Here is a 266,178-nt window from a genome sequence, read left to right as displayed (position 1 = left end):
CCTTGGGGCGCCCATGCAGCGGGGGCTGCTCCGGCCAAGCTAGACCCATTTCCCGCTGCCCTGGGCACGTACAGGCTGGTAATAAGCTTATTAATGAATTTTGAATGAACTCAGCGGTCGGTCTGGTTTAGTTTTACCCTCAGAGATGCCGGCTTTGGGGGCGGGGGGTGTTAGTGGGCGTGTGTTTTAGGGACGATCCTGATGAATCAGGGTCTCTGTTTTGGGGTGTACTGAAAAGCTCCAGAAGAGAGAGAGAGAGAGAGTGAGTGTAATTTTTACAATTCATTTTTTCCTAATTCAAGCAATTAGCTGCAATCATTTGATCTGGGCTTTTTTTTTCCCCACTGCAGAGAGAGGCCAGTTGCCTATTAAGTGCCCCATCCGGCTCCTACTAAAGTTACTAGCAAATCCCCCTTTGGCATGGATGGAATCCGGAGTGGGACCTGCTGAGAGGCAGTGGGTGAAACCCGGACTCCATTAAAACCGGTGCAGTTCTCCCGTTGATTTCATTGGAGCCAGGATTTCACGTCTTTCCCAGCCAGAATCCCCTCCACCGGTTGCTTCTTTATGAAGTATTCTAATGTCTCCAAATGCACTTAAATAAAAAAGGCATTTCTGGTTCAAATTATCCAATAAAAATCACGAGTCCTGGGAAATGAGTGAGCTGTGTGTGGTTTCTCTCTCTCTGTAAAATTTGCTTAATTTTGCAAAGAAAAGTAGCCCAGCCAATTCCACGCTCTGTTCCCTTTGCTTTACGCACCTCAGTGGGCGAGCTATTGTTTAGACGGGAGTGAGGGTTGGGAATTCGGAAAGGGAAGTGATCACAGAACAAACCTCCCAAAGCAACATGTGCTGATTGCTCTGCCCTCTCGCTCCTGCCCCGGAAAGGAAAGGCGGGGTGGGGAATCTAGCGGGTCTCAGGCTGCAGCCTCTCGCCAGGCGACACTCCCCTTTGAGATCATCGGGTTTAAAGAGATTTCCCCGAGTAAGAGCAGCAGGATCAGGTCCCATTAGAGTGCGGTGAACAGTCTGGAACCCAGTGGGACTGTTCCATTGATGATCCCAATAGGACCAGGATCTCCAGTCCAGACCAGTCATTAAGGCAGCGCATATGCGTAAAGTTAAGCGCGTGCTCAAACTCTTTCTTGTCTAGGGAGGGATGAAGCACCTCCTGGACAGGAATGACCATAAGGACTTGCTAGATTCTTCCCTGAATGGGTGACCTGAGCGAGGAAGCTAAACTTGGCCGAGTTAGCCCAGCCCCACTCCCCTTTACTCTTCCCCAGACGAGTCTGGGTTGCCCCCGTGAGGTGAAGTTTGCCTCCAGCCCCAGGGAAAGGCGCAGCGCAGGAGTTAGCGGATCAGGTCTCACTCCGGAGTGCTCAGGCAGAAGCGATCGCTGAAGTAGGACGTTCACTGCCCTGTCAAAGTTTCAAGTTCACTCTCGGTCTGAATGTCAGTTTTAATGGAAAGAGCCCCCTCCCCCCGCCCCCGGCTGACCTGGGCTATTTTTATTTCGGTAATAAAGAGCTTTTACTTAACTCTGCACTTGCTTTTAACCTGAAAAAAAAAACACCTTATAAATGGGGGAGGGGGAAACGAATCCCCCTCTCTTGATGGCATCCGCCTCTTTAGCAGCGTCAATACATTAGTGGCGATTAAACGGTTGCTTAGCGCTGCACCCCGACTGGCTGGGACGGGGCGCGCCCCGACCTACCGCAGCAGCGAGAGAGCGGGCCCGATCCTGCCCCAGTTTGAAATCAATGGCAACCCTGCCATTGGCTACAGCGGCAGTGGGACCACGCCGGATCCTGTCCCTCTTCAAATCCCTGTTGATTTCAATCGGAATAGCCACGGGCCCGATCCTGATCCCGTGTGCCAATCAAATGCCAAACTCCCCCTGACCTCGATGCGGGCAGGAACGGGGCGGGTCCTGATCCCGATTAAAACCAATGGGCAGGTGGTGGGGGGGGGGGAATTGACCTGATCTGCCTAGCAACGGACCCCAAGAGAGGGCCCAGAAATAACGGAGGGGAAAGATTTGTCCCATCAGAATAGTGGTTGCTCCTTCCCCCAGGAGCCATCCTGTTATTGCGGCAAACTCCGTGTCCAGACCTGCTCCCATTGGAAGGCTGGGATTTTGTTTGTCTTTGTTTTGCTTTTGCCATTCGCTTCAGTGAAAGCCGGGTATCGTCTTGTGCTACTGATATTTGCAATCCTGAACCTATCCGCAATCCTGAATCAGGTCCATTGTCCTCCCCCCTCTTCCCAAAGAGACAAGTAAGTAGCGAGGTAGAACTATAATTGAGGGTCCTGGGTAGAGGATCTTCCAATGTGCTCCCCCCACCAGCGAGTAATACAGCCAGTTAATAATAGGGGATCTGCGGGTCTAATACCTAATTACCTTCCCCACTTTGTCTCTCAAGGAGCTTTGGCAATTCGATCTCACTGTGCCGTTATAGGACATTAGCAGCTGAGGCTGGGGGGTTTCAAATTCATCTACAGGAGTTAGATGCTCCGCTCAATTTCAATGGGATTTGGGCACCTAACTCCCTTAGGTTCCTTTGAAAATCCTGTTCTGTACCCCATGTGAAAGCAGTTGCATGGTCTCTGTGCAATCCCTAGTGCATGGCTGTCTTTACTACACCGCCTGTCTTCAGAACTGGGGGCACAATTCGCAGGCATGTTGGGAGGTTCAGCACAGAGGCCAAAGGCTGAATGGACATTAGAGACTAATTTGCCTCCTGGGCTCTAAAAATCCCTCCAGATAATGGGTGAGGTAGGGCCTAAGGAGAGGGTGGATTTTGTAGTTAAGGCAATGGACTAAAACACAGGTGATTTAAATTCAGTGCCTGGTTCTATCATAGAGTCCCTTTGTGACCCTGGAAAGTCACTGCGTTTCGCTGTGTCTCAGTTCCCTATCTGTGAAACAGGGATAATACTACTTCCTTTGTCTATCTTGTGTATTTAAATTGTAAACTCTTTGGGAAAGGAGCTCTCTTACTATATGTTGGTACAGGCCTACAACTTGCAGGTCACTAGTTGTATATGTTCTTTGTATAAATGGAGGATTTCAGCATCTATCTATCTATCTAATTACAAACTCTATTAAAATTGATCACAGTCTAACTTCACTTGATCATTCATTCATGCACTCTCTGGCCACATGCACACATTCTTGATGCTGCCCCCAGAATACAGCTGACAACACGAATAGTCATATTATGATCTAGCTATGACATCAAGCACCCATCTTACTTTGCACATTCTTATAGGTGGAGACCGTACTGTCCTGTTCTGGCTACCCATATGCTTACATTGCAGTTCAGCTAAATGCCATTGTAATTGCACACACTGCCATGAGTGTGTGCAATTACTCATGTGTGCAAGTCCTTCATTTTCCTTAAGTGGGATGGCTATATTGCTTAGGATTTGCATAACCCCTCTGCATAGGAGCTGATTTCACCTGAAATAGACAAGTTAAGAAGCCTGAATGGCCAATGTAAATTTAGTATGCAGCATCAGCTGCATTGTATATACAAACAGTGGGGTAAGCTGCTTAGACCGGCACTTTTGGCAAAACCTTCAAAAGAGCCAGGTCCCATGATCAGCTATGACTCAGGCACTTAGAGCCAGATCATGAAAGGTATTTAGAGACCTAACTCCCATTGGAATCACTGGGAGTTCAATGTCTAAATAACTCTGGGCCTGAGAGCCATATTGAGACATGTAAAAGTGCAGGTAGTTGCCAGGTGAATTTTCCAAAGTGTAAATCTGGAGCAACACAAGTTAAGTTAATGGAGGTTCTCTGGATTTACACTGGTGGAAGTGGGATCAGAACTTGGCCTACAAAATTGTAATAGGGAATAATTTATTTTCTATATTTTTTTGTTTGTTTTTCTGTTTAAACACCCTATAGAATTCTACAGAAGGGTTATAAATTACTGTTGAATTCTCTATATTTTCCCCCATAAGGACAGACCTCCTTATTTTGTATCTCAGGGTAACCAGGAGGTGCTTCATGTGGGTTTGGAGGCACAGACTGTGGAGGAGTCCACACAAGGTATTCCTCTGAGAGCCAGAGTGAACTTTGCATGTTCAAATACCCTATGGGAGTGGACCTAGAAATCTTTAGCCCTGTGTCCCTGATCTCAGCCACACTGGGCAGTCAGGGTTCAAGGTAACTTTTAATTTAGCCTTGATTTCATGTCTCAATTGTCTCTGAAGCTGCGGGACAAGGATCATGTGTGTATATCGGGAATGCTGGGTCTAATACTCTGTTTTACAGTGTTTAGCAGGCATCTCAGGAAGCTGCAAATCTACTCACCCCCACCCCCTCTCCCCTGTTTCTACTATAGCATGGGTGGTGGGGTGGCTTAGTTTTTAAGTGTTTTTTTAGGAATGTTGGGTGGTTGGTTGGTGTAATATTAGCCTTATTACATCTTGTTACATCAGCCTGGAGCAGTATGAGTATGTCCATTAGACATTGCACCATTGCTGAATTTCTACATGCCTCCCTCCCTCCCTCTCTCTCTCTCTATCTAAAACAAGACCATGGCATCTCTACAATCAGTAAAATAAAACCAATAGTTTTATATAATGTTGATTTCATAGGCTAATATTTTACAGTGTAGGGTCACAAACTGACACCTTACAGTACAGTCCTTGGATTTGGCTTTAAGGATTACCCTGTTAATAATGTAATGATACCTTGCATCACTAGTAATCGCATTGTTAATGCTTTAGAAGCTATGGTAATGGTCACTTGACTGATAGATATGCATTGTGATTAGCTATTTAACTAGCAAAAGAGTATCATAGCAGTGTAATTGCCACTTCCCTGCCATGCTTATGGATTGTTTTCACTTGCTGCCACTGCTGCTCCAGAAAAATCTGATTTGTTTCACTTGTTCACTTTGAAAAAGTCTCCTTGGTGCTACGTCTTTTGTATTCACCTACCTGCCGTCCTATCAGATGGAAAGAGGTCAGTGATGTCACTGGAAAGGGGAAAATAGAGAGAATGCCCCAGACCAGTCAGTGGGGATACAGGGATGGATGCAGGGCCAAATTATAACACAATTTTGGTTCTCCTTCAAAACTCTTCCCTCTCTGCTCCCCTCATGGACTCTTATATACCTCCCATTTTTGAATCCTGGATCTTCTTCCCAAGTGAGGGAGCCAAAACCATCAAAAGTTAGCTGTATGCTACACTGCCACTTGGTATTCTGTCTCAAATTAACTGTACCTGCCTCTGACTCCTGGCCTTGGGAATCTTGCCCTAATTCACCCTGAAGAAATCCAGTACCACATAATAAAGTCCCTCTGTCTATATTGTCTTTATATAAAACAGAGATCAAATCATGAATAACTGGAAGAGGAACCAGAACCCAGGTAGGAAGAAAAAGGAGATGGATCTCTATGTGGAAAATGAATTGTTAAGATGGGCAAAGCAGTTGTTGGCCAGAAGTGACATGCAGAAGTATGTACATGCACACCCACACACCCCTGCCCTACCCCCAGTTGTCCAGCTGAGGCATAAACTACCAGAAATTGTCTTTCTCATGAAGAAAACCGATTACACTGCCTTAGATGCCTGTCTGAACCAGGAAAGAAGCTTTTTCTTTTTTCGAAAGTAACCAATGCAGAGACAACTGTTTCCATTACATGGAGACAAGAAATTGTTGTAACAACAGATCTGTTGTTAAGAGACTTTGAACCTATAAACATTTACAGTCATGACAAAAGTGACCTTGGTTGGCAGATGATCAGAATGCAACATAGTTCTTCGAAGATATGCCAACATCTGTGTGTGGAAGAAAGACAATGGAAGAATGTGTGACCTTGTTATTTCCCTTGGCATAAGAGTGAACAAGAAGTCAGCAAATCCTAGATGCCTTTGTGGCATAAGAAGCCTTCTTGTGGGATATAAAAAGAGCTATAAAGCCTGGGTGACTGTCATGGAGCTATCCCTTTGTCTTTGCACGTGGAACCTGAGCTCAATAGTGAAGCAAAATCTCCCTTGTATTGTGCAGTTGCCCTTGGAATAATGCAGGTGTCAGCCCCAGTAGACATAACCAAACTTTTACAACTTCTGCTGGAGAGCATTGCCATATTACTGAGAAATGTTATCTGCACTCACTGTGAGTAAACCAGAGTCACACGGGGACACCTGAACTGGACATTGTTCCTCTAATAGCCTTGCTATAGTTCATTCATACGATGGTGGACATAGAGTCATAAAGTGTAAAGCCCTGAAAGGACCTCCAGACCTTCGAGTCTGACCTGGTCTATCACAGGCTACTAAATACCATCCAGCCACCAATGTGTGAGGCCCCTGCAATGACAGGGAATTGATTACATGAGATATGCCCAGATGATCCTGTCAAGTGACCCACATCCCATGCTGCAGAGGAAAGTTGAAAACAGCCTCTGGGATGCTGCTTTCAAAACTGAGATGGCTGACTATTTCTAAAAATGTGGGTTCACATATAGATTCCAAAGTACCTCAAATCCCTACTCTTCTAGGAATGAGCATTGCTTCCCTACTAGAAGGAGTAGTTGTAGTACTTAGAAGCCCCAGTCAAGGAATTTAGGATGATGGTGCTCGGTGCTGTACATATGCTACACAACTTGCCATCTTTACTATAGCTGGGAGAAATTCACAACTTTTGTTCTTCAGAATTTCCTATGTTAATGGTGGTCAATTTCACATGATATCTCAGGGACATCCGCTTCCAAAACTTTTGGTTTATTTAAACTTTCTGTGTAATGAACTTCTTTGCACTGAATATGCAATTGTTCAGTGCATGAGCAGTCTTCATACAACAACAGGCCTATTTTCATTCAGCAAGCAGCCCCTTTCTGCTCCTACCTCCATTTAGAAGAAGATAGAGATTTTAATTTAAGAACCGGTACTCATCTTCCAGTATCCACAAACCCACCATTCCATATGCCTTTCCGATAGCAAACTATTAATTAAAATCAAAGCACTCATTAAGATTTTCATTCTTTAAAACCAGGGGTTCTCAAGCTTTTCAATAATACAATGCTCTACTTCACGCTGATTAGGCCTCAGCTGGAGTATTGTGTCCAGTTCTGCGGGTCACATTTCAGGAAAGATGTGGACAAATTGGAGAGATTATTAAAGGTCTTGAAAATTATTAAAGGTCTAGAAAACATGACCTATGAGGGAAGATTGAAAAAATTGGGTTTGTTTAGTCTGGAAAAGAGAAGACTGAGAGGGGACATAACAGTTTTCAAGTATGTAAAAGGTTGTTACAAGGAGGAGAAAGAAATATTGTTTTTCTTAACCTCTGAGGATAGGACAAGAAGTAATGGTCTTAAATTGCAGCAATGGAGGTTGGACATTAGGAAAAACTTCCTAAGTGTGAGGGTGGTTAAGCACTGGAATAAATTGCCTAGGGAGGTTGTGGAATCTCCATCATTGGAGATTTTTAAGAGCAGGTTAGACAAACACCTGTCAGGAATGGTCTAGATAATTAGTCCTGCCATGAGTGCAGGGGACTGGACTAGATGATCTCTTGAGGTCCCTTCCAGTTCTATGATTCTATGAATCTATGAACACAGAGATTGTATCATGGACCATCTCCCTTGCCCAGCCATCTTTGTCCATGCCCCACCTTCCCTTCCATTCCCCATCAACCAGCTTTACCTCCCTTCCTATTTCCCATTGCCCCATTACCTCCTCTCCTATTCATAGTTGTATGGACACCATGGCCCCCTTCCATTCATAGTTGTGTGGATGACCTCTTTCCCATTTGTGAGCACATATCACCCCTGTGGCAACTATGAGAATTACTCACATGGAAAACTAATATTAGAAAGGAGTTTGATTTTTTAATGAGTGTTTAATGTAGCAGCTGGAAACAAGGAGGAGGAGGAGGAGACAACACTATGTGCCTGGCCACCTCTCTGAAAAACAACAGTGAGCGTTCCTGAACCACCGTTTGAGAATCGGTGCTGTAGAGAAAGCAGAGAATGCAAGGGTTGTTCACAGAATTTCTAACTGTTTCACTGAAAGGAGCTGATGGCTAAATTTTGATGCAAAAATTACAAAGTGGGCATGACATCTAGGTATCAGACTTTTAAAGAATGAATGTGAGTGCCTGAAAATATTTTCAATCATGCTCATTTTTACAGAATATTATCTATTTTGAATGGTCAATGGGTGCTAGTTGGATGTTTTAAATACATTCTTTTTGACCCCTTTTGTGTCTGCGTTGTTCTGCAAATGTCCCAGGATCTGACCCAACGTCCAATGAAGCCACACTTGGACTCGGAGAGATGTCAAAGTGGGCCACGTGTGAACAAGTGTACTGGAAAGAATGTTTGCTTCAAATTTTTGACAAATATTGGGGAATATCTACAGAAATCAAATAACAGCTATTTGTTAGTGTAACAATTTACATGTCCAACCACTTGGGAACCAATAGGGATCTGTTGTAGCTCTCAATATGCAGTTCTGCAGAGTCAATGACATCATCTTGCTCCCTGAGATAAGGTGTGAGCTAATAAAGCTCCCAGAAGGACTAGAAGCTCATGACCATAAAATGACAGTTCTCAGATTATGTTCTTTGGACCACGATGATTCACGAAGAACTTGCTGATGGTCTGAAGAGCTAGTCACCTAGCTGGCTTTCTTTCTTGATTGGACTTGCTAAATTACATGATATAGGGAGCTAAGAATGCATTAAATATTTTCCTAATATGTTTCCACATAAGTCCGAGCTGTAGTTGCTAGAGGAAAGTAGGCTCTTCATCATAAACTGTAGGGTCCTGGTTCCTGCGATCATCATGAATGGATGATGTTGTCCTTCAACAAGGACAAGTGCAGAGTCCTGCACTTAGGATGGAAGAATCCCATGCACTGTTACAGACTAGGGACCGAATGGCTGGGCAGCAGTTCTGCAGAAAAGGACCTAGGGGTTACGGTGGACGAAAAGCTGAATATGAGTCAACAGTGTGCCCTTGTTGCCGAGAAGGCTAATGGCATTTTGGGTTGTATAAGTAGGGGCATTTCCAGCAGATCGAGGGATGTGATCATTCCCCTCTACTCAGCACTGGTGAGGCCTCATTTGGAGTACTGTGTCCAGTTTTGGGCCCCACACTACAAGAAGGATGTGGATAAATTGGAGAGAGTCCAGGGGAGGGCAACAAAAATGATTAGGGGGCTGGAGCACATGACTTATGAGGAGAGGCTGAGGGAACTGGGATTGTTTAGTCTGCAGAAGAGAAGAATGAGGGGGGATTTGATAGCTGCTTTCAACTACCTGAAAGGGGGTTCCAAAGAGGATGGATCTAGACTGTTCTCAGTGGTAGAAGATGACAGAACAAGGAGTAATGGTCTCAAGTTGCAGAGGGGGAGGTTTAGGTTTGGACATTAGGAAAAACTTTTTCACTAGTAGGGTGGTGAAGAACTGGAATGGGTTACCTAGGGAGGTGGTGGAATCTCCTTCCTTAGAGGTTTTTAAGGTCAGGCTTGACAAAGCCCTGGCTGGGATGATTTAGTTGGGTTTGGTCCTGCTTTGAGCAGGGGGTTGGACTAGACCTCCTGAGGTCCCTTCCAACCCTGAGATTCTATGATTCTATGATGGGAACGTGCCCTTCCAATAACCTCTCTGTGGAATCAATGGCCCAGAGTTTGAAAACCTTGCACAGTACCCAAGTCTTCCACACTTTTCTAACTTTTCATTAGGAGATCTCCAAGTACATTAAAAAGGAGGTAAATATCATGGTCTCCATTTTACAAATAGAGGCACAGAGACGTGAAGTGACTTGCCCACCCTCACTGATTGGCACAGGCAGGAATAGACTCCAGCTCTCAGGCCAGAATTCTAGCTAGTAGGCCACAAATTTGCATTACCTAAGACCCCCCTCCCCCCGTCATGGATCAGTAAGTAAGAACTGTGGAGCTTTTAATGTAATATCCCTGGACCAGATTCTGCCCGCCCTTACTCATGTTGGCTAGTATCTTATTCTGTGAGTAGCCCCATTGATTTCAGTGGGAGCTAGTCACGGAATAAGGTACCTACCACTCATTCGGAGTCACAGTCAGAATCTGGCCTTTCATTCCTAATAATAATAATGGGAGTTGCATAGATATTTACTTTGGGCCGTGGGGGGGGGTTAGAATAAATGAATCAGAGAGTGTCTGGATGTGCCTTGTTTCCGCTCGATTTTCAGAGGGTCGTATGCACAGTTAGGACGATGGTGGTTGCAGTTGCCAGGAGTTCAAATGTTAGATAAGGGCACCAGTATGTGTTGAAATCTGACCACGTTTGCTTGACTGAGGGTCAGAGGTTCGATGGTTGAAATCTTGGCTACAGTCAAACCCGGGGCTCTGGAAATGCGCCATGAGGCTGCTCTAAAGGCAACTGGAGTCTTTTCCTGGACTTTGCGGGGCTCTGACTCAGGCTCCACGGGTGGGTTTTCCCTCTTTAGGAGCCCAAATCTGACTGGTTTTCAACGAGACTGAGTCACGTTAGAAAATCCCACCCCAAATGCCCATCCTGCCATTGGTTCTTATGCGTTGGGCGTCCCACCCGTGATGACCACGGAATAAGTGACATTGCTTTTGTGCTATGCTTGGCAGTAGCAAAGCCCATAACACTTGTGGTCGCAGTGTCTAATCAAAGGGCCGATTTGGGATGGCGAGGGGAGTGTGTATGTGTGGGGGGGTAGGAGTAGTTCTGTATGAACAGCAGATTGCACGGATTGCTAGACGATCAAAAAGTGACACGTCCAAACGTGTGTAACCCGACAATTGGGAAGAAAATAGGCGATCGCAAAACATGCTTGTTAACAAGGAGAGATTTGGCATGGCCGCTCCTATTTAGCAGTAAAGTCAATCAACATGGGGCCGTTTGGAACATTGAAACCTTATACCCCAGCTCCCTGGCGTGAGTGGGGCGGCGCAGAAAAACAGCCCGGACAGAGGTTCAGTCTGGGATCTTGTGATCTCTGTTTTCCTTTGTGCTAAGACCGGCAGCCAGCGGGCTTGTCTGGAGCAGGAGAGCAAGATGAACGATAGAGGAGGGGAAGGTGTTTTCTGAAACGCACCGTGCTCAGTTTCCATGCACATTTCCTTCGCAGAGGGTTTTTTTTTGGTCCGATTAATTTCCCATTCCCTGAAACTATACTGAGGACTCCCCTTCCCATCTTTATGCCCCTTAACGTTGCTGGGAAAGTTTGCCCCATATCCACCCCCAACGACCCTCTCTCTCTCTCTCTCGTGGCTTAAAAATCGCGGTGCGCTCCACAACTTGCGGTTGCGGTAGAACATTCCTTCGCCATCAGTAACTCTTATTTTTCACCAGAGGACTGTAACAGTGATTGATATTGGAGAAAGCCAAACTGTAAAATGAGAATTAGCCAAAAGGAATCAGTGCCCCAGAATCCATTACAGTGCCAGCATCGGGGGAGCGGGGACAGCAACGTCCTTTCATTGGCTCCCAGTCAAACCCACCCGGAGGGGCGGCTCTGAGGAAGTTGAGTGTCGATACTCCGCATTCTGACAAGGGATTTTTAATTCACGGATGGTATCTTTAATGCTGGGTAGAAGCGCAAACCAGCCCCCCTCTCCACTCATTTCTTTGGAGCCCTAACGCCCCATGATAAAGGGCTTGGCTGTTTTATGATCATTATCTATAAAAGGAAAGAACTCCGTTTGAAGCTGCCTTTTCCAGTTCCTCATTAGCCTCAAGCGCCTTAACTTTCTCCCCTAGGCAGGTAGCGCAACCAGCTATGGCATCGGGTCTCCTTATTAAAGGGCAATATGTGTTCTCTTGACAGACTCCCACCTGAAGATTTAGCCCCCCCGCTCCCTGCGGGGACACCCCTCTGATGATTCCACTGCCCTGGTGCTCTGCTGTTTGTCAGGAGGGCTGGCTTGAAAACACTCTGCGTTTGCTTAGGCTAGAGAGCTGGGTTGCCTACGATTTAATAAACCTAGAATTTGCACATTTCTATTATGCCCTGTAATCTCAGTGCTCTGGGACCCGGGCGAAAGACAAATCACAGAGCCCGAGAGCTCGCATAAGGCACCGCCAGAAGATCAGGATAAATAATGGCCTGAAAGCTGCAGCAGTAAAATAACCGAATGGAGAGAAGCCAACGTGATTGAAAAATAAACATCTCTCCGCATTCCCTGCAGTTTGCAGCCCGGCTTTATTTACAATCCCGGTTTGAGAAGCTATTGGGGGAACTTGGGAAATTCAAATAGCAGATCCAGTGGGACTCTCGGAAGAAACTGACCTGGCTACGGATGACTTTTTATCATGTAAAAACTGTTAGTTATAACCAAGTTTTAAGGGTCGATGTTTAATTAAGTCTCCACGTTTTAAAGTGCCAAAGCTGCTCAAGGAAATTGACCCAGGCTTCCCACCTTACTGGAACCATGTGTGCCGTTATTTTCAGCGTACAAAAACCAACACCCCCTCCCACCCAAAAACCCGACAACCAACCACCCCAAAACCGCACAAAAACTAACTAATTAACTAACTAACCGCACCACAACCATCCATTAGGGGCTTTATTTCTGCACTAAGATCAAAGGCACACACACACACACACACACACACACAAACGCGTTAACTTTTGTGATCAAATGACCTACCGCTAGTGAAAGTTTAGCAGTGGCACGTGTGATATCCATATGTATGACCCGTTTGAAGAGTACAGGCAGTGCTTCAATAAAGCCAGATCACCTGATTACAGACAATAATGTGTGTATGTGTGTGTGTATGAATGCATATGTGTGTCAGGGTGCATGGGTGTCTGCACATCAAAATGCTTGGGATACAACCGCACCCAAGAGAGGAAATTCAGATTAACTCCGAAACGTGTCGCTCGCCAACACCTTTTTGTCACTGGGAAGACCCGTAGGCAAAGTCGAAAGTCTTAACACTGAATTTCTTGGCTTTGGTCAATTGGTGCCGCAAGTTTAAGGTTGTTTCAAGCCGTGTGCTCACTTAAAGGAAAAGAAAACAACCTCCAGGGAATGGTGACAACGGTTTATAATGCGGATTGCAAACCAGTTCGGGTCCCGATCCTTGGATCCTGCGGGAGAGTGTCCCAATGAAATCAATGGGTGATGAACTGAAGTCAGCCCTGCTATCGAGCCATTCAACTGGCATAGTTTATAAATCAATTTATTCTATTAACCCACAGCCTGGCTCATGGGAACATTAATGCTCACGGCGATATACACGTCCCCCATACATACGGGCTCACCCTCAATAGCCCTTACAGAGGCACATTTCCCCCGTAAAGACGTTATCTTAACGCGATTAATCTCAGCCGTGCTCTTCGGAGTCGAAAATCTGCTATGGGTCGGACTCGGTAAACGGAAAATGAATATGATCACCTCGAAGCCCCGGCCTACTAAATACCTACTCTGTCGAGCAGATATTTCACTTACCTCTCCGGTTGTGTGGCCGGAAGGGTAAAACGTGTGTAGCCAAACTGAAAGGTACAAGAGAAATGGAGGGGGTGTTATTCGTTTGTCTGACACGGGCATTTTACCGGGGAGGGGAGAGAAGTTTTTATTTGGGAGAGACGGGAGCTCGAACTCAGGACCCTGCGAGGCCCCTGCACTAGTCAGTCTGACTTGAGCGCAGTACAGGCGTTGACAAGCCCTGGCACCGAATGCCCTGCTTAGCGCACCATAGGCCCAATTCGGTTTTCCGGAAAAGCGGTGTAAATCCGGAGTAGGTCCTATTTGCACCGATATAATAGAGCAAGATCTGGCCCAGCGCTCAGTTTTACGCAATACAATCATGGCTGGGGGAGGGGCTATTTGAACAGGTGGTTGTGACTTTTACAACCTTTTGCGTAGGTAAAAGCTCATCCGACATACGCCGGCGGACGTCGTAAATGAAGCATGGGATATAGTTCGTTATTATTTGTGTTGCCCATTGTGCCAGGCGCTGTACAATGGCGTGGGAAGATACGCTTGAAGAGGCGATGTGAGTGTGAAAAGAGCGTGGGAACGTGCACGTGGCCATTCGAGCGGAAGTGGTTGTGTGCGAGGCACGTGCTGTGAATGCTCGTGAGTCCTCACAGATGTTTGTCTACGTGTGACTCTCTGTGTGTGTATGTGTGTGTGGCACGAAAGCATAGGTGTGCGAGCGTGGAAGGGGGTCGGATCTGCGTGTGTACGTGCTTTCTATCCTAATCCAGCGTGCGAAACTCTCGCTGCACGTTTTGACAAACGGTGTGTGTGTGTGGGGGGGGGTGTTAATACACTCAAAGATACAGTGTGCGTCTACATGGGGCACCGGAGTCTAGCCAGAGCGGCACAGACCCCTGCAGGCCCCCCATGCATTTCCCCTGAACTTCCTCACGCCGACGTTTGGGATTCTGTGCACAGATTTCTGCTTCTTTGCAAGGTTTCGCGCTCCTGCCCTCGTTCGCCGCAGCGCGAAGCTTTTAAAGACGCGTCCCCACGGAGTTTGGAATAAGGCCGCTATGAGACGCAGCTCTTTCGGCAATGCGAGATCGCTGAGAGCTGCGCTGGTCCACAGGTCAGTAAGTCGAAAAGCCTTTTGCTGGGGAAAACATTTGCCGGATCGGGTGCAGTGGAGGTGCCCTTTGGAGCTGCACCTTTGGTTTGCAATAAATGAAATAGCTGCGCTGGGAGATTTTATACGCCAGGGGGGAGTGGTGGTGGTGGTGGTGAAATAATCTTCGGACGCAAGAAATAGAAGAAAGAACCCCCCCAAATGTTGGCAACTAGAAGCCAGCTCTGGCAGCGTGTTTACGATGTAAGATCCTGATAAAACTTACAGTAAAGTTATCTCTCCCTCCCTCCACCAAAATATACCTTCCAGACGGGCTTGGAGGTAGCTGGGCTCTGTTAGAATTGGATGCTTAGAAGACAAACCAGAGGGGGTGTGTATATATATATACATTCGCCTGGGGAACTGTAAAGACGGTTTCTCTTCATTTTGCCAGCGCATAGCAGAGGAGAGAGAAGCGCGCAAACTGGGTGGAACTGGCCAAAATGGAGCGCAAAACTAAGCGCACCCAGGTAGATCCTTGCGCTAGGAAGGCAGGATAGGGCCTCTGGTTGAGCTCACTCCAGGAAGAGGCTAAGGTTGTTGGTTATTTGAGGGCCTCCGCTTTGCCAGCCTTATCGTTAGTAGGGACTAATCCCTACCGGAAGCTGGAATCCATGGGGCCGATTGGGGTGAGGAAGGGCTGGATATAAGCTATGGAGATCTTATCCTCCTTGTTGGGGAGGGGAGGGGCTTTGTACACGGGTTTCCTTCTGCTCTGAAAGCTGGTTGGAGTTGTTGCAGCGATCTCTCAAAGGAAAATCACCTGGCATAGATCTTGGCCTGATCCTTCAAACACAACCCAGATCCTCTTAACACAGCCCCTTTTAATCACGCTCATCTCTCGGGGCCATTGACACGCCTTGCTTCCTAGGGGTTTCTTTACTTTTTCAACTCAATATGCGGTTGTGTTTTGGGGTTTTTCCCCCCTCCCTAGAAAAAACAAACATTTTCTCCCATCACAAGCTCTCGGGCAAGGTCAGATAACAAGGCAGCTGGTGTGCAACGAAGTTGTAAGGAAATCATTGATATGTCGTAGGCTGAGTGAATCTATCCCAAAGAAAATATTACGTAAGTGCGGCTGATCAACGTGCCCGGGCGAAGGGCGCTCTCAGAAAGCGCTAATGGAGCAAATGAAACAAATGATCACTGGAAATGTTAAACACAGAGGGGCATTTCATCACACCAACATCAATTCAGCTTGAAAGAGGGTTTTTAAAAAAAACCCTCTTGTTCAGTGCCAAGCAGTTTGAAGACCAACCGGGGGGGAGATTTTTTTATATTCATGCTGGCAACTGAAAAGGGTTAAAGGGAGGTGTAGGGTGGGGATAAAGCTGACAAAGCCAGAGCCCGATCCTGGCACGCCTGATCCAAAGCCCATTGAAGACCGTGGAAAGATTCCCCTGGACTTCAACGGGTTTTTGGATCCGGCTGTTTTTACGCACAGGAGTAGCCTCGTGGAACTCAGGGGGTCACTCGGGCGACTGGCGCCTCTGAAGTCAATGCGGGCTTTGTCGCTGACTTCAATAGGCTCAGGATCGGCCCCTAAGTGAGGCAATCTAGAGTGGCCCATCTAGCAACGCCTTACTCACTTCTTCCCCTCGTCCCTAGTACAGGACCAGTTTATATAAGCCACACAGTTTGGTAACACTGTCTGCCCATGCCTTCGCCTACATCTGTCACCGTGGATGCACTATTATGATTTAATAAAGTGATACAAATGTCCTTATCCGCTGCATTAAGGGGCCCTTCACACATTGTTTTATTCTGGGGACAAAAAAGGGGCTTTCCGTTCATTTTCGCGCAAAGTAAATTTCTAGGAGACTCTAGGGAACGTTTGGATACATTAAAAGAGGCAGAAGCTCGGCAGGTTCCGCCTTAAACTGTTCTCTACTGGAAATTCCAATTAAAAAGTCTTTACGAGTATTAATGGGGAAAAAAGTATCTGAAAATTCAGCTCTTTTAGTCGAAGTACTGTTAAACTTCTAGCGCAGTTAGTTGTTTACAAGGGCAGTTTTTAAACGAGCAGGTATTTTTGTTTGGCAGCTGTTGGCTTGGGCAAAGTTGTCTCGGATAGAATATTTGTTTGCAGAGAAAAAGTACATTTGCGCGAAGGTGAATTTTGGACACACGTGTGTAACATATAACCACATGGCATGCTTACGATGGTAGATAATATGTATACACACACTCACGCACAACTTTCGCATGCACCAGTGTGTGTGTGTAACTCTGTCTTGGAAACACTTCTTGCACATGTAAGTACAGTTACTCAGATGAATACTTTTTTCTCCCGGGTCCACGTGCTTGCAGGATCGGGTCTATCTGTGTCATTTGATTACTCTGGTATGTTCTTCTTGAAATAATCTGAATTCTTGCACTTGTGTGAAGGATTTTCTTTTGTTTGAAACGACAATGTTTATAAAACTAGAAGCAGAGAGAGAGAGAGAGAGATCCTTGGGAAACGGCTTGAACTAATTTACCCCAGAAGAAGGAAATCTTTCAGGCAGTTACCTCTGCCAGCATGTTTAAAATGTATAAGTAATTTTAGATTGTGTCTTCAGTTAATATATTTTACCCTTTCTCCTCTAGATGACAAGGAAGACCAGTCATTGCAAGATGTCTGCAGATACAGCTCTTTAAGAGTTTCCATATTGTATGGTTACGAAAAAATGTGTTTGTGGTCCCTAAATCCCTCCCGACAACTTTCTAAAGTCATCTCGTGTTATGGTTTCCATTGTTTGGGCTGTATAAATCGTCTTTTGAAATTACACTCACTTCTCCCTCACGCCAAGCCTGGAATCCTTTAGAAGGATAGAAACACTGAGATTTATCTGACAAGTGTGTGTGTGTGTTGGGGGAGGAGGGAGACTTTATTTCCGCGGCTATCAGAGAGAAAGGAAGAAGAGTTCTAAGGAATACTTTACAAATTCGTGTTCGAAGTAACTTTGACGAATGATTTCTTCGCTTAGCAAATCGGGATTACAGATTTCCTTGGTACATCCAGGTCTGGATTTGATCTGAGTGTTTGGGTGTATGCCCGTTAGGTTACTGCAGAAATAAACTTGCGTCCCTTATTTCTGAAGAGGTCTAAAGGAGATACTTACCTGCCTGTTTTGATTATCGAATGAGCAAGCCAGGCCGCTGGTCACACACAGTATTTAAAAAAATCATCATTTTATTCCCTCTATGATTTCAGTGTCTTTCTAATGATAAATTATGTTACTTAATCACAAGAGCAAAAACATCTATCTATCGATCTATCTATCTATCTAATCTTAAGGAAATGAATCCCCTCTGTTTTACAGAAGGAAAACACTTCACTTTTTCTCTTTTCTTTTCTCTCTTCCATAATCTAAAACACATACATCATCTGTGTCTGCGAGCTCCTTCAATGCACTTGCTCGCCTCGCAGAGAAGTCCTGAATGTGCCTCTCCCCGTTCAGCTCCCTTGTGGGGCTGAGTGTCTGAAGAGTTTTCGCAGGGCTTTCTCTCCAAATGAGGTTGAAGACGATCACTCCCGGTTTCCTTTCTGCCGCTTCAAAATCTGTAGGGTGCCGATTTGTTACAACGGCTTCGTACACACACAAAATAAAAGCTTTGATCCAAACTTCCAAGCAAAGAAAAAAAATTGTAGGTTTCATTCATTAAACGTAGCATCGAATGTTAACAATATTTTTTGCCAAATTCCCCAGGTGTTCTATGTGGTGCTCAGCCTGTGACGGTGACGAAGATGAAGAGGAGGGGATCGGAGACCGACAGGCGGTTCAGAGATATACTAGTCTCTTCTGCAGTTGTACAGAGATTGTTTAAAAAAAGTTTGGCGTGTTTGGGTTTTGAAAACCTAAAGCAAGAACAAGCAAACAAAAGGAGGGCCCGATCCTGAAAATACTGAGGCACACGAGTGTATATAACCAGCGACCCCGTGGGCTTGCTCACAGGGACACCCAAAGTGACTCCCATGTGTTTTCAGGATTGGGCCCTCGAGTTCTCAGCTATTGGGTATCAAATCGCCGAGGTTTCAGTGAAAGGGACGGAACTTGCCACTTCGGCGCTTTCGAAAATATCGCCAATGCCCTTAGCGAATTTCAGTGCGTTGATCTATCGTTACATTGATTCGTACACAAAATAAATACATTTGAACATCAACGCAATGTACAACGATGTTCATTTTCTCCCAGTGTAATTACTGTACTTCTGCGGGTACACACACATATCCTGTGTATATTATCTCTGAGTATACACACACACACACACACCCCGTTTCTCCATCCATAGTCACAAGCCTATTCAATACAACAAGGCCTTTTCTAAAGTGAAGGTTTGTATTATTTTTGTCTTAGATTGAACACCATCTGGGAGCATTGTTTCTATTATTTAAAGTTAATCTCGAAGCATACATACATCTGGTGCATACATTTCAGCTTAGATGGAACCCATCTGTTTATATGTATATATACCTGTGCAAAGCAGGGCCCGGTTCGACAAGCTTCACTCAGGCATAGTTTCTCCCAGCTGATTTGATTGATTGATAGACATAGTGGGAATCGCAGGCCTGGGCCCAGGGTTATATGAATAATGGCTTTCATTAGTTTCAGAAAATAGACTTTTGCATGTTGTCATATGTATTAGATATTCACAGAAGCAAACATAGACCCTCATGGATATAGTCCAAACCTCCCGGAAAATACTTGATCCCTGTCTGGCTAGTGGACTCCAAATGTTATTCCTGCGAGACACTCCTGCTTTAAGTGCAAGTCTCGGCCCTGACATTGTCTGTCTCTCTAATTTCTAGCTAGATGACCCTAGCCATGGCCCGCTTCCCCAGAACTGCAGAATGCAGCATTGCTTCCACCTGCATTTCCCCCACGTCCACCAACCTGCCCCCTCAATGTTAGGGCGCTGGACCAACCTGGGGCTACGCACTTCAGCACCCCAACCCCACAGTCCTGCTGCCCTCGAGTTCAGAACAACGGAGGAAGAAGAATGTGCGTGTCAGGAACGTGGAGGTTTGGCGAGCAAAGCGAACTTCTGCCACGCAAACTGCCTGCTCACTCTTACCCCAAAGCCTCTGGAATTCCCACTGAGGACTTGCATTTGCCCCCGCTTTCGTGGGGCCCCCCCCCGGCCCCACTCATACGGTGGCTTTCAATCCTCAGAAGGCAGTCCCTCCCCCAATCACCCCGACAGGCAGGTAGGTCTGTAACTTCACTTCATGGAACAGCGTCTTTTTTAAATTTTTGTACCTGTTTTATTATTATTATAATTATTACAACACCGGATGACCGATCCCACTTATTGTGTATGAAGTGGGGAATGGATTTTCCTTGGTGAATTCCTTCAGACGCTAAACAATTCACAATATTAGGGTGTGGGGGTTGTCGGGTGGGTGTTTTTTTTTTGGCATCCAGGGGTGAAACAAAAAAAAACGCGCAACTTGTGAGATTCGTCTTTCAAGGAGTAGCCCTAAATCAAAACACCTGTTGCAGATTATCCCGCGCTCCCCCCCTTGTAAATGGAATCATTTAAATAAAAACAAGCGAGGATGAATGTATCGGTTTTCTCCCCCCTGACCTGAGATCACAGCTTTGGAGCTCGGTAGCGCTTAGTTGAAGACATTAATAACACATTCGGGAAGCAAATATGGGCGCTTTTCTCGGGTCACCTCTTGCCCTGCTCACAGCTACATATACACACGTGAGCACACAGACAGCTACACACAGAGAACATAGATAAAGCCACTCCCGACACGCGAATACACACACACACAAAACGTATCCAGAGGCACACATTCAGGCCTATAGAAATAGCTACACACACACAAACCATTGGCACACACCTATACACACAAACAACGCACTGATCGCGGCGCGCAGAGTGTCCTCGCTAGGGGAGCTACACAAAACACAAGTCGCTTTCATCTCTCCCTGCCGCTGGGGTTATTTCGCTCTGCCCATCCCCTGCCGAAACCCCCTCACTCCTCGCCAACAGCCCAGGGAACCACCCCCGGCCTCTGCTTTGGAAAGGACCAAGGCCCCAAGCGGGCGGACGTTACCTTGCAGACAGCGGTGCCGGGCCGGGAGTCGGCCCCAGGGCCGAGGGCTCGTGGATGCTCAGTCCTGCACTTCCCCTGACAGCCGTTTCGTTTGGCCACTGGCCCCGTTTCCGGTTGTAACTACTCGGGGACCCAAGGAGTTTTGCTGATAAGGTATCGCCGCGTGTCTCTCGGCCGCGGTCAGCACCTTAGCTCTGAGCTCCACGGGACACACTGGCCGCAGTTCCAGGACAGCCGGGAGATGTCGAGGTATTTCTGGTAACAATCACATCACACACATGCCTACATTCCGGCTTCCTTTCTCCCTATCCCTACCACCCCATTTGAAGTCACACCTTCTACTGGATTTCTTAGGTCCGGGCTTGGGGGGGTTGCTGCTGCTGCTGGTTGTTAATCTATAGGGTTCCACCAGGCCAATAAAACCAACATAGCCAGAAACTTCTTTTTCAATGGGAACTTTCTTCTCTCCCCCCCACTCACGCCCCCCCGATAATGCCTGTTTGTTTTCGCCTGGGTTTAATAGGAGAGTCTGTAAGCAGCGCTCCTGGGTTTGTGTGGTGGGGGAAATTCGAAAAATGCCCTGCTCTGAAAGTTACTCCAACTGAGATGCCTTTGTTTTCCTTTTGCAGAGACCTGTCCTAGACATTTCTATACACACACACAAACACAAGATAGTGTGTGTGTGCGCGCGCGCGCGCATTATGTGCACTCATTCATATCTATCTATGAATAACTAGGACAGGTCTCCTCCTAGAACAAGAACAGAGGCCTTCAGTCTTTAACATCAAGAAGTTTGATACACATGTACATCTTCCTAGTGCTTAACACACGCACAGACACCCCACACGTCTGGTACCTGTATACACACATCTGTATCTATATACACCCATCCATACACACACAGCTATTTAAGATATTTTAAGGGTTAAGACTTCTAATAATAATTAATGATTAATTAATTAATAATGTTTGTGTGCCATCAGAAAAGGCCCTGGTCTTGGCTGGGACATCTTGTTGTCACCTAATACCCACACTGTCCTGTGGATTGAAAACCGGCTAAAGGACAGTAAGCCAAGTATTATGTTTGTGGGAGGCATCTCAGTGGAGTTTTGCAAGGATCTTTGGTCAGGTCTCATCTTATATTTTCATTAATGATCTAGTGAAAGGCGCATGCAGCTCATTAATAAAACTGGCCGATGCTTCCTAGCTGGGAGGAGTTGTGCATAACTGTAAGGACTGAGAAATAAAAGAAAGGGACCTAGAAAGAGTAGAAATATTGGTAAAAAATAATGCATTCACTTCAATTTAGAAAAAAAGGAGGAGGTTAATACAGCTGGCAGAAAATCACCCAACTGGAGCCTGAGCCAAAGCCCAGTGAAGTTGAGGATCAGGCCCAGAGAATGAAGAGGCAGTGGACAGCAACTTAGACTTGTGTTGGTGATGCCAAATGCCTGCAGAAACACAAAGGAGAAACACACCTATGAGCTGTACCCCCAGAGGTACAAACGCATGGAGCAGGAAGCTAAGGCCTCCCACCCTTGCATTCTGTGTCCACATTAGAGACCTTACGGTAGCACAGCTGTACCAATGCTCTCCTGACATAATTATGCCGCCCCCAACCAGCGGCGATAGCTACGCCGGTGGGAGAAACTCATGTAGTGTAGACATAGCCTAGGAGTAGACAGACCTGACTTTAGTCCCAGCTCCCCACACGCTTCTTGGCCAAGCATCATAGCTTCTGTGTGTCTCATCTGTACAATGGCACTTCCTTACTTCAGAAGGGAGTTGCTATGGGAGTCTGTCGAAGGCAGATAAACAGGCGTTATTGAGGATGATAATGAAAGGCATGGAATAAAATGAAGCAAGAGAATATTTAAGATGAATAGCAGGAAACGTTTCCTGACAGTGAGTTCTATTCAAGTGAGGAATAGCCTCCATAGGAAAGTGTTTGCAAAAAAAGTAGAATAGAGACAAAGATCCTGTATTGGCAGGGAAATGAAGGATCTGATAGGGGTTACCACTTCTCATTTTGGGGATAGCCATTTTGGTATTTAAAACAGAAAATGGGTACAAAGAAGCCGCACATCATTTCTCAGCAGTTAGAAGAATAACAGTGGGGTTTAGCTACAAAACAAACTCATACACGTTTAGAGAGATAAGGTGGATGAGGTAATATCTTGTCTCTAATATCCTGGGACCAACAGAACTACAACACAGCTGCACATTTGGCATTCTATGTCCCTTCATGAACTACAGGTCATAGAATTTAAACAAACCCAGCCACAACACTTACATTTATCGGATCAGCTTCTCAGCTAATGTGAATCAAGAGAGGTCGATTGACATCAACAGACCTACATCAGTGTACTCCAGCTGAGGATCTGGTCCACTGTATTTTAGCACATACATCTGCTACCTGTCTGTCTAGCTGTCCTAAAGATTGTAGCATTGTAGGTTAATCAAATATAATACATTTCTTTCCCCCTTTTATAAGTGATAATGACTCCCACCTCTTCCAGAAGGCAAAGAGAAAACATGGACCCAATTAACTACTGCATCACACCCATTTTAAAGACTCTAATTCCATTGAAATTAATTACACCAGCATGAAATTGAACTAACACACTTGTGAATCAGGTCCATTATCTAAATTCTGATCATGTCCATTTATTTTGCAATTATGTTTTTAACAGCTCTTCCCTAAGTGACTGATCATTTTAACATTTATTTCTTTCCTTTTTAACACCTAAGACTTAATTATTAAATGAAAAACCTATATCTATTTGTGTCATCACCATCAATATTTAGCAAACCCTGTGAAGCCGTAAATATGATCATGGACTGCTAATATGAACAATGAGGGAGGATAAAGGAGGTGTATGTGTGTGCATGAGAGAGAGAGATTGATCCAATTAATAGACATCCATCTCTAATAATGAGCCCTTTAGGAAGAAATGAAAAATGGTCAAAGCCTGGTAAAGTCAATTAAGTCACTTTCAAATAAGAGGTTACCCAGCAAGGCCACAAGTTAACATGTAAAGGCAGGGCAGTAAAAATAAAATGGTGCTTGAATATCTGAAGACATTTGGTTGCTATTATAGACAAGTGGAGCTAATAGTGTGGGTACATTCACTGACTAATCGTGGGAGCTGGGCATCCTAGAAGGATGCATAATAAGGAAAGACCACAAGTCCAAAAGGGCCATTATAAAACCACTAACACAAGAAGTGTGGTTGGGACTAAGAGCATTTATAATGAGAGCTTTTCAAACAGACCCATAACTGGAAGCTAGCAGCGTGAACATGGCTAAAGGATGTTTGTTTTTTATAGAGAACACATGGTGACGCTTTATGACGCAAAGTCTTCTAATGATGTTTAGCGTATACATCCTTCCCACCACATCAAGCTGTTTGGAAAATTAACTGTGCTTTCCCCTTCTTTAAATCCAGAACCGGGAAAAAGTAACTGCACCTTACAGGGTTTTTTGAAGGCGTAAAGGCAATAGTTTCAAACATAAGAAAGAAAGAAAAAGTGAACAGGGGCAGGTGTGATGGGCGTGTGCATCCCACATCAGCCTTGAGGCCAATTAGATCACCTGGCCTCACCTGAGAGGGAGAGGACCAGGGTTAACTGAGACTAGAGCCCAGCTGGGGAGGATCTGGGACAGCCCTGTAAAACCAGGAAGCTGGCAGTAGAAGGGGGTAGTAGGAAGGAGGTCTGAAGTTATTCCCTAGATGGAAAGTGAGTTGGCTGGGGACAAGGAGGAGATCTAGGGGAAGAGTAAGCCCTGGGGGCCTGCCCTGGACTGCGGAGTCCCACAAGAGACTGAGAAGGGTGAAGTAGCTATGGGGCATGGGGGAATTTCTAGTGGTAAATCAGAGATAGGCAAGGAGATAGAGATATGGGGTAGGAAGGTGTCAAGGGAGCAGCAATAGGGTATGGATGGAAAGTTATAGAGTCTCTGGGCTGGGACCTGGAGTAGCGGAAAGGCCTAGGTTCCCCTACCAGCCACTGGGAAGGTGGGAGATGTGGACCATCTGAGGCGGTATCCAGACATCTTGTCTGGTGGGACTTTGTTACCCCAGAAGGGCAGGGGACTGCATAGTGACCTGGCCAGAGGGTGGAGTCATGAAGAGGGAGCAGCCTGTTTCACAGAGAGAGACGGGTCATAGCATGAGTAACTGATGGAAGGGGGCATCCAGCATGAAGAGCTGCTTCCCAGAGCTAGCCACAAGAAGGCGCAGCTGCAGTGAGTGGGACCCCTTTACAGGCAGGTTTGTTCTAATTCCTGCTAGGCTGTAAGGATCTGATCTTGCTCTCGTAGTGAAGGAAGATGATGTTCTAGCTTCACTGGGAGTAGAACTGAGCCTCAACTGTGTGCAGGGCTGATGCCTTTACTTCTTACGCAGACAGTGCTCCTGGTGAAGTCAGTGGGAAGCCTACCTACATAAGGAGCTTGGCAGTATGGCCAACATTTAGGGCCCAATTCTGCCGCATATACTCACATTGAGAAGCACCTTACTCCTTCAGTGGCCCTACTGACAACAATGAGTCTGCTCGCATAGTTAGATGCTACTCAGCCGAAGAAAGGGCAGCAGAATCATGCCCTTTGCACATCAGTGCCTCATGTTGGGCACCTAACTCTGTATTTAAGAGCCTAAATAGCAAATGGGATTTTCAGGGGGGCTGAGCTCCAGCGGCTTCCTCTGAAAGCAATGATGGCCTTCCTACTGATTTCAACAAGTGTCCTGCCAGAGTAAAGAGTGTGTGCAGACTCTATGGTTTGGTCCATGCAGTATTAGGGATGTGACACATCCACCTGCTCTTATTCAGGGTGGAGCCAAATTCTGACTTCCTTCCGCAAGCAAAGCTACCGTTGGGTCAGATCCTGAGAGATGCTGTGCAAGTGAAAGTCCCAAAGAAATTCCTCTTGCAGGAATGTGTATTCCCATCCACCCACAGCTGTGTATAGTTCCTCAAACAGGCAGTGGGGATTGTGTTGATTGTCTTCAGTAATGTAGGGAACTCATTGTGTGACAACATACATCTCTTGTGTTCTTCCTATCACAAGGATGATCTTCCCAATGGAAGACTCAATATGGGGGCAAAGGGGGGGGGGAGTGGAGGGATGCACAAGGTAGCTACAGGTGTATCCCTGGAGCAGATAACTTGCCCATCACTTACAGTACATGTGTTGGCTACCTTTGGAGTACGGTTAACTCCACATGTGGTGCTGGCTTGCTCACAACTTCTCTCTCTTACGTATTTATATGGCCCCCATCATGTTGCAAGCTGTAATGTAATTATCCTCCCAACACCATGCTGAAGTAGGCCTGGGCTATTATACCCATTTTACAGATGGGGAACTGTGGCATAGAGAGATAAAAGGACAGATTTTTTCAAAGGTATTTAGGCACTTAATGATGCAGAAAGGTGCCTTTTGAATATTCCACTATATTACAATCTGTGTCTAAATCCTTTTGAAAATCTGGTCCTCGGGTCACATTGTAAGCCTGTAGGAAAGCATGGGCTTCCACTGGATCCATCTGCCAAGTTCTATACTAAAGCCCTAACCACCTGCCTGTCTTTTTCTGGTCTTAGTCAAACGGATGCACCTCCTGAGTAGAAAGCTGAGGAAAGGGGTGTGTCTGGAGAGGATAAGGAGGCTCAGGCCTCATTGCCATTGCGTAGTGGACATGCAATTTGGAGCAGGAGTAGGAATAGATGCTGTTTATAGGTTATATTACGTAGTGTGTCCTGGACCTAAGCCAGGTCAGAATTCCATTGTATTAGATCCTGTACAAACATTTACTAAGAGACAGTTCACACAAAATAAGCAAGACCAATAAAGGGAAACAGACTGACCAGGGTCACACAACAGGTCATGGTCGGAGCCAGGAAGAAACCTAATTGATGCTAAGCCCAGTTCCCTATCCACTACCATGTGCAGCTACCTTCTGAAGAGGAGGCCAATGCAATTGAGGGGAGGTCAATGAGAGAGTGGAATCTACTTCTATTTGTTTATCCACAAGCACGTTACAGCTGCAAAGCTGTCAGCCTAGCCCTGTGGCTTGGGGGTTGTGTACGGCGGTTTTGGCTTTCTGCTCTTGGCTATTATATATTGCAGGTTTCCTTTCTAAACATTTCTTACCAGATGCTAAGAAAAATAATCCCAAATATCAGATTGCAAACCCGCAGTCCACATAAATGTATATGTCACACACGTCACTAGACTTACAGGAATGCAAACATGTCTAATGAGTGGAACATGGAGCACTTAGATTCTTCTCCTAGTTCTGACAAAGGGCCACTTTCTCCTACAACAGGGGTTCTCAAACTGGGGGTCAAGACCCCTCAGGGGGTTGCAAGGTTATTATATGGGGGGTTATGAGCTGTCAGCTGCCACCCCAAACCCCTCTTTGCATCCAGCATTTATAATGGGGTTAAATATATTAAAAGTGTTTTTAATTTATAAGGTGGGTCTCACTCAGAGGCTTGCTATGTGAAAGGGGTCACCTGTACAAAAGTTTGAGAACTACTATCCTACAACCTTTGCTTACATCCCATTGTGTTGTATCTACCTTATTTTGTTGGCAGTTCTATGAGTTTCAGTCTGAGCAAGGTTGGTGAGAGATAAAGGAGATTGCACCCTTGTTTTTTCTCATCCAAGCAGGCTCCCATTCCCTCACTCCATCTACTCAGATCTTGGGCCCTGGTCTTGCCTCTGCACTTTGAATATTTCCCCTCCTCTTTGAGCACGTGGGCAGAGAGGGAGTGGAGAGTGGTGGGAGCGGACAGGCACTGCCAGACTAGTAACCAGACATTTTGGGGGTGTAATAAGTTGTGCCTTTTCAAGGGCTGCAGTAACTTACTTCCCCCCATGGGGCAAGAAGGGTGCTATGGTGCTGAGGAGCTACATCTCTTGGCGGTTACTCCTAGACCGATGCAAATTTAGGCATCACCCCTTGTTTAGGGATGTGCTTAGAACCAAATTCTAGCCCTACTGGTCTACCATTGCCAGCCTTGGGAGCAGAGGGCACTCAGGACTTGTGGAATCGAGTCCTTCATGTCTATGATGATGTCAGAGCCTTCTGACCTGTGTGGGAGGACAGGGAGTCATTGGGCTACCATTCCAGCAAGGGGATTTGGTGACAGCATAAAGCGCACAAGTGAAGCAGGAGCAGGCGACAGGGTCTCCAGTACAACTCTGAAATGGGATTTGACCCACAAGCCCTGAGGGCAATTGGGAAGGAAAGGGGAGAGTGGGCAAACTTGTTCTGCGGGTGCAATGAGCAGAGCTGCTCAGGGATGAGTGAGGTTGTGCATGTAAACTCCCCAACCTTCCATCCACCTGCTAAGCAGCTCTCTGATGGTCCTCGGTCCCCTCTGTGCAAAAACCTGGGGCGGGGGGAAGGAACCATGATTCTTTCTTTATTACAACCAGTGTGTGTGTGTGCGTGGGGGGCTCTGTATCCCTCGGTAGCATCTCCTCTTTCTTTCCTTGCTGACAGCTCTGGTTCGGAACAGTCAGCAAGGATGGGGTGTGCAGTTTCACCAGCTGTCAGTCAATCAGCCTTGAGCCAGCTTGTCACGCCCATCTCAGGGAGGTGCTGCCCATGGTCAATGCCTCCTGGACAGCATTCCCCAACTCGCAGGTGGGGTGTGGACTCAGAACCTCTGCCCCTGTAAGCACTATGGTGCTGATTCACCAGAGGTGAGAGTTCCCACTTGACTTCTTGGGGAGCTGTGGGAGCTCAGCACCTTTAAAATCTGGCTGTAACACCTGGGACACAAAGCCTCCTGGCTCCAGAGGTCTCGGCCCCACAGTGCTAGGGAAGGCTAAGCTTTGGCCCATGCTAGCATAATGAAGGGGCACAAGCAGCCACCTGTATTTTCAGACTAGCGCTAATAAGTAGTGGCAGAGGCAGTGTGGCATAGTGGACAGATCACTAAACAAGGATTCAAGAGACTTGGGTTCTATTCCTGGCTCTGCCTCTAGCCTACTGTGAACACATCACTTCCCTGCTCCATGCCTCAGTTTCCCTATCTGCAAAATGGGAATAATGGGACTGACCTCCTTTGTAAAGCACATGGAGGAAAATCCCATTACTGTATCAGACATAGATTAATTTATGAGTCAGAGAAACCATGCCATGGTCCCTGGCAGCTCCCTCCAAGCAGCTTTCTGTGATAGACACTCACAGGTTAATTTACAGAAGAAAATGCCTCTAGCTGAAACTGGCTGTAAGTAACTTTGACCTGATTCTCCTCCACTGAACAAACAACTTTTCCCCTTGCAATGACCCCAGGGAGTTCTAGACCCTGCCTGCCGGACAGAAACTGGTGTCTCTGCCTGAAGGCTGCTGTTAGAAATGATTGACCCTGTGGTAGAGATGGGTTCTGCCAACTTCAACTGCTGCTGCAGCAAAGCGAGATAGATACCTGGTAGGACCCAATGTCAAACACTTTCTGGGTGTAGACACAGCTCTGGCTGATAGGAATAGAGTAGCTCACCTGAACTCTTAACCCACGTGCATACCTTAAGAATCACTTAAACAGTTAGCTGAGTCTTTAAAATAGACCACTGCAAAGCACATATATAATGCACAGTTATGATTCATTTTAAATCTGCCAGTATACTTGTAAATCTTACCCCACTCTTTTTAAGATGCGCATATGGCCCCATCGCTGCAGTATCTGAATGCCTCACAGTCTTTAATGGATTCCTCCTCACCACGCCCTTGTGAGGTCAGGAAATGCTACCGCCTTCAATGTTCCAGAAGGGAAACTGAGGCAAAGAGCCGCTAAGAGGAAGTCTACACAGCCCATGGAAGTGAGCCTCCTACTCCAAGTGCTTGTGCTGTAAAAACTGCTGTGTAGACAGTGATTTGAAGTTGCAGCTTGAGCTGGACGTCTCTGGTAGAGAAGGGAGCTGTATGCGGGTCTTTGAAGTCCTAGACTAGGGCCTTAACTACTGGACCATCCTTTATCTCCCACTACAGAGTGTTGTCATGTCAGAGGATACTTCAGAGCAACTGGTTAAAAACATAAGAACGGCCACACTGGGTCAGACCAATGGTCCACAGAGGCCAGAATCCTGTCTCCGACAGCAGCCGTCCCAGAGTTTCAGAGAGAGTGTACAGAACAGGGCAATTTTAGAGTGATCCATCCCCAGCTTCTATTCCTGGCTTGTGGTGAGCAGAAGTTATGGGTCTATCTATTGACAGTATTTCTAGAGGACCCATCGCTGTAGCACATACATGGTTTTTAGGGAGAGGAATTTAAAAGCGTATTTCCTGGCAATGGTGGCTCTTCTGGACTGAAATGTTGCACCCATTTAATTAAATTGGTTTTAGTTAAACTAGTGCAAGTCCTGTGCGTTACAAGCATTCCAGGGTTGTGTTGGGGACCATACAGGTAAAGGCGCTAATGCTGGGCAAAGAAAGAGAATTCTGGCAGTGGAGGTGCCCTGGTCTCCGTCAGAAAGGATCTGGAAGAAGAAGTTATAACTGTTGGCAAAGCTGCTCACTGTAAATAAACAGACCTGCAATATTCTCCAACATTACAAGCTAAAGCAACTGAGCATTTCATCTGCTACTGTTGACAAAGCTGAGACTTGCTGTCAGTGAATTATCTTTCCAGGCCTCTGGATTAGTATCATTAGTAGCAATAGAGTGGCAGACTGTCAGGCCCCAACCAGAATCAGGACTGCATGGTGGTAGGCATTGTACAAGCAGAGAGACAGTCCCTGCACCAGGCTGCGGACAGACAAAGTGGGGCAGGGGAAACAAAGGCAGAGAAGTGTAGTACCTTGTCCAAGGTCAGGCAGGCTTATCAGTGGCAGAGATGAGAACACAACCTAGTTTTCCCAGGCCAGTGATCTATCCACTAGGGTTTAAACTGGGATCTAGTTATATTCCCCACATCCACTCATTTTTTCCTCTGTTTCCCCTCCATGATCCATAAGGGGCATGGTCCAGGGCTTGAAATGCCATGAGAATGATTAGAGGATTAGAAAACAGTGATATATTTGAGGAGCTCAATCTGTTTAGTTTGGCAAAGAGAAGGTTAAGGGGTGACTGGATTACAGCCTGTAAGTATCTACATGGGGAACAAATATTTGACAATGAGCTCTTCAGTCTAGCAAAGACGGATGTAAAGTGATCCAGTGACCAGAAGTTGAAGCTAGACACATTCAGACTAAAATTATGTCATAAAATGTTAATACTGAGAATAATTAACCATTAGAACAATTTACCAAGGATCGTGGGGGATTTTCCATCACTGACAATATTTAAATCAAAATGGGATGTTTTTTCTAAAAGCACTGCCCTGGAAATTATTTTGGGGACGTTCTCTGGGCTGTGTTACACAGGAGGTCCCTACTGGCCTTGGAATCTATGAATTGTTTATGCATGGCTTTTGCACCAATTTAATTAAATGAGTAAAAAAACCAATGTAGTTAAATTGGTGCAATCCTCAAGTGTGGAAGCAGAACCACTGCCATGAAATGTTCTTTTCAATTTCAATTTCTCTCCCAAAAAACACTTCAATACTATGGTGATGGGTCCATTAAAAATATGATCGAGAAATAGATACTTGACCAAGAAGAGGAGAAACAACATAGGTCCAGATGCTCATTGCTTCTGCAAGATCAAGCCTATGGATCTCTAGGAAATGGAACACATGGAAGTGGGTAGAACCATCTCCCTGGCATGGCTCCATCATCTCTCTGGCTTCCTCTGAGAGAGCTCCTTGGGCTTGTGGGTCCTCACTGGGTGAGCTGGGGATGGTAGTGGCAAGGGCTGGGGCAGAATGTGCACCCTCTTGGGCATCATTTCCAGCTTTCCTTTTGCAGCTCTTCAACGCTTTTCAAAAGAAAGCAATACAGCAAGGCACCCCTGTGGGTTTTTCCTGCTTCCCCAGTCCCACGGATGCTGTGGGAAGCTCAATGGAAGCTCTTCCCAGGGAGTTCTCCTAGTATGGGCCTGAAGGTCATATTGTAAAACACAGCCTGTGGCCTCCCTTCCCCATTACTGCAGGTTGAAGGCTAACCCCATTGGACAGAGTTTTAGCTGGCTTATCTAGGGAGATACGAGGACAAGCAACCACTGTGGTGGTGAGGATTCATGTTCGATGTAAGTGTTATGTAAATAGATAATCAAATTCAGCCCAGCCCGTGGCATTTTGGGTGATGGTTGGTGCTGCAGAGTTGGGGCGCTCCTGCTACACCCATTCCTTTGGCTAAAATTCCACACACCCCTCCCCCCACGGACTAGAAAAAGGTGATGCCCAAGTGCTTTGGTTCTCGCTCGTTGCACTTGGCTCCCACACTGACGCTTGTAAAGGTCTGGATTCCCTGCTGCCCGTTTCCTCCGGAGGCGTGTGGGCACATTCACCTTTCTAATAAAAACGTCTTGCCTCTGGGCAAAGGGCCTGATCCAACGCCCACTGAGGGGAATGAGAGGACTGGCTTGGAGCCTACACTGCAGTACCTTTGCCAGCTTGTGAGATCTCTTTAGAGGTTATCCCTGGGGTACAAGCAGTAACTGGGTTTGTCCCCATTTCCATTCGTGTTTTCTCAACTCTTTCTTATGCTTCCTTAGCAACCCATAAATTCAGATGCCTGCATTTTTCTACCCTTCTCTTTTGACCACCACATAACGACCTTACTCTTTAAACCATGACAGGCATTTTCCTTCTAAAATACCTGAGGTTTAGGACAGGTAGTAAATGGAGACCTGCCTTGTTCTTTTAAAACATGATACTGCAGAACCACTGGCCAAGAACCCAGTCTTAGTGGCTCTTAGGGGGAAAAAGGATGTATTTTTCCTTCCTACTTTGCAAGTAGCACTAATGTTTTCCTTTTTAAAATAAAATATAAACCTTTCTGGAGGTACAAAGCCAGATTATGCTTCTAAACCCATTTTATTTCCCTCCCCTTGCTACAAATTTAGCATAGCAAATATATTATGCTGCCAAATTTAGGGCCAGAGCCTCCGTTCGTCTGAAACGAATGGAGCTATCCTCATTTTATACCTGCTGAGACCTGGCCCTAATTTATTCTATCCTGATGCTTGACATTTTAACAAGGAGACTACACTGTATGTGGGGGGAGAGGGGACCGATCCTGCTCCCAGTGGCACAGCTCTCACTGCTGGATTTATCTTCACAACAGCCCTGTGATGGAGGATCCCCATCTTGCATTTGGGGAGCAGAGGTACAGAGCAGATGGCGTGACTTGACCAATCTCACATAGGCAATCTGTGGCTGAGCAAGTCTTTGATCTTAGATGACCCAAGCCCCCATCCAATGCACGGACACTGAAAATTAATGCTTTTACATATATCTTTAATAGAAATGGTCAAACGGGAGCATCCAACAGGGGTGTTTTGGAGAGCATAGCTGTGGATTTTGATCTTGGAGATTGAGGGACTTGATGAGTGGTGGGTTTGGTCCCTCTGTTGTTTGTGTTCTCTGTGTTGGCCCCTGAACAGGCCAAGTGAGACAAGTCAGTTAGCTTGTGTAAGGGCCGTGTGACTGGTGGGTCTTTGATTAGTGCCAGTGTTTGTCACAAAGAGATCCCCAACTGTCCAAGGAAGTCAGATTATCCTTATTGGATATTCTATATTAAGAAGAACAGGCAGGATGTTCTGCAAGGGACAGGCAGACAGCAGGACGGTGAACTGTTTTCTAAAGCCACAAATGACACTTCACTCTAAGATGAGAGAGGCTTCTGAAGTTGTCAGGCAATGATCCAGTGGTGATGGGGCATATTGGCACTAATAACGCTGCTTCGCTGGGTAGTTCACCAATTATAGATGACTTCAGGGAACTCTGAAGGAGAAGACTGTCCAAGTGATCTTTTCAAAGATCCTTCCTGTCCCATAAATGAAGGAACACAGAAGGCCGAAGATTTTTGGAAGTAAACCGCTGGCTTTGTAGATGGTGTAGGGTGGATGGTTGTGGAATAATGAGCCATCTTCTATGAGGAGAGGGACCTGCATAATTTGTATGATGTCCATCTCAAAGAAGGGGAACCAATCTCCTCAGGAACAGACTAGTCAGCAGGGCATCAGACTAACAATCAAAAGGGAGGGTGAAAAGAGGGAACAAATGTGCACTCATTTAAAACTAAATCATGATGTTGAGAGCAAAAGTCCTCACCAACGGATGTGAAGAGAAGAAATTCTTGAATTGCCTACGCACCAGTAGTTGGAGCCTGGGAAACAAACAAGAGGAATTGGAATTACTCATTTATGAGCATAAATTCAAGCTAGTGGGTATAACTGAAACCTGGTGGGAAGATTTGCCTGCTTGGAATGCTAAAATTACTGATTATGTGCTATTTAGATAACCTATTTAGGAAGGATCAGGTAGGCAAAACGGGAGAGGGAGTGGCACTCTGTTCCAAATGGCATTACCTGTTTCCTAATCACTGACAGTTCAGAAGCAAAGGACCTTGATTGTCTAATGGATCAATGTCCTAACCAATAAAGCACAAAGTGGGATACAAGATGCTGTCTGCTGCAGACCACCAGATCACACGAGGGAACAGGATGACTGGCTCCTTACGCACCTAAGAATATAAGAATGGCCATACTGGATCAGACAGGTGAGCTAAACTGGTTTCCAGCTATGGATTCGTCATTGTTCAGTTGGGGCCTAGGGATCTTGACCTGAGCTGGCACCCCATCTGCCAGTGTCAGTCATCTCTTTTCTCAGTTGAACAGTCCCAGTCTTTTTAATTTCTCCTCAGATGGAAGCTTTTCCATACCCCTAATCATTTTTGTTGCCTTTCGTTGTATTTTTTTCCAATTCTGCTCTTTCTTTTTTGAGAAGGGGTGACCAGAACTGCACACAGTATTCAAGGTGTGGGTATACCATGGATTTATATACCGGCATTATAATATTTTCTATCATTATCTATACCTTTCCTAACGGCTCCTAATCTGTTAGTTTTTTTGATTGCTGCTGCACATAGAGGAGATTATTTCAGAGAACTATCCACTATGACTCCAAGATCTTTGAGTGGAAACAACTAGTTTAGATCCCATCATTTTTGTATGTATTGTTGGGATTATGTTTTCCAATGTGCATTACTTTGCATTTATCAACATTGAATTTCATCTGCCATTTTGTTGCCCAGTCACCCAGTTTTGTGAGATCCCTTTGTAACTCTTCACAGACAGCTTTGAACTTAACTGTCTTAAGTAAGTTTGTATCGTCTGCAAGCTTTGCCACCTCATTGTTTACCCCTTTTTAAAGATTGTTTATGAATATGTTGAACAGCACTGGTCCTAGTACAGATGATTGGGGGACCCTGCTATTTACCTCTCTCTTTACTGTGAAAACTGACCACATATTCCTAACTTTTGTTTCCTATCTTTTATCCAGTTACTGATCTATGAGAGGACCTTCCCTTTTATCTCATGCCTGCTTACGAGCCTTTGGTAAGGGACCTTTTCAAAGGCTTTCTGAAAGTCCAAGTACACTATATCCACTGGATCACCCTTGTCCACATTTGTTGACCCTCTCAAAGAATTCTAATAGATTGGTGAGGCATGATTTCTCTTACAAAAGCAATTTGGACTCTCCTCAAATGTTTTGTGTTCAGCTATGCATATGATAATTCTGTTCTTTACTATAGTTTCAACCAACTTGCCTAGTATTGAAGTTAGGCTTACCACTCTGTAATTGTCAAGATTGTCTCTAGACCCTTCTTAAAAAATCAGCGTTAGGTTCCCTATCCTCCAGTCATCTGGTACAGAGGCTGATTTAGTGATAGGTTACATACGACAGTAAATTCTGCAATTTCATATCAGAGTTCCTTCAGAACTCTTGAATGAATACTATTTCGTTCTGGTGACTTATTGCTGTTTAATTTATCAGTGTGTTCCAAAACTGCAACTGACGCCTCAATCTGAGACAATTCCTCAGATTTGTCACTTAAAAAGAACGGCTCAGATGTGGGAATCGCCCTCACAGCCTTGCAGTGAAGACCGATGTGAACAATTCATTTAGCTTCTCCTCAATGGTCTTGTCTGACATGAATGCTTCCTTAGCACCTCAATCATCCAGTGGCCCCACTGATTTTTTGACAGGCTTCCTGCTTCTGATATATGTAGGGGGAAAGGCTGTGTTATCATGGTGTAACTGTGCCTCTGTGGGTCACAGCTGGAAATACCAAATTCAGGACAAACTGCTGAGAAATAGGGTGGACACATCCCAAAACTGGAGGTTATTCTCCCATGAGATATACCAAACCAGCAAAAAAAATAAACTTCTGTTTTACCACACTGGCTAACAAGAAGTCATAAAAAGCAGTTTCCTTAGACATTCCAGTCCTTATGGCCACCACCAAAAACACTAGACTGAAAGAAGCACTCATCTCTAAAACAAATCTCCTCAAATAAAAGGTTCTTCAGATCTCCAAGGACCAGTCACACACCAAGGTCAATATATAACTCAGATCTTACCCAAAAATCATGCGATTGCCAATCCTTTAGTATCTAAAATTTAAAGGTTTATTCATAGAAAGAAAGAAAGGTGAGAGTTAAAATTGGTTAAAGGAGTCAAATACATACAATAAATGCAAAGCTCTTGGTTCAGGCTTGTAGCAGTGATGGGATAAACTGCTGGCTTGATATGTCTCCGGTTGCTTTCATATCATTGGAAGGACCTCAGTCCCCTGGTTAGAACGCTCCCATAGTCCAGAGGTTTGAGCAGGACAGAGGCAAAATGGAAGCGTTTCCAGGGCCTTTTATACCTTCTGCCATGTGAATGGAATCCCATTTTTCTTACTGTGGAATATTACAGTAACAAGTCACATGTCCATGCATGATTTTACCTAGTCACATCAGGAAATCATTACCTATACCTCAAACAGCACGTTCACAGGGAAGTTCCTTCAGGGTGTCTTCCATTGTGAGTCAAATGTTCTTTTGATGGGCCACTCAATTTGAATAGTCCCTCACAACATTTTGATTAAGAAACTAAAATGAGACACATTCAACCCAGCATCAGAGGGGTAGCCGTGTTAGTCTGGATCTGTAAAAGCAGCAGAGTCCTGTGGCACCTTATAGACTAACAGACGTTTTGCAGCATGAGCTTTTCGTGGGTGAATACCCACCTCGTCGGATGCAAGTAGTGGAAATTTCCAGGGGCAGGTATATATATGCAAGCAAGAAGCAAGCTAGAGATAACGAGGTTAGTTCAATCAGGGAGGATGAGGCCCTGTTCTAGCAGTTGAGGTGTGAAAACCAAGGGAGGAGAAACTGGTTCTGTAGTTGGCAAGCCATTCACAGTCTTTGTTTAATCCTGAGCTGATGGTGTCAAATTTGCAGATGAACTGAAGCTCAGCAGTTTCTCTTAGAAGTCTGGTCCTGAAGTTTTTTTGCTGCAGGATGGCCACCTTAAGATCTGCTATTGTGTGGCCAGGGAGGTTGAAGTGTTCTCCTACAGGTTTTTGTATATTGCCATTCCTAATATCAATATTCCTAATATTCCTAATTCAACCCAGCACACATCAAGTGGGTTAAAAACTGGCTAACAAGTAGATCTCAAAATGTAATTGTAAATTGGGTACTATCATTGAGTAGATGTGTTTCTAATGCAGTTCCACAGGAATGGGCTACTTCACATTCTCAATGATATAGAAGAAAACAGAACATTATTACTAACAAAGTTTGTAGATGACACAAAGATTGGATGAATGGTAAATAATGAAGAGGACAAGTCACTGATACAGGGCAAATTGGATTTCTTGGCAAACTGGACACAGGCAAACTACATGTGTATCAATATCACCAAATGAAGTCGTACATCCAGAAACAAAGAATGCAGACATATTACCAGCTGGGAGGCAGTGCCTCTGAAAAGACTTGGGGGTCATGGTGGATAATCAGTTGAATATGAGCTCCCAGTGAAACGCTGTGGCTAAAAGGGCTGATGTGGTCCTTGGATGTATAAAGGGTTGTGCAGTGGGGTGGTCACCTGCTCCTGCCCTGAGGGACTTAGAACAGCCCAGCAGAGGGCTGGGGCAAGCAGCTCCCAGGCTGATTGGGGAAGTAGGCACAGCTGGGAGCCATGCCCCAAATATACCACAGCTGGCCCCTATAAAAAGGCTTTGAGCCAAGAACACAGATTCCTTCTAGCTTCTGAGCGGGAAGGACCTGGCTGCAGGGAGCAGAGCAGAGCAGGGCAGGGCTGGGAAAAGGCAGAGAAGCTGGGGAGGCTCCAGCCTGGAAAGCCCCAGGCTGTGGCCTAGCAGAAGGCCAATGGGTACTGGAGATTGCAGAGGGCAGCCTAGAGGTAGGCAAAGGCAGCAGGTCCAAACCCAACCTTGCCTGTGATGAGTGGCTGACATGGCAGTCTGCCCCAGGGCGCGGGGGCTAGTTGGTGACTGGCAGTAGCCTATGACTGAGGAGAGGTGGGGATAGAGGGTTGGGGGAGACCCTGAGACTCTGGGGGTATTGCTGGGGGAAGCACCCCAAAGACAAGGGGCACCATGTCCTGGGAGGGACACGGGGGCCAGCGTCAGCAGGACACCAGCCTGCAGAGGGCGCTCCAAGGCTGGAACAGGAGGTAATTCCCAGGACACCAGCAGGAGGTGCTGCAGGGGTGAGTTGCCGCATCTCTACAGGGAGAATATCAAGTAGGAGTAGAGAGGTTATATTACCCCTGGATTCGCACTGGTTGACCACTACTGGAAAACTGTGTCCTGTTCTGGTGTCCACCTTTCCAGGATGATGAAAAATTGGAGAGATGAGCCACAAGAATGATTTAAAGGACTGGAGAACATGCCTCGTAGTGCAAGAGAAAGGTTGAGGCATGAGATGATCACAGTCTATAAGCACCTGCATGGGGAAACATAATTTGATAATAGATAATAATTTGCCAGACAAAGCTATACAAAAACCCAGTGGCTAGAAGCTGAAACTAAATAAATGCAGACTGGAAATAAGGAGCAAAATGTTAGTAGTGAGGTCAATTAACCATTGGAACAAAGTACCAAGTATTGTGGTGGCTTCTCCATCACAGACAATTTGAAGAAAAGGAGAAGGTGTGGTTGGGTTTCTAAAAGATGGGAGACGTCCTGTAGTCTGTGTTGTTCAGGAGGTCAGACTCAGTGGTTCCTTCTGGCCTTATAATCCATAGATCTATGAATAATGCTGCTACATGTATCATGAGTAGGGATAGACAGTCAACTAATGGTGGGGAAGTGCATAATTGATCATGTATTTGATGAATATTATCCAGCCTTCTGTGGAGTCAGCTGAGCAGCTAAAAGATGGTTTTAAAAATGTCACTGGATGATCAAAAATGGTCAAATATTATGACCAGAGTAGCCCTACTATTAATTTCTGCTCTGTGCCATCACGTCTCCAGTCCCTCATCTTCCTTGGTTAGGACACAAGGCACAAGCAAGTTAAGGAAAATCAGCCGAAGCAACTTAGTTAAGGGGAGAGGGATCAGTGAGCACCACAGAGGGTTCAATCTCCACTCAGCAGTTCCAAGGGGAAAGCAAAGGCAATCCCTAATGAAAGAGAAAATGTAATTTAAATGATTCAGAGGGAGATTATTTTAAGGTCCTATTTAGGGATTTTCCCCCAGATACCAACATCCATTGCAGAAGCAGCAAAGTGGAATTTTTAGCACCGTCAGCTTCCAAGTGTGGAAAATAGATTTCAAATCCCTGCGTTCTATATTTAACCATCTTGTTCCTATTCAAGTTTTTTAGATATAATTCATCCTCACATATGACAAATGACAGACTAGAAGAGCGTGCCCGGAAAATATTAATAACTGAACTCAATGAGTTTTCCTAAGAGTTGCTAGAATCCAGAAATGTCATTCTCAGTATATTTGGGGAGGTGGAGGAAATAGAGACTTGTTTTTTTTCCAGGCGAGCTGGAAACAGGACCGTGTGCTGTAGGAAGTCTCCCAGAGTATGACAGAAATAGGATTAAAGCAGGTGACACTTTGAACTTAGCTTAGATAACTGACCCTCAAAATCAACAGTCCAAAAGTTTAGTACACAGATTACATGGACACGTCTAGTTAGGTCTTCATCAAAGTGCCCCTGACTCCAGTAAGTCAAATTAAAACAAAGAAGACAGGTTGCTTGGGTTATCTCCTAATATTGTTTTAGCCACGTCTTAGCACTAATGGACAATTAGTGGACCGCGCGGTTCTTTATATAAAGCAAAGGAGGAGAATTCTTTGTCTCTTTGAGTGTCTGGGGGGGGGGACGACTCTTTAGAGCTCTGAAATATACAAAAATAGCAGACGGGGTGTGTGTGTGCGAAGGTTTATTTTGGCCAGGCGGATTCCAAAGCAGAATATAGTTGAAAACAGATTCTTCCCCGCTTCAGCACCAAACCCTCTGCTCTTGATGGACTTGTAGACAAGAGCGAGGAAGCCTGCACTTTATAAACAGCCAGGTGTGTGCCCGGGATGAAAGGCAGGCTTCGGAACGCGCGCTGGCAAGAACTTTAATGACGTTAGCAGGTCTTCAAACCAAAACGGCCCCATTATTTCTTATGCTAGCGGGTCCCCGCCTGTAGCTTTACATTACATGGCTGCAGACGGGGGGCTTTCTCTTAGGCTAATACATAACGTGCCCGATGAGAGAATATTGACCGCTGCGTTTCAAAGTTCTTCACGCCTGCGGTAAAACTCCTCCCGAGAAAGTAAGGGCAGAAAGGAGCACGAGCCGCTTCCTACCATACTAGCGACAGTGTGCCGCGCGCAACCGGTCCGCGGGGCTGCCAGAAATAAACCATAAATGCACAAACTCTGCTTCTCTGACACACTCGCTCTCTGTCACACACACAGACTCTCGTTCTCTTTCCTCTTTCTTACACTCGTTTTAATTCTAGCTCATCCTTCCTTCCTCTCTCTCCGTCTCTCTCCCGCGCAGGCACATTCTGCCTTCCCTCCGTCTTTCTCTCCGTCTTCCACGTTCTCTCGCTCTTTCTCTCTTGCACTGCCCGCTAACTCTCCCGGCCGCGCTCTATAGGCCAGGTTTACGGTTCTATAGAACATTTCCTGCGGCTGATATTCAGCCACGGTGCCTAGTTACAATATGCCCATGGAGCCAGTTCTCTGGGATTGTTCACTGGTGCTTTCAACCCCGGCCCTGCTAATGCCGCCCAAGGAGCCCGGGATCCAGCGCAGCCTTTGCTTTCCACCTAGTTTCGGGTCTGAGTCCTAATCTTGTCTCTGGCTTGTCCCCTTTGCCCCCTGGCCGGGGGGTGGGAAGAAACCGAAGCTTTTGGCTGTTACACTTAACGCCCTGCTGGCTGATCCGCTGGCCGAGCCCCGAGTGCGGACTTGGGGAGCCGGGGCCAGGAGAAAGTCACAAACGGGTCCAATGATGTCTCCGAATAAAGGCGGGCAGCCCCCAGCCTGGCCACGAAGCCCGCTTGCCAAGGGACGAGCCGCCACAAGCGCTCCGAGCCCCCGCTATTAATGGAGTTACCCCTGAGGGCTAACAGGCCTGGCAAGCCTCCTTCGGTGGCCACTCGGGACGGGCTGGGCGCTGCTAGGAGACGAGCCTGGAGCGGTTCCCTAAGACAAACGCTTGAAAGTTTCATTACATCAGTACCTTGCCCGAGAACGACAAATGGGCTCTTCTCCGCTCCCCCCGCTTCCATCCTAGTGCTAAGGGGTTAAAAATACAATTTCTATCCCCTGCCTCAAAGGACCGAAAAGAAGCAAACTCCTTTTTCTTTGGCCAGGCTAACTGTGGCTACCCATGGAACGAAAGATACTAAAATGGAAAGTTCTGAGTCAGTTTGCTATTAAATATCTATCGATCTAACTATCTACATACACCTCATCTATCTATCTATCTATCTATCCCCACACCCCCACTCTATCTATCTATCTATCTATCTATCTATCTATCTATCTATCTATCTATCTATCTATCTATCTATCTATCTCATGTTACATACGAGTATATAATAGGCATGTAACATATCACTATACAACTATAAAACTATATATACACATGTATGTTTCTCTGTCTCCTTATAACCATATATAAATACATAGACACCTAGCTCTTTATTGTGTGTTTATATAGATATATTGAAAAATAATTTATTTTCTTTCTCTCTTTTTCTAGTATGACTGTGTAGTTGTGAGTAGACGTGTTTAGAGCTAAATGCTTTCTTTCTTTCTTTCTTTCTTTCTTTCTTTCTTTCTTTCTTTCTTTCTTAAAAGCAAACCAATCTACTGTGTATAGGTATTTTTCTCCCCCCGAGCTTTCTTTGTTTAACTTTTAGGTGACGATCCCTGAAAGAAAAGAAAAACAGACCTTTTCTTTCATACACTTCTAATCCCTTCTGTCTCCACTTTTTTTCTTTATAGCTCAAAGAATTGACACCCCATCCGTTTGTTTTGCTCCCTCCACGGTGAGCCAAATAAATTCAGTCTCTGCAGTCCCAGGTTGCCTTTGTGAGGATTTTAGAGCGACCAATTTATTTGTTTTTCTTCTGTCTTTATCTGGGCACCCCCGGACCAGCTTCCCAGTGTCCTGCTGCAAGCAATGTGCTAGGGGTACCTATAGCCCGGAGGTGCTCTCCTAACAGCTTTCGGGCTTGCTCCCGCTACCTGGCACATTTCTTGCTTTGTATTGTTTTCTAACCCCACTCTTTTCCGATAAGAAAGTGTGTTTTAAAAGGATGCACTTTATTATCTACCCGAAAACCTTGAGCCTCCTTGATTCACAAAAATCAACACACAGCGGCCCCAGTGTCCACGTTTTAAAGACCCTTCCCTCCGTTCAGTAAAACGGGGAGTGCTCCATCGCTTTCCCCCCTCGGAAGGCCACACAATGTGTTGTTATTGTGTGTGGAACAGAGTCAACGGTGTCTGTGGGACGGGAAACAAGAAATAATAAACACCAAGGGCGCTGAGAAAACGTTACGCGCTCAACATCATTGCATCCAAACTGTGTTACTGCTGTTGTTTGTTTGGGGTTGTTTTCATCCTGTAATTGACAAGCTCTTTTTGGTGTGGGGAAGGGTTTGTACTGGACAGAAGAAGGGGGGGGGGGATCAGAGATCAAAACAAAATAAAAACAAACATCTGGATCCTTTCACCCACGGAAGAATATTTGTATAGCGCAGGAGATGAGGATTTAGTTTGCAGAAAGTGAAATCAACTTGGGTTCCGTTTTGAAACAATCTCGCTTTCTTCGGGGAGGAACGAGCGCCAGTTCTGTGGCTTTTCGGGGCACACGAAGGAGGGAAGAGCTGGGAACAATCTGAGCCGAGGACTGTTGCGTGCCAAAGAAAAAGTTTCGCCCGGGCTGAGAAGACGCGGGAACTGATATTTAGTGGCATTTATGAATGAAATGATCGCGGCATAACGCACCTGGCACGTGTCTAACACAATGAACGGGCTTTGCGCTCAGCTTTGGAACGTACAGACGCTTTGTGGATTCGTTTGACTAAACTTTAGTTTCTTCGCAAAGATAAACCCCGTTCGCGTTTGTGTTCGGAAGCTGATCGCAGGGCTAAAGACACGCGTGTGTTGGCCACATCAGCCAATGTTTTCTTTGTACCCCCAACCTAGAGTCTAGTGCCGCCCAGCCCCGAATGCAACTGAAACTCCAGGGTTTATTATGCGCCAACAACCAACAAACAAATCGTGTGTGTGTGTGTGTGTGTGTATTATGCGCCATCTACCAACAAACAAGGAACAAATCGTGTGTGTGTGTCCAACATTTATACACAGTACAGTGGCAGACCCTCCTCGGACATTACAACTCCCCCATAGACACAAATCTTGGTTCTTGGCATTCAGCTCCCATCGTTTAGTTAAATTTTACTGCGGTCTGAATTATACAGAGAACAAAAATCTCGCGTTGTTATTCCTGGTGCTGTTTTTATATCAATAAACAAGTACTAATCAGAGCAGACCTCGGTCCCTGTCGGCAAGAGCTGGTCTCCATTATCCCGCCAGACTCTCTGATCTCCCGGTCGGGGGCACTGAACTTTGCACGGGACTAAAGTAAAAACAACCAATCAATATTGCCTAATTGTGATTCTTCCGCCGTTTTTTTGAGGCTCTTTCCCCGACGTTTCTTCTCTCCTCTGTCCGGTCCAGTGAAAAGTCCAAACGGCTCCGAAATTTGTACGTGATGCCGAGGAGCAGAAGGCGGAAGAGACCCACGGTTGGTTTGGGAGATTCCCCCCTAGTAAGGGACAAACAACGTAAGAATCCGGTTCAAATGAACTAAATTCTACCCAGCAAATTTAACGTGACTTTCCAGGAACTGGGGGTCGGGGGAGGGGGAAAGGAACCTATTTTCCAAATGATCTGCACCGTCGTTGCAAGGAAAGCGAGTTGCAAAATAAAACTTTACACCCTGCACGACATAGAATTGTGAACATTTGGTGGTAAGCAGCTGCTTTCAGGATCAGATTTATTTTTAATTCCAGGGATGATTTTTAATTGATTGGGGGGGGAGGACAATAATTGATGTGCATTTAAACTCTCAAATATGCACTAAATGATCTTAAAAACAAATTTACTTTTCAATTCAATCGCCCCGCGTGGGCCAAGCCTGGACACTGGTGCAGAGCGAGCAGTAAGAAGGTATTTCGTTTTCTTCGGCTCGTTGGGTTGTTTATAGGCAACTTTAAAGCGTTTCTTTGTGTCCCGAGTCGCGCCGGAAAATACAAGACCCGCGCGCACTTCGGGGTGGCTGGAGGAGAAAAACCCGGGACAAAAGAGAGGACATTTCAGCCACACACTGCCCGGGGCGGGAGACATGTCTGCGGAGGGCCCTGCCTTATCAGGGCACAACGTGTTAATAGGAGATAATTTGGCTCATGCCAGGGGCCTGCTTTTGGGTGTGTCCCCCCCACACGCACACACTTTGGTGTTACACTAATGTAAGTTTCAGCCGCCTGGGGATCTGCCAAATGATCGATTTCAGCTCCCGAAGCAGGGGAGTTTGTCCTGCCCCCCCCAAAGGACATGTGATCTACACCGGTTTATTTTATGTTTTGGCAGCGAGCCGGGGACCTGGGTCACCTCTGTGTGCCCATGGCTTCCCCATCGAGGACTCGTAGGTATTGGGGGACTACACGAGCCGCAACCCGGCCAGAAACTGGCTTCGCGGATCAATGCACGGCGATCCGCGGCCTTCTGAATCAGTAGGAAATGAACCTTCCCGCAGAGATGCTTTCCAAGGCGGCCCAATTTTTTTCATCTGCTCCCCAAAACGCCAATCGAGCTGACTCCCTGGTCCAGGCCCAGCTGAGGACTTCCGATCCAATTCCTTCTTCATTCCAGTTCCGTGGAACTGATCCCGGGACAACACAACACAGGCGCCAGAGTTCCCCACGCACACAAAAGCCTAGAATCAGCGCAAATCACCCGTACAGCCTGGCCTGTTAGGCCAGTGCGCTACCATTTTACCCTAGTCCGGCGCTAAATTTTGCACCGAGTTCACTTGCCAGTTTAAAGCACTCACGCCAAGAAACCAACGAGCAGGAACAAAGCCACCCCGACCAGGGATTCCGAGACATCGGGGGTTGCGCGGATTTTGAAAAGAAAGTTCTATTTTCAAAAAGAAAAAGAAGAAAAGCCGCTCATGTCCATTAGTAGGACCCTATCCTGCAGCCACTGGTAAAATTGTCCCGTTTGTTTTTCCTGGCGGCAGGCTCAGGCCCCTAGACTGGGGGATCTGAGAATGTCTTGTTTGGAAATGTTTTATTGAGGCCAAAATCCACGGAGCTTTACTCGTGCAAAAGTTATAATAGGTGGCTGAGGACTTTACCAGAAGGGCTGCAGGATCGGGCCCTGCCTCAATAGCCTCAATAACCACAACTTTAGGAGCTGAGCCTTTGCACTGAGTAGTCATGTCTGTAGGGATCTGTGTAAAACGGAGGGGGCGGAATCTCTTGCCCCAGCCACTTCTTTATAGGCACTGATGCTTCCCAGGACTTCCTAGTAGCGCAGGGGCTAGAGGTTGCTTTGTGAATGCCTGGCTATTCTAAATGGAGATGTTTGGAAAGTCCGTTTGCTTGCAGTCAAATAGGAGGTGTCTTTGTGGAACACACATTTGGGCCGGGAGCCCTTTTAAATTGTATTCAAGTGGCTCGTGCCAAGCAGATGCCAGCTGGGAAACATGCAGAGGCCGTGTTAGCCCATTGGGGGGGGGAGGTTGTGAGCAGGAACAATTCGCCGCCCCTCACCCACCCCCTAAGTTTACTAATTGCATGAGCTTCACAAATCAAACAAAGAGACCGATACAGCATGTGCCAATGGACTTGTTTCAACCCCCCCCCCCCATTCAATAAGATGAATGGTAGTTTGGGGGTAAATCTAAAGCAGGGTCCCCTTGAGCTGCACAGGGCCCTAAGCAATCGCTTAGTCAGTTTATGCCTAGCAGTGCCACCGCTGGCTTCATGCAGCCTGTTCATGCTAACCCCCCCCCACCGAGCCCTTTTACAAATGAGTGCCCCACCCCCATGCCAACATCGGCGCATCCTCAACAGCTCCCTGATAGGGGACCAGGGTTTGGCTACTTGGTCATGAATGTGGCTTCATCCGCTCACAGCCACAGGTATCACCAGCAAGATCATCAGTGCTTGGGGGAGTCTACTCTAGAGAAAGCAAGTTGTTATTGTGTGTAGGGGAATTGGCTAAGATTTTTTCCCCCAAGTCAGAGACCATCCATCCCTCTCCTGAAACATCGCCAATTGAGACTCCATTTCAGATCACATTCATAAACCCTCCTGTGTTAACATCAGTGCGGTTCTTTTTCTTATTCGATCACTGAGATGAATGGGGCAGTGTGTGTTTGAGTGTATGTGAGAGACAGATCAGTGTTATCTGCGTGCCACATGTTTTGCTTTGTTTTCATACACAGAGAGATATGAATGAGCAGAGTTCCCTTTAAATCACTCTTTTTATTGCCTGCTTTAACAGAAAATACAGAGTAGGCCGTGTTTGATATTACAATGTAAAACACATTGGTGTTATGCTGTAGGGCTGGCTTGCTCCTCCCTCCTTTCCTGCTTCTGGCCCTCTCCCAAGTTTGGTCCAGACACACACCCCACCCCCTTTCCTCATTTTAAGGCCACATTCCCTCCACCTCCAAGTCAAATCGCCTGCCTCTCTGCACACGTTCACACACACACGGCGTTTAGCCTGTCCAAAGTAGACTTTCAGTTAATCTTGATATCAACCTCCAGTTCTCTTTAACAGTATAAACAGTAGAGTAATAATTGCTTTCATTTCTGTAGTGGCCCATATTCAAAGGCCTGTTGTAGCTTGGTATAATATACATCTTAAATCAAAGCCACAAATGCCCCTGTAGCAAAGAAGAACATGCAAAATCTGGTAAAGAAACAGCAAACTTGAACCTCTCTCCCATACGCACATCAACCCACAATTGTACAATAAATTACCACTCCACCCACCCCCCAAAACACCCCTCAAGCAACCAACAACTGAAGCACAATCAAATTCCCAGCTGAAATTCAAGGAACCTATTCCAAGAGAAGAGCCCTAATGGTGAGTTTGAGTATGTCTCACATGTTGTCCTGCACAGAAGCAATCTAGATTGGAAAAATGTGAAGGTTCCACCAATAAAAGGTTGCAAACAAGTAAAGGAGGAGAATTGAGGCCTGAATGCTTTTTTACACCCAAGCCTCATCTAGCTAGGAAAGTTGCACCAGTTGAACTAAAGATATGTTTTTAAATCAAGTTGGTGCAAACTCCTATGTGGACACTGTTATTTCAGTTTAAGCCAGGTTTGTCTTAATTTAGTTTAAATCAGAATTGGATTAAGCTAAACCAAACTAAAACACAGCAGACGAGAGGGAAGATGGCCCACTGGTTTGGATGCTACCCTATGGAGACCTGGGTTCAGCTTTCTACTGATGCTGTCTATGACTTGGGCAAGTCACTTGGGCTATATCTACCCTATGGAGCCTAGAGTAGCGTAGTTATACCAGTCAGGGGTGTGAAAAAGCCCCCCAGGGCTTGTCTACACTTGCAATACTACAGCTGCACAGCAGTAGGGCAGCAGCACCATTGTAGTGCTTCAGTGTAGACAATACCTATGCCAGTGGGAGGGTTAGTGCCATAGTGAAGCTCTACCCTCAGACACAAAAGCTCTGTAACAGGCTATATTTATGACACCTGATATATCGATGCCACTGGTAGGCTCTGTAGTTTAGACATAACCTCAGGGCTGGTCTACACTACAACGTTAGGTCAGCTTAACTACAAGTTTCAGGGCTGTGCGAAATTTCATGCCCTGTACGATGTAGTTAAGCTGACCTAAGCCCCAGTGTAGACACCACTAGGTCGATGGAAAAATTTATCCATCAATTTAGCTACCACTTTTCGGAGCTGTGGATCTCCTACCGTGACAGAAGAACCATTTTCATCATTGTAGTAAGTGTCTACCCTGCAGCGTTACAGTGACACAGATGTGGCTTCCCATTGTAGCACTTTGAGTGTAGACATACCGTCAAACTCTAAAGGTCTGTAATGGGCAATACAGCTATGGCCTTGTCTATACTATGGGGGTAAGTCGACCTAAGTTACGCAACTCCAGCTTCATGAATAACATAGCTGGAGTCAACGTAGGTTAGGTTGACTTACTGTGGTGTCTACACCACGCTGCTTTGACCGGAGACACTCTCCCATCAATTTTCCTTACTTTTCTCGTTCCAGTGGAGTACCGGAGTTGACGGGAGAGTGATCTGCAGTCAATTGAGCGGGTCTTCACTACACCTGCTAAATCAACCCTGGTGCATCGATCACCGCAGCCTCGATCCCCAGTAAGTGTAGACATGCATGTCTACACTATGGAGCCAATACTGCCATAGCTATGCTGGCATAGCCCCCTAGGTAGAGGCAGCCTACACTGACAAAAGGAGTTTTTCTGTTGCTGTAGGAATACCACCTCCCTGAATACAGTTATCTGTGTCAACAGAAACAGTCATCTGTCAGCTAGCTGCATCTACACTGAGTGTTTTGTTGGCATAGCTATCTTGGTCAGGGGCGTAGTTTCTCTCATGTAGACACAGCCTATGGCCTTGTCTACACACAAAAGTGGTACTGCTTTAACAGTACTAGTACAGTTAAAGTGCTGCAATGCCTCTAGCGTGGACACAGTTATACTGGTAGAAAGGTGCTTTTTACCAGTTTAGCTTATTCCTGCAGGAGTCGGGGAATAGTTATATCAATATGAGGCAGCTTTAGACTGGTGTAACTGTATCCACACTAGTGGTTGTATTGATATAACTATTTCAGCAAAAAATCACACCCCTGACTGAAATAGTTTTACCAGTAAAAAATCTGTATGTGGACCAGGTCTTAGGAAGGTGCAGGAGAGAAGCATCATTGTCTGGTTGCCACTATTCATGGCCTTTTTCCTAGAAAGGCGAATCAGAACTTGATTCCTTTGAAAAAAGCTAATAAAATTCCAGCTCAAAATGCAACTATGCAAACGGGAGGAGAGTTATTAACACGTAAGATAACGTTTAGTTTCCCTATGCTTTTCTTTTCCAAAGATTTGGTATAATCCTGTTTTTAGGGGTGAATTCTGCTTCTTACTCACTTGATTAGTCACAGCAGGCTGGGAGGGTTGCAAGCACTTTGGAGGACAAGATTAGAATTCAAGATGGACTTGATAAATTGGGGACTTGTTCTGTGATCAAGAGGATCCAATTCAATGAAACCAAATGCAAAGAACTACACTTAGAAAGAAAAAAAATGAATGCACAGCTATAAAATGGGGAATAACTGGTAGTACTGCAGATGAGGATTTGAGGGTCATAGTGGGTTACAAATTGAATATGAGCCAACAATGTGATGGAGTTGCAAAAAAAAAAGGCTAATATTGTTTGGGGTGTATTCACAGAAGTGTTGTATGTAAGACCTGGTGTACATTTAAAATTTAGGTTGACATAGCTATGGCACTCAGAGGTGTGAAAAATCCACACCTCTGCACACCATAGCTATTCTGACTTAACTGCTAGTGCAGATGCAGCTACGTCAATGGAAGAATGCTACTGTCCACCTAGATACTGTTGCTCAGGGAGATGGTAGTCCTACAGCAATGGAAAAACCCCTTCCATCGCTGTAGGCTGCCTTCACACTGCAGTTATGGTGGCATAGCTACAAAATAGCTATGTTGCTATAGTGCCGTAGTGTAGACATGGCCTAAGACGTGGGTGGTAAATATCCTGCTCTACTCAGCACTGGTGGATTGTGTCCAGTTTTGGGTGACACACTTTAAGAAAAATGTGGGCAAATTGGAGAAAGTCCAGAGAACAGCAACAAAAAATGATCAGAGGTTTAGAAAAATTGGACCTATGAGAAAAGGTTAAAAAAACTGAGTATGTTTAGTCTTGAGAAACGAAGATGAAGCAGAGATTTGATAACAGTCTTCAAATACATCAAAGGCATTACACAAAGGATGGCGATCGGTTGCCCTCCATGGCCAGTGAAGGTAGGACAAGAAATGATTGGTTTGGTCTGCAACAAGGGACATTTATGTTAGATATTAGGGAAAAACTTTCTAGCACTAAGGATAGTTAAGTACTGGAATAGGTTACCAAGGGAGATTGTAGAATCACCATCACTGGAGGTTTTTAAGAATAGGTTACACAAACACCTGCAAGGGATGGTCTAGGTACACTTGATGCTGGATCAGTGCAGGGAGCCGGATTTGATGACCTCTCAAGGTTTCTACATTGCTATGATTCTGTGACTGAGTTCCTTGTGTGGTTAAGGTGACCAGAATTTGGCTCAGCATCTCTGTTCAGGAAACCACTGCTGAACTTTAAGCACATATTTAAGACCCATTGACTTCAATTTGACTCATGCACTTGCTTAAAGTTAAGCATGTGTTCAAGTGATTTGCTGAATGGGAATGGACATAACTATGTGTTGAAACATTTTGCTGAATTGGGGCCGACGTCTGAACCAAAAAAAAAAAAGTTAATAATTATTCACCGTTGCTCAGGCACAGCTGTAAAAGAGGAATCAAAGCATCATTTAATAAAGAATTTTAAGGTAGGTCATTCCCTTCCCTTCCCTTCCTCCCCACCCCCCCTTCCCTCCCAAGCATATTTCAAGCACATTAGATGTTTGTCTCTGTCTCCCTGTCAATGGATCTTGAACACATGAATGGGGAGAGCAGGAGAATGAATGGGGCACTTCAAAGAAAAGGCAAACCATTACTAGGAAATCTGTTTATAGAGAGAATGAATGATTATGAGGGAAGATGCTGACAGAGAGAGGAAGAGAGACAGAGGGAGTTTGCATGCTGCACAGTTACTTAGCTCAGTGGCTCTCAAACTTTTTGCTAGCAAGACCCTCTTATTCCCTTGAACCCCCCACCCCAGTCTAGCCAGGACCCCCTTTCCATTTAGCAATATGAGAAGGGCAGGGTGGTTATGATCTGACAACAGTTTGTAACCCCCCCTTGTGGTCATGACCCCTAGGTTGAGAAGCCCCGATTTAGCCAAATATCTTCACTATTCCCTCCAGGTCTCATAATTCACAGGTTTCTGGTATCTGACCCCAATTTAGTAGATAGTTCTTCTTCTGCTGCAGCTTCTTTGTCGTCGTTGTTGTTGTGCGTGTAGGCTCTGATTCGGGCTCAAGGTCCACATACGCATACAATAACAAGACAGTCCTTGCCCCAAAGAGCTTACAGTCTGCATGATAGAAAGACAGATAGATGGGGTGACAAATGGTATAGAGCAAATAATGCCTACCGCTCATACAGCACTTTCCCTCTACAGCTCTCAAGGTGCTTTACAAAGGCAGGCAGCAGCATTACATGGATGGGCAAACTGAGGCACAGAGCAGGGCTGTGACTTGCTCAAGGTCACCTAGCAGGCTAGCAACCAAGCCAAGAACTGAATCCAGGTTTCCTACATCCCAATGCCGGGCTCTAGCCACTAGGCCACTGTAACACTGAGATAACGCAATGCTCAGAGGCCCCATTGAGGGAATCAGGAGCCCCTTGTGCTAGAATTGTCGTTTTGCAGTTAAAAAAAATAAATCTCCTGTGCCCTTTGGCAGAAAAGGGCAAATGCCAGGAGCGGACTTGTGCCATGCCAATTGCGCGTTACGCATTGATTTGGCAAGATGCTGACAATCTTCCAAACATCTAGTGCCACACACAAACCCCTCGTGCCGGGCTCATGGCATGGGATGTATTAATCACACAGTAATGAAGAGGGAAGGTGAGGCATATTGCCCAGCACGGGCCGTATTCCTAGTGGTAGCTGACTGGCTTACCAGCTTGTGCATTGTATGGATCACGTCACAAGCGACAGCGCTTTCTAGGGAACTCCCCATCCCCAGCCTGACTCTTGGAGTATTAGCACCATAGGCAAGAAGGACATTTCGAAGATACACGCCAGGCTTCCATCATTTAGGCCTGGCAACGGGAAGTGCGCCAGCCAGGCTCTGCTAGCGCAGTGCTGGTGTATGGTTCAGAGGAATGTGTGGACCCAGTAGAGAAGATGGTTTCAAAAGGCCAGCGGCCTCCAATGGGCCTCCATAAGTTTGGCAGCTTAGCTCGGAGTCTGCATCCTGCCACTTCCGCCCTAAGCCACAGCTTCCGTGCAGTGCCACTCACTGTCTGTTCTGGGGGGTCACATTGGCGCACCCCCGCTGAACTCCCTGGTAAGAGTTCACTGCAAGCTCCTCCGTCTCCCCCAGACTACTACAGCGGTGTAGCTTTAAATAGCCTTTCATGTAGGTGTGCACCTTTCCGTGCTCGCTGATGCAGTCATCTCCTGTTCCACTTTGGGATTGTATAATCAAAAGTGAAAGATGTAAGTAGCTCAGCCGCCAGCTGAGTGTTAGCCAAGGCAGCAGCCAGGCCAGCTAGCTTTCAAAGGCTGGTTTTCAACTACCCAGGTTGTTAAAAGGGAGAGACAGGGAATGGAAACCAGGTTAGAGAGGCAGGATGGCCTTGTTGATAGGCCCTTGGCCTGGATACCTAGGTTATATCCCCAGATCTGTCACACACTCCCACGGTCCCATTGGCAAGTCATTTAGAACCAGACCTTCAAAGGTACTAAGGTGCCCAACTCCCACTGATTTGAATGGGAGTTACATACCTAAATGTTTTTGAGGATCTGGGCCTTAGTTCTCCAGCTTTAAAATGGGGACAATACTCTTCCCTTGTGCCTATCCTTTGTTTGTCTTGTCTAGTTAGACTTTAACTTCGTCGAGGCAGGGACTTTCTCTCATTATCGGTATCTATGGTGGCCAGCCCAATGAGGCCTCAAGCTCCATTGGACTGATGTGCCCTGGTAATACCAATGATCATTTAAAGACTAGGACCTGATCGCCACTAAAAAGCTAGGTCAACCCAGCTATGTTGCTCAGGGGGATGGATTTAAAAAAAAATCCACACCCATAAGTGGTGCGGTTAAGCCAACCTATCTCCCTGGTGTAGACAGCACTAGGTGGGCAAAGGAAGGTGGATTACCTACGCCCACGGGAGGACCCTTCCCATCGGTGTAGGTAGTGTCTACAGCAAAGTGCTACAGCTCATAAGAAGGAAGAGGGCAAAGAGAGATACAAACGTGGCCATTGCCTCTTCCTCCTTCTCTCGAGTTCTAAGGCCAATTCCTCCTGGCATGACTTAATGTGGGCAGTCACGTTGCAGGTAATACATAACCGGAGGAATGCTGCCAGCAAGGCTCACGTTCAAGCTCAATACGCTGGTGAAATCGTAAACCACTCACGCTTCACTCTCATGGGAAACCTGTGAATTGCAAAGTTATAAATACATCTGTTGGGTGACATCATAACAAACGGGTTCAGAATGGCGCTCAAGTGGCTAATGATGTAATCGTCGCCCCAAGAGGTATTTATATCACTAGACATATGTAGGCACAAATGTTTTTGCAATGAGCAAGACGTTTTGCTCTCTCCTTCATCATGTTGTCTCCCCCTCATGGCCCAGCTTTCATATTACTCTTGTATCAATTCTCCCTGTTCCAGGGGCGCAAATCATGAAGGTCTTCGGTTTACTCAGAGTATGTCTACACCAGAAACACTGCAGCGACACAACTGCAGCTACACCACTGAGCCCATCGACCCTACAGCAATGGAAGGGGTTCTTTTGTCCCTGTAGTAAATCCACCTCTCTGAGAGGTAGTAGCTAAGTCAATGGAAGAAGTCTTCTGCCAACCTAGCGGCGGCTATACTGGGGCTTAGATTGGCTTAATTACATGACATAGGATGTGAAATTTTTCAGAGCTAACTGCAGTGTACATCAGCCCTCAGTCATCACTCAGGGCTGGGCTACACTGAAAACTTACATTCGCATAGCTACATCTCTTAGGGGTGTGAAAAACCCATATCTGGGGCTTTTGTTAGCAGTTTACCTGTGACCACAGCACTTTGAACCTTATATATACTAATATTCTTATATATTGTTACCCCTTTTCATCCTGTGTGGCTAGTCAAGGTTCGGGCCCCTGGAAAGTAGAAATGGATGGAGTCTGGTATTTTCTTTGATGCAGCCTTGTTTGTTTACAAGGAAAGTACAACGTCCTGGGGCTCTGAACACAAAAGGGATTAGTAACCAATGGAGCAGTTTCTTTGCTTGCCACCGCCAGCTTCATTAGCCAACATCAGGCCCAAAAGCTTTTTCTAGGGTTACACTGCAAAGATTCCTGGTTGGTCTTCTTGCCTCTCCCTGGCTGTCTGTTCTACACCTATCTGTTCTCAGGCCTGGTCTACACCTACAACTTTGGTCTACCTAGCTACATTGCTCAGGGCTGTGGAAAATATCTTGCCTTGTGTGATGTAGTTAGGTCAACCTAACCCCCCCACATATAGACACAGCTATGTGGATGGAAGAATTCTTCTGCCAACCTGGCTGGCACCTCACAGAGAGAAAAATCCCTTCGAGCACTGTAGCAAGGGTCTGCTCCACGATGCTACCATGCCATAGCTGCAGCACTGCAGGCTTGTAGAGTAGCTATATCCTCAGTTTCTGTGTGTTCTTTCACACGTCCACCTGGTCACAATGTCCAGTGGAACCTTCCAACCACATGGTGCTAGTTTCTGGGCAGGATCTACTAGGCATTGTTGTAGGTGTGTCTCCTTAACTGTCTCTTCCACCTATCTTAAAGGAGGACTCACTCACCCACCAGTTGGCAGGAGGGTTTTACTCAACCCATAACAAGGTTTCAGCCAGCTCATCGCCACATTTAACAGAGATAGGCTCCCGAGCTAAAATCACCCTTAAGACTGTGAGGAAGGCTTTGTCTACAGCCATGTCTACATACAAACGTTGGTTGATGGAAGTTACATTGGCATAGCACCACCACAGTTAGGCAAAGTCTATGCTTAAACCGCTACAGCTGGCCCACTGTAGTGCTTCAGTGTAGTCATTCACTACTGCGATGGGCTTCTTCCCTTGACCTAGTGGTGTCTACCGGGGGGCTGTGGTTGGCTTAACCATGTTGCTCAAGGATGTGAATTTTTCATAACCTTGAGCAAGGTAGCTAGAGCAACCTAAATTTTAGGTGTAAACCAGCCACAGAGTGGCTTGAGAGGAAGAATGGCCCAGTGGTCAGGGCATTAGCGTAGGATTTAGGCAACTGGAATTCAAGTCCCTGCTCCACCACAGACTTCCTGTATGACCTTGGGCAAGTCACTTAATCTGCCTGTGCCGCTATTCCCACTCTGTACAATGGCTATATTATCTCCCTACCTCACAGGGATGTAGTGAGGCTAAATACATCAAAGATTATGGGGCTCTCAGATACTACAGTAAGTAACCAATATAGCTAGATTTGAGTCTAAGGTTGCCCTTGACCCATACGTCAATAAGGGGACAGAACCAACCTTCCAGCCAAACTCCTGCAAAACTTGGAGGAAGCTTGCCTCCAGACCCAGACTTTGCAGCTGGCCCACATCAGAACCAAAGCCCTGGGTTCAAAACACTCTAAACTTCCGGAAAGTTTTACTCCAAGATCAGAACCCAATAGCTTGGGCTCGTGTGTAATTTTTAGCGGTCTATTTACTGTCAAGGTGGAATATAAATACGAATCTGGTTTTGAATTAAAAAAAAAAAAAGGCAATTGTATTTTTGTGTGTGTGTGCTGTGACCTGACCTGCTAATCTCTTTTTCTTCCTTTAAAGTTGTCTTCTAAATCTGCACATTAAAGGTGATTAGATACCTAAGGGACTTCCCATGTCATTAGTTAATACTTTAGAGCTTGTTTTGGTTCCAGCTAGCAGTAATGCAGGGCCCTTTTGCTAATACATCACCCTGCTCAAATACGCCTGCACAGTCTCCAGATGATATACCCCACCAGTGTCTGCCTCTGTACAACTCGCAGATTGGAGAGTCGGAGACGAGTTTAATTTAAAGATGAGCCGCCCTTGGGCTGCCAAAGGAAATGGCGTGTCAGCTACGTCAAAAATAGATACTGTTGTGCAGATATATGGAGGGCGAGATGGATGCTGCCAGTGCTATTAATTACCTGGATTGCCTTTAAATGTCAAAGCAAATCCTTACCCATTCCTTCTCCAAAACCTAAATCACAAAGAGAGACAAGGTCAACCCTAGAAGGCTGGAATGCTGGAAAAGGAAAAAACATATACATAATGTTGTATGTGTGTGTGTGTGTGTGTGTATAAAAAACACAGGATCTATGTGTATACTAAAAGGCATGTTGAGCTATTGAGTTGAGATTTTGGAATGTTACTAGATTGATAAATAAATAGGTAGATACCAAACATTAAAAAATCCCGAATTCCACATGCCTTATAACGCCTGATATTTCTCCCAATGAAATCAGCCCTAACAGCAGCAGGAAATTCTATGCTAACATTATTTGCTCACGGTCTTTTCAGTATTGTTCAGCTGAAGGTCTAGCCGTGTGGGAAGGCAAAGGAGACTGGAAAGATCTTGAGCTCCCTTGGAGTGACTGCAGAGCAATTTTGGGCCTTTTAGACTGTTGCGTTTGTCACCACAAACAAATTCAGGCAAACATGGCACCAACATGCCTGGCCCCCCTCAGCAAAGCACGCCCCAGCTGGTAATAGACACGACTTTAGCCAACGGCCAAAGCCACTTTGGGGCTTGAAGATGGAGAAACCTTCCATGATTGAGACTCAAATCCCACAGCTGGATAAATCAAAGCGGCTAAAGTCTATTGAAAATGCCGGAGTCTTTTTTTCTTTTTTATCCACATGAACGTTTTTAGGGCTCTTCTAGGTTTCAAAAAATCTGCCCCGCTTTGTTGCAATCATGTTCTCAGCCAATCATGTCAAAAGCCTGAATGTAATACAGTGCAGTGTTGCTTTAACTCCGCTCCCACAAGGGATTAGCTAGCGAGGCTTGGAGACATAGAAAAGGAATGTAATCATGGTAGACATTTATCACTAGCATGGTTGCTACGGGCACACGGCTGATTCTTGTACTCTTCTTCCTTCAACAGGATCGTCTCCTCTAGATAACTGGGGACATGCTAGCAACCAGATGCACATTAGACACTGATTTCAGGGCAACACATCTGAGAGCCCAGTTGGTTTCCAGGCATGGTACGTGGGGTAAAAATGTAAAGAATTTCTGATAAACACATTTGGAAAGCCACTTAGGGCTACTAGAGAGACATGGAACTGGGACGGAAGGGAGGGTGTGTGTGTGTGTGTGGTTTAGTTATGAGCCGCCTGGAGTCTGAAAGGGAACTGTGCATCTGTCCTGAAATGTATTAGTGAGCTGTCTGCCCGCTGGCTCCTAAGACATCAGTCAATCAACACCATTCTCTTATCCCCCTGTCTCGAAACCAAAGAATTTGAAAGGAGCACTGCCGAGGGGGGAGACCATGAAATAGTGAATCCACCTTAAGGACTGAGCTATACCGTTGTTGTACCACTTTAGCTATTTTGGTTAGGGGGGTGGGTTTTTTTTAACCCAAAACAGTTAAAGCGGCACAGTTCCCAGTATAAAGGTACTTACGCCAGTACAACTTATTCTCCTTTTCATATGGGAATAAAGTACTCTGGTAGAAGCATCTTCCTACCAGTATAGCTGCATCCACATGGAGGGGGAGTGGATTGCACCAACTGAAGTATACCTGTTACATTTGTCTGCCCTGCAGTTAGCGTGCAGTTTGGCTGGTTTTTAATTTTAGTTTTGTCTTTCAGTAAAGGCTGTAGGGATGATTCCTTGGATAAACAAACAGTGCAGGGACTATGACCCTACACTAACAACGCAGGCCATGCTTTTCCCCATCATCACGGGGGAGAGTGCTCCCATCCCTGGGTCCGACTGCACCGGAATCCTTCCATTCGGAGAGGATGTGCCACTTGCAAATGCAAACACGCTTGCGCTTGGGGCAGGATGTGGGATGGCTTTAATGACCTCTGGGCTCCCCTTATTCTGGGACTCTGCCTGCTCTATCTTACATTCTGCCTCCCATGGTCCCCATGGGGAGCAGAGACTAGCTGGAGTGCAGTGCTTTCTGGCCAGGCCCCAATATTGCCCAGCTCTGGAAATACCAGGAGCTTAGAGCCTTTATACCAGCTCAGCGCTGGCTCGAGAGGCTCCCTGGCCAGAGGGTATTCTCAGGGGACTGTTTCTGCCCACTTTAAGGCACTTTTATGTTGCACTATTATAACCCAGCAGCTCTCAACCTTCCCAGACGACTGTCCCGCTTTCAGGAGTCTGATTTGTCTTGTGTCCCCTCAAGTTTCACCTCACTTAAAAACTCTGTGCTTACAAAAATCAGCCCTAAAACCACAAACGTGTCCCAGCACGCGATTCCTGACCAATCGCTCCCTTTCCCATTTTGACCACACAATTACAAACTGCATCGATCGGAAGGTAAATCTTTCAGTGTGATACTTGAGCCTGTGTTTCACGTGGGCGCCTTTTCTGAAGCCCAAGTCCTGCTGCTCAGGGCTGACACCCCCTAATGCGAGCCAGGCCCTTGTAAACCCCAAACCCATCCTGTGACCCCTCCCGGTAGCTTCAATCCCCAGGCTGAGCACCACTGATCTGGATGAGTTGAGTTCTGCATGGAAGACCTTTGAGTCCCCCAAGGGTACACATACTCCTGGCTGAGAACAACTGCTATAACAGTCAGGCTCAACAGGTAGATGCTCTGTATTCTTGACCTGTCAGCACTGGCCATGGCTTGAGAACTGGAGTGGTCAGAGCAGGGGACTACAAACTCCTCCCGGGCGCTTCTCCTGGCTCAGCCACTGACAAGCTGCGGGACATGAAAGCCGCTCTCTGTCTCAGTTTCCTCCTCCGTAAACGGCGTGTAATAACGGGTGCTAGGCTACTGCGCCAGGCTATTCTGAGGCCACATTAATGCATGTAAAGCGCTTCGAAAGCCTCGGGGGAATGGCAATGTGGAAGTGCAAAGTATTATGATAAATACAGCGTGTGCAGCTTCGCAAAGCCCAGCTAATCAATAACTAATATGCAGAATTACTTTGCACTTCTCCAGCATGCGCCTGCCACTGCAGGAACACAAGGCACCGTGCAAAAGTGGCTAAGTATCAGCTCCACTTTATGGTTAGGGAAACTAAGGCCAAGGGTAAGTAGCGCACTCAAATTGCCCCAGATTCGCCGGCTGAGACAGGAACAGAACGCCTGGCTCCCAGCGCCATTGAACAAAGCTGATTCCTGAGTCCTCCATGGCTTGCCCCTAAAAGGCACTCGTGGGAATGTCCATTTCTGAGACGTGTGCTCTCACTGTGCAATTTCACCCTCAGACCTGGAGGACTACACCATGGTCCTAATGCAGACAATGGGCATTTTGCCACTGAGTTCAATGGGACCAGGATCTGGCCCCTGAAATTGTTTTGAAAAGCCTGGAGTCCATCCCTTTTCCAATCAGCACCATTAAGACCAGCCTAAATCCAAGTCCCATAAATGCATTGGGCCCAATTCTGGCCACAGGGTACATCAGGCTTTCACTGAAGTCAATGGGATTTTTGCCATCGACTCCAATGAGAACAGAATTAAACCATCATGACAATGCACCTGCCACTGAAATCAATGGGCAAAATTCTACCCCTGCATATATTCATGGAATCCCACAGACGTTCATTCCCGCTGAAGCACCTGGCATTGGCCGTTGTCAGAAGCCAGGATACTGGGCTAGATGGACCTTTGGTCTGACCCGGTCTGGCCGTTCTTATGTCAGTGGAGCTGGATGGGCGTAATTGGGGGGATGAACAAAGCCCAAAGACCCACACGCCTGTGAGCTAGTGCAGAGTTCCTGGTGGTGTGGCTAGAAACACTGCCCCATAAAACCACCCAGGAGCCTATGGGATGTTGGTAAATGCCCCTCTGCATAGGAGCAAAGGATTGTAACAACCATTTCATTATGGGCTCAGTTCCAGCCAACGCTTTACCTGATTAAGAGCTGCAGAATTGGACCCCAAAGAATGTCCGGAATCTTCCCTTTATGCAACACACACTTGGCAGGTTACCTCTCTGTTGAGTGACTCCCCTCCTTTCCCAAGCAAGGCATTGCACACTGCAGCTGGCAACTCTGCTTTGAGCAACTCCAGCGACCGGCTTAAAACTGGTGCCGCTAGAGTCCAAGAGGCAGGGAGACAGAGCGCCAAGGTCTTGGGGCTTTTTATGGGGTGCTTTTCAATTCATAGATACCAAGGGACTGTTGTGGTCATCTGTGTCTACACTGGCAGAGTTACAGTGCTGGCAGTTCCAGCGCCGCTCAGAGAGCGCTGAAGGGAAACCACTGTTGTACGTTCACACTGTCAGATGCCTGTGCAATAGGGTGTTCACGCTTGCCGCACTTGCAGTGGTATTTGGAGCGGTGCATTCTGGGCAGTGATCCTACAGAGCATCGCTTCCTCTTCTGCCGCTAAGAGCTGTGGGAAGGCCAGAGGGGCTCATGGGGCATCCTGGGTCCTGTCCCAATGCCCCGTGATGCATCCCAGCAATCCCTCATAGAATCATAGAATCTCAGGGTTGGAAGGGACCTCAGGAGGTCATCTAGTCCAACCCCCTGCTCAAAGCAGGACCAATCCCTGTGCGTCCATCCGCATTTGGCGCCATCTTTCAGCCATTTGTGTACTGCGCGCGCTGCCTCTTTGGGCTGCAGGAATGGCTCCTACACTGTTGACCAGTATGCTGCTCGCTCTCACTAACACGTCATGAGTGGCAGTGGCATTATTCCTTAAACTACAAAGGCAAGAGGCGTTTGACATTGAGCTCGCCACGCGTAGTAGCTTCGACATGAGCTTGCTTGTGGCATTCACAGAGGTGCTGGCCACAGTGGCACGCCACTTTTGGGCTCGGGAAACAAGCACTGAGTGGTGGGATCACATCATGATGCGTGTTTGGAATGATGAGCAGTAGCTGCAGAACTTTTGGATGAGAAAATCCACATTCATGGGATTGTGTCATGTGCTCATCCCAGCCCTGGAGTGCAAGGACACGCGAGTGAAAGCTGCCCCATTGGTGAGAAGTGCGTGACCGCAATTGCACTGTGGAAACTGGCTACTCCAGACGGCTACCGATCGGTCACTAACCAGTTCAGAGTGGGAAAGTCAACCGGTGGACTCGTGTTGACAGAAGTGTGCAGGGCCATTAATTGCAGCCTGCTCCACAAGACCGTGACCCTGGGCAACCTGCATGACATTGTGGATGGCTTTGCACAAATGGGCTTCCCTATCTGCGGAGGGGCGATAGAGGGCCTGCATATTCCAATTCTGAGCCCAGACCACCTACCCACCAAGTACATCAATTGAAAGGGGTATTTCTCTATGGTTCGCCAAGCACATGTGACTCACCGTGGGCATTTCATGGACATTAACGCAGGCTCATAGGCGCTATCTTTTCCCGGCACTGGTGGGTGTGCGACCCCCAACCCCATCTTGCCCTGAGGCTACCCCTGCCCTGCCCCCACCCCCACCCCCATTCCAATTCCGCCCCCTGCCTGGGGCCCTGCCTCTTCCCCAAGCATGCCGTGGTCCCCCTCCTCTGCCCTCCCTCCCAGCGCTTGCCACTGCGAAACAGCTGTTTCACAGTGGGAAGTGCTGTGAGCTTGGGGGAGAAGCGAGGATGTGGTGTGCTCAGGGGAGGCGGCGGAGCGGAGGCGGAGGTGAGCTAGGGCGGGGGGGGCGAGGAGCTGTCAGTGGGTGCAGAACACCACCAAATTTTCCCTGTGGGTGCTCCAGCCCTGCAGCACCCACAGAGTCGGTGCCTATGTGCAGGCTGGTCCGGAAAGGTGCATGACGCATGCATCTTTCGGAACACTGGCCTGGTCAGGAAGCGGCAAACAGGGACTTTCTTCCCAGACCAGAAGATCACCAGAGGGGAAGTTGAAATGCCCATTGTGATCCTGAAAGACCCCGCCTACCTCTTAGTGCTGTGGCTTATGAAGCCATACACAGGGCGCCTTGACAGCAGCAAGGAGCAGTTCAACAACAGGCTGATCAAGTGCAGAATAACTGTTGAGTGAGCTTTTGGCGGTTTAAAAGCTCGCTGGTGCTGCCTATATGGGAGTCTGGACCTGGCCAACGACAATATTCCTATGCTTATAGCTGCGTGCTGTACACTCCATAATATTTGTGAAGGGAAGGGTGAAACCTTCACTCAGGGCTGGACCACTGAGGCTCAGTGCCTGGAGGCTGAATTTGAACAACCAGAGAGCAGGGCTATTAGAGGGGCACAGCATAGAGACATAAGGATCAGGGATGCCTCAAGGCAGCACTTTGAAGCTGAAATCCACTAATATTTGTTGCTATGCTCAGGAGTGCAGTGCTTGTAATGGTAGGAGGTGATTGTGATTGGTGCAGATGATGCGCTATGAAGGTTTAAGAAAATTGGGTGTTGCTTTGCAGGGCTCTGTTTGCTTTCAGTTAATGGACTAAAGATTGCTTTCAAACCAAAATAATTATTTTATTAAAAACAACAACTAGAGGAGAGAGACAAACAAAAAAGCACATCAGCACTGTGGGGGATGGGGGAAGGGAGGGTCCCAGGACAGTTAAAGATATGCAACCTTGCACAGTGCAGCAAGTACTGGACATCAGCAGGGCTAAACTGCAGAGGGATGGGTGTTGAGTGCAGTGGGTACTGGGAGTCCACAGGGCTGGACTGTGACGGGATAGGAGTGGAGTGCAGCGGGTACAGACTGGAGCCAGGAGGTTGACAAGAGTGTGTTGGCAGTGTCTGGGGGGCGCATGGGAAAGAGTTTTGCGATAGCGGCTGCAGGGGTGGGCGGGTGCGGAGCTGCTTGGTTTGCAGCGCTAGTAGCGCCTGAAGCGTGTCCGCTTGGCGCTCCATAACGTTTAAGAGTCGCTCCGTGGCTTTGTTCTGGCGCGCCACGTTCTCCTTTCGGTCCCTCTTCTCGCTGTTCCGCCACTCCTTCACTTCCTGTGTTTCGGCCACGGAGTGCATCAGGACATCACGCAGAAAGTCCTCTTTAGTTTTTTCTAATTCTGCGCAGCCGCTCAGCCGGCAATAACAAAGAGGGAGGCTGGGCTCCCAAGGTCTCATCTGTGAAGCCAAAATGCACCATTTTACAGAAGCAGTGTTGTTTGCACCACACAGGCCACTGATTAAAACACAGCCACTGTTCACACACCTGTCACTAACTGGCTGACCCCAGGCAAGCACACATGAGCCACAAGACCCCCGGAATGGTGAGTAGCCGCAGGGGCAGGGGCAATCAGTGTTCCAGGTCTGTACTGTACACTGGGCACAGTGTACCCAGCACTGGGGGGCGGCGGGGGGGCTTATAATCATGACAGTCCCCACATTTTCCACAGACTGTTCATTATGGACGATATCTCACTGCTGAGGGTGAGCAGGGAATCAAGGGAGGGTCTTCTCCAAGCCCGCGGCTTCCGCCCTGGCCCTTATGTGGCTCGGCTGTGTGCAGCAATGGTCCCCTCCCCCCCCCGTGATGGCAGAGTGGCACGGGAAAGTAACCGTTAATGGGGCAAGAAACAAAGCAGCTCTGCCAAAGACCCCGCGGCAGCGGATTGCCCAGTATCTCCAGGAGCGTTTCCAGGAGATCTGAGGCAGATACCCGTGAAGTGAGGGAGTCAATCAACACCCTGTTCTGCCGCTCAGACTAGGCATGTGGTGGTACGCGCATCACACAGACACAAGCCTGCTTTCTGCAACCCTCCTGCCCCCAACAACTCGCTTCAGCAATTCCCCAAATCAAAGCTACTTACCAGGGGCCTCCTCTCCTGTTTGCACTTCACCAGGCTCCAACACCTGTGACAGACTAGCCTCCTCTGGGGTAGAGAAGAGCTCCTGTCTGTCTGCCTCCAAGTCATCCTCTGCCTCTGGGTCCCCCTCCCCCTCCACATCCTCGTCCAAGATTTCCTCTGCCTGGCTCGGTCCACTCTCAAGCAGCACATGAGCCACCGAAGTATCCACAGTGGCCTTCGCAGTGGAGGTGGGGTCACCACCGAGTATCGTGTCCAGCTCTATGTAGAACCAGCAGCTCGTGGACGCAGCACCGAAGCAGTGGTTTTCCTCCTGCGCCTTGCAGTAGGCGTTCTGCAGCTCCCTCGCTTTGCCCCTGCACTGCAGTGTGTCCTGGTCATGGCCCCTTTCTGTCATGCATCGTGAAATCTGTCCATAGGTATCATAATTCCTAGGGCTGGAGCGCAGCTGGGACTGGACAGCCTCCTCTCCCCAAATGCTGATGAGGTCCAGCCGCTCGGCATTGCTCCAAGCGGGGGGATCGCCTGGTGCATGGAGCGGGCATGGCCACCTGGAAAGATGCGCTGAGACTACTGCACACATCACCGAGCAAACAGGAAGGGGACTTTCAAAATTCCCAAGGAATTTAAGGGGTGGGGCTCACAGTTGGTCACCTGAGGGCAGGGCAGTAGAGTTCAAACCGATGACCAGAGAGGTGAGAAGAGGCATTGTAGGACACTTCCCGGAGGCCAATCGCAGCACTGTAATCGACCAAGGTGCCTACACTGGCACCGCGGCACTGTAGCCCCAGCGCAGAAAACTCTACGCTTCTCACCGGGGTGGTTTTTTAACAGCACTGCAACTGCGCAGTTTCTGCGCACTAAGTGGCATGGCAGTGTGTGCGCCTCGGGAGTTACAGCGCAGAAAGCTGCTTTACTGTGCAGAAAGTTACCAGTGTAGAGAAGGCCTGAGCTCCTGTATAACACAGGCCAGAGAACTTCCCCTCTAGCATACCTTTCAAAAAAAAACGCAGATCTTAATTTTAAAATTGCCAGTGATGGAGAATCCACCATGACCCTTGGTAAATTGTTCCAGTAGTGAATTAACCTCACTGTTACAAACTGATGTAATCAAGTCATTCCTTAACCTTTCCTTTGTTAGGCTAAGGAATGAGAATGAGCTTCTCATTTTAAATCCTGAACACTTTTCTTTGGCGTGTGTGGGGGGGCGGGTTTCTTTTCTTGCATCAAGTACTGGATTTTGCCTGCTGGTAAAATCATTTCGTAGCAGTAAATCCGCAATATGTAGCCCACATATGCTGCTTTCAGGCCCCTGTGGGGTGGTTTGTTTTTGGAAGCGGGATTTCTTTTATGGGGGCAACACAAATAATTTATTATAGGGTTTCAATATAAATAAGGGGCAATAAAAAAAAGGTTGGGGAGGGGGAGAAACTTCTACTGCTGATTGGAGCTCTGAATACAGGGCAAGCAAAGATTCAAGCTCTGAAAGTAGAGAGAGAAACTGCCCCTTATCTTTTAGGCAGACTTATCATCTCTGAGGAATTTTCCTCTAGCCTCAGTGCCACTTTTTTACTCTCCATAAACTGGTTTTAGTTATTTTAAGAGGAACAGCCTCAAAAGCCAAGTCGTTTATCTTTCCCAAAGCATTTTCCAGCCTGTCACGTTATGAAGATGGGAACGTCACGTGTGCTGTCAGGACTTTTTCTCCCTGCAGAACGGATCGGTCTCCTGCAGCTTGCTGATCCGGAGGCGATGCGATGCGCTGCGGTGCTGAAACCTGTGAGGGCTCAAGCAGGAGACCGTTAAGACCACTAAGATCTTCTGACAGGGAAGATCCTCAGCTGATGCAAATTAGCTCAATAGTGCAATGCCGATTTACAACAGCTGAGAATCAGGCCTTTCTGTGTCTGTGGTGGGAATGAGACGGAAAAGAGCTTTTCTGAAGGCAGGTTTACATCACCAAAAATGAACGGGTGCCAGTTGCATTATATAAGGCTCGGGGCTAAATTGTACCCTCAGTTACACCACTGATTTTAAAAGAATTGCATGGTTGGTTCCTGCCTGGACCTTTAATTTTATATTGACCATATCCTGAGTCCCATCTCTATCCAGCTCATTTATCAGCCGTTCTCTTGATGCGCGGTTCCTGGTAGTTGCTGTAATCAGTTGGTGCATGGTATCTTGCTTAAGAAAGAAGAGGAGGGCTACTCAGCCAAATGAAAAATGGGCTTCTTTCAGCGTTTGGACTGAAACGATAAGTTAATCTTTCAAGTCTGGTAAACAGCAGGTTTGAAATCAGAACACTGCCACCAACAGGGGCTTATGCTGAACTGCTACATGGTCAAGCCCAGGGCTTTAAGACCCAGGAAATGGGGCGATTCTGTCATTAATCTTTTGACAAGTTCTGCATTCTGGCTTCTGAATTTAGAAGCACATCAGCTTGGAGAATTGTGTTAATGGTGCTCTGTCCTGAGAGTCTTTCTGCAAAGTTACAGTGAAAAGGGACGTTACCTACTGGTTAGACTTTTTGGGTTACGTTCCTGGCTCTGCCACTAACTCATTGCCTAATGGTGCAGGCAGCTGAAACATGGGGGCTGTAATATTAACCCACTTCTCCAGGGCCTTGTGAGACTTAGTCAAGAAATATTTGTAAACAGCTTGGAAAGCTCAAGTTAAATGTACACTCAGTAGTGTACAGGGCTCCCAACATGGAGGGTCACAGCTCCCAGTGGGGCTACAGAAAGGTGTCAGTGGTAGCCTTCCCGTACCCCTGAATAGTGAGAGGTCCTAGCTAGGTCCTAATTAGATGGGAGAAGGTGCTGGAAGGAAGGGCCCAATACAGAAAAAGTTGAGACCGAATGCACTACAGAAATGCAACAAGTAACTAAGCCAAGATGTAGAGCTACTCAGAAAATGGAATTCCATCTCATGGGAAAGTCTGACATTTCAAAATTTGTTTTCAACCTGACTAAAGGCCAAAGGTTGAAATCTCAAAATATTTTGTGGAGGAGAAATTCTGAGATATTTCAATTCAGAAACATCATCACGTCCTCATCAAAACTTTCACTTCAACGTGCTCATTTTGGTTCATTTCTATGTTGAAACATTCTAATATAACAACACAACACACTGTATATAACAAACAAAACAAGAACGTCAAAAGGAAATACACCATTTTGTTTTCAAATCTTTTCAAAAAAGTTTTCCCATCGAAACCTGTTGAAATCGACTTGTTCCCATGAAATATTTCAATGTCAACAAAACAACCTTTGCTGGCGGAAAACTTCCATCGGGGAAAAGAAATTATCCAATTCTCCCAAACTGCAGACTTCCCACAGTGTAGCTCTGGGGAAGCTGAATGGAAATTAGGGACAACATCAGACCTATGTAATAATTCAGCCAATTGTACAGAAACAAATGGCCTCAGATGTGAATTTTGAAGAGGCCCCTCTTTTCCATTTCTTGTTGTTCCCTTTGGAGTTGGGTTTTAGCCTCTCTTTTGAATGCACAAACCGTTTTGCCTTTATTCCAGCTATTGTCCAGTAACATAGTATTTGGGCTACACACCTTCACTACAACTTCATTAAAGAGACCTTGATGCTGCCCTTCAATATTACTGCTCACCTTCGGATGCTTCATTGAGGGAAAGGAAAGCAAGCACAACAGGCCTATGAGACACATGCAGATCTTTCACCTAGGTCCAAGTAGCTGTAAACATCATTAGACATTTCGGGTGGTATTTTAGCATCCGGATCCCTTAGCCAGCTAAAGTGTGGTGATTCTTGGACTCAGAAGAACTTCAATTCCTTGCTCTATTCATACCTTCATAGTGTATTTGGGAAGATTATGTTCAGGTACCAAAAGCCTAGTGACTGGTAAAAAAATCTGTATCATTGTACTGCCCTCTAGTGGCTGAAGCAAATTTATGCAGCAAAAGAAGTATTGTTTGTATTAATTATAACTTCTGACACATTTTGAATGAAAACTGCTGAATAAGAGTCCAGGGCTTACTGATGTATGCAACCCCAGTGATGTCAATGGGATTGTCCAATGAGGAAGAACTCCAGGATCAGGGGTCACATGTCTTATACAAATCCTGTGGTTAAGATTGCCTTGCTCCTTCTAAGGCCAATTTATATTTTTATTATTAATTATTAGTAGTAGTAGTAGTAATACAGTAGCATCTAGAGGTTCCAACTAAGATTGGGGCTCCATTGTGCTAGGGGCTGTACAAAAACTGAGTGAGAGCCAGTGCCTCTCCCAATCTAACGAGACAAGGCAGACAAAGGGTGGCAGGGTAAGGAAAGAAGTTACTTGCCCAAGGTCTCCAGCAGAACTGGGCATAGACCTACATTTCCTACCCACTGGATCACGCGGCCTCTCAAACAAGAAACCACCTCCTTATTTGCCAAAAAAAGTATCTTTTTGTCATTGCTCAGGTGAGTCAAAGAGCTGGGCTACACTGCCCCGCAGTTTGGACTATGGGGTGTGTGAACAGAAGTGCACAGCAAAGTGCTGTGCTGCTTCCTGGGGACACTGCGGACACAAATTAAAAGCTCCTAGTTCGCGTTAAAAGAATCCTCTTCCAACAGGACTACATTCATGTGAGCCTGGAGCCCTGCAAGCATCCACACACGGGTAGCAGGTATCATAGGCCGGGGACCCCGCGCATGCTCCATCACCAGGTTCCCTCCTGAAGTTCCCAGCACTCTGGCCTGACCCAGGCTGGCTGGGGCTGGCCGGCCTGCCTGCCTCAGGGACTTGGGGTGCTGGTGCTGGGTGCTGTGCTGCCCACCCGGTGCTGCGGCCGTGCTGTCCAGCCACCCAGGGCTGGCTTTCCAGCACACCAGGGCTAGGGGTGCTGCTGCCCGGCACTGGGGCCGGGAGCCATGGTGGGGGTGCTCTGGGCTTCTGCAGGGGAGGGGAGCGAAGGGGAGGGGTGGGGTCTCGGGCACAAGGGAAGGGGCTGGGGGCTAGCCTCCCGCAACGGCCAGGTCACTGGCCACCCACGCATCCACACAGAGGAGTTACGGCGTGTGCAGCTATTCACACCCCTAGACTCTGAATTGGTGGGGCAGGTGTGGACATAGACTGAGAACCAAAGTTCCTAATTTTTAACCCCCAGTGTTAATAGTTGCCCTTCCTTATCACTGCCTCTTATTAGGCCTCGCTACAGCGCCTCCACACTGACCAGATCCTCAAAAGTATTGAGGTGCCTGACTCCCATTGACGTCCATAGGAGCTCAGAGCCTAAACACCTTTGAGGATCTGGGCTAATGAGACTCTGAGCCAGATGGGGCCTCCAGGTGCAGTCATAATACAAAGTGGTGTGTGTGCTTTCCTAGTTGCCAGAGCCGGCTCCAGACCCCAGCACGGCAAGTGCGCGCTTGGGGCGGCATTTTGCCGGCAGGGCGGCAGCCGGCTCCGGCGGACCTTCCGCAGTCATGCCAGCGGATGCTCCACCGGAGCCGCGGGACCAGCGGAACCTCCGCAAGCATGTCTGCCAAAGGTCCCCCGGAGCCTGCTTGGGGCGGCGGGATTCCTAGAGCCGCCCCTGCTATTTGCACTGCACAAGTGTGCATGTCGATTAGCCCCTTTGTGAAGCGATGCTTTGGGGGGCTAAAAAAACAACCATCACCGCACAGCTTTGCCGGTTTAAATACAAATCAGGTTTTAAACAAATACATATCCATTAGCATTTAATAATACCTTGCCCATGTCTAGTGCCTTCCACCGGGGTTCTGCTCATTCTTGAGGAGTCTGAACGAACGAAGCCTCACGGATCCCAGGCTTGCTAGATGAGCGTTATCCCCATTTTACAGATGGGACCCAGACGTGCAGAGAGGGTTAGGCCAGCCCCTTTCAAAAGTGGCCACTGATTTCGGGTGCTCAGATGTAAATCCTTGGACCTGCTTTTCGTAACGGCTGAGGCCCCACTGTTTTCAAAGACTTCAGCTGGCAACCGTCTTCACTCGGCCAGATGATAGCAACTTTGCCTATGGCAGAAAGCAGAGAATGCTGATGGACACCCCTGCCTTGTACTAATTTCCTACCCAGTTCAAATTACGTCACCATCATTTGGTTAGTTCTGATATGCCACAGGTTTAGCGTGCACAGAATTAATCCAATGTACTGGATCAGGGGCAGAATTCAGGGCGGTGTATTCTGCATTATTAATAATTATAATATCATTTATATTCCGGTAGAGCCAAAAAATCCTAAGCAGGGTCAGGACCCCACTGGGCTCTGCCCTATTCACACACAGGCCAAAAGATGCCGCTCTGCGAAAGGAGAGTGTGCAATTTGGGCGTAGCCCCAGGACTTATTGTGACTCAGAGACAGCCCTCTGTAAGTATTAAAAACCTGCAGCTGGCCCATGCCGGTTGACTCAGAGTCCCAGGGCTTGGGCTCAGGGGCTGTTTAATTGTGGTGTAGACATTCAGACTAGAGCCCAGGATTCTGGGGGCGGGGGGGTTTCAGGCTAAGGGTTTGTTCTGCCATTGAACAAACCCTTAGCCTGAAACCTGCAAGCCCAAGTCTGCTGGCATAGGACAGCCGGTGCTGTCTAACTGCAGTGTAGACACATCCTGAGTCACATCTCCTCCCCTGCATTCCCCTTTCTTTCAGGTCAAGATAGCAAATTACTCCTGGCCTATATCAGCAGCAATGTATTCCCTTCCTCTGCCCCCATCTACTCTGGTCCAGGAGTGTAAGAGTGGGGAAGGGAGGAAACCCAAAGTTCTGCCCATTCCCTACCCATTCCCCTCACCTACCTGCCCACCTGCTGTGGGAAGGAAGGAAGCAGGCAGGTTGTCCACTTACTTCTAGGTATGTAGACCCAAGGTCCAGGTAGCCCCCATACCAAGGTAATTATGGCTTCTTTACTCCCTTGCATTGGTATGTCGTCCAAGTCATCATCTATCTCTATGAGAGTGTGTTTCACCTTGCACAGTGAACAACAAATATTACCGCAATGAACCCCTATGGAAATGCAGCCCAATGACCAACTTGGAACCATTTGACCAAGGGTCATGGTGGGTTTTCCATCATTCACAATTTTAAAATCAAGTTTGGATGTTTTCCTACAAGCTCTGCTCTAGGGATTATTTTGGGGCAGGTCCCTGGCCCGTGTTATACAGGAGGTCAGACTAGGTGACCACAGATGTCTCTTCTGGCCTTGGAATCTATGAGGTCAGGGCTTCATGGTTCCCCACAGCTGCAGATGGGCTGCTCCAAGAGCAGAGTGCTTTGGCAGCTCCCTTCCTGTCTCCACTTAGTCTGGCCCCAACTCCTGCATGACCCTAGGAAGGGGAGCATGCTGGAGGTGGGGCATAGGCAGGAGTGCAAGTGGTTCTGTGCTGAAGCAACATAAAGGGACCGTACCAGTAACTAGAATCTGGCCCCCTGCGTTTCAACCTAGTGTTCCTTTTACCAAATCACGTTGCCTCCATCTACGCTAAGAGGCACAAAAGCCAGCTGTTTTCTTTCCGCGCTTCAAACAGGGCGTTAGGAACAAAAGAGAACATTGAAACAACACACGTATAAACACAATGCAGCTGGCACTTCCCCGGTAGCATTGAGTCCTGAGAAGAAAAACAAAAGGCTCTAGTAAAGCCAGGTAATAAAAGGTGTAGTTATCAAATTGGCACATCTATGTGCCAATGTCTGTTCTCATGTGCGCCTTGTGCAATCCTGTAAGTCAGCATTCAGCCCACTCACTTTTACTTAGAAATCCTTGGTTAATACCTCAGGAGAGAGACAGATTCTTTATGCTAGTGCCAGGCGCATGGTTTGACACTCCCTCGGTTGCGTCTGATGCTGTACAGCACAGCGCAGTTTGCATTCATTTCACAGGAACAGCCTTTTGTTCCTGGGGTCATGGGCTTTGTTAAAATGGAGGACGTGGGCATCCGTCCTGTTCTCTGGCAGCTCGGAAAGACAGCAAACTACTATGACTTAATGGAAGGGGACCTTTGGGTCAAATGGCAGATCCTCCTGCTATTGGAGCCGGTGGTCTTCCTTTCAGGTGTTAGCAGAGAGTGAACCACTTAATGGACTTGCTCTCCAGACAGGTAAAATATACGTGATTCTAAACTCACCAGGAGATATCTTTGAGACCAGAGACTCAAGGCAACCAGCATATACTCAGAGTCTTTCCTTAAGTGCACCTGCTACCTTCATCCAAGCCACGTCTTTCTCCTAACTTCTTTATCATAACCTCTGGCCTCAGCCTGCAGATTTCAAGCATCTTAGATGTTCTGTGGTCCGTAGCAATGGCATCTTCAAAGCCATCAGGGACAATTTGGGCCTTCAATTGATCTTGACAAAAGTTTGACTCAGGGCAACATTCTACCTACTCTCAAGGGTGGCTGGTCTGTTTGAATGAATAGACTGAAATGCCGCTGATCTATTTTGAATCCCTTTTAAACAGAGAAGTGTTCCCCACCTTATCCCAGCTTTTTCATAGACCGCTGAACGATTCTTCTCAAGCTCCCTTCTTCTCTTCTTGACAAAACCTGTGTGAGTAGAAGCAAAGAGTCAGAGGCTGCATAAAGTTATGCGTTTGGGAAACTTATCGGTGAAGTTGTACAACTGCACAAACCCTTTCATCTTTGTAGATGTGGCTAAAAAGGTCTTAAAGTTAAATGGCTCCCATTGTGGTCAGCCCAACAATCTAGAAAAATCAAGTTAACAATAATGGTAATTAGCAGACTAATGATCATAATTACTAATAGATTCATTCCTATCATTACATCATTCCCAGCATAATAACCACCAAGCAATCTTGCCACCCTGCTCTTGAAAATGAACTCCCTATGGTCAGCCTCTGACCAGTAACTTTCTCTCTTGTGCTGTCTGCTCCAGCTCCTGAACCTGACCTCAAATAGAACTAGCATGAAAAAAAATTGAATCTAACAATTTTGTTCTAAACTCAGGGCCTGATATTGTCCATCCTTCCTCCCAGCAAATAGATTCTTACCTTGTAGGGAGACCCCAGGGCACAGATCCTCAAAGGGGGTGCTCCATCCCCGGAGTCAGTGCCTATGCGTCTGAGCACAGCCGTACCTTTGAAGACCTGGGCCCTTGATTTCAATGGACCGTTTCATTAAGTCAAGCACTACTCACTGTGGCTAAGCCTGGAAGAATCTGGCCTACCTCAGGGATGGGGAGCATCTCTTCTTACATCTCTATAAAGTACTGTGCACAGCTGTGACACTAGAGTAATAAATAATCATAATGATGAACACTTTGTATCTCTGGGGGGCCTTCTCATCACTAGAATCAAGTGCTTGGCAGACACTGGTAATTAAGCCCCCTCCCCCCAATACTGCTGTGAAGTATGAGATGAGTAAGAGATATATAAAAATCACTTCATCCATCAGAGAATTTTCTTTCCAGCTGCATCTGTTTAACGGCAGACAGCTATAGCAGACAACATTTTAGGACAGGAAGTGAAGAACGCCACTGCCTGTTGAAACCGAAGGGGCCATTTGAGCCAGCAGAACGACTCAATAACACATAACCAGGTGAATGCCCTAATTCTTGGGAAAACGCCATTGCACCTTTAAATGACCCCACGTTGCCAGACCTTTGGTGTGATGTCCCAAATAGGTGCTGAGTTGCCCTCAACTTCCAACAGAAGAGTGTTCTCTGCCATCACTGAGTAAAGAGGAAGGATGGTCCAATGCTTAGTGTGCTTAGTGGGCCATGAGAGACCCAGCTTCAATTTCTTTGCTTTGCTGCACACTTCCTCTATAACCTTGGCCAAGTCACTTTCAGTGGGAGTTAGGCACTTAAGTACCTCTGAAACGGCCACTTTCACCAATCTTAGTCTTTCTGGGCCTCAGTTTCCCATCTGTAAAATGGGAATAATAGCATTGCCCCATCTGACAGGGGTGTTCTGAGGATAAATACATTAAGGATTGTAGGTGCTGGAAGTCATACAAGTACTTAAGATGGATTTCTGCTTCATAGAAAAAGTCATCAGCAAAGGAACCTGTGACACTGAAAAAGATTTGGGGGTCATGGCAGATAATCAGTTGACCATGAGCTCCCAATGTGACGTTGAGGGCAAAAGAGCTAATGCGATCCTGGGGATGCATAAATAGAAGAATAGACGCAGAGAGGTTATTTTACCTCTGTGTATGACACTGGTGCGGCTACTGCTGGAATATCATGTCCAGTTCTGGTGCCCACAACTCAAGACGGATGTTGATAAACTGGAGAGTGTTCAGAAAAGAGCGAGGAGAATGATTAAGGGATTAGACAACATGTGATAGACTCAAGGAGCTCCATTTATTTAGCTTAACAAAGAAGAGGTTTAGGGGTGACTTGACTACAGTTATCTACGTGAGGTACAAATATTGAATAATGGGCTCTTCAATCTAGCAGGAAAAGGTCTAATATAGTCCAATGGCTGGAAGTTGAAGCTAGACAAATTCAGACTAGAAAGAAGGTGTATATTTTTAAGTGAGGATCATTAATTGGAACAATATACCAAGGGGCGTGCTGGATTCTCCATCACAGACAATTTTAAAATTAATATTGGATATTTTTTCTAAAAGCTCTGCTCTAGGAATTATTTTGGGGAAGTTCTATGGCTGGTGTTATATGGGAGGTCAGACTAGATGATCATAATGGTCCCTTCTGGCCATGGAATATATGAATCAGCACGTCCTGTAACACCCTACGTGTATTTAATGATCTCCCATTCAAATGCCTACCCAGTTTAATCCTAATTAGTTTGTGGCTTCTGAACAGCTTGCTACACAAGGTGGTATAAGTTCCGGTCAAAAGCATCAATTAATCAGCTTCTGAGCCCAGCAGTGGAGGTGGGGTCCAGGTTTTCATGGACAGGATTTGGTTTTTGACAGAAAATTTTAAAATGCAAAAATGTCCTTTTTTAAAAAAACCAATTGTTTCAGTGTGTGTGGGTGTGGGTGGGGGGGCGGAACACACTTTCTCCGATTTTTTTCATTCCCCTTCCTATTCCCTTTTTTCCAATGGGAAAAAAAGTTTGGAGAAAGTGAGGTTTTCCCCCCAACACACCAAAATTAAAGGAAAAGTTTCATCAGAACCTTTGAGCAAAACAATTTTATTTCCTTCACAAAATACACTAACGTTTTTTCCACCAGACGTAGAGATGTCATTGTGTGGGATCGCTATAGAATATACTATTAAACAAGTGAGTTGTTTGTGTAGTCACTTACCAACCCTGCAGGAGAACACTGATATTTTTATAGAATGGTGAATGATAGAAAATTAGCCGCTGAAATCTTTCCTCTGACTGTTAAACCAATTCTAGTACAGACTGGAACCTGGCTTACAGCATCTTCTGCTGGGCTCTGGCACAATTGAAGTCACAAATGGCATAGCTCGTAAGCAACATGGCTGTCTGTTGAGCACAGATTAGGAACGCCAGATCTAATCAAATCCATTTAAAAAGAGAATGTCATAATGTATTAATGGTTACAAGTGCTTCTTACCATGTTCGCTTCCAGGCTATTAGGCTGAGCAAATCTAGCACAATGTAGCACAAGGGGTATCCGATTGAATTAGGTGAGCTTGCACTATACAGTACAACAAAGCCACCAAACTTTAATGTTTAAAGAATGCTTTGTTTCACTTTCTATTTCCGCAGTCTGTCTCAAACCACACCCACCAGCAACCCAGCTAGTGGGAGAGTTAAGCCCATTACAAGTTAAATAATAATTCAGATGGTGCTGGTCTCTTTAGAGGCTGTTGGCTTAGATCCTAAATTTTGCGTAAGTGGAAAACTGTGCTTGAGAGACCCAGGGCTGTGAAAGTGGGTGGGTGGGAAGCGGGGCTTGCAGAAGCCAGGAACATTAGCAGAGCTAAGCTTGCGCAGGCCTGACAATAAGATGCCCTGGTAGTATTAGTCTCAGAGATCCACTATTATTCATGCATTTCTCCAAGAAAATGAATGTCTGCAGTGGCTCACGACCGTGAGTGCCTGCCGCAGGGCAGACGGGCAAAACCAGGGCAGACGCCCCAAACTGGTGGAGTGTCTATGCATTTCACCAAGCCCGTAACAAATGTGAACTCCTGGATCACTATAACAGTCTTACCGTGGAATCAGACAGTCCCCTTAGAGTATCAGAGGGGGAGCCGTGTTAGTCTGGATCTGCTAAAAGCGACAAAGTGTCCCATGGCACCTTATAGACTAACAGACATATTGGAGCATGAGCTTTCGTGGGATTGTTAGTCTATAAGGTGCCACGGGACTCTTTGTCGCTTTTTACAGTCCCTTAGAGTGACTCTCCAGTCTGTCTTGCCATCCGGACAAACTGGACTTAGTGATAAACGGCCACTTTCACCAAAAATCACACCATGTTCAGGTTGCTTCCAATCCCAAGACACCAGTCACTTACTCCCAGATCAATTGGTATCCTAGATCTTACACCAAAGATGCTTGTAACCAATCCTGTAATAAACTATCTAAAGGTTTGTTTCTTACCTAAGAAAGAGAATTAAGAGTTATTTACAGGTTAAAGTAAGGAAACACACACACACACCAGTGAGTTACCATCTAAATCCTAAGAGTGACAGAGTTGTAGTGATCTGTCTAGTCAAAGTGTCTTTCCCAGGTACAATAGGGCCCTAACCAATCCTTTGTATTGCAAAGATTCTTCATGGCCCAGCTGATTTTGATCATCCTTCTGAGTGGATGGGGGATGATTCCCATGCCTGGGTCCACGAGTTTAGGGCAAACATTTTCAAAACGTACATATTATCTTAAAGCCTGAAATACAGATATTACAAGGGAGATTAATGCCTGCAGCAACTTACACGCATTGCATAGCGTCTAAATCAGTAGTTTTCAAACTTTTGTACTGGTGACCCCTTTCACACAGCAAGCCCCCTTATACATTAAAAGCAGTTTTTTAATATATTTAACACCATTATAAATGCTGGATGCAAAGTAGGGTTTGGGGTGGAGGCTGACAGCTCGTGACCCCCCCATGTAATAACCTTGCGACCCTCTGAGGGGTCCCAACCTCCAGTTTGAGAACCCCTGGTTTAAATACTAAATACATTCTCTAAGACATAGGCTTTGACTACACTGGCAAGTGAAAGACAAAACTTTTGTCGTTCAGAGGTGTTAAAAAACACACTCTCACCCCCAAAAGACAAAAGAACAGCGCTTTGTTGGCAGGAGAGCACTCTGCTGACAATGCTAATGCTGCTCGTCGGGGATGGAACTATTTTTGTCCGCAGGAGCTCTCTCTCCTGCCGACAAACAGTGGCTACACTTCACGCCTTTTAGCAGCACTGCTGTAGCACACAGAAAAATGACAAAAGACAAAAATCGCCATGTCACCTGTGGTCAAACACTTTTCACAAAACAGTCACTCTGTATCTAACCGCTTAGTCCTTGGATTCAAAGGCAACCTGCACACCACCTTCAAAATGAGCCTGGGAGCTTAAATTCATCACTTTGCTAGATACTAAGAAGCATGGACTCATTAAAGACACTGGATTTATGGCTCATTACCCCAGACTCTAACCCAGTCATCAGCAATCCCTCAAGGTCAAGGATGATCTTTCACAGGTTTTATTTTTCATGGGTCCTTTGGTGGCTGAGCCGTCCGATCCTTGAGCCACAGGCTCACAGGCAGACGTTGGAGGTGGTGTTGGAAGACAGGGCTGGCCCACGATTGCCGCATGACTGTTGTCTTGCCTTTCTTTTCTGGCGTTTTTCTGCAACCAGGGCAAGGCGATTGTCCTCAGAAGTGGATATTCCTTCTCTGACAGGTCTTTGCCAGTTATCCCTGGGCTGCTGTCTCCCAGTGTGTGGTGTCGATGCCACATCTCTTGATGTTTATCCTGAGGATGTCTTTAAAGTGTTTCTTTTGGCCTCTCCGTTTCCTTTCTCCTTTGGTGAGCTGGGTGTACAGCAGTTGTTCTGGTAAGCATACATCAGGCATATGCACACAGCGCCCGTTCCACCTCAGCTAGTGCTGGATAATCAGGGCCTCAACACTGAAGATGTTGGTCTCTGTGAGGATACTATGCATTAGTGCGACGATCCTCCCACTTTAAGAAACTTCCAAAGAAAGTGGTGGTGCTGGCATTCCAGGTTTTTCAGGTGTTTTCTATGACTGCTGAGGTGTCAACTGCCCACTTCACTTGAATGGTTTCTTCTAACATGTGTTAACTCCCTGTGCTTAACAATCTGTTCCATTTTGCATTTAGCTGTGCCACTGGGAGTACCTTTCCCAGACCTGAAGAAGAGCTCAGTGTAAACATAGGCTGTGTCTACACTGCCACTTTCAGCGCTAAAACTTTAGTCATTCAGGGGTGTGAAAAAACATCCCCCTGAGAGACAAAAGTTTTAGCACTGAAAAGTGCCGGTTCAGACAGCACTACAGCTCCTGGCGATTAAGCTACCACCGCTCAGTCGGGGTGTCTATGCGGCCCATGTCACAACGCTGCTGTGGCCGTGCTGTAACGTGGGCAGTGTAGACATAAAAGCTTGTCTCTTTCACCCACAGAAGTTGATCCAATGAAAGATATTAATTACCTCAGCCACCTTGTCTCTTTAAGTATTCTAAGCATTGGCCTGCTGCCAGATGAGAAAAACATAGGATACTGTTCAATTAAAAGACAATAAAACACACTGGGCTGGGCGTTTCATGGCTGTTTGAATCTCAAATCTCTCCTCCTGCCTGCTTCCCCCACCCATCTAACAGCAGCTATAAATCCTCTTCTATCTCATGAGATTATTCCACGCCCGTCAATTAATCTGGAGCGAATGTAATTTTGTGGATTGAGCTCAGGGACTGGATTTGGAAACTTCAGAGCTCAAATCTTGTCTCTGCTACTGATTTGTTGTGTGGTTTTGTGCAAATCACCTATGGCCTAATTTTCAGAGGTGGTGAGCACCCACACCTCCCAGTGAAGCAAGTGGGAGCTGCAATTGCCTCACCTATAACATGGGGACAGTTTAGCTCACAAGGTGTGAAGGTGAACTAGTTTAGGCACGAAAGTTGATTGTGTGGTTAAGGTGCTGGCCTGAGAATAAGGAGATTTTGGCTCTATCACCAACTGTGTGTGTGATTTTAGGCAGGTCATTTCATCTCATTCTGTTTTTTTCGCTATTTAGATTTTATACACTTTGCAGGGAGGACTGTCTCATACCACGGGTTTCTACAGCACAAGCACACCGGGGGTTCTGATTCAGTTGAGGAACCTAGGTGTTACCATAACACAAAAAATAACAACATCGATACAGGGGGTTGAAACTGCAAAGTTCTAAGGTTTATGATCATAATGTGACAGCCTTTGCTTGCATTTGTTTTTTCCCATCTCTCTTTATATTCCTGCTTGAACTGACTCTTTAAGAAATTGAATATATGTGCAGAGGGCACAACTGCAGCAATAATAATAATAAAAAATCATAAATGGTTCAAAGTATTGGCTTATATTCTAGAGATAAATTTAAATATAAATCATCTCTAAATCTCCAAAGAACCAAGAAATGGTGAAAAATGGTATAGAAAGAAAGAAAGAAATTAAACAAAAAGGGAGCAGAGAAGGGGAGAGAAAAAAATTCAAAGATTCCAAAAATTCATAAGTTTCTTTGGATTTTTTTCTCTCCCCTTCTCTGCTCCCTTTTGGTTCAATTTCTTTCTTTTTATGAATACAGCATTTATACCATATGGAAGCCACTCATCTCCCAGTTTTAGAAGAACCCTTTGACATATAGTATACAACGTGAGCTTTCCTTCAACTAGAAAAACGCATTTGTTCTTAACTTGAAACACGCTTGGTAACTTTCCCCCAAAAATCACAGGTTGAAATTCCAAGCAGAAAAAGACTCACAAACTTGAATAAGTTTTGCAACACCTAAAACTATTTTGACCTCCATGAGAACAATAAACAAGTGTTCAGCTGTCACTCACCACCTTAACCAGAGCTCACTGAAGCCAGTGGAAGGTTGCCATTGACTTCAACGGGTTTTGGATCAAATCCACAGTGAACATATTAATTTTAATATACAGGATCAAGAGTTCTCAGAGAACTCAGTTCAATGATGAGCCAGAAGGATGTGTTTGGACAATGGCTTAAATTCTGGCATTGAGTCATATTTCCCTGTGATCGAGTCCTAAGCAAGCAACTGTTGGAGAATCTCTCATTACAGGACTTTGTACTTATACAACACCTTTCATCCCGCAGTTTCAAATGCTTTACAAGGGCTCATTAAGCTCATAACATCCTGATGTGGCAGACAAATATTATCATCCCTGTTTTATAGATGACTTACCAAATCCGAGTGGCAGAGGTAGAACCTCAACACATTTTGAATATTAGTGTCTCTCTCTAAAATGCTGCTCTCATTTTTACCTCCAGGAAGAGATATGCAGGGGGCATTTAACATAACAACCCCAGTCCCACTTGTCAATTCCATCCGTCTCAAGGGGCTTGATACATACCTAGATTGTCGGCTTGCTGTCATCTTTATGCTGTGTGTTTGCACAGTCCCTAGCGCAATGCCCCTAGATGCTACTGTAGAAGAAGTAACTCATACTAATACAGCTAGTTTAATATAGCACAGATATGTAGTGCTCTGTTACCCTGGAAGCTGTCCCAGGGCATAACTAAATAGACTGTTTTATGGATGTTTTATGGATTTTTTTTTACAGGCTTGTCTCACAGATTTTACTGCAATTAAAAACCAAACAAAAAGCACCACATCATAACTATAGGGTGGAGTTTTACTGAGTTTGTAGGTGAACATAACCTGTTGCATGGAAAAACAAGTTTACTTGAGGCTGTTTTTTGACAGACAACTTATTTATTACTGGGATATGGATTGCAAAGCAAACACATTCTGTCCTAAAAGTCACATGGGTAGAGATGGTGAGTCCTGCATTTTCTATTATTCATACATATTGATTATTAAAATAGAATGGGAGTTATGGAAATATGTTGAGAAGAGATGATAACTCTGAGGCATTTTACAGAAGACAAAAGCGCTGTGTGTACCTGTGAAAGAGAGAGAGAGAGAGACGAGGGGAAGCCTCAGACATAAGTTGAGCCGGGTACATTTTTTTTAGCCAAAAGGTTTTTGTTTTTTTTCTGATGAAAAATGTAGAATTCAGACTGATCGAAACATGTAGAGAATTTAGGTGGAATGCACGGAATTGTGTTGGTTAGAAATAAAAAGACAACAGGAAAACATCCGAAAAAAATCAAAACATTTTGGTTCGACATTTTCAAAATGAAACATTGATTCTTTGATTCGAAAACATCATTTCATTTTGAATTTGAGAGCAATTTTATTTTTTGAAAAAGTTTTTAAAAAAAAGTTTTTTTTCAGTTTGTCAAAATTTTTTGAAAAACTTTTTTTTTTTTGTTTCAGCTTGACCAAAAATGGTTTGTTTGTTTTTCTGATTTTTCAGTCCGGCCACTGAATTGAAAAAAAAAAATCAGTTATTTGCACAGACCTAAGAATAAATATTGCACATACATTTTCAACTTTGTACCAAGGGGCTGGCCTAGAATGTGGGAATGGTGGAGCACAGTGATGTGACAACACACCTCTTGGTCCTCAGACACACTCTCTGTGCTGGGAAGGCTGCAAGGGGAGGTACAGAGTCACAACATCTGGCCTACGCCCCTTGAGGATGCCCCAAATGCAGGGTGGCCAGATTGATGGTGCAAATGGGGTTGTAGGGATATAAAGAACTAGGACCTTTGTTTTAAAACTGAAAAATACAGCTTTAAATTACGGCAGGGGAACGGGTTCATGAACTCTCGCTAGTTTTGCAAACTCCGAAAACTAGTTTGCGAGTTTCGCCACTACTTTGGAAATTCCATGATGGTTACCCAGCCCTATTTCAGAGAATAACCAGGTATTGAGCTGTTACCAATGGAACAGATTCTTCTGTACAGGATCAAGAATACGCCCAGAACTCACACACTTCTCACAGATAAGCCCAAGGGATCAGCAGAGTGCTGTCCATATCTTAACAATGAGAATCCTGCAAAAATATTCCTCTTAGCCTGTGATACACACTATGTACAAGGGATGTATGTGCTGCAGAGAGGAGGGAGGGGCCAGGGTAATAAACGGGAAAATTGTCCCAAATTTCACTTTGCTTTGGTGGAAGGCCCTCGAACATCTTCTTCAGCACATCACTGAGAAGGCTGGGGTTTGGCATCCCAGCCAGTTGCTCAAATTCTGGCATCTGGTCAGAATTTCCCTGTGAACAAGTCCACAGCAAGCACCTACTTGAGAATATGTCATTTGGACTCATGCATCACTACCATGTGCTGAGACAGGTGTACTTAATTCCTGCTTCAGGAGTCGACGTAGCTTAGGTCAATTTACTGCGGGGTCCACACTACGCTGGGTTGACAGGACGCACTCTCCCGTCAATTTACCTTACTCTTCTCGTTCGGGGTAGCGGGGTTGACTGAAGAGCGATCTGCAGTTGATTTGGCAGGTCTTCACTAGACCCACTAAATGGACCCCAGTGCATCAATCCCTGGAGCATTGATCCGGAGGGTAGTGTAGCCATAGCCTAGGAATAAGCTATAGCTGCATCCACTCTAGCAGGGTTGTGCCACTTTAACTATACTGGTATTGTTTAAAGCAGTACAACTTTAGTGTGTAGATGAGGCCTTAGGTAATGCCTAGCATCGTGGGACACTAATGCTTACTGAGGGTTCCAGGGAGCTACCATAATAGAAATAATAAATAATAATAATAAAACTCACACTCTCAAATAGCAAATGTAGCTGTCTAATTACCTAGGATCAGAGCCAGGCTGTCATGACTCAGACTGAGGATATAATTGGCCTCCAGAGTTTCTTAATGGTTGGTTATGGAGCATATATGGGAATCGACAGAGTCTGGGCAGATTCCAACCAGTGAGGTACATAACAGCAGCACATGCCATGCCAGTGCAGTAGGCTCAGTTTGGTCGAGTCAGTGGGTGAACGTAAGTTGTTTGCATGGAGACAAACAGTTACGCTAGTCTGTTTTGTGACTGCTATCTATTGCTGGCAGTTGTACTGCACCGTATCATGGCAGGATTAGTCTCGCTCAGGTAGAGAGAGCAAACCCTGGAATGGCTGGTGCTATCAAGGATTGCACATGCACAAGAGGATTACACATTTTGCTCAGGGCTCCAGCATTAACAGGCGTTAGGAAAGTGCACCGAGAGGAAACGTGTTTGAACAGCACCTAGCCGAATGGGATCCTGGTCTCTGACTGGGATTCCAAGACACTCTGGAAATACAAACTAATAATGTTCCATGCACCTACCCGGAGAGGGATAGCTCTGTGGTTTGAGCATTGACCTGCTAAACCTAGCGTTGTGAGTTCAATCCTTCAAGGGGCCATTTAGAGATCAGGGGCAAAAATCTGTCTGGGGATTAGTCCCCCTTTGAGCAGGGGGTTGGACTAGATGACCTCCTGATGTCCCTTCCAACCCTGATATTCTATGATTCTAAAACAAGGTGGCCCTTTGTCTTCCTCTGGTGGCTCAATCACACAAGGCTGCCGTGGTTCTAAATGCACATGTTTCATTCATGTATGACTGACAGTGGAAGTTCATGCTTTTAGAGCCACAGGTCACATCTCTGATCCCCAGAGGTGACCCAGCCAAGGGCACTGTTACATATGGAAGATAAACGAGCTTAGCAAACAATCATTTGGCCTCATTGCTACGTGTTCGAGACATAAAAAGCTTGCAGGAACAGCCTCCCCATTTTCATCTTTGAACTAAATGACGGGCGGATCTGAAATTAAACCCTGGTCATTGTTAAGCAAATAGTCATAAGCAGCAAAGAGGAAGAGGAGGAAGAAAAAGGATTGGGGTTTTGTTACATTTAAACAAGCATTTGAAAGTTCAGCTGCATGGCAAAAGCTTAATTGTGTTCAGCCAGCTGCCTTGAGAAACAACTTTCTTGAGAGATTCCTGTTATTTCCTCATTTGGATCCTGACCTGTCTCGTATTTTGGAACTTCAATTCACCGTCCCCTGCTGAACCGTGGATGAGCAGATGGAAGAAAAAAATGGGGACAGAAAAATTAAGCTCATGTTCTTACCATCATCTTCATTCATTTGTATTACAGTAGCATCTAGGGATCCCCACTGAAATCAGGGCCCCACTGTGCTAAGCACTGTACAACCGTGAGACAATCCCTGTCGTGAAGAGTGTACAGCCTACATAGGGAAGACACGCAAAGGGGGAAGGAAGGCAGGCACTCAGAGATGCAAGGATTTACCCACCATCAGTCACAGAGGAGGGATTAGAATTTAGGTTTGCTGACTACCAAGGGCAGTGCCTTAGCCGCAAGGCCACATTGTCTCTCTGTACTGAACTGACAGTGTTTTTCACATGTTTTGCACTCATTTTTCATAGGTGACCACACAAGGTCTCTCACTTGAAAATTAACTTTGACCTGGTCTACAATTAAAACTTACGCCAACAGAGCTATCTCAGCCAGGGTGTGAAAAAACCCCAACAAACTCACTAACATAGCAACACAGCTACGCTAGCCAAACAAGCCCCAAACCACCCCACCTGTTGATTCAGCAGTGCTGATGGAAGAGTGTCTGTCAGTTTAGCAAATGTCATCGGGGGAGGTGGAATTCCTACATCAGCAGAAAAACACCTTCTGCAGGTGTAGGCTGCGAGCTGCAGCGGCACTGGGGGGGTATGACGGCATAAACTCTGGAGCGTAGGAATAGACTTGGACGCACTCTCTTCATGTCCGTTTGTCCTCCTGAATACCAGGAGAAACAAAAATAAAAATAATACTTCATGCATAAGTGCTTTTCAGCTTGAAAACCATTTTTTGAAGCAAAAATTAGTTTATTAATTAATAGCGAAAGAGGGAGAATGTACATGCAAGCAAAGCATGAAAGCAAAGAAATTGACAGGGCTCTGAGCAGAAATGCAGCCTTGGGGGAAAATTACTTTGCCTTCTCTTTCTTCATTACACTCAAATTCAAGTCCAAACAGGCACCAGTTTGAATGCGGCCTGAGAAACACGGAGGAATGGGGTGTACACATTGCAAATTGGCTCTGAATTACAGGGCAGCCCGAATTCACTATTCCCTTTTCACCCTGTGTGTGTGTTTGTGTCTTTGCACAGCGAGGTACTTACATCTCAACACATCCGTGCCTTTCGGAGTCTATTGACTTAATGAGCATTACAGTTGGGAAGACGCCAGTACCCAGAACATCCGACAGCTGTTTATTGTTCCAACAGTCTTGTCGAGTGATATTTGTCTTTGGAAAGAGTTTTGATGAGCCCCACCTTGCTGTCATAGAAGTCATGGAGATGTTTTGGCAAGGACATCGGTGGGAACGAACTCTGGCCTTTTAGTTCTTGCTCCAAGGTAAATAGTGGTATTTCCACTGTGGTAGGAAAGAAAAGAAAGAAAGACTAAATTTTGGAGTTACAGGAAATAGACATGGGAAAGTGGAGACAGGGGAGTTATTTATCAGACCAGCTATATGCTGCGAGTCTCTCTGATCTGCCACTAAACCATATATGTGAAGCGAAGCACACGGAGGGTGTGAATGGCTGCTGAGGGGGTCAATGGCAGCTTGTGTGGACATACCTGCGCTAGCTGTACTCAAACTCACTCACTAAAAATAGGAGTGAGGACGCCGTGGTGTGGGCTTCAGTGCTGGGTGCAGAAGCAAGTAGGTACCTGGGGGTCCTGTGGGTTTGTGCAGCCCACCCTGAAGCCCAGCCCACGGCATCCCCACTTCCATCTTTGGCAAGCTAGCTGGAGCACAACTAGAACAGGTCTGCCCTGGCTGGAATGTAGACACACACTGAACCAGATTACTCCTTGCATAAGTGCAGGTGCCAGCAGAGGGACAGAGGTGAAGCAGTTTGAGCCTCTCCTATTCAGCAGCTCTGGAAGCTGGTGCACCCTTAAGCACAGGCTAGGGTAGTCCTGAGGCCTGCCTGAAATCGCATCCCTGATTCAATGGCTCCTTTTACAGGATGCAGAATAGCTGGGACATTACAGGTCTCCCGACAACCTGCCTTCTGCTCCAACACACCTCCTCCTTCCTTCAACCTGCTCTCAGCCCACCCCCATTCCACCCCTGGCCTACCCCAGAATGCCCCCTCCAGCCAGCGCTGTGGCAGAGAGAGTGAAGAGCTGCCATGGCCAATTCCGCACTCAGCATAGGAGACCAATATTCCCCAGAGCGGGCCTCTTGTGTCTGTCCTATGGCCCCTTTGGTCCGGCTTAGCGAGACCAAAGGAAAATGATAGATGGAGCCTCCAGATCTCTGACAGATGGAGCTGAGAGCAAAACCTGTCCTGATGGAGCTGTACACGGGGAACTAACTGAAACCAGCCTTTGGCTCTTGCTTTTCTGTTTTCGAGCATTAGCTGTCAAATATACCCCACTAGATTCTTCAATGCAGCTAAAGTTCTAACATTTTGCAAGCCACTACCCCCCCCCCCAATCTCTCTACCTGACAAACAGCAAAGGATAAAGCTCCCCCAGTCAAATTATGGATGCACTGAGTAACCACAAAGGGAAAGATACCCGGCAAACTGTGCAATTCACAGCTTCAATAAATTATCCCTATGATTTAGTACAGTTGAGTGGGTCCTGGATGTCTTCTTTGAACAGTAGGTAGCACGCAGCATCCACAGTAGCTCTTCAGTGTTCATTTTGGGGATGTGCCAGGTTCATATTTCTGTCATTTTCTGTTGTATCTAGGTGTCCATATATCTATTTACTGCTAGTTGAGTCATTGCATTAGCAAATCATTCCAGCTATTTATTTAGCAATCCATCAGAGCTGCTGTCACTTTAATTGCCTCTGTCTCCATGGATTGCTATTATTTATCTGTCTTATTAGCAATACATATAGTGCCATCCACCCAATACATTTATTCCATAATTATGTGTGTCGATGTTATCTATGGACTTCCTCCCACTTAGAGTGGCCGCTTTCTTAGGAAGTGGAAAAATGTGCTTCAAAGCACAAAAAAAGGTTAATTTCATTGTCCGTTATCATTACTGATTAATATTTTCTTTAATTTTTAAGCACTAACACTGCACTCAAGACAAGACCAGCCTTGCTCCGAAGAGCTTGACATTAAAACAAAAGGCGACACTGTAATTCTGAATAGCACCTTACAGTGGGCGGAGAGACCCATTGGAGGCAAAGGGGATAGTTACGGTGCACGGCATTGTTTTCACAGTGAGGATAGGAATCACATTCTGGCCCAAAAGGAACAGCAAAGATGGGACTTCCTGGGAAAGCCATCAGGCAGGAGAACTTGGAGAGACAGGTTGTTTGTTTTGGTTTTTTGAACGCTTGATTGCTTTGCTTCTTGGGGGCAGTGGAGAAGGAGGGATCTGAATGTCAGGAGGTGACTTGGTGAATAACAAGGATTCGGCTTTTCTAGGACATGCCTTACCATAATAGCTATAGCTATAGATAGCTGAGCGCTATATCGCCACGACCTCTCTTCTTTTTGTCACTGTAGGAAGAGAGATACGTCTCCCTAACTTCTTTCATCTGAACCCTGGTCCCAATACAATATTATTTGGGTTTGACTATAAGAGGCCAAGTACATCGTTGCCCTGGCCCTGGTATAATCATTTACAGGAGTGCTAGTGGGTAAAAAATGCTATTAAAGCAGAAGGTTGTATTTTGCATCCACTTTGAACTGGTGTAAATGACAACCCAATGTGCAAGGAAGGCGTGAATCAGGCCCAAGGTCTTTAAGACAAGGACTTTTCGCTAGAGTCATGAAGTCTGTTTGGCCCTGCTCCAGCATAAACATATTTGCTTCAGTAGTATGGGGTTTTTCTATTCCTCTTTTTTCTCTGCATTTATTTTTCACTCTATCCCCTCTCTTCTCCCTGACTTTCCACCCTATTTCTTCATAAAATATTTTCATATCTACTCCTTTTTCCCCTCTCACCAAACTAAAATTCAAACTAAATGGTGTTGGAGTTAATCCAGCACTAGAACCCAAAACATTTGAGTAAATTTGAAATTAGACAATGCAAAAGTTACCTGTTGCTATGAATAAGTGTCATCGCTCTCTTTTCTTTAAATGCTTCCCCACTGTAAGTCAATTATGAAGTGTAAACGGTTCCAAGGAATTATTGGCTATTTCCTAGCCAAGTGGCTTATGCATGGCAGCCTCTCAGTCTTTGTGCTCAAGAGTTGGCTAGCGTCAGGTGATGGAAGAATTCAGCAAACCTCTCAGATCTCAGGGGAGCATATCCCTTTTCATGGATGTGTTTCCAAGTAGCAGCCATGAATGGGCTGATTTGCGCACGTGTGCTTGTGTGGCGGGTGCCAGGAGGGGAGGAAATGACAGGTCAGGTAAGTGGTCCGTTGCCATCCACACGGTTTGCTCAGTTAAGTTTTCCTTGGAGAAGGCCATTGTGTGGTGTACTCTCCCCCTCTTGGGGATCGGCTCAAAACTGCCGGCCAAGAGTTCTGCTTGAGCGCCACTGTGGCTACTAATTTGTGGTCAGGCACTAGAGAAAGCTGCACCATTTCAGGGAGCTGTCCCAGCCTGTGGTCAGACTCACTGCAAGTTACGTCAGGTGAGAATTAAATCAAGATGCTTTGGGGGTGTTTGGGTTCTCCTGGTACATCCAAAAAAGGGATCTGTCCCATTAGCCCAACTGAGAGGCATCACACCTGCCAGCTTTCAGCTATAATCCATTCTTGAGATTGATTCTTATACAGAGGAGCCAGCACCTCTTAAATCATCAGAGCAGGGCTGATGAAACAACGTCACACACAAGTCATTTGCAGGTTCAACCCGGAACCCTCAGCACCACAGCACAGACCTCTCTCCACTTGAGCTAAAGAGCTAACTCTTAACTGGCAGCAAGAGCAAGCTGTTATCTTCTCTATAAACCACACACTAGAGGAGGACATACCAGGCATTTCGCTAACGTGCTACGCATAGGATTTGTGCTTGTCCTCCACATGGGGTGAACTGCCCTCCCCCTCCCCTTTGCACTTGTTTAAATCTCTTTTAGAGGGTAAGTCATTTCACACACAAGCTTTCCTCCGGCTTTCAAGGGGTGGGAGATGTTGCGGTGGTGGGCTGGAGGTGGGGAAAGGAAATCCAAAGCCTAACCTGGTGGATGGCAGCCAATTCCACTGGGGATTTTAATAAACTAACAAATCTTTGAAGTATAGAACTTGGATGCCTGTAAACGCAGAGACAGGACAAGGCACACTGCGTAGGGAGTCAGATTGTTTATCAGCCTCGGGTATCCAGTTCTTAGTCAGTGCTGAGATGCTGTTATTAGAATGCTCATTTAGACACCTACAGAGCTCACAGCTCATGGGGATTGGGAGTTTTCCAGCTAAATGTTTTTTTGATGGAATACATGTGTGACGGGTTGGATCACAGAAACCCCCTTGGGAACTGCCAACTGATGTGCCAAGACTATTTCTGCCCCTGCATTCCTTCCCTGCCAGCTTGGGGCTCCAGCACCCTGTCTTGTTGAGCCAGACACACGGATCTGCTCCAACACAGACCTAAGGTCTGAACCACGTGCCCCAGCGCTGCAGACTTAACTGAAAGCAGCTTACAGAAGTGTTCCTGTCTTTAACACTCAGATGCCCAACTCCCAATGGGGTCTAAACCCCAAATAAATCCATTTTACCCTATATAAAGCTTATACAAGGTAAACTCATAAATTGTTCACCCTCTAACACTGATAGAGAGGTATGCACAGCTGTTTGCACACACCCCCTCCGGTATTAATACATGCCCCGGGTTAATTAATAAGTAAAAAATGGTTTTATTACATACAGAAAGTAGGATTTAAGTGGTTCCAAGTAGTGACAGACAGAACAAGTGAATTACCAAGTAAAATAAAACACGCAAATCTAAGATTAATACAGTAATAAAACTGAATACAGATAAAAACCTCACCCTTAGAGGAATTCCAGTAAGCTTCCTTTTACAGACTAGTCTCCTTCTAGTCTGGGTCCAGCAATCACTCACACCCCATGTAATTACTGTCCTTTGTTCCAGTTTCTTTCAGGTATCCTTGGGGGTGGAGAGGCTATCCCTTTAGCCAGCTGAAGACAAAATGGAGGGGTGTCCCAGGGGTTTAAATAGACTCTCTCTTGTGGGTGGAGACTCCCTCCCCTCTCCTATGCAAAGTCCAGCTCCAAGATGGAGTTTTGGAGTCACATGGGCAAGTCACATGTCCATGCATGACTCAGTTTTTACAGGCAGCAGCCATGGCTTACCTGCTACCTCGAATGTCCTCATGTAGACTTCTTATGTGGATTGGAGCCTCCCAAGATCCATTGTCCCTTCAGTGCTTCTTGATTGGGCACTTAATTTGTACATTCCTTTCTCAAGAAGTGACCAAATGCTTTACAAAGCCTACTTAAAAATCAAGCCAGTGCCCAGCCAATATTCATAACTTCAAATACAAAAAGGATACTTGCATACCAATAGGATTAATAGATTCAGTAGATCATAACCTTTACAGAGATGTTACATGGCATATGTAGCTTAAAACATATTCTAGTTATGTCATATATATATTCATAAGCATATTTCCATAAAGCCTTATGGGAGGCACCGTCACAACATGGTTTCCAAAAAAATGGACATTTTTTTTTGTAAGGAACTGTCTGCTTTGCTGAAATTATTTGATTTTCCCCTCAGAAAACATCTATATCTAGGGCTTCCAATGTTAGGTTTCAACACGGATAAAACACCCCGATTTAAAAAATAAAATGAAATTGTGGTTTATTCAGTAATGACTGGAAAAACTGCAACAAATGGTTCCTCGACTCCTGTTGACGTTACCCCTTCCCCAGTGGAGTTTGTGACACCCCTGCTCCCTGGCTTGTATCTAAGCGTTTGTCTACATGGAGCAGTAATTGTGGGCTACGAAGGTGCAGTTTCTAAAACACACTAATGTGTTGCACATTAATTGGTCCACGTAGACCCTGCTAGTGCACACTGAAGGTTCCTCCGTGCACTTTAATGCAGTGTTGTTTGAGACATTACTAGCTGGATATGCAAATAGCCACATTCTCCAGTGGGTTACATCCTTCTTACACTGCCTGAGTGGAAACAGGCAAGAAACAACCAGCCGAGGATTTCCCTTGTATTGAGGAAAGCTCTGCTGATACAAAGCCACCCCCAACCCCTGCTATAAAGAGGGGGCATGTCAGAAGTAGGGTGGGGACTGACAGAGGGCACGGCCGAGCAGAGCTCCATTATACCGATAACAAATGACAAGGTGTGGCTACAGCCACAAGGAGGTAGCAGTGCTGAACTGCTCCAGCTCAGCAGGAGCCTGGAGGATGGAGGGGCACTGTCTCCCCCTACCCACTGTGCAACCCCTAAAGAGGGTGCTGTGAGCCTGCTCTAACTGGCTGTGTGCAAGGAGGAAGGGGTGGTGCCATGACCCCTCTTTTTCTCCTTCCGACCATCTTTGCAGAGGCCAACGCCGCTGCCTTTGTGGAGTGCAAGGAGTCACAGCGTGCCTGGCCCTTTTACAGTGGGAGGTTGTCTCCTTACCATATACTTTCTCCTTCCTGTGTGCATACAGGCACAACCAGGTCTTTGAGTGGTGAAAACAGCATCAGTGCACGCTCCTGGAAACAGGGCAATGTATGCATCAACCTTGATGGTACCATTTCCAACGATGGGGCCTGATTCTCCCCTACTTTCACTCTTGTAAATCAGGAGCAAGTTCACTGACGTCAGTGGAGCTACGCCAGTCTCCTAAGTCAAGAACAAGGGATATGTTCCATGAAATGAAATGAAATGGTGGCAAATGCAAAACTGATCAAAGAAAATGCTATTTTACACATTTAGCATGTGGAACTCATTGCCACAAGACATCACTGTGGCAAAGATCTTAATGGGATTCAAAAAGGAATTTGACATTTATTTGGATAACACAATGATCCAGGGTTATAGCTGTAAACGTTACAGAATTATCAAGAGATGTGGAAGGGATGTAGGCCCAGATCCTCAAAGGTATGATTTCAATATGAGTTAAGGACGTAAGTACCTTTGAGGATCTTGACCCCCATGAACTCTCATGCTTCAGTGCTTAAACCAACCTCTAATTAACAGGGGTCAGGAGGAAATTTTTCCTGGGGGTAGGTTATCCCATAACTTCCAACTGCAGGATTTCTTGCACCTGACTCTTTATCTTGTCCTGACCAATGTCAGAGACAGGTTACAGAATTAGGTGGACCATGGGTCTCATCCACTGTGACAATTCATATGTCCCTAAAATCAGTCCCCACACAACTTTAGAGCCATGGGGAGGACAGCACAAACAAAAACAATGCTTAGTAAAAAGAAAAATAACTGCATATAAAAAGTGAAGGAACTGTGATCATTTTTAACATGACAGGAGGCGTTTTTCAACAGCTGAGAAAATTAAAATCTATTTTTAAAAGCTCATTGACAGCATTCCTTTAAATGAGGGCTGTGGTTTCAGCTCTGCAGTTTCCCTTATTTCTAGGGGGTGGGGGGTTAATTTCATTTGCATGCTAAAGACATTTCTGTTGCAGCAACATTTTCCCTCTGAATCTAACCACACCCTTGCTCCTCTGCAGCAACATGAAAAGGAAGAGCTCTCTGCTCTCAGTTAAACAGATACATATCTGGAGTAACTTTACTGATGGTAATGGGACTTACTCTGGATTTACACTGGTGAAAATGAGAACACGGACTGCCCCTAAGACGTTCTCTAATAATTGTCATCTAACCTCATAGGAATCAGCAACAAGATTGGAAAGGCCAGGCCAGTTGCATCCCTGGTATAACTCTGATCTCAACAGCATTACAGCAGGGATGAATCCGGTTCACCTGGACCAAACGAAGAGGGTCTGTCTAGATTGCAATTAGACACCTGTGGCTGGCCGGTGCCATTTGACTGAGGCTCATGGGGCTTGGGTTAAGGGGCTGTAGTGTAGAGGTTTGAACTGGGGTTGCTGCCTGAGCTCTGGGATCCTACAACCTCACAGCCTTCCCACCCCCATTACCATAGTATTGAGCCCTCACAATCTTTAATGTACTTATCCTCAACACCCCTGTGAAATAGGGCAGGGATCTTATCTCCATTTTACTGATGGGGACCTGAGCCCAGAGAGCTGGACCCCTAAATACCTTCGAGGATCTGGGCCTAAGTGACTTGCCCAAGGTCACGCAATAAATCTGTGGTGGAGCAGGGAAATGAACTCCCAAATTCCAAGCTACCACTCTAACCATTGGACCATGCTTCCTCTCTATGGTCCTGCCTAACTGTGTGGGAAATCTCTCAATAACAGGGTCCCTCAGGTGGTTTCTCACATTGTCTTCTCCCAGTTAGGTCAAGAATACAAAGAGAACCACCTTTCCTCACAGGATTTGGTCTCTTCTGCTTCCATTCCCAGCCAAGCTCAGAAGCACAAAAGCCCAACAGAAAGGACAAACATATAATTGAGAATCAGCTGATTTTCCTTTTAAAAAGCCTGAACAGTTTCTGTTTGGTTTCAGTCTGAATTTTTGGCAAAGATTCAGATCATTCTGTTTCCCCCGAAGCGCTTCACCCATCCCTACTGCTAACGCTCCCAATCATTTTAATTATTCCTGTGCTCACCTCAGGCCTTAGAACAAACCTGCCAGCCGTCTGGCAGGAACTAGTGACATCTAGCAAATGCATTCACTATGACAAATAGGCAACAGTCTGCAGAGAAAATAAATCCATGTACCTGTGTATCAGCTTGCACATGCTAGAACCCCCCTGGTTCACTCTTCCAGGAAAGGCTATTCTGTTCCTTGTACTCCAAATCTAATGCAGATAGTCTCAAACTGTGCTCTCTGGAGCACTTTCGGGGGTGTGGGTGGGGTCTATAGAAAACTGTGAGGTCACATGATGCTGGCTTAGGGTGACCAGGTGTCCCAATTTTATAGAGAGAGTCCTGATTTTTGGGTCTTTTTCTTATATAGGCTCCTATTATCCCCCACCCCTGTCCCGATTTTTCACACTTTCTGTCTGGTCACCTTATGCTGGCTCCTCCTCCATTTTTACAGATGCTACTACAGGCATCCAGGTTCTTTGCTGGAAAGAACAACCTTGGATGGTCATAAAACCATCTGGAAACCAGGAACTGAGCCCAGTTGCTTCCACCAGGCACCGCTGCTACATAGGAGGAGATGAAGAGAAAACAGATGCCCCATTGGAACAGTAGGGGAGTAACCTCCAAGCAAGCAGAGAACCAGGTAGCACGGCCAGGATGTAAGGAAGGTGTGACATACAGGAGTGCTGCTAAAGGTCGAAACTTTATTTCCTGGCCGCAGCCATGCAATATGGATCAGAGTCACACAATTGGGGTATAGTTTTAGTGGCTACTATTAACGTGTTCCTTACATAATCAGGTGCAAATAAAGCATGATATGAAACCCAAAGGACAAGAACAGACAAAATCCATGTAGTTTACAGACATCCGGGATGCAGATCAGAGGAGACAAGCTGAACTCATGATGACAGAATTATTTTGCCTCTTACTGGACATCTGTCAGTAGAGCGACTACCATTGAAACCCAGTGGCTTTTGGATCGCATGGTCACTTCTTGTTCTCTGCAAATCCCTGTTTGGCCACCAACCAAAGCTTGTGTTTCACCCTGCTCTAGCTCCTCACTTTTAGCATAGTTTACAACCACGTTATCAGGACTCACCTATGTTTTTGACCCAGAAGAGAGCAGGGGAAGATGTGTCTGATCAAAGGGACAAATTCACATAATCAAGAGAGTGTTGTGTATCCAATTGTTCCAGAATGCTGTCAATCCACTGAGGCTTTTCTAATTCCCCTCAGGCAAAGCTAGAGACTTGCCTTCCCCACAGCCACAAGAATTTCCCAGAAGGAAAATAGCTGTAAATTTTGTCAAGAAGGGGCAGTCCAGTGGTGTTCCTGGTGCCAGGAGTTTATTTTAGGAAGCAGTAATCGATGATCAGCCAATTGCAGCACTTTCCATGCCTTGTAAAATGCATATGAGCTGCCTTGTATTACTTTGTAATTGACTCATTGTAACTATGAGCAACTTTAAAAAAAAAGGAAACTTTTTATTTTTGCAGCTACAAGTATGTTCTGAGGTCTACAAAACACACCCAGCAGTGAGAGACATAAAGGGCCAGATTGTTAAAGGTATTTAAGTGCCTGAAGATGCAGCCAGGTGCACAGTAGGATTTTCAAAAGCCCATAGATGCAAATCAACGGGAAGCTTTTGAAAATCCTATTAGACCTAGCAGCTTTAGGTGCCTACATATCTTTAAAAATCGGTCCTAACGAGCTCGGTCTATTTAGCTCATTGAAGAGAAGGTTAAGAGGATGGTAGTCTATAACTACCTGCACAGGGAGAAGTTGTTTGATAGTGGAGGGCTCTTTAATCCGTTTGACAAAGGAACGATCCAGGCTAGATATGGAAGCTAGACAAATTCAAACTGCAAATAAAGCACAAGTTTGTGACAGTGGGAGTAATTAACCACTGGAACAGCTTATGATGGAACATGGTGGATTCTCTGCCACTTTGAGCCTTTACATCAAAGCTATACTGTAGTTCAACCACAAGTTGCCGGGCTCAATGGAAAAGCAACCGGGTGAAATGTGTTATGGCCTACGTTATGCAGGGTTAGAGCAGATGCTCATAACGGTTTCAATTCCAGCTTTAAAATCTTTTAGGCTACAATGATGAGATTGTAAAAAAACGACAAAGAGTCCTGTGGCACCTTATAGACTAACAGACGTATTGGAGAATGAGCTTTCGTGGGTGAATCTCCACTTCGTCAGACACATGTAGTGGAAATTTCCAGAGGCAGGTATATATATGCAGGCAAGAATCAGTCTAGAGGTAACGAGGTTAGTTCAATCAGAGGGGATGAGGCCCTCTTTTAGCAGTTGAGGTTTGAACACCAAGGGAGGAGAAACTGCTTTTGTAGTTGGCTAGCCAATCACAGGCGATTTTTACAGATCCAGACTAACACGGCTACCCCTCTGATAAATGACACGATTGTGTTTTTCACTGACTGATAGGCTGTCCACACTAAAGTAATTGACACTGGATGAGGTTATTCCTGGAATGACAGTCACTCCACACTTTAAAAGGTGCGCTTACTCAGAAGTGGGTTCTCGGTCCTCTCTTCACAGGCCACAGGTGTCTCTGAAGTTAGGACACATTGCGCAACAGAACTCTTGCTGTTCAATAGGTCTCTCAGCTAGTTAGACCCTGATTCTGCAAAGTACTCAAGTATGTACCTAACTTTAAAGTTAATGGGACTACTCACATATTTAAGTCTAGACATATTCTCAAGTGCCTTGTTGAACCAGAGCCTTAGTGAACCAGCACTGATCCAAGGAAGAGATCTTGATTTTGGGCATACTGTATAGATGTCTGAGCCTGCTCCATTGAAGTCAATGGGAGTTATGCTACTGAGTTCAGAGGGAATCAGATCAGAGCCAAAGAATATAAATAAATGTGGAGCTACCCATTTTAGGAAGGTCCATATTCAACATAAATAAGTGACATTTTAGAAAGAAGTGAGTTCTCCAAATGGGACCAAATTCATCCTGGTGTAATTCAGTTGAATTAAAACAAATTACACTCGAGATGCATTTGGCCCATCAAGCTCATTTTTGAAAAAGTTCTGCAAAGACACAAAACCATGCGCGCAATTATACGTTTGTCTGAGGCTAATATTACGTGTATGGAAACAATCTGTGCTTAGATCCAAGGTGTTAATTGCCTTAATAAAAATAGATGATAGATGGAAAATCAAATGCGATACCTTCTTTCAAATCTAGGGGAAATTAATTTTGCAGTGATGCATTGCACTGGCACAATAACCTAAGGTTCAAAACGGATTCCTCAAACTCCCATTGACTTCAATGGGAACAAAGTTAGGCCAATGTTGGCTGCTTTAAAAATCCCTTCCTAAATTATTTGTTCAAGAATAAGAATTTAAGAAGAATTGGAAGAACATTAAATGATTTTTGACCCAAGGGAAAATTACCCCTTGGAAGCAAAACATTAGCAAAAATCACATCGCACAAAAACACTTAATTACATCTAATCTACAATGGGCTCAACCCTTCGCTCACACTGGCAAACATTTGTGCATATTAATGACACTCACTCACACAAGAGGTCCTCTTCATGTCTGTGGGGCTACCCACAGGAATAAGTGCCAGCCAACATGAGTAAGGCCAGGTCTACATTACAAAGTTATGCTGGTATAGCTACATACTCAGGGGTATGAAAATAACACACCCCAGCTGACATAGCTACATCAACAAAAATCCCAGTGTAGATCCAGCTATGCTGGCATGAGAATGCGTCTCTTGGCCCAGCTAATGTTGTTCAGAGAGATGGCGTTACCAGGAGGACAGAAAAATTCCTTCTGTTGGCATAAGTACGCTACACTTGCGGGCTTTGCCAGTATAGCTATACCAGCAAAGTGTCTGTAGTGTGGACGAGGCCTAAGGCTTTCAAAGGCCATATGCCACTGTAGTGTAGATGCTTCGTACATCAACAGAAGGGGTTTTCCTGTCTATGTCGTTAATCCACCTCTCCGAGAGGCAGTAGCTAGGTTGACAGAAGAATTCTTCTGTTGACCTAGCTGCAGCTACACTGGGGGTTAGATTGACGTAACCCTGGTACTCAGGGCAGGATGTTTTTCACAGCCCTGAGCAAGGAAGTTAGATCGATCTACTTTTTAAGTGTAGGCCAAGCCAAGGTTGCATGCTCAGTGTTTAGCTAGCTATGACGTCTTTCTCCTACAAGTTAAGGCAAGCCAAAAATTGGAGATGGATCTTAACACCTCTTTCAAGGATAAACAATGGGCGTATTGTAGCAAAGAAATCAAGCCGGTATTAGAAAGCATAGAATGGCAATATAAATGGTTTACTAGGCTCAATCTCTCCTCGCATCTCCTCAAAAACAGATCTAATGTCCAGGACAACAGACCCAGATTGTAAATACCTCAAGTGCACCCTTATTCACACAAACTTATGTTGTCTCCTGTTCTCTCATTTTAGGCTCAATGCTCTATACTGCACTGAAAAGGTCCTGACCTTTTACTGCCCCCTAGACTGTGTAATTGGCAACTTCTCTTGGCTTATACATCAAGCAAGCATAGCTAGACATGAGCTCATTTTTGCCTTAGTAAATTACTCTCCACACGCTTAGGATCTGATCCAAAGTCCATTGAAGTCAAGAGTTTCAGTGGGCTTTGGATAAGGCCCTTAATGCTGAAACTTGATATTTGCTCCTTCCTCCCAACTGAGCTAGAACAGAACCAGTTTTACAAGCAGGGTCTTAGTTCAGAGTAAATAATAACCCAAAGCAATGAACCACAGTCCAGTGGAGTCCAAGGAAACCACCAATGGACCTTTATGTCAAGCTAATACTTACAACCTTTTCACTCGGGATACGGCTTTCTGTTGCTAAGCAGAAAGAGGCATTCTTTTCCACTTGATCTATGATGGGATTTTCAGAAGTGCCTACATGACTTAGCAGTACAAGTCTCACTAAGAGCTATGCCCAGAAGTTACCGTTTAGGAGATCCCTGCCATAGATGTAATCAGAAATCTGGTAGAAGACTTTGCTTTCCCCACCAAAGGTCCTTCTTCAGTGCCTGTGAGGTAAGAAATGAACCTGGGTCTGAGGTGATGGCTGGAAAACCAGTTACTGCCAATCTTATTGCACCAGCATTGCTCTCCTCCCATCCCTTTGACCCTTGGATGTGGAAAATCTTCATGGATAAGCTTCCCCCCATGGGCTGAAACATTAAACATCCTGCATTGTCTTTCCTCTCATTCCCTTTATGCATTGTTTCCACTGACTATTCATTATTAAATTTAATGGATGGACATGCCCACACTGGCAAGTGAAAGATTAGGGATGTTTCTGTTGTCCTCGTCATACTAGTCTACACACACCACCATACACCAAACCCAAAATTCGTCCATTAGCTAGGAAAGGGCTAAAACACCCACATACCTCATCCAGAAATAGGGGAGGTGTCCTGTTATGGGTTCATCTGCACAACTCACCAAGACAGGCCAAAGGAACAAAGGAGGAACAGAAGCCCTTTGAGAGAACATCCATAGTCCACATTAGAAGCCCCCTGATGAGAGGAACTGGATAGCTCAAGGTAGAGAAATGGGCTCTCGTATCCTTCACCTCTGAGTTGTCAGATCAAATTCACCTGGCCGGTGCTTAACTGAAAGCTGTGACCCATCTGATGGGCTATGAAAACAGTTGGTCCATGCCTAGTAAACCTTCTCACCACAAGCGACCCTCTTATTAGCAGACTCAGTAGAGACACCAAAGCATGAATGCATCAAGGAGACTGAATTCTCTCACCCTTGAGATGATCCCTCTGGGTCCAAGTGGAGACACTTTACTGTGCAAGTTGCTCTGTTTTGCCTCATCTTCTGCATAGTGTAAAGAGAGTGCATCAGTCTTCAGACTCACAGCTCTGTGATGTACAGGTATGAATTGGAAACTTTTCACATCTCTTATGGCTTTCCTATTACCTCTCTCATGAGGATTTTTTTTTAAATGGGCTGAATCCTGAAGATTAACTAGTCCAAGAGTTTTCAAAGCAATTAGTGATTTTGGTTGCTTCAGTTTTTGAAAGCCCAACTAGAGATACCTTCTAGGAACTTGGTATTCAGAAGCCGGGGGCTCATCAGTTTGATAGGATTCCCAGCACTGATTTTTCACCTGATGTCTTTGGTCATCAGACACCTGATCCACTTTTGCTGGATAGGAGGCAGGTTGCTTCAAACAGTTACCTAGAGGTATTTTCAATCATTTCCTCCCCTACATACACACACCAACCCCTCCGTAGTGTGGAGAGATTTAGAACTTACACAAGATATTAGAGGCCACCTGAAAAACCTGCCTTAACACAAGTCTGTTATTGTACACCTTGTTTACTTAAATTCATTCTGCGGTCTGGGACCAGGAGACTTTGCTCAAGGAAGTTTACTGTTCAAATTAATGGGGGAAAAAGGTAAAACTGCTGGCTTTTGGCTCAGGGGTAAGTGCAGGCAAAAGTTGTTACTGGGAACATTTTCCAGGGGCCAGGGACACAGCATGCGTTTTTGAAGGTATTTGTTTTAAATAAAGAAAGTTTATACAGCTTGAGAAAATTATTTGGACGGAAATTAAATCTCAGAACATTGCTCTTCCAGCTCACCTTGACACTTGCAGCTCTCCTCCTTCCCCTTCCCGAGCTTGGTTATAAAAGCACGTTTTCATGCAGAGAACATTGCAGTCATCATTGCATACTGAGGGTACGTCTACACTATGGGATTATACTGATTTTACAGAAACCGGTTTTTTAAAACAGATTGTATAAAGTCGAGTGCACGCGGCCACACTAAGCACATTAATTCGGTGGCGTGCGTCCATGGACTGAGGCTGGTGTCGATTTCCGGAGCGTTGCACTGTGGGTAGCTATCCCATAGTTCCTGCAGTCTCCCCTGCCCTTGGAATTCTGGGTTGAGATTCCAGTGCCTGATGGGGCAAAAAACATTGTCGCGGGTGGTTCTGGGTACAGCCTCACCCCTCCCTCTGTGAAAGCAGCAGACAACCGTTTCGCGCCTTTTTTCCTGGGTGAACTGTGCAGACACCATAGCACGGCAAGCTTGGACCCTGTTGAGCTCAAGACAGCAATCATGGACGTTGTAAATACCTCGTGCATTATCATGCAGTCTATGCTGAACCAGGACCTGCAAAACCAGGCGAGAAGGAGGTGGCTATGGCAGCGCGGCGACGAGAGTGATGAGGACATGGACACAGAATTCTCTCAAACCGCGGGCCCCTGCGCATTGGAGATCCTGCTGGTAATGGGGCAGGTTCTAGCCATTGAACGCCAATTTTGGGCCCGGGAAACAAGCACAGACTGGTGGGCCCACATAGTTTTGCATGTTTGGGACGATTCCCAGTGGCTGCAAAACTTTCACATGCGTAAGGGCACTTTCATGGAACTTTGTGACTTGCTTTCCCCTGCCCTTAAACGCCAGAATACCAAGATGAGAGCAGCCCTCACAGTTGAGAAGCGAGTGGCAATAGCCCTCTGGAAGCTTGTAACACCAGACAGCTACCAATTTGGAATCAATTTGGAGTGGGCAAATCTACTGTGGGGGCTGCTGTGATGCAAGTAGCCAAAGCAATCATTAAGCTGCTGCTACGAAAGGTTGTGACTCTGGGAAATGTGCAGGTCATAGTGGATGGCTTTGCTGCACTGGGATTCCCTAACTGTGGTGGGGCGATAGATGGAACCCATATCCCTATCTTGGCACCAGAGCACCAGGGCACCCAGTACGTAAACCGCAAGGGGTACTTTTCAATGGTGCTGCAAGCACTGGTGGATCACAAGGGACGTTTCACCAACATCCATGTGGGAGGGCCAGGAAGGGTTCATGACGCTCACGTCTTCAGGAACACTACTCTGTTTAAACGGCTGCAGTAAGGGAATTACTTCCCAGACCAGAAAATAACAGTTGGGGATGTTGAAATGCCTGTCGTTATCCTGGGGGACCCAGCCTACCCCTTGATGCCATGGCTCATGAAGCCATACACAGGCAGCCTGGACAGTGGTCAGGAGCTGTTCAACTACAGGCTGAGCAAGTGCAGAATGGTGGTAGAATGTGCATTTGGCCGTTTAAAGATGCGCTGGCGCACATTACTGACTCGCTCAGACCTCAGCCAAACCAATATACCCATTGTTATTGCTGCTTGCTGTATGCTCCACAATCTCTGTGAGAGTAAGGGGGAGACCTTTATGGCGGGGTGGGAGGCTGAGGCAAATCACCTGGCCGCTGATTACGCGCAGCCAGACATCAGGGCGATTAGAAGAGCACACCAGGAAGTGGTGCACATCAGAGAAGCTTTGAAAACCAGTTTCATCACGGGCCAGGGTATGGTGTGACTGCTGTGTTTGTTTCCCCTTGATGAACCCCACCCCTCCTTGCTAGACTCATTCCCTGTAAACAACCCACCCTCCCCCTTCGATTACAGCGTGCTTAAGGAAATAAAGTCACTATCATTTAAAAATCATGTATTCTTTATTAATTCATTATAAAAAGAGGGAGAGAACTGACAAGGTAGCCCGGGTGTGGTTTGGGAGGAGGATAGGAGGGAAGGAAAAGGCCACTAAAAAAATTTCAAAGTAATGACAGCCTTTTGGTTGGGCTGTCCACGGGGGTGGAGTGGGCGGGTGCACGGAGCCTCCCCCCACGCGTTCTTACACGTCTGGGTGAGGAGGATGTGGAACATGGTGAGGGTTGAGGGTGGTTACACAGGGGCTGCAGCGGCACTCTGTGATCCTGCTGCTGTTCCTGAAGCTCCACCAGACGCCAGAGCATGTCAGTTTGATCACGCAGCAGCCCCAAAGTTACATCCCGCCACCGCTGATCTTCCTGCCTACACCTCTGATCTTCCTGCCGCCACCTCTCATCTCGAGCGTCCCTCCTGACCTCACATTCACTGGCATCTTTCCTGTAATTTGATACCACATCCTTCCACTCATTCAGATGAGCTCTTTCATTGCGGGTCACTTCCATGATTTCCGAGAACATTTCATCTCGTGTCTTTTTTTTCCACCGCCTTATCTGAGATAGCCTTCAGGATGGAGTAGGAAGGCTTGAAAAATTTGCAGCTGCATGAGGGAGGGAAAAAAGGGAGAGAAGTATTAAAAAAGATACATTTTACAGAACAATGCTTACACTCTTTCATGGTGAACAACACTGTTCACCTTACATAGCACATGTGATTTGACTACAAGGTCGCATTTTACATCTTAATATTGAGTGCCTGTGGCTCTGGTGTTAGAAATCTCACAGACGCAGGTCCGGGCAGCAGAATTCAGCTTGCATGTGGCCATGGTAAGCCATTGTCTTCTGCAGCCTTCATATATCCAGCGCCCTCCTTTACCAAATAGCAAGCAAAGCCCGTTCAGTGCTGCTTCTTTCCTGTTAACATGCAGCAGCAGAAACCACCCCCCCCCCATCCAATTCTCTGGGATAATCACTTTACCCCTCCTCCCACCACGTGGCTGGTATCATGGAAGATCACTGCTAAACACCGCCCCCCCCTCCGCGTGGCTGGTAACAGGGAAGATCCCTGCTACCCAAACACGAAAAAGCTCAGCGCCAATCACCCGCCCCTCTTCCCCCTGCTTGGCTACCTGCAAGGAAGGATTTCTTTTAAGCAACAGGCAAACAGCCCAGTAGGAATGCCCATCTCTGTCCCCTTAATTAAATTCTGGAATTTCAACCAGGTTACCATGAACGATATCACTCTCCTGAGGATAACACAGCGAGATAAAGAACGGATGTTGCTTAAATGCCAGCAAACACCGGGACCATACGCAGCTAGGCTTTGTCATGCAATGATACCAGATTACTTGCTACATGCATGGAGTGGTCAAGTGTCCTACCATGGAGGACGGAATAAACCAGCGCTGCCCAGAAACCTTCTGCAAAGGCTTTTGGAGTACCTCCAGGAGAGCTTCATGGAGATGTCCCTGGAGGATTTCTGCTCCATCCCCAGACATGTTAACAGACTTTTCCAGTAACTATACTGGCCGTGAATGCATCCCAAGTCCTCAGGGCAAATTAATAATTAAAAAACTCTTGCTTTTAAACCATGTCTTATATTTACAAGGTACACTCACCAGAGGTCCCTTCCATGGCTTCATTGTCTGGGATAGTTGCTTGGGAGGGCTGGGAGGGTAATTCCGTCAGGGTGAGAAAAAGCTCCTGGCTGTTGGGGAGAATGGAGTGCTGTGTGCTCTCTGCAAGCTCATCCTCCTCATCTTGCCCATCCGCAGACTCCTCAGCCATGGCTGCGATTACCACCCCCACCTCGGAATCCACGGACGGGGTGGGGCAGTGGTGGCGGAGCCCCCTAGAATTGCATGCAGCTCAGCATAGAAGCGGCATGTTTTTGGCCCTGCCCCAGACTTTCCGTTTGCCTCTTTGGTTTTCTGGTAGGCTTGTCTGAGCTCCTTAACTTTCACATGGCACTGTACTGAGTCCCTAGTGTGGCCTCTCTGCATCATGGCCTTGGAAATTTTTTCAAATGTTTTTTCATTTCGTCTTTTGGAACGGAGTTCCGTTAGCACGGAATCCTCTCCCCATACAGCAATCAGATCCAGTACCTGTGCAGTCCATGCTGGGGCTCTTTTTCAATTCTCAGGAGACTGCATTGTTACCTGTGCTGATGAGCTCTGCGTGGTCACCTGTGCTGGTGAGCTCTCCACGCTGGCCAAACAGGAAATGAAATTCAAAAGTTCGCGGGGCTTTTCCTGTCTACCTGGCCAATGCATCCGAGTTCAGATGGCTTTCCAGAGCGGTCACAATGGTGCACTGTGGGATAGCTCCCAGAGGCCAATACCGTCGAATTGCGGCCACACTAACCCTAATCTGACATGGCAATACCAATTTGAGCGCTACTCCCCTCGTCGGGAAGGAGTACAGATATCGGTTTTAAGAGCCCTTTATATCGATATAAAGAGCTTCGTTGTGTGGACGGGTGCAGCATAAAATCGGTTTAACGCTGCTAAATTCGGTATAAACGCGTAATGTAGACCAGGCCTGAGTAACAGCTAGATCCTGGCCCAGCCTTACACACCTGCTCACAGCCAGAAAGGGGAGTCAGACCCACTCATACTCACCTCTGCATGGCAGCCCCAGCCTTTAGGTCAGGGCACAGGGATAAACAGGCTTCCTCATACACACAACCCCTCATGAGCAAAAGGGCTAGAGCTGAGTTCTTGGGGGTAAGGAATGTGCACGTAGCCACATACTGCAGCAGGCTACTTCCCTCCTGGACCACGAAGGGAGCAGGGTCACAGTTAATTCCCTGATGCTACTCCTGGGGCAGTGCAGCTATGTGCCACCTTTGCCCAAAGAAACAACCCAGCCCTTAGTTTGAAGGATGAGGGGAGAAACTTTCTTATTCAGGAAATGCTACAATATGTGACAGTAATAGTCCAAGCCGCTGCAGCAACACGAATGTAATCTGTAACTGTGCTGTAGATATCTTATCAACCAGATGCTTTGGTGATGGGCACAATACACACACAGTCAGACAGAGATAATGACTAGATTTTAGATTAGATTTGACTGCCTAGTACTTTAATAAGGACTGGTGTCATGGGATCTCACCCCCACTTTGAGCTTGTGGGTTCAAAGATTCAAATCCCCTTGAATCTCACACACACACAAGCCCCCCCCCCCTCTCCCCTCTCCTCTTCTCTGCTCTCTTCTTTTCTCTTCTCTCCACAGAGTGGGCTCCCTTCCTTCCTTCTCTCCACAGGTAAGGAACTTAACCAAGTCCTGAAAAAAAAAAAGTTTTAAAAGAAAAAAAAAAAAAAGAGAAAAAAATACACAATCTCTATGAATCAAGATAGACATTCATAGGGTCAAATCTTATTAATCCCCTCAGTACAAACAATACAGGCAAAATTACGAATAATCAATGCAAACACACAGAATTGCAGACACAGGATTCTTATATGCTTGAATAGAAGAAATTAGTTCAGAAAGATGAGCAGACTTGGTTCCTGATTGGTCCTTTGGTCAGGTGTTTCACCAGGTCTGTGTTAACCCTTTACAGGTAGACCTTAACCTTTAACTAACTACTTATGACAACTGGTTTGGTGCACATATAATATATATGCAAAGTGGGCACCATGTTTCCTGTTAGGGGGTGGAGGATAACAGCCTACTACTGTCACCACCTAATAAAGTCACTGCTTCAGCTCAAGTGGCAGGACTCTGTGTGATGATGCTGTGAAGGTCCCAAGTGCAAATCCTGGAGACTGCGGTAGGGGCAACGACAGACACCCACTGGAACTAGGGGCCTTAATAAGAGAGCAGTGAGGCAAACTTCGCTCTTAAAGAGACATGAATGAGAAATTGGGGATTCTTCAATGTTGCAGCTGAGTTCCAGACTTAAGCACAAAGGGTTAAAGGTATTGAAGGCAATAGTCTCTGAGATGTCTCCATAAAACATCTTACCCCTTTAGTCTGCATTTCACCTTTCGCAGCTTCTGCGATCCCTTTTAAATCATATTCTTCATCATTATTGTCATCATCATCATCAATCATCCCACTGAGGCGCCAGAAAAGGAAAAGGCCAGGATTGACTCAGCGGCAGCTCTGGATGTGTGCTGGGAGTCCTGTGAGAGCCAGTTCACCCCAAGCATTACACTGGATTCAGTCCCTGTCCTCACCTACTTCCCAGCTACTTCTAAGCACTGTGCCAGGACTGGGTTCCTGATCCTCAGGAGCCTGTGTGGGACCCAGCCCCTTTGGGCTCCCATGCCTCTGGGCTCTGGGAGTCCTCTGCTGGGATTTGGTTCTTGTGAGCTCTTACTGACTGAGTTCCTGCAGTTCTTGGCTCCGCCCCACATCCTGCCCAGGTTACCTCAAACGACAAGAGCTCCAATCTATGGTGTATTTAAGGGGATGGAGAGAGAGAGAGAGAGAAAGGAATTATTGCACCAGTGCCAGAGGGTGAATTGTTCCTTGGGATTGTACCAGATGGGGATGGGATCAAGTTGGGAAAGAACAAGAGTTGGAGGGCAGAGTCTAGATCAAGAAAAATGGAGGGGAATAAATCCCACCCTATGAATTCATATTGTCCTAAATTAGGAGGATGAAGGGGGCATTCAGCTATTCATCTGCACACCTGCTTCCTTCAATATTTTTTTCAATTGTCTGATGGAAAACCAAAAAAAAAAAAAATTCTGCTGAAAAGTTTCAGTTTGTGAATGAAAAGTCAAACTTTATCATGGAGAAAACCTCATTTTCCAAACTCTCTAATGCAGATCTCTTTTCAAATTTGCCCCACATTATGCCTTCTGAGTTCTTTTGAAAATCTGGTCCTCCTTTCAGGATGATGCATGCAGGTGACTAAATGAACAAAGATAGCTGGAATTTGTCAAAAATTGTTGATTCAGATTGACTAAAACATTTTGTAAATTCTCATTGAATCTGCCTGCTTTAGTTTGAAAAAAAAAAAACAGAAAAAATCCTCCCAAAACCAAAATGTTTTGACATTTTTGTTTTGATTCAAAACCTTGTTTTGTTTGAAAAATTTCCTTCAATTTAATTTTTAAAATCTTAATGTTAAAAAAAATCTCAAAATCAAAATTAGACATTTCATTTTGGGTCAAACTATGCATTTTTGGGCATTTTGCTCTGCAATCACTTCCCCAGCTAAATTAGGCAGCAGGCTGGAGAGCGAGACGTTGTTGTTGAAAGCAGACTCAGCAAAATGCAGTGGGCGGGACATGTGGCCTGACTCAGCGGCACCAGATGGACCACAGCCATATCCGAGTGGTATCCGTGAGAACAGAAATGGCCATGCAGTCAGCCTCCAAAGAGGTGGGATGATTTCCTAACAAAGAGATATGGACAAACATGGCAAAGGATGGCCGGAGCGATAGAAGATTGGAAGATGTGTTGTGATCGACTCAGTCTCAACTGATGAAAGACCGACAGTCTATGCATTTAAAAAAAAAAATTTGAATTCACCAACATTTAAAATGTTTTCAGGTTGACCTGAAATGAATTTCTCCTCCTCACCTCCAGAATTGTCAGAGAACCAAAAAATTATTCACGCTGCTCCAGGTACATATAATCTGTCAGGAGCAATGGAGTTAATAGCTATAAGTCATTGAAATCAAAGGTGTAATCAAGAGCAGAAATGTAATCTTGGCACACTAGCCTTCCTTAGTTATATAAGAAACAATGCATGAGACATTTGAGGCAGATCTCGATAATAAGTCCCCTCCCTGGGATGGTCCAAGATAGGTTATATCTGATAACTTGCTTTCAATGTAATTTTAATCATTCTGGTCGTAATTATATCCACAGCTGGAAAATCAGGTGCATCAACGAGTTTTGACATCGTGGAACGCCAAAGAAGTTTGAAAGGTTTCCTCTCTTCCAGCAGAATGTTCTTAGGAGTATGGGCATGGCTGGGGGACCCCTCTTCTAACACAGAGGAAACCACAACACCCTTCCCAAACAAAAAGCATTTCAGAAAGGCTGTAAGCCTATCCAACAGATTAGCAGTGTGGTTTGGGTTGCCCGATCCTCCAGGATTGGCCTGCTGTCTCCAGGAATTAAAGATTAATCTTTAGTTAAAGATAATGTCATCTAATGAAATCTCCATGGCAACCTTAAATTTAGCCTACTGGAGAGTGCACTGGGCTGGGAGACAGGGTACCTCCATGTTATTGCTGCTGTTTGACCTTGGGCAACTCATGTCTCCGCTCTGAGCTTCCATTTCCCTTCCCACTCCTTCTCTGTCTGATGCAGGGACACTATGTTTGCACAGCATCCTGCACAACACGGCCCCAACCTTGGTTGGGGTCGGATGCTCTACGTGCAATACCATGAGCATTTGGGGTGTGGGCGTGATCTTCTCTTGCCTTCCTTCTCTCACCCACTCCAAGCTCCCTGCGAGGGTGGAGTGAGTTTAGGGACCACCCTCCCCTGCCATTGGCTCTTTGCCAGTCTCCAAAATAGTCAATGAACGCACTTGTCTTTATAGGTGCTTTGGGTTTTCAGGTTAAAAAAGCCTAGGCCAGATGCTCCGCTGGTGTCAGCCAGCGTAGTGCTCTTCAGCTCACTGGAACTGGGCCAGTTGGCACCGTCTGAGGATCTGTGCTGCACTCACTAAAGCAAACTGCCCTGAGGAAGTCAGTGAAACCCATCAAAAATACAGAGTCAGCAGTCACCAACCCAGGATAAGTTGAAACACGATAGGGAGTTATTTGTAGCTGAGTGTTGTGCAGTGGACAATTATTTTTAGGAGGAGGCGTGAGTTCACTCCCATGTTCCCCGGTGTATGTCTCCCTGCCTCTCAGGGGCCTGGTGCTGTAGCAATCACCCCCCTAATCAAATAGGGCTGGGCTCACACTTCCTCGGGAACCTCTCCAGCCACTCGCCGAAGGAAGGGGGGTTCTCATGAGTGACACGAGCCTGACGCCTTCCTGAATGAGCCGCGTTGTCATGCTCTTCACCAAGGGCATCTTAGCCCTTTTCTAGACTGGGGTTAGCCCTGGTTTAGCCAATGAGGGACAGCAACTGGGGTAGCTGCACCAGTGCAAAGCTCAAGCGTAGATGAGACAGCCACAAATTGCACTGATTGAGTTTAATCCAGTTTCAAGCTGGGGATAAGTGCAACTTGTAGCTTGCCTTGGTCGACACCAGGGGTCTACGACAGTCACTGACCACCAATGACTGAATCCGAGGTACAGGAAAGGTCAGCTAGATTCTGCCCTCAGAAGTGCATACCCACCAAGTTACATGTGTGCAGAGGAAGTAAATTATCTTCTCTGGAGCAGGGGTAGGGTGACCAGATAGCAAGGGTGAAAAAGAAATCAGGACAGGGAGTTGGGGGGGGGGGGGTAATAGGCACCTATATAAGACAAAGCCCCAAATATCGGGACTGTCCCTGTAAAATTGGGACATCTGGTCACCCTAAGCAGGGGATGGACAGTAATCCACCAGCCCCCTGTCTTTGCCTTGTGATCATTTTAAGAGTCAGCCCACGCCCCCTGCAAAGTGGATCTGTTCTTCCCTACTTTGCCCCATTAACTTCTACTGGCACTGGGGCATATGCACCAAGCAGCACCCTGTACTTTAAAGGTCCTGTTTGAGGCCTCAGCTTCCCTCCCTCAGGTAAAGAAGCATTCAAGGGAGATATTTCAGGTGCCTCCTATTGAGTTCTCACTCCCTCCTCTGCCCCTCTCTGTGCCGCAAGACAGCACAGCCCCAGGCCTACAGTAATGATGACATTTAGCATTTACGCAGCACTGTTGATCTTCAAAGCGCTTTACACCCAATGACTAATTAAGCCTCCCAACAGCCCAGAGAGGTGTTATTAACCCCACAAGGCAGGGGAGGAAATGGAGACAGCGAGCCAGACTGGCCCCTGGAGTAATGGCGCTGACCTGAGGCATACAGGTGGCCCAGCGTGGTGTAGCGATTAGAATCAGTGTCATTGCTGGAATTAGCATCCAGCTTCATAGGCTGCAGAACTAGGATAACAGAGAGAACTCGCTCTCACCGACAGAAGTTAGCCCAATAAAAGATGTTGCCTCACCCACCTCGTCTCTCTATTATCCTGGGACCGACAGGGCTCCCATTGCACTGCACACGAACGCAGATAACCGCAGTTCTCCCACCCATGCTCTGATACCCCCCGATGAAAGGTGCTTTAGTCCCCCAAGAAGAACGCAGCCTTGAAAAGTTCAGGTGTGGAATGGCATCAGCTCTGTGCGTATTACCGGAAGCCTGGATACAATGGGGGCGTGAGTCTCTGCCTGCTTCCCCAGGTGTAACTCATTTTGCCTCTGTTACAGTCAGTTTGGTCCTGTGACTAACGGACTAGATGGGGACACAGAAGACCTGGGTTCATTCCCAGTAGATCGGCTTTGAGGCCTTGGGAAAGTCACTTCTCCCGGTGCCGCAGTTTCCTCTCGCACCTCTTATCTATTTAGACTGTAAGCTCTTCAGAGGCGGGACTGTGCCTTACTCTGTGTTTACACAGTGCCTAGTCTGATCTTGGTTGGTGCCCCTGGAACACATCACCTCCTCAGTCCATCTGTAGCTGTAAAGTGAAATAAGTTTCAACTCAAAGCTCAGGTACAACACAGAAAGCATGCAGCCCCTTCTCCATTCCATGCGCTGTATCCAACAGACTCTCAGAGCACGGGGCACTGGGGAACCGAACCAGAAGAAACTCTCACCGTTGGGAAACAAATGATCATACACAAGTGGCAATTTCTGATTGCCTGTCAATGCCTCTTCATTAGTGTATTGATCATATAGGCCACACAAATGACCTTGTCATTCACTTTTAAATTCCATTTCAGAATAACCACACTGGGCAGAATGCATCTGACCTATACCCAGGACACACTATCAAGAGTAGTGAGTGGCTGTGTCACCCCCGGCCCCTAACCTGGGGTGCCCTTTACCTTGCTTGGCTGATTTTGCCTCCACAAACAGCCTCTAGCATGTCACACCTAGCTATGCGTGTGTGCACTTGCAACCTGCTAGTCAGGCTCAGGCTTTCACTAGCCTGAGTTACACTCCAAGGTTCCTCCACCACAATCCCAGTCCCAGACATTTCCCCAGAAATGTCTGTTTTGTAGGGCTCAGCCCTCGCCTGGACAATCCAAGCTCATAGAAAGTCCATCATTTTAGTAATAGAAGCAATATGCACAAATCCCGTTCCCCCAAACAGAGCTTCCCAATCAAACACACTGGTTTAACTAAAACAATAAGACAAAAGTTTATTAACTACAAAGAGAGCGATTTTAAATGAGTACAAGTAATGAGGGGCAAAAGTCAGAATTGGGTACAAGCTAAAACACCACTACTGCCGCTCTTAAGCTGATAAATTCAAAGCAAAAGGTTCTCTCACCACATGCTCTTAATACTCTTCCTGGCCATACCTCTAGACCAAACCCCTTCTTCTGTGTCATGGCTGCTTCCTACGTTCCTTCTGGTGCAGTCAATCGATGAACAGAGTGAGAGGGGGAGGAGGGCTGCCTTGGGGTGTTTGTCCCTTTTTTTATGGTGTCAGTCCCCCCCCCTTAGAAAAGATTTCCTGCTGAAATTCAGGGGACAGCCTCCCTTTTGACTGTTTATCCACCCCTTGGAACTCCCTTTGGGCTTGATTGCCAACTTCTGTCTAGGCAGGGCTGGGGTTTGGAACATTACCACCACCATACAGTGGAATCTTATAACTTTACCTATAATGTTGCCATATATATTTTATCAAGACTATATTGACCAGCAAATTATAAGTTGTCAAATGATGCCTTGCAATGCATACATTGTGCAAATGTTATTACAGTAGCATGCAGGAGGTGAATCCAGGGCTGAAGACGGTCACACTGACTTCTAAAGATTTATTATATTTCTGGCCCAAGAAGTCCTCAGCTGCTGTAAATTGGAGCAGCTCTGTTGACTTTAAAGGAGGATCTGACCCTTTATGTGTTTCAAAAGGAAAAGAAATCACGTCGCTTCTGAGGTTCATGTTTCATGTCAGATCTGGGGAATTTCAGACCCGGATCCCGGTTTGGATTCTAACTCATCCTCCCCTCCAAAACAAGTGTAGGGGTGTTTGGCTCAGAGCTCATCTCTGGTATCATGCACTGATTGTTTGGAAATGCACAACTGGTGCTCTACCGGTGACAGATTTAAATGCCTGCCCAGCAGTGGCCTCAATTCTCTGCATCTAATGGTGAAAGCATTTTCCCATTACCCTCCCTTTGTTAAGGTTGTTTTAGCTTGAAAAGCCTTCTCTAATCATTAGCCCCTCAAGGCACAAGAAACTGCTATCAAACAGGTTATATAGCCCCAAACCGAGACAGATGCTGAGCTGCATAAGCCAAAGATCACTGAGAGACAGAGTTTGGGAAGAATCCCTGGTGCCAGAAAGAAGTAGCTAGCTCTTTTTGGCATAAGATCAACAGGTCTCTCACTGGAGCCATCTAGTGGCCACGTTTGTTATACCTTTTTTCCAAATACTGATCTATCCATATATAGTTTAAAATTAAACTACCAGCTGTCACATCTTATAATGGCCTTGTGAGCACTGAAATATAATGGTCAAATCAGAAGACAGGCAGGTTTTGGCAAATCATACATAGGGTTATTTTCATACAAGGGCCCAGATCTTCAGAGATTAATTGATTGATTCAAATACTGATCCCATTGATTTCAAGAGCTTTGAGGATCTGGGCCAAGGCTTCCGTTGGAAGGGAAATATTGTTTTTCTTTCCCTACCATAACTTTCAAATGATCGTATCCATTCCAAGATGCTTTCCAAATTAGGATGAATTGGAAGGCCTAGCAATAATCATTTGAACAGAGTATCTTGTGTTGTGGATCTTTTTAGGTCAGTCCCTGAACTCTGGTGGGGGTGTCAGAGAGAGACAGGTCCCCCTCTATTGTAGGCCCAACTAAAGAGCTTTATCCCAAGCTGTAACAACCTGTGCTTTTAGATCTGGAGGTCTCTGCTTCAGTTCCCCGTGCCTCAGCCAAAGTGATGACCATCAATCACATTGGCTCTGTCGAAGCACGAATGGACACCCTACAGGAGAAGTAGTGGGAGGCAGACCCCAAAGCAATGTATTTCTCATGGCTTTGCCTCCAAATACAAAATATAAAACATATGTGGCCCTATTTCTTAACTGTATAAAAACCAAAATAGTATGGTAAGGTGGGGCTCATCATTAAGGCACCAGACAGAGTTTAGCCCCATCCATGCCACTGACTTGCTATGTGGCCTCTGAACCAATTTCTTCTTCTGTTAAATGGAGAGAGCATCAAAGTTCCACAGGAGTTAAAGGCCAGAAGGAACCATTAGGTCAACTAGTTTGACCTCCTGCATATCACAGGCCAAATACCCCTTCGCAGAGCCCAATAACTTCAGTTAAACCAAAGCATTTTGGACCTCAGGAGACTAGAGTTCTGTGTGCCACAGGGAGAGAACACTAGAAACCAAAGCACATCAGTTCCTGAGGCCCCTGCAGTGGCAGGGAAATGATTAGGTGAGATATGCCCAGATGCTTACAGATTTACCCTAGTTGTAAAAAGTACATGAAAGTTCATAAAATGTCACAATCTCGAACAACAGATGTTGATGGGAATAGGTGCAAGAAAACCTGTCAAAGAAACTATCAGGCCAAACCAAAAGGACCATGCTGATATAATCCATGGACGGTTGAAATTATGCTCCTTAAAACAGGTGATGTGGTGGCTGAAGTCATTGAACCAAAACTGGTGTCAGCTATTAGACCTAACTGGTTGGACAAAATTCCCTTTGTGGGTCCTTAAAGACAGACTTTGGGGTCAGAGTGGGAGGGGAGACAAAAAGAACAGACAAAAAAGGAAGAGGGGATGGAGGCTACTGAAGCAAGCTTCACCATCATGGCTGCTACCCGCACCATCTCCTGCAACCCCAGACCCTTTTGTCCTAATCCTGGGAGATGTCCTGACCAGCTCTGGCCAGAAAGTGGGATCCAGCTGACATTTCCACCCCTATCAGCTCCTGCTGAACCTCAACCACCACCTGCAATAAAATAGGATGGTCCTTTATAACAGGAACAGTGTCAATTCATCTCAGCCAACTTCTCTTTCCCCAAAGGACAGTTATTACCATCTCTGATACCCTCTAAGACCCTGTCAAACATGGGGGGACAAGAAATGTTGTGAAAATGAAAGCCTTACTTAATACTTTCCATTTCAAATGCTTTCATAGTCTTTCCTTCTTTTCTGTATCTTTAATAAAAGGAATTTTAATGGTGTGTTTGCCATGGTACTAAGCTGGCTGAGGTCTTTGTATACTAAACTCCCCATCTCATTTAACACTGTTTAATGTTAACACTTTTATTCCACCTAAATTAACACAACAGATCCTAGCCAGTAAGAATACTTGCCCAGATCAAAAGGCTGCAATGAGGCTTAATTAACTAATGGGAGAAACTCACCACTGGACAGAAATTCAGCAAAAGCCCCGTGCACCTCTTAATTCCACCTTTGTTTTCAGTAGGGCACAGACCTAATGTTTGCAAAGTGTTTCCTAGTTCCTCCATGGAAGACATTCTATAAGAGGACAAAAATAGAGATTATTGAACAGACATGTGTATGACCTAAACTATTGGCAAGTTCATTTTAGAAAATCTAAATCAACATGAGAAATATTTTTGAGCTCAGGAGTATATATTCTGTGGCTATTGTTTGCACCATGCTTTAATATCAGGTCTGATCAGAGGAGGAGGTGCACATAGAGGAACTAGAGGGATTATTTTGAAACACAACCACCTTTGGTGGATATTTTTTAAACCATTTGATTAACTAACATGACGAGAAGATTCTTTCCTTCTCTAAGGGAATGAGGACTGGTCTATCCTAGAAAGCTAGCTCCACCCAGCTACATCACTCTGGTGTGTGAGAGACCCGAGAGACATTGTGAACCTGGCTTATGCCCCTGTGTAGACAGCACTAAGTGGATGGCAGAATTCTTTAATCAACCTAGCAATTACTGCTCAGAGAAGTGGATTTACTACAGCACCGGAAGAATCCCTTCCATTGCTGTAGGAAGTGTCTACTCTATGGACTACAGCTGCGGTGCCGTAGCTTTCCTCGGCTGAGTCGCCCTTACCCTGAGTAAGAGCAATGGGTCTGAGTCATCCTTGCTCCGCAACTTTTTCCTGTCACTTTCAAGGCAAGTGATAAGTGCAGGTAAGACACCAGAAAATCAGGGTAGTAGCATTTACACCTACACAAGGGAAACGGCAACAGAGAATCAAGCCTGGAAGTTGTATAATAATGGCACTAAACCTACAGGACAGGGGGGAAAAAAGAAAAAAAAGAAACCACACACAAAATGAAGCCTTGATCCTGCCAAGACTTATCCATGTGGTTAACTTCACATACAGTATGTAACTCCACTGAAGTCAATTCCGTAAGGAGGCAGATGTGGAAGCTGGATGCAGACTACTGTTATAGAGGGTGGGAAGCAATGGGGGCCAGCACAGTCCAAAATGCGGGTGGCGTTGCCCAGGAAGGAGGCATGGCAAAGTTTGCTGGAGAAGCACTCACTGAGCATATCCTCTCTGCTGGCAGGCCTCCGATGGGGCCACAGGTAAGATTGAAGTGGGAATCGTACCATGGTCCAAGCCATGGTCGCATCTCTTGGGAGGTCTCCCCCTGGGGTACAGAGGGCCTTACTCCCTTAGGACGGCACTGATTCACTAAAGCTGGTACAACCTTCACCTTTGTACATTAAAGAGCATGAAAAATGGTGTTTCTACTGGTAGCGCTGGAGGGTGGGGTGTCATCAGCTCCACTCACTGTTGGGAAGCCTCCTCCTGGCCACTGTGGGGATTAGGTCTTTCCAATGCCCCCTTCTGCTGTTCATTCACATGCCCATCTACCCCTCTTTCTGCGATGCCGGGGGCTCTCCCTCTGTGGCTTGGCCCTCCAGCCAGCTGACTACATATTTTCCCTTTGAGGGGCCAAAGTCCCACTGGATGACTGTCCTATGCCATCTCCTGCTCCACTGCCTGGTCTGTGCCACCTCCCCAGTGGACGGTAGGAGACCTGGGTCCACCCACTACTCCAGGTTCCAGCCCAGGGACCCTACAACAACCAGCAGCCAAACTCTGCACAGACCCAAACCTTGCTACCATTTCCCTGGGCTGCTCCTACTTCATCTCTGTCAGGCTCTTTGCCTCTATCCGACTCATTCGCCACCTTCTCCTAGGTACTCTCCCCCCACAGGGCTTCTATTCTCCCCCTGTGCCAGCTTCCTGGCTCTCTCAGAGCCCGGCCTTTTCCTTCTCAGCTGGGCTCTGTTGCCAGTCAGGGGTTACTGAGCCAGCCTAATTCCCCTCAGGTGGGGCCTATCAAGTTAACAGGCCCCCGTCTCAGCCCCATTAACCCTGTCAAGGCTGGTGTGGGGTGATCATCCCATCCCAGGGGGGCGCTTTTAATACTCAGCGAGCATATTCCTAAAACATCACCTATGTCTCCGTCATTTGTTTTCCTTTTTATTTAGCTCTTGCTGTCTCTCAGGACTGTTTCAGAGAGTGTTGGCATGTGCCATCAATAAACAATCCTCTTAGTCCTGTTTTTAGAGGCGCACGTCTGATTACACTGTGCCCAGAACCCAGGATACAGCTGTAGCGAGATGATTGCCCCTGTGGTAGTCAAGGAAGAGACTCTGGAGTAATGGGGATAGGTTTGTTGTCTGAGAAAATACTGGTGCCGGACCATAGCATAGGCTGCACCACTAGATGGCTCCATTGGGAGGCACTTTCTTTTGGCTGCTCTGGTTAAAAGTTAAGGAACTGAATCATTTGCACACTACAAAAAAAAAAAAGAAAGAAAGAAAGAAAAACCACTCGGCAGTCAGCACATAAATACACTCTTGCATTTTGTGCTACCGTCTTGTCAGGCAGTAGAATCTTGGGGGAGGAGGAGCCTTTAAAAATATTTTCCTACGGTTTGTACTCACTTTTATGTTCTGCTGTTAAAATCTATGAGAATTGGGCGTCTGAATCCCCTAAGTGTTTTAGAAAATAAATGAATAACTCTTGCCAGTGAAAGATGCAAGGCTGTTAATACCATCGCTATGATGATGCATCTCACAAACTCCCCTCTGAAGCTCTGAACGCTCAGAGTAAGACCAGGAGGCTTGTGACCTGTTGCCCTGGGAGCATGTGCAGTCATTTGCACCGATGCAAGGCAAGTGCAAAACACTAGATCAGAACTATAGCAATTTATACCCACTTTGCACTGGTGCCAATGACTGCACACAGCAATCAGGCCCCGAGTTGTTACACTTGGGGGGGGGGGGAGGGAAAAAGAGATTCAGTAGGAGCTGTGCAACAGCAGCAGTTTCAAGAGGCCGAATCCCTAGAGAAGCAGTCCTTGCTGCACTTCCTGGTGGCACTGTAGGACTACCAGCTGTCCCAGGCTCTGCAGACCTGGGTTCCAAGCCCTGGATCCTTACATCTTGGGATCTCACCCATACAGTCCCTCCTAACCCTATGATTCTACCTGTTCACAGGATGCAGCATACGCTACCTTCTCCCACCACACTAGTCTACAGGTGCAGAGGGTGGATTACACTGTGGCCTTGACCTAACCCTCCTCCTACACCTCTACTTCTCTTGGCAGTAGATTCACCCAAATGCTAGGACAGAAGGTCTGGAGTTCTACTTGACCCCATCCCACAGCATCCAATGATCAGGAGGAAGTTTCTTGGGTGCCTGCCCCATGCACATCTGGCTTTATCCTGTAATAAATATATCCTCAGAGCGAGTGAGCATCTTGCTACCTAGCACCACTCACTACTTCCTTCTTTACAATTTCCCTACCTTGGCTACAAGTTTGCAGGGAGGGAAGTATAGTTCCCTTCTTCTATTTCTGCCTTGGTAGAGATCTTGCCTTTCAAAAAGTATTGTAAATATAGATCACCAATCTTTTCTATCAGACTAGCAGGACTCAATTTTTGCCAGCAAAAGAGGGCCCCCTAAACCTTCATAGACCCTATATACTCAAACCTAAACCGAAAGAGGCCAGAAATGGATGCATACCCGAGGGTACGTTTAATTCCATCTCTCAAGTTTCATTTCAAGTGCTGTTAGCTGCATCACCCCAAAGAATTTGCTGGTCAAAAATGTCAACTAGGTTTTCCCCCAAAAAAATTTCTTCTGACTAAATATTTTTTGGGGGGGCTGGCAAACCAAAGAAAGAAAAATAATTTTAAAATGGCTTTTGAAATCTTTTGTTTAAATAACCCCCCCACCCACACACCAAAAAATTCAGTTTATCATTGGGGGGGAAAAATGGCCAGAATGAAAATTTTCCATTTTAGTTTAAGTAATTTTTCATTGAAAAAAGTGTTTTGATGACAAATAGTTGACCAACCTTGATCTTCAGTGGATCATGGGTAGAGAGGGGTTCTCCTGTATGAAGTGTGTTTGGGTCTTACTGGACAAGCAGCTCAATGTGAGGTCCTACTATACTTCTGTAGCAACACAGGCTAACATGATCCTTTGATGGATCAACATGGGAGTAGTGAGTAGGCCTGGGGAGGTGATTTTACCTCTGTATGTGTCACTGGTGACTACACCGCCCAGTTCTGGAGTCCACATTTTAAAAAGAAGGTTGAAAAATTGGAGAGAGTGCAGAAAAGTGCCACAAAAATTATTTGAGACTGGAGAATATGCCTTACTGTAAGAGATGTAAAGAACTCTGTTCAACTTACCAAAAAGACGACTGAGGGGGGAAGAAGGGGGAAGACGGGGACTTGTGTACAGGGTCTAAATGCCTTCTCCGAGAGAAAATGCTGGGTGTTAAAAGGACTCTAACATAGTTGAGAAAGGAGAACAGAAGCTAGTTGTTGGAATCTAAAGCCAGACACTCAAATTAGAAATGAGATGCACATTTTCACTGGGAAGATGATTAAGTGTTGGAATAAACTACCAAGGGAAGAGGTGGATTCTCTGCCTTGCTGTCTTCTGCTCAAGACTGGATGCCTTTCTGGGAGACATCCTTTAGCCAAAACACAAGTTATTGGGCTCAATGCAACTGGGTAAAATTTAATGGCCTGTGATATGCAGGAGGTTGGACTAGATGATCTATAGATTCAAAGAGTTTAAGGCCAGCTGGGATCATTAGACTAACCCCCTCACCCAATGAATGACTTAATGAGCAAGACCAAAGTCTTGAATAAACACCAGATATGAACCTGAGGCCAATGGGATGATGTAATAGAACCGGAACCATAAGCTCACTGAACCTTACATCTCACCAAATGAGGGTCAATCCATCCTCATCATTGTATCCACTCGTTATATGCCACACCTGAACATAGCCATCATATGAACATACCCTCATATCTCAGTGTCTGTACGTTGACCTGTTAACCTTTTACCCCCTAATCGGGGCTATTGCTGATTATGTATTCCTTACACCACCCGATCTTAAACCAAACTTCGCACCCCCTCAATATCTCTACGTTATTCCCTGATCACCAGAAACTTTTTTTAAATATCTTAATAAAAATGTTGGATTAAAGAAATACTGTATGTTCCTTTAAGCAAAAATGAGGAATGTTGAGATAAAGTTGTCAGGAAGAGAAACATTAAGGTATGGAACAATGGGTCCACTTAAGCTAATGGTGGGATATTAGCAGGAGATCGGTAAGAGTTAATAAGGAAATAAGATGTGTGTGTCTAGCCCCAGGTAAACTTATCAGTTCTGTTCGCTTTGTTATCTTGTTAAGTTTGCACCCTTTTTATCTGTATAAATAAAGTAGCTTAAGCCTTGCATGGGACTCAAGCTATCTGGGTGTATTGGCAGAGCGCTTTGCTAATAAAACAGAGTGGTCTGACAAACTGAGTCCTGAGTCTGACTTTGACAGTGCTGTACCAACACATACTCAGACAGATCCGGCCCTGAAGCGTTTACCAGTACACAGAAGGGAAGTAACTTACATGAAGTCACACCGCAGATCAATGGCAGAACCAGGAACCACATCCTGAGACCAGTGTCTTAGCTATGGAACCAGGCTGCCACCAACAAACAACGCATCTCTGTTATTGCCTTGATGACTGAGGGAGGCAGAGATCAGTGTGTTGGCAAACAACCACCACCATGTCAGAAACCAAATAAATGCTTGGGTTCATCAACATCAGACAATAGGAGCTCCTTGAAACTCCCTTTCACTTCAGTCTCGCTTCAGTTCAGTCAGAGCCAGGTGTTGATTTCTTGGGAGACTCATCTGAAGCACTGGGTGGGGCCAGGATAGTGGTGCTCAGTCTTTGCACCCAGGACTCACATAAGAACAGGGTTTTCCTACAAGATTTCTGACTGGACTGGAACTATTTCCCCCCAGTCCCAAGAACAGGCTGTATCAGGACACTTCTTCTGGTCCCAGGGCAAGGAAGGGAGAAAAGAAAGACGACCAAGTTGGCCACATGTTTTCGAACCTCCCAAAAGTTTAGTGGGTTCAGGTTCAGGGTAAATGTTTAGGGTGGAATTTTCAAAAGCACTGAAGTCCCACCAAAAGTCTCCTAAGTCACTTAAATACCTTTCTAGATCTGGGCCTCCGTGCTTAACTGCCACAGGAGTTAGGCACCAAAATACCTTTCAGGATCTGGGCCTTAGGTTCAGATGAAAACCACAGCCTTCATTTTGTTGATTTTCACATCTCTAGCACCAGCCAGACCTGAAGGTTTGAGTGGAAACTCCCCCACCCCTCCTCTCCAACCCAGCAGCTTTCCTCTTCCTAATTAATTTCTCAAGATGCTGAGGTCTGGCTGAAGTAGCAGTCTAGGGTGACCTGCCCTAAATTGAAAGTGGCCCTCTCAAACCCAGAAGCAGAATAATAAGCCAGGCATTCTTTGGTGATTTCCGCCTTGCCAGCAACTTCTCCCGCACTAGGAAGAGAGAATGAAAACACAGCACAGGCAGCACTTAGAGTCGTAGGGGCTCTATTTTGCTTTTCTTTGTGGCAAGATGATCTGCCACACACTCAGCCGCTTCCGCCCCTCATCTCATTAACTGATGTCTGTTCAAGGGAGCCTTGGTTCTTTATTCTGCCCCCCCCCCCCCCCGCCCTGCTGCTGCCGCTGTCTGCAACTGCAGAGACAACTCTGGTCATACATACAGGGGTCATGGCAGCCAGCCAGGCAGCAGCCAGAGCGCGGGAGGCAGGACAGAGAGGCAAGGAGATGACTGTTGATCTTGAAGATGGGTAACTCACTAAGGCTTTTCTTGGCCTTAATAAAAGCTTCTAAATAGGCTCAGAGAAGGTTTGCAAAACTCCCTGGCTAGTGGTATGGAAAAGGACAGAATTGTCTTCAGATACGCTCAGCCTATTAAGGCTGATACATTTTTGTTGGCATAGCTGTAAGTGAGTGACATATTAACATGGAGCGTTGACAGTGTGTGAGTGAGAGAGAGATTCTGACTGAAGCATGCAATCCATTCAATATTTGCTCTGTTGCGTATTCTCAGTTCCTGCCTTTTGACTATAAGCCGCTGCAGCCATGGACTGTTGGCCCACACATTTCACCTGTCGCACAGCCCTGTGGACATCTGCAGTGCCGTGCTAGAGAAATGATAAAAATAAGAATTTCAGCCACCCTCCCTCCCCGCATACACCCTCGTCCTGGCGCAGGATGAAAGAAGCGTGTTACACGGACGTGCAGCAGACTTAATGGAGTCTTCAGGGCTTTAAAGGGTTTGTGACCTTGGCGAGAATGACGCCTAAGCAGGGGTGCCTCAGAATGCAGCATAGCCGGCAAACAAAGGTCCCTGACCTTGCACAGAGCATCACTTGTGCAGACCCCTGTGCCCACACGGAGCCCCCAGTTCAGTGATCTGCCTGGCAGACTGTTGACTTCAATAGGACTTAAGTGGGTGCTGAAGTGCTTTGCTGAGTTGGGGCCTTAGTGCACGGGAACTGGATCATGCCAGGGAGACAGCCCTGAAGAATGATTGACACCCTCGATTTTGCAAGGTGCTGAGCACCCTTGATTCCCATTTGAGTCAGTGGAAGATGAGAGAGCTCAGCATTCCAGGAGTCAGCCTTGGCCCATTGCAAGATCAAGCCTTTTGTGCTGGCTCCTGCGCCCAATGACAGGAAGGGCCCAATGAGTAGTTAGGGGGCTTGTCTAGGATTTGGGAGACCTGGGGTCATTTCCCTGCTCTGCTGCAGGATCTCTTTGTGACCTGAACTCCTCTATGCCTCAGTTTCACATCTGTACAATGGGGATAACTGCTGCCCTGCAGATGTGACACACATGGAGTCAGGTGCTTTCCCCCCCCCCCAGTTTGGCTTCTAATGAGCATGCTCATATGGACTAAGCATGCTCAGTAACACTGCTGAAGCCAGCTGCCCTCACTCTGCACATCCCCCCACTATTGGCAGGCACAGATCATCTCTGCTGCCCTGCTTCACAGGGGTGGTGTGAGGGGAATGGGGGCCATATGGGTGCTCAGATATGGATGTAGAAGGTTTCCATGGCAGCAGGATTGAGTGTCTTAGCCCCAGTGCAGGCCCAGCAGCAGGACCTCATTGCCAACCTGTGGAGTAGAGGGGAGAGGATAATTCACTTTCCTCAGCCTCTCTGCCAAGTCTTCCAACAACACTGGAAATTAGAGGGAGATTTCTGGGAGCTGGACACTTGTCTGCCAGGAATTGGATTAAAACCACCTGATGTCAGCAGTTTTCATTCTCTACATCCCTGGGATGGCCTAAACTGGTGACCCAGGGATGAAAAGTACCTGTCCTGCTGCCCATCTCCCCTGGAGAACACAGCCACTCAAAACACACTTTCTGCAAATGGTTCCATGGGAGCAGCATTTCTTAAGCATTTGAACACAGTGCCCTCCCCCCCCCCCCCGCAGGGAAAAGCCCAACCCCCTCTGGGCCCCAGCCATGGGGTTTTAAAGGCCAACCCATCTCAGCCACTGCATCTTCTGCACCCCCAGCTAGCACTACGCAACCCATAGAAGGTTCAGTCACCAGCTGGGGTGCCCCCCCCTCATGGGGGAGCATGGCACAGAAACCCCTAGTCTGTTCCTTCTTGTGCCTCACCCCTCCAGCTGGGGCAGTCGCAGCCTCACCCACGTCTGGAGCCCAAACAAAAACCTAAAGCCTGAGTGACCACAGACCAGGCCCCATGTAGGGTCCTTGCACCTTTACTCCCAAGACCCCTCCTGCTAGGGGATGCAAGGAGAACTCAGGCACACCCTCTCCTCTGGGCCCCAGCCCAAGACCCTTGTGATAAGCAGCTAAGGTCTGTTTCTTATAATTTCCCACTGGCCCCCGAGACTGCCACCTACCTTTGCATGTCTGCCAGTATCTGTCATGGAGCTGCACACTCCTCTCTCCCCACAGTACCAGCTTTTCCCAATTGATGGCTGAGGCAATTTCTCAGGGTGGCTCCCAGCCTTTCTGATAACACCCTAGACAACCCCCCCCCCCTTCATCTGTGCAGTCTTCTCCCTACTGCTGTCAGGGAGCAAGAAGCAGGGGGGGTCGGATAGGGGGCAGGGGCCGGGCCACGCCTGTCTGTTTGGGGAGGCACAGCCTCCCCTAACCGGCCCTCCATACAATTTCCAAAACCTGACGCAGCCTTCAGGCCAAAAGGCCAAAAAGTTTGCCCTCCCCTGCCTTAGAGTCTAGGAGCCTCTGAGAGTCCCAGCTCACCCCCAGCCTAGTCATAATGAGCAAGCTGGGTTTTGTAAGGGTCATGGCAGGACTGCATCTGCATCTGCAGGAGGGATCTGGAGGAAGAGGAGGCAATGGCTGTACGGATCTTATCAGGGCGTTTTCCCATGAATAAAGGGTAACGTGGGAGAAAGTCTAGAGACATTCAGGGAGGTGGTTGCAAAGGCAGAGCGATGATGGGGGTTGATATCATGATAAGTTACTAGATCAGCTGGGGTGACAGTCCAGAGAGAGTCTATGGGATTTTCATCCCTTCCCTCGCTTTGGAAAACCTCTCTAGCTTTGATCCCTTCCTCTGGGGAGATGCCCTTCCTGCCTTCATTCTCCTGCAGTGGGGCTGGAGAAGCAGTTTCCTACTAGGTCAATATAATATCCCATGAACTGGGCCTTGCGTATCAGCTTGGTTTCCCATGCAGCTCAGATCCAGTTTCGGGTATGACAGCGTGACACCAGGTGTCTGTGTCCTGAGCCAGCCTATCTCAACAACCTCTCCTGTAGGGAGCTGGCAACACCTGCACAATGCTTGGTGTCACCAACCAGAGGAGCAACACCAGGCCGGCTGCTTATTAAGTTACAGTTTTAGCCTCCTGCAGAACAGAAAGCAAGTGTGTGGAGACGGGTTACGGAAGAGAAGAGAGAGGATGGAAGCAAGCTCGATGTTAGAGCATTAAACCACCACAGCTGCAGATCTGGGTTCGAACCCTGTTGCCAATTGCTTGTCAGAAATGCATCTTATGGTCCCTAATGGCCCTTTGGCCATATGACAAAAGCTATCAAACAAACTGGCCTGACCAGCAGTCTTTAGTCAGGGCCAGGCTGGTGCAGGTCAAAAATGATGTGCACTGGTTGGTGGGGCAGCCTGTAATAAAAGGATATGTTGCAAATCAGGGTATAGTGATAGACAGGGGCGGCTCTAGGCACCAGCGGGCCAAGCGCCCGCTTGGGGCGGCGTCCTGGGGAGGGCGGCATTTGGCCCCGGTGGAGCTCCCGCCGGCATGCCTGCGGCAGGTCCACCGGAGCCCGGGACGAGCGGACCTGCCGCAGGCATGACTGCGGCGGGTCCCGTCTTCCCGCGGCTCCGGTTGAGCTCCCGCAGGCATGACTGCGGCAGGTCCGCTCGTCCCGGGCTCCGGTGGACCTGCCACAGGCATGCCGGCGGGAGCTCCACCGGAGCCAAATGCCGCCCTCCCCAGGATGCCGGAGCCGCGGGAAGAGGGGACCCGCCGCGGGACTGGGGAAGGGCGGAGCAGCGCTCCGCGCTGCTTGGGGCAGCCTACTTTGTAGAGCCGCCCCTGGTGATAGAGCCATGGCTGGGCCCAGGCCTAGGCCTGGAAAAATGGGTCTTGCATGTCAGGAATAAAGTGCCTAGAAGGAGCCCAGGACTGCAATATCAGGAATAATATGACGGTATATCAGGAATAAGGGGCACCGTTTTCAAAAGTGCCTAAGTGCCACTGCCAGGACTTAGGCTCCTAAGTCCCTTTGGAAAACGTTACCCAATGTTCATTGGCAACGCTGTGTGGGGCCCAGGACTGGGCTAGCAGAGGGGTCTTGCATGCCAGGATTAAGGTGCCAAAGCGGAGTAGATCTGAAGCCTTTTCCATACTATGTCTGGCTATCACTAGTTCTGTCACTCTCTCCCTTTAATGTGTACCAAACTGATGTGAACATATTTTTAAAAGACTATTTCTAGATTCCTCTCTCTCCCTCTCTCTCTCTCTCTCCTGGATTTTGCTGGAAAAGCTGTCATTTAAAAGGACGGAGAAGAAAAGGCATCAAGTAATCAATTACTCCCCAAATCAGGCTATCATTCAATAAATAAATCAGCATGTCCCCTTTTAGTGGAAACCCAGAGTCCCAAAGATTCCCCCGAAGGATCTGAACAGGATGTCCATTATCCAAACTGATAGCAGCTATCCAAGTGGAAAGAGCAGATGCGCTTTCACATTTTCTGACACTTTGCCTTGCCTATTGCGCCATCCTCGCTGAGCATAAAGTGATCTGGACTTTAGATAACACATTAAGAAATGTAAGGAATTGCTTTGCTTTCCAGACTGCATATCCCCTGTCAATTTGGATCAAAACCCAACACCCGAGGAATTAAGAGTGGTTACTTTGATACATCTCAAGTTAATCCTTCTACTTCCAGCAAAATTGCTGGCCATCTAGTTGTGAATTCCCCCAAAGCTCTGTTTGCACAGCTACACTAAACGTTTGTGGCAAGATCTGCTATTCTGCAGCATGACAATCATTCTTTCCCCCCCCACGCCCCACCCCAAAAGAATTAACATGAAACTCTCAGGATTTAACTCCTTCATAAATCTTTCAGCCTGCTGTATAGCAGGAATTACCTGCCACGGAAACCCTGCATGTTGATCCTTGCAGAGGTTGCAAAAGCAGCCCTGGCACTCACGCGCATCGACATGATTCCAAGCTCTTAATGAGAGTGCACAGCAGGTTGAGAAAGGACAATGGGAATTTCTGATGAATAATCAGGGACAGTTGGAAACTAGGACAGCAGTTTATTTTCCATCTCTGCTGAGCCTGAAGAGCCTCTGCCTGTCTGCGTCACTAGGACCTCTCAACTGTTCCAGAAATGTTGAGGTTGGGGCCTGGGATCCATAGGTCAGTTAAACATACATGGCTGCTCCATAGGAGAAGCTGACCTCCTTCTCACGGAGAAGGCTTTCTTTCCCAATGGGTGACCACTGCATGGCAAAATGCAACCAGTATCGTTCCCATTGTTTACCCTGAAGTCTTCCGCCTTTTACATCCGTGTTCTCACATTTGAGTGGCCTCCCTCAGCAAATTGATCAGGAGCTTTGGTTGCAACATTTCTGCTTCTCAGGCAGAATAGCTGGGTGGGGGGGCGCAGAGAGAAATAGTGATTCCTGGGGGGGGGGGAGGATAATATAGCAATAAAACTATAATAAGATAAAATACTTGAAAATCAGAACGACTTGTTCTTTACTGACCTGTGGGTTAACCCAATGTTAACTTTAGAGGGGGGATTTCCATTTTTATAAAATTCCCTCCTACTAGAGCACAGCTAAGCACACACAGTATTTCTGTAGTTTGTCTATAAAAATATAGGGCCAAACTCTTCCTCCATCCAAAGAGCCAAAGTCCACTGAAATCACTGAGAGCTTCACCATTGCTTTCAATGGGGTATTGAACAAGGCCTATACGGCTAAGCTCACTTGTACACATTTACTCAAGCCAAAGAAAGAAATTGGGTGTAATTATGAACGTCAGACAGGCCCATCCTTTCCCCTCATTTATGGACAACGCGCAGTTTCATTTCATTTTTATAACTAAAGCACTTTGAAATTGGCTCTAATAACCAAAGAAATCTCACAACGTTGTTTTCATCGGTTTACCATCATCGGGTAACACTTGGGGAGATCTTTCACGCCAGTTATCTTTGCAGGGGGGGGGACTGAAGAAGTGAATTACAGAGCGACAAGAACAGACAAGTGAGTCGGGTGAATTTTCTTTGTTATATTTTCTGCGTGTAACTCACTTCTTTGCAAAGACAAAGGAGTTGAATTTACAAGCCTCTGCCAGCAGATGGCACTCCAAGAACAGTTTAGACCGCCCAGGCCGGGGCACTGAATCATCGCACCGCACTGTACTCCACATGAACTGCGATTCCCCCCTTCCCTTTCGGGCAGGTATGTTGATTTACTCCCTGTTCTAGCATGAGTCCAATGGACAGAACTGATTTATGAAGATTATCAAGAAATGCAAAAACAAGGCGCTGGGGGGTTGGGACCCCAAAACATGCAGACTTGGGGTGCAAGTTGGTCAGAGATTGGCCCGAAAATTATTTCCCCTAATTAACAGGCGACATTGCTACTCAGAATCCTTGACCCTGTGGATTACTATCTGCAAGGCAGGACAGCTGCTCGCTCGGAATCGGTCACGGTTGCACAAGTAAATCGCTCCGAAGCATTCGAGCAACCCCGGAGAAGTTCCCGACAGTAGAAGTTGCATCCACGGGTCGGGGAGGGTTTAAATATGTATTTGGTGGTTCCGTCCATCCGCCACCCAGCCTCATTTAAACAATTATCAAGGGAAAAAATCAGCGACCGAATGAATGAGTGCCAACAACGGCGCTTCTCCCCAGGGGCTAAACAGAGAGGAGACTAATCATAAACTGGGGCTAAAAATGACGCCTGCTTCTCGGAAAGAAGCAGAGAATCGCAATGCGAGGGACACTGAGAGTTTAGCCTGGGATGTATTAAACTGGCAAACATACGTAAAGGTGCTTTGCAGCTAAATAATCTGCGGGGGGAGGGAGGGAGATGGAGAGAGAATTTTAGGGCATTTACGGCTGAACTTTGTGATTGAATTTGATCATGATGGAAAAGAGAAATGACAGGAGACGAAGTGTTTAAAGATGTATGTAAAATAGTTGGTAGATTTTTGACCCCACTCTAAGAGTATTATTTTATATATACACATAATTATAGATGTGTGTGTTTGTGTACATCTTATATTTAATATGAGCTGTATTTATATGTATATATTACATGTACTGTATACATCTACAAAGTGTCTATATTATAGCTCGGTGTATGTATAATATATATGTGTATATACACAGGGGAAGTGTGAGGTATTTCTCATATCATACATACGATAGTATATTACATGTTATATTACTTAGATAACATGGAGTTGTATATGTATTACTTATATAAACAACACACAACACAAAGTTTTTAATGTCGTGCCAGTTAACGTAGTTTAATGTGTGTGCGCGCACACACCCCCACACCCTCGTTTTTCATCATGGTCAATTTCAGCCACAATCTTCAGCTGTGAGTGCTCCTTTCTCTCTTTCTTTCTGTTTATTCGGCCCTCCGAAAAACTGCACTGCCTCTGTTAAAACCCGGGTAGCGTTAGCCTCATCCCAGCCCCACTCTGTACTTTCCCCGGAGCAAATTATTCCTGATGCAAACCAATATCTAGTCCTAATTTTACAGAATCGGGGATCGTTTCACACGTGTTCCTACGGGTGTCTAAACCTCGGGGTATTTTTCTCTTTTCCAGCTGGAGTCATGTGGAGAAATCAGCGGTCATAGTTAAAAACACACACACACAACAATGCGGTTGTGAAGTTAAAATCCCCTCAATGACTGATGACTTGTGACAGCGAGACGAATAAATAGTAAGGGGTGGAATGGGTCAGAAGCCCTTTCAGCCCTAAAGTGAGACTTAGCTGTAGCCGTCCGTTAAACCACGCTTTTCACTCTTCCGAGAGGAGAACTTTGGGGAAACACTAATGATCAGTTCTTGCATTTTAAATGTTTTTAAAAATCTTTAGTTTAACCCGAGACTCGGGGCGGAAGTGAAGTGACCCTCCAAATAAAGTCACTGACTTTTTTCTTTAAACAAATCACATTTAAAACTAATTCTAAAGAAACGCAAAGCAAACAAGCAATACCAGAGCTGAGTCCGAAAGAAGCCTGTCCGGGCGGGGATTCATGACAGACCTGATTGCAATGCTAAATGCCCAAGGAGGTAAACGAGAGAACTGATTGCAAACCTCAATGTCCACGTTATGACTTTGGCAGATGAAAACGCTGTTTTGCAGGCGATAGCGCCAACACCGATTCAGCTCAGAAATAGCCTCTTCCTTGAAAGAAAAATGTTATAAAACTTTACACTGCTGCCTTAAACAAATCCTCCCCTTCCCCGTTACAAGTGGCTGCGATCTAATGTCGCAGCTGATCTTTATAAGAACAAATGTCCTGCATTTTATTAACGCTTCAGCAAAAATGGGGAGCCGTATTTTTCCCTGAGTTCCCCCCGCCCATACTGCTGGGGTGTATCTCCATTTATGTATTTAGTTTTTTTTTTAATGGACGTGTCCAAAGTGAGTTTGTTTGGGGTTTTCTCACCCCAAAAATATCCCTTTTCTTTCAGGTTAAATTTGCAATGAGAGGATTTGTAAACTTAAAACAAAAACTGAACTTAAACTTGCAACAAACAAAGAAGCTAGCAAAAAACAACCAACCAAACGCAACATACACCTCAAATGTCCTCAGACTCAATCAATATTGCTCTGTCTTTAAATGGCATTTAAATGATAGATAGATAGATATACACACAGAGGGAGAAACACCGCCTAACTGTAGATTTCATCAGGAAGTCAAATGAGCGCTGCTTCTTGTATTCCAAAATGGTCTTGGAACCCAATTGAAACACTCAGCAGAGTGGAGCCTACTGTCTCGGAGCAGCTTGTTTTCAATCACAGACTTTTCAATCCCATGCCAGTCAAGATGTCAAAAAGGTCTGCCCGCCGCCTGCAAAAAGGGGGGTAAGGAGGCAGGAGAAACCACTCCAAGGAAAGATCCCAAGTTCAGCAGGAATTCTGTCCCCAGTCAAATTGCATTAGACAAGGGTTGTTTCCCTTTCTGCTGTAAGAATTTCAGTTCATTTTTGTAAATTGCTTGAACAGTATTTTCTCTTAAACTAACAAGAAGGGAACTGGGGAGAAGGGATATCACGAGAAGGAGGAGGGAATCTCACTGGCATGAAAAAACAGCAAGAAATTAGATCTTCTATGTTATGAAGTGTGTGCTGGGGATTAACACAGTTGCTCTAAATCAAGGAGTAAACAGCACGGACGTGTGATAAAAATACAGGAGTATTATCGAGCTTTTGCGAATTCGGAGAGCCTGTTAAAATCTTAACGCCCTCCCAATGTGAGCACCTGCCTCTACCCCCTTGTTAATCTGTGTTTCTAGCAACATCTAAAATGTCCCCATTGAATAGAATCTGAAGCCACACAGCTGGAAGCGCCCCTTCGAGACACTTGTCCGCAGCTGAATTGACTTCTTGTCAAGAGCAGGCGTGCAAATCCGGATTAGAATCCTCGTGTCAGGAGGGCTCGGAGCAAGGGTCGCAGGGCTGCCCTGCGTTGCTAGCTCACTAGCGAGTTTATCCTCGCCATGTTTTTACACGCCTTTCCGGTCTTGGTTGTTCCCTTGTAAGGGGGGGGGGGGTTAGGCGGCGCAGGTGTGGAGTTTGGGACTCGGTCGAAAAAAAAGAAGCCGAATTCGCTTCAGTCCTGCTCTCTGATGAGCCAGTGGCTTTCTCTCCCCCGCCCCACCCCCACCCCCGAAGTCAAAGGCTTCAGGGGGGACCGGGAGCTCTTTAAACTCTCAAGCCATGTAAGAAGGTCTGGGCTGCAGCGAGGGGTTGCTAGGTCAGAGGGAGAACATCGATCCGATCGTCCCACTGCAGGATTCGGACTGTCCCTTTTCATGCCTGTTTTCCTGGTCCGGCGTGAAGAGGGTGGAAGGGCGAGTTGTATGGGGCGTTGTGTGTAACGGGGTGTGAGGAGATATTTGGGTGTGCTCCCGTGGGGGGGGGTTAAAGAGTGGTAGTCTTGGCGTCTGTGCATGGGAAAGAGAACGTCTGTGTGTCTCCATGGTCATTGTAAAAGAACCGTCACAAAGCTTGCGTCGGATCATGTCCGTAACGCCCTTAAATTAATTCTACGAACAAACTTACAGCTGCCCCCAGCTGCAACGTCCACATCTCTCCCCTGAGACTGACACGGAGCAGAAACTTCCACAGTAGGCGCTGCACGTGGCTGGAGCCAAGCTTCGGCCAACCCCGCCACTTCCAGAGAAAGCGGAGTACGGCTCCCCGAGCGCCCACCTGGGCCTCTCCAGACGCTGTTATCTCCGCCCCTGGCAGCATGTGTCTGCAAGGCAGGGGCAGAGCAAGGGGTGTCCTGTGCACCCAGGCTAAAGAACAAAACCCTGCAGGGCTGCTCAGAGGATTCAGGGGGCCCCTTCCATAAAAAAAAGTTGCAATACTATAGAATATTCTCCTGGGGGCCCTGGTGGGGCCTGGGGCAAACTGCCCCACTTGCCCTCCCCCGCTTGGCAATGCTGAGAGTCTCTGTCTTTCGCTGCTAGAGAGGGGAGTGGAGGGTTTCCCATGGGGCACAGTGATGGGCACGTAAGGTCGGAGGGTTCCAGCGTGTTGCATGTGGCCATCCCCAGCGCTCCCTTTCTGAGCAGTGTCACGGGGCATCGCTGCATGACAATGTCAGTTATGAAGCCCATTCACCTTCCTTGTGCAAAAAAACCCCATTCACTTCAGGCGGCTTTTGGCCCCAGTTATTGCACAGGGCGCTTTTGTTTTCCCACCAGCAGAGATCTAAACACATCACTGTGTTCACACACTGTGTACACACCGCCTGGGTGTGTAGTGATTTGTTTATAACCACACTTGTACATATGCATTAGGGGCTTCCAGTCTCAGATTGACCTTGAATGCTAAGCTCAACACATAGGAGCATGTGTATATCTCTGTGTGTGCATACACACAAACACATATACATGGAGACACACCCATGCATTCTTGATATATAGGTATAGATATATGCCCACACTGGTACAAGTACCTTTAGAAAGTAAATAACTCTGTTGACCACAATCTCACATTTGTGGTATGTATCAGTGATTGTCGCTATGGATCTTTAAGATAGACAGAAAAGATCATTTGAGATACACCTATCCCACAGAACTGGAAGGGACCCCGAAAAGTCATGGAGTCCAGCCCCCTGCCTTTACTAGCAGGACCAAGTACTGAATTTTGCCCCAGATCCCTAAGTAGCCCTTTCAAGCATTGAACTCACGAGCTTGGGTTTAGCCGGCCAATGTTCAGTGCTATTTTGTGCCTGTGTGATATATATGGGCTGTCTCTGTGTTTCTTACAACACAACGGCTCCGGTGTAGAAAGCGCACTAATCCTCCTGTTTTCTGAGATGGAAAATAATTACTTTTCAAGGCTGCGCGAAACTTGTGTCTGTGTTATTAGTCACTTCCCCGTAGCACAGCTCGTGAAATGCTACAGCCCAGGGTGCAGTAAGTTGAGGGAGGAGGTGGAAGAGGGACAGACTGCATTTGGTCGTTGCTTTTTAAGACATTTAAGAACAATCGGTAATGAAGGAAACATTTTCCTTCCTTGCACAGAATCTGGAGCTCCCTTTGATCCCCTCAGGCGACATGTATCCTGTTTTATTCTGATCGTTCAAGGCGGCAAATGAACAAATGAAATTACGGCTGAAGATTCCATTTCTGGCAGGAAAAAGCCAGTATTAGCATGGGGCGGGGAGGGAGGGGAGTATCTATGCGTTTTTAAAAAGCGACCAAGGGGCGCCAGGACATGGAATATCAGCTGGTGGGTTTGAAGCTGTTGCCTGTTACTGGAAGCTGCAAAGGCCAACAACACAACTAGTTGCACAAGCCGGTACAGAGCGCGGACTCCAAGCAGGAGGGAACCGCTCCACTGAAGGGGCGTGGGGGGAGGAGGGTTTTAATAGGATCTGTAGGAGAAAAACCGCTTGGGTGTAATAAATTGTCACTTGTAATCGATAAATAATTAACTAATGTTATCTTGTGGGCTGAACCCACCGGGCAGGGACCGCAAGAACAGCGCGTGCAACTTCAAGACAAAAAGGGAGAGAGAGAGAGAGAGGACTGGCTGACTTGTGTGCTGCTTGGTGGAAAAATCAGAACAGCTGGTGTCGCCTGCGGCAGGACAACGAAAGGGGTGTGAATTCAAGGGGGACATGACGGCTCACTTTCCTTTCTTGGGGGTCGGGAGAAAAAGAAAGACAGAAAGCAAAGAAAGAAAGAATCACGTGGTGGAGGAGTGTAGGGCAGGTGATCTTCTGGCGCTCTCCGGGTCACCAAGACCTTTAATTCTGACCCTCTCTAGAACGAGCAGGACAAATTGTTCACCGGGAGAAAACCCCCAGTGACGCTGTCAGAGCCGGCTGCTGATTTTCAAAGCAGCTCTGGCTGGAAATCGCAAACAGTTGCGTCTCTGCTGCGCACTGGGTGGTTTACTCCTTATTGCGCGCGCGCGCAACTCCTTGAGGTTCTTCTTCGCGTCACGCGTGGGCTGGGAGGCAGACCCGTGGCCGCCTTTCCCATCGGCTTTGCACTCCATCAAGCAAAGCTCGCCGGGGAGAGCAGTCCCCGGTAGGCGTTCAAATCACTTCACCGTCCCGTGCCTCGGGTTCAGACACCCAGTTCCACACGACTCAGTACAAAGGCTGCTGCGTCTAGCTACCCGCAATTTCACTGCGGGCTTCCTGGCCCGAGAAGGAAGCGAACCCCGGTTAGCAAAAGCCTGATGGCTTCCTCGAAGTCAGAGGAGCTCCTGCTATCTCCTATCGCCTTGCGCTCGCATAGGGGGCGCTCCTCTCCCGCTAAACGCTCCCCTAGCGCCAGGCAGGGCGCCTGCACAAGCCGGCAATCCCATAAAACCATTGGGGATATCAGCCCAGGCGCCAGGTGAGTAATAGACAGGATAATCCAGCGAGATTGCGCGCCGTTTACCTCTACCCACAAGCGCCACAATGGTTACTCATTAACGTTACTATATACAAATAAGATACACAGGAGATAAAGCCATTTGCAAGTCAGACTTACACCTGGGTGCATAACTCTTCCCTGGTGGGGCCTGGCTCGTAGTTTGCCCGAATTGGAAGAGGGCGAGCTCCAGGTGTGAGGTTTGAAGATCCCCCCCGCCCCCGCGTTCATGGGGCCACCAGCGGGACCCTGCCATTTTGCTAAGGGCTAGTTAGATAGCTCAGGTCCATTGAGGCGTTTGGGGCGATCCGCTAATCAATGAGCCCAGAGGCAGCGGGGAAGGGGTCGGACAGGAACAACTGTTTTCCAGCAGCCATCCAACAGCGAGGCTCCCTCTTCGCCCCAAACCCTCTCCCTGAAAACACGTCTCAAGCAGGCAGCACAACACGAAGCAACAAAAATCCACCAGCCCCAAAGTAAAATGACTCTTACACCGCTTCTGTGGTGAGGGAGCACTCAAGTTCCTTTACACGCATCTCCTCTAACCCCCCGCCTCGGCGGACGCGAGACGTTCACACGTGGCGAAAAGGATGTTTTTTTCCAATACACTTTGTATGCATCAATTATTGCACACGTCAGGAGCAGCTCGTTAATAGCCCGGAACATCTAGCGGGAATGGGGAGAGACGCTGCTTTAGGTTTCTTCAGCAGTAGCTGTGCGGGTAACATACAGCTTCTGGGTCTCTAACCCGTCCCAGCCAACGGCCTTTCTCCCCAGCAATATTTGGGCCGAAACTGAGCGGGGGTTTATGATTTAGAGTCCAGCTAAGTGATGTATCATTGAACTGACATTTCTTACTAGTCCTCACAACGGGCTTGCAAGACACCCAAAGGAAAAAAGCGCTCGCTCCTGTCCCTTAATAACGTCCGTGGGTGCCGACTGAGCCATCAAAATTTAACACGCAGTGGTTTAAAACAAGCCCATCCTTCCCGCTGTCAAATACCAGAAAACACCATCCAGTAAATGATCGACTGGAGACAGCTCTGCGAGGAATTTGTGTGTGTAAGTGCAATATGTATGTGTAAGCAGTGTGTGTGCGCGTGTGCATATGTTTGCAGCGTGTGGATGTGTGTGCAATATGGAGGGTGTCTATACAGCGCTTGTGTAGTGTGTGCTTGTTAATGGCTTTGTGTCTGCATAGAGCTATGTGTGTTACTGTTCCTAAAACTCCCGTCAACTTTCTTTCCTCTACTAAGTACAGGAGAAAGTACAGAAAAGTCAACAGTTGGACTCGTTAACATTGTGCTGTCTTTCCTGTGCTATAAAGAAGCAAAAATGTTTTATTGGGGTTCAAATAAGATGAAATGTCCCTTTTCTCGCCAAAACTCTCCATGAACCGAAGATCGGATCAAATGAACCCCAAAGTGGGACTAACCCCCTTCTTTTGCATGACGTTTTCAGCAGCAGTTCTCCTTAAGGGAAGCGTCCAAGTGCCCATTACAAAGGGATTTTAATAGGGCTGTAGAAGATTGCTCTGTATATATCCACTTTCACCAACTGGACCTCTGTTTATCTACAAACCACTCAATTCAGAGGCCTTGCAGGGCGGAGGAGGGAGAATAAAACAGGATACAGCCTGGAAATGGATCCTTATAATATTTATTACTGGCTGGAGATGAATCACTTTCCAATATATGGGCCACTAACTGTTAAAAAAAATCTTTTTAACAAGGAAAAATATATATATACTGCTTGAGAATGTGATCAAGGAGTTGGCAAATGTACAGAGAGCTGGTGCCAATTTTCTTTATTTCTATTCTTATAACCTCCAAGGCCTGGTGGGGGTAGGCAACTAGAATCTAAACCCAATTATTAAATACCGAATTTGTGTTCCTGCTACAGCCGTTTTATATGTCTTTAGTATTATTATTACAACCATAAAAACAGGACAAGTTGGAGGAAGAAAAATGTGTTTTCAGTGCAAATTTAGAATTATCCTACTCCGAAAAACAGACAGAAGGAAATAAAATAGTAATACCACACCACATTATAAGCACTTTGCCTGCAAACTTTTGAGGAGGCCTTTGCATTAAATTTTAACAGATCTATTCTCTAATTCTTCACTTTTGCTTTATTAATTTATGATGGATAAAAGCAAAGCTGAGCCATTCTCATTAACTTTTCAAATGTCACTTAATATTTTTCCATTAAAAAACTTGACTGTGTTGCATATGAATCCACTTTTTTAAAAGAAAAAGAAGAAAAAAAAGGGTATTATTAAACAGTTTGGTTAAAACTTGTATTTTCCCAGGAGCATTGCAAGTTATCCTTCTCTTTACTGTTTGATTTAAACGAGATCCTTCTCAACTCATTTCACATGGAAGATCTTAGTTTTGATATAGAGCAAGAAACAGAGAGACAGAAAAGGCCATATTTTAAAAACCCCTCTCTTCTCCCTCCAGTTCAAGTTTTAGGAGCGTTTCTATTAAGGCATTTCACAAGAGTCCCAAAGACATTTCAATAAAAATTTATTGAAACTTCAGTGACTTTTAAAAGGGGGGGGGAGGAATTACATAAAATCCAAGAACTTCTTGACAATTATATAACACAAAGTATACCTTCATTTTTCTTTTAACCAGCTCTGAGCACCTGACTTTCAAGCCATTAAAATATGCACCCACTCAAACAAAGACAACAATAAGCATAACAGTAGTAAAAATCCATTGTGATTTTGACACACCAAGGGAATTGGAAAATAATATATTTTTTAAAGTAAAGAAAAACCTAGATTCTTCATCTCTCTCTCTCTTTTCCCTTTCAAGTCACTGGAGAAGTGTGTTGTCATTTTATGATTTATTTATTTTTTTGAAATTTTATACTGGGGGTAGCACTTTTAACACTGAAAAACAAGGGTTAACCGCTACAATGGCACATTTCTTTCACTCTTTTTTAAGTTCATTGATTTTTTTTCTTCTTTTTCTTTTGCATTCAGCTCTTTTTAAAAAAAAATCAGTTAAGTGTTTGCATGGTGGTGAACCAAAATAAAAGTGAACACTTATCATTGGGGTATAGATTTGGTTGGTTTGTTGGTTTTAGGTGTATTTTTAAAGGAAGTATGAACTGGAAAATGACTAAAACAAAACAGAAAAAAACAGCTGCAGTCATATTTACAGAGATATGTACACTGTCAATAAATTAAAGTTTAATTTTGAGTATTCATATTCCACTTATTTACAAGTTATCAAATAATTACATAAATACTTTGTTTTAATAATAGTGTCCACTTTTTTCTTCTCATTATGTTTAAACCTTGTTATTGCATATACAGTAAAGGAGGAAAAGCTGTAGGAAACCTACAATCAAGCTACAGAGGTTTTTAGATAAAATATTTTTTTTCCCTTTCCAGCTACATTTTTTTATTTTTGTTGCTACAAAGGGGGAGGGTGGGAAGAAAGGGGTAAGGATCATATTTTTATTTGTTTTTTTTTAATTTTATCCCTGGGATTTTTAACAAGCATCCAAAAATAAAACAACCCCCCCCCCAAAGCGGACTACTATGGAACATGCAAAAAGCCATAAAGTGGCTTTGAGACATCACAAGAATATGTCAAAAGACACAGCTTCCCTTAATATAGGCTAACAAGAGCTATATTTGATAACCCAGCCCCCAAAAAAACAATATTGAAAGAACTGATATGCAAGTTACTTACACCTTTTTTAGAAAAAAAATCACTTGTCTTACTTTATTTTGAATCCATATGTTTGTTTGCTTGCTTTACACATTGAAGAAAAGAAATCACCACCACCCACACAACCCCCTCTCTGGCCCACATGTCATTGCTTGTGATCAGCATGAGCTTTGATAGCAGCTTTCAAACCAGCTCTTCCACCTCCAGGCCCCCACCCCTTCTCCTTCGCCCGTTTCCAGATACGTTTTGCTGATAAGCCACCGCGGACCGCAGAAAGCTTCCTTCAAACAAAGTGCACTGCCAGAGTGATTTGAAATGAGACAATAGAGGGGACCCCCCCCGTGTTAACCCACTCTCCCCCCCTCCCGCCCCTGGAGCGGAACGGGGTGCAGTGGCGAGGGGACAATATTAAGGAGACCCACTCCTGGATCTGTCTTGCTTGGATTCAAGTCCACTCACTAGGCGCTGGATGTTCTGCAGTTCGCTGGTCGCTTCCTTCTCAGAACAGAGTTTGGGCGACAGGGACACGGAGCCCGAGGAGAGGGTGGAGGACCGGCTGTTGAGTTCCGAGCCAGAGTCCAAGGCTACTGAAGCGGGGCTAGCTGCCAGGTTGCTCGCTTTGCCCTCCCCGGTGCTGCTGGCCCCGCTGGGCAGGGCGGTGCTCAGCAGGCTGCTGCTGTCCGGCAGGGGCACGGGGATGGAGTAGGGGCTGTACCTCAGCCGAGGGCGGACGGCGCTGAGGAAGGGGTGCCGGTGCACGGAGCTGCTGGCTGCGGAGGAGGCGGCGGCTGCAGCTGCCATGTAGGTGTACGGGTATGGAAAGAGACTTCCGAAGGGAGACATGGCCAGGCCCTGCGAAAAGAAAAACAGAAGCAAAGGGGGAGGGGGGGGTCAGTGGTTTTTCACCCGTGGTCCATGTTTTCCCATGCAGCCCAGAGAGAAAACACACCGCTCCCTCAGCTCGCCACAAATCATCCCCCCGCCCCCCCCCCCCGGCTGGGGAGCGTTGGGGTCTGTTTTATGGAACAGGAGACACACACACCGGCCTGCATGTCAAAGGCAGAGCCGCTGGGAGTGTGAGAATTTACACCCAGAGCAGATCAGGGCAGGGCAGGGCATAGCCAGGCCACCGTTTGCAAGCCCCAAAGTGGAGTCACTTCAATGCATTTGGAAACACCTCCCAGGCTTTCCACAAAAGGTGCTGATCACCCATTCAAACCACTGGGCCCGAGGCCTCTGAAAATCAGGCTATTTACACAGGAATGCGAGTGCTGAAGTTCAGGCACCCAAAGTTTGAAAACTGTGGGCCTGTAGATACAAGAGAGACCATGGGCCCTAATGGAAATTAGTGGAGATTCTCCCCCCTCCTTTTTTTTTCTACCCAACCTTTTCTTTATTTCACTGTTGAGAGCCCTACTACAGTCTCTCTCATCGCTGACTGATGAATTTCAAATAGCACCGAATTCCCCCACCCTTCAGATCACCAAATTCACTGTGCTTCTTTAACACGTCAAACTGGAGGTTAGTAGGGATTATTTAAAGTAAGGTAGTCACAGAGCTTGGAAGGGAACCAGCTCTAGATCAAACACACTGTACACAACTTTCCCGGGGGGGGGATAAAAATGAAAGACTAAAAGAAAAACAAAGACCCCCCCTCCCAGTTTTCTATCCTAGGTTAACTTTTATACAAGCTGGTGCTTTCTACCCGTTGCAGTTTTGTAAAACCGCTCCCTACCGGTGGGGGGGGGCAGGGGGGTGGTTCTGACTCTGTTCTTAGTTGCACGGGTGTAAATCAGAAGCCAGAACCCAGTGTAAACGAAAGGCGTCTCAGACCCCTCGGGCAGAGGAGGCATCGCAGCCGCGTTGGAGGGAAAGGAATCCCAGCCCAGCAGCACCCTGTGGGTGCCAGAGTTAGGAAGGGCAGGCCTGGCGGGTACCTGAGAGGCCAGGACGTGCTGCTGGAGATGAAACGGTAGCGCAGCTGCCGACGCCCCAGAAAGTCCTTGAGCCGCTGCTGTGGCCATGACAGTGCTTTCCAGTCCGCTGACCCCGGCCGATGCCCCGGACACGGTGGCCAGCAAGGGGCCCATGCCGGCGGCCATGCTGGAGAAGGCTCCCCCCATGGCGAACTGGCTGGGGTGCAGCAGCAGCGGGTGCCCGTTGCCCAGGGGGTTGAAGAACTGCTGGCCGGCCAAGCCGTGGGGGAAGCCGAGGTTCTGCAGGGGACCCTGGCTCAGGTGCGCGGCGCTGTCCGTCTGAACCGTGAGCGGGGCGAAGGGCTCCTTGCTCAGCAGCCGGGACTCATCCACCTTCGGGGCGTCCCTGAGGGGGCTTTTGAGTTCCTCGCTGCCCAGGCCTCTGGTGCTGGAGGAGATGGTGGCTGGGCTGTGCCTGGAGTCAGGGGGGGCTTTCTCAGTCCGGCTGGGGCCTTCCCTGCTCTTGCCGGCCGCCGCCTCGGGGGAGAAGAAGGGCGCTTTGGCCGGGCTGCCACCCTTCTCCCGGGGGTCTTCCGCCGCCGCCGTGGTGGTGCTGATCTTGCCGGAGTCACCGGGCAGCTGCTGCTCATCTTTGCTCTCCGCGTCGCTCTCCGCCTCGCTGGGGCACAGGTCTGAAAGGCAAAGCAGCGGGCGCTATTGCACAATCGTGGCCCTGGCTGCAGAGCCCTGCGCCCTGCCAGGCAGCACCTCTCTGGGCGCTCCCCTGTCCTAGGGCTGGGGAAATATTCCCTGCAAGCCTGAACTCAAACCACAGCGAATCCTTCCACTCCAATCAGCAGAGGAATCACATACACGTGTGTATGGCAAACTACCCCAGACTGAACGTGCCTCGGCCAGTCAGTTACACCGGGGTAAATCCGAATTAGCTGCCACCTAAATCTGTACTGGAACTCGGAGCAGGTCGTGGGCGCATTGTGTGTGTATACCAAGCAAAATCCTCATTTTCCTATGTAATTAAACAAGGGATTTAAAAATAACGTTATGGGATCTTTCTTGGTTTCTAAATCACTTTCTGCAGCTTTCAGACTTTTTTTTTCCTGTTTAAAGACAGGAAACCCGCTGCAGGCTTTGAACAAACTCCTTCTCTCCTATCCCCCACCCCCACCCCTCCTGGCCCTGCATCAGATTCCTGGGTATTTTATCTCCTAACCTAAGTGCAACCTCCAGGTGTTAAGATCGAGTCTGTTTTTCAGATCCCCTCCCACCTCCACCTCTGCACGACTTTAAACCACAGAATAAATAAAATAAAATTGGGCAGGGGAGAGAATTGAAAAAGAAATCCAACGTTTTGGCCGACAAAACAGAAAGTCCAAGGAAGATTTCAACACCACCGCCAAGAAAAGGGGAGGAACGATAAATCCACCGCGATTTTTCTGCAAGAAAGTAGGATTTTATAAAGGGGGCCGGGGAAGGAGCCTGCCTTTAATAACAGATTGAAACATGAATATTAATGGCCTGGCTCCAGTTTTGAACTTTTGCCCCGTGGTCTGCCTTTGCTCCCTTGACTCGGGGCTGGCTCCTTTCTGAACCACAGGGAGAGGGAAGGGAAAAAAAAAGAGAGAGAGAAATTCAACGCACAGCAGCAGAAAAAAAGCGAGGGAGGGGTGGGGAAGAGAAGCGGGTCTGTATATCTAAAGAGCCTTTAGCGGATGCATGTTCAAAATCATCTGCTTCGCTGTAGCCAGAAGTTTGGCCAGGAGCGAAACTTCTCCTTCACGCCAAAAGCGAAAAAACAAACCCGGAGACGGTCTCCGGCGTCGGGATCTCGAAGGTGCGTGCGGGGAGCGAACCTCACCTTTCAGATTGGACGTGCCCACCGCAGACACGGCGGGGGATGAGGACTGAGCGAAGCACTTAAAGGCCGTCTGCTCGCTGGAGGACTCATCCGAGGTGCCGTTCTCCTTTTTCTGCCGCTCGTCATAAGCTCGCATGGACTGCAAGGTCAGCTGCTTTCTGCGGGGACAGCACCTCTTCAGGGGGCTTCTTCGCTCACCCAGCACTTCAGTTAAGCTGATAACTAGCCCAGCTGCCCGGCTGCACCCCACCACCCCCTTCTGGCTGCGCAGCGGGATGGGGGCCACGGAATCTTTGCACGAATAATGACTTTGTACATTTCAGATTCTTTTCCCCGTGTGTTTGGTGGGGATCGGGTCACATTTATTACGGATCAGGGTTCAAGGGAGGAAGACATTTTTTTCCAGGCAGAATTAAAACGCTCCGGATTGTCTGCTAATGAGAAGAGATTCTTGGAAGCGGTTAGCATCAGTACTTAGCGAGGGCAGAGTATTAAATAAATGAGGAGGAAAAAAAATAATAATTCCCAAGCGATTTGCTTTTAAAATGTTAGCATGTTCCTGGGATCTCAGGCATCTTAATGGTTGCTAAGATTGCTAGGAAGTGGTTATTTTGCTAGGTACTTTATGTAATCTTTTCACCAACAATTAACCCGGAGTGAAATCTATTTATATTTAGAGAGAAATTAGAAATAATTTCCGTCTTGTGGCTTCACTGTGGGTTTTGTTTTCACACTCTGCTGGGGGGGGGGGCGGACGGGAGGAAGGGTTAAAGAACCAATATTTTTCATCTTGAAAATGGATCGGAAATTGATAAAATACCACCTCCCCCGTTAAATAAAAAGCCTCTCTGTTAGGACATTAAAACAAGCCTGTTGCCAGAATAAAAATGCTTTGTGTGCTTCTATATAAAATATGAACTACTCCTATTTTACAGAAATAATAATAAAAAAAAGTCCTGGACAATTTTATAATCAAGGTGCCATCTTTATAAAAGAGATGTATTATATTTTCTCTTCGGTATAGAAAGGGTTTTTAACACCCCTAGGAAGATACCAATGTACACTATGGCATGTATTTAACCGTGGGCTCTCAAATCTAGTTTTCATTCCTCCTATATTTCAAAGCCAGCTGCAAACACATGCTTTAATATCCTTCTCTTTTAAGAGAGATTTCTATCCCTGGCCGCATGTCATTTTCTTAAGATACCAATGCCACTTCTCATATCAATCCAATGCAGTGCAATGCAGAAAAAGGTAAAAACACAATCGAATCACCCTCAATCTGTTTTGCTTTATGAAACAATTTCTCCTTAATCAATTTGGCTGGGGGGGGGGGAGGGACTAGTTTGGAGCAAGCTGGAAGTTATCTTGACCTCTGGACATGTTCTAAAGTTGGCCAGATAGAAAGAACAGGACGGGACAACTTTTCAGACTTACCTTTTCTCCCTCCTTCCATTCCCGGTGTCGCGAAAACCTTTGGCAAAGGGGTTGTTGTCAATTTTTAATTGGGTTATCTAAAGAAAGAAGAAAGGTGGGGAGAGGCCACAAAGTAAGCCGCCTATCTTTTCAAAAATCTCCTCCCTCCCCTGCAATCCATACAGCGGGAGGTTTCCTTTTCGAGAGACACAGCGCATACATCAATACGCGGAGGGGCAAAGATTTTTGCGTTGGCAGGGGCAAGCGGATTACTTGGCGGATCTCTACGTTTGAATACTCTGACTTTGCACAGTTCTAAAGACACGTTTGTCTCCTCATTTACACGGACTGGCTTAGTCAAATCAGTCGCACAGAACGTCTTGCTACTGAAAATGCCCAGGGTTGCTAATACCGCGCTGGAAGGAATGCACTGCGATCCATTAAAGTTATGCCTCAGTTTAAACTCTTTAAATGCTATAATTAAACCGCAAACGAATCAGAGCCACCCCCTTGCTATATAATAAAGTACTTTATATAGTTATATTGCACAGCGTGTGTTGGGGGAGGGGCGAATATAGAGCTGGTTTTATTGAAAACGCCTTGTAATGCATCAAGATTTTTTAGATTAAAAAGCACCGGGTTACCCTTGAAAACATTTGTTTTCGCTTATCCGCTTTACATTTTTAAAGCCTCTTTAAAGAATCGGTGAGGCCCGGGAGATCTTAAAGAGACACTTGGTAGATGTATGCCTCCCTGCAAGTTTGCGGAGTTCCTGTAAATACGAGGCGCGGAGTTTACACTAGAAAAATGCACCAAGGTTTCATTTACAAAATCGGGGGAGGTGACAGGGTAAGAGGGAAGAGTATTTTATTTATTTATTGCAAACCCAGCAATCTCCGCTTAGAGAGCAAAGCAGCTCCCTAAAACATAACTTATGCCTTCTGTTTGGATTCCCTGAACTCTGCGTGGTATCTCCTCGGTCTAGAAAGTTAAACCCGGCACCCATCGATCGCACGAAACTAACAAAGGCCTGGCTAGGTGAGTCGTGGAATGTGGGTTCTGACCTCTCGGGCAGGATCGCCAAGATAGAGCAGGAGGCGAGGGGCACTTTGCTTCCATTACAATAGGCTTTACACACAATTTCATGGCAATGAGACAAGTACATTGAGTTCTATTCTGCAACGAAGTCAGACTCCGCTGACGGCTTCAAGCGAGCACCGTTGCTAGCAAGTCCCAGTGCAAAATCCAGCCTCGTCTCATCTGCATACATTTCCCTTCGATTTTTTTACACACACACACACAAACACACACACACACACACACACACACACACACACAGCACGCTTGCAGAACCAGTGTAAACTCCCCTCTCCCCCCCAAATGACAAATAGCTCTTTAAAATAGAATCATTAGGGGGTGAGGAATCTTCCCTCCCAACTTTTAAATACAAGGGGCATACAAGGATTTACATATCGCAAAATTCCAGCAACTCAGCCAGGTGCTTTAAATCCAGCACTTTTTAGTTTAACGAAAGAAATATAACGTGGGGGGGGGGGGGAACAGGAATAAAACCGGCCAGTTTTGGTTCTTTGGTTCCCGAGCCCTGTCTCCGTTGTCCTAAATTCAGCATTCACCAATCTGCCACACACAACTCCTTGGGTGCAACCGATCCACTGGCAGACTGGAAAAGTCTGGAGAAGTCTGGCGCGCTACAACTTTGTCCACACTGGCTCGTCCAGCCCTTACCGCTAAACTCTGCTAGAGAGCCTCCCTGATCGGAACCTACCCCCCTCCAGCCTCCCGAATCAATAACAACAGTAATAAAAACACTGCAGGACAGAACTAATAATAGGAAGCAAAGGTGCTTTCCAGCCTTATCCCCAGTGTTGTGAAAGGAGGTAACCTGGTACAAAGGCCAAAGGCAATGCAAACGCTCTGGCCTGTCTTTCTAAACACCGATCGGACACACACACACACCCTGTTACTCGTATTGAATCCACACCGAAAACACCGATCCCCTCCCTCACGTGCACACTCAGTGTAAACCCTCCCGTTTGAAATCACAGTTCCAAGGCAAATTGGACACGCGCTATTCGGAGCCTGGTTTGCACAGCTGCAGACTTCCTGATTTTCCGAGCAACAACGCGCCAGAAAAGCTTTCTTAAAAGCCAAAGCACGTCAAAGGAATCCCTCCCGACCCGCCTTACCTTATCGTTCTGGTATGCGGTCACGGCGATGAATTCCGTCTCGGGGAACACATAGGTTCGGAACGTGCTGTACGGCAGCTTGAGGATGTCGTTGGCCCGGACAATATGGAACCTCGGTTGGTATTTGTGCATGGAGTTTAAAATGGTCTGCAATCGCGGGGGGGATACAAAAACAACACCACCCGGATTTACAAGGGGGATCGGTTGTGAGGATGAATGTGTTCCCGCTCCACTCCCAACGCACACCTCGCCGTCCCCACACGTTGACAGCTACGCGCCTCGGTTTTCAATTAAAATACATCTCTCTACGCGTTTTGAAATCGACCAGCATTTTGGCAGCGGGGGGGGGGAGGGGGAGAATCGTTTGCGATAAGGACAACATGTATTTTAATTTAAAAAACAATCCAGGGCCTTAGTTGTAACTAATTGGCGGTCCCAACCCACTTAAGGCCTTCTGCGAAGAGCAAAAATTTATCATCTAATCAAATCACAGCCAGCAAATGCAATCTTCACAGCATTAGAGATTCTCCAACTCCCTGCTCCGATGCAGGCTTCCCAAGGAGAGAGAGGATCGTTTAACTTCTTTTAGCACTTATCAGCCTATTTGTTTGATTTAATTATTAAGTTAGTTTTTTATCACTGCACACCCAGTAAATGTAATGGAGTGGGTAGAAATGAATGGCCCCCTTGAACTCTCAGTTCTGTGTCTGTTTATTTTCTCTCGGACTTGCATTATAGTATCTTGATTCATATATATTTAAATGTTTGCATTCCCGGGCATTGAAACCCTTTATACACATCCTCATATAATTTCCCCACAGTAAAAATGCGATCATCACTATTTTAAAGCCAATGTTGGCTCCAATGAGCTTCTAGATGTATCAAGATTGAAATTAGTATATTCATCAAAAGGGAAATAAATACGTTACATTATAAGCTGGACACGTGGGTATTACAGAGGAGGGTTATTTTTAAAAAAATATTATTTCCACAAATCTATTCTTTATCGAGTTAAAATCAATGCAAAAGCTGCTTCTTTCTTTTTATTCTTTTTTCCTCTTTGAACCCCGCTCCTGCAATATTCCAGATCTGTTCGATTATGTCGTTTGCTACGCTTCACCCTCTTTGCAAACTCAGTGGCTGGTTCTGTTGCAAATTGTATTATGTGGGGGTGGGAGGGGAGGAATGAAAGAAAAAGTGAGAGAAGAACCCAAAGGAAAAGGAACTTACAAATCCATGCTTGTCAGAAATATTGTTAGTCAGTTTAAGTTTGTGGAAAGTGACGACTTTGGACATCCATTGTTCTCCTGTAGCCGGACTGTCCGGGTGGATGTACATTCTCTTTGGCATTTCAGGGTCAGCTTTGCCGGCTACCATCCACCGGGAATTATGGAATTTATATCTACAATCATCAGCCGCCACAATATCCATCAATAAAATGTACTTGGCCTTTTTATCCAGCCCAGTGCATCTCACTTTAAATGGAGGAAACATTCTCCTAGGGATATAGAGAGAAACAGGCAAACAGAAAAAAAGACAAGATAAAAAAAAACATACACACAAAAAACACCACCTCCCCCCCATAACCGCCTATATCCCAGTGCCACTTCAACCAGTAATTTCATGTCTCAATAGCAAAAACCTCTGAAATCAACACGATTTACCACCACCACCCCCGAAAGTGTTTTTTCCCCTAATCGCTTAGAGGTTTCAAGAGAAAATTCTTCCCCCAAAAAAGCATGTGCTGAGGATGGGTATATTCCCTACCATCGCCACAAATTCCCCGCCCTCCACTCCCAAACTTCAAAGCCTGACATAGCATTTGGATCTTGCAGCGATTTGTGTTTGTTTGATTTTATTTCCCTGAGTGCTGCACAAAGGACCACGGGAAGCCATTGGTTAATGTGTAAATGTTCTGCGTTTTTAGGAGTCATTCCATTAGCTGTGGGGGCGAAACAAGATTTCTGCTGGGGCCGGGAAAGAGCCACAATGTTGTACTTAAGTGTGAAATTCAGACTCCAGTAATGTCTCCATGCAGGAGAACATATCTGAGCAGGGCTCCTTGCAAACCACATTCCCCTATGCTCCTATGTCCAGTTCTAAACTGCAACAGGATACCACAAATTTGCTGTTTATTATACCGAGTGGTTGGCATTCAGCAATCTTCACTTAAAAGGAAACACATGACTTTGCAACAAATAAGAAGTATCTCATACTCTTCAATCTTTCATGCAAAAGTTTGGCCACAGGAAAAGGGGGGAGGCGGGAGAGTTTATAGGGACAATTTTCTCCCGCTCTCAGTTCTTTTGTGCCTATACAATCTACAAGTCATGCAATAATAAAAAAAAACCCTATACATTAAATCTTACTATTATACGCATTATAGGATTACTTCTCAGGAACGGTTCGTTAAGAGTTATTTGCTCTTGCAGATTACATATGAATTAGAAGTGTTTATAATAAAATACAGTTAAGTACGATTAATTGTGTATATATGTATGTATATATATATAATTCATATACGTGTGTTATTAGTATACACATTATATAATACTCACACATATAACATACGTACATTCATATTTAATATACGTCTGTGTATAGATAGATAGATAGATAGATAGATAGATAGATAGATAGATATCAATGCATATATTCTAGGATACCAAAACTGCTCGCAAAACCTTCTCTAAAACAGACACCTATAACTCTGCAGTGTGTGTAAGATTATTTTTTTCTTTTTTATCAGTGTATGTATTTCCAAATACCATTAGTCAGCACAAATGCTTGCATAGATCACAGTAGAAACACAGATTCATAAGGAAGCAACTGAAAAAAGCGAAAGTAATTTCATCTATCATTGCTATATTTACTTCAAGAGCAGAATTATGTCCCTTTCCCGTTGATAAGGGACAACATGCAGTGAAGCAGAAATCAAGCCAGTTTAAATCCTAACCAAAATTATTTTTTTCGCTTATAATATTCTACAAAGTAACACTGAGCTGTTTTATCACACGCAGACACACATCTTCACACACACAAAATCAACACCGACTATCGGCGATTCAGCAGCTGAATAGGGCCATGCAGCTCAGTCCCTTCAGCTGGCTGAAAGTTTTCATAATTCCAGATGAAACAAGTTTTCTGGAGGAAGTCGTTGCCTTTCTGTGGCACTGCATTGTGGGGTGGAGGGGAAGACAGAGCCAAACACACAGACCTACCTTCCTGATTTAGTGATCACCATTTCGGTGCCCCTTTTGTGGAATTGTTCCCAAAGTTCTTTGGCTTCCAGATGCACTTTGGGGTCATCTTCCACCTCTTCCTCTGGCTCCAGGGTTTTTAGAGGCCTCAGATGAGCTGCCGCCTGGTGACCCAGGGAAGCAAAGGGAATGCCAGTCTCAGCCGCCCCGACTAATTGATCCATAATCGGCTTGGCCAGAGCCCCGGGAAGGGAGAGGGCAGCCGCCCCATTGGGCGGCAAGGCAAGCGCCGGGAAGAACGGAGGTTGGTGTCCCAGTACTGCGCTCATGGCAAAGTCCGGTGCCCGGTGAGGTAAAAAGGGATGATAAGCCATGCTTGTCCCAGGGATTACTGGATCTCTCATCGGTATACTCATCCACTCCCCCCGGACCTTCCTACCGCTGGAGGAGCCCTGGAGTGGTTTCTAACAGTACATCATGGGGGGAAAAATCACCCCAAACAGGGTGTGTGGGGGGGCGAGATCTATGGGCACAGAGTACATGAAACAGAAAAACTACACACTGCAAGCGGCCCAGTCAGGAGACATAATCGCTCAGGACAGCTTCTCCTTGTGGCGGCGGCTGATTAGTCTTAATGGGTTTTTTTTTTCCTCCCCGAGTGGAGGTTCTTGCATTCAATTTCAAAGGATGTAGAAGCAGCAGAAGAAAATCCAAGGATGTGGCTGCGGCGGACGGAGGTCTCCGCTGTGGACACGGGAGCGCCTGGAGCCTGCGCGTGTTTTATTTTCCTCTCCCTCGGTTGCAGGGTCGAAGCCGGGTTGTCTTTCTGTGGTTTATTTTCTTGTTGCGGTGGGGGGGGGTCCCTTCCCTTCCTTGCACAGTCAGGCTGCAGAACAGAGCCTGGGAAGGGAAGGGGGGAATAGAAAAACAAACAAAACTCCCCACAAAACAATAAAAGGACCCCTGGCTGGATCACCCTTCCAGCAGGCAGCAGCTACAAAATTTGCAGTGAAATCTCGCTTCCGTTTCCCCCGCCCCCTTCCCCGCAGAGCCTTCGGATGGAGCCCTGATTCCAATAAGGATCTCTTCTTCTCCTCCTTTCTTTTCTTTCCCCTTCCCTTCTCTCTCTCTCTCTCCCTGCCTTTTTTATTCGGAATTACACCCCGGTCTCCGCTCCGACACACTCCAGCAGAGGGGAGAGAGAACGAGCGACTTTCAGCTCCAAGAATTCCCTGTGAGCTCTGCTTCCCGTGCACCAGATTGTAGGGATGTGTTATGGGTCGCAGGGGAGCTGGAGCCTACTTGATTGGCTCTTTGACGCTTTCGGACCAATTGTGTGGCTCCATAGGCGTGGTTTTGACAGGTCGGGTGGAGGGGGACAGAGCCGAGTTATAAAAAGAAGGTGTCGGAAACTGTAACGCTGCAGCAAAGCATCACTACTACTCCATGGCGTGTGAATATGTCAACATGATCAGAGGGGAGGGCGCAGCGAGCCACTGGGGAGAGAGAGAACCGCCTCTAGGTGGCTTCTCCGAGACGAAATCGCCCCCCCCACCCCCACCCCCACCCCCACCCCGGCTCGAGCTGCTCCAGCCCTAGAGAAGGGGGGTGGGGGGCTGGGAGCTGCTCGCCTTTCCCTGGATCAGAGCAGGGCTCCGCTGCTCCCTCCCGTTGGCCAGATCTAGGGCTGGCCCGCGCTGGGCATTTTCATTTTCGATTTAGCAGCCGCCTGGCCCAGCGGGGTTTGCATTGCCTCGCCGGGCAGCCGCTAAGGGGCCCGGGGGCGGGGGGGCTTGAAGCCGCGCTAACTCTGCCCTGGGAGCGGCACCTTAGTTCTGCAATCCAGGAGGTGCGCGGTTTGCGGCTGCTGAAAGGCCTTAATGACCCGGGTCTCTAGGGGCCTGCTGTGCCCAGGCCCTCGTTAGAGGGATCAGGTTCCCCAGGGCCTCCCATTTAAACACTCCCTGTGCTGGCTTCGTTCTACCTCGTACCCACTCTGGACTCGAGTCTACAGGACAGATACAGGGGGTGGCGATAGGCCAGGGACACATGCCCGGTACCAGAGTCAGAGCCAGTGATGGGCTATTCTACGCGCTCTGTTCGGATCCAGTCTCATGCAGGATACGTTACAGACGCGTGCGATAGAGGCCATCGATGTTCCACGTGTGTGGAAGGAACGGGGGCTCCCCTCCTGGCATGAGGTCTGGGCTAACGCCACCTAGAAAGAGGCTCACGCTGAAGGCGAAAGTGTCTCAAGGCCTGGCTCTGGTTCTAAATCTGTGCATCCCTCTATGGCCAAGTCTTGCAGCGGGGGGGATATCGGACCCAGGGATCGCCTGTACCACATGCAGTCTCCCGCTCCCTGCTCTTTTCTTCACCCGAGTTTTATCTGCACAGGAATCGGGGGCGGGGGCGGGGGGGGGCTGATATATATTTTTTCTTCTTCTTCTAAAGCAAACCGTGAAATCTTGCTCTCCAGCTCTGATGGGGCTGGGTCCTTGCCCCAATGGCTTCTAGGGGAGACTGCGGGAATGGGGGGCGGGGGGAGATTTGTTAAGCAGTGGATTGTGCTAGCAGTTCGTGCTGGCGCCGAATGGGTTACTCCTCAGCCCAGCGCCTTCCCACCCCTCCTCCTCCAGATGGGTGCGCAGGGAGAAGACGGGAAGTGCAGGGCTCTTTGGGGGGTGGGAAGTTGGTGGGGTCTGGAGAGGGCGAGCCTTGAAATAAAGCACAACCAGGCCCTCCCTGGAGCACCCCAAACCCCTGCTGACTTCAATGGGTTGTTAAGGAATGCAGGATCGGGCCCCAGAGAACATACCTCTCCTGGGTCCTTCCACCCCTGCTGTAGGAAGATCAGAGCTGCGCTGGCTTTGCACTGGCAGTGTCTGTTCCCTTGGGAAGGACAAGGCGTACATGCAAGTCATATCTTGCGGATGGGGCTCGTGTGTGAGAGAGAGAGAGACAGCAGAAAATATGTGTTTGGAGTGTGTCTGTGGGGAGGGGGGATGGAGTTAGTGGGGGCGGGAGGAAGGAAGTGAGCAGCCAGAGAAATCAGACAGATGTACAAGCTGGGGTGGAGAATGTCACATTTTTGGAGGGCTACCCCCCCCCCCCACACACACACTCCGCTTAAAGAAAGGGAACTATATGCTGGGAGCAAACCAGAGAGCGAGAGCGAGCCGGCAGTGGCATTGTGGCCTAAATGCATGTAGATAGCAGCGGAACATCTAAAGTGATTAGCTCTTCTAACGTTGCATTTTTGACGCACATGGTTAAGAGCGCTTGGCGCCAGCCTGGTGAAATCCCTGTAGTAACCAGCGTCTAGGATCACTTTGCATTCACCAAAATATCTCCCCTTCAGTCTCAGGCGGGGGGAGAGGGGGGGCAGGGACTAGGCCTTCAAAGGCGATGGGGGCGGGAGGGAGAGAGAAGAGAGTCGCATTTTCCGCGAACCCAAACGCTTGGCCCCTCTAGTGATTCTATGGGTCAGTTTGGTTATAGTTCTCAGCTAGTTGTGGCAGACAGAGAGAAAGCGATTGCAGCTCCTTCCTCCGGCCCCTGCTAGAAATCCGTGATTCCGTGCCATGCATCCCCTCTCCCGGCCATCACAACCTGAACATCACAATGAGGATGAGGCTAATAAGAACAATCAAAATAAGCAAATCCTGTTCTGCAAAACTGGTGCATTAAAAGTTTCCAGAAATCCAGGAGCGCTTTAAAAGCAACCCCCATGAGTGCTCCAGTGACCGAAAGGGCGTTTGCACGACGTTGGCTGGTTGTGTATCTGAAGGGTGTATATATACACATCTATCTGTGTGTGTATAGATATCTGGGGCGGGGGGTGTATTTGTATATACATTTCCGTGTGTGCATGCAGAGAAATAAGTACACCCTACACACATCCAAGGAATGATCCGCACATACACACCGGAGACAATTGTGGGTTTGGGGTTGGGTTTTTAAAAGTTTCGGTGCAGAACTGCGTCCTTAACCCCCTTGGAGTAACGTCGCCTATAAATCCACCACCCCTGCTAGGGAAACCAAACGTAGCGGCGGAAAGAAAGAATTTTATTTATATTTGTCCACGTAGACCCTCCCTCTGCAGACCCCCCCCCCATCTACTAGGCACCGAAAACGTTTGTGGATTATGATTTCCAATCGCAACGTCTTGCTAATGGGGGACAAACTTCCGCCAGCGATGAGTGACCTCCCAGACGGAGCCCCCCGGAGACTGCTATTATGAAGGGATGCTGCGCTAATCTCGGATCAAAAGCAGGAAGGTGCGAACTCCCTTTGTCTCTCCTCGGCCGCCTCATTCCCCCTCCTGTGTGTGATAAATCTACACTGGCGCCGACCGCGCGCTGGATGATTAATTTGCAAGCAAACAAAAGGGACCCGGTGGCCAGCCATCTTAGTTAAATATTGGCCAGCGCCTCCAGCTCCTTGTTAGCCCCTTTCCTTGCCAGGAAAGCAACAGGGGCGAGCTCCCGCACCCCAGCCAGGGGCGGTGCGCCAGGCCAGGGAAGGGGAGCCGGGCCAGGAAGGTTGGGAACCTGGCCTGATCCGAAGCAGAGCAGATACCGTGGCGAGATAAGGCTGGCTTCTCCCGGCCTGGTTGGAAGCCCCGGGAACGAGGCATGTGAGACGCTATCTTGCTCTTCAAAGAGGCGCTGAGATGTTTTCTGTCTCTCGGAGGAGGCCCCCCTCTAATCTTTTAACACAAGGGCTGCGATAGCGAAGGCCGCAATAAAATAAATAAATACCCCGGCGGTACCTGCCCTGTCCCCTCTGACCCTGAGCCGCTCAAACGTCCACAAGCCCCTCGGCTCCCGTCGGTTTCATTCACGAGACCTTTGCCTTAGCTCCGCTCGCCTCAGGCTTCTCCTGCTCTTGTCATACGCGCTGAAGAGGCTGCGGCCTTGGGGTCCCTTGTTCAGCGCCCCCTTTCAGCGCGAATAACCCCTTCTGAGTCCGCCTCCGCGTGGGCGCCAGTTACTGCGCGCTCCGCGGGCACAGGTTGGATATTTGTGTGCCTAGATGCTGCAGGAGAGTGTGCACTTGTGCCTGTGTGCGTGCACTGTGCGCGCGCGCCCGCTCGCACTAGGTAGATGTAGAGTTGTGTGCGCATTGTGTCTGCGCGCGCACTGCGCCTGGGGGCACGATATATGCGGATAGTTGTGCATGTGCGTTATGTATGTGTGTACTAAGTAGGTGTGTGTATATATGTGTGTGTGTATCACTGCTCCATATAGGTGTGCATTATGTATGCGGATCTCTGTATGAGTTTGGCTGCCTGCCTCCATGTATATTTGCATCATGGGTACAGGGTGTCCATGCGTGTGTATTTGCATATGTGCGGATGCACGACGTATACACGCATGTGTGTCTGTTGAGATGTCTGTGTGCACTATGTGCCCGGTGTGTATTATGCCGCCGTATGCCTGTGTAAGTCCCTTTGGGTGTGGAGTCTGTGTTTGGCTATGTGCGTATTTCTAAGTGGGTGCGAGTCTGTCTGTGCATTGCGCATCTTTTCTTGAGATGTTTATTTGGGGGCATCTCTGCATGCGTTTACCGCGCGAGCACCTGTAGGTGGGCGTGAAGCTGTGCTTGTGTGTTTGTGCAACGGAGGGGCGGGAGGGGGGTGTGTGTCCGTGCACCTGGGCATGTGTGTGTGTGTGGAACTGTGTGTGTGCCCATGTGCATGGCGCTGCTGCCTTTCGTTCCACCCCACCTCCTCCCGCCCCCCGGGGCCCTGGCTCATGTCTGAGGCGCTTTGAAGGAGCCAGAGCCTTGGTGGCCGACCGCTGTTGATCTGAAATAAAACGGAGTGGGCGAGTTTGCTTTGGCACGTTTGCTGTAAATATTCTCGTCCGCACGTGTGAGGTCTGGCGAGCCACGATTACACGCTCATTCCTACTTAAACTTTCACCCCCATTCGCCGGCCCTTTCACTCCAGCAGAAGGTGTCACTAAATAGGAAGCGGTGTTGACACAACCGCATCCTCGCGTCTTATTGAAGGGCTCAGTCCTAATTAAGTAGGTTCCTTACAGGGGGGGAGAGTTAGTCAATATGCTCAGACTAAATAAACTTTTACGGGGACGGGGGAATTGCTCGCGCTCTCTTGCTCCTGTCAAGACCTTATTTTAGTGGCCAGCCCAATTCAACACTCAATTGAAGCCAAAACTTTCCGGCCGGGGGTCTCTAAAGTTAGACCCCCCCAAACCCAGCACCTTTAAAACCCCAGCCACTTCGACGGAAGATGCCTAAATATGGGGTTTCGGAGCCGGTCTGGAAGCCCCCAGGTCTCAGAATGGCGCTCTGGGGCTCTTAGGGGGTTGCTGTTTGGTTGGCAGAATTGTCTTATCTGCTTAGAATGTCACACTTGCAAGAAAAGCACAAGCTGGAGGCTTCCACTTGAAACCGACCAAGAGCCCCTCAATGCACCATCCCTTGCGTTCCTGGAGGTGCCGGAGAGTTTGCTTGAACTTTATCGTATCCTGAGTTGAAAGGGAGTCAGATTAGGCCCAGCCAGCAGCGGCTAAAATCCAAAGGGAACATGCAAGACCAGGGGAGGCTGCTCGGTGACTCAGATGAGGACTAGAGCATGTCCACTGAATAGAGCGATTTGTCAAACCCTTCTCCAGCCGCGGGGGGAGGGGGGGTGCGATTACTTCCCATTCCCACGGAAGGACAGGCCAGCCCTTCGACCAGCTTCCCGGGGTAGTGGAGCCGCGCCGAGGGATTATGGCACAAGGAGAGCACCTCACTTCTGAGCGATGGGTGGCCCGGGGTCTGACCAGGCTCCTTTCATTTACACAAATGTATTAGAAGAAATCAGCGACATGGTCTTTCTCTGTTTTGTAGCTTCCTTCCTCCCAGGCCCTCTCCCTGGTGGCTCACAAGACCTGGGACCCGTGTCACCCTTCAAGCCAGCATCCCAGGCCTTGAGCAGCCTTGACTTACTCAAGGTGCTTTCCGTTTGGCCCGGTGTAAAAACCATAAAAAGCGACGTAGCTTTCCTGTAACGCACATTTACATGGCCTCTGACAGGGGCTTTGAATTATTGATCAGGGCAATTTAGTGCCACAGTCAGATGCGTGTGTGGGGTGTGCACAGAAGCAGAGATAGTCAGCCGTGTCTAGCTAGGGGCTGCACGGCGTGATGTTTAGCCCACAGACCCGCTTTGGCGCCAGTTGGTTTAGACTCTCCATAGGGCACACAAGCAATCCCTACCGATTCCTTGGGGGGGTTGGTTTTTTACTCCCCAGTTTTTGCTAATATGTTGCTGAACGCGCTCACCCCTTTCTAATGGTCATCTTTCCTTCACCGGCGGCGATGAGGTAGAAACTAGGAGCAGCTAACGCTGTGGATTAGGTTAAAAAGAAAAGACACACACACACGTACGTCTTCTCAGGAAGTTGAGCTAATTGTCGGTTCCTATTTTCGAGCAGATCTGTCTTTTCAATGCCTGCTCTGCCTCTGTGTGTGTGTGTGTGTGAGAGAGAGAGAGAGAATGTTTTATTCAATTACTTTAACACACACACACAATGAAGAGAATGGAGGGTTCCTGTAACAGGAATCCGCTAGTATGCAAGATGCTACATAACCCCCCTCCCTGCACACACACTTTTCTTGTATACCCTGTATAACAAGGCACTCGAGACTACACAGTAAAGACACTGGTTTTATCTGCCTTGACCATCAATCGCGTTCTTTTTTAGCCCAGCCCCAGCCCCGAAGACTCGTTCCCCTCTCCCCCAACCCCCTCCCTGGATGGGCTGGTACAGCTGAAGGTGCGCGCTCGAGCATGGCGGTGGGTTCGGATGCGGCGCATTCTGCCGCAGTCCGCAGAAGGGGGCTGCAGAGGGGAGCAATGGTTAGTGATCGTCAGAGTAAAACGGACAAACCGGCGCTTCCAAACAGTCATATGCACCCCAGAGAGTCAGCCTCTGTCTCGGCAGCAGCACTGCCTGCAAGAGCAAACCCAAGCAGGGGGAGCTGATCCTTTGGCAGCTGAACTGATACATCTTGCTTTTGTTTTTAAGCATTTTCTTCAAGATGCCATGAAGCCACCAGGCAATCGATTGCTACCTAGGGTTTGTTTTTTTTTGTTCCCTTTCCCGGAGGGGAGGGGGGAGAGGGACATCTGTAGCAGAAGAGCATGGCAAATCTAATAGCGGCTATAGTCAATAGGGAAATGACAGGCCGAAGAAGAACTGGCTTCTTCCAATCTGCTGAACTAACCCTCGCCATAGAGCAGCGGACACGTTTTCTCAATTTAAGCCGGGTATCCATTACTATTTTCCTTACTGGGTTTCAATTAAAGAGACAAAAACCATGCACTGAGGGCAGGAGATAAATGAAAGGGAAGACGAAGCTGCGGGCAAGTCCCTTTCTCCTCGCTGGGTTTGTTACCAAATACGAGCGATTTGCTTCCCCAAACAGAATAAACCAACAGGGCTGCCTGCCAGGAAAGGGGGAACCCGTTTGCAAACCTGTCCTGAGGACTGGAAGGCGCTTGGAGGGGGGGGGGGGAGACGCTGCTACCACACCACAGTGCAAGGCCTGGTAAAACGCAGGCGCCTTCATTGCCAGAGAATGAGACAGCTTCATTAATCCCAGAGAACTATAACCCCCGCGCCTAAGTATTGCAACTTTCTTTCTGTCTTGATTCCACCATATCTACACATGGTTCGCTCGGGTTAGATCAACAGTTGGATTGCACTGAGATATATCAATAAGTAATTCAGAAGAAACAAGGGTCTGCCTCACTGTTCACCAGAGGGACGGGCTAGTTGTTTCCCGTTCCTTGTAATGCTCCTTAATCTGTTTGATAGGAGCAGTTAAAACCCCAGAAGCCCTGAACTTTAAAAAAAAAGAATCTCGGTACTTAGGGTATCTCTGCATTTAAAAAGCTGTAGGTTCTTTACTAATAGAAAACCGAGCGGTGGTTCTTTTTTCAAGGCAGCCCTTTAAACTGTATATGTTTTCAAAGCACTCCTGTAATTGAAGATCTAAGATTTACAGTATCGCTACACAAACCAGAAAGCCTGGTGTAGAACAGATAGATTCAGAGCCCGAGAGCTGTCTTTAATTAAGCATATGACTTCCAGAGTCCCAGTATCAAAGGAGTTTTCCCCCCTGAAATCATTAAAAATGTATTTAGATTGCCCGTATACGATGTACATAAACTGCACACTATTAAAAACAAAACAAAAAAAACTTTGATCAATTTCCACTAAACTACTTGAGCTGCTCCCCCGCTCAAAAATAAAGAAATGAGACATATGCGCTATACTTGTCATACTCTGTTCTAATATTTATATCAGTGTAAAGTGCTCACAGTTAGTAAATAGGAATTATTCTGCTCTTAACTCTTTCTTAGGTTATTTGAACCAGGGGGTGAACAGAAAGCATATCATTTACAATTCTACTTTCAGTTATACTCAACCCTGAAAAAAAAAACCCTAAAATATGACTATATATTGGCAAGAGATGGGGTGGGGGAAAAACAGACTTCTAATTTGTAAATCCTACCAATCTCTTTGGGGAGGGAATCCGAGAATTGATCAAATCTTCACTTTAGAAAGTTTAGTGTCAGATGAATTCTGTTCCCCTTTGACAGCACATCAGCAATGTGCATTTTAAAGGCAAAGTGCATGGAAAGCGGCATGGTACAATGTGCCAGGATTGGGAAGAGCTTTTCTCCACCACCTTACTCGCATTCAGTGGAGTAGCAGCATCGGGGAATGTTTAAGATAGAGACACACATTGTTCCCCATCCCATCACTGGGAAACACGACAAACTTCTTTGGTAGCACCGACTTCTCCGCGATGTAAAACTCACGCAGCCCAGCCACACACGGATCAGACCGGTAGTGTCACAAATATAGACCATCCCAACAGAAATCAGTGGGGTTTCTGTGAGATTTGTTACGTCAGGACATTATCACGACGACATGCTGCGTGACAGCCACTTCAGGGAGCTGAATTTTTGCGCAGACAGTTCCCACCACTTTTACTGCGCGCTTTGCCCGTTCCAACCCTACTCTTTCGCCGCTGGAATGGGACAAATTCATCCAGTTGGATAATCTGGCCAGAGCAGCTGCCGCCCAAGACGTGTGCCATTCATTGTCAGAGGAATAAGTTTTATACGGCATCACAGAAAAATGACCGTGGCAGGTTCTGTCTCTCCTCGGAGTCTGTTCAACCTTTCCTTGATATTGGTACCCCGTTAGTTTAAAATCATTCCGAAACCCCACATCTTAAAGAACAATTCGACTTGATCACAGCTAAGGTTTGGTGGTGGCGGTGGTTGAAAAACAAAACAAACAAACAAACAAAAACATCACCGAGGCAACCTCCGCCACAACCCATTCAATGGATAAGCAAAGTAAGAGGGGTTTAAATTTGTATCCTGGGAATTGGAAAGGATCTCCCTCTTTTTAGATGGCTGATGGGCAGGTGTGTGTTAAATATGTGTTTCCTTGGAACAAATTTTGGAAAGAATTGGCCAAAATGCATACAAGTGTGGAAAAATGCAAGGTAATTAGGAGGGAAAAGAGGAATATTGATTACAGAAGGGAGTGGGGAGGGGAGAGGAGGAGGAAGAAAGAGTAAAAAAATCTATATAGTTAAAAAACACCTTTAATTCACCATTTTAAACGGCTCTCTAATTTCCTTCTGGCTGCAGAAAGGACATGTTTTACATCTGCTCTTGCTCCTTGCTTTTCAGCTGATAAAAATTATTTAAAAGTAGCCGGTTAGCCTAAAAACGCCCCAGCACCCCACCCGTGTCTCTCTTCCTTCAGCAAGTTGCAGGCCCATTAGTGTGCCTGGGGTAATTACTGTTCTGTTAAGGGTCAGTGGAATAAGCAGAGTCGGTTCCTGCCACGGAGTTTTTGCAGCAGGGGTGTAGTGAAAATTTATTAAACACAGATGAGTCAGGAGTTTACAATTAAAGTCCATTGGCGCAGAATACAGTCATCCTGCCATTGCAGGTGTAAATAGTGTTTTCTTAAAGGAGTCAAGCTTGCATGTGATCACTACTTTGTACAAACCTGTGACTGTAGTGATCTGAAGGGGGAAAGTTACCGATTTAGGAAGTAGGGTTGTTTTTTTAAAATTGGTTCAGTAAAACATGATGCTGTAGCCACCCTCACACAAATAGCATTGCCTAAATTCTTTATGAAATCTAATCGCACTGGAGATTTGTATGCTCCATTGTGTCGTCCCCGCTTTGAACACACACACACACACACACTTTCCTGGTATACTCCTTGCATCTGACTGCATTAGCACGTCGGAAGGTTTCTGAGTTCATCTGGCTCCAAATCTATAGTTCATCATTACAGCCCATCAGCGAGCATGATCGATACACGCTGCCTCTGGCCCACCCCTCGAAATAATCCTGGTTGCCTATGCTCTAGCCAGGCATTACAGCTCCACTCCGTGTTCTGGGGTTCCCTGACCTGTGGCAAGCTGGGAACCCTTTCCATTCTGTTCATCACCTGGGGAAAGGAAACTTCGTGATGTTCGCACGCCTTTTGGAAAGACTCCCAAAGGCATGTGGGTAATAAATGAACGGAGCTTTGGACGTGACCTTCCAGATAAGGAAAGGTAAAATACTTTTTCCATAGTACTGAAAAGTAAAGAATGTGCCTAGAGATTATCTAGTTGTTATCTCATTCATACAGGGATGACATTATTATTATAGCAATAGACATGTGTGTAACATATCAGACAGGTAGGTCACCGCTAGATATTAAGGTTACATTTATAAATAATTGAAAAGAGGCTAATAAATTATCAATAGGTGTTTTATTTAAATGCCATTAGGACAAGTGTCAATCCTGAGGCAAAAAAAAAATCATTTTAATTTCAGGTACAAACTGGGATTTTAGCGATTTTAAGGAGTGTAGCAGCATTCGATGCAAAATGCACGTGTCTCATCTTCCTATGTAACAGGTTGTGTATTGCAGCTGGTGGATAAAGTGTGTGTACTTGTGTTTTTCCCATTCACACAAAGTAGAGAGGCTCTATTCTGAGCACGGTACGTTGAGAAACGTTGTGTTTGCAGATTGGAAAAAGCCTCCCCCAGAACTTAAGTGGGAAGAGCAGAACATGCACAAACATCTAAACAAGATCCAAACAGTACAAAGAGACGGAAAATCCAGAGAAGCCACATAAAAGAAAAGTTAAGTAGGAAGTGGTGTAAAAGCGGTGTCATTTATTTTGCCTTCCCTTACAGATGTTCTGCATAAAGCCCTATCTTAACGAGGGGGAGTGAATGAACGCTGGGTGAACCTGGAGCCGAGCGCGCAGGCAGAAGCCCTGTGCAGCCAGAAGACCCTGTGCGAGGGGCTTCCCTGTGTTTAACCTCTTGCTTCACCACCTCCAGTGACTGCAGCAGCTCTGCTTATTCTCCGGAGGGCTTGCGGGGCCAATCGATCCCCTGGGATTGCACATCTCTGGCCACTTGATGGCGCCCCAATGGCCCTCACCGTATGTCTCCCTGCAAGAAGGAAAAGTGTTTTCCTTACCTGAACGGATCCTTCTCGGTGACAACGGTTAGGCTGGGGAGAGAAAAGATTTATAATTAACCAGCTCTTGGCAGAATTGCGGGGGGGGGGGGATTGCTAATTCGTATGCACGCTGCTTGCTCCAATTGGGCAAAGGCCAGTCATGGGGCACCGCTCATCCTAAGGAATTGCCATAAACTGTCTATTAGAAGTGACAGACAGGCGTTAATGCACCGCAACCGTGCGCGCGGTGCTGGATGGCAGCTCTTCCCCCACTCCCCTGGCTGCCTCGGGCAAAATAATTATTCGACGCATTTCAGAGTTGGGGGGCGGGGCTGGGTGTGTCGGGGGAAGATCAGGAAGCCAGAGCAGAGTCAAAGATTTGAAGTTAGCTGCAGAGTTGGGCAGGAATGGTTTAACATCGCCTAGGGGGTAATGCCTTTTGTGATAAGAGTGCCCACTCAAAGAAGTGTCTGGGAGTGAAAAGAAACGGAGGATTATTGATAAAAGAATTGATCTAAAAAGGCCGATCTCTTTCTTGCTTTGGTGGCCGAACTGGACAAGGAGACAGGAGACCCGCTTATTCTTTTAAAGGGGTACAAAGGAGGACAAGTGTGCTGTCAGATACACACGAATATTTCGTGTGTGTGTGTATGTGTGTATGTGTAATCCTACTAGCAACAAAAACATTACAATGACCTCGAACAACCAACAACAATAATCAAACAAAAACTGAAGTCCCTTCCTGTGCTTATTTTTTCAGACAGTTCAGTCAAATCCCAGGTCATGAAATCTCTCCAGTTATCAGGATCAGTTAAAAAAAAAACCCAACAACCCAGTGACTTCCAACAGCAGATGAAATCAAGGGATGACACGAACAGACTTTTAGCTCGGACAGGTGTTTACTGGTGTATACTTAGCAGAATCATTCCCCTCGCAATACCGAGACTAATTAGATCCTATAGAAAACCTCTAGACACTAACGGGAACGAAAGGAGAGAATGTCTGAGTCTCGATTAGCCTTGAGTCTGTTAGAACCTTATTAAGAAAAATCGCTACAATCAAACAAACTCTGCCTCGTGGTTCGCCTGTTACATTTCAGCTACTCCTCCTTCGCCGGCGACCCAGTGCGGCTGGGGGGAGGGCGAGAGTAAAAATGAACCGGTGTCCATTTGTTTAATGATATTTTAGCCCAACTGACCGGATCTGGAGGCAGCATGAAAGCCTTCGTTTACAAAAGCCGTCCAGTGCAATTTTTCCATCTCCTGCCTGGGAGAATTGTATTACATTTCCATTGTAAGGGCTTTAAAAATACATTATCGGTTTTATTTGTTCCTCCTGCTTTTGCAAGTATATTTAAAAGACCCTTTTTATCTGCCACCTCCTTCCCCAACTCTTTTTTTAATTATTATTTAAAAAACCCTTTAATTTTATGCGATCGATGGCCGAGGTCATTTGGTGCATAATTAGGTCAATAAAATCAATGCTTATTCTTCGGATGGGCTGAAAGCTAATAAATTCCTTTTCTATATTCCCTCCCGCCGATTGCTTAAAATCTACCGCCCCACCCAAAGCTAATACAGAAATAAAGCGATACACCGCTTAGTAGAGAAGTCTCATAAAATACCCCGTCGCTGCGCGTTCATGCACCTACACGTTGATAAATCACTATCATCGGAAGAATCAACCAGCCTGCCAGCTCAAAGCTTTTCTCTTTTTATGTCGCTTCGGGGTTCCTTCCCCCCTGTACCCCCACCCCATTGTTTTTAAAATGTGGAACGTTTTACAGCAAATCCAGAGATGCGCAAAGGGGCTGGCTCCCTCTGCCCAGAGAACTGCATCTCCCTTGCGTCCCTTCTGTGCTCATCTGAAGCCTCCTAAAAGCCATGTCTTGTGAACTGCGAAGGGGACGCGGGGAGGGGGAACTGGAGAAATCCTATTAAAATTTGGAAAGCGAAGCTCTCCGCGCATAAACCCCCGACCCACATGGAGCAACAGGAGTGTGTGGGTGCGGGGGAGGGTCCTAATCAGATCAGTACAGAGGGGGCTACACATCCGAACAAAGGTTCACTAGTCCCCAGTGGGCTCCAGCCCTTGGCCAGACACTGCAGATTAATTGGGCACTGTCGAAAGGAGGGAGGTGGGATTCCAGTTAATTAGTCCCGAAGTGAATCAAACGAAACATTCTAGGAACTGTCTCCGGGTACCGGGTTGTTAGTGGGGATTTGGGGATCAGCTTTTGTGCCGGACAAATTGGATGCGAGTAGCGTGCGGCTGCCTTACACGCTAGTTTTGTGAACTGGCGACGGCTCTAGTCCATGGGAAAATTTAAAGCGGAGCCTGCGCTGTCACGGAGCCTCATTATCTCATGTCTGAGCCCATCTTCCGGGGACACCACTTAATCCGCCGCGGCGCAGACATCGGCACCGGGCCCTGCTGCTAACAGCGCGGTGTCCTGCAAACCCCAGCACAGGGTGGCGAGTTTCCGTTAAAGTGCCGCCTGAAACCTCTCGAACTCAATGGCAGGCAGGGAACGAACTCATCTTTTTAAATCAGCATCAGATGTTTTGTTCACCCTAAACTATCTGTTCCAGGAGTGATGTCGGGGATATTCTATCGCCCGCATCATGTAGGAAGCCGGCGGTCACACGGGTCCCTTCTGGCCTGGGGATCTATGAATCTAAACCCCGCTGAAGTAGAGGGGATCGTGGCAGTGACTGCAGTGGGTTTAGGGTCAGCCCCCCATCCGAAGTGCAGTTTTACTCAGGTAAACAGGAACTTTCCTTGAGTAAAAACAGGTAATAAAGGCTAATAACCAGCAACCCTTCAGGTCCTCTGACTAGTCAAATCAACCTTCAAAGTAGGCTCGGTTGGGTTTTTAAAGTTTCCCACATGACCTGATCCCCTCATCGTTATTTGCAAAGTGGGAGGCTCCTTTTTCAAAATAGGGTTTCTCTCTCTCTGGCGCCTTTCCAGTCCCAAGAAAGGAAGAGCAGGCTCATGTCCTGCTTTTAAGGCGCGCTCTGGCTATATTGTCCAGACAAAAGGCCACCCTGAAACTCCACTCGGGCCACAGAAAGGTGCACGCCCCCTTTCCGGAACCCAACAGGTGCCGAGCACCAGGGTAGTCGCTTCATACGCCAAAGTGCAATTCAAGAGCTCACATTTGAACTTCTCTGGGACAAATTCTGCAGCCCCTTTTCCCGCTCGCCTCCCAGTGACCGCACCCAGAGTTTGCCCTGCAGGGTTCAGGGCAGCTGGTTTTCACGGGCTGGGGAGAACCCACCGGGGGGGGGGGGGCGGATTCTCATGCGGAGTTTTTCTAACCCCTCCGATTTTGTCCCTCAGAATAAGAGTTTGTGATTCCGCTGTGCGGAGCTTTGAGCTGACAAAGGGGGAAAGAAAGAATCAAATCAATCACCTAAGCTGATCAGTGGTTTGGAGAAAAAAAAATAGGTAACCCGGGGAAAAAAATTAAAAGTTCCCAACCTCACCTCGCTCTCGGGCCTGTAATTAAAACAAAAATTCCCTTCGGGGGGTTCGCCATCTATAAAAACAATTTGTGGGTGAGGTCCTCGCATGGGTCTTATTTGGAAGGAAATTGCACGAACTGCACATTTCTATGTCGATCTGGAGGGACAGATCCATAGCACGTGGGTATGTCCGCACCCACCTGCCTGTCTCTGTCGGCCCGGCCGAAGGAGCTAGAGAAATGGTGTATTTAGATTTCCACGAATTTCCAGGCGCTCCCCCGCCCCCGACCCGTTTCTCAGGGAAGTGATTGTTTCCAAGGTCGCAATTAGCCACTGGAGTGGACGCGATCTGAAAGGAGCCAGTCCACGTCTGCTGCTCCGGACGCCACCGGCACGATGGCAGGGAGGCTGCATCTTCACGTAGACTGGATCATAGCTCATTGAAGACAGCTTGGAGGGCGGGGGCGTCTTTTGCGGCGTCTGATGAAATAGAGTTTCTTAAAAAGTTAGTGGCAGATTTTATGGGGTTTATATTTTCTGAGGTCTCTGCTGGAGCGAGAGCGATCCTCTCACTCAGCTATTAGTGCAGCGGTAGGATTTGAGGGTAAGGTTGGGGGTCCTGCCAGCCAAACCCCGTTGTAGGATCAGATGTTGGTGTATGACGGGGGACCCCGTTCTCCAAGGAGACTTGGGCTATTCCTGGCTGATGAGAGATTAGGGTTTAGAACATGATTGTAGGACTGGAGGAGACCCAAGCAAGCAGCGTCCCGGGATCTTTCATTCCAGAGGCGCGGCCCTAGCCCCGGGTGTTCACAAAGCACGGGGGGCTGGCCCGCGCTGAAGCGGGTTAAGGAGGGAATTTGCAGCGCTAATTAATTTGTCTTTTACCCGCCTGGCTGCCTTGGAGTAGCAACATCCCTTTGCGGCGCAGGGCGCTGCCCCGACTCCCCCTTGAGCGGACACCCCTCAAGTTCGCCAGCTGGCTGCGAGCTTCTGCCCACGCAGGGCTGGGCTTACCCCCCCTCCCCGGTAGCTCCCCATCCCCCCGAGCCCTCTTTTGTCGCGCACGTGAAAGGCGGGTGTTTTTTTGTTTCCCACGTCAAAAGATCCGTCCAGCCTCGAAGGTGTGTTTAAAAAAAAAACACCCCACCCACCCGCGACCGTGTTTTACCACCAGGCGCAAGTGTCGTCTCACTTCTGTGCGGGCTACTTCGCAACTCCAGGACACACCCCACTGCCGCAGGACGTAGCCGTTTTAACCGCAGGGTATTGTGTCGCCTGCCGCCCCCCCATGCCCAGGGGCAAGGTCAGGCCGATCGCTCTAAGGAAACTTTTGGACACGTAGCAAATTCCGCACCGCTTCTCCTCTCCCCCCCCGCAACCCCCCAGGGCGGTTCTGCCCCCGAGGGGTGCTGCGAAGCCCCGCTGCTTGGACGTGAACCGCTGGCCCTTGGAGACCTGAGAGGAGAAACGGCTGCGCAGGACTGTTGCACTGCGCCACATTCCTTTTGTTGTAACATCCACACGCGTCGAGGCAGGAACCGCGAGGAGACAGCGCAGCCCCGTTCGAAATAGGGCGCAGCCCTTCAAAATACCAACGCAGCCCACCTGCCAGCTGCGCTTTAGAGATTAGACCTAGAAACGTACAGACGGGGCGAGTTTCTCTTGACCCATTTTATTCTGTGACTCCCCCTACGCCAGCCCAGTTACTCAACGGAAGCCAATACTTCGGTTTGCTTAAAAAACCCAAACAACCGGTTAATAAGCAACGTCCCTCTCCTCCTCCCCCCCCCCATTAAAACATTTTTAGTTAGGCGTACAAGATCCCTCACATTTTCTGCAGACCACAAAGGAGAACATGTGGTATGTGGGGAGATACTCTACGCTGGCCCAAAAAGACAGGACAGAAAGCAAAACAGAGCAAAGCAAAACAGAGCGAACAAGCAAGCAAGAATACATACAGAAAGAAAAAGAATCAAGCGACGCGAGACTAGGAAAATTCACAACGTCCATCTCTGTAGCTCGAAGTAAAGGGGATAAGATCGGTTAGCAGGGCTGTAGTGAGTTGTAAAGTTGCTTCTCGGGAAGTATTCCTGATGTATTACTTAACATGCCTATATAGTTATCTGTCTCAGCATTAATGCGTCCATTAAATCACTATTGAGCAGCGGCAACCTATTCCCAGAGTACTTGGTCGCCTGGGAATATGGTTTCTAAACAGGATCAAACATCTGATGCTGACAAGTTATGAGATAAGTTATAATTAATTAGGGTTTGCTACATCCACAGAATGGTTACTTTGGGGAAGATCTGGCCAGGAAGGATTTCAGCTTGTAGGTAGGATTCATAATGTTGAGTTAAAAAATAAATAAATCAAAAGGTGGCCTAGAAGAATTGAAAACCTGTAGCTTTCAGAACGCAGTCAAGATTAAAGCAATTCTTGATAGGAAACTCTGCCCAGTCTCGTAATGAAAACCATGGGGACATTTGGATTGATCAAGGAGCAACAGCTTCTCGAGAGAACTGCTACAAACAAAAACCCTCTCACGTGTAGGAAGAGCTCTCTAAGGGGGTAGGGTCCAGTCGGGGGCTACGAGGGGGTCGAATGGAAAGTGAGAAAAACCAAGAGCATCGCAGGCAGATAGGCACAGCTGGTCAAACGCTGCACTTTTAAAAAAAAATTCTCTGAAATTTCCAAACGATTTTCCAACACTTTGATAGGGGAAAAATGCAATTTTTTCCCTGGCAAAAAATTGACTTCATGGCAAAAAAAAATTAAGTCAAATGCAATTTTATTACCCAGAAGCCCCAGTTTTTTAAAATGCATTTTAGCAACGTATTTCACATTTTTCAAAGACCATCCCCCCCCATTTCGATTCCCCTCCTATAAAAAGACCCCCTTGCAGTTGTTTCCCCCCAAAATGTGTCGAATTGTTTCATGGAGGAAAAAAGTGACTTTAAAAACAGAGTTTTCCTACAGGCTCTGCTGCTGGGCTGCCTGTCTGGCTCCCCTCCCCGTTAATGAGCCTATTCCGACTACACCAGGCACGTCTCCTCCATCCCCTCACTGTCCTGCTGCTGCCGCCGTCTCCAGCAAACAAGTGGATTTGTGTGTGAGCTGGAATTGCCTTTATTTGCTCTGCTTTAACAAACAGCTGAGGGGGATTTACTTTAAGGCACGCTGTAAAAACCAATACCCGGCGGTGGGGGGGTTCGTCTGAAGGGCAAAGCGATTGTTGGGTTTATTTGCTTGCTCTCTGTCATAAAGGCGAGCTGCTCCTCAGGTGCGGAGGCGCTGGGAGGGTGGAATGCCAGGGCAGATTTACACCTGGCCCTACCGCTCACATTGACAAGTCTTACAGCCTACAGAAATGACCACTGGTGCCAGGCAGTCTGGGGAAAGCCAGCAGGTGAACTTTTTTTTCAAAAAGCACCACACCAAATGGAAAGAGATCACTTAAACTGATAGCCACACAGACACCTCAGCCTCACCCCCGCCCTGCGAACAGGGAGACAAACATCACCATTGACCCCTCCAAGGGCCTGGGCCGTGCTTCCTTGCTAATGACAGGCTCTCAGACAGCACCCTTGATGCGCATGCAGCCTCCCAGCCACACCTGTGTGGAGGCAGCCAGAAGAATCTGTCTGGATAGCTGGCCCCTACAGCCCAGTTTGCCACCCCCTCTGCTTCCCCATCCCTTTAATATCACACCTTGCTGACAGACGCTATCCAGATGCCTCAGGAATCCAGCCTGGCAGAAGCTCCATCTTCAGCAGCGGAGAGGAGGAAGACCATGTTCCCTTCTTCCAAGGACCTGTTGCCAGCTTCTGGTGCCTGCTGAAAACTGACCTCAGGCCAGTCCTTGAGTGTGGAGCCAGGGCCACTCAGCCAGTGCTTCCAACACACCCAGGCTCTCTCCAGCCATTCAGATGAAGAGGGTTGCTGAGGGTCAGCAGATGCATGAAGGTCTAGAGAAAAAGCAAGTTTCAACAGTTGGCAACTTCATACAAAAAAGTCTTGGGAAGGAGGGAAACAGCCCCGCAGGAAGGGACCTGAAATCACCCAGACACCTTTTAGCGATTGAGGGTGACCAGAGTATCCAAACTGGGTATCTAAATGTAGGCACTAAGGCTTAGACCCTCATCTGGGCCTAATTCTGTATTTAGGCACCTAAATAATTGTCCTGATTGTCAGAGGTTCTGAACAGCTGCAGCTCCCACTGAAATGACTGGGAGCTTCTGGGTGCTCAGCACCTCTGAAAATCAGGCCCTTATTTAGATACCAAAATTCAGATATAAGGGCTTTCTATGTGGCACCTATATTTGAAGGCTTTAGCCTTGGGAGTAGGCCAGAGTGGCTAAAAAAGGATTTTTCTGTAGCACATTAAAAGTAAAGAACTATGTGGTTAATTTAGATTTACACAATTATTGTGTGTTAATTAAGGGTTAGGCCCTTCTTCCAGGATGGAATTGGCCTGTGCAGAGAGTGAGCAAAAGGCCTCTATCTAACCTAGGGATGTAAGTGAGGTAAAGACCTTGGGTATAGGCTTTTTGCTGGCCATCCATGCAGAAGTTAATTTCACCTCTCAGTTTTCCTGGAGATGCAGGTTGTTTGGGATGAATGAATTGGGGTGTTTGAGTGATGGTTTGGAAGATGTTCCCCCTGATTGCTAGTTGCATTGGGAATATACTGTAGCAGGCCTGTGGTTTTTATGTTCCAATCCATGGGCCTACACAGTTCTCACATTTTGTTAGATTTGTTTGATATAAGTTTTGCAACATGCTCAGGGCCTGGGTTAGACACAGTGAACACCTTTGATGAGATAAATGCCCAGAAACTGCCGCTAACACACTTATTGGAAGTGAGCTGCAGTGTAGCAGATAAGCATCTATTTTATAATCAGCAAAATGAAAGCTTTGGATCGGCCGTTGGGACTGAATTTGCATACAATTAATACTCTATTAATTAAACACATTTTAAGGGAGGTAGCTGTATAGGCTCCGGGGAAAGAGAGCATTCTGAAATACTGTTAAAATGTGCCTTTGCCAGGCGATATACATTGCGCATCGATTGGTAATGAGATGGATGAATACACCTGCCATACAATAAGAGACTAGACTGATGCAGGGAGGGAAGCTGCAGTTGGTGCTGAATGAGACAGCCTGCATGTTAAGCACAGTTTCTTGCACAGGGCACGTTCTCCCAGTGCCCTACACTGCATGTCATTTTCCAGGCTACATTAAAGGCCTTGCTTTTGACTTTTAAAGACCTACAAGGCTTGGCTCCTGGCTCTCTGAGGTCAATTCTCTTCTTGTGCACTGAGATCACCTGAAGCTTCTGAGCTGACAGCTTCTTTCTGCTATAAAGAGGTAGGTGCCTACAGCAACCTTTGCTCAGTGAGAGGCCCTTAGCTAAACACCTCACGGTTCTCCTTGGTTTACCAACACCCAGATTTGGTTCCATTCAGGGCATGCTGTAAGACCCATTTGTCCTCCAAGATGCATCTTGATGGTGGGGTGGGATGTTTAAGAGCAGGGACGAAGCTGGGTTGGGAGATGTTATTAGGATTGGGAGGATACTGTCCGGTGTCTGTGTGTTTCTCCTGGTATGATGTGTGGGTGTAAGCCTGTTTGGATACCCTGTTTTTATATTGTATTAAAATCTGCTATTCTACTGAGGACCTGTGATATAGGAACAATGGACCAATCTGAATAGATCAGTGAGACCTACTGAGGTCAATGGAAAGACTCCCATCAAGTTGAGCAGGCTTTGAGTTGAGCCGTAAACACATACCTAGCAAAAGGCTTGGAGATTAGCACTCAGCAAAGTAATAGAAGATGAAATTTTAAATATCCTCACAAGGTCACCTTGAAGTGGAAGGGAGGAAAAAACAAGCCCATGTACATTACAGCTTATCTGCAATGCTAGATGATGTGGTGGCTACCAATTTTAGAAGGAAAAGTTATGCAACAAATTGATTCTTTGTATCTTTCACCACAAGGGCTAGTTTTCCTTGGGGAATATGTATGTATGAAATAAACACAGGCGCACATGCACATCCACACACATCACTCAGAAGTTTCCTGAGAAAACGAGTGACAGCCAAATTGTCGGGTAGCCTTTCACTTCTTTTTTCAAATTTCTCTGCAGTTTTGCCCTGAGAACAGGTGTCTTTCACGCCTAGCACATATTTCACTTGGCTGAGTGTTAACAGTGAAATTAAAGCCTTTCCCTTGACCTAGGAATTTTGATGGGAGATGTAAGAGCATCTCATTCAGGAGGGCGTGTTATATCTTTCCACAGAAACATCCATCACTTCTTCATAAAAAAAGAGAGCGAGAGGGAGACTAATAAAGCATACCCCATGCCTATTATTACTCAGTGAATTCAAAGGTGTCTCATTTTTAATAGGCCCTTATCAATCATGCATGTGTCTTGTCGTCTATCATCCTCCTCGATGACATCTTCCTCGATGTGAAAGGATCATGAGTGATGCTGCTAAATGGGGAGTGAGGCAGAGAGAGAGAGAAAAGGGAGGAGGATTGTAGCTTTTCATTGCAATGGGTGAAATTATGGCTCATTCTAGGTAGCTGCACAGGGCAGTGAGTGGCATAAAACAGCCGCTTATTCCTCTCTGTGGGCTACCTGCAGCACAGGGTAGGATAGATGTCTCCATGAGGCCATTACTTCCTTTCCAGTGCAGGTGGGTGGGGACAGGGCAGTGAGTGGAGCATTGACTTTGCCGCCCCCTCTCCCCCGCCAGCATGCCAACCAGTATAACTGAGCGAGCATGGAAGAGGAAGTAATCCACACTAGAGGAAGGGCCGGCACAGATTATTTCCTTCCAGAACAAGGGAGGAACGAGGGCAGCAATTGTGACTCAACCACAATTTGGAACCTGCTCTTCTCACAGGCCAGTGCAACTACATGCTGCGCCTTACTGGGGGCTTGTGGTAAATCCACAATGGTGCCCTCAGTAAGGCCAGAAAACGGTCGTCTCACAGATGAGCTGTCTTTTCTGTCTTGATGTTAGAAGATGGGCTGGAACCTCAGCTGCTGTAAGTCACTGGAGCTCAACGGAAGTCAGTGGAGCCATGATTTCCACCAACTGGAGATCTGGCCTTTACGGGTATGTCTACACTACAATATCACACTCTTGGCTGGCCCAAGTCAGCCAATTTAGGCTCACAGGGCTCGGGCTGTAAAACTCCATTGTAGTTGTTTGAGCTCAGACTGGAGCCTGAGTCTGGGACCCTTGCACAGGCTCCAGCCTGAATGTCCACACTGCAATTTTATAGCCCTGCAAGCCTGGGTCAGCTAACATGGGCTAGCCACAAGCGTTTTATTGCAGTGTAGACGTACCCAGAATCTACTACATTACAAACCAGACTAACAGTGCTGATAGTCACAGATTTGTGAACGTTCTACTGTTCCTCGGTGGTTGGAATTAACGTAGCGTCAATGTAGCGTTGTCTCAAATCCATTTGTAACGGCTGTAAAAGGCATCAGCTGATTTTGGCATTTTAGCAGTAAATCTTTCGCTTTCCCCAGAAAGGATTTTCATTATAAAATTAACTGTCTGTTTCCTATCACATGGTGTTATGCAAAACTAACATATATAGCAATTACTGAATAGGGCACCTTTCATTTGAGTGCCTTGGAGGGGGCTTGGAAGCCTAGAGGAATTTTGACTCAGGGCGTCTAGTGAGGTAGACAAGGATTGTCATGCCCATTACACTTGTGACTAAACTGAGGCACGACAAAGTCAAATCCCCCTTTATCATAACCACTCCTTTTGGGGCCTCATTTTCTGTGTGCTCGACCTGAGCCTCGTTCAGGGTGCTGAGCAGCCACAGTTCATGCAAAGGTCAATGGGATCGGCAAGTACTCAGCACCACTGAAAATCAGGACCATGGGAAGACCCCATGGCAGTGACGGGTACAGAGCCCCGGAGTCCTGGTGCTCATGTGGGCCACGTTTTAACTTTTCACTATAGAAACATTGCTCGGAACAAATGTGGAAGTAAGTAAACATGGATCATCTAATATCACCTACCGGAGAGGGGATATGTATGCAGTCTGTTAGGGGTCCGAGTGAAATATTCCTAGTTGATTTTATAGGATGCTCAATATCTGGATTTGCCTTGAGACAATGTTGTTGCATTAGACAAAAAATGAGAAGATATTTAACTATATTACAAGCAAGAACCACAGGGAAAAATCTACTAGATCACAAAGGTGTAAGGGGAGAATCAAATATAAAAGGAAGAAATTTCAGAGAAGACATATGATGATTGCTATTATGGGGCCTCAGTGTGCTAGGCACTGTACCAACAGATAGCAAGAGAGAATTCCAGCCCTCAAAGATATTACAATCTAAATAGACAAGACAAAAATTGTGGTAGGGGAAACTGAGGCACGGAGAGCAGAAGTTTCTTGCCAAGGGCACACAACAGGTCAGTGACTGAGCCAGGAATAGAACGCAGCTCTCATGAGACTCAGTTAAATGCTCAATCTACTTGGCCATGCTACCATTTCTTTGATTTGGTCATAAATAGAGCTGGTTAGGAAACGGTTTTCCTATCCCAAATTGTGACACAAAATTTTCTGTGAACGAAAAATCTGAAAAAAAAGCTGAAGTTTATCAAAACAGCCATTTTGATTACTTCAAATAAATTCTGCTTCCATTTTCACCATTTTTAATTTTTCAAAAAATAATTTAGATTTCAAAAATGAAAAAATTATTTTGAAAAAAAAAATTGCCCAGAAAACCTTTAACAAAACGTTTGAACCATTTTGAAACATTTTTCCCAACATTTTTTTGAGTAAAGAAGATGTGCCACAAAACCAGCCCTTTCCCATAGAAAATTTTGGTTCCAGTGAAATACTTTCTGTTGAAAAATTACCGACTAGCTCTATTCAGAATGAGGGGTGGTGTTTGCTATTGAGCAAGGTTGTCCACCACCCTTGACTTTTCATAACTCTATATACTCCACTTTTTGCACTCCCTAAGCCTCCCTCCCTACCCCCCCCCCCGACTTTGCAGGATACAGTATAAACACATAATTTTCTATATACTGACAGAACTTGGCCTCCCCCTTGAATTTTTCTGAAATGATGCCCCTGCTCAGAATGTTAGAGGATGAGGCTAAATATCTATCCCAGGATTACTCTTTACGAGTAATGAAAGTGAAAAACGACAAAACGTAGAGGCTATGGAACAACGTAAAAGCTGCAATTGCAGTAAAACACCAGGATCATATTGCATTTCTTTTGAGAGTTCCAAAGGTTTTAAAGAATGAAATAACTGCTATCCACAAAAATTAATGGGGCCAGATCCTCACTTGCATAAATCAGCATAATTGCATGGAAGTCAACAAAGCTATACTGATTTCCATTAGCTGAGGATCTGGTCCCTCACATTTGTCTTTAATTACAGGTACAATATCAGTGGATTGTTGTATCCCCCTTAGAAAACTGGCTAAGGGTGATCTCAGACTGGTGAAACATGCTTCACTAGCAGAAAAAATAGAAGGTAATTTTATAATAATGTAGTAAATGAACCTTGATGAGCATAATATAATAGGGACAAAAGAATGTGGGTAAATCATGCCTCCCTTATCCGTATGAATTCTTTGAAAGAGTTAATAAAATGGCAGGAGAAGGAGAACCAGAGAATATAATTTATGGAGAGGTTCAAAGGGCTTTTGATAAAGTCCTTCACTAGAGTCTCTGAAGGAAATTTTACAATCATGGGGTTGGGAGATAAAGTGCTGTCATAGATTAAAAACTTGGTGAGACAGAAACCAGAGTGTAGGAAATAAATGGCAAATGGCCAGTATGGAAATAATTTGCGAGACGTGTCCCCAAGTTTTTGGAAAGTGCTTAACAGGGGGATGCTTCTGTAATTAGGGTTGGGGAATAATAAATTATAACAATAATGAATACTATAATGATGATGCCTAAACCAGCACCCATTGAAATAGAAATAAGTTCGCTATTGACATCAATGTGAGTAGGACCAGGTCCATATAGCATGGGTGGTGATTTACAAAGGATGGAAAGTATGACCTAGTATAGTGTTTCTCAAAGTTTTCAGGTGGGAGACTCCTTATTTAAAATAAAAAATTGTTACGGCCCCCTTACATTTACTATGAAAGTATGAGTAAACAATATCAATGATGATGATAAATTATGCAGAGTTATATCTGTGTTGAGAAATTGGCGGGGAACCCGTGACCTGGAAGGGTAAAGGTGGGTGGAGACTGGAGGAGTGTGATTTTCTCTGCTTTAGACTATGATGAAATTTTCAATGACTCACACTTCTCTGACTGCCTCTCATGACCTCTTCCTCACCCTGGGGGTTGCGACCCACTGGTTGAGAAACATTGATCTGGAAGAAATGTTTGAGTAATTAAGTGAAATATTTTGCTGATGACTTACTTAGGTAAGTCAAGACTAGGGAGAATTGTGATGAACTCCAGAGGGACCTAAGAAAACAACACAACGGGGCAACTTACTAGCAGATCAAATTATTCGGCATGGACAAATGCAAGTTAGCATACACTGGAAGGAGACTTCTAAAGACCTAATGTAGCTGGATGAATCATAAAGCCATGGTAACTTCTTAAGAAAAAGGAGGAGGCAGCACTTCATTGAAGATGGGCAGCAGCAGACAAAACATCAAATGAAGGCCTCAGATATTAAGTAGGGTTGGGCCTTGCCAAATACTTGGCTGGGAGACCTTCATTCAGAGAACAGCTATGTTCTGGAGGAAGTGATGAAGGGAACTTATCTGGTAACAATCTGCCCTGAGTGAGTACTAACCGAATTCCCCAACATGCTAGGAGATGCTATGGTTCTGAGGAGACCATATTTAAGATAAGGCAAACCCCAAATCCTGACCATTTGTGGACATCAAAGATCTCATGGCATTTTTCACAAAAGCAGGAGCAGTGTTCAAAGAGAAGGGGCAATGATGAAATTTCCTTTTCACTGGTGGCGGTCAGCCCCACCACCGCTTATTGTTAAACCGTCATTGCCAGGAATACCCTTTATCTCCAGATACGGCTTTCCTTCAGCTGAATGCCTCCCCCTGCACACATACACCAAACTCAGCAAAGAGACCCTTTCACATTAACCTGGTTTTGTGTTTCCGAAGCAGATCCACAGCTGCTATGGTTTCAGTCCATTGAAAACAGACCAGGAGTTGGCAGTACTAATTCTTGTGGCTTCCCCACTTTCCAAACCATTCCTCTTCCTTTGGTTGAAGTCAGTGTAATGTAATTGGAGTTAAAGGCTGACAAACTCCTGGTTACATTCTTTCTGTTGTGTTTGCATCTCACACTGAAGAAGGGCATCTGACCCAGCAGAAGGATGAGAGAGGAAGCCTTTGAGGAACTGAAACTGAATGTGTTACCTTGGGCCTGATGGATCGCCTGCATTACTAGTATTGTGCTACTATCTGAGAGACCTGGGGCCTGATTCACATCTCCATTACTCCAGTTTTACACCAAAGTAAATCCGTTAATTTCACAGGAGTTACAGCCGTGCACAACTGGAGAAACGTAGTGGCAAATCAGACCCCTAATTTTTAGTGTACATTTCAAACAGCCTCTAGTCAAGACCAATGATCAGTCTAACACTTAAACAGGAATCGATGGAATCTATACACATTGAGGGCACAACACTGCAAGATGCTGCCCTGCCTCAACTCAACCGATTTTGGTGGGATTCAAAAGCATTTGGCCCTTGAACGCACTGAGTCCTGGTCAAGGAAACTATTGCACGGATATTGCCTGCCCGGATATTGACTGCTTCCCATGCTGGTGTGTGTGTGTGTGTGCGCGCGCACCCACAAGGACCACATAATCTTGGCCAGTCCAAACATAATGTGAGACTCCTGGAGCAGGAAGTGGATGATGCTGGGAGCTGCTAGTGAGAGCAGATGCATTTGGGTAATTTCCAAACAAAAGCCATTGCACCGTGCGATGAAGACAGAGGTCTACATAAAACCTGATAAAGGTTATGTGGCTGGTGTGCTGAGACCACAACCTAGCATGCTGATCAACACTGTCTCACTGTTTCTTTGTACTCCACACTCTGTCTCTATCCATCTGTTGTCTACCTTGCGGCGGAGACTGTCTGTCTGTTTGTACAGCACCTAGCACAACAGGGTGTGCGTGTCCATGACTAGGGCTCTGAGGCGCTACTGTAACACAAAGATAAAAGTAAAAATACTGCAGTACTTGCCCCTTTGCTAAACACCTCACCTAAGACGTTGCAATCTACCAGTTCAAGTGCTCACTCAAACACCAAGAGGAGCCGGCGTGTATGGAATCAACATATCTGACACACATTGTAAGCTCCAGGCCTGTGTTTTGTTGTTTGCAAAATCTTACTACCCTAATGTGGGAAAAGCTCCTAAAGCCACTTGGTTCAGCTCAATCTCAGTCTTGCGTTGGACTTGACTTGGAAAATCTCAGAAAAATAGTACCAAAGGAAAGGGCCTTTGCAAGGAGGAAATCTTGCCCCTCCTGCATTGTGTCAGAGGGTCCTCAGTGGTGGGATCAGTGTGGTTTCTCGCGGCACGGAGTGGAAAGGTTCTGTGGGGTGGAACACTGACAAATACAGAGCTTGAATCCATCTAGCACACCTGTGCATTAGTATTTCTAAAATAGACATCAGGATTATAAAAATGTGCTTAGCAGTGAGACTTTATTGAATACTTGTAAATTGCTGAACACGTTAATCTCACCTATAACATCTGTGTAAGGTACTATTTAAACATTTGTATTCTAAGACTCTGTGACTGTGCAAATCAGCAGGCAGGAGGGAGACATTAATTAGAGTACAGCTCTGATCTCCAACAGAAGCTGTTCGGTCCTGCCCCACAAGCAAGGCACACTGACACCAGATGAACTGTTGTGGAACATCAAAGAGGACAAAAGACTTTGCTGATTAATCTGCCCCTCCCCCCATGACGAGGAGTAGCGCAAGTGAATTCCTTCCATCAGCTGAGTTTTCAGTTCAAAGTGCAAGGGGAGGATATCTTGAGATTTTAAATCATTTTGGTATGAATACTAGCTTGCGGGTAGAGGTTAGCCATCAGCTAAATTTGTGGCTCAAAGTGCAAGGGGGGGAAGGGAACAAAAAGCCCTAACAAGGAGGAAGTGTGCCTTTATGTACTGGGACTCTGAGAGGCAAGGATTACCAAGCATAAACAAAAGATCCCCAGTGCTTAGTCTGGGTTAGCCCTAAAGGACATACAGAGCTTGCTTATTATAGAAGCTTTTACTTTGACATTTATGATTGGAACTCATTTGTGTGTATCTATGTTGACCTTTTTAAATCTTGTAAATAACTCTCGTTTCCATTTCCTGGATAATACATCTTTAGCTAGTTTATTACAGGACTGGCTACAAGCGTTGTCTTTGGTGTGAGATCTAAGGTGCAATTGACCTGGGGTAAGTGACTGGTCCTTTGGGACTAGGAGTAACCTGAACAGTGCTGTGATTTTGGGTGTAAGGGACATCCGTGAGAGAGATCAGAGCACCCAAGGGAACTGTCTGTGACTCCATGTTTTGGCTGGTATAATAAGGAGTTTAAATTTGATGGTTGATGGGTGAAATCTAAGTATAGCACTAACAACCGATTTGGAGTTTGTGCCCTGTTTCCTAACAATCCTCCCATGAGGTTGGTACTCATGCTCTGGACAGCTTGACAGGGAGTTATACTGGCATAGTTATAGCGGTATAATTATACCACTATATATCTGCTGGCCAACCTCCCTGTATTGAAAAGTTCTAAGACACCATAGCCTCTAGTCCTAGCACTGTGGGTTGTGTCTTAGACGTAAAATGAAGGCCATAAAGTCTTTCAAAATACACATGCCATTTATAACAGTATTTACACACTCAGTGTGATATGATCTAGATTTCTGCAAAAAAAAGATTTATTTTCATGTCCAGTTTTTCCCCCCCTTCAGTAAAGCTTTTAACCAAGAATATGATCTCAATTTGCAAAATCCTTGAGTTGTTGATTTTTAAGCAGAACACTTTTTCTTGGTTAGAGCCTCTCACTGCTCAAAAAACAAAACAATTATATTTCGGTGTGTAAATTTCAGATCTAATTGGAATGTGCTTTATGATTCATTTCAGTTTGCCAACACTTTTACTATTCGTAACTGGTGAGCTCACTGATAATAAATACTACGTTTCCAGGTGATGTTTTACATACAATCTATCCCAATGTTTGAATATTAATAGAGATTTTCTCCAGCTTTAATCCAAGAAAGAAAAAGTCTGGCTATTTATATATCTATCATTGGTAGAAATGTATTTATTATTCCATCAGTGATATGTGAAAGTCCATTCAATGATCAGTACAGTAGAATATCATTTTTTAAAAATCCTCCTTTATTTTTTAAAGCCATCTTTCTAATGAACTCATCCCAAACAGTGATTCCAACTGCTACTGCCCTATCATTTATACTACTGGGCTAATAATTTAATTTTCATTGGGTTGGGGGGAGGGAAACAATCTTACTAAATTGCTTCACTTTGGATAATGCTCATCCTCTGTCCAATTTTGATTTATTTCTGCCATTGACATTTCTACTTTCTTGGAAATTAATTCCCTTATTTGAAGGGGGAAAAATCCTTTTTGACATTGAAAGAGAAACAAAGATTTCATGGTGTACCCTATGACTTGGTAGAGAAAGTACAGTACACATTTCACACACACACAGCACCCTGGGGAGATCTACATGGGGGCCTGGTCTACACATACAATTTAAACCAACATAGCTATGTCAGGCAGGGTGTGAAAAGTCCACACTCTTCTGGCTAGCCCCCAGTGTAGACACAGTTAGGATGATGGAAGAAAACTTCTGTGTACCTAGCTACTGTCACTCGGGGAAGATGGCGTTCCTACACAAGCAGAAAAAGCCTTCCATTGGCATAGGATGTGTCTATAGTTATGTCACTATAGTACAGACAGACAGCCATACACGCACGTTTCTCTTCAGTCCAACTGTAATGGAAATAACCAGGGCCTGGTCTATGAACTTATTGTCTCAGTTAGGGGTGTGATTTTTTTAACTGATGAAGTTGTACCCGAACAATTCCTAGTGTGGCCACAGTTATATCACTATAAAAATGCCTTACATCAGCATAGTTTATTCTGCCTCTCATACACGAATAAGCTATTATTTTATAAATACCTTAATATTGATAGAACTGCATCCACACTACAATACCAGCATGATTAAAGCTGTACAACCTTAGTGTGCTGACAGTGCCTTGCCTCTGAGAGAAAGTTGTACCCTCTTAACTGAAATCGAGTTTGAAATCAATTGAGTTAAACTGGAGCAACTCTATGTATGAACACTCTTATTTTGGTGTAAGAGAGGCTCATTTTTGGTTCTCTAAAACCTGTTCCTGATCAAGTTAAATTAAACTGAAATAAACCTAGTTTAAACTAAAATAAACACGTCCACACAGGGGTTTGCACCACTTTAACTAGGCCTTTAGTTTGGATTAGGCAAATTTTGATTCTAGTTTGCATGTAGACATATTTGCAGAGTATCACAAGGATCACACACACATTACTATGCCACAGGGTGCCTCTGTCACTACCCAGTGTACTTTACTGCCTGGCCTCAGTCACAAACACACTCCAGGTTGTTACCCTATTCATCACCTATGTATTTATTCCTTTCTTGCAGAGTATAACAGCATACTGCAGACTTAGAGCAAGACGTGGTTTCCCTGTAGCCTTCACACCTCCACCCCTCACCCTGCGGGTTTTCCTCCCGAGCTTTCCCTTACTGCCTGCTTCTTCCATTTATATCCTCCCAATTACATCCTTAACCCAGTGATTACCACTCAGGTGCTCACAATCCCCCAACAGAAAGTGGTTAATTGCTCATAGCTGACCCTGTTGCCTTCTTCATACTGCAATGACATCAGTGACCAGAGTGCTACTAATAGTGTCTTGACACAGGATCGCATACACATGCACAGTACGATGGGGACCTCTCTCTCTCTCTGGTACACACACAACTTTCAGTGTCTGCTGATTCTTCCCAAATCATTCTTGACTGACAAACAGATCCCTTTGTCCACCTCCCAATGCATTCAACAGCTGAGAGATCAGATCATTTTCTCTCTGTAATCTTGACCAGAGAGGTCCTTTGGGGCCATCTGCCTGTCCCAAGTCAGGGTAAAGGAGGAGGGTTGGTAAAAATCAGCTTGCTACAGAAACACCAACAATCTTGACCAGAAGAACCTAGAGAGGCCCAACTCGAAGCCATTTTAACTGAAAGTTTGTGCTGTATTGCATTGCACATGTTTCTTTTCTTTAACCAGAGGGCATAAGACAATTATTTTGTATGTACACTGCATATAAAAGTATACTTGCCATAAAAATTAATCCTGCAGCTTGTTTAATAAATAATAGCTGTAGTGAAAAAGATCCAAGAAACTGACAAGTAGGAAAAGTTGGAGCAGTTCAGCATACCCCAGAAGAAACCAAGGAATCATGTGGAATGGATCTGTATGTGAACAAGAACTAAAAGGAAGAAGCACTTTTTTAAAGAAGCCTTAATGACAATTGGGAAATGACTGTAATTTGCTTGTACACTAATGACCATATCCTAGTGAAAGGAAACAATTACAATAGAGCCTCATTATATAATACAGTAGAGCCTGGACACCATAGATAGTGATGATAATAATAATACCACCTAGCTCTTATACTGCACTTTCCAGCAGCAGCTGTCAAAGCACGTCACAATTTCTAGTGTCTGTTTGCACTTGTAGCCCTGTTGTTCCCAAGATATTACAGATACAAGGTGGGTGAAGACATTTATTGTATTGGACCAGCTTCTGTTGGTGAAAGAGACAAGCTCTGTGTAGCTTGAAAGCGCATCTCTTTCACCAACAGAAGTTGGCCCAATAACGATATGACCTCACTCACCTTGTCTCTATAATTTTTAGGATAGATATCGTGCAGGCCACTCAGTGGTAGAGAGGAAAGCATCGCCATCCTATGACAGAAACAGCAGAGAGCAAACTTCCATCCCCTGCCTCACCTGTTGGACAAACCCCCGGGCTAAGGAGGTTCCTTAACACCTCTGCTAAGAAAAAGCAAGAGGGAGAAGAGAGAAAAGTGGGAAAGGGGATAAAGACTAGTCAGTAGGTCTGGGGACTCTTGTGTGGAACACGGGGCAGGGCAGATCTCCCATAATCAGCCAAGTCATTTGTAGCCAGGGCTAAGCTTTTCAGAAACAGGTTATTACTCAGCCTAAAGATGCTCTTATCCCTCTTGTGAGGGATAGACGCGGCTCCTCACTGGAGCGTGTGTTGGGGTCAGGGCGAGGAGTGAATGACCTGGAGAGCAATTTGCCTGTGTTTGGTTTGCTGCTAACATTGGGCCACCGATGTGAGTAGCTAAGAAATGCAAGAGGGGCTGGAGCACAAAAGAGCAGGCTCCTTGGAGGAGGGAGGTTGGGGGGACAGGGCTGCCCCCCTAGAAAGCTGAAGAGCCAAATGGTGGGCTCTGCCGGGGATTTGGGGGTGATGCTGCTGTGGGTGGGGAAGGATGAAGATGTCTCTGCATTACTGACTAAAGAAAAGAAAAGCAGCCCCCGGAGATGCCAGCGGTTGGTTCATGTGTCCTGCCGCCTCAAGAGCAACGTCCCGGTTGATCAATGTAATTACTATTGCTCCTCCAGCCGGAGAGGTTTGTTCAGGCAGGCTACCGTTCTGGCGCCAGCAGGCAGGGCCAGCCCACAACATTTTGGCACCTGAGGCGGGGAGCTCAAATGACGTCCCCCTTCCCCCCTCACTTGGGCCAAAACTTTGAAAGTCTGGGTCCTAGTGGCACCCCCCACCCCCCACAGTCTGGCACCTGAGGTAGCCGCTTCAGTTCGCCTCATGGTAAGGCCAGCCCTGCCAGCAGGTTACTGGCAGTGGAGCTGGACAGGAGCACAGGTAGGGGTGAGAGAAGGGGCTTCATGACAAGCATCTTTTAAGACTTTCACTAGGAGGGTGGTGAAGCACTGGAATGGGTTACCTAGGGATGTGGTGAAATCTCCATCCTTAGAGGTTTTTAAGGTCAGGCTTGACAAAGCCCTGGGTGGGATGATGTAGTTGGGGATTGGTCCTGCTTTGAGCAGGGGGTTGAACTAAATGACCTCCTGAGGCCCCTTTCAACCCTGATATTCTATGATTCTAACACCAGGGCCGTCTCTCTCCCCGCACCCACCCCCATATCTCCTCCCTGTTCTCTCTCCTCCTGACTCAGTTTCTCTTTCCCTCACCTCCCTGCGCGCTCTCTCTCATTCTGTCTCTTTCTCCCCCCATCCCAATTTGACCTCTCCCTTTCTCGCTTAGATTCTCTCCCCCCAATCCTTTCCGCACAGAGCCCTTCACCCCTCAAGCGACAGTCTTCAGGGGTGGGGTGGGGGGCAAAGTGAGCTTGCTGAATGCTGCGGTGATGGTGATGGAAGAAAGCCCGGCCCCTGTTTCTCACCCAAAGCCATTATCCATCCCAACTGGAGCCTAGAGACAGCTATTTCCACGGGGTAGCGGGCAGATCCCACATACTGCACTTAACTCCGCGAAGAAAAAACAAAAAAAGCCGAGGTGCCATTAAAGTTAATTGTTTTTACTGCCGGGTTAACTGTGTCTTGTAAATCTTTTTACGATCTGGCCAAGGAAACACTGTGAGGCCTAACGTCTAAATAGCCCAGGATGGGTAAGGCAGGGGCAGGGACAATCAGCGATCGGAAAGGCTACTTGGCTCCCCTTCTGCAAAGTTTTCTGAGCCACGTGGTTGAAAAGTCCCACCAAGGATCCTGGGAGTTTTCTAACTGGGAGTTAAGCTGAAGCTTAGAATTAAGGTTAAGATTCATTTTGTGCCTCTGAGCCCAGCAGGGTCGATTGCCCACCAGAGGGGCTGTCGTCATGCCCGGAGCTCCGTAGGAACTAGACGTCTGAACCCCCCGTCCCCAACCACAAGAACTATTGGAGAATGTAATCAGAGGCAAAGGAGCTGATGTGTTCAGGGGGTTAAAATGGCTGGAAAGCAGGATTTTAATGAGTGCGGGAGGGGAGAGCGATTGATCCCAAAGAGCCACGGTTTGACGTTTGTCCTTGAAAAGCAAACCGAATGAGACGCTTTTCAAAAGAGGGATTTGTAGACATGGGGCCACTTTACTTCCGGCCTTGCATGGCTTCTCTCCTTGAACAGTTCCAGGGGTGGAGGAAAAGCCGAGCCGCATTCAGCTGGAAGTTCTCAGAGACCCACATGGGGGACAGCAAAGGAACCCCAAAGAAACAAAGTCACCACTGCTTTGCTTTGCCTTCTTTAACGTGGTGCTTCCAGTGCTTCTCTAGCAAGGCTGTCAGGGGATTTCTTGAAAGAGGAGGAGAAAACGGGCGGCACATTTTCCCACCCAGAGATCAAGTTTGTGCTTTGCATGTGGCTGACTCGATAGACTTTTTTCCTCCATATTTAGGGATACTGTATCTTTCTGGTGGCATCTCTCTACCTTCAAACCTACCGCACAATCCTGTTACCTAAAAGTCTTTTTCTCCCTGTCTACCTACCTATCATGTACATATCTATCTAAATATAATCTCTCTCTCTCTCCTGTATATCTCTATACCTAAATAAAGTCTATCGAGCCTGTCTCTGTGGCCTACCTAAACAAAGATTTACCGACATATACACACACATAGATACATATACACACATACATGCTGTACATAGGTGTACACAACATATACACACAGACTGGACAGTGGAAGATCTTGAGAGATCTATGTATATCACAGAACAGCCTCTTTGATCCTCGACACTTGCCTGGAGAAAGCTAATCCCCATGTTGTGATATAAGTACCAGATGCTTCTTGGGGGAATTGTACAGGGCATAGGGTTAATGCCCCAGCTTTTCTTTAAAGTGTCCTGTGGATTATTCCCTCTTCCCTGATTAACAGGATTGTTTTCAAAATGACAAGAGCGTTAGGTCCGACTCCTGTTGTTGCTGCTGCACGGGGGAGATGTTTGGGGAACAAAGTGTTTTGATTTATTTAATGCCTCAATAACCTTTTTCTCCCTAAAGTGACCTCTTTCCACAAGATTGTTCGTGGGTTTGCCATTGTTGAAGCCTTATTCATGACCAAGGAGAAAGAAGAGGAAATGTTGCTATTCTGGTGGTTTGGGAGGGTTAGTAATCTGAAGGCTTTTACTTTTCCTTATGTAAAATGGTCATTTGTCTTCTATTCAGATAAGGAAACTGGATGGACTTTTTAAGGGGCTGGAGGGGAAAAAAAGCCATTTTCAGAAACAAATTTGCCAACTGCTTTCAGTCCCTGGAATCTTCAAGCGCAGCTCCAAATCCGCCTGGCTGTCGAGCCAGATTCCTATATACCCTTTATCAGTGTCATATGTGGCTACATTATTTGTCTAGCTAGCCAAGTCTCATGCAAAGTTCAAAGTTCGACCCTTCTAGTGCATGCAGTTTTAATCATACCGCTATATTAGTCCTACTACCAACCGCACTTTGAAGCTCCTCATCCTCTCAACAGTGCTAACGAGACAGAGCCAAATTCAGATGTACAGTAGAGAGGAACTTGTTGCGAGTCATAGAAAACGAAAAACAGATTTATTTTGCTTCTCTGCCTTTCCTGTTCATTACCTTTCTTACTGAGAATAGACTTTAGGCTACTATTCCTCCTTGGGAGGTTTTATTGTTAAGGATCTACACATTGTGGAAGGAGATTTGTTGATAGCAGCTAAAGTTGTAGCAATTTTCCTCTTTTTCAGAACTAAAACTCAAATTCTAATGCCATCAGAAGAACCCTTCCCATGCATTTGAAGAACTACTTGGGAAATGGACATCCGCCATTCGTTCTAAAACATTCAACGATCCTTTAATTTCCTCCCCAAAATATTTGTTCTCTGCCAGTTTTGGTTTTGGGTTGTAGTTAGTTTGATCTATATACCTGCCCCCAGGAAATACCAATCTTCTTCTTCACTTGAACAATTTTCTTTGATTCTTTACTTTGAAAGGCTTCAGCCTCCAGGATATTTTTAAAAAATGTACCCCCTTTCAACATATTTAATATGGATCATGCTTTCTAACATGCTACAGGTAAGCTGGAAACAGGGGGTGGGCCACTGAACACAACCCTAAATCACAAACAAGGATCCGTAACCCAACGCAGACTCTGATTGAATCGTCGGAAGCTTTTGCCTTTGTCCTGGGCCTTTCCCCATATTGCTATGATGAAGTTAATATTTTAGAAATGCAGCTGGCTTGGTGCATCACACAACCAAACTTCTGCATTTCTGGGGAGCCAATTTGTACCCCCTTTTGCCCTTCAGTCAACCTTCCCCCTGTCTCCCCCAAAAACCCAGATTTCCTGGATTGCTGGAGATTTGCTAGGTGGGGAATCCAGAGAGACAGTTGCCAGGGAAGATGTGAGGAACATTATATAATACAGGCAACATGGGCGGGGAAAGGCTGCAAAAGTTATTAGTTTAACTAATGGAGAAGGTCATGGCTGGTCTGAACGGGAGCCTATCTCCAAGAAGCAGATAAGAGGAGACAGCTAACAAGTGTGCACAGGCTGCAGCGTCCCCCCACTCCACATACAGATAAAATAACTTCTCTTTCAGTAGAAGGAGCCAATGGCCTCCAAAAAAAGAGTTTCCAAAGGCTTTGCTAGGCATTAACCCTTCCAAGGACAAGGGGCTTGATTGGCTGAAGGACTGGGATCCTTGGCGACTTGATCCTGCACCGTGGAGTCAAAAGAGAGGCTTTGCCATTGATTTTCCCCAGGGGCAGGATCAGACCAGTAGGCCAAATTTAAAAGCCCAGGAGCCATATTATACTCACGCAAACCCATTCATTTCCCAGGTATAAGTGAAAGCAGAACACAGCTCCAGGAATTTATGAAGGATTTGTCTGCCCTGTGCATACGAATTCCTTGGTTTTGTGAGGAAATCTCAATCCCCTAGACAGTAGTTTTGTCCATAGAAGACTCAAAGGAGACCTTCCTCTGCTCCTGCACTTTCAAATGGTAACAGGCCATGCACAATGAACGCCTCCCAAGGTACACTTGCTCTAATCCCCATAAAACTCTCCTTGCTTTCAAATGGACTTTCTATCCTCTGCAAAGAAAGGAGGGATTACAAGTACAAGATGAGGAAGAGCATCAGGGTGAAGCTAGAAAAGTGATTATCACCATTGAACTCTCGGCTGGCCTGTCTTTCCTTCATAACATAGCCACTCAGCGAACAAATCCAGGACAAAAATAACCGTGCAAAGCATAAGTGAGTTGGTAAATAGCTCAGTTGAAACTGAGGGGCTCAATTCTTTCCACAAGTGTAAATCCCTGCAATTCGGTTGGGTCACTTTGGATTTAGCTTGGTGTTATTGGGAGAGGAATTTGTCCCCTCAATTCCTACAATGAACCTGAAGTCCTATCCCAGCTTTATAACTGTACATTTGCATTAGGTGTTTGGCTCTGGCTCGCTTGCACACTGGCCCTCCTGTCCATTCAGAAATGTAACTGTTGGTCAGAATAAAGTGAAATGTAATGATGGTAGGAACTGGACAGGAAGAGGACTAGATTAGTCTGGCCTAGTCTGATGAAATAGAAAAATCGAACAGGGGGTAATTATGGACTCAGACACAGAGACACAGATGAACTCCAACCTACACACACAGCCAGACACGCAAAAACGCACATGCAAACTCCAAGACACACAACCTCACAATTATACAGATACACACACATATGTACATGCAATACGAACACTGATCTGGATGTGGATCCTCTCAGGCATATATGTGAATATACACCTTCCACAAGCATAGGTCTCTGAGCGTACAATGCTTCTTAGTCTCATGACAGAGCATTGGATTGCAAACATCCTTTGTGCAACAGTTTTTTTACAAAGTAATGGCAGTAAACAAGTCCAGTTTCTCAGTTCACGCAAATCCAGGCGAGTTCATCACAGAGACAACACTGAGCATGTGCCCGTACAAGTAAATAATAATGTATCAATTTATCTGGTCAAACATGTATAGAATGCCTCTCTCTGCCGCTCTCCCCAAAATGTTCAGGGGTGACCAATGACTTAATTTCAGATTGCTCAACCTATGACACCTGATTTTCAGAGGTGTGTGCTCAGCACTTTCTGAAAATCAGGCCTCTTTCAGATATCTCAAAGTAGGGATCCCAAATCACTACTTATTATTGAAAAAAAATTGCTATGTATTCTATATACTCACAGTGATTTTATACATATTTAATATGTACACACACAACTAAGTTAAAAACATTAAGGTTGCAATGTCAAGCAAGTCACAAGTTAGGAAATACCAGAATCTGTTCCTCCTCCACTGTGCATATGCAGTATAATACAGTCTTTAATTACATGATCCCATACTATTTTTTCCCTACAACCCCCTCAGGGAGATGGATGGTACTCGCTTAATAAGCAGCTATTCAATAATTTGTTTTCTTCTTATTGTTCCATGAGTGGCCCTATGTACTGTCATTATTATTTTTATTATTAATAGTAATCCTCATATCTGATTGCTTCATAAACTTTTATGAATCTATTGTGAGATGAGGGGGTGCAATTGTTCCATTTTACAGGTGGGAACGGAGGCACAGAGACACTAAGATCAGAAGCGTCCACTAATTTGAGGTGCCCAATTTACAATGCCTAGGGCCTGATTTTTCAGAGTGCTTCACATATAGCACATCAGTGCTCAGCTCCCCATTGACTTAAGTTGCTGCTGTGAGTGCTCAGCACCTCTGCAAATCAAGGGGCTGGTCTACACTGGGCGGGGGGGGGGCGGTGGGATTGATCTAAGATACGCAACTTCAGCTACGCTATTCATGTAGCTGAAGTTGAAGTATCTTAGTTCGACTTACCTGGCTGTCCTCACGGCGGCAAGTCAACCGCCGTGGCTCCCCCGTCGACTCTGCTTCCTCCTCCTGCCGAGGTGGAGTACGGGCATCAATTCGGGGATCAATGTATCGCATCTAGATGAGATGCGATAAAATCGATCTCTGACAGATCGATTACTACCCACCGATCCAGCGGGTAGTGTAGACGTGGCCAAGGTCTCAGGTTGGGTATTTATACATGAGAAACCCACAATTAGCGGCAGCACATGAAAAGTTTGGTTTAAGTGACTTGCTTAGCATCATATCAGCACTTTGTGGCAGGGCTAGAATCCAGTTCTCCAGGACAGCAGTCAACTGCCTTAACCGTGAGATCATCCTTTCCCTTCCCGCAATTCCCTACTTCATTTACGACACACTTTCCAAATTCTGCAAGGAAGGAGGCAGGGGCCCAACAGATAACGCTCTTCTCCCCTTGGCTATTCTGATTCATCTCCACAGTGGGGGCCATTCTGTGCACTGAATGAGTCAGGGGTCCTATGGAAAAAGCAGTATGTGATCCTGTAATTAAATATGGTATCATAATACATACACACAGCGGCGCAAAGTTATGGTTGCTCAGGCAATCCTCATGCTGGTATTCCTTAAATTTTGGGTGCTTGATTTCACAATGTTAGCTTTCTTTCGGTGTGATTTTAACAGGCTTTTTACAACCAAGCTGAAATGTCATCATGTGGCATCACATTGACACCCACATGGGTCAGCATCGGGGTTGGAACCTTGAGAGTCACCACAAATACCTCTCCCACTGGAGCTAATTGATTAGCTGATAGCAACAGTAAATTGTCATCCTCTATGTGGCCCAGCGCTAGAGGGGCATGAGACACTCACTTTGCCAGTGGGTTTCACAGATATTTGGTGACAGCAGAAGAATGGTGGAACCGAGTTCCCTTCCAGGATCTGGAGCAGAGTGTGTTCTAGTGGGCATAGAGTTTATGCCCCATCCTCTGTAACCTGTCCCCATCCTGTCTTTATTCCGATCCCCAGCTCCTCATCCTGGTCCCAGTCTCCTTGACTACCCAGTTCCAGGCTCTACTTCTGTACCTCTGGGCTCCTCACCCCATCCCCAGTCTCCTTGCTCAGCTAGTCCCAATCTCCCAAGTCTGACATCCAGTTTTTCGCCCCACCCCAGCTCCTCATCTCAGTATCCCTCCCTGGACTCCTCATCCCAGTTTCCCTGGGAAGCTTCTTCTTCCAGGCTCCTAGCTCAGACAAAGTCCAGTTGCGTATAACCCCCACCCACTAATCATCCAATCTCAGCCTCCCTCCCCACTCCTAATCCCGATCGCCCCCATCTCCTTGTCCTGGTCTCTTTGTCAAACTTCATTCCCCCCAACCGACTTCCAGTCCCACCCCGTCCCCATATCTCCCCCAGATGCCAGTCTCCTTGCCCAGGGAGTCCCAATCCTTTGCTCCCTCTCCAGCTCCAAGCCTCAGTCCCCAAGCATCTTGATCCAATCCACATAAGCCCTATGTGCATCTACCATACACACATATGCACAGGGCAGAGGTGGACAGATATAGCCAGAAATACAAAGAGCTGGATGCATGCATTGTGAAACTTAGATTGCAGTATGTTGGCCATACCAAGCATATGTAGAATGTGTAGCCATGTAGTAGAAAGAGACCGAGAGGGAACATCCCATTCCCAGTCTCCTTGCTCTGCCAGCCCCAGTTCAAGACTCTGTATTTCTTCCCCAGCTCCCAATCTGTCTCCCTCCCCCTTGCTTCTTATCCCAATCTCCCCCCAGGCATATATCATACAGGATTCGTTATCATGATTTTATCCCCGTAAAGACTCTTTATAGAGGATGTTTGTGTATAAGGAGGATAAAATCCACCCTTTAATTCACCAAGTTCCTCGTGTTTCATTTGGCTTGGAATGCTGCGATGTATTTTATACCGTACCTGCCTTTGGAACACATGGTGATTTATGGCCGTGTGAACATTTAACCAGTTTTTGGAAGGCGCGGAGGCGGGGGTGGGGGTTGGCTGGCTGGCTGGCTGGGGGGGTGGGGAGGGGAGGGGAGGAACTGTGAAGGGAAAACAACAAGGCCAAGGCAAAAAGAAAGCTGCCAACTTCCTAGCAGCCACCGTTGGAAAGCCAGGGAACCCGCCGCTCCAGTGCAGGGGAGAAGGGGGCACTTTTTCCACATGAATGTTGGCAAGGCAAAAGCAGGAGACATAACTTGGAAATTATAAAAGGAAGTAAATCCATCAAAGCAAAGCCACTGGGGGATACAATGAGGCAGAGGGTTGAAAGAACACAAAGGAGCCTAGACTGGAAGGGGCTCTGCCGCGGAGTGACAATATGCAGGCGTGCAAGGCGGCAGCGGCAGAAAGGGGGGCGGGGAGAAAAGTTAAGGGGGGAAGAAAAGTTAAGGCGGGGAGGAATCGGCAAATGTGATTCGTAGGAGACTCTGGGCAGGCAACAAAATCGATGTCAATTCATTTCGGCGGGGGGTGGAGCTGGTTATTTTCCTTCCTCCAGCCTGCGGGAGGGCAGTGTCCGGAGTGATCCCGAAGGGGTCCGGAGCCATGCAACACCCCCACGCCTGCCTGGGGCATCCTAACCCCCTGGGGGGTGAGGGGGGACCCCGCGCGCGCACGTAGAGTCCATTGGGTCACTGGGCCATACACGGACCCGCTGGTCCATTTCAGGCGCCCTGAAGCCATCCCAGACGATGAGGCTTGTAACGACACCTCCAAGACAGAGGGAAGTAGCCCCGCTCGCTCTGCAGCCACACAGGCAGCAGCCCGGAGCCAAACCCTGGGACTGCACAGACCCGAGCTGGGTGTTGCTATTTTGTATTTTGTTCTGGAGAGTCCCCCCCCCCCGCACCCCCCAACCCCAGCAATGTCAATTGAAAGCCGCGATCAGACCCCACGGGCTTGTTCCCCACGCCTGGCAGAACTGCCCTGGGGGACACCGAGTGCCCCCCGCTTCCACACACGCTCAGCACAGCGCGATCTCCTGGAGACCTGCTCTACCGAAAACCCCCGTCACACCGGTCTGAGATCAAAGCTGAGCCGCTACAGGTTTCCCCTGAACTCGGCATAGGAAGAGTTAATGCTGTTAACGGGGGGGGGGGGTTATTGTGGTAAGGATCGAGGCAGAATGCAAAGTCTCCAAGTTATAGCTAAGACGTGCTGACACCTCCCTGGTTTTATTTGGGGGAGTGGGGAAGGGACGGAAACAGGACATTCAAATCTGATGCGATTCAGTGTCTGCAAACCTGGCAGGCAACATCTACATCTCTTTTTTGTTCACGAGCAAATCTCTTCCCCGAGCCCCGGACTCTTCCGGAAAGTGGACACATCGATTTGAGAGATCCCAATGGATCCTCCTTCAGCCTTTTCTAGTTACGGGGTTTAAGCTCCCAGATCATTCCCACTGGAAAAAAAAAATGGTCAAGACAGCTAGTGAATAGTCAGCAGCAGTGACTTTCTGTGCTTGGGGGAAAAAAGAAGAAAGCGATCAAAGGTACATTAGAAACATGCAATTAATGATATTACACGAGTTTTCCCCCGCAAAGGAAATTTAATGAGTACAAACTCTCTCTAGTTAAAGGCTTTGTGCCCCCTCACTGAACCGGATTAACACTATTTATTTCTTTTTCACTGTAAAGAAAAATTACAGTAATGAAAAATCATCTTGACAGAATGCAACTTCCGGAAGGCTTCCCCCCGCCCCCCGCAGCCACGCTGGAAGCTGTTGCGGAGATGAAGCGATGCTGTATTCAGTGGTAACAAAATTAGGTTAAATAAAACATATTCTCACTGTCTCCTGCCCCCAGCCCCCCAAACCCGGGAACGCTCTTTTGCTAACGGATCGGGTCCCTAACACTGCATCGTTACCAACCAAAAGCCCCAACGTCTCGCCCACGCGGAGCAGTTGGACACAGATTTTGAGGTCTGCAAAGGAAAGGGTCGGTTTGCGGGTTTGTTAGTTGCGGGGCTAGTGCGAGGCAAACATCTCGCCCGCTGGCCCCTTCGCAGGCTGTTGTCCCGAGTGCGAGGCAACCCAGCCCTGCTCCCAACGCATCTCCTGGTAAATGGGTCTCCCCAGCTCCCATGCCGCCACCACCACCTCCTCCGTTCAGGGCTGGCGACCTCCGCAGCAAACGGCGTCAGATGAATGGCAGCTGGATGGAGCCCCGTGTAGGGAAGAAATCTACCCTCCCTCCGCGGCCGCGTGAAATTGCAAAGAGTAGCAGATCCCGCCGCATCTTGGAGGATCCTGGCGGCCACTCGCCCCTCTGGAGCGTCAAAACGGTGCACGCCCGGGGCAGCGCGCTGCGAAAAGCGGAGCCCCTCTGCTGAGACCGGGCAAGTTTCATTCACACAGCAAGTTTTGTGAGCCTGCCAGGGGAGCTCAGAGGCGACCCGGACTCCGCTGCGTGTAATGTAACAGTGCAGTTTATAGGATACAGCGGAGCAGAAATAAAACTACCGAGTCAAGCATTAGAACCAGATGCGAAGCCGCGGGTTTCACGGGCTTTCGACCACATGTTCTTACGAGCGCGCCCGGGTGCGCGTAGAGAAAGGAGCGGATCCGGGTGTGCCGCGATGGGGAGCGAATGCAGGGTTAGACCCTGGGAAGTTTTGTTCAAGGGTCTATTCCCCCGCCGCGCCCCCCTCCTCTTAACCACCAGTTGATGGGGGGGGGGATGAAGAGCCCAATCCGTCCCCTAATGAAGTCAGAGCCACTGACAGGATCATGAGCTAGCAAGTATCCCAGAAACCTGCCGGGAAAACTTTTCAGTACCAATCTGTCTTCAACAAATCTCTCCCTAGAGGAGCGGGGAATGCAATGGCGGGGTGTTCTTCTAATGGGTGTGTCTGGGGGAGAGGCGAATGGGATCCCAAAGCGCGGATCTCAACTCTATGAGAGCCAAACGTCACACGCGTTGACTGGCAGTTAACCCCCCCTCCCCATTCAAATCTATCTGCCCCATTCTGCTATGGAATATCTGGGGCCGGGGTGAGTACAAGTCCTGTCTCAGATGGGAGGCGATCCTGCTTTCCAGGGCCGTGTCTGTCCCGAAACACTCAGGCCAACCCCCCTCCCTTGGTGAAAGCCAGAGGGAGTGCGGAGGAAACACCAAAACTGCTAACCCTTGTCCCAGCGCCTGGCAGCGCGGAGAAAGCAAGACCCCGATGCTCGACCCATTGCGAAACAAGAGTCGGGCAGATAACGCGCGTGAGGAAGGTTAGCTCGCGTCTGAAATAGCCCTTGCAGTCCCTGGACGTGGCGGGGCTTCTCCCCCCTCCGGAGCCTGTTCTCCGGGGAAAGGCGGACGCGACCCAGCCTGGCTGTAAGCGGAGGGGAGATTATTTTGACATTAGCGACTCCAGGCTGCGGACGTGCCGCGGGATAGAGTGGGCACTGCGGGCTTCGACTCAGGCATCTCCCGCTAAACTTTCCGTCTGAAACTCGCTGCTCCTTCTCCCTTCCCCACACCCGGGATCCATCGCTCAGATCTGGGCCCAGACCCAAGCTATAGCTCCCCCAACTCCCAACTTCTTTTCTAAAACCGATCTTCTCCGCCCCCCCCCACACTTCTGATTTAATTTGTTTCTCTGGCCTACTGCCTCGGCTTTGCCTTCCCCTAAACATGGGGTGTATCGCTGCCATCAATCATGCCTCAGTTTACACAGGGGTAAGGATAGAATATCCGAGGAGGTGACCAAGCACAGCAGAGGACTCCAGTCAGCTCAGCATTGATGAATGGGGTTCAATCGGAGTTTCAGAATCATAACAACTGTTGTTCCCCATCACATAACATTAACGGGGCCTTTTAAAGGGAGAGTATCCATTTACTCCAGCGCATGTGATGCATTAAGACTTTCATCTTCTATTAAACCTTACAGGCGGAATGCATTTTAGACAAACTCAATTTGCTCAAGCTGGTTCTGCGGTGATTTCACACTCTTATTCCTTTCCCCTCCTCAGAGGAGTTTTCGCCCTGTATGGTGTTTTGACATATCCTGGTAGTTGCCTTTTAGGAAAGGCTGCTGAGCATGGAATAGAGGAAACAGAGTTTAGCTCCAAGAGTGAAACACCTCGTCAAAGCAATTCTGCATGAAGCCTTATGCAATGTGAAATTTACCTACCCATAGGTCTGAAGAGCAGGCTTTTCTTGAAATCTGAGTTCAGAAAAGAACAGCTATTTCCAAAATGAACCAGAGTGTTTACATCCAGACCAGTATTTGATTGTACAAGAACCTTAACAGGCAGAAGGAGCCAGCTCTTTCTTAACTGAAGGTGTCAAGGCCAGATAAATGAAGCCACAAGGTGCTACCCTGCATCCACACTAGGAAAGAAGTTGAGGTTAGGTCAGGTTTAGCTAGCACACACTAGGCAATCATCAATTAAGTAGAGTCAAAACAGGCCACAAATCTAGTCTAGACATATGGAGGGGGAGAAAGAGACACACACACTACTTCTAAGATTCAGGCTTCCATATGTTGAGAAAGATGAACCATATTTGTACATGTTTGATTCTTATCTACCAGCTGGGATCACTCAGCCTGGTTGTAACTGAAATAATAATTAAAGAAAAGCATGCATGCCCTGTTATGTTGTGAACATGGGCATACAAACCATCTACATTCACCAGGGATCAAGGAGTGACCCATCAGAATCACAGGCCTGTGAAATCAATGAGTAGCATTTCTGATTGCTATTTTGCAAGACGAAACCTTATGAAGTACTTCACTGTTGTGTCTATTGTTTTTGGTTCTATACCTAAACATAAATCAATTGCAGGTTTTGCCCTGGTTAACCTACAGGAATTTAAGTAAATGGAAAGTACAAAAATCTCAAATCCAATCCTGACAGCATTCTCCCTTTCTTCCTTAGTCAGAGAATTGTAAGACTGGAAAGGATCTTGAGAGGTCATCTTGTCCCATCCCCTGTATTCATGGCAGGGCTAAGTATTATTAAATATTAAGTCCTTAATATTAGCCTGTAATTACAGAGGCTAACAGGGTGCAACAAAGATGTGCACTGAGATAGTTATGCAAGTTGGCCCGCTAAATCTGCTGCTAAAAATTAATATTAGCACAATTATTTTAACAGAGAAATTCCAAGATCACACTTTTAGGAAAACTGTACAAGAGAATTTGGTATTAAAACTTTGCCTGCACAAGAAAGTTAAACCACTGTGACTAAAAGTGTGCTATTAAATTGATTTAATTAGAACAGTACAAAGGACTATGTGGACACTCTTATTTTATTATCGACATGGCTTCGTTTGGGTTAGTTTAAAGCAATTAGGAATCAGTTTAAACTAACCCCAAATGATTCAGTAGATGGGCCCTTTTCAATAACCAGTTACCATATTGCATTGAGGTCACTGTGCTATGGGAGGTGATGCCTTTTGGATGAGATGTAAACTGAGGTCATGACCACATATGATCATGAAAGATTCTATGGCACTTTCCCCAAGAACAGCAATGTTCGCCCTAGTGACCTGGCTAAATTCCAGTTTGGATAACTATAAATATGGCCAACTTAACACACCCTCACCCCTCACTGTGCAACTTGAAATGGACCCAAAAGTAACAACAATTCCTTTCACTGATACTTATTAGCACCACCAAATAAGCAAACAAATATCAACTGTAACAGAAACTTTGCTTATTAACACATGCATCTTCTTTATTATAGAAATCAGTCAAACAGGATGACCATGTTCTTAACCAGATTGCTTGACGTCATTGGAACTGTAAGGTGGACCGACTTTGCTTTAATTTCTCTTTTCTGTTTCATTACATTTCGGTATGTTCATTCATTACATTTTGGGCATGGAAGGAAGCTGTTTTGGCATTGGAAGGTGGGAGTAAACATGCTCTGACAGCAGGTCATGGGCCCTCCCAAGTTTCATCTCTGAAACAACTTCTTTCCATACTCAAAAGTTACAGAAAACTATGAAGCAGTTACTTTTACCAGGTCATTTGAGGGTGGTTCCCCTGAATTTTGCAGTATTTCACAGTTGGATCACACTCAAAAGTCATTTTGCAAAAATACAATTCATGCAGTTTTGATAAAAAATGAAGTAATTTCATAGCAAAACTAGACAAACAGAAATGTCTATATTTCTATCAACTCTATTTTTATCCTCTTACTTGATGCAATGATAAATTATTTTAATAAATTTGGTATATTAATTTTCATGCCAGTTAAAGTTCCTATTACTTGAGAAGCTGTGCTTGTACAAGGACTGTCTATTGTACAAACTTCAGCCCTGATCCTGCAAACGCCCACATCCTTAACATTAAGCACATGAGTAGACTTACTGACTTCAGTGGCATTACTCCCATGCTTAACGTTAAGCATGTATATACATTTTTGCTGGATCAGAGCCTTCTGATGTGTTGATGCTTCATGGAAACATAGATGCAGAAACGTTTCAGCATCTATTTCATAGAGTTTGTGCATATTTCTTCCTTCGTTCTTAATTTCCTAACATGCACATAATCATAACATTCTTGTTTCTTAAGAGATCTACTCCTGCTGATTTTTTCCACTTGAAATCATCATCCAGTCTGATGCCATAAACATTTCTACAGTGGCCAGTTGTGATGGTTTCAGGGGGCAGATAAATGGCAGGACAGTAGGAAGGGGAGTTGGCTTTTGGAGCCCAAGCAGCAACTTCTACACAGCTATTTTTAGCACCGTACTGCAATCCTGACTCTGTAGACCCAGGCTCTGAGATTCACTGCCACACACTGTGCACTCGCCCTAAAAGCAGCAGATGAACACTTAAAACACACACAATCTCAGGGTAAAGTCAACCCTGCTGTAAATGGAAACAATCCTAGGATGTCAGTGGATCGATACTAGGACTCAATTTAGACCTTTCAGGCAGCAAGCTAGTGAGAACACAGAAATGTAACAAAACATCATGGAGCCTAATTCTCTTCTCACTTGAACCAGTGTAAACCAGGAGTAACAAACTCATATGAAGTCTGTGAAGTTATGGCAGAATCATTGTAAATAGGAAGAGGATTAGACCCCATGTAAGCAGTATGGACATTTTGGGAAAGATCCTCGGCTCCAGATCCATTCATGGAGTTATGCCAAGTTTACACCAGTTGAGGATCTTCCTCTCTGACTGTATGAATTTTAGGTCCTCAATCCTTCTTGACTAGTAGATGTTGAAGAGCCCTCCAAATGTCATTCCAGAGGTAATTTTCTCTAGATTCTCTATAAGGGGGCAGATCCTCAGTTGGTGTAAATTGGCATGCCCTTGTGAGGCAGGGCAGTGCTGCTATCTCCAGTCTGCAGTGAGGAATTGAGGCCCAGAGACTAAATGTTTTGCCCAGGGTGACACACGAGATTTGTGGCAGATCAGAAATTGAACACAGGTCCCCCGTAGTTTAGGCTAGTGCTCTAACCACTGGACCATCTTCCCCTCTAGGAATTAGAGGGAGGGGCAAGGCCACGCCCTTTTGACCCCCTTTGCCAAGTCAGACACCTATGGAGGTAGTAGCTCAGAGTGGCCCAGCCCTGAAGGATGGCCACAAAGGAGGAAAAGTTCCTTTCCATTCTCCCTCCATTGCACATGTATGTGTCACCTGCCAGCCCACCCCATTCTGACCCTATCTGAGCAGATTTGTTTCTAACAGCAACATTCACAAATGCCCTTATCACAAGATGAATGTTTTCACCGGCACTTAGCCCCATACAGAGAGCAGGTTCCCAGCTATTAGAGCTTTGGGTTATTAAACCAGAAAGGGATATGCCCTGAATTTGCATTTTTGCGGCAGTCATCATCAAAATGTGGGGTGTGGCATTCTTGTGTATTACGTGATATTTAGTACATGTCATGGGATGAGGATGAACAAGGCTGAATGCCAAAATGAGGAGGAATCTAGAAGGACACAACATTCTCATTCCTCGTTTCATCATAACGCATGTCCATTGTGCCACTTATTTATCCCTTCATAGGTACTCGTTAGAGAAATGGGTCAGACATGTGCATCATATAGAAAAAAAAGGTATGTGAAAAAGAGGGGCGGGGGGGAAGAAAAGGTAGTGGTGGGATGCATGATGATGGACTGGAATTGCCTGGCTTCAGTATCTATGTATTTAAGGTGAATCTTGTCCCACCATCCATAAAGGAAAGGAAGAGGTTTGCTCTAAATCCTAAAGGATTCTAATATTTCTGCTTCTTTTAGTGCCTTCAGGAAATCACCCACGGGGGGGGGGGAAATCATGCTGATGGGAAGATACTAACTGCTGAGATGAGTGGGGAATATGGTGCCTTTCAGTGGGAGGGTCGGGGTGTGTGTGGCTGGAAGGGGGATTGTATTCAGATGATTTAATGTGATGACAGGACATGGCCCCTCATGGTCCAGAGTCCTTGGAAAGCCAGTGGCAGAAGGGGAACATCAGGTTCCCTCGGACCGTGGGAGATGGAATGGGAAGCATTGCATGACTTCAGCGGCGGGAACAAGCAGACACAGTTGCGGCCGTCTGGTAGATCTGGAGGATTGGTGGAAAACGTGTGACCTCTGGTTCACATCACTGCTGATGATGATCAAAAGGAACTTCTCTGACCCTAAAAGACCAGGCTTTTCCACAGCGCCTCAGCCTCTACGTCCAACACAAACACAAGAATTCAAAACTCCTGGATTAAGGAGACGGTGTGGCTTCCATTAACCCAAAGGTTTGGCTGAGTTGACTCCAGGAAAAGCTGTGCATCAAACATAATGAATCAGAAGAGAAGCCTATTCATCAGACAGAACCCGCTGACCTTTAGAGCTAGATAGCATTACTTATAATGAGCATATTGGGGCGGGGGAGGGGAGAGAGTTACAAACAGTATGGGCTGGAAAAAAAAAGTCCTCGCTGATAACACACGAGGTCCCAAACCTGCTCTCTTTTCTTCTCTTTCTGTATTTTTGGCAGCAATCATAGCACACTGGTGGGAAGCAAAACTGTCTGCAAATGCTGAAGCAGGAAATCGCTTTCCAAAGAGGAACCATCATTGCAACACAAACGCTGACCCCTTACAGTGCAGCTCGGCTGCTCTTTCGTTTCCCGCTTGCGTGCTGCATGTACACCGAACTATTGATCCATTCCTCCAGCATCTCGCCGAGCTCGGCAATGCATTAGGGACTCCAAACAGAAATGCTCGCTCCCTTTCTCCCGGTCTGTCCGTATAAATAGATATAGTTACATTAAGATATATAGACAGAGCCTTTACTCAAAGGAACCAGATCAGTTTCATACACTGATTAAGTTCATCTGGGGGCTGAACTCCATATAAACCAATTCCAGCAAGGGTTAGGTGAGCCTTTCGCCTGCCACACACACACGCTCTCTCTCTAATTTTGTCCATTGCTATCATAAAACCAGAGACATTTATATGAGGGTGAAAGGCCAAGAGGGGCCTTGCTTTAATAACAGGGGAAATTTTATTTTCTGTTATTAATTACATGTTATCCAGTGTACATTTGCAGCACTTACTTTAGATAAAGTTACATCTATATTTTATTAGAAAACTTCTCGGGTCATGCAGGGGTATTTGGATTGGAGGGAGGGGGACGGCTGCTGTAAACGGCAAGAGGATATGCTGTTTTACTGTAAAGCTCCCTCTTCCTCCCCCATCCACCCTCTCTTCTCCATCTGCCTTTTTAGGGATGGATTCTTGCACATTCTTGGAATAGTTCACGCTGCAAATGCTAAATGAATCGAGGCTCAGAAGAAAATTGGCTTGAAGTTCCCAGAACCTCTGCATAAAGACACACGGGCAAACCCAGCAAAATCCAAAGTGAAACGTTACGCTTAGCCAATGGAGACTTAAAAGTTCAAATCCCCAGTCTAATTCAGCACATGTCTGCTTTCGTTTCCCTACATCCGGCTGCCTTGGGGGAGTCTGCTGTGGGTGCTCGCCTCACTCATGGCCGGAGATGGCAGGTGGGTGGGGGAAGAGGTTTCTAGCCTCTGTGGATAAACGTGCAGCGTATGGGGATGATAGACAATTGGTATAATTACAGGGAGGAATGAGAGGACACTTGGACCCCTAACTGAGCTGCATAGGTGCCCCCCTACACCTCCCTCTCCAGCATCACCACCAATTACAAGACCTGGAATTATTCACACACACTCCCCCCCCAAAATAGTTAAGGAAATTGAGGGATAGAGAGAACATGCAACATATGACAAAGAAAAGGAATAGGAAACTAAGCTAAAATAACACACAAAGAATCAATCCCATAGGCTTAGATCTTAGATCCTAGATAGACTGGTTCCTTGGCTGGATCTTGCTCACCAAGTTTCCCCAATACAATATGATGACGCAATATTGAAAAGGGCCAATCTACCGAATCGCTACCACCACATTGGGCAGCACTCTGTGATGCAGGAGTGGGGCGCAAATGAGTTAGGTCTCAGTGAACTTCTTCAGACAGGCCCATAATGAAACCTACCGCCCCCACCATCGGCACTAGCTGATACCCTGGTCAGCAGTCTCTGCAGAGAGCCAACAGGTGGAGGGTCACCTCCACGTGAGTTTGGTCTCCATCCAGATCAGCGCCGAGGTGTGCGGGCAAGGGAACATTCCTTGCTTGCACTGGTTCTGCCTATACGATAGAGTGTCAGTCCCTTAATCTGTCCATCTGACACCTTTCTTCAGACCTAATGTAAACCAACTTCTCACAGGGGAGTGGGTTGTGCGGAGAAAGTATAAATATAACAGATATACCCCTCCCCTGCCAACCAAGGGAAATGGTCTACCTCAGGGCTTGTCTATCCTCAGAGTTGCACTGGTTTTATTTAAGGTGTGATTTTAAACAGCTTCAGTTCTGCTGATGCAAAAGGCTGCATGGACCCTCTTGTTTTGGTTAAAACAAAGGCTATGACTTGTCTACACAAGAAAGTTGAGCTGGTTTAAAACGGATTTAGTTAAACTGGTGCCTGCCCTTGTATGGACACTTCTTTGTCTTGTTCCCAGAGTGCCTTATTTCAGGTTTTTAGATTCCAAACTGATTTAAGCTAAACTGAAATAAGCATTTCCACACAGGAATTTACTCTGGCTAATCTAAACTAATACAAATGTGCGTGTAGACAAGGACTGTGGCAGTCGAAGAATGAAGATTTCACAATAAATCTCACATGGGGTAAAGTTCAGAGAGGAAAAAAAACAAATGGGAGAAAATTATTAGCTATTGTCCTGAGCGAAAGCCATGGCTCCAAATGAGCCAGAAGTTTGGATCTGAACTTCATGGTAAGCCCGTGAGCCTGATTCTCTTCTCATGCTGCTTTTAAAAAGGTGCAGATCTGTGAACTGTAGCAGAGTTTGTCTGAGTTACAGCAGTGCAGGTGTGAGCCGAACAAGGCCCTGTCTCTATACTGGGCTGGATCAAAAGACAATATCTGAATGTCTCTGAACTTGGGGAAAGTTTGGCTCTAGGATCCAGTTCTGAGTTTTATGGTGCCTGCTGGGAAGGTGAACTCAGTAACTACTTTGTAATTGCTTGGAACAACTTGAAATGGCGGATCAGAACACAACCCATCCAAAAAAAACCAAACAAAGAACTAAGTTGGTCTGATCACAAATAGAAAGGTGAAAATATACACAATGCCCACTCATTAATACCGCTGCCTGACTGAATTCAAGCTGAGCAAAGGGAAGCCTGATGTTCATGTAGAGAAATAGTCTAGAAAACATGGCAGAATCAGGCTCAAGAAAAATACATTCCTGTAACTCGATCAAGGAGTGTAGCAGATGGCAGGCTGGTTTCACTGTGGATGGCACTCGTCCACTGGACTGTCAAAGGACTTTCTCTGCCTTCGTGAGCTCCCTTGAAAGGAGGCCCTGAGCGCTTTGTTTGGTGCAGGAGGACAGAGAGCTCTGCCTAGAGACATTGCAAAGGAGGGAGTGGAGACGTCTATCTGTTTTTCACGTGGGCAACAATTCATGTATGGCGTGTCAAAAATAACGAATTTGCTGGAGCTTAAGGGTAAAGTTCAAAAGTTCACTTGGGGTGCAGAGCTGCTGCTTCTGGGGGAAGATCAGCCTGGTTTGCATGCGGGAAAGAAAGCCTCATTCATTTCCAGGAAAATTCGTTAGGGATTGTTGCTGAATATGCATGTGTGCACGCACAATCCAGCAATAAGTTACAGCACCAAATCTTTAGGCCCTGACTTGGTTCTCTCTCATTCTCGTCTAAAGCAAAACTTTATTCAGTGGGTACCAGATCCTCAAAGGTACTAGGTGCCTAATTCCCGTTGATTGCGATGAGGTTTAGGTGCCCAAATACCTGTGGGGATCGGGCCTGGGTGTTTTGTCTCGGCGAGGATTAAGGCGGCACAAACGTGCTGTCAGGGCAGCCCTGTGTTGGGAGCAGTGCAGAGTTCGACCACACCCGGGCAGTTCAGGGTGGACAGAACCCAGCCCCATCCCTCTGCGGGGTGAGTGTATCGATTGCTACATTCATGGCAGGCAGCTGCACCGATACAATGAAGGCGAGCAGAAATTCCTGGGTGAGGTTTGCTGGCCTGTGGTAGGCCGGAGCTCAGACTAGATGACTGTAATAGTCCTTTATGGCCTGAAAATACATGCATCTATACTTACCCTAGCCCAGTGCATGGGACCTGGGCAGGGCCTTGGCTGTGTCCGCCTTTGCGGCATTTCGCTCTTCGGAAGAGAAGTTAAAGGAAAGGGGCAGAAGGGCAGATGTGCAGGTCCCCCTCCTAAGCTAAAAAGTGGAGGGTAGCTCCTTCTCCACTCCTTGGCTTTGGTAAGGAGTGCTCTGCACAGTTCCCCTTCCTCCTGAATTGGCGTAATGGGAGCTCCCCTCTTGTTTCAATCTCCTCTAACCACTGCCTCCTTAAGGATGCATGGAAGCCACAGTCCTTGCATTCGTTGGAGAACAAGAGCTACGATTGTGCTCTGCTGCACTTGGGAAAAGATGGGACTCAACCGCAGTATCCTTATCACCTTGTGGAGCCATGGAGCTGCAAGGCATCATCTTGGCCTGCATAAGGATGTCAGGATTTGGCCTACTATGCACAGATCAAAGAGAAGAGGGGGACATTTTCCATGAGTATTCATTCAGGTTCACAGGCCATTTGTGAGCTTTCATGTTTCCTCTCCACAAACACATGGGAACTTGAATTTTACCAGCAAAAATATTCCCCAAGAGAGAATTTCACATGGTACAGTTGGTTGAAATATTCAAAATTTGCATTTTGTGCAGTATTGGTCAGTTGCCATCCAATCAGAGATCAGGAACAATGCTGCATGATCTAGGTGACCAAGCAACATAACATGAAAGTCTAATGTCAGCTACTAACTCTTCACAGCAAACGCATCACAATCGATTCAAGCATGGAATTAAAGCAATGGAGAAAGCTGCAAACAATCCTCAACAACAAATACATGAGGGAATGTCACTGTCTTCTTGAGCACATTTCACAAAGAGTAAAAAAGATAAAATGTAGATTCCATAGAAGAGAAAAAAAAAGTTGTCATGCCCTCCTCCCCCAGCTTTTTGGTTGAAATTTGAAATTTACAGCCCTTATGAGACAGAAACAATCTGGTTCATTCACTCGCTACATTAAATCCAAACAAGTGGCGCATGCTGCATTCTGCAGTGATCCAGGATAATCACTCAGGACTAGACTGACATGGATTGCATGCCTGCTTAAGGGAGTAAGGACCCCTCCTTTAACTTCTACATGGCTCTAGGAATGCAGGAATAGGTGGATGCCGCATGTCTGCCCTCCTTTTACCTGCAGTAGACGGGAGAGGAGGTGCAGGGAATGGATGGAACCTTTGCCCAATGCTTCTATTCTCTGGTCAATCAAGCAGAGCTAGCAGGGAGGAGGGAATGGGCATTATAGTTTGCTGCTGATACAAGTCAGCAGCAAATTACTACCTCTTTGGAGGAAGCAAGGGAAAAATAGATTCAGAGGTGTCTGAGGCACAATGCTTCCCAGAGATGGCACTCCTTATTCACGGCTGTGCCTAAAACAAAAATCTGCCCCACATTGGACCTACAGGCTGCCTGATTGTCCTCTAACATGCAACAGTTTTTATGGGGTTACTCCCGATTTATACTAGGGAGGAGAAGCAGACCCACAAATGGCAAAGAGAAGTTCTAATATGAACATGACCGTGGGCCAGATGTTGCTAGCCTTCCTGCTCAGGAGGAGTTGTTCCTCACTGTGCAAGTAATCTCTCTGGGCCTGACCCTCGCTGGTGTAAATTAGCATAGCTCTATTGAAGCAAATAAAGGGCTGCTAATTTACATCAACTGAGACTCTAATCCCTTGACTCCAGTGAGATTGCTTATGGAACACGGTGCTGTTCAGCATGAGTCAAGGTAACAGAATCTGTCCCTATTTATTTTAAATCAAAATAAATGTGTTAGTGTGTCTGTGTTTCATTTGACCCAAAACAGGGGAGAAAAAACGGGATGATTATTTATTTGTCTTTCACAATGTTCTCCCAATTCAAACAAGCTTGGCTAAGAATCAGTGGAAAATAACTTGAAGTGAGCAACAACATGGAAAGCGAAACAAAGATTGACTTGTGAACGCCTCATTCTAAAGTGATATTCATGTCACCACTGGGGAAATCATTAAAGAAAATCACTAAAAAAAAACCCCACAACTATCCAGGCATTCTTCTCAGCTGGTCAACATTTATAACGTGGGACACATCTGTTCTTAACTCCCTTGGGGGGGGGGGAAGTTGGGAATTGTCCCACCTAATACGGAGATAAAATATGACTGATACATGAAGCCATAGAAAGGTGCTTCATCTGCAAGCTACAGTGTGTTGATCAACCCTTCCCTCTCTCTCTCTCTCCTAACCCCTACCCCTACCCTTCTTTTTAAAACTTTCCAGGTTCTGGCCAGACCTACAGATTTATGATGTGTTTCACTTTTGAACACCGTTGGATCACATTTGGGTGATGAAAGCCTGATAGGTCTGTAGATAGCTGTGTGTGTGGAGGGAGAGCATAATGAATGCATCTCTCTCTCTCTCTCACACACACACACACACACACACACACCCCTCTACCTCTCCAGGCTTGCCAAAAACCTTGCCTCACTACACTTCAGCTTTACTGAAAAATACATTCAGAAATGTAGTATTGGGGACCACAGTTTTACTCGAGTCCACATACTTAATAAGACCACAAGGAATATGAAGAAAAAAAATGCAGCAGTACTTGGTAACTAAATCTGTTGGAGTTGTAAGTGTGGTAAATGCATGTTCCTGCACTTTTTGGATGCCTCAGCTCTGCCTTAACAGCTGCTGTAATAAACTTCCCCAAAAAGTATTGGATTCACAGAAGTATTACTACAACCCCCTAACAGAAACCTAATGGCAAAGACATATCAACCGAGCAAACCTGAGAGATAAGCCCTGCTACAATAAAGAGATTTAAATCAGCTGTCTCTTACTTGAGACACAAAATAAAAATGCCCCATGCATTTTTTTTTGAATCATCTAATTACAAGTGTCTTGAAATTCCTGTTGCATAAAGTTTCCTTAAAGAGCTGCCAAGGAAAAGAAATTTTTGGAAACTGTGTTTTAGATGCAATCCTCAGATGAGGTGAAGGAGCAGCTTTGCCTTTCAATGACAAAACGCTTAATTACAACAATCCCAATGTATTCCACATTTGGGAACTGGATTTTTGACACACACATAATATACCCCATGCTGACATTACTGTTCAGCAAAAGTCAAGCCTGTGATCTCCCATTAATTGCTACACAAATATACTTATTGTGGGCATCAGTTTTATGTGGCTGAAACTGCCATTCACACATGTTCACAATCAAAACACTTCCCCCCCACCCTTAAACAATAATTACCGTTTGTGTGTGGGGAGGTGGGGGGGTTGAAAGGCAGGTTTAATGGCATGCAAACTGTTTGTCAGACTCACGCTATCCCTTTTGTTCTCTTCACCTCTTGCTTATATATATATATAAAAGCCTTTTAAAGCCAAGTCTGCCAGTTCTTAATTCTCCTCTTTCTACTTTTGTTTTCAGGATGAGGCATTGATAGGAACAGATTCCAGTGGATTAAAGATACGATGCCACTGAAAAGCAACTCTACAAGTACAAATATTGTATATATTTTTCTTCCACCAAGGAACGTTTGCATGAACACTGAGGCACTGATTCCCATTTATACTAAGGCCTTTTTGCACCCCTCTAGCAAGTGGGTGTAGTGTACATTTTTACCTACTTTAATGCCCCTTTATGCTGCCAGGGTGGTAGAAAGGAGCTTAATGTACATGAGAATCAGGCCCAGGAATTTTGTTTGCCTCAGGTCATCCCTACCTTCTAGAGCTGAGATTATAACCACTGTGACATGATCATAATGATCTGCGACATCACCAAAGACTAGGCTCTCCATTGGGGCATATACAGCAAAGAAATAAATAATTAGGGAAATTTAAAAAAAAAGTCTCTCTTTCCCCGTAAAAAGGAAAGAAAGAAAATCCATCTAAGCAGAATGGTTTCTAAAAAAAATGTTTCTGATTATTTTCCTGTGGGTCTCAGGTGGTCTTTGATTATCTTAAGCTTCCATTCTCTCCTCCATTTCCATGAGCAATGCAGAAATTGTGCCTACAGATCTGACTGAGATGTGGAAAGTGGGGGAAAGCATCAGCTCTGTGACAATCTTGTACCTTCCCCTCTGCATGTCCTTTTGAAGGGGCTCACTGGGTTGTGAAGGGGAGAAAAGCAACATGGCAAAGTGGTTAGTGCATAGGGCTGGTGGTCAGGTGATTGTGCTACTCGTCCTGACCCTGCCAGTAATTTGTTTTATGATGCTGAGCAATTTGCATATTCTCTGTGACTCAATTTTTCTATCTGCAAAATAATAGATAAATCTAATGAAGCCTCGTTAGGCTGCTGCAGATCTTAATTAAGATTTTTAAAGTCCTTTGAGACCTTCAGATGAAGATCTCAAAGATCTCAGTAATGCACAAGTGGTCCATTCTGAATGTAGGACATCATCTTCAGCAGGCATAAATCATGCTAGCTTCATCGACTGCCGTGGAGCTACGCCAACATACATCAACTGAGAATCTAGCCTACAGGTCTTTCCCTTTCCCATCCCAACATTTTCCATTTAGGGAAGATAAGTTAGTTATTAATATGCATTAAGCAACCAAAACCACAACAGCATTACCTTTGCATGTGAGTCACACAGGTGATACGGGAATAGAATCCATTCTCAATTCCCCCTCTCTATGCATTGTCAAACAAATGGCCCATGGGCACTCCTAATTTTTTCCCCACATTCTCTCCAAACTAAATGTTTAGAAATGATCTAAACAAAATGTTTCAGTTGATGCAAACTGAAAATTTCCCAGATATTTCAGTTCATGGAAGTGTTTGAGATATTGACTTTTCATGGGAAAACTTTTCTAACTTTTCACAGGATGGGAAAATCATTTTCCAGCCCAGCTCAGATCTGGAAGCCCCCCCCCTCAGGTTCTTAGACACTTGAGGAAGAAACACTAAGAATGAAATGCAGTTTTTCAGGGTCTCCCATCTCCATTGTTCCTTTCAGACGACGTTTCTTGATCATCAATCCACACAGTACCCCACCCTTGATCCTCTGGGACCATCTTAAAAATCTATGGATCTGTGAATATTCTCTTGACATACATACCTCCTCTTCAATCTGTGCTGCTGAGCCCTGGCATATTCTGAGCTTACTTTGCATGCAGAACTGACATCAGTTGGAAGTTCCCCAGATGGAGCAAGTGGGGAATACGGCATTGGGATTCAAACTAAAAAGAGGAGGTGGTTTCAGTATATAAGAGAACTGAAATGCCAGTCAGAAAGGACAGTTTTGCCGTTAACCTTTCTATCAGTCAATTGGCTGGGACCTGTAATTCTCTCACCCTACCATCTAGAGCTGAATATTTTGGGGGCGGGGTGTTATTCTCCGAACGAAACGCTGCTGACAGGATTCAGTTCTGAATATTACCTTATGGTTCTCAGCAGCTCCAAGACTCCCTACGTCAACGAAGGCTGGAGTTTTCTGCCAGCTCTGTGGGGAGATTTCAAACGCTTTTTCGGTTTTAGAGTTTCTCTTTAATCTCAAGCCAGCTGGGCCTATGCGTTAGTGTGGAAGGCTGCAAGCTTCTGAGCTTTGGGCAGCTAGTTTCCAGCGATCTCTTTGTTGTAGTGTTGCACTAAATAAAACAATCTAATTCCCAACTCCGACAGAAAGAAGAGCTGCAGGCTGGCTTCGTGGTTTGAACACACTCCAACAAGAGGAGAATCTGAATTCAGGCCCTGACTGTGGTTTCTTGATCCTTGGGCCAGCAAGAGCAGGGAGTTCTTTGGACGCACCTGGGACTGGGAAGCATCTCTTAGTGCTCTAGAGTGCCCCCTGTTGACTGATCAGACGAGGCACTAAATGGAGTCACACAGAGCTGTGCATTGCCTTCCTTGTCAGGTATTGGCTCAGCATAAGGGGCCTGATTCCCATTTACACTAAGGGACTCTCTGCTGCTCAGGCCATAAACTGGATGTAAACAGAAAGGAAGGATGATTCAATGGCTAGAGATGCTAACCTGGGACTTTGGAAACCTTGGTCCAATTCTCTGCTTCACCACAGACTCGCTAAGGCAAATTACTTAGTTTCTCTGTGCCTCAGTTTCCCCATCTGTACAATGGGGATAACAGCACTGCCCTACCTCACAGGGGTATTGTGAGGCACACAGATACTACAGGAACAGGGGCCAGATAACCAGCTAGGAGATAGATTATGAAGGACCTATGGCCCGTTAATACCTTTGTGTAGTTGAGTTGGTATAAGGGCACTACGCTGGCTCTACTTCCAGCCCTTGGCATTATGGGTCAATTGCTGAGGGGAGGGGTGGCGATTGGGGGGGTGACTGGCACTATGGATAGTCTGCTTCCCAGGCCACATACATAAATTAGAGCAGCTCTGGGGATGCCCTAACCTAGACCAAGGGCTGGGTGGGCCCCTTCAGAATATGGGGGACAGATCCTCTGGTGGTGGAAGATGACATAGCTCTATTGAAGTCGATGGAGTAATGCCAATGTACACCCTCTGGAGAGCACAAAGGTGGCTTATTGTCTGTCCCAATCAGGGAATGAAGTAAATGAGACTCAACTACCCAGACCCCCCCCCCCAGCCCCAGCCCTTCAGGGGAAAAAAAAACCCTTGTTTACAACAAAAATGCGTGAAAAGAGATGCAGTAAAACAGACAAGGAACTGAGTGCAGGAAGGGCAGAACTGTCACTGAGTAGAAACTCAATTATTTGGTTTTTGCTTGGAGAAGCAACGAAGTTTTTGACATGTTTGTTATGCATCCTGTCATTAGAGTTGAAAGAGATGTCTCAATAATGGGTAAATTACATTTTTAACATCCACTCTCCTCCAAGCAGTTTGCATATTTTCCACTACATTAGTTGATCAAGCCGTTAGTTACAGTTACTTACAAATAAATGAGCTCTACATATTTCTCTCTCTCTCTCTGTGGTTCTTGACTGTGAAGGAGTGCGGGGGCTGGGTATTTTTAAACCTTTTGTAAATAAAAAAAAATCCAATGAGCAAAATAATAAATGCCTAAATAGAGCGCAAAGGCAGTGACAGAAGCTGAGTGCACCTAAGGAGAAAGCACAGAAGTGTCTCTTATCAATTGAGGAATTTATGAGATCCTAAACAGCAAAACACATGAAATGAACACATTTGTAACAAAAGAAATTGCAGTGGGATAGTTTGACATTTGAATAAATCCAGCAAAACCGGAGGCTGAGCATTGTTTTGTTGGGCGTGTTGTTGTGCATTTACTCACCGAGATGGGTTGGAAGTGGAGTCAGTCAAAAACTTTTCAGTTTGTTTTTTAAAAAGAAAATTTGGAGAAAATTTATTTTCATTTTATTTTCCAGGTTCTCTTTTAAAAAAAAAAATCAACCCCCTTTTTTGATTTTCAACAACTAAAAAACTCCCAAAACAAGTAGTATTTTTTTGTTTGCAGAAAACTAAAAAAACCCGTTTTTTTTTATGAACAAAGGCTGAAAATTTTTAGATGAAAATGAAAATACTCTATTTTCTTCAAAAAAAATTTTTTTTAAGAAAATTAATTTTTTGACTAATTCCAATCTGGACAAAAACACTAATGAACTTTGGGGCTGATGAACATCCGAACCCTACTGTACATCCACATTTTGCAAATGGGCAATATGTTTACCCGACACAAAAATCTGTATTAAGTTAGAATTAAGGGTTATCAAGTTTATTTTCTCGTGAAACATGAGCACTGTAAAGCAAGGAAAGCATATGGTAAAGCAACGTTCACACCCAGCACAACACACGTCCCCAGGCATTAGCGTATTGTGTGCACGATATTTAAGAATGCAAGAATGGCCATACAGGGTCAGACCAATGGTCCATCTACCCGGTATCCTATCAGAAGGCACAAGCAACCCTGTTATGTCCCCTTTTCCTAGCCAAATGCATTATGCTGCAGACTGGAAAGGTATACGATTCAGGGATTCCCCTTATTTTTCTACATGGCCACTGAAGGTAGGCCAAGAAATGTGCTCAATCTTCAGCACCGGGGATTTAGGTTAGCTATCCGGAAAGCCATTCTAACGATAAGGGTCGTTAAGCCCTGTAATAAGAGCCCAAAGGATGTGGAATCCCCACCATTGGAGGATTTTAAGAATAAGTTGGACAAACACCTGGCAGGGATGATCTAGGTTTACTTGGTCCTGCCTCAGGGCAAGGGGCTGGACTTGATGACCCCAGAGCTGTGCAAAGCATCCAGAGTATGAGCTAGAATCTGGCCAGTTTTAAGCAGGATAAAAGACTCCACAAGGTGCTTAGTACTGGAGAATCAGGCCTATTGACTTGACTGGAGTTTCTTTAGATTCAGACAAAGTAAGTGAGATCAGAATCTAACCCATGACATCTCCAGAGCACTCAGACCTTTGTACTAAAGGTGCTATGTAAGTGAGATGCATTTTGGCTGGGATTTTCAAAGGCACCTATGGGAATTAGGCACATAAATCACATTGAAATATAATAGGAAGTGGGCACCTACCTTCCTTAGGTTCCTTTGAAATTAATAATGGATTCTACACCTGAAAAGCATGGAGCCTAAAAGCTAACAGTACATATGGGAAGGCACTGGGATGAGTGGCTTGTGGGTTTAAAATAAAGTCCTGGACGCATCAGCCCCATGTTTGCTGGTTTAACAGGTCTGGGTCAACCCAGCCAGTGCCAAACCATTAGGTCAAATTCAAAAAATAAAAATAAAAAGCAGCACTCTCTCGTCCCGGCGCTCACTGTGCACCGTAGAGCTCACCATGTGGGTCAGTGGAAGGATGGAGATCGGGGAAGAAGAGGGAAGATAGAAACCGAAGAGTAACAGAGCAGAAAGTCTAGCTCCTGCTATTTAGTTGTGTCTCCTTCACCAGCTGCTGCCACTGTCTGCCGGCAGGTGAAAAATACACAGCAAGCCCCTCTGCTTTTCCTTGGTGCTCACCACTCACGCTTTTGCACAGAAAGCGACATTCGTAAATGAATCAGCCTCTCTCTCTTTGCAGACGGGGTTAAAGCACCAGCACCAGATCCTCACCTGCTGTAAATTGGCATAGCTTCTGTTGACTTGGCTGCATGACCCCTGGGGTTTTGGAATAGATTCCTGACTATTAAAACCCCTTCATTGCAGAGACAGCGCGGTCCAGTGACCAGAACGCTGAACGGCAAGTCAAGGGACCCAGGTTCTAGCTCTGACTCTGCTACCAGCCTGTTGGGTGACTGTGGGCAAGTCACTCCCTCTCTCCGTGCCTCAGTTTCCAAATCCCTGTAAAATGGGGATAAAGATACTGACCTCCTTTGTAAAGCTGTTTGAGATCTACCGACGCAAAGCCTTATATAAGAGGTAGGCACCATTAGAGATTGTCTTCCTTTGAATCCCTCCTTCAAATGCTCTTCCTCCGTGATGCCAACAAGAAACTCAATGATTAGGCAGCTGGTGTGTTGGAACCACGGCCCATCATGTTGACCCACACAAGGGTCGTCTTCACTCATACACCTTACAGCGGCGTGACACTGCAAGCCTGCCTAGCACAGATATAAACAGTGTGGAAGGTGAAGCGCTGCTTAGGCGTGTAAAGACATACAAACCCTTAGGGTATGTAACCGACACTGCTCTTTACACACTCAAACAGTGCCTCCCCTGTCTCCCTGCTGCTATTTTTAGCAATGGAGGGTGCCGATACCTCCCTGTCACAGGGAAAGGTTCTGGCAGAGGGGAGATAGCGGGCGGGGAAAGTCTCCAGCAGCTCCACATACCCTACTTGTCACTGCCAGTGGTCTGTAGTATAGACATAGCTTCATTGTTTCCTTGTGATCCTCCATATGTTTGGATCCACCTGCTGTCTCAGATTGCAAACTGTTGCAGGCAAGGACTTTTGGGGGGGGGGTCTGTACAGCGCCTAGCACAAGGGCGCCCTGTCCATGAGTGGCACCCCAAGTGCTGAGGCAACACAAATAAACAGCCACTCCAGTGTTGGAAAAGAGCCTTCCCCATTTTATGTAGCTTATTTCTGAGCCAATGTGATTTAAACTATGGACGACTGGTCAATGCTGATAAGGGATAAACTGGGGATTGTGGCCCTGCTACTCCATAGCCATCTTTGTGGCTCTAATTCCATGTCATGCCAGGAGGCTCCTTGGGCCCTAGTGCCACTGAAAGCAGCTCCTGGTTTTGCACTAGCTCCAATGGAGTTGTTAACTGGGAGGAGAACCAGACCCGTTGTGAGGGGTGCACCAGGTGGGATTGATTTGCTCTCCCCAGTGGCCCGCATGGGAACAAACACTTGCCGTAGGAATGGGATACAGGATGAAGCCTTTTCTCCAGCATGCACTGAAAAGCGGCGAAGCTCATTTACACGTATCTGCAGGGAAGGATTCACGTTGTCAGAGGAAGGTGTTTGCACTTCAGGGCACAACTCTGGTGGGGGGCAGCTGTTCATATAGGGGAAAATAGAGCTCCTTCCTCCACAGCTGTGCAGATCCCACTGGCATGGTTACACTAGGGGGGATGAAGTACCCTGCAGAGAGCAGCTGCTGTAGCCTGATTTAGGGTGTACTAATATTAATGTAACTGATCCATTTAATTTTTAATTTAATTAATACTAATAATGACAATAATAATAATTAATATTAATTAACATGGGGTCTTCAGCTCAATAATCTGTTTGATCAGAAGATAAAAGTTCTTGTCCCAAATCAGGCTCCACAGAATTTACAAAGGCCCCTCGGGGGTGTGACCGGAAGCTCACACTGAGACAGATGTAGCCTTAAAGACTTCTTATTAAAATCAATGAAATAGTAAGTAAATGGTAAAATAGAGTTACTAAGTTTCAATTGCATTACTGCTATTCAAAAGACACATATGATAATATAGTATTATATGCAACAAAGCTTTGGTTAACATACTCACACCCTTCCTTGATAACCTGGTGGTAAGAGACACAGGACCTGCCTTGAAGTTCAGATTTCTCAGTTCTTGAGTGAGGGATGCCGTGCTTAGAAAAATCTAATGCTAAAAGCTATCAAAACTAAATGAGGGTTTACTTGACTAACAAACTGAAAATCAAAACCTAATAAACTATGACTAAAAGCTTAGGGAAACCCAGCTCAACCTAGTTCCCTTGAATCTTCAAGTTTAAGAACAGGAATTGCCTACCAATAGCATCAGTCATCATAGATAGAATAGAGAGAGAGTAGAAATAGAATGGAGTGAGAAAAATACTCTAGCGAGGTGGGTCACCTCCCTTATAGGGCACAAGTGCCGGAAATCCTTCCTCCTAAGCCCAAATTTCATTCATCACCCACAAAATGTTAGGGTACGCTTACCCCATAGGCTAGTAAGTTTGTGCGTATTGATGACATGTACTTACGCACATAACTTTCCTTGTGGTGTACCTGTTATGTCTGTCGGTACAACCCTGAAACCCCCCCATGCCATTCTCCATTGGTCTAGATAAAAGGTCTTAGACATAGACGTGGGTATTTATCTATTAGGTAACAAGATAAAAGTAAACTTTACTTTCTGGGTAAAAAGTCTTAATATAGATATGTTAACTTTGCCTTAGCTTAACATACAGGATATGGCCTGTAGGTCCCTTGGCTGTAATGCAAAACTTACTTGAATATAAATCAATAAACCTATTACAATAAACCAAATACTTAAACTCTAAGAAAAGATATATAGATATATATGCAAGCAAGCAGGTTAATCCTATAGGCTACACTGCCCCATTGCCTAGTGATGAGAATATTTTCCTCCTTGCCCTGTGTGGAGATACCCAGTGCACAGCCCGTCACCCTCCAGATTTTGATAGAATCTCCCTCCCTTCCAAACCCAGACCCAAATTTGGCTACGAATTTTGCAGCCAGGCCCATATCCATTATGGGGGTTGGAGGAGAAAGATTGGAATCTCATGACTTGACTTTTCTCCCAGCTAAATGACCACATTGTCCATTAGAGCCCAGAACCCTAAAGGAGGTTGGTCATTCATCCAACAGCTAGGAAGGAAAAAGCTCTGAACTGTGTAAGTCGTGTCTGGGATCCAGACTGGGAGAATATTTTCCCTCTTTTCCTCACTGTGCACACTCTAGTCAGTGGGAAAAAAGCACTGGAATCAGCATGTTTGAAACTGGCCAGCTGTGCTCTGACCAGCTGACGCGCGAGGCCACAGCTGGGACGAGAGAAGAGGCAACTTTCCAGCTGCAAACAAAGCAGGCAGCACCTTAGGAAAATGCATCAGACTGGCCGCGATCCAATTCCCAGCTCCCCTGTTGCTTTTACGATGAGGACTGTCGGGGCCAGATGCTCAGCGGGTGTAAATCGGTGGTGCTCCTTGGACTTTAATGGAGCCACGCCAATTTAGACCAGCTGAGGACATGGTGCATTGTGTTTGTTGTCTTTCCCTTTGCTGTCTTACCGTTATCGTTAATCTAGAAATAGCACTTCATTATGAGAGACGGAGAGAGAGAGAGAGAGATCAACTAAAATTTGTCTAGTCCAGAAATAGTTTCCTGGAACGTAGGTTTCTTTTTTTTTTCCCCCTGCAGAGAGATAAAGTTGTTCATTGTTTGTCTTGGCTGCCTATAAAGTCAGGCTGCTGAGAGCAGCCTTTGATCACAGGGCTATAGGGAGGCTGACCTCTGACAGCCAATTCACTCCCTGCTCCTTCAGTCTTACCAGCCCAGTCTCAACTTCCCCTCTTTACAATGACGGTTTAAAAATAATAATAATTATGATAAAAAAAATCCAACAGCCCTGCCAGCAGTTTGGGGCTCCTGTTCGAACTGGCCTGTAAATGATTTCAGAATTCGGCCACTCGCTTCCTTGATGGTTGCTGCGATTGGAACAGGAGGAGGGACCGGAGCTTCAGAGCCAGATCCTGCTCTCGGCTGCACGAGTGTAAAGCCGGAGCAAATCCGTCGAAAGCAGTGGTGGGACACTGCCTTTCGGCTGGCATAACTGAGAGCAGAATTGGGCTCTTTGTCAGGGGCAAATCTTGCCCTTGCCGTGATGTGTATGGAGGGCAGTTCTACTGCATGGGCAGAGGGCGGGACGTGGGGAAGACATGCAGGAAGTGAGAGGCACAGGGTTTCATGATGCACAGTGGGGCAGGGCTTGAGATGAAAGGTGAGTGAGGGCTCGGGCTGTGCAACTGCCTCTAAGTGGATCGGCCAGACATTCCCCCATGAAAAAAGGGCTCAGACAGCACGACTGTGCAGCCACTCCATGGTTTAGATGGGATTCCTTCTTTCCTGGCCCAAACTGCATTTGGATAAGCCAGGTTTAAATCGGTTCAAGTTTGTCCACATAGGGGTTTACACCAGTAACTAAATTGGTTTAAAAAACAAATCACACCTTTAGTTACGTTGGTGCAACACTGTGGTGTGTAGGCCATGTCTGTGCATCTAGCGCTGTTGGAAATAAAACATCTAATCTATTTGCCTGCCTGCCTGTTTAGTGCTCATCACAGTTGTATCTATTCTATTATCTGGAAAAAAATAGCAAATGAATATGCTTTCAAAACTGCTATCTTGATATATGGTCTGACAACACAGTTTAAATCCCAGTTCCCACTGACGAAAGAAAGTCAGAATTTACAATCTCAATAGACCCAACAGACAAAAGAAGTCTAATTATTCCAATTTTACAGATGGAGAAACGGAGGCAAAGAGCGATTAAGTTATTAAGGTAGAGCCAGGCATGGAATATCCAGATGTGCTGAGCACCACAAGGCCATCCTTCCTCTGCGTCAGGGCCACAAAACCTAGAAACCCAAAGTGGAATTCCTGCTTTGGGCCAAATTAACAGATGTTAGAAAGCAATGGGAAGATTCGGTTATAACATCGGACAAACAACCTGAACTCTTGCCCCTGCCACACCATCCATAGGATGAGCAAAACCAGAGCAAACTGCCTTGTGCACCTCCCTCAGCGCCGCAGACACCTTTATAGCATAGCAGCCACAAGGAATGCAACACAAAAGTGATCTAATGCTAACTGTAGGGGAAAGAATGTCCTGGGTGAATTCCGTTTGAGGTCAGAACCCTGCCACCCTTGCCCCACACCCTCACCCTCTCGGCTGTTGTTCAACACCCACTTTGAAGTCAAACTGTACATTTTTCTAAAAAAAAGGTCGATGGTTTTGCAGGGTTGTGCGTGCTCGCTGTAGCACTCCCCCCCCCCCCCCAACAAAACAAACACTCTGGCCGGGGAGGGGGCGGGACGGGGACGGACATTTTGTGTAGGATTTCCACAAACATGTTTTTCTCGTTAGAGTCCTACCAGCATATGAGACAGCACAGGGAAACTGTAAATAAGGCTATGCAAAGCTATCTCGGGGTTATGTTGACATGACAAACCACTCCAGCTCCCCTCTCCTGCTTGGCACGTTGTCAACAGAGACCCTGATGTACGAGTGCGTCTGTCTCTCAGGTTTCTTAGAGCCACGGTTGGCCTAGCAATCTGTGGGGCTCAGAAGCTCTGAGCTCCATCCTGCCACATTCCCAAAGCCAGAGGAGGAGGGCAAGGTCTGGCAGTGAGAACGGCCTTCTCCCCCACCCTACAGCTCCAGATGCTGATTGGGCAAGCGAGTTGTAGAGCTCGCATGGGACCTAGGAAGGCTGCTGGTGTTTTAGGCTTCCTTGTAGCTCTATTGTTTTCATCAGACTGCAGTTATTAAGTAGTTGTACATTTCAGAAAGCCACATAGCATGTGTAAACTACTTGATATGTGACTATTTGAAGAAAGTTCGAAATGCTACAAAACTGGAGGAGTTTTGTTCTGTTCCAGAAAGAGGGTGGACAGAATGAAAATGGTCTCTTGTTAGATTTTCACCACATTTCAAGCATAAGCACCGTAACAGTTGGCACGTCTATCACCCTCCATCCTACAATTTTGAAGCATTAGTGAGCGGAGCCTCACAAAACCACCATGGGACAGATTTTACAAAAGAGGGAAACTGAGGCAAAGAAATAAAGGCTCAGATTGTCAAAGGTTATTTAGGTACCTAACCCCCTTCCCCCCATTTCAAATGGGAGTTGGGCACCTAAATAGCTTTGAGGATCTGGGTCACAGTAACTTTATCTAAATCAATAGGGCCAGATTCAGATATCCCTACTCAGACTGAGTAGTATCTTACTCCGGGGTGCTATTGAGTTCAGTACTCATATAGTAAGATACTACTCAAGGCAAGGCGATCACAATTTGGCCCAATGGTTCGTGGCTAAAACATGGAACAGAACTCAACGCTGTTGACTTTCTATCTTATGCTTTAACTACTAGACTGCATGGCTTCGAGTGTGCTTTCCCCACACATCCCATTTGTTAAGCTAGAAAGAACAGCAAAGGTTTATCCCCACCTCTCCCCGCAGGACTCTAAGGGACCTGTGTACCTAACTTCTTTTGGGTCCCTTGAAAACCACAGCTGACAACTTTACCATTCCTCTTAGCCCAACAGAACGGCTCACTTGGAACACGTAGAGAGAAGGGGAGTCTGGTAATTTAGCATCAACATCCATTTCCCGTTCAAACATGGGTACAAGCAAGAAGCCAACAAGTTTGAGGATATTAGAAAGCCTGGCTCTGGGATTGCTTATTAGTGTCTTTGGAGGTCACGTCTGAAAAGTCCTTTCATGACATGCACATAGCAAGTGATTGGAATTCCTGAATCTCCCAGCTCAGATGACACCCCTGTGTCAAGTTTAGCAAACTCCAGCCAACATTTAGATGTAGGAAATCCAAGATCTGAAGGGGCCGTGCTTGTCTCCCTGTAGTATTAAGAATGACAGAGGAGGTACATAAGGAAAAGAGAAGTGTCCTTATTAAAGATAGGCACCAAGCCTAAACCTTGTATCTGGGCAGTTCTCAATTTTAGGAGGATTTGTAATCTGAATTTTGTGGCTTGGGTTTATTTGTTCTTTGCTCTGCTCTGTTCATGTATTCCTTTCATCCAGCTCTATCTTGGCTTTTTCACATCAGGACTTCTACCATCCCGCCGTAGATTTCTGGCAGGATAGCTGACATTGAAAGGAGGCTCAGAACTTACTCTGTAATATTTGTTTCTTAGCCAGTGAATATTGTAGTACTCTTGGAAGGCACAGTACCCATGAGCAACCCTTCAACCGTGAAGCAGTATGCGTCGTTTGGTGCTCATGAGAAACCATGTGCTTCAATAGTGACAAGCATCAGAGGGGGAGCCGTGTTAGTCTGGATCTGTAAAAGCAGCAAAGAGTCCTGTGGCCCTTATAGACTAACAGACATATTGGAGCATGAGCTTTCGTGGGTGAATACATGCACATGCATCTGATGAAGTGGGTATTCACCCACTTTGCTGCTTCAATAGTGAAGCGGTTTGCACAGCTCAAACTGCTATATGTCTGCCAACAGTACAGCACTAGTAAAAGCCCTACAGTATCCTGAGACAATGGATACAGCACTGGACTGAATGTCAGGAGACCAGGTTCCTATTCCTGACTCTTCCATTGCTCTGCTGGGTGACCAATCCGTGCCTCAGTTTCCCATCTGTAAAACAGGAATAATGGCACTTGCCTCCTTTGTAAATCACTTTGAGATCTACTGATGGAAAGTGCTACACAAGAGCTAGGGGGTATTATTATTATATTATTGCACTGACAAAACATTGAGCTTCCATGGGATTACTGTCACAACAGCTAGATAGCATTTTTAAAAACTGAAAAATGCTCCATCAGCAGCTTTTTAAAATGTAAAACAAGGAGAAAAAGAGAAGGCTAAGAAAAATAACCAGATAGGATGAGGGAAAGAAAGGGAAAAAGCACAGACTGTGAAAACATTGCATGAAATCTACAAGAAGGACCCGTTGTTTCAAACCTGAATGGAAAAATCCAGACAACTCTCCCATAGCATTCAGGGCATAGAAGTTAAAAATGAGGGAGAAAAGCGGAAATGGAAGATAAAGTCAGATTCAGACCTCCCAATTTCCTCTGCTTCTCAGAATTGGGCCACATCATAAACTGTATGCAAATGTGTTAACATTTTAATTCAGTTGCTAACCTGTATCAACATGTCAGTCTGTGCCGAAACTCATTTTATATGCATCCGACGAAGTGGGTATTCACCCACGAAAGCTCATGCTCCAAAACGTCTGTTAATCTATAAGGTGCCACAGGATTCTTTGCTGCTTTTACAGATCCAGACTAACACGGCTACCTCTCTGATACTCATTTTATATAGAAAGAGTTCAGCAAAACAGACAAAATGTTATGACATGCAAAAAACTTCCTAACCATGACAAAGGAAAAACCACAGAAAGAGAATACATGTTCCCTGAAAGCTATGCAGTGTGGGCAGCTTAAAACAAAAAGAAATTCTTATTACATTTGTTAAGAGTTTGCATCATATCATATCAGGTCATGTCACATGCCTTTATATAGTATTGTATCGCATGGCACTGCACTCAGTGCACGGTGTTGTACTATATGGCATGCATTGTACCTTACTATCTAGTAACGTATTGCAATGTATAGTGTTATATTGCAGTGTATTGTACTTTACTTACAGTAATATTGGATTGCACTGGGGTGGAAAGAGTGTATGATCGTATTGCTGGAAATTATGTGATGCATGTCGGCAGGGGCCAGATATGAGCATCTAGCCTTACTTTTAGGTTTCCCGACTTAATATGTGTGGCTATGCAGTCTTGGCCCTGCATTAACATACGTCTCTTCACTGTTACAAAAAGCTGCATTAGTGGAACATTATGTTTGCCCTGTGAAAAATCGCAAGAAGTCAGGAAATGCAACAATGAAGATTCCAGCAGCAATGTACACTCAGTCCCACTTCTATTCTTGGGGTTATTTCTATTTAAGGGCCTGATCCTAAGCCCATTAAAGGCAACTTTGCATAGGCTTTGGACTAGGCTGTATGTGATTTGCCCCAGATCACACAGGAAGTCTGGTGTTGATCTAGGAAATTAATCCAGGTTCCCTCAATCCCATTCTAATGCCTTACCACCACCACCACCTTTCTTCTCCTGAGGCACAAGACCTCAGCAACTCCAGGATCATTAGTGTTTAGAGCCACGTTCTTGCACTGAAGCCCCTCACCATAGAATCATAGAATATCAAGGTTGGAAGGGACCTCAGGAGGTATCTAGTCCCACCCCCTGCTCAAAGCAGGACCAATCCCCAGACAGATTTTTACCTCAGTCCCCTCCTCAAGGATTGAACTCACAACCCTGGGTTTAGCAGGCCAATGCTCAAACCACTGAGCTATCCCGCCCCCACAATCATTCAGAGTGATCTAGATTGTTTGGTGAACTGGGCACAAGCAAACAATATATATTTGAATACAACTAAATGTAACTATACAAATCTGGGAACAAAGAATATTACAGGACCAGGGACTCTATCCTGGGAAGACGTGACTCTGAAAAAAGTTACGGGTCATAGTGGATAATCAGCTGAGCATGAGTTCTGTGTGGCCAAAAGAATTATTGAGATCCTGGGATGCATAAACAGAAGAGTCTTAGGTAGGAGTAGAGAGGTTGTTTTATTTCTATGTTTGGCTCTGGAGCAATCGCTGTTGGAATGCTGTGTCCAGTTCTGGTGCCCACAATTCAAGGAGGATGTTGACAAATTGGAAAGAGTTCAGAGAAGAGCCACAAGAATGATTAAAGTATAAGGAAACATGTCTTACAGTGATAGATTGAGCTCCTTGAGTCTATTTAGCTTAACAAAGAGAAAGTTAAGGGGAAACTTGATTACAATCTATAAGCAACTACATGGGGAATAAATATTTAGTTATGGGCTCTTCAGAGAAAGGTCTAACATGATCCAATGGCTGGAAGTTGGAGCTAGACAAATTCAGGTTGGAAATAAAGTGTACATTTTTAACTGTGAGAGCAGTTAACCATTGGAACAATTTATCAAGGGTCATGGTGGATTCTCCACCACTGACAACTTTTAGATCAAGACTGGATGTTTTTCTAACAGATCTGCTCTAGGAACTGGGGCAGTTCTCTGGCCTGTGTCATACAGGATGTCAGACTAGATGATCACAGTGGTCCCTTCTGGCTTTAGAATCTTATCTGAGTGCCTGGTAATTGAGTTCCTTCTTGACACAACCCTTGGCCATGGCCGATCACACCTCTGAGAGTGTCTTTGGATGAGCCAGTCCAACTGAAGTGCCTCCATTACCAGATTAGTTTATTTTCCAAGGCTTCAAATGATCAAAAATATTTCAGGTGTAAAAGCAAGTCCCTGACTATATAAATCACTAGCAGTGGCCTTACAAGTTACATCTTCACTGCAGAGCTAATTTGGGTGATCGGCACCCAGGTCTAAGCACTAGGTTAGCCTAGCCTAGGTCTGACCAGTCAACTGCAAAGTCCCACCTGGTTTACAGTGTCCTCACTGGTGCTGTACTTCCATGCGTGTCACTAGGAACTGCTTTAGGATTCCTTCTTAAGGAATTGTGGGAGATTCTGTCTGTCCTTCCGAGCACACACGGGGAATTCTGGGAAGGCACTGGAGGACTATCCGCACTAGTGTGATTTAGCCTGTGTCCTCACTACACTGTGTGTGGATCACCAGCCCGAGTGAAAGTCTCACTAAGGTTTTAGCTGGCATGTCCTGCTAGCCTTGGCTGAAAGCACCACACACTTGGGTGAGGGGTTCTGTGTGGACAGGAGAAGGGTTAAGGGCAACACCTGAGTAAGTGCTTAAAGTTAAATCTGCCATGAAGACAAGACCAAAGTGTGAGAAAGGTTATAACTCATCAGCCCCACAAAGCCACTGCCAGGCTGCTTGTGTCTATTGTAAAGGACTTCAGCACGAGTGTAATAAGGGCAAGGGGTCCAGTTTATACACAAGGCAGCAATCTTGTTATTGTCAGGCGGCTGAAATGGCCTGGGGTCAAGAATCACTAATTCATTACTAAGTGAAATGTAGCTTTTGGATCTCAGACCCTCTCATATCTATATCTACAACACACACACACACACACACACACACACACAAAATCGGCAGAGGAGTAGAGATGGAGAGATCAGTCACAGAGGAGAAATATATGGAAGTGATTCACACAGCTCAGCTAGCAACACCATTAGGTGCCATCCCAGCAGGAGTTAAAACATAAAAGTAACTGGAGGAAGCATCTGGGCATCCCAACACACTGAGGAATATTTTACTGTCCAGTACACCTGGCATGAATACAGCTGTCAGACTTGGGGGAGTAGAGATTTCAGGGAGATACTTAGGATTAAGTGCTTAAATACTGGCTTATTGTTGGAAATTCTATGCCACTGGTGCATGAAGTACCCACTGAGTGCTCGAGGGTCCCTGTTGAGCCACAGAGCAGGTATAGTGACAGTTCAAAACGTCCCCGTAGCAGGCTGCTACTATGCATCAATCCAAAACATGAAATAACCTAGTTCTAGGAGGTCAGAGCAAGGCCTCAATGCCTAATCTCCCCTGGGACTTCCCATCATAATGCTCAGTATGAAGAATGCGCCTGAGCCCATCAAACAGATGGTAAGAAAATTCAGTCATTAATATGAGGGCAGAGCTAAGAATCAGTGATTTAGAGGTGAAAGCGATGTATCCCATTACAGATCTTTGAGACATTCAGGCCCTCAGAAGTCTTGCTGGTCTGTTTGCCTGCAGGTGAGCTAGTCTAAAGCACAGCTGGTCAAAAAAGAGGGAAAAAGAGTCCCGACTTTAAAAATAATCCCCCAATTTTTTAAAAAATTTGAAATTGTCAAAATTAGAAGGATTTCCCCCAGTTCTGTAGATGTTCAAGGAAAGTGCGTGGGGGGGGGCAACAGACACAAAAATGTGCAATTATTTTTCTTTTTGCTTAATTTCAACATCTGAAAAATTTCAGCCAGCTTTATTAAAAAGTAATCCAAGTAGCTGCTCAGATGGTGTCTGCTATCTTGAGATGGAGTCTAGATTTAAGCTAAAAACTAGAGCCCAACTGTCAGGATCCCTATTGGGTCACTGGAATTTGTATTTTTCACAACATCATGTGTATTTATGGACATGCAAGCCTAATTACACTCCTGCAATGCAATAAAGACCCGAATAAGTCAACTCCGCTTTCGGTCGCAGCAGTCTCTTAACTAGACCTCCTCAAAACAACCACCCCTCGAGAGGCAAACCATTATCTAAGTAAGGAGAGAAAATGTGTATGCAAAGCCACAGAAAGAGAAAGAAGAAAAATGGAAAAGGGACAGAGGGACCTAGATCCACAAAGAACCCATTAGAAGTCAGGAGCCTAACCACATTTGTGCATCTGGGCCAGGACCACCAAAATCTGGATTAATTTAGGGGATCAAGAACAATTCAGAATCAACACAATTGGCAATAATCAGAATAGATTAAACACCTTGAAAAAAAATCCTATTTTGGGGCCTCCTCATAAGCAATATTGCAATCATTGTAATCAGCCCTCCTGAAACTCTTTCTCCTCCTCTCCCCAGCTGTCTTATTTCTCAGTTAAGCGCTCAGTGGTAAAGAGGAGCTGTGCAAAGCCATCAGTTTCCATTTTGGAGCTCACCTATAATGAGCTCAGAGTAAACGTCTATAGCAAAGCAGAATGGAAATTGCCAGTTGTTTTGAGGCATAATAAGATAGAAACTGTGGTTCTTCATATAGTGAGACCCTTACTTAAAAGGCAAATTCACCCAAGCACGAAAGCCCAGATCTTCAAAGATACTTAGGCACCTAATTCCCATTGAAATAAATGGGAGTTGGGCACCTAAATGTCTTTGAGGAACTGGGCCAAAGTGCCCTGCATACCACTTAAGCTCTGTGGAAAGGGGAGGCCCATATGAGGCCTGAGTTTGAGTTCATAGATTCCAAGGCCCGAAAGGACCATTGTGACCATCTAGTCTGACCTCTGTACAATCCAGGCTTCCCCAGCATAATTCCTAGAGCAGATCTTTTAGATCATCATCCAGTCTGGATTTCAAAATGGCCTGTGATGGAGAATCCAGCACAACCCTTGGTAAATGGCTCCAATGGTTAATGACTCTCACTGTTAAAAATTTATACCTTATTTCCAATCTGAATTTGTTTAGCTTCAACTTCCAGCCATTGGATGGTGTTCTGCCTTTCTTTGCTAGGCTGACAAGTCCATCATCACATATTCCCCAAACGTAGTCGTCATCAGTGGAAAAAAAACTCCTACAGTTTTCAACGGGTTCTGGATCAGGCCAACAGAGCGGACAGGTGCGGGATCTCTACACACCCTGTGTACCTGCACCATATGGGAATTTGGGGCTGGCTTTTTGAATAGGTTGCTGCAGATGGAGGATGTCTGGGACAGGCTGAAATAGCTGGGATGCAGTCAGTTCTGGGGTGGAATGTGGCAGCTATTTATTAGTGCACAGGACTGTGATAGGAATGTTTAAGAAGTGAAAAAGAAAACCAAATGCAGTTGGAAACTAGAGAGCAAAGAGAGATTAGGGTGCATTTGGCCACCCCACGTCAGAAGGTAATTCAAAATCGCTCTTTCTAAAGGAAGCAATGGCTCTGCAATTTTCTTTAGAAGGAATCCAAAGACTGATGCTGGAAGGCTACACTGAGAAAGGTATACTGACCAGGAACACGTATGACCCTACATTTTGGGACTCCTACATAATCCCACAGGATACTGGCAGCCCTCTGCCAGCATGCATAGTGCTGAACCTCCTCTGTCTTGCATGCTATTCAGGTCAATGTGACAGACTCTCAGAAAATGATAATTGAGACAGGTTGTTAAAGGCAATACTAGAGATGGCTCCAGCCAACTGCAACATATGGATCCAGAGCTGGTTAGATTTCAGACAGCAAAATTCAGGGGTGTTTGAATTCAAGGACTTGGTCCGGTCCATTATTAGGAGCTCTCATGTGACACTGGACATGGGGCAGCTCTAGACATTTTGCCGCCCCAAGCATGGCGTCATGCTGCAGGGGGCGCTCTGCTGCTCGCTGGTCCCACGGCTCCGGTGGACCTCCCGCAGGCGTGCCTGTGGAGGGTCTGCTGGTCCCACGGCTTCGGTGGAGTTGCGGGACCAGCGGACCCTCCGCAGGCACGCCTGCGGGAGGTCCACTGGAGCCGCGGGACCAGTGAACCCTCTGCAGGCATGCCACCGAAGGCGCCCTGCCTGCCGCCCTCCCGGCGACCGGCAGAGCGCCCCCTGTGGCATGCCACCCCAAGCACGTGCTTGGCATGCTGGGGCCTGGAGCCGCCCCTGCACTGGACAACACAGCTGAGCCAGCATAGGATGGAGTAGTCATTTACTACTGATATGGGCCAGTAGCAGATTTCTTTCTTCCTACAGCAAATGGGGGAAGGGGGAAACTTTCAGAGCTGCTTCTGCTGTGTGCTATCCTGTCCCTTACTCGGGTCCAGTGGGGAAAAATCACAATCTAGCCCCTTAGGATTGAAAGGTGAAAACGAACACTTTAAATAGCACCTGGAACAAACTGGCAGACCATATAGATCCGGGTGGATGGGTGTAATAATAGCTGATGATGGTGAATGGGTGTGATGTTCTGACAGTGTATATCATGTTTTGAAAAATAACAGTATACTTGTGCATCATTACTGTGCCAAGTGACGTGAAGGTATAAAGCCATATGAATGCAAAGTATTATTCATGAATTATATTAACAGTAGTATTAGAGGTGGGAGGAGAAGCGACATGCAAACATTTCCTTATGTATATTAGGTTGGGTAAGTTTTGCATCATTTAGTTTTATTACATTGTATTCCAGGCAGCTAGACATAGTCTGTGGGGTTTTAATATCAGATGGGAAGGTCTCATTTGACTGAGAAAGCCTAGGAATTCAGAGTGACCTGGAAGGAATTGCAAGAATGTTGATCTCTGATCAGATTAGAGAGAAGTGGCAGGGCTCCCAAGCGTCTTCTTATTCCAATGCCACTGCCTACAATGCCATGCTTTGTCTCCTATTCTCTGCTGTTTAAATGATTCAGGTTAGCACACTGGAAACCTTTTAGGCTTGTCTCCATCACGGCTTCGCTTGGACAGCGTGAGCACCTGTCAAAAGTGAGACACTGATACTCACATGCTGTCCCATCACATTCCTTCGCCTTCCATTGTCTCAGGTCTTATCAAAACCTTGACAGGGCTTCTTCCAAAAGGCAGAGACTGGCTGGGCACTTAGGTTTGTGAGAAACTCTATCAGGACGGACCAGATCTTCAACTGGTATAAATGAACGCAGCTTCATTGACTTTAGTGGAACTATGACTGGTGCTGAGGGTCGGGCCCTGAGTGCTAACCCAGGCAAAAGCATGCACAGGCATTGCCATTATAGCCAATATTTGTCTGGTTCCAAAAGACTATTTTATGATGGATAGCCACCAATCCAATCCATACAGGACAGGGACCTTTATTTACGGTCTCTTTCATGCAAGCTAGACCCCAAAATGCGTCACAAAACTAAATACAGGTTACAAAGTTAAACAAGAAAATTAGAGGACAGACGTGTTCCCCGGCAAATCTTGAATTTGGCCCAATACAGGTGTGGGCGCAAAGGTGTGTTTTCAGTTTACAACTCAAAAGAGATGAAGAACTGGACTGCGGGAAGCAGCTCTGGTTCACACGGTAGAGGCTTCAGAAGAGGAGGCTCTTGCAGCAGAGACGGGTTAGAGGGACTGGCACTTGTTTGTGTGTACGCCTCCACACAAAACAAGTTTTGGCACTCTCAGACCTTTCCTTTCCTTTCGTCCTTCAGCTGGCAAGTCCTGCCTCTTTCCTTAGGGATAATGCACTACATTAGTGCTGGACTAAGGCCATCATTTAACAAGGCTCCATATTGAAGTCCAGAGTTCAATTTCTGAGCAATTCCACTGAACTGTAGGGAAGTTTAAATAGATCTGGATTCCAGAGGTAAAAACCTGAGCTTGTCTCTAGAATGGAGTAAAAAAAACCCTACTATTTGTCTCTAATCTCTGTATGCCCAATCACAGGATCCAAACACTCGTCAGCAGTGCGGGAGTTCAGATTTGCATTTGATTTCAGAAGTATATAGCACTCCCATGCCTATTAATGATCTAATGCAGGACATTCGAGGACAGATTCATCCCTTGACTTGACTGGAAATAAAAATGTATCCCTTATTTCCCATCTGATTTACTTAACAGTGAGAGTAATTAACCACTGGAACAATTTACCAAGGGTAATGGTGGATTTTCCGTCATTGGCGATTTTATATTAAGATCAGATCTCTAAGAGATCTGCTCCAGGGATCATTTTGGGGAAGTTCTCTGGTGTTATACGGACGTCAGAGTAGATGATCACAACAGTCCTTTTGGCCTTGGAACCTATGGTGTTACCCCGAGATGTGCATGGCCCACTGAGACTAGCCATCAGAATCTTTTATACAGCACGTGTGTTTGGTGCTCTCTTCCTTCAGCTCCCCTCCAGTCTAGTTCTGTCCAGTGCACTGGGATAGCAACTTTTGGTGAGATGCTTCTGAGCACTGACGTTCCTGCTGTTTCCATGGCAACAGCTATAACCTGTGCGATCATGAATGAGCCCTGTTGTGTAACTTCTACCCCCTTCTTCCCCCAGTTACCGGTACCTGTTAATTTCGGCAAGGCTAGGCCTTCTACCCCAGCCTTTGACTACCTTCAAAGAGAAGCGTGCAGGAGAAGATTAACCTGGCTGCTGTCGGAAAACGTAATGGGCTAACCCCTCTGAATACCCTCTGAAAGCAGCCAGATAATTCTCAGGTTCATCCGCCAGACACCTGAGCCTCTCAGCCAGCTCCTCAGCTCCATCAATTTCAAATTCATTACAGAATATCCCCCTTCTCTCTTTTGGTACCTCTGTTTGCCATCACCCCAGCAGCAGCAGCAGCATCTGATCCGTGACCTCAATAGAATCAGCCTCCTTCCTCCACCAGCAGCACACTCAGGCTAGCCGAGAAGAACACAGGACTGGAAGAGATCTCGTAGGTCCTCAAATCAGGTCACCTGCTCTCACAGGCAGTCCCATTACATAGTCCTGTTCAATCCCTTCCTGATCCTGCTGACAAGAGAGCTTCCAAGAGGGATGAAATCATCAGCTACCTAGAGCAGTCAACAAAAGAGAAACGTACCAACCCCGGCTGCTTTGCACAAGGTGACAGTGCAAACCGAATGGGGGCGATAAATGAGGCATTAAAGAGAGGGGAGGGAAATCCAAACCGATTGTAGGGGGGGAAAAGGGATGTAACAAGGCTCTCTCTTATGCAACTCTTCATGATCCACCAGTCAATGCTCCTGAGCGGGAACAAAGGGGCCATTCAGGACAAATCTGGATGTTATCCCAGGGCCTTGAGGACACTACTAAGGGGAAAGATTTGACAGGTGAGACGACCTTAATAACATTAGCCTCCTCCTTCCACCAACATAAAAAAGGTATATTTTTAATTAGGTCTTTTTCTGTAATGCAATACTGCAGAACTGTGTTCTTTTGCTCACACTTCCATTGCAAATGGAATGTGTCCGATTTCCTCCCTGCCCATCACTCTCTGTCACACACACACACACACACACAATTGATAGATAGATAGATGTATATAGATATTGCAATTGATTCTTCTGCTGCTGAGTGCATTTTTTGTTAGAGGAGAGGCTGAAAGGAACCCCAGTAATAGAATGATTTGGCCTGCAAGTCAAATCTCCCTTGATGAACAATCAGACACAAATGTCAATAACAATTAGATTGTCTGGGGGCTCCAGTCACTTAGGACTCCAGTTTGCTGTCTGCAGCGCTCAAACTGAAGCCCTCAGTCCTGTGATCGCCAAATCAGGTTTGGCATCGGGAATGAAAAGCCATCAACAATAATATTATTAAGAGGCTGATGGCAGAATAAGAGCAAAAGGCAGAACAGCCTGTGCGCGCGCACACCAGAGGAGAGAAAGACGGGGCTGTTGCAAAAATTCATCAAGATATGAAATGAGTGCCTCCTAAGGAATTATACACACTCCCTCATATTCCCTTCCCAAGCAATCTGAGGCCACGTTTAGTTCCGCTGGGCTTTGTAAGTTTCCACCTCCCACTGTCCACTGAGCAAACAAACGAGAGGAAGGAAAACCCTTACATGGGAGTTATGTTTTTTCCTTTTCCTAAATTGTAAATATACAGTGGAGGAAGGAATGCCCAATCTAATTAAGGCCAGTTGAGAAGCATGGAGACAGGACCCTCCCAATGGGAATGCTGTAGGTTAAAGAGGTTAAAAAGAGGAATGTTCCACCGAATGAGGGAAGTTTAACATTATGGGCACACTTCCCCAGCCAGTGTGCGAGGCAAACTAGCCTGCGGGATTAGAGAGACATAGTGGAGGAGGACTCTGGATGAACGGAAGAGAAGTTTGGAAGCATGCAGGTACCTTGGTAGGTACCTTAGTCCCCTTGTAAAACAGAGGGGATTGGGGTAAGAGATAAGGAGACAACCCTCGCTGTCTGAGCAAGAGAGAACTCTGGGAGCAAAGTGGAAGAGAGACCACCCAGACTCAGCATTTGCATACGTGTCTGATGGGGCAGGTGGGACTCAGAGAAACACAGGGGAGTGGGGGAGGCTAGAAGTATGGGTTCAAACCTTCTCCACTGTGGGACAAGAGAACTCTGTCTTCTTCTGTGTAAGAAGACAGCCATCTGTACGCACCTGGAATTGCCTGACCTCACACAGCCTCTCATTTAATGTAATTAGCTTCCATTAATGCAATTATTCATGACGGTTATTTGTTAAGCTACTATTATTTGATCATGATGATTTAAGTGTTGACAATGCATTGGGGCTTCATAAGACACCAAGATAACCCATGCCCTGTGGAGCACATTACTAATGGGAACAGTGCAGCAAATGCCAGACATTGCAATAGACAGTTCCTCTAACCGTTGTGAGGAAAGCAGAAGAGAATGTCGCAAGGGACATTCTATTACCTAGCTGATTCCCCCAAAACAGGGTTGGCCCTAGGTTTTGGAGAAATAACAAATGAGGGATCTATGTAATTCCAACCATGGATGAGAAGGGAACAGCTGGAGAAAGACATATGTAACTGGGATGCCATTATTTTGCCTTGCAATATCTGTTCATAAATCAAAATCTCCAGGTTTTAGGGGTGATGTGTGTTGAATATGACAAACACAATAAGGCTGTGTGAGGTGGCATTCTTGATCTGTGTGGGACAGATTCCTGAGCTCAACCCTGGGTACTAGGAGTTTGAGTTCTAATCCCATCTCATTCTCTATATGACACTGGGCAAGTACTGCTTTGTCTCTGTTTACCAGTGTGTAAAATGAAGACAATATCTAAAAATGTCAACACTTGAAAGACGTTAACCCGCTCAATAGCTGGTCACAGAGAAAACGGCAGCTTTTTCTTTCATTTTGAAATGTTGCTGAAGTGTTAGAAAATTTGACTAGCTTTATAACTAACCCTTACTGGCTTCACGGGGGCATCGTGGGGATAAATTAGTTATTTGCAAAGCTCCTTGAACATAGCCCCATAGAAATGTTTATTATTATTACGGCGACTAGAGCTAAGAGGGAAAACATGTTCTCTCCTGGTACGCTTAAGTGGAATTTCAGCTTTTTGGCTAGTCCAAATCCCAGCTGTCATTTTATGTTCATTCCCTGAGTTGACAGAAAGTCTGCATCACAAAACCACCCGTCTGTCAGGCTTCAACACAGCTAGCTTCCATACCTCTCACCAGGCCTGGATTTTGCCAGACTTTCCCACTTTGATCCCCCAAACCCTCTGTCCTGGTTGAGGCAATTCTTGTCCCACAGGGCTGGCGGGGCTCTACTCCTCTTGACGGGTGTTGCGATCTGCCCTCTGGTGCACAGGGTTCCAGCACCGTTCATTCAAATTTGTTCCCGTCCCCCACAGCCAGCCCCACAAGACAGGAGCCACCGCTACAGGGCAGGCTTCCTCTGCAATTCACCCACCCAGGCCTCCCCTCTCCCCAGCGAAGCACCTGACCCCTACCTTGGCCTCCCATCCCCAGCAGCAGCACCCTTTCTGCTCTAGCACTGGAAGATATGAGTCTTCTGTCTGCTGGAAAGACCTAGCACCCATACCAGCCTCCTCCCATAGAGGGGGTAAGTGCCTCCAGTGAAGGATCGGATGGTGAAGGTGGCATTCAGTGATCACGATGTGCGTAAGGCACTTCCAAGAGCTCTGTTCTATTCTGTGTCTGGTTCCCACTTGCTGCGCATAACAGGAACAAGAGCTACAGAGCACCCCACTGCTCAGCCTTTGAAGGCACAGTCCCAATATCACACATCTTTCCTACTGCTGGGGCCAGGTTCCATCGGTCTTAGCTACTACTGTATATGCCCCCCATGACCACAGTCTCTGAACCCCTCACACTCCATAATGCATTTATTCTGAATCCCATTGCAAGGTAGGGGAGTGATTTCATTCCCATTTTACAATGGGGAACTGAGGCAACGTATTCATTAACAATCTGGAGAACAATTAAATTTGTAGGAGATACAAAATTATTCAAGATAGGTAAGTCCAAAGCTGACTGTGAAGAGTTACAGACGGGATCTCACGGAACTGGGTGACTGGGCAGCAACATGGCAGATGAAATTCAACAGTAAGTGCTAAGTAATGCACATTGGAAAAAAATAATCCCAAACACCACACATATAATGGGTTCTAAATGAGCTGTTACCACAAGAAAGATCGTGGAGTGACTGCGGATAGTTGTCTGAAAACTTCCGCTCAATGTTCAGCAGTGGTCACAAAGGCTAACAGACTATTGGGAACTGTTAGGAAAGAGAGAGAATCTTTTCTGTCTTTTCTATTCATATTACCACTATCCATGGCATGCCAGCACCTTGAATACTGTCTCCAGTTCTGGTTGCCCATCGTAAAAAGGACACAGTGGAACTGGAAAAGGTTCAGAGAAGGACAAAGATGATCAGGAGGTGGAACAGCGTCCATACAAGAAGAGACTAATAAGATAAGGCTGTTCAACTTAGATGGGGACTGCCAGAAACGGAAGACAGGGTGGATCACTCCAACTGCCCTGTTCTCTGCCCCTGAAGCTGTGGTATTGGCCACTGTCAGAGCCAGGATGCTGGGCTAGAGGCCCATTGGGCCTAAGAAATACAAAGGTCTGTTTTTATAGCCTCTTCAGTGGGGGATCTGCCATGGCAGGATTCCTTAGTGACATGCTTTAGGATTGACGCCTTAATTCTGTTTTTGGAGTTCATTCGGTCTTTCACCAGTCCATTCCTCTGCTGCTCTTCCTCTCTACCTCATCTATAATTGTTAGTATGGGAGGTCCTAGACAGCACTGTTACCCATATTCTAACAAGTTCTTTTTCATAGCTTGAGAGCCGTGCACAGTCTTTGAAGAAATGTCCTACTATAGTTAATTTTGCAATGGAGATTTTTTTTGGGGGGGGAGGGGGGGCTGCTGCAAACAGTGAGCTTGCTCTCAGTCTTGTTTCTCACTAGTTATTTCTTGGAGCAGAGTTGCTTCTTGGAAACTAGTCATGCATGTTTGGGATGAGATTCTTGAAAGAGGGGATTGATTGCCTGCATGTCATTTGTGACCTCCTCTGTCCAAGGACTGGTGTATATTGTGCAAATAAAACAAATTATACTAGGAAAATACCCAGGCTCCGCTTCGCTAATTTTTACCTCTAATGGGAAACTAATGTACAAGACAATGTGCAGCCACTCAGAGAGGTAACATTTTTATTTACTGCTATCCCGGAAGTGCCTAGATGCCCTAACAGAGATCAGGGCACCCACTGTGTTTGGTGCCGAACACACATAGTAAAAGCCAGTCCCTGCCCCTGACAGCTTAAAATCTGGTTAAACAAGACAGACAAAAGGTGGGAGGGGAAATTGAGGCACGGAGTTTTGAAGTGACTTGCACAAAGTCACAACATTTCAGTGGTAGAGACAGGAATAGCACCCAGGTCTCTTGACATCCAGCCCAGTGCACTATCCACTAGACAAGACGGTCTCTCAGCCCATATGGCTCCCCTATCACCTCTCCCCCCACCTTTATGCCATTAGAGCTTTAGGTCCACAGTCTCTGATCCTGTACTCCCACTGTTTCCTCAGGGACAGCCTCTTCCCCCAACACACACGCTTCTGCCTGTGTTGCGGGCTTCTTTCCCAAACTCCTGGCCCTGCTCTTCACCCACGGCCCCTCTGGATCAGTATCCCATGCAGTCAACCTGCCATCCTAACAGTACCATCAACCCCTTCCTCCTGCACTGCCTCTGGCCATCTTGCTATAAACTTCACTGCTGGTCAGGAGGCGTCTGGATTTCCATTTGTGTTCCAATGATACCAGTTCCCTTTCAGGAGGTGGCATTTCCAATCAAGCCCAGAGATCAATCAGTTTCAGCTGCGGCCGAAGACAGCTTGCATTGAATACTTGGGAAGTGCTTCCCTCCTGTAGCAGCAAAATAATGGATTCTTTATTGCTCAAACTTTTCCATCTTTGAGGGGAAAATGCAGACCACATGATTTCCAGAGAGGAGCTGGGCTGGTTTACAAATACAGTACGTTAATAGCTTTGTAAACATTTATGCAGTGTGACAGCTGACTGCAACATGTGGCATTAATTAGAAGACTCAGCAATGTAGCATATTAAGAGCTAAGTTAAATCTGAATTAGTTGGGTTCGTTGAGACTAAACACCCGAGGGGGCAGCACTTGGATATAATACATTATGATTCACTTGACACTGCAGACCCATGGGCTTGATTTCCAATACACTGGGGGCCCTTAATCATGTGCAAACTCATAAGATACCACAGATCAGAGGGTGCCGAAGTTGGGATGTTGCAATGGAATGAGGCACATCAGTTGATGGCACTCAACTCCTCTACCTCCCTTGGGTATGGCAAATAGAGCTGGTTTGCCTTTGTCCATCCGTGAGAATATGGCAGAAGAGAGAATATACCTCCAGGGCTTGGGGACTGTCTATCAGACCTCATGCATTGGCATTTTCCTGTGTATGCCGGGCATGGCACTGCACCGTTGACACATACAGCATGTGGTTTTAAATCCTTAGCTGTAAGCAGCCGATCGGAACTGGAACTCATTGATCCCATAGGAAATAACAGACAGTGAATGGCAGCATATTTCACTAGGAGGGTGATGAAGCACTGGAAAGAAAGAGTTACCTAGGGAGGCGGTGGAATCTCCTTCCTTAGAGGTTTTTAAGGCCCAGCTTGACAAAGCCCTGGCTGGGATGATTTAGTTGGGGGATTGGTCCTGCTTTGAGCTGGGGGTTGGCCTAGATACCGCCTGAGGTCTCTTCCAACCCTAATATTCTATGATTCTAAGCTCCATATTACTGCAAGACCAGGAACACATTTTGTTCCATTCATGAAGCACCAGCTAGAATGCGTTCTTCAAATTCACTGCCTTATAGACAGAACCAAGGGCTTGGGCTTCATTCATGGAGCCCAGATACTTTTTGAGGCCTTCTGGCCTGCGTAATAGCTTGAGCATAGGCCTGCGAGACAGGAGTTTTGATCTTGGCTCTGCCACTGATTCATTGTGTGGCCTGGCCAAGTCATTGACCTTCTCACTCTGTCTCCTCACCTGTCAAATGGAAATATGCATGTACCTCACAAGACTGTCGTGAGGACTGATTAATGTTTGCAAAGCATTCTGAAGAGCTTAAGAGCTACATGAGAGCTAGTTCTAGAAGTCACCACGTGCATGGTGCTGAGACAGACTTTGCCTAACATGAGTTCCTGACGTTTGTCCCATAAGTCCATATTTGGGTATCTAACGTCAGAGAATGATTTTCAGAAGCGCTGAGCCCCTTTCCCTCCCATGGGTTTTAGTTATTACGACATCTGAGGTGAATTGCCCAGTGCTAACAATAGCCATGGCTATTCTGACATTCCAGTTACAGTACCGTTCATTGAAATTTCCAACAGCAAATAAAGGAGATATGGTCCTTGCATAGATTCGTTTTGTTAATCTAGACCAGATATGACTGTTCTTTTCCAAATCCTTCCCCTCCCCTATAAATTTACCTAAAGAGCTGCCAAACCAAGAGTAAAACTACTAGAGTGTGACGGGGACAGGTATATCTGCAATGGAAGCTTTTTGCACTTATTAATCTTGCATCAAGGAATGCTCTTGGCTTTCAGCAAATGTTTCCTTAATTAAGTTATAATAGTTGAAAGGGGAAACTTAGAAAAAGTTATTTAGAGTCAGGTGCTTTATGTCCTGGTACTTGTATTAGCGTAATCATTCTAAACCTAGATTGAAGTTATCATAATAATAAAAGCTGGTTTGAAAACGGAATTTCGGAATTTTCAAAATTTGTTTTCATCCTTAACTGGGACAAAAAGAAACTGAGTTTTTCAGAAAAAAAATTCCAAAAAATATTGTTTCATCCTTCTTGAAAGGTTTCATTTTGAAGACATCAAAATATTGTTTCAACTTTATTATTTTGACTATACATTTTAAGTCAGAATGACACTATTTTGACCTTATGAAAATGAAACATTAGGTAAAATTTCCTCCCTAAAATTGTGACGAAATCAATACATTACCCATGAAGCATTTCAATTTTGCTGAATCTGCATTTTTCCAATGAGAAAACTGTTCCACTGGAAAAAAAACATTTGCCATGTTACACATTTTTATCTGGCTGCCTCTTCTAACCGCCACCACCCATTTTCATTCGCATGACGATTTAATGCCTCCTGCCTTGGCAGTATCTGGAGCAATGTTACAGCTATTTCTGCTGCTGATCAACTTTATCTGGGGAAGGAAATGCAAAGGAAATCAAACGGAAACGAAAGGACTTGGTGTGTTTATGTGTGAATGGGATTCTTCAGCTGTATGTAGGAAATTAATTCCAGCCTGTGAGAGTTGTGTGGTCTCGCTAGCCATCCAAGTCAAATTTCAGTGCTACAGCTCTGCTTGGCAGGCAGGGTTAAGGGAAAGGGGCTGAGGACATGCAGGAAAAGGGAAGGGCTGCACCAGTGGTATTTTTCCCTTTCGTAAACAAGCCACCTGGATTTTAAATATCTTCAGAATCCCATTAAAGGCTTTTACTCCTTCAGCCATCGGAGGTGTTTGATGAAAGGGGGCGAAGGAAGGGAGCTAATGGAGCCCGGGAGGCCTTAATTTCTCCCATCTCCCCTGCCGGTAATGGCGCTGGATGTAAACATTGCTCTGGTGAACCCTGGAGAGTGATTACAGGACGGCTGGGGAAAGAGGAAGCATTTTGAAACCACACGGAGGAATGCAGCTCTTTGAGGGAGTGTTGGCAACTCCTTGCCCCTCTTCTCCGAACCTTCCCCCCGCCCGTCTGCCTTCTGTAAACACAACGGCAGAAATTAGACGGGGGCAAATCTGTTAAACATTTTAAGGCAAAGTGGGCTTGGCAGTCACTCTCACTCCGCAGGATACGCGAGACGAGGCTAATAACTTCGTAATGGGCTTCCTCCTCCCTCCCCTCCTCTCTGTCTGTGGAGTCTGCAAAGGGAGCAGGGTGAGGGAAGGGGAGAGCTGAGTGCTGCCGGTGGTGTAGAAATAATATTGGAATGGGATACAATGGGGCGGATATATTCCTGGCAGGAATAAAAGGAGTGATGCCATTGTAACATAGGAAATCCATTTTGCTCAGGAACACCCATATGAATGGGCGGCCTAGGAGTGCCGTAACAGACCAGAAGTCTGTGGAGCCCAGTATCCTGCCTCTGAAAGTGGCCAGCGTCAGAGGTAGATGCACCAAATTAGGACTCAGGAAACCTGGGCTCCGTTCCTGGTTATGCCACTGGCTGGGTGACCTTGGGCAAGTCACATGTCCTCGCTGTGCCTCGGTTTCCCCATCTGAAAAAACTGGGATAATAGTACCTACCTCCTTGGTCATGTGCTTTGAGTTCAGTGGATGAAAAGAGCTAAATATCAGTAAGAATCCCTAGAATGTACAAATGTGAAATAAATGTCCAACCGGGGAATTTCTTCCTCATGGTTTCTGCCCCGGAGCATGAAGGTTTATATCCGAGATGCATTTTTTCCTATCTACAGTTATTGTGGATGTTCTCATTATCTATATCCAGGCCTAATCCCTTTTTCATAAAGGGAGCACTTCAAAGAGTTGTACAAAATTCTGATCCTCTGCCCTATAGATCTCTGTTGACTGTTAGGAAACAGTAGGAATTTGATATTCAGAACAAGTGCAGACTATACGCTGGAGAATTTTGCCTTCTGAGCCAAATCAGTTCCTGGGGCGGTAGCGGACAAGATCAGGGCTGAGTTAAAAGATAGCGTTAATAAGTGAAGTTGGGATTTTCAAATGTGTTGAAGGGAGTTAGCTGCCCCAAATACCAGTAAAATTCAATTGGAACTGGGTACCTAACTCCCTTTCACACCTTCAAAAATCCCTGCCTCGGACACCAGATGGTGACTAAACGTGGATCTATACACTCTTTAGATTCATATAATTTAAGGCCAGAAGGGACCATTCTGATAATCTAAGACAGGCCATAGAATCTCATCTAGTAACTGGTACATCAGGCCCATAACTTCTGGTGGAGTTATAAGCATCTCAGAGAAAGACATCCCATCTTGATTTAAAGACTGCAAGTGATGGGAATCACCATGTTTTATATGCCTGTAATTATATTTGTTTAGAAGCTGATACAGCTACAGCAGTACAATCCCTCAAATGGATGCAGTTATAACAATACAAACATGCCTATACTGATAGATTTTCTAAACCAATATAATTATAGCACTACAAAAACTGTTTAGACAAACCTCCAGTAGCCTTCTGTTAGATCCTGTACATTAGCTGGGGAAAGATCAGAAAGGACCCCAGATTCAGGTATAGACAGTCACATTTTCGGAGTGAAGTTATTGTCAAACGTCCAGATATCGATCTCGTGTTTGTCGTTTGCAGAATTTCCTTCCTGTACATCCCTGTCTAGCTCATTGGCCATATCTGCATTACAGATCAAACAGCAAGCCATAATGAGAAGGTTTCAATGCTAATGCAGACAGGGCCCTTTTTCGATATATTCATGGTTACAGATTCCATTGCTTTGTCTTAACACTTGCCTCTGGCTCACTACACCTCCTAGAAGCATCAGTCCCCCAGGGTTTTGGTACTCTTTCTTTGATGAATCCTCCAGCATGTTGTCTACAATAGCATCCAAGCTCTAAGATAGAACCGCATTTGCTCCAATCCCTCAGACAGAGACAAGCACCTACAAGATCTCTATCAAGCGTTCTTAAAACTACAATACTCACCTGCTGAAGTGAAAAAACAGATTGATAGAGCCAGAAGAGTACTGTCACCTACTACAGGACAGGCTCAACAAAAAAATAACAGAATGCCACTAGCAGTCACCTTCAGCCCCCAACTAAAACCTCTCCAGCGTATCAAAGATCTACAACCTATCCTGAAGGACGATTGATCACTCTCACAGATCTTGGGAGACAGACTTGTCCTTGCTTACAGACAGCCCCCCAACCTGAAGCAAATACTCACCAGTAAGCACAGACCACACAACAAAAACACGAACCCAGGAACCTATCCTTGCAACAAAGCCTGATGCCAACTCTATCCACATAGATATTCGAGTGACACCATCATAGGACCTAATTGCATCAGCCACGCCATCAGGGGCTCATTCACCTGCACATCTACCAATGTGATATATGCCATCATGTGCCAGCAATACCCCCTGCCATGTACATTGGCCAAACTGGACAGTCTCTACGCAAAAGAATAAATGGACCCAAATCTGACATCAGGAATCATAACATTCAAAAACCAATAGGAGAACACATCAACCTCTCTGGTCACTCAGTAACAGACTTAAAGGTGACAATTTTGCAACGGAAAAGCTTCAAAAACAGATTCCAACGAGAAACTGCTGAACTTGAATTAATAATATACAAACTAGGTACCATGAATTTAGATTTGAATAGAGAGTGGGAATGGCTGAGCCATTACACACATTGAATCTATTTCTCCATGTTAAATATCCTCACACCTCCTTGTCAGACTGTCTGAAATGGGCTATCTTAATTAATTAGCCTCTTAGAGTTGGTAGGGCAACTCCCACCTTTTCATGTTCTCTGTGTATATCTCCTTACTATATGTTCCATTCTATGCATCCAATGAAGTGAGCTGTAGCCCACGAAAGCTTATGCTCAAATAAATGTGTTAGTCTCTAAGGTGCCACAAGTACTCCTGTTCTTTTTGCAGATACAGACTAACACGGCTGCTACTCTGAAACCTGTTAATGTAGTTCAGCATTTACAGCCCTTCCTCCCTCCCCGACCTGCCAGTTCCATCTCTATTTTCTGCTCCAGCCCATTCCAAGAAGGTGTGGGTAGGTAGAAAGTAGGAATTTATTTTTACTCTGTGCATATTTCATCTGGTTGAAATGCCTTTCCTGTTTGCCATCCGTGCTCCTCAAATCTTACTCATCCATTCCTTCTTCTTTATGGCCAGTTCTGTTTGTCTCTCACTTAGAACATGGAGCCTTTTCCTCTTAGGTGTAACTGAGCACCAATGAGCCCCATACCAGTAACAATGGCCATGCAGAATGCAAGACCTGCATCTCCATCACCCCCTGACTGCTGTAGGATGGGATCCCTGCCCAGGGTCCTCATCACCACAGTGGCTGGGCACCATACAATCATTACTGGATTTCAGCCAATGCCCTTGCTATGAGGTAGTGCAATAACTTTGCCACCGAAGTACAGGGTAGATTAAACAATTCATTGAAACTCACACAGGGAGTCTGGTTGAGCTGGGAATCGAACAACGTCTCTTGTGTCCTTAGCTGCAAAAGCGCCCTCTCCCTCCCCACTCAAGAGTTCTCCCCAGCAAGACAACCTCAGCACTGGATCAGAAGCCGGTACAGAGCCTGTCACTGCCTCCCTCACCACCACACACACTATTCCTATTGCCCTCAACAACTGCTGAGTTTGTGGGTCCTTGCCATGTCCTCCCCCCGCCCCGCAACGTTTCCTGAATCAAAACCCAGAACACTCATGTGTTGCTGCTTTAGTTAATGAATAATCATGACTTAGCCATAAAACAATAAATGGCGCCATGAGCTCATTAGGCATTAACGACACATTGAAGATCAAGCACATGACCCCAGCAGAATATTACAGGACAATTTATCATCCAGGGAGAGATGGATTAGGAAACCGGAGACCAGCCCCATGCAATTCTTTCGGTATGGTTCAAATGCCATACATGTGAGACCAGGAAAGCGGGGGAGGCAGAATAACTGGAGAGGGTCACTGTCTTAAAAAGGCAACAACTAAAAAATTACATAGATGTGAAAGTACATTAGTTCCCACAAACTTCTCAGGCTCATGCCTCAGCACAGTTAAAGCCAAGCGCATATAGGCAGCCAAGGGGCTATAAAGGCATGATGTTATGTGCAAGGGATGCCATTAAAACTCTGTTTACAAACCTATTGTGCCAGAGAATGGGTCAAGGAAAGAATTATTGGCAACAAAAGCTATTTGATCTTGTTTATGATCCAGTGAGTCATATCACTTCATGCACTAGAAGGTGCATAATGAAAACCTCGAGTCTGCTGATTTATGCGTGTACCCAGAATCTTGAGTTCTTTAACCCCAGATGCCCTCTTCAGGGAAATTCATCCTCAATCAAATGGATTATCAGGTGCTATCATCCTCACTCTCTCCTCCCACTCGCTAATTGAAATGGTGATTGACATACTGGTAGAATAAAAGACCAGTGCAAAGTGATGGACGACAAGGGTGGAGAACGGGGTCAGTGCATAGGACTTGCATTCATAGCTCAGTCTTCCCCTTTTGTGGGGCAGCCCCAATTACGTCTAAAGTTCCCTTTGGACTGTCAGAGAGTCCTTGTGGCACCTTAAAGACTAACAAATTGATTTGGGCATAAAAGCTTTCATGGGCTAGAACCCACTTCACTGGATACATGAAGTGAAAAACACAGGAGCAGGTATAAACACATGAAAGGATGGGGGTTGCTTTACCAAGTGTGAGGTCAGTCTAACGAGATAAATCAATTAAGAGCAGGACACCAAAGGAGGAAAAATAACTTTTGAAATGGTAAGAGAGTGGATATTCTAGTGGGCTTGTGTAACTAGATGGCTTATTTGATTTATGCCACCTGGGAATCTGACCTGCTACGTTCGCAGGATCTCTGTGTTAAAGGTGCAGTTGACATCAATGCTATGGTGTAAAGATGTGTGTCCATTTGTGATTCGAGGTGGCTGGGAAAATTTTGAATTGTTTTGGTCAGAATTTGCTGATTCATCAAAAATCAAAGCGTTCCACACTTGTCAATTTCAACTAAATTTCAATAGAAACTGGGGACGGGAGGCAGGAGGTGGTGCGAGGGAGGTTTCTGACAGACCCTTGTCTGACAGCTCACCTGTTTAGCTCGTTCGCAGCCTCCTGGTGGGCTACTGGGGATAGGGTGACCAGACAGCAAGTGTGAAAAATTGAGATGGGTGTGGGGTGGGGTGTGGGGGGGTAATAGGAGCCAATATAAGAAAAAGACCCAAAAATCGGGACTGTCCCTATAAAAATCAGGACATCTGGTCACCCCAACAGGGGAGGCCAGACTATCAGCCTCCCAGCGCCTGGATCCTCAGTCAACCAGATGCCTGGGATTTGGAGCTGCCGCTTCTCAGCAGCTTGGGCTCCCAGGGTCCTGTCTCTTCAGCAGCCTCAGGGGCTCCCCACTCCCTCCTGGGGGAGCTGCTCAGGGACCCTCAAACATTTTAAAAAAAATGTCAAAACAAAATATCATTGGTTTCCAAACTGAAACACTTTGGGGAGTTCCCTTTAGCAGAGAATTGAAGTTTTTGGTTTTTCATTCTGAATCAGAACAAAATCCTCTGCCCAGCTCCATCTGTGATGCTTCTGGAGTCTGGGAAGGCACCTGCTCTGAATCCATGGTCAACATTAAAAAACAAACCACAAAGCACCATTATGTCATTTTCATAGTACTTCTGTAGTTGCCTTTACATCCAGTCCACATGCAGTTGTGCATGCTAAATGGGTATGGTGCATGCAACCACCACCTTGCACATGAAATTTTGCAAGCGCCCAGGTTGTGTAGAGATACTTACATAATTTGTGGAGTATCAGAGGGGGAGCTGTGTTAGTCTGGATCTGTAAAAGCGGCAAAGAGTCCTGTGGCACCTTATAGACCAGGGGTAGGCAACCTATGGCATGAATGCCGAAGGCAGTACGCAAGCTGATTTTCAGTGGCACTCACACTGCCCAGGTCCTGGCCACCAGTCCGGGGGGCTCTGCATTTTAATTTAATTTTAAATGAAGCTTCTTAAACATTTTAAAAGCCTTATTTACTTTACATACAACAATAGTTCAGTTATATATTATAGACTTAAAGTTTTGCATGCCAGTAATACATTTTAATGTTTTTAGAAGGTCTCTTTCTTTAAATTAGAGTGACTAAATGAAGACTCGGCACACCACTTCTGAAAGGTTGCCGACCCCTGTTATAGCCTAACAAACGTATTGGAGCATGAGCTTTCGTGAGCGAATACCCACTTCGTCAGATGCATGTATAATTTGTGGAATAATTTGTTCAATTAATTTAGTGATGTGTTGAATAAATCATTCAATGCATAACATTCCCCCGAACCTCCATTATTCTCCTACTTCTGCATGTGTATGGACAGAATAGATACACCCGCTTTTATGGGTGTAATTAAGATGGTCCACTGCAAAGGTCACCTATTTGGCCAAGTTTTTGCTCTCTGGTGCGAGCATCCAGTTCTAAACGAAGGTCAATGGCAGCTGCGTACATTAGACTTGGTCCCAAACAACGGGGAACACATTTTCATGAAATAATAATTTTTGTTCCATAGTTTCCAAGAAGGAACAAATTTCTTTGATTTTTTTTACACAAATGTTTTTATTAAATATTTGTTTCCATTTTTGGTTCAGGGCCCCCACCCTTAAGAAATTAAGGACAATTGATTAACCTTGAAGAGTCCTTCCATTCTTATAGTGCACACACAGAGATCCCCTTTCCAATCATTTTACAAAGGTCTGGAGGTGTGTCCGACCACAAAGCTTTTGACAGAGTTCCAGAGTGCCAAGACTGATGTGTTCTGTGTCCCTGTGAATTCTGCACCTTGATCAACTGCCTCTGCTGCCTGGCTGAGAAATTATTGCAGGTCATTTGTGGTTTTCTGGTCCACTCAATGTTATTGTGTCCATTTGGGCCGTTTGTCAGAAGGGTTACGGTTTGCATCGCATGCTCAGTCAGTCTCTTGTACATTGAATGCATTTGCCTTTTGTAGACTTGAGATTTTGCATGACAGACCAACAAAAACAAGCAACGCCACAGAGTTTGCCAATATCCAACCTTCTGGAGTCAGTCCAAGATTGAGATCACGGTCATGTTTTTCTTGTCCTGGGTGAATCTTGACATTGTGAACTATGATCCAGCATTAATATTTTTTCCCCTGCAGGAACCATCAGAAAGAGAAACAGGGCTGTAGGAGCAAATCCTTGTTCAAACTCCAGCAGTTAAATGAGATAAGAAGCGTGATGGATTCCTTTTGCCTTTCAGACACTTTTAGATTTTTTGCCTTCATACAGTCCTTGGAACTTTTCCTTGCTCTGATCATTCTTTAAGAGGGAACATTCACAAACTCAGCTCAAAGAACATTTAAAGTGGATGGATTAGAGAAGTACCGAGACTTAAAGCCACCATTATAGAGCCCCCAAACTTGATAGATTTATAAAATCCGGACCAAATTGCAGATCCAAATTTTGACAGTTGTCTCTTTTTATAATAGGCCAAACCAAATGTTAGGGTCTGAATATCCCGACTAACACTGATCTCCACAAGTCACAAATTGTATCTCTTCAGCAAGACAGTCCTTGCCGGCAGAAGGATTGGCAACCTCCGTGGTAATAAGGCACTTTACTTTCAAATATATTTTGTGATTTGTATGGAATCTGGAACTGTGATGAGGATAACAAAAAGCTGGACAAAGAGCTCTAATTTTCCATTAACATTTGTGTCCAGTAAGCCACCATAGTTACCCAAAACCCTTTGATCCTGTTTCTCTTCTCATTTACACCAGTATAAATCAAGAAGAAATTAATGTGTACAAAACAGTGAAAGACTGGAATTAGGACCTTTGACTATGGAAACGTAGAGCCAGATATCACTGGTGTAAGTTAGGAGACACCAATGAAATCAGCATTACATAGTGGAAAAAACAGAGCCTGAATCCTAACCTGCAACTTTTTCTGATTTAATAATAATTTGAGATATACCTATCTCATAGAACTGGAAGGGACCCTGAAAGGTCATTGAGTCCAGCCCCCTGCCTTCACTAGCAGGACCAAGTACTGATTTTTGCCCCAATCCCTGAATGGCCCCCTCAAGGATTGAATTTACAATCCCTGGGTTTAGCAGGCCAATGCTCAAACCACTGAGCTACCCCCCCTTCCTCATGTGTGCGGTTCCACTGAATTTGATAGCACTGTTCATGTGAGCGAAAACATTTCACGTGAATAAGAAACAGGCCTCAGGCTGGGAACGAAGCTGGTTGAAAAGTTTGACCCCCAAAAAAACAGTTTTCTGCAAAAAAGTAGGTTTGTCAAATGTCAAAATATTTGAGGAATGTGTTGATTTTGATTGAAAATTCAATGGGAAAGTCAAGCCATTTCATTTCAACCTCCTCATTCTGGTTAATTTTGTTTTGACTTCTGTTTTAATATCATACGATAGCCATATAATATGATGCTATATAAATATTTAATAGATGGTAAAGTTGAAATGAAGTGTTTTGATGGTCCCAGATTGAATTTGTAGTTTGTGGGAATTTCAAGTGTTGACTTTTAGTTCCAATTTGGAATTATATTTTCAAGATGTCAGAATTTCACCTGAAGCAGAATTTTAAATTCCTGACCTGCTCTAGCTGAGAATGTTATAACAAATGGTTTGAGACACAATGCGGGTAAGGTATATTGTGTCTCTAATATCCTGGGACCGACACAGCTACAACACTGCATGTGACAAATGGTTGGCAGGTTGGTTTTCTGGTACTTCCTGCTTCTGATCAGGCCAGATATGTTGCAATAATTCCTGTTATATTTTGTTTCTTTTCCTACCCAGAAGCTGGGAGTGCAGAAGTGCCCAAACATGAACAAAAATGCAGACTTTTAAACCCAGGCTCAGGAAAATTCTTCCTGTAGAGTTTGAAGTTAAGTAATAATTTGGGTCAGCTTTAAATCCTATCCAAACCTGTTCACCCTCCATAAGCCATGACCCTTCCAACCAGGTCAATCCCCATGGTGGGGGAGGTGGGGGTGGAAATCAATGCCTCTCCCACTCTTTCCACAATAAATAAAAGTAGTAAAATAATCAGATACTGGAATGTATCTTGGCATGAATAACCATACAGGCAACTAGCTTTATTAGCTGTCTCCCTGGAAGAAAACTCTGGAAGCCAAACATCTATTTGTTAATATGGTAGCTCTATGGATGACCTCAGATCTGCCAGTCCAAGACAGGGTGCACTTTTCCTCCCCATTGCATGCTCGCCTCTGCCCCTCTGATCCAAGCCTGATTAAATAGCAATAGCGCATGAATCACTCCAACTTAAAACCAGAAACTGACATTAATAATCAAGGACCAGGACTTAGGAAAGTTTCAGGGCCGACTTAGGAAAGTTTCAGGGCAAAAGGTTCATGCTACAACTTTTGGGGATTTCCATTCTTATCACACCTTTTTTAATTTTTTTTTTAAAAAAGATCCAGTGTACACTTGGAACCTTTGTGCTAAATCCAGACTTTCCAGTGACAGAAGTTACCAGTGTCGACAGCTCCCTTGCCACATCACAGGAGGGACCATGATGGTGAATTTAATAGGAGGCAAGTGCAGGAGGAGAGCGTTATCGAAATTAGCAGCTCCAGTCTCAGCTATTGCTGCACCCAATTTGACTGTGCCCTGGAGCAGCTTGGTGAGAGACTGAGGGCAAGTCTACACTTAAAATGATGCAGCGCTTGAATGACGATGCTCCAGGCCGACAGGAGCTCTCCAATCACCACAGATAATCCACCTCCCCAAGAAGCAGTTATGTCAATGGGAGAAGCTTTCCTGCCAACATAACACCGTCTATGTATAATTATAGGTTTCAGAGTAGCAGCCGTGTCAGTCTGTATCCGCAAAAAGAACAGGAGTACTTGTGGCACCTTAGAGACTAACAAATTTATTTCAGCATGAGCTTTCGTGAGCTACAGCTCACTTCTTCGGATGCATCCTGTACTCCTGTTCTTTTTATGTATAATTATGTTGCTCAAAGGTGTGAATTTTTCACACCCCTGAATGATGGTGTTACACCTATATAGGTCTGTAGTGTAGACCTGACCTCCTCCAGATGACACAGGAGCATAATCTGTTCCTTTCTACATCAGACAAATCCTGAACAGGGTGAATCTATTCAGATCAGCCACGGTCTTATCTATATCTGACCAGACAGAGCTAAAATATCAAGAGAAAAAAAAGCAGCAAAATAGAAAGCGGTGTGTAAATTTGCATATGGTAGTTATAGATAGGGGACTATAAAGGGGAAGAGAGAGGCAGATACAGAGGCTAATAGAATAACTATGGGCTAGCAGATAGATCAATACATACACAGATGGATTAACAAAAAAATAAAAGAGAAAGAAGGTCTAGAGACACAGCGTGGGATTTTTAGTAAGAACTCCGTGTACTCCTGACTCTGCTTCCATCTAACAGTAGAGCTACACTGCAATCGGAGGTTGTGCGACCACGTCTAAGTACAGCCGTGTAGCTGTGGCTGTGCGGGCTAGACAAGCACGCCGGGGATCCTGAGGACCTTGTTGTTGTAGGAGCTCATGCCACCACATCTCCACTGCTACTTTTAGCCCACTAGCGCAGCCGTCTCCCTGAGCTGCAGTCACACGCCGGCTTGCAGTGTAAGACCTACCCTAAGTCGATCCAGTTGAGTTCAGTGGGCGCAGAGTTAGGCCCACGTGAAGCACTGTTGGAAATCGCACTGGTGCTCTGCAGGAATAGGCATGAAGGTGTTCCAGAAACTCCGCTCACCTCTGTGACTGTTCTTAGCACCCATCACAATGTTCTGTGTTCTAGAGGGGCACTAGATATCACAATGGGGATAGTCACACTAATTAATTATCCATATTTTCTTTCTTTTGGACCCATTGTCTCTTTTCCTCACTCGCTCCCAACATACTGGCTGAGCTAGAAGAGGACCCCATCCTAAAGGAGGCATAACAATACCCATAGATTTTTATATGCCACTGAGGGTCTCTGATGGCTGAGACTACGTTGGGGTAGCAGTCATCTTGGGAGCATCCAAACAGCTGACAAGCTTATGCGGATGTTAGGCAGCACTGTTTCCTTATAATAAGGGTAAGAGCTAGGTATTATGCAGCACTTTTCATGTGTCTCTCTTGAAGTCCTTTCCCAAAGGAGGTCAGTGTCATTATCCCCATTTTACAGATGGGGACACTGAAGCACAAAGAGGTGAAGTGACTTGCCCAAGGTCACCCAGCAGACTACTGGCAGAGTTGGAAGTAGAAGCCAGAGCTCCTGAGTCTCCATGCAGTGCTCTATCCATTAGACCACGCTGCATCTTATCTTCTTGTAGAGCAGGCAACCCTTGTTAGTTCTGGAGTCTGGGTAGATGTTCCCGGTGCCTGTGACTCTACTGTGTTCTTTGCTACAATCGGTGGGGGACTGCACTAGATCACCTCTCCGGGTCCCTTCCAGTCCTACGATTCCATGATTCCATGCGGCTAAAAGCAAGTTTGGAAGCATCTCTAAATCTCTTGGACCTGCTGGGGAGACTGTCCCTACAGAAGCGGAGCTGTCTGCACTCCCTGAAAGAAGAGTCTGCTCTTCAGCAGCATTTTAAGACACACTGAAAAGCAGTCACATCTGGGAAATACGAGGGGTGAGGCTCTAATGTCAAGAGATCACCCCAGAGTTATTTCAGAGTATAGACATGGTGAGCGATAAGTGTGAGCTTGTGACTAGGGCAAAGTCAGGAGATTTGGCTTGTGCTGACTTTTCTTATTTGTACTGTGCTAGCATCTAAGATAGCTAGTCATGGACCAGGACCCCAGAGTGCTAGGTGCTGCACATACATAGAACAAAAAGACAATCCCTGGCCCAAAGAGCTTACAATACAAATGAATCCCAGCTCTGCCACTGATTTGCTGTGTAATCTTGGGCAAGTCACTTCACTTCTGTTTTCCCCGCCAGCGGGGGTCTATTTAGATTGCATGTTGGGGCAGGGATTATAAAACGGAAGACCAATGAATTACGAAGCATGTTTACCAAGGAATGCTGCTACGTGGCTGGCAATTACATGGTCCCCAAATGCTTTGGAGGTCACCAATGATAAACAAACTGAATAGCCAGACAAACCACCTTAAGGACCTAGTTAGAGGTGGATTCAGGTGGGGCTCGATCCGCAAGGAAGTTACGTTCCTTTGGGATTTGCCATGACAATGCTAGCACAATAGGCTCAAACCTTGGCTGGAGCCTGAATGTACAAGTTTCTCCCCCAGTAACTCCATTGACTTCAGCAGAATTACTCCCAAATGATATCAGAAGTAAGAAGAGAAGCAGGCCTGGAGTCTACAGAGTGAAATAAGGTATCCTATCTGAAGAACAGAAACCCTGTACAAAGATGATTTTCACCTAGCTCCAAGATGAGGGGTATATGCACACACACAAAAGACAACACTTGCATAAAGAAAAGCATAAATGGCACCCTGCATTCTCTCCCACACCCCATTCTCCCTTCTTCACCCTTCATCGTTGTTTGTTCAACAGGATGTTGGCTTGGCTGTGAGGCACACCAAGCCATCTGTCAAAAACATGGAAACAGTTACACACACACACACACACACACACCCTATTTAAGGCCAACATTATTAGCTGTGCTCTGGAAGAGTGATCTAGGCCCCAAAGCTGTATCTGTTTAGGCCAAATTATCCTTTTTAAAAAAAGAAAAACAAAAGCAGCATGTTACTTCAGCAGCAGCTCACCTGGGGCACGCAGAAGATGGGGCTGAAGATGAAGCAAGAGAAGACCCTACAGCGGATGTGGTAGCACTTGGATATGGGCATAAAAGGGGATGACCTGGGAAGTTGACCAGGGATCCCTGGGGATTGTCTGACCCCAGAAATAAGGTCATTTATTTTACATATATATTAGAGATAGGTAGGGAAAAAAACATCCAGGGACATTGCTGGAAATGTTTCCACACACCTGTACCCATTTTCTTTTTTAATTTCAAAATTTGAAATTCTGCTGACATTTTGAAGTTCAAAATTTTTTGACCAGCTATAATATATCTATTAAAATAATAGCCTAGAGCAACGGATTGGGTGCCCCCTTGTCTATGAATGTTAGGGGTCTCTATCAGGTTTATTTTGCTCTCTAGATTAAAACCAACGTCTGATTCCATTTTGCCTACAGGCGTGGTTTAAATCCAGTGAGGAGGAGTCGGGAAAGCTGTGTTCCTCAATGCACAGTAACCCTGGACAGCCTCAAATTCAATACTCTGGATCTCAGCCTCAGAGTGGTTTGAAACAATTTAGATGGATTTTTTTCCCCCAAGACAATATGGCTGTCACTGAAATTGTGTTAATAAAAAAAAATCTGAAACCCTCCTCCAAAATTTATTTTTCTAAAACCAGACACTAAGGTTTTTTGGGTTTTGATGCAATCCCTACAAATTCTGGGGGCGGAAATCAGTGACAAATGAAAGATTTTTGGTTTCTTTGAAATTTTTCACAAAAAAATAAACACACCAGCTTTACCCAGCACTTCTATATTTAGAAGTCGTTCTGATCTGGCATCCAGTAAATGTAAATAAAACAGAACTTTGGAGCTAAACATGAGATGAAAGACTTCAATCAGCACGGCCAACAGACAAAACAGAAAGGATGGGTAGGAGAGCATCAACCACAGTATGTGAACAAAACCACAAAGCTGAAGAAAATGAGTAGTAACAGGTCTCCTCAGTATGGCTTTAGGGATTTCTATAAGCCAATTGATAAACTTAGCATACACACGATTATCTCTATTTAAGTTCTAAAACAAGTTTTATAAGAGTGGTGATAAAAGAATGGGTCTGTTTATAAATAAAACCAAACCAAACCATTGTGACTGGCCTCTTTTCCAAACAGTGGGTTGACCCAAAACCCAATCCAAGCCTTGAAACTTGGTGAAAGCTCTTATATTAATCAGCATTTGAACCCAGATCCAAACGTTATGGCTGGGGCTCATTTTACGTAATTGCATTAATATATTATAACAGTAGGAAAGGCCACAATGAATTTCTACGTGACTGGTATGAGCTACACTTGATGAAACTGATAGTGTTGGTGGCTTTGTCCTTTGCTGGTTCTGAGTGACTTTCTTCTCCTGCCTGCCTTTGTTTTGGGGTTGAGATGATGCTTCAAGACTTCCAAATCTTGGTTTGCTAAATCCATGAATTATTATCCTTTCCATTTATTTTTTCCCTTCCCTCCCCACCCCCCAAAGGATGGCAAAATTCACGGGACCCTCATTTGTCATTTTTGTCATTTGTTTTTTCTCTCTGATGGCTGCCCTGTCTATCTAATCAGGGGGACGCTTCCTGTCTTTGTTCAGCCATTCATCCTGCAAGAGCGATTATTATCATCAAACAGCATTAAAATAGAACCCTTGGAGCCAGCACCCAATCAGCACAGGGAAGGGAGGGAGCAGCGGAAGACGGACTATGGGAACCCCATATGGCAGGGCTAGGCACCATCTTGTTTGCTATCTATGCATCTTTGCCTCCTCTGTAAAAATAAATCCAATGTTCCAAAAAAAAAAAAAAGATGGGCTCGATCTAAAATTAAACCGCGTGTTGACATCCATTTCCTACATCATCCAATAGGCCTGAAAGATTGTCGCAGCTCAGTTCCCTCCGCCACTTTGCACTGTGTGCTGGTCATGGGTAACAATCAATCCCCTCCCATGTTTCCAGCATAACACACAGTGTTGCTCGTGCTTCCTTCATAGGTCAAATTTCTGATGCCAGTGGCACTGGTGGGACAGTCAAATGATAGGCAAGTTCTAGGTGTGCCAAGGTTACCACTCACTTGAAGCTGTGAATTGAAACAAAAAACCCCACTTCTGTCTAGTGAGAGCTAAGGATGCCAAAATCTCTGACCTTTCTCCAAAAAAAGGAAAAAAAATTCACTAGGCTTCCTAAACATCAGGAGATTAGCTCAGACCACTCATCCAAAGTCTCCCATTGACTCCAAATGGGTTCTAGACATTCTTGAAGGAGAGAGTATCACCCTAGACAAAAAATGTTCCTCTCACAAAAAATGTCTCTTTGAAAAAAATTTGTCATGAAAAATTAAAATTATTTTAACAAAGTTGTTTGCACTGGAATGACAACATTTTAGTTAATATACTATAGAAACATTACTGACATGGTTATCAACATTTTTGTTTACCAGAAGCCTGGTGTTTTCCAACTGCCAGAACCTGGAACTGGAGGGCAGTAGATGGATCACTCGATAAATTGCCCTGTTCTGTTCATTCCCATTGAAGCATCTAGCACTGGCCACTGTCAGAAGACAGGATACTGGGCAGATGGACCATTGGTCTGACCTCGTACAGCCATTCTTATGTTCACAGCTACTGCTTCACTGTATGGTCTTGGGCAAATCAGTAAGTGTCTCTGTGCCTCACTGCACTGATTTGTAAAATGAAGAAAACAACCTACTCTAATGGGTGTGGTTAATATTATAACAAGTACTAGTTAGTACTACAACATTAGTATTAATACTAAATATGTTTACAGCGCTTTGAAAATATAAAGTGCTGGGTATTAAAGAAGTGTAGTTAGCAAACTAATGCAGCTGTTCTACCTAGAAGCAGTTTTGATACCACATTTTCCCCTTGCATCCAAACAGTTCTCCCTATAACTGGGTTTCAGTCTTGCAAACTCAAGCCCAAGCCCAGAGGTAACTATTTTATCCGAGCCACCAAAATTCAGAGATGGGACAAGCAAAAGAAAAGATCTGTTTTGGGCCCATTTGAATGTATTTGTTTCTAAAGCTGTGGCTCAACTGGCGCTGGAAGGGATAGCTTCCAGCCCAGCCCTGACTGAGTTAGTGCTCTAAAAATAGCAGCATACTTGGTTCAGGCCCACCGCTCTCCTGCCAGCTGGAGCAATGGAAGATGAAACAACATTTAAAAAGCAGAATTGTTCTTCTGACTTTTAATCCACTCACCTGCTTTTCAAGAAGGGGAAGACTTATGGCCCAGAATATATGCAGGCTGGCCTAGTGGTCAGAGCAGGCATCCTGTCTGGTGGATAGAGCAGGCATCCAGGTTGGGAAACAAAGCCAAGGATCAGCCCCTGAGTCAACTGCCAATTATGAGAGCCAGGGGTCAAACTAGAGTCAGTAATTAAAGCTGAGGGGCAGAGTCAAGGTCAAGCCATAGTCAGAGGCCCAAGTCAGAGCCAGGACTGGTAAACGATGGTTGGAAGTGAGGTGCAAGGGCAGGAACCACAGAGTAGGTGCACAGCAGGAACAGGCTTACATGCAGCCACAAGAAATCACCTCACTACTCAGACAAGTTCCTGGCCCGCCTTGTGGCTTAAATAGTGTGGTTGGACCAATCAGTAGAGCCAGGCCATCCTCCAATCAGAGTGTCCGTGTGTGGGGGCTTTGTCTTAAACTCTAATTCTACTGGCTTCTCAGCACAATAAGGTTCCCTAGATGTAAGGTGGAGGCAGAGATGCAACAGCTACTTAGGCATTCATAGGCCTGGGTTCAAGACCTCAAACACACCAAAGACTAATGAAACTACCAGAGCACAAAAGTTTAAACATAGCGCAATGATAAAGGTCAACAGTGGCCATTGAATTTGGGTGCTTCAGGTTTTGTGTGCCTAATTTGACACACCTGGGTCCAGATACTCAGCTGATGTACATCATTGACTTGAAAGCAGCTTCTCCAGTTTACACGCAATGAGAATCTGGCCTCTGGTGTTTCAGGATCAGGATCTCAGGCTTGGTGCTGCACAAAGACACCCTTCTTGCCTTGAAGACTGTAACATCTAACTGAAGACAAGATGCAATGAGCGAGAGTAGCAAACAAGAGGGAAGGGTGAAGACAGAATAAGGATATCAGCAATAAGATCAGATGGCTACAAAGGCTGGCTATGAAAATGAAAACGTACCCTTTTTAAAAATCAATGAGGAAAAAAAAAGGTTAAATTTAATCCCCTGTCCACCTAAAAAGCCACATGGAGCATCATGCTGTGCTAAGCCCTCAAAAATATCCCCAAACTTTCTGACTTACTCTTCAGGACAGATCCATTCAGGGCTTTCAGTTAAATGTGCAATAAAAATGTAGCCTGGTGCAAGTCTAGAAATTCCACACTAGCATATTATTTTTATATTCAAAGAGCCCCAGCTACAGACAAAGGGCACCCATCCAAACCAATGAGATGCCACCTACCAGGCTGAGCAGCAGAGAGGGGATAACACCAAAGACCCAATTACTCCCCTTCCACTCCACTAAAGTGCTCAAAATCATGCTACAGAGCAGTTGTCATAGCTAAAGGAGGCCTAAAGGACTAATGGTGCTAGTCATACTCACGTGATGATAGTGAAACTAGCCTGCCACACGAGCTGCAACAAAGTGTAGAAACATCTTTTCAGCAAAGCTGCACATGAGGGTAAGCTGTGAATGTAACAGACCAGGTCCCAGGACTGAGTCTATGATGAGAGTGGACACAATATTGTCACTACAGCCAATCAATGAATGTTCCCATCTTTCTGCAAAAGAATTGTCAGGGCTTCCCTCAACGTGTCTGGCTGCCTGCTGAAACATCTGTGTGCCAGACACAGCCAGCTCTATATGTATCATTAGTCTTCCATTGGCATTATGCGTTGATGTCAGTTTCTTTCTATAACTCGAGTAGGCTTAGAAATTACATCAGAGTGAGAAAGTCCACACCCCAAAGGGCATTATGTATGCTGCATTTTGCACTTCCATAGGACCATATGGGTACAATTTTAGGGCTCGACACAGCCACCCAGAAGGTTACATCGTGTGAGGGTTGCTTAGCGCATATGTGAAATAGGAGTGCCTGTTTATGGATGCACCAAAACCACTGTAGGCCAGGAGGTTACAATAGTGCCTATTCCTATATCCCTAGCTCCATGTGGGCATCACTTCATTGATGTATTGACTGATTTCAAGTGACGTTTTGGTGTCCAGAATTTCTGAAAACCAGGCTTTACAGCTGCCACTCTCTTGGGGTTCGAAGCACTATTTAAACCAAATCTGATTCTTTTGGACTAGAAGGATCAGAATCCTCGGTTTCAGTCCAACCTCCAAAGCTTTCTACTGAATCCCGTGATCTCACAGCTGCTACTTGGCTGTGGTACAGATGGATGTTCCTGGACAGGAAGGAAACGTTACCTGGCAGAGGAGCCAGCCGTTCATGTAGACTTATTTATTTATTAATGTATGATTTACAACCCAATAGACACATCTGTCATGATGCCAGTTTGCAGCAGCACTGCACCTGCCCACCCACCAAGACCCCAGACTCAACTCAGACAAGAGTCCACACAAGCGTTGGTCAGCGTAACTTCTGCCAAGGCAGAAAGTCAACTGGGGATGGGTGGAAGCCAATTACTTAAGTGGCCACAACGCCCCCATCCACCAGTGAAGCTAGCTCTGCCCAAAACATGGACAGTGCTGGCTTTGCAGGAGGCAGAGCAAAGGCAGCTGAGGGTGGTCTGAAGCCTCCCAGAACCTAGGAAGGAAGAATGAAAACTGCTTGCTCCCAGTGGATAATCCAAGGGTGGGGCCAGTGGCACCAACACCACCAGACCTCCCTTCAGGTATGTCTGCCAGAGGGTGTGGTAGGTAGAGGCAGTGCAAATTTCACCTTCCTAGGCCAGCGAGAGTGAATCCATCTCTGCATGATGAGCTTGACAGATAAACAGAGATAGGCAAATAGATTGATATAGACAGCTAGATAAAGGGATGTATAGGGAGATAAAGAGATGGGGGTGTATATGGGAACTGGGAGAGGGAGAGAGAGCGATATGTAAGGAGGCTAGATAGAGCCTGACAGATAGCTGGAGGAGCGCATATTGGGCTAGCTAGAGAGAGAACTAGATAAAACAGTGTCTGTATGTGGGGAAATAAAAAGATCTATAACATCTGTATATATGTATGCTCCCTCTCTTTCACACACACACTCTCTCGCACTCGAGTAGTGAGAGCTGTGAGAAACATTGCTCCTTCTTCGACGTCAGGCTCCCTATAAATAGTGCTGCATTGTTTTGTATCAGTTTCTGCTTTTCCAGCCCGGCTGTATGTGAGAAACAAAGGAGTCTTCATACAGGACAATAGGGGCCTGTTCTACCTAATGAGGAACAGTTGAGAGGTATGGAGACAGCACCCTCTCAGTGTGAGACGGCGGGCGGTGACCAAGCGGTATACTTCAGCTAATGAAGACCAGTTGAGAGGTGCAGGCAGGACACGAACAGGAACCTTTCATTGTAAAAGGGGGGGGCCGATTTCCAGAGACGCCGGCTTCGCTTCTTTACAAGGGAGAGCGACAGAGACGGGAACATGTTTAGGTTCATCTGTCACCATGATGGCTCCTGACCCAACAACCTCTCAAGCCTTGGTCTTTGACCTCCAGCTTTGACCTCTTCAATGAGCTGCTGGTGCTTAGCCAGAAGTCCTCTATTGACTACCTGTCAGAGGGCACCTGCTTAAGGGACCCCCTGAGAAATTAAAGTCACACAATGGGTCACTGGGGACTCTTTCAGCCGGGAAGCCAGCATTTAGTCCCTGGCTGGTAAACCAATCTCCCTAATTATCTGTCAGAAGAATATCTCTTCTTTGTATTTTCTTTTATTTTCCCCTCCTCTTCCCCTCCCCACCCCTCTCTCCTCTTTGACTCATTATCTTAATTTCACTTTAACGGTAGGGAGCAAAAGCACCTCGGGAGAGAGAGAGGCAGAGACTGAGGAGAGAAAGAGACTTCAGGGCTTCCTTTTGGAGTCTTTGTGGGAGATCACGCAAGCAGAACAGAAATTCTATGAGCCACAAAGTTCAATCTGACCCATTTAGCCCTTTGCAGAAAATCTGGCTTAGCTGTAAACTCCTGACTCAGAGAATGCATGAGCTGTCTCTTGGTGAGACAGAGAGATGTTTTGTGGTGTCACTGCAAGCTGCTTGGGTTCAGTCACATTATTTTATACAGACCAGATTGCCAAGGACCAATCTAGTAAAAACTAACTAGATTAGCATAAATTGTGTCCTGTCCAAACGAGGATATGTGGCTGTTGTTCATTCCCCCAGCCCCCCTCCACAGTGTAATTTCATACAGATGCAGCAGGGGCTCACTGCAATTTCCTGGTGTTTCTTTTCTCTGATCACATCCAGAAGAATAGCAGTGAATCTCTGGGTGGGGCTGTGTATGAGGACCGAGAAGGAGAACTGGTCCCAGCTGCCCCACTCGATGTAATGAGGTGTATTATAGCTGCAAAGGCATCACATGTGGAAGAGCATCAGTTCCCTTCTTTATCAGCACTACTGTGGGTGGGAGGCGGTGCCTAACATTTGGCTGAATTCAAATTTGTGCTGGATTTTAATGAGGGAAGAGAGGGGAGGCTTTTTGATTGAGTGCTGCTCTGGATCCTCTCCTCCTCTACCAACTCTCATGGTGATAGGAGAGCAGAGGAGCCTTCTCTGGCTGCAGCCTGCAACATGTGGGAGGGGAACAGATCGCTCTCCCTTACTTCCCCCGGACAGTGTAGAGCTGGTGGATAACCAGAAACTAAGCAGTCTTATTCCCATACCAGGCAGAGGGACTGCTGTAAACAGACAAGCTGAATGCCATCCTTCTTTTCTCCAATACCGCTCCACAGATAGTGACCTGGGCACAATCTTCTCTCCTGTACCCTGCTGCCCTGATTGCCTCTGGGACTTTTGGCAGATGTGGGAACACATGAGCAGGGAATCACTGAGCACCTTCAGCCGCTGGCAAACCCATGTATGAGCTATGTTAGTTGGGGTTTGGGGCCAAATTTAACCTAGGGGACACCCAGCACACGCGGTGGCATTCCTGACCATCTTGGCTAATAGCCATTGATGGACCTATCATCTATGAATCTATCTAAATCTTTTTGAACCCAATTATACTTTTGGACTTCACAACATCCCCTTGCAACAAGTTTCATGGTTTGCCTGTACTGCATGAAGAAGTACTTCCTTAGGCCTGTTTTAAACCTGCTGCCTATTAATTTCATTGGGAGGCCCCTGGTTCTTGTGACATGTGAAGAGAGAAATAACAGCCCTGTTCATTTTCTCCATATTCATGATTTTATAGACCTTTATTATATCCCCCCTTAGCAATCTCTTTGTCATACAATGGCATTACTTGTGCAGTCAGGTACTAGGATTTGATGTGACATCAGAATATGGCCCTAAATGTCAGGGAGTCATTGATAGAATTCCTAGAAGAGAGGAATCTACAATGGTCTCAGACCTGTGCACTGCGGCACACAGTCTGTGGTGACAGAGTTAGCAATACTCAAAATGAGCAAAGGGTGAGGCTGTGTGGGAAGGATGGTCTCTTGTTCTGTATGTCCATGCTTGGGATTTATGGGCTGCAAGGCACCTCTGCATTCCTCTTGGGGGGCTACCCACATCATGAGTTGCAATGTAAGAGGATGGAGTTGCTGATCTCCTTCCTTCTCAAGTTGGTGGGGAGAGGAAGAGTGTAGATGGAGCCTTGACTCTGTCCCCATCATGGAATCCCAGGGTTAGCAAGGGACCTTAGGAGGTCATCTTCTCCCACCCCCTCCTCAAAGCAGGAGACAGATTTTTGCCTCAGATCCCTAAATCGCTCTCTCAAAGATTGAGCTCATAACCCTGGGTTTAACAGAGCTATCCCTACCCCACGGTGCTAGGCTAGTGCGTAGTGGGAAGCAATCGGATATTGGTATAGACAAGGAGCAGATTACTTCTTCCTGGGAGCAAATGTGGAAAACAGAGAGAATTATGACTCTCCGTCACAATTTGCTTCCTGGCTTGCTTCTGGGGCAGCTTTTAGTCCAGCACCTCAACCAGATGCGCCAGAGTTGGCACTGCCCAGCCCAGACACCCACAGGCAGCTGATGGATCCCTCAGGTGAATCCACTTAGCTTTCTTTTGTGAAGTGAAAACCAGTTCTTGTGATCAGCCGACACAGGCGTTTGACAAAACCTGACATTCTCAGGGTAAAATCAACATATTTTCTTTTGCTTTTCAGGAAACTGACAAAATGGGTTTCTCCTGCTAAAAGTGCAGTAATACTTCATCTGAGTCAGAACAGGATAGGCAAAACCCACCCTGCCTACCCAGAGACTACAGCCCCCACATAGCCCTCAGCCATCAGATGCAACTCTAAACAACATAGAGAAGAAAGCAGATTAATCCCAGCTGTCCTTTGTCAACACCACAATGGTGAGACAGAAATAAGACTTGCTGGAGAGGCAAACTATGTGCTCAGATTCAAAGGCCTGTGACTTTATTAGAGGCACTTTCTAAGCCAGCGTTTCTCAAATGTGGCCACCAGGGACTTCTCTTGTGGCCACAACCTCCTGGGTGGTGATGGGGAGGCGCAAAGCAGCGGCCTCCCCGCCCCGCAGGGCCACCAGCAGTGGTTGGGCCCTGCCCACCTTTGGAGACACAAAAGCTGGAGGAGCAGGCAGCCAGTTTGTTCCCCACCTTCCCAGGACTTGTGGGGTCAGGCTCCAGCCCTTGGGTGGCAGGTGGCAGGCTCCAGTCCTGGGGCTTCAGGCTCCCTTCCCTGGCCATACAGTGGTAGGTTCTGGCCCCAAGGTTACCCCCCCTTCCAGGTACCTGCTGCTTCCATATCCACCTCCCCATCCAGGGCTTGCTGGGGCTGAGAAAGTCTGCTGTGAAAAGTGATATATTTGTATGATTGTTAATATCACTTTTCACAGCAGACTGAGGAACTAGCGCATCTTGGAAAAAAAAAAAACAACCAAAAGAAAGCCAAAGACAAGAACATATAAAGCACCTTATTTGTGTTTCTATTCTGCTTAGGTCCAGTAAAGTATAGGGACAACTGTACATTATGTGCATTATTGAGTCTGGGGGAAAAAATCCTACGTAAACAAATTGCAATGATTTGGATGTGTATATGGTCATATTTATTTGTTTTTCCTAAAGTTAATTAAGTATTTTAGGAAAAATTGTCAGTGCTGCCACCAGCAAGAGATGGTGGCTGCATTCTGAGGCCACCAAAAAAAAATTGTTGTGAGACCCTCTATTCTAAGCAATGCTGTAAACGCCCTAAAAGGGGTGTTAGAAGAGGCTATACGTCAGGTGGTAGGTGAGCTCCATGCTGTCCCACGAAAGGTGAGCACAAAGAAAAAACATGGTGAAACCACAAACCCAAATGCAGCAAGGAAAACTGGACCGATGCCTGGGAAAGCCAAGCCTGGATTCGTAGGGAATGATACCGTCATTGCCATGAAATCTAATCAAACAAAAGAGAAAATCCGAGTGGGTTTTCTCACTTTCTTCTAGAAATCTACAAGCAACTCAGAACGCATGAGAGAAAAATCACCCTTTGAGGATTGTTTATGGACTCTCCAAAGGCTCTGGAAACAGCAAAGACAATTCATCCTGGAACAGACCCTACCTTTTTAATGCCCACATACCTCCATTTTAGATCCTTGAGTCTATCTTTGTCCCTCTCATTAGTGAGAAAAAGGATTTTTAATTTTTTTCTCCCTAGGGCAAAACTTCTTAGGTATAGAAGGAACATCATTGCAGACAGGCCTGTAGCAATAGGTTCTTGTAGCAGATCTAATCAAAGAAAAGGCAACACTATCCAGGATGGAAATCTACCAAGCAGAGAATGGGGTTATACATCCCAGAGAGATGAAGCAAGTTGTGCTTCTTTACAGAGTGAGGGTATCTCTCTTCAAAAATCAGCAGAAAATTATTTTTAAAATTCCCTTTGCCTTAGAATCTCAGGGTTGGAAGGGACCTTAGGAGGTCATCTAGTGCAACCCTCTGACAGATTTTTGCCCCAGATCCCTAAATGGCCCCCTCAAGGATTGAATTTACAGCCCTGGGTTTAGCAGACCAATGCTCAAACCACTGAGCTATCCCTCCCCCCTGCTTAAACAATAGCAGGCTTTTTCCAAGCTCATTTCCAAGATTTTAAACTCTCGGTCTATTCTGGGTTACGAGAGTTGGTCAAAAACTGGAATTTCTGTTCTGTGGGAAATTCTAATAATTTTGAAATTGGTTTTCACTCTGAACTGGAATGAAAAAAACTGGTACCTTGTCATTTGGAGACATTTCAATTTGGAAAGAATGTTTAATCATTTCATTTAGATAATGTGGAAATGTTTTGTTTGGAAACATCGTATACTAACCAAATAGGAACTATAATATATATGGGATAACATTAAATACAATATACAGGGTGAACCAAAATGAGAAAGTTGAAATGAAATGTTTTTATCTTACCAAAATGCAACACTTGGACATTAAAACAAAGCAAGAAATTAAAAAAAAAAAAAAAGAAAAAGATTCATTTAGTTTCCCCACACTCGGCATTGTCATTGAAAACAACACATTCTCGTGAACCATTTTGATAAAAGTACATTTTTCAATGTACTGTTCCATCAAAAAAAATGTCAACTAACAATGTTGGGCACATCTATACCAGCTCAGCAGTGAGTCGGGCTGTCGGCTATTAGTTATGAATTCCTATGTCAGATTTACCCCTTTGTCGTCATCTTACCTGCTAATTCTTGCTAAGCTGGAACATTGGTAGCATTGGCACAAGGGCTCATATTGCACCATGGAAATCAATGGGAGTTTTGTTACTGACATCAATGGGGCCAGGGTAGGGGCCATAAAGCTTGGATGTACTTTGATGTCAACAGACAGTAACACTCCCTGACGCTAGCTAGGGAGGGTAGCACTTCATGTGATTTTTTTAAATAAAGTGTCTATCCATTCCTTCTAACGTGTCCCTTTCCAATGTCCTGGACGTGAGGCAACAATTGATATGTTGGGAACTAGGGAGGGCATAATTGTCTCTTGTTTGGATAATAATGACACACCTCTACCTCGATATAACGCTGTCCTTGGGAGCCAAAAAAATCGTACCGCGTTATAGGTGAAACCATGTTATATTGAACTTGCTTTGATCCACCAGAGTGTGCAGCCCCGCCCCCCCGGAGCACTGCTTTACCGTGTTATATCTGAATTTGTGTTATATCAGGTGGCGTTATATCGAGGTAGCAGTGTATTTGAATGCAAAAACTCTGGTTAATATAAAGGTAATGTTGAGAAATCAAGTGTTCGAAGGCCAGGCAGTTCTGCAAATAAAGGTTTTTACTGCACTGTTAACTCAGCCAACTGGCCCCTTTTTTGGTACAATGTAAATGCCAGAAAGTGGAAAGTGTTAAGGTTTATATGCAACAAGGAAAGCATGGAGTTAATACCATGTGTGCAACATAGCCAAGCTCATGCTGCCTCAATCTATTCACATTGCCAAACTTCCAGGCGGAGTGCTTGAATTCGCAGCCTAGATGCTATGTTTAAACCACTTTAAAAAAAAAATTAATGGGCCAGATACATCCCTATATCAGTTGTGTAATACGCATCCCTCTGTGTGCCTGAGCCCCAGCGAATGTGTGTCCGTAACAGGCTCCAGCTACAGAACTCGCCTTGCTAGCTCGAACTGTAGAGGACGTCCACACAGCATTTTGGAGCCTGGGGAAGCGAACCTTCCAGCCCAGGGCAACGGACTCTGGCCAGCAGGGCTCATGCTAGCACACTAAAGATAGCAGTGCAGCAGTACTTTGGAGTTGCAGCTCCGAGCACAAGTTGCAGCATCAAAGCACTGTCTACCTAGCTCTTTTTAGAGCGCTAGCCTGAGTCTGTTGGCGTGGGCTGGGAGGCTTGCCCTGTCAGGCTCCAAAATGCTGCACCGACATAGCTAGAGAGAGAGATGCCTTTATCTCTGGAGAGCCTCTAGTAAATCCCTGGGGTGTGGGCCAAGATGGCAGTAATCATGGAAATGGGAATTTACCCAGGATTTGAACTGCTTGGGTTGAGCTTCTTCTGTCCAGAAGGTGTGTGTAACTCAGGGGCTAGCGTGTGTTGTGTCCCTCTGTGTCTGATCTGCAGAGGATGCGAGTCTGTTACAGAGCCTGACTTCTTAGCTCCAACTGTCAAGATGCAGGCATTTAGCTCTGTAGGTTCCTGGTTAAATCATTGGTGTGCTGACCAAGATGGCAGCTCCCACACTGGGAGATGTAGGAGACATTCAGAGGCTACACAAACTTGCAGCTCTGTTGCAGTGGGCCCAGTGGGGTTCTGCTGGTGCACAGAATCAGCATCAGGACTTATGTCCACATTGGCCACACACACCCTCTCTCTTCTGGCCTGCTCTTCTCCACATCTTTGACCCATCCCAGAATGCCACCTTACCTGGAGCTGCTGTAGAAGTGGCACAGAGCTAGCAGACCTTGCTCTGTGCTTAGGAGAACCCCAGCCACTGCAGATATTCCCCAGGCATTTCTTGCAAGTGCATCATGGCCAATTTCGGGCAGCCAAGGTGGTGCAGAGATGCTCAGAACAATGATGAAATGAACCCAGGCTATCTGAGTTCTGTTCAAGAAAGAAAGAAGCCTGCTTAATCATTTTGAGGCTGTCTTCTAGTTGCTAAAGCACTTTGGCTCAAATTTGGCCCTTGAGATGTTCCTCAGCACCGTTCACTCTTCTCAGAGCATCCTCAGCTATCTAAGCAGCAGTATGAATCATTAACATTCAACCACTGAACCAAATTTGAAACTAACTTGCATTTCAAGGGATTCTTCTTCATTTCCTGGCTTACTGCAGAGTGCTGGCTGATGTTGCTGTGTGCTACTAAACAGCTGCTGTGTTCCATCTTGGTAGTAGCTGCGTCTCAGTGGTGGGTGAAGTGTTTCTTACGCAGGCTATGATCCATCAAAGCTCTTACACACATGCTTAACTTGAAGTGTGCGCTTAAATCCCACTGAAATCAATGGGACTTAAGCAAGTGTTTCATTAATTTGAGGCCACACAGTGCCCCTGCTGTACCTCATAGATGTGCTGTGAAGTTTAGGTAATGAATACACGTGAAGTGCTTTGAGATCCTCATTGGAAAGATGCTGGTGAAGCATCTAGTTTTCTAATTCATAGAAAGCAAATGGTTAAATGATGCCATTTTGCATTTTTCAGCATAATGCTGGGATTTGTAACAAAAAGCAACTAAAAAAAATAAAGCACATTTGCAGTAGGACTTCTTCCAAATAAACTACAAAGCAATGCAAATAAATTGAGATGCACAACATCCCTCCCACACACAGTATAAATAACAGAAAACAATATACCTAGACCACAGAGACAAAGGGCTAGATCCACAGAGGCATTTAGGTGTGGCACCTGTGAGCATCACCACGCCTAACTTTTAGGTGCCTAGAAAATCACTGAGGCTATGAGTTCATCTTCACACACGGCACTACAGTGGCATAGCGAAGTGTGCTCCTATGCCGACGGGAGAGCGTCTCCCATCAGTGTAGTTAATCCACCTTTCTGAAAGGTGATAGCTCTGTCAGCGGGAGAAGCCCTTCCTTTGACTTAGCGCTGTCTACACAAGGGAGTTAGATCAGTATAACTATGTAGCTCAGGGGGTGTGGATTTTTCACATCCCTGAATGACGTAGTTATACCAATATAGTTCTGTAGTGTAGACCTGGCTTATGTCCACACTTAAAATGCTACAGCGGCAAAGCCGCAGCTACACCCCTGTAGCACCTCAGTGTAGATGCTCACTACAGTGCTAGGAGAGGTTCTTCCATCTCTGTGTATCTACTCCATCTCCCAGAGAGGCAGTAGCTAGGTCGATGGACGAATTCTTCCATTGACCTAGCACTGTCTATACCAGGGGTTAGGTCGGCGTCATTGCAGTTCTCATGGCTGTGGATTTTTCACACTCCTGAGAGATGTAGCTATGTTGATGTGAGTTTTTAGTGTAGACCAGCCCTGAGAGGCACAAAGCCTGAGTTGGGAGTCTAGGTTCCCTATACAATGAATGGGGAGAGACTCAGAATGGGATGCACCAAAGCCAGCAGGCTAGGTACGGAGCCACCTAAGGTAGGGAGATGCCAAGAAGATCCAGGGGGAGAAGGGATTTGAAGAGGGATCTGCCATCTCTCTGGTGGGTGCTCTAGCCTTTAGGCTATGGGACGTTCTAATGGGATGCTCCCTCAGGCTCTCCCATTGAAGATGCGCCACTGTGGCTAAATAAATAAAATATTCATTGCAGCAGGGGGATTAGTTCCTGGGTCTTCACCTCCTAGGGGAGTGCTCTAACCTCGAGGCTAGCGTCATTCTCATGTGCTTTCTCCCTCTCTGGCCAAGTGACACTTCCTTATTTATTCTGTGTGGAACAACGTCAATGGGAGAGATGGAGGAAGCCCCACATTAGAATATCACACAGCACAGTGACTAGGCCACCCACCTGAGAGGTGGCAGGTGAACTGGAGAGGGTAGGTCTCACATCCTGGGTGAGTACCTCATAACTGCTGGGCTGAAAGTTACAAGGAAGGTCATTCCGCTCTGAACATACTTCCTGGATCAGGCCCAGAGGCGAGTTAGGCAAAGGAATGTCTGTCTTTCCCTGCTTTCTGCCTTGTTCTGAGGCTTAGGTGTCCGGATTGTCAAAAGCAGAAATAGAGGCAGCTAGGAAAATGTACTGCAAAAATTTAGACACTGAGCAAGTTATAGAGTTTGACGGCAGCTGAGCGGGGGTATTATGAAACCCAGTGGGGCCTGACTCTAGGATTTAGGCACATAAGTCATTTTATGAATCTAACCCTAAGGGAACAGGAAGCATCCTTGTCTTGAACCTCATTCTGAAGGCATCCGACGAAGTGGGTATTCACCCACGAAAGCTCATGCTGCAAAACATCTGTTAGTCTATAAGGTGCCACAGGATTCTTTGCTGCTCATTCTGAAGGGTGCCACAAATCGATTGATCTAATTGACGTATGTTTCTCTCTCTGTCTATAAGACAGGTGGCATTAGCCAGATTTTAGAGATGACCTTTCATCTGTTCCCGCTAAACAAGTCAGTCTTGCCAGCGACTCACACGCCAGCTGTACGGA

General features: G+C 46.0%; 1 protein-coding gene and 3 long non-coding RNA genes across 6 annotated transcripts; 2 read left to right on the top strand and 2 right to left on the bottom strand.

The window, feature by feature from the left end:
- Positions 1-20,892: 20,892 nt before the first annotated feature.
- LOC120386351 lies at positions 20,893-23,075 on the bottom strand. The gene is made up of 3 exons (XR_005589672.1): positions 22,925-23,075; positions 22,319-22,429; positions 20,893-22,082 (listed from the first exon to the last, which is right to left on the bottom strand). It is a non-coding gene; the product is annotated as an uncharacterized LOC120386351 (long non-coding RNA).
- Positions 23,076-136,511: 113,436 nt separating this feature from the next.
- Positions 136,512-253,523, bottom strand: TBX3 (T-box transcription factor 3). 3 transcript variants are annotated; one of them, XM_039504877.1, is made up of 8 exons: positions 151,158-151,323; positions 148,361-149,239; positions 146,370-146,637; positions 145,140-145,286; positions 142,954-143,030; positions 141,517-141,674; positions 139,662-140,332; positions 136,512-138,576 (listed from the first exon to the last, which is right to left on the bottom strand). In XM_039504877.1, exons 2-8 carry the CDS (start codon positions 148,753-148,755, stop codon positions 138,133-138,135), a joined length of 2,160 nt encoding a protein of 719 aa, XP_039360811.1. In that variant the 5' UTR covers positions 148,756-149,239; positions 151,158-151,323; the 3' UTR covers positions 136,512-138,132. The 3 variants fall into 3 exon arrangements, with proteins under 3 accessions (XP_039360811.1, XP_039360810.1, XP_039360812.1); XM_039504878.1 differs by lacking the exons at positions 148,361-149,239; positions 151,158-151,323 and adding exons at positions 168,046-168,302; positions 253,197-253,523 and having other exon boundaries at positions 136,515-138,576; XM_039504876.1 differs by lacking the exon at positions 151,158-151,323 and having other exon boundaries at positions 148,361-149,822.
- On the top strand, positions 159,590-161,716 carry LOC120386065. Its single transcript, XR_005589507.1, has 2 exons — positions 159,590-159,958; positions 160,590-161,716. It is a non-coding gene; the product is annotated as an uncharacterized LOC120386065 (long non-coding RNA).
- On the top strand, positions 248,110-251,665 carry LOC120386067. Its single transcript, XR_005589509.1, has 3 exons — positions 248,110-248,316; positions 249,480-249,566; positions 251,550-251,665. It is a non-coding gene; the product is annotated as an uncharacterized LOC120386067 (long non-coding RNA).
- Positions 253,524-266,178: the final 12,655 nt, after the last annotated feature.

This window comes from Mauremys reevesii, linkage group 18 (genome assembly GCF_016161935.1).
Source record: "Mauremys reevesii isolate NIE-2019 linkage group 18, ASM1616193v1, whole genome shotgun sequence".
Lineage (NCBI taxonomy): Eukaryota > Metazoa > Chordata > Testudines > Geoemydidae > Mauremys > Mauremys reevesii.
The sequence above is the reverse complement of the archived record's forward strand: the minus strand, read 5'-3'. Positions and strand labels throughout refer to the sequence as shown.

Bases quoted from the DNA above. Each gene is read 5' to 3' on its own strand.
- TBX3 (XM_039504877.1), bottom strand. From the start codon at position 148,755: ATGAGTATACCGATGAGAGATCCAGTAATCCCTGGGACAAGCATGGCT. The intron at 145,287-146,369 runs GTAAGTTCCTTT...CCGCGATTGCAG, and splicing joins TTTCTGACAAGCATGGATTT to ACCATTTTAAACTCCATGCA. The intron at 143,031-145,139 runs GTAAGGCGGGTC...TTCTTTCTTTAG, and splicing joins CCGCATACCAGAACGATAAG to ATAACCCAATTAAAAATTGA.